Genomic DNA, 259,835 nt, shown 5'->3' on the forward strand with positions numbered 1-259,835 from the left:
GTATGTCTAGGTGTTGTGTAGGTCTAGGTAGTATGTATGTCTATAGTGGCCTGATATGGTTCCCAATCAGAGGCAGCTGTTTATCGTTGTCTCTGATTGGGGATCATATTTAGGTAGCCATTTTCCCTTTTGTGTTCGTGGGTTCTTATTCTATGTTTAGTTGCCTGTCTGCACTATTCGTATTAGCTTCACGGTTCGTTTGTTTTGTTGTTTTGTTAGTTTGTTCAGTGTTCTTTCTTTATCAAAAGAAGAATGTACTCATACCACGCTGCACCTTGGTCTCCTTCGTATGACGAACGTGACACACTCCTGTGTTCCAATGGCACGTTGGGTTAGCTAATCCGAGTTAATCATTTTAAAAGGCTAATTGATCATTAGAAATGTCACGCCCTAACCATAGAGAGCCATTGTTTCTCTATGGTGTAGTAGGTCAGGGCGTGACTAGGGGGTATTCTAGTTTATTATTTCTATGTTGTGTTCTAGTTTATTTTTCTATGTTGGTGTTTTGTATGATTCCCAATTAGAGGCAGCTGGTAATCGTTGTCTCTAATTTGGGATCATATTTAAGTAGCTAATTTTCCCACTTGTGTTTGTGGGATATTATTTTTGTGTTTGTGCATGTGCACGCACCACTTAGTAACGTTTTCGTTGTTAGTATATTGTTAGTATATTGTTTTGTTTTGCTTTGCTTAAGATTCACTTTATAATAAAGATGTGGAACTCTACGTACGCTGCCCCTTGGTCCAGTTGTTACTACAACCGTGACAAGAAAACCCTTTTGCAATTATGTTATCACAGCTGAAAACGGTTGTCCTGACTAAAGAAGCAATAAAACTGGCCTTCTTTAGACTAGTTGAGTATCTGGAGCATCAGCATTTGTGGGTTCGATTACAGGCTCAAAATGGCCAGAAACAAATCAATTTCTTCTGAAACTCGTCAGTCTATTCTTGTTCTGAGAAATTAAAGCTATTCCATGCAAGAAATTGCCAAGAAACTGAAGATCTCGTACAACGCTGTGTACTACTCCCTTCACAGAACAGCTCAAACAGGCTCCAACCAGAATAGAAAGAGGAGTGAGAGGCCCCGGTGCACAACTGAGCAAGAGGACAAGTACATTAGTGTGTCTAGTTTGAGAAACAGACGCCTCACAAGTCCTCAACTGGCAGCTTCATTAAATAGTACCCACAAAACACCAGTCTCAACGTCAACAGTGAAGAGGCGACTCCGGGATGCTGGCCTTCTAGGCAGAGTTGCAAAGAAAAAAACATTTCTCAGACTGGCAAATAAAAAGAAAAGATTAAGATGGGTATAAGAACACCGATACTGGAAAGAGGAACTGCCTAGAAGGCCAGCATCCCGGACAAGGATGACATTTGGCTTCTGATGTGATTGGTCTAAAGCCAAATCCAAACTGCCTTCCCTTGACACCTTTTTTTGGTGCGCCAGGACTATTCGCAGCTAGACTCATTCAGTTTACCGAAACGCTGATTGGCTGTTATAAAAAATTAATACTGACATTAACACCTTAATTTACCTGTAAAAATACAGTGACTTGTAGATTTACTGTATTTTTCCGCAACTAGACAAAAAACCTCTAAGGGACCATGACACAAGGTTCTAAGATGTCATAACATTTTTATTGGGGACGTCTCTGGAATAAACCGAGAACAAGACAGTTTCATGGTATCACATGTAAAAAATTTGCATCCCCATGTTGTCACATTTATTTCACGAGATCATGTTGTCATGTGTGGTTTCATGTTAACATGTTGCACATGTTATTACATTAACTTCACATAGAATCAAGTGATCACATGAGATCACATGTGAAACACATGTTCACCTGAAACACATGATCACGTGAAATTCATGTGGTTTTTCCATTAGGGACATTTCAGATTTACATATGATAATTTTCACAAAGTAGTTTGGATGTAGTGAACTCCTTTTTCAAAGTAACTTTAGTTAGGAAAACTATATTTTTCTTAAAGGTAACTTTAGTGTAGCTTAACGTCTTTCAGTGTGAAGTAATTGGTAGCTTGGTAAAATACATTTTCAGAGTAGCTTCTTCAACACTGTCCTATACAGTGTGACGGCATTGTCATGCTGGAGGGTCATGTCAGGTTGAGCCTGCAGGAAGGGTACCACATGAGGGAGAAGGATGTCTTCCCTTTAACGCACAGCATTGAGATTATCAGCAATGACAACAAGCTCAGTCAGATGATGCTGTGACACACCGCCCCAGACCATGACGGACCCTCCACCTCCAAATCGATCCCTCTCCAGAGTACAGGCCTCAGTGTAAAGCTCATTCCTTCGACGATAAATGCGAATCCAACCATCACCCCTGGTGAGACAAAACTGCGACTCTTCAGTGAAGAGCACTTTTTGCCAGTCCGATCTGGTCCAGCGACGGTGGGTTTGTGCCCACAGGCGACGTTGTTGCTGGGATGTCTGGTGAGGACCTGCCTTACAACAGGCCTACAAGCCCTCAGTCCAGCCTATTGCGGACAGTCTGAGCACTGATGGAGGGATTGTGCTTTCCTGGTGTAACTCGGGCAGTTGTTGTTGCCATCCTGTACCTGTCCCGCAGGTGTGATGTTCGGATGTACCGATCCTGTGCAGGTGTTGTTACACGTGGTCTGCCACTGCGAGGACGATCAGCTGTCCGTCCTATCTCCCTGTAGCGCTGTCCTAGGCGTCTCACAGTACGGACAATGGAATTTATTGCCCTGGCCACATCTGCAGTCCTCATGCCTCCTTGCAGCATGCCAACGGCACATTCACGCAGATGAGCAGGAACCCTGGGCATCTTTCTTTTGGTGTTTTTCAGAGTCAGTAGAAAGGCCTCTTTAGTGTCCTAAGTTTTCATAACTGTGACCTTAATTGCCTTATGCAAGTACCGTATAAAATGATGACAGCTGTGATAGAACAGGAAGTTTTGGTACAATTTGATAAATGCTGACCTATCATTTGTTTGTTGGACATGGTGCGATCTTCTTGCCGGTAAAATGTATTGTGCGAGAACTGGCGGTGGAAACGCCTTTATGGGTAAATATTTATATAATAACCATATCGAAGTAAACTTTGAGTCACGTGATGATACAGTGCTGTGTGGTCCTCCCACTATGCCACTGGAAACCATGCAGTTTATTAGATTAAATAAATTGTGGTGGAAGTGCAGTGATGGGGTTGAAACAGGTAAATTCAACTGGAGATGGTGAAGTAGAAATGCAAAGTGCCTTAGAATACTTTGACCAATTACATCTCCTTATCAAATCAAATAAAATGTATTTATATAGCCCTTCGTACATCAGCTGATATCTCAAAGTGCTGTACAGAAACCCAGCCTAAAACCCCAAACAGCCAGCAATGCAGGTGTAGAAGCACGGTGGCTAGGAAAAACCCCCTAGAAAGGCCAATACCTAGGAAGAAACCTAGAGAGGAACCAGGCTATGTGGGGTGGCCAGTCCTCTTCTGGCTGTGCCGGTGGAGATTATAACAGAACATGGCCAAGATGTTCAAATGTTCATAAATGACCAGCATGGTCAAATAATAATAATCACAGGCAGAACAGTTGAAACTGGAGCAGCAGCACGGCCAGGTGGACTGGGGACAGCAAGGAGTCATCATGTCAGGTAGTCCTGAGGCATGGTCCTAGGGCTCTGGTCCTCCGAGAGAGAGAAAGAAAGAGAGAAAGGGAGAATTAGAGAGAGCTTACTTAAATTCACACAGGACACCGGATAGGACAGGAGAAGTACTCCAGATATAACAAACTGACCCTAGCCCCCAGACACAAACTACTGCAACATAAATACTGGAGGCTGAGACAGGAGGGGTCAGGAGACACTGTGGCCCCATCCGATGACACCCCCGGACAGGGCCAAACAGGAAGGATATAACCCCACCCACTTTGCCAAAGCACAGCCCCCACACCACTAGAGGGATATCTTCAACCACCAACTTACCATCCTGAGACAAGGCCGAGTATAGCCCACAAAGATCTCCGCCACGGCACAGCTCAGAAAGGTTCAAATAATAGTGAGTTGTGTAGGACAGAGGACTGGGTATGAAGTTGAATGTTTCATTAAATGTTCTCTCATATGCTTTCAGGTTTGAACAGTTATGACGGGATGTGTGGGTTGCCATGTCAAACATATTTTACAGTGTCCTACACAGTTTGGAAGATGAGGGCTCCCTTGACCTGTCAAACAGCCTTCGCCTATTCTGTGTGCACTTTATTCCTCCCGTGCCTCCAAGCAGACCTAGACACCTAGACAAAATCAGACTCCCAACCAGCTATGGAACAAGCACATAATCCTGTCACCTTCCCTGGTAATGTAATTCAGTATTATCAACAACAAAAAAAGTTAGTACATTTACACGATTTAAACAACTTGGGACAGGGTCGATGCCTCCCCTGCAGGGCATGGCCAGGGAATTGTGGTCCCACCAGTGGAATGCCCACTGCTCAGAGCAGCCATCGACCCAACCTCACCATATTTATGTTTTGAATTATGTGCTGCTACTTATGGCTGAATTATCCTTATACCTCTGCTTGATACTGTTGCAAGGAATAACTCTCTAGTCATTCTAAATTGCTGCAGTGTTATGAAATGTGGTCACAGCAAAATGAGACCAATTGTCTGAATCAAATTTTCCACAACATTAATAACCAAAGATTCAGGCAGACAATTTAATTGTATAATAGAAAAATCTTTAATCAAGGAGCTGCAGGGGATATCTCTGATTTCACTGGGAAGAACTCAAAGAGTAAATGGTTACATGTCCCTTATATAATGAGATAATACAATCCTATTGCTACACAAGTTATTTATACAAGCAACAGTTCCAGAACACAATTGCATTGTGTTAGGGTGCAGACATACCAGGAGTCTGAGAGGCCAATCACAGTCCAACACAGAATAGGCTACAGACCAGCTCAGCACATTCTACCACCACACTATGGACAACATTTATTTAAATGACTGAAATGGAAGTGTTTGAATACAAATAGCTGCAGTCATTAAGTTAAATGTTTAACTATGGGAAAAGGTCATCCTTTTGACAGAAAATAAACATTCAAATAGATACAAATCAACAGAATGTCATGTGATACAATATGTAACAAAAACAAGTGATGCAATTAAGCAGGTGGAGTAATGAGTAGGATTCTGTGTTCACATGTAAGTGATTGCTTTATCTGCCGTCCCAATGAAAACTAGTTTGACAATTCTAACATTTTCTGGACAATGCACCATGCTGCACCATGACTGACACTTCATGGACCATAGACTGGTGACCTGCAGCTCAGCATAATTTGGGATGTGCCACTTTGCTGTACGGAGGTCAAAAGGGTAAAATATTGGGTTTTATTTGTCTTATTTACAGTGAGTGTCTAAGGCCTACATTTAAAACTTATTTGTATAAATACTTGTCCCTGACCCATAACATAACTTTAGGGACAGTGAAAACTGTTCGACTGGATAGCTCCACTTGTCCATCTTCTTCCTCTCCTCCAAGTTCACTGTGCACTGCCTTTTCCTCCATTCCTCCTGAAACACAGTTACCGGTGTGTGCGATGGTGACAAAGTCAATGTGAAAAACAATGCTGTGTTCATAGTATAGAATGTTCTATGGCTTTTGAAGGCAAAGTCATTGGACTATGTTACTAGGTGAGTAATCCAAGAGATGTTATCATTATAAACTGGTAATCAGCAACTGAATGTGTTCAGTTATCTTCCCAATCCTGTTGGTTTATGACCATTACTGTTGACAATTAACAAAACATTTATAAATATAATAATTCAAAGGCTGAGGCTCACCTTTCCACATCTTGAACAAAGTCCTTAGAAGTTTCTGACTATGGCAGTCCTGAAGGTTCCTCTCCTGCTCATTTCAGGAGCGATGAGGCCGACTACATAGTCAGCATCCGGCTGAAAAAGGATCAATTAAATGTATAAATGAATCTGACTGTCTCATACAACATAACTAGTAATAAAACAAATTCACCAACTGAAATCTTCCCCAGGGATAGAGAGACTCTTGTAGAGATTTGGCTGCTTCTGAAGGATGTCCAGGAAGCCGTACAACTTATTTAGGTGTACACTGAATAAAAGGTATCCAGGCCTTTGTATTCTTGCCTGGTGTTCTGGAAGAAGGGTTCATTGCTCTTTTTCCAGAGGCAGCCTGCTCCGGGAAGAGGTTCAGAAAGGACCTGCAAGTAAAATGGAGAAAATTCACATTGATCTACGTCTAAGTCTACGTTTGATTATATTTACTCTCAAAATTGTAATGAGAAACAGTGTAGGAAAGTGGAAGAGGTATACAAGATAGTGACAACTATCAGAAAGAGATTTAAGTGTTTCACTGTGCATAAGAGAGCATGTCTATTAATGTGTGTGCAGCCAAAACCACCTCTGAATACTCTCTCTGCTGAACACAAAGTGAACATCAGCTGGATATATGGGGAAATGCATTAACCGACTTGATCACATTTGAATGTCTCTAGCTTAAATAGCCAGCTAGTTCAGAACATTTTGTTAAGGCTAATTCAGATACAAATCAGATGACTAGTTTGAAAGTATGCTTTCTGTAAACCAAGTAGTTGTCCATAAAGGGCGAAATGTGATTTCAATCTCATGACGTAAGAGTGTCGTCATGGTGGACACATGTAACGTTACCTAGCTAGAATAACTGGATCCATTAGGGATGGGTCTAAAATCAATGGCTTATTTCGACCGGATTTGGTTTAATAAAAATATATGGACAACCTTACGGCTGGCAGTGGCTAGCTACAGGCATGCAGTGTCTTGCGATTCATTCAAGTTGTCTAGCTAGTCAGACAACTTTAAGACACCCGACTAAATTAGTTAAGTAACTACACTTGTGAAAAGTCACAAAGTTTATCCAGAACTCAGATTGGAAGGCGTGGGCTTACTTGAGAAATCTTGTTGTAATAAATATATAAGACAAATTCTTCATTCACAAAACCAATTTACACCGAGAGGAAAGTTTTTCTGGAACATGCTTATTCCTGACATTGTCTGGAAAAATGCACGGTTAAGACCTTACAAATACTGTATACCAAACAAAGTTAAGGAAGTGCACTTCAACATTTTGCATAAGATATAATTATGTAATTCTATGATGTCCAAATGTGTGGCTATTGATGATATCTGCATTTTCTGTGAAAAAGGTGAGAATCTGTCTCACTTGTTCTTTGAATGTAAATTTGTGTCCGAATTTTAAGAAAACCTTGCAAAGTACTTATTTACCATTATGAACACTGCCTATAATTTTAACATAAAATATATAATATGTTACTATTGCAATGATCACAAAACCACTGAAACGATTGTTCATTTTTTTATTCTTGTTGCCAAATACTTTATACACAAACAAAAATTCCAAAATTCTATACCAAAATTACCAATTTTTCTGATTGAATTTAATTATCTTATTAAAACACTAACCCTAGTGAATAACAAAAAGAATAACATCTTCATGACTAATTATAATAAGATATTTTCAGAGTGAATATAATTGCACTTAAATAGTTTATTTTTTCTATTTTATTGATATTTTGTGTATGTTTGAGCATTGTTAATACCTGTGTTTGGTTTGCTAGACATGTTTGATGTAGCAATGTAAGTTGATTTTTGTATTATGAATAATAATTTTAAAAAAAGAAAAAAAGAAAAAGCCTGTCTATCATGTTCATTGATTGGGTTAAGAAAACCTCTCACTCCAAAACGAGTGGACCAATGGAGACTCATTGTCTATGCCTATGCCTACTGTCTATGCCTCCCTCCCGGAAATAACCCCGCCCTTCACGGAAATATAATACCAAAACTCGCAATCGAGTATAAAATCATTTGTCAGAGTGTTGCTCTCGCTTTAAAATGATTTGCGTACAAGTTTTTTTTGTTTTTGATGTCTTATTTTTGTTTACAATTCTATGCATTTTGCTTTCAGTTGTTTGGCTTTTGATTTCAACATTCATTATTTCAACCGTCCTCGAAAATATGTTTACATTCTCAACTTTATTTTTCAAGTATGTATGTATGTATACACACACACACACAATACATATTGCGTGTAATTGACCCCATACGTATTGCTTAATGAGAAACCCATAGTATACACCATCCAATGAAATGCTTACTTGCAGCATCCGCCCTAAACAGCATATCACCTCAGGTATTACATTCCAAACTGCAAGTCCTTTCATGACGTTAATAAATTCTGGCAACTAGTCCATCACTCTGTTAATTTTTTACAACACAATAACACAGACAGAGAGTGGGAGAAAGATAGAGGGTGAACGACAGATGAGTGCTGCTTATATTTGAAGCACGTAGCAAAGTTAATGAAGTGCTAAAGGTCAATCTTTCTGACAGTTTTACCAACTGTTCTCTCTCACACTGAGCAGTTTGGGATCATGACAGAAGCAGAGCTGTACACAGAATACAAGGGGGTCTACCTCCCCACACATCTACACCCTCAGGGGAGCCTGAAATACTATGAGGAGTTTACTTTTCGTCATGACGACATTCTCATTGTCACATATCCTAAGTCAGGTAAGTAGCTTTTATTAATAAACAACTATAGACTATTGGTAGACAACTGCACAGACTGAGTTGATAATACATGTGCTGCAACACACACTGTGATAGTGAACACTAAATAGTTGTCAAGCCTACTGTTGCCTTTATAAGGCACATGCCTGAGTGACTGCACATCACAAAGAGGTCTGTCTGTACTTGTGGGCTAAAGCTATGATACTGTAGAAATCCTACCCTCAGTATTAACATTGCATTCAGAAAGTATTCAGACCCCTTTAATTTTTGCACATTTTTACGTTACGGCCTTATTCTAAAATTGATTGAATGAATATTTTTCCTCATCAATCTACACACAATACCCCATAATGACAAAGCGAAAACACGTTTTTTATATATATTTTTTCAAATGTATTAAAAAACATATACCTAATTTACATAAGTATTCAGACCCTTTGCTATGAGACTTGAAATTGAGCTCAGGTGCATCCTGTTTTCATTGATCATCCTTGAGATGTTTCTACAACTTGATTGGAGTCAATTGATTGGACATGACTTGGAAAAGCACACACCTGTCAATATAAGGTCACACAGTTGACAGTGTATGTCAGAGCAAAAACTAAGGAATTGGCCCTAGAGCTCTGAGACAGGATTGTGTCAAGGCACAGATCTGGGGAAGTGTACCAAAAAATGTCTGCAGCATTGAAGATCCCCAAGAACACAGTGGCCTCCATCATTCTTAAATGGAAGAAGTTCGGAACCACGAAGACTCTTCCTAGAGCTGACCGCCAGGCCAAACTGAGCAACCGGGGGAGAAGTGCCTTGGTCAGGGAGTAGACCAAGAACCCAATGGTTATTCTGACAGAGCTCCAGAGTTCCTCTGTGGAAATGGGAGAACCTTCCAGAAGGACAACCATCTCTGCAGCACTCTACCAATCAGGCCTTTATGGTAGCGTAGCCAGACAGAAGCCACTCCTCAGTAAAAGACACTTGACAGCCCACTTGGAGTTTGCCAAAATACACCTAAAGACTCTCAGACCATGAGAAGCAAGATTCTCTGAATGCCAAGTGTCACGTCTGGAAGAAATATGGCACCATCCCTACGGTGAAGCATGGTGGTAGTGGCAGCATCACACTGTGGGGATGTTTTTCAGCGGCAGGGACTGGGAGACTAGTCAGGATCGAGGGAAATATGAACAGAGCAAAGTACAGAGATCCTTGATGAAAACCTGCACCAGAGCACTCAGGACCTCAAACTGGGGCCAAGGTTCACCTTCCAACAGGACAACAACCCTAAGTACACACCCAAGACAATGCAGGAGTGGCTTCGGAACAAGTCTCTGAATGTCCTTGAGTGGCCCAGCCAGAGCCCGGACTTGAACCTGATCGAACATCTCTTGAGCTACGCTCCCCATCCAACCTGACAGAGCTTGAGAGGATCTCCAGAGAAGAATAGGAGAAACTCCCCAAATACAGGTGTGCCAAGCTTGTAGAGTCATACAGACAAAGACTCGAGGCTTTGATCGATGCCAAAGGTGAGTCAAAAAGTACTGAGTAGAGGGTCTGAATACATATGTCAATGTGATATTTTATAAATGAGTAACAAAATGTGTAAAAAGTCAAGAGGTCTGAATACTTTCCGATTGCACTCTATATGACCATTTCCAGGACTGCAGTTATCATGCCTTCCTTTGGGAGTACAAACTTGCTGGTTCATGGGGTTCATTCCCTGCTAGAGCTTTATTTTGTAAATGTAAATGAAGCTCAAACATCTGCTTTTCCACTCCACCTGTCTTTACCCCTGTCTTTCTCTGTCCCTCTCCCCCCAGGTACAACATGGATGCAGGAGATTGTTCCCCTGGTACAGAGTGGAGGGGACCTGACCCCGGTGCTGACTGTCCCAAACTGGGACAGAGTTCCTTGGCTAGAAGAGACAAGGGCCTGTGTCCTCAATCTGGAGCAGAGGGCATCACCACGCCTGTTTTCTACCCACTACCACTACAACATGATGCCCGCCTCCTTCTTCACTGTCAAGCCTAAGGTAGTGCACTGTAGATACGTGTAGATCAGCTCCTGTAGTGAAGCTGGTTTAGTGAACTATGCTGCTTTAGCTTTAGGCTTTAACACAATGGGCTAACACGATCATAGGTCACATTGATGACCTGGGTTTAATACCCAGTTGATCACATTTCTCATCATGTCAAGAGAATGTACATCGAATGTTACAATTCTAAGGCTGATTGCGCACATTGTGCACTATTAGAATAATACACAATGGCCTTGGGTAATGAATGGTTGATCAGAGAGATTCCTCGTCTCCAGGTCATCTATGTGATGAGAAACCCTAAAGATGTGTTCACATCCTCCTATCACTACTACGGCATGGCCTCCTTCCTGGTCCAACCTGGCACTCAGGACCAATTCCTGCAGAAGTTCCTCAATGGAAAAGGTCTAGTATTCTTTCTTGTTTTCCAACTATTACAGACATTTTGATATCAGTTTCATGCTTTTAGAATCAGAAAAGGCTTAGTGATCTGTGCTTTTTTGATTGACAGATTTATTTAGGTCCCGGTGACCTACTCTGCTGTATAAAGCAGACTTGGCTCTAGAATCTATGGGTTCAAATATCCAATATGAAAGAAGAGGATCAATTTATCAAAAGAGCAATGTTCAAGGCCAGCATATTTATTACCCTGGAATTATCATTAACAATTGATGTACTGTTTAGTCTCCTTCCTTTGAATAATTGACGCTATCTCTGTTATTCACAATTCATTCACTTATCCTCTGTCCTATCAAGTATTGATAGAGTATTTGTAGTTGTATTTTATTGTAATAGCTTTGATGATACCTTTGTGGTCCCCCCCCCCCCACCCCCACCCCCCCAGTGATGTTTGGTTCGTGGTTTGACCACGTGATAGGCTGGTTGAATGCTAAGGACCAGGACCGCACCATGTACATCTCCTACGAAGAGATGATATTTGTGAGTATCGTATGCTCAGTCAATACCCTAACAAAAGGACTTACACTTGAACGCGATGATTGCATATGATAACATCTCTTCCTTTATACAGAGTTAGAGATGAGTGTGTTTGATGTTAGGGATGTACAGTCGTGGCCAAAAGTTTTGAGAATGACACAAATATTAATTTTCACAAAGTCTGCTGCCTCAGTGTCTTTAGATATTTTTTGTCAGATGTTACTATGGAATACTGAAGTATAATTACAAGCATTTCATAAGTGTCAAAGGCTTTTATTGACAATTACATGAATTTGATGCAAAGAGTCAATATTTGCAGTGTTGACCCTTCTTTTTCAAGACCTTTGCAATCTGCCCTGGCATGCTGTCAATTAACTTCTGGGCCACATCCTGACTGATGACAGCCCACTCTTGCATAATCAATGTTTGGAGTTTGTCAGAATTTGTGGGTTTTTGTTTGTCAATCAATCAAATTTATTTTATATAGCCCTTCGTACATCAGCTGATATCTCAAAGTGCTGTACAGAAACCCAGCCTAAAACCCTAAACAGCAAGCAATGCAGGTGAAGAAGCACGGTGGCTAGGAAAAACTCCCTAGAAAGGCCAAAACCTAGGAAGGAACCAGGCTATGTGGGGTGGCCAGTCCTCTTCTGGCTGTGCCGGGTGGAGATTATAACAAAACATGGTCAAGATGTTCAAATGTTCATAAATGACCAGCATGGTCGAATAATAATAAGGCAGAATAGTTGAAACTGGAGCAGCAGCACAGTCAGGTGGACTGGGGACAGCAAAGAGTCATCATGTCAGGTATTCCTGGGGCATGGTCCTAGGGCTCAGGTCCTCCGAGAGAGAGAAAGAAAGAGAGAATTAGAGAGAGCATATGTGGGATGGCCAGTCCTCTTCTGGCTGTGCCGGGTGGAGATTATAACAGAACATGGCCAAGATGTTCAAATGTTCATAAATGATCAGCATGGTTGAATAATAATAAGGCAGAACAGTTGAAACTGGAGCAGCAGCACAGCCAGGTGGACTGGGGACAGCAAGGAGTCATCATGTCAGGTAGTCCTGGGGCATGGTCCTAGGGCTCAGGTCCTCCGAGAGAGAGAAAGAGAGAAGGAGAGAATTAGAGAACGCACACTTAGATTCACACAGGACACCGAATAGGACAGGAGAAGTACTCCAGATATAACAAACTGACCCTAGCCCCCCGACACATAAACTACTGCAGCATAAATACTGGAGGCTGAGACAGGAGGGGTCAGGAGACACTGTGGCCCACTCCGAGGACACCCCCGGACAGGGCCAAACAGGAAGGATATAACCCCACCCACTTTGCCAAAGCACAGCCCCCACACCACTAGAGGGATATCTTCAACCACCAACATACCATCCTGAGACAAGGCTGAGTATAGCCCACAAAGACCTCCGCCACGGCACAACTTAAGGGGGGGGGGGGCGCCAACCCAGACAGGATGACCACATCAGTGACTCAACCCACTCAGGTGACGCACCCCCTCCAGGGACGGCATGAGAGAGCCCCAGTAAAGCCAGTGACTCAGCCCCTGTAATAGGGTTAGAGGCAAAGAATCCCAGTGGAAAGAGGGGAACCGGCCAGGCAGAGACAGCAAGGGTGGTTCGTTGCTCCAGAGCCTTTCCGTTCACCCTCCCACTCCTGGGCCAGACTACACTCAATCATATGACCCACTGAAGAGATGAGTCTTCAGTAGAGACTTAAAGGTTGAGACCGAGTTTGCGTTTCTGACATGGGTAGGCAGACCGTTCCATAAAAATGGAGCTCTATAGGAGAAAGCCCTGCCTCCACCTGCCTCTTGAGGATTGACCACAAGTTCTCAATGGGATTAAGGTCTGGGGAGTTTCCTGGCCATGGACCCAAAATATCAATGTTTTGTTCCCAGAGCCACTTAGTTATCCCTTTTGCCTTATGGCAAGGTGCTCCATCATGTTTGAAAAGGCATTGTTCGTCACCAAACTGTTGCTGGATGGTTGGGAGAAGTTGCTCTCGGAGGATGTGTTGGTACCATTCTTTATTCATGGCTGTGTCCTTAGACAAAATTGTGAGTGAGCCCACTCCCTTGGCTGAGAAGCAACCCCACACATGAATGGTCTCAGGATGCTTTACTGTTGGCATGACAGGACTAATGGTAGCGCTCACCTTGTCTTCTCCAGAAAATATTTTTTCCAGATGCACCAAACAATTGGAAAGGGGATTCATCAGAGAAAATGACTTTACCCCAGTCCTCAGCAGTCCAATCCCTGTACCTTTTGCAGAATATCAGTCTGTCCCAGATGTTTTTCCTGGAGAGAAGTGGCTTCTTTGCTGCCCTTCTTGACACCAGGCCATCCTCCAAAAGTCTTTGCCTCACTGTTCATGCAGATGCACTCACACCTGCCTGCTGCCATTCCTGAGCAAGCTCTGTACTGGTGGTGCCCCGATCCCGCAGCTGAATCAACTTTAGGAGATGGTCCAGGCGCTTGCTGGACTTTCTTGGGCGCCCTGAAGCCTTCTTCACAACAATTGAACCGCTCTCCTTGAAGTTCTTGATGATCCGATAAATGGTTGATTTAGGTGCAGTCTTACTGGCAGCAATATCCTTGCCTGTGAAGCTCTTTTTGTGCAAAGCAATGATGACGGCACGTGTTTCCTTGCAGGTAACCAAGGAAGAACAATGATTCCAAGCACCACCCTCCTTTTGAAGCATCCAGTCTGTTATTCAAACTCAATCAGCATGACAGAGTGATCTCCAGCCTTGCCCTCGTCAACACTCACACCTGTGTTAACGAAAGAATCACTGACATGATGTCAGCTGGTCCTTTTGTGGCAGGGCTGAAATGCAGTGGAAATGTTTTGGGGGGATTCAGATAATTTGCATGGCAAAGAGGGACTTTGCAATTAATCTGATCACTCTTCATAACATTCTGGAGTATATGCAAATTGCCAACATACAAAGTGAGGCAGCAGACTTTGAAAATTTATATTTGTGTAATTCTCAAAACTTTTGGCCACGACTGTGTAGACCACCATGTTTTTGCCCCCACAATTTGTTTAAAAAATGTTTTATCTACTGTGGTTATTCCCAACACAACTTAGTCAGATTCAGTCAAGAACACACATGGATATATTTCATTGTAGTCCTTCAAAGTTATTGATATAAAATCATGTGACCCCCCAGGATCTGAGGGATTCTGTGTCAAAGATCTCGCAATTCATGGGGAAGTCTCTGGACTCTGAGGTAATAGAGAAGATAGCAGACCATTGTGTGTTCAAGAACATGAAACAGAACAAGATGTCCAACTACTCCCTGGTCCCCAATGAGTTTATGGACCGTAATAAATCAGAGTTCCTTAGGAAAGGTACCCACATATCTTTATAAATGATAATATCTTTGAACAGAGTATTTGGAAATGATAGGCCGTCTGTAACAGTCCAATGTGTTAATGTGACTATGTTTCTGCAGGAATCGCTGGAGATTGGAAGAACCAATTGACTGTGTCCCAGGCAGAATACTTTGATGCAGTTTACAAAAACCAAATGAAGGACATCAAATACAAATTTGTGTGGGATTGAACTGACCATATTTTTTTCCTCCAGTCATTATCATAAATCACATAATCCCAATATAACCGTTGCTATAAAACAAATTATTCAATACATAAAATGCATATGATAGAACTGCTGTTGATTTGACATGTTGTATCATTAAACATATTAGGCCTATGTCTCAGTCACTGAATGTCTGTCTATATTGTCAATATTATATTATCAATCAGGTATTCTGTTGTAATATTCATATATTGTCATACAAGAGTCAAAAACCAATGATAAATCATTGGGCAAAACGTTCATTGATACTAGAGTAGATTACATTTTATTTGATATCTCCTTCCCAGTAGGTGGCGACACAACATTTCAATACAGTCCCCGTGTATAACCATCGTAATCTAGCCACGTAAACATTGTAGCCAAGGATCCAGAGGCAATTTAAAACCAAGTGCAGCAGCTTGCCTTTCTGAGTTTTGTCAGTAAAATTGCGTGAAATTATTTGTTTATAAATGCAAGATGGTCCAGAAGTGTCTTAACCAGGCAGCCAGGTAGGTGGCTATCGTTAGCAGAAATTTATTAATTTAACCAATTCTGTAGCAAAACGTTTCTTAAACGGAAGCAAATAGAACGAAACGGGGAGTGACCTACCTGATATTGTGCAATGGAAACAGTCGTTTTATTGCGAAACGTTTGGCAACTGGCGGAATGAATACACCCCTGGTACTCACTGGATGCGGGACGTTAGCCAACGAACATTAGTTAGCTAGCTAGCTAGGTAGTTAGTGTTAAACGCCATTGTGTACAATTAATAAGCTAGATAATGTGGCTTTGGAGGCGAACGAAGCTAAATAATTTGAAAAGCGAGAATAGATAACTGGCTAACTAGCTAATCTTGTTCAAAGACAATGTACTAGTTATAGCCAGGTATCAACGTCACGTGGGCACTTGTAGCTAGCTACCTACTTTTTAAAATTTTTACCTGACTTCAAGCCCGTTTTGACTTGTTTGCAGCATCATCACGTTTTGCTTTGTCGTGTTCTGCAGCAACATCAAGCTAGCTAAACAAAATTCCATTGTTGCAATAACATATTTTTAGTTGTATGTTTTATATCATGTGCCATTCCCCAAGACCAATGATGAGTCATTGCTCCAATAACTTTTTTACCTGACAGGCCTTGACAGCACACAGGAACATCAGACCCAGGTACTGCATGAAGTGCACAGCTACTGCTTTGAAAATCACACCACTAACCCCACAGTGTGCCTATTTGTATTACATGAAGCTAGCTACATGTGTTTACTTGATGCCAGTCAAATAGACTAAACGTTTCCTCTTGAAAGCAGACTGATATCATGGAGGAAACCAAGGGAGAGCTGGTGAATCTGTGTATGGACTATCCTGAGGGTCTCTCCATATTCAAGATTCACAACCTTTACCTGAAGGCCTACAACAAGCCTCTGGATCTGGGATGCTCAAACAGGCAAGGAGAACTTCTAATATAAGACAGTGAAGGGCAACTGGTCCGAGAGGTGTACTGTACACACCAATAGTCAACTTCTCATGGGTTAAATCAGTGTTACGAGTTGAACTGGTATGAAAGCCTGTGCACCAGGGATCATCAACTAGATTCAGCAGCAGGACAATTTTTTTATTGGGTGGATGGTCAGGGGGCCAGCACGTAATTAATTACAATAATTTGTAGACTAAGTTGACCGCACGAAGCCCAACAGATAATATTTTCCTAAAACATAATAATTTCAAACCTTGCTCACGTTTGTATGCAATCACATACAGTTGACGTCGGAAGTTTACATACACTTAGGTTGGAGTCATTAATTAAAATGTGTTTTTCAACCACTCCACAAATTTCTTGTTAACAAACCATCATTTTGGCAAGTTTGTTAAAACATCTACTTTGTGCATGACACAAGTAATTTTTCCAACAATTGTTTACAGACAGATTATTTCACTTAGAATTCACTGTATCACCATTCCAGTGGGTCAGAAGTTTACATACACTAAGTTGACTGTGCCTTTAAACAGCTTGGAAAATTATGTCATGGCTTTAGAAGCTTCTGATAGGCTAATTTACATCATTTGAGTAAATTGGAGGTCTACCTGTGGATGTATTTCAAGGCCTACCGTCAAACTCAGGAAAAAGGGGGAGGCTTGCAAGCCGAAGAACACCATCCCAACCGTGAAGCACGGGGGTGGCAGCATCATGTTGTGGGAGTGCTTTGCTACAGGAGGGACTGGTGCACTTCACAAAACAGATGGCATCATGAGGAGGAAAATTATGGGGATATATTGAAGCAACATTTCAAGACATCAGTCAGGAAGTTAAAGCTTGGCCGCAAATGGGTATTCCAAATGGACAATGACCCCAAGCATACTTCCAAAGTTGTGGCAAAATGGCTTAAGGACAACAAAGTCAAGGTATTGGAGTGGCCATTCCAAGCAAGTCCAAGAAAATGTAGGCAGAACTGAAAAAGCGTGTGAGAGCATGGAGGCCTACAAACCTGACTCAGTTACACCAGCTCTGTCAAGAGGAATGGGCCAAAATTCACCCAAGCTTTTGTAAGGCTTCCCAAAACGTTTGACCAAAGTTAAACAATTTTAAAAGGCAATGCTAGCAAATACTAATTGAGTGTGTAAACTTCTGACCCACTGGGAATGTGATGAAATAAATAAAAGCTAAAATAAATCATTCTACTATTATTCTGACATTTCACATTCTTAAAATAACGTGGGGATCCTAATTGACCTAAGACAGGGAATTTGTCTAGGATTAAATAGAATGTAAATGTATTACTAGAGTTTAAATGTATTTAGCTAAGTGTATGTATTAAATGTATTTGGCTAAGGTGTATGTAAACTTCTGACTTCAACTGTATCTCTATTATGTTTGGGAATACTTTGCAACATATTTCCAAAATTAAAATATCTTGGAGCTGATTTGCTAGTGTTTTTACTGTCTTATGTCCTCCCCTTCAGAAAAATCACCCGCGGGCCAAATTTGACCTGCAGGCTGCAAGTTGGGGAACCTCCAAGTCCTAGTACAGGGTTTCCCAAACTCGGGAACCCAAGGGGTGCACATTTTGTTTTTTGCCCTAGCACTACACAGCTGATTTAAAATAATCAACTAATCATCCAGCTTTGATCATTTGAATCCGCTGTGTAGTGTTAGGGCAGGAAACAAAATGTGCACCCCTTGGGTTCCAGAGGCCCGAGATTGGAAAAGCTGGCCTAGTGCCCAGCTATCCTAGCAGTTGACATTGCAGATGACAGTGTACTGATGTATAGTGTACAGATGATTAATGATTGCTCATTAACACTTTTTTTCTATCTGTATTTGTTGTCTCTTTATATGTGTTATATACAGTGCCTTGCGAAAGTATTCGGCCCCCTTGAACTTTGCGACCTTTTTCCACATTTCAGGCTTCAAACATAAAGATATAAAACTGTATTTTTTTGTGAAGAATCAACAACAAGTGGGACATAATCATGAAGTGGAACGACATTTATTGGATATTTCAAACTTTTTTAACAAATCAAAAACTGAAAAATTGGGCGTGCAAAATTATTCAGCCCCCTTAAGTTAATACTTTGTAGCGCCACCTTTTGCTGCGATTACAGCTGTAAGTCGCTTGGGGGTATGTCTCTATCAGTTTTGCACATCGAGAGACTGACATTTTTTCCCATTCCTCCAGGCAAAACAGCTCGAGCTCAGTGAGGTTGGATGGAGAGCATTTGAACAGCAGTTTTCAGTTCTTCCCACAGATTCTCGATTGGATTCAGGTCTGGACTTTGACTTGGCCATTCTAACACCTGGATATGTTTATTTTTGAACCATTCCATTGTAGATTTTGCTTTATGTTTTGGATCATTGTCTTGTTGGAAGACAAATCTCCGTCCCAGTCTCAGGTCTTTTGCAGACTCCATCAGGTTTTCTTCCAGAATGGTCCTGTATTTGGCTCCATCCATCTTCCTATCAATTTTAACCATCTTCCCTGTCCCTGCTGAAGAAAAGCAGGCCCACACCATGATGCTGCCACCACCATGTTTGACAGTGGGAATGGTGTGTTCAGCTGTGTTGCTTTTACGCCAAACATAACGTTTTGCATTGTTGCCAAAAAGTTCAATTTTGGTTTCATCTGACCAGAGCACCTTCTTCCACATGTTTGGTGTGTCTCCCAGGTGGCTTGTGGCAAACTTTAAACAACACTTTTTATGGATATCTTTAAGAAATGGCTTTCTTCTTGCCACTCTTCCATAAAGGCCAGATTTGTGCAATATACGACTGATTGTTGTCCTATGGACAGAGTCTCCCACCTCAGCTGTAGATCTCTGCATTTCATCCAGAGTGATCATGGGCCTCTTGGCTGCATCTCTGATCAGTCTTCTCCTTGTATGAGCTGAAAGTTTAGAGGGACGGACAGGTCTTGGTAGATTTGCAGTGGTCTGATACTCCTTCCATTTCAATATTATCGCTTGCACAGTGCTCCTTGGGATGTTTAAAGCTTGGGAAATCTTTTTGTATCCAAATCCGGCTTTAAACTTCTTCACAACAGTATCTCGGACCTGCCTGGTGTGTTCCTTGTTCTTCATGATGCTCTCTGCGCTTTTGACGGACCTCTGAGACTATCACAGTGCAGGTGCATTTATACGGAGACTTGATTACACACAGGTGGATTGTATTTATCATCATTAGTCATTTAGGTCAACATTGGATCATTCAGAGATCCTCACTGAACTTCTGGAGAGAGTTTGCTGCACTGAAAGTAAAGGGGCTGAATAATTTTGCACGCCCAATTTTTCAGTTTTTGATTTGTTAAAAAAAGTTTCAAATATCCAATAAATGTCGTTCCACTTCATGATTGTGTCCCACTTGTTGTTGATTCTTCACAAAAAAATACAGTTTTATATCTTTATGTTTGAAGCCTGAAATGTGGCAAAAGGTCGCAAAGATCAAGGGGGCCGAATACTTTCGCAAGGCACTGTATGTATGTTCTTGTCTATGTTTTGATTCCTTTTTTGTATATAGAGCTGCAACCAAAATTTCCCCACAGGGAAAATAAAATCATTATCTTATCCCTACTCTACATTGTTACTATGGTAAATGTTCTCTCACACAGTAGGTATCGGTGAAGTACAAACTTTCTAATCCTATCTTATTTTATTTTAGGTTGTTGGCACTAGAGACACTGCTGAAGACCATACCTGACCAGCTCCGCTTCTCCTCTACTGGAGGACTGACTGTATGGCCTATCACGTCTCATCTACAGACATCCACCTCATCATCTTCCTCATCATTAGCATCATCGTCAGCAGCAGCTATAGAACGTCCCACTGCACCTGGAAGCTCAGCACAGGATATCAGCAAAGGTCAGAAGTTGAGGAACCCACTGATCTGTATATGAGTGGATAAGTGAAAACATCGATTTCGCCGTCTTACTTACACCAATCCAACCCTCAGATTTGTATGCAGACGTTGTATTTTCAAAACAAGGAGACCTTTGATCTTGCCTAACGTGTTGATTTGTCTTCCTCTCCAGCTGTGTGCCTGAACAGGCTCAGAAGAGAGGTGCTGCTCATGCTCGGCGCCTTCCCTGGTGGTGTGGAGGTGCCTAAGCTGTGTGCCTGCTACAAGCAGATGTACGGCAGGCAGCTGACCCTCAGAGAATATGGGCTGACAGGCCTCCAAGAGCTGTTTGCTGCCCTGGGGGACCAGGTGTGTGTGGAGAGACAGGACAAGATGAACTTGGTTCGGCTGAGCAGTCCTGGCGACCAGATGGAATACACACAGCCACAGCAGGGGCATGTACGGGAGAGGAGGAGGAGGAGGAGGAGGAGAGAGGAAGAAGAAAAAGAAAAAGAAGAGAAGGATGTAAACGAAAGCCTGTCAGGAGCTCTGCTCAGGAAGACAGGTGAGGCTTTCTGTTGTTATATTTAGTGTTGAATTGACTATAGGGCTGGGCGAATGTCTGCCTGTTTCGCTAAAATCCTTTAATTTAAAAAAAATTATGAACGTTTATGTCTGCTTTTTCTCATGTTGTCGTTTTGGTCTCGTCTTCGCTCCTTCTGTTCTGTGTGCACATTCCCATTTACAAGTGCATACAGTACCAGTCAAAAGTTTGGACAGACCTATTCATTTCAGGATTTTTCTTAATTTTTTACTATTTTCTACATTATGGAATAATAGTGAAGACCTCAAACTATGAAATAACACACATGGAATCATGTAGTAACCAAAAATGTATTTAATATTTCAGAATCTTCTAAGTAGCCACCCTTTGCCTTGATGACAGCTTTGCACACTCTTGGCATTCTCTCAACCAGCTTAATGAGGTAGTCACCTGGAATGCATTTCAATTAACAGGTTAACAGGTTTTTGTTAAGTTCATTTGTGGAATTTCTTTCATTTTTAATGCGTTTGAGCCATTCAGTTGTGTTGTGACAAGGTAGGGGTGGTATACAGAAGATAGCTTTATTTGGTAAAAGACAAAGTCCATATTATGGCAAAAACAGCTCAAATAAGCAAAGAGAAATGACAGTCCATCATTACTTTAAGACATGAAGGTCAGTCAATCTGGAAAATGCCAAGAACTCTGAACATTTTTGAAGTACATTCATCAAGCTCTATGATGGAACTGGCTCTCATGAGGACCGCCACAGGAAAGGAAGACCCCTGAGTTACCTCTGCTGTAGAGAATAAGTTCATTAGGGTTACCAGCTTCAGAAATTGCAGCCCAAATAAATGCTTCACAGAGTTCAAGTAACAGACACATCTCAACATCAACTGTTCAGAGGAGAGTGTGTGAATCAGACATTCATGGTCGAATTGCTGCAGAGAAACCACTACTAAAGGACATCAATAAGAAAAATACACTTGCTTGGGTCAAGAAACACGAGCAATTAAGCTGGTGGAAATCTGTCCTTTGGTATGATGAGTCCAAATTGAAATTTCTGGTTCCAACCGCCGTGTCTTTGTGAGACGCGGAGTAGGTGAACGGATGATCTCCGCATGTGTGTTTCCCACTGTGAAGCATGGAGGAGGAGGTGTTGGGGTGCTTTGCTGGTGACACTGTCTGTGATTTATTTAGAATTCAAGGCACACTTAACCAGCATGGCTACCACAGCATTGTGCAGCGATACACCATCCCATCTGGTTTGGGGTTTGTGGTACTATCATTTGTTTTTCAACAGGATAATGACCCAAAACACACCCCCAGCTGTGTAAGGGCAATTTTACCAAGAAGGAGAGTGATGGAGTGCTGCATCAGATGACCTGGCCTCCACAATCACCCAACCTCAACCCGATTTGAGATGGTTTGGGATGAGTTGGACCGCAGAGTAAAGGAACAGCAGCCAACAAGTGCTCAGCATATGTGGAAACTCCTTCAAGACTGTTGGAAAAGCATTCCAGGTGACTACCTCATGAAGCTGGTTGAGAGATTCCAAAAGCTGTCATCAAGGCAAAGGGTGGCTACTTTAAAGAATATAAAAATATATTTTGATTTGTTTAACAGATTTGTGGTTACTACATGATTCCATACGTGTCATCTAATAGTTTTGATGTCTTCACTATTATTCTACAATGTAGAAAATAGTTCAAATAAAAATGCATCAGCTTCTCATTGCGCACAGAGCAGACACTAAAAAGGGAGTATCAATGAACATTGATTCTAGAAGATGAATTCTCAGTTTGTCATTGCGGTACTAGGTCCCAGTAGCAGCATTTTAGCCAAATACTGTTAAACTATCTGTGTAGTCTGTTTTGTAAATGTGCAATAAGCATAAGACACAATTATATAAGGAATTGGCAACTTTGTTCTCTCTCATTCCTAGAAATAAGGTAGGCAACCTGATTTCAACATCTGAACATTGTGGACAGGCTAGCATGCTGTTCAAACAGTTGGAGATGGACAGAAGTGTTAAGTTCCATGTTTTAAGTATCCCTATATTTGTTATTACGGTGCTATCACTCTGTTATTAGTGCTCCTGCGCAGGATTCTCGTTGTTGATGAACCTGAGTGGAATGGTAACCGCGTATTGCTCTAATACGGTTGAGTAAGTGTTGTTAAACTGGAACCTTGTTGTTGTGTCATTATGAGTTAACAAGAAGAGTGTGTTCATAACAATTCAACTGATCTACCTTGTTAGCTAACAAAGAAAACCGTAGTCTGGCTTTTTTTATGGCTGTTTTGGAGCAGTGGCTTCTTCCTTGCTGAGCGGCCTTTCAGGTTACATCGATATAGGACTCGTTTTACTGTGGATATAGATACTTTTGTACCTGTTTCCTCCAGCATCTTCACAAGGTCCTTTGCTGTTGTTCTGGGATTGATTTGCACTTTTCGCATCAAAGTATGTTCATCTCTAGGAGACAGAACGCGTCTCCTTCCTGAGCGGTATGACGGCTGCATGGTCCCATACTTGCGTACTATTGTTTGTACTGATGAACGTGGTACCTTCAGGCATTTGGAAATTGCTCCCAAGGATGAACCAGACTTGTGGAGGTCTACAATTTTTTTCTCTGAGGTCTTGGCTGATTTCTTTTGATTTTCCCATGATGTCAAGCAAAGAAGCACTGAGTTTGAAGGTAGGCCTTGAAGTACATCCACAGGTACACCTTCAACTGACTCAAATGATGTCAATTAGCCTATCGGAAGCTTCTAAAGCCATGACATCATTTTCTGGAATTTTCCAAGCTGTTTAAAGGCACAGTCAACTTAGTGTATGTAAACTTCTGACCCACTGGAATTGTGATACAGTGAATTCTAAGGGAAATAGTCTGTCTGGAAACAATTGTTGGAAAAATGACTTGTGTCATGCACAAAGTAGATGTCCTAACCGACTTGCCAAAACTATAGTTTGTTAACAAGAAATTTGTGGAGTGGTTAAAAAACAAGTTTTAATGACTCATCGTAAGTGTATGTAAACTTCAGACCTCAACTGTTCGGTTTGTACTACTTATTACCATCCCTGTCTTAAACTGTCATGAGTGGCATGTTAATGACAACAGATGTATCTCAATGCATTCTTAGTCTAAATTACTATAAATTCCGCAGTGTGCAGACCTCCACAATCAACCTGATCCACACAAATGAACAATTACGGGCACTAGGGCTGGGCGATATGGCGATATATATCGTGTGACGATAGAACGTCTTGTTTCATATTTTGCTCTATCGTTTATTTACTTGTTTCGCAAATCACACTCTTTACGGCAATGTTTTTTGTCAATTGGACGTGCTTTGCGCGGAAAGAAATTTGCAACACAAACAAACATGGAGGAGAGTAAATGTGACACAGAGCTCGGAGACACAGAGCTCGTACCTAAAAGAGGGGCTACTTCGGTAGCATGGACGTGGTTTGGGTATGAAAAGTCTGACATGGACCAGAAAACTTTCCTCTGCAAAATATGCCGCAGACCGGTCCCAACAACATGCTCAAACACCACTAACCTCTTATCACCTACGCAAGAATCATGTGAAACAGTATGGAGAGAGTCTATGGATGAGACCCAAGAAAGTACAGTCGAGTGCCCAAAACAAACCCCCGGCTCGGACGTTGCAAGAGGCTTTTGCCCGCGGCACACCATATGGCAAAGATGGAGGGCGATAACAGCTGCCATTACAACTTACATCTGCAAAGACATGGCTCCAATTTACACGGTCGAGAAACAGGGGTTTTGTGAGTTGGTGCTAACACTTGACCCAAGGTACCAATTGCAAATTGTTATGTGACATGTATTAATGCCAAAATAACATGCAAAACAGGCAAGCCCACCCCCCCATGTTATTTAGTTACATGTTTAACTGAAAATTTGGTTCTAAATAAAAGGAGAAATAATCAATATGAGTAAGTACCTTTTTAATTTGTTGCGTATAATTCAAAATGTAATAAGAAACAGGTGGTAATTTTATATAAATGTGCTATATCGTGATTTGTATCGTTATTGGCATATGAAATTACCTACATCGGGATATGAGATTATGGCCATATCGCCCAGCCCTAACGGGCATGGTTGACCCCCCCCCATTCCCTTTCGGCACTGTCTTCATGTTCTTCTTCAGATAGTATTTCAGTTTGTCCTTCCAATGGCACATGTTCAAAGTGGATGGCCCTTGATAATGTCTCTCACCGCCATTGTCCATTATGTCTTGTCCATTTTCCTACCGGTACACCAGCAACATGAGAGAAGTTTGGTCAGAATCACTCTCCATGCTCACTCCACGTGGACTCATGTCGCACTCCTTAGAGAAAAGGCATGAGCGAAAAGGCAGTTGAGAGTTTCAACTGGATGCTGTGTAAAGGCTGCTGGCTCGGACTCGGGTCTCACGGTAGAAGGGGTGCAGGACCAAACTTAACGCCTTTGTCGCCGTGCTTCAGCCGGTTAGGGGGGATTGACGTTCACACTGTTGGTCAAATTATCCCTTCCATGGATCTAGACACCATCTGTGGTCACCTTTGCCATAACCTTCGAGAGAGGATAGACCAGAACAACAGTTTAGGGCATTTCTGATTCAGGAAATCCAGACAAATTATTTACTGTATGTCAAATTAGAATGAAGTAAAACCACAAATTCAAATTCCTATCTCCATCCATGGCTAATTTAAGAAAGGGACAATTTTAATTTACATTTTGTCTATCAATGACGTATGCTCCTAATGGGATTTGATAGGAGTGACGCCAAATCCAAGCTGGCTTCCCTTGACACTTTTTTTTTGTTGGTGCACCAGCTGCTACTGGATGAGGCTGAATGATAGAACAGCTATTTCCATGTTATGGGATGCATTTTCTCCATTGTTTTTGATGGTAGGCGACTCTGGTAGGTCTACATTATCATCATCCACAGTAGCCTACTTGACCACTGTCTGAAACTGTAACTTAAAGTGGGTACAGCCTCAGTGTACACAGGAAACACATGCTGGAAGTTGCACAGAATTTTCACAATGTTCAAGTTTGCTCTCAGCAGACCTGCAATTTGCTCAGTGCTGTTGAATCTTTTTAACCGTATGAACCCTACACATTTATAGTGGGAGCTGCTTTATAGTGGGAGCTGCTTGGTTTCTGCAAGCATGGTCACATGACTTCCCTGGTAACAGCTCAGATGGGGTCAGCTGTAGCAGACCAGGAAACCGAAACTCAAGGCCTTGGATCAATCCCTCCCCCCCTCCTCCCAATCTCTCTCTTCACTCACGTCATCCCTCACTCCTGTTTTTCTGTTCTGTTTTCCTCTTATTGTTTAGTCACCATCATCTCTAATCCCAATATACATCATTAATGTTATTACTACACAGATAAGATACTGGTGCAATGTGTTTTACTGTATTGTCTCCTGTTGCTACAGTTTAACATCTGCCTAGGGACTGAATATTAATCGGCTTGATAGCAAATCTGGTGCAACACTCAAGTTATGTATGCCAACATGGTCCCTGACAATTTAAAAAGACACTGAAAAAGAGGCAAAACAAAGTATTGAAAATAACATTTGGAACTAGTCCAGATGATTTTACCACCCACAGAGGGTTGCTACACTACAGTCTGGTGGCTGGTTTCTGTCTCTCCTTCCTGGAATAGGAGAGTCAGACACTAATGACTCTGTTCTCAGCTGATCACTGTTTACTTTCTGTTTCCTTTCTCCTGTGAGCTGCTATGATTGGTGGATTGTCAGATGGGAAGGGGAGGTTTAAAGGATGAGAGAAAGGTGCAGGGAACCATTTTGATTCAAGCACAACAAAGTTCAGACTGAAGTATATTATATCTACCTATCGACAATCAAAACAACCATTTGGTAAGGTGACATTTTCCTTTATAGGTTTGACTTGTCAATGAGGATAGCTGTTGTTAAAGGGATACTTCCCCAGAGTCAGATGAACTTTTGTCTGTGTGTCCAGTATGAAGGGAGTTAGAGGTAATTTTGTGATCCAATGCTAACTTGTACGGTTTAATTTAATATTCTGTGATCGGAGTATTTTAACAAAAATATCAGAGACAACATTTTTTAGCTTTAAGGTTACCATGGTAGCCCGGCCACTCAGTCATCACATATGCCTGTGAGAATGTCACTAGTATAGGCTAGCAGTGGGAGCAAACTCAAACATTGAAAAGCAACCTAGCTTTTGAACAAAACCATTTTAATAGCCAAGAAACACGAGGACAAAGTCTCACTTTAGTAGACTTTCGAGTAAATTAGACCAACTTTTATGCCTCTGCCCATTGTTTCTAAAAACAAATCTTTCAGCACAGGCAGTGTTGCTGTGCGAGGTGGGATAGCTATAATGTTAGGATTCAGATTTCTTTGTGCATTTGCAAATATGAAAATAGATACTGCAGCATTTATTTAGTTATAGATCACAACTCGCACTTGTGCCCATACTTAACTATTTTTATTAAATGCTTACACTATAGAGCCCGGCGTGTTACCACACACCAACTTGACTGGTGAATTAGACATTCTTACCCGCCAAGGCCAAATCTACCCATGTTTGGCAGGTGGCGGGTGTTAATTTTAGGCCCTGTATATACATAGACTTCTAGTTATTACGAAAACGCTAGCTAGCAACTTCCTTTAAACTGCTCACTTAGACAAACAAATGGTATGAGTTCATCTGACATTGTGATAGTAGATAAAGTGCCAAAATGCCGATGTTTCCCTACCTCTCTATGCTTATCACGTTTGTAAATGTTTTACAAGTTAAATGTTTTGGCTGATTATTAATAACTAGGAGTAAGTTTAAAGCTGGACTGCTTTTAGTCTAGCTAGTTGACGTACCAATTGAATGGGATATTCTGGGTTCTTGTTTGGACCTTTTAAACTCAGGTACTGTGTGTGTAGATGACAGTTTGAAAATGTCTGAGTCATGAGATTGCTTCACTTTTACCCATGGTCTTATGTTATTTATTACCTGCTATTACACTGCAAACTCCACCCAGACTGACTCATACAAGCATTATCTCAAATGTTCCTTGTGTTTGCATCGAAAATGACCTTTATGTGCGTGTGTTTGTTTGTGTGTTTGTGTGTGTGTGTGTGTGTGTGTGTGCATTAGTGATGTCGGAGGCTGAGAAGGCCCAGAGGAACATCCTGTCCCTGGTGGAGCAGCACCCAGAGGGGATACCCCTGAAGAAGCTGACGGTGGCCTACAGCCAGATGTACCACTGCAACCTCACCCTGTCCTCCCTGGGCTTCAGCTCTACATCTAGCCTGGTGGCCTCTCTGGAAGGGGAGCTCTATGTGGACAAGGACCTGGTCTTCCACAGGAGCCATAGAGGAGTCGCCGCAGCTCCAGCACAGGCAGGGGGAGACCAGGTTGACATATCCCGCAGGCCTCGGTCTGGGAAGGATCCACCATCGAGGACCCTCTCCCCCAGAGCTGTACCACTGAAAACCCATCCTCAGTCTACTACCCCGATCAGCTTTGGTTCTGGGTCTGATCCCCTACAACCGGCCCCAGGCTCTCGCTATGGGCCTCCCCCAAGCTCTGGATCCTCCCTTGGGGCTACCTGTCCTTCTATTCCCCCCTCTGCTGTCCCCCGCTCCTCCCCTCTCCTTTCTTTCTCCAGCACAGTGAAAGAGAATGAAGAGGTGACTCGGGAAGAGCTACTAGACAGAGTTAAAGAAGTATGTTCTTTTTAAAATCTGTTTTATTATAGAATCTTTCTAGGCTGTTGCTGGAAAGGGAATATTCTTATTAGAATTGCCTGGTATAAATAAGGGTTAAAAATATACTGTTCTTAAATCTGTCTTTTAGTTCCTATGAATGTTGCTTTTTGTATTGTAAAGTGGTTGGTGTATTGTTTTGAGTGCACGTTTAAATAAAGCTTGATTGGATGTGCTGTAGGTGATAAAGGTGTACCCCCCTGCCGCCACAACTATCGCCCAACTACAGAACGGCTACTTGCTGCGCTTTGGGAAGCAACTTCCTCTCCTGCAGTACAGGTCTCTGTATGACAACCATGAGAAACAACCTGCAGCAGCCTGCGCACTTGTAGTCCCGGGAAAGACAGGAGCAGAGAAACCAGCAGGTAGAGAGACCATCATAACTCATAATGTTAAGAAGTTGTAACTAAACAGCTGCCATGCTGGCTGGTTTAACATTAACTGTATGTGTTGAAATTACCTGTTAACTCTGATTTGACCCATGAACTCTCACTCACTCACCCACTCTCACACACACACAGCCACTTCAAAGAAGACAGAGCGTGAGGGACAATCTGCTCCTTCCACACCACTGAACAACGGATACGTGCAGGACCAGGTGCGCTTTAAAACAAGGTCCCCCCTGCTACAAACAACATCACCAGTTCCATCCTCGTCCCCGTTACTCTCCCAGCCCCCCATCACTCCCCAAATCCCCCAGCCTGGTACCTCCGCATCGGACTCCGACTTCCCAGCACTGAAAGCGGAGCTGAGGCTGACCAAAGCCCAAGAGCGGAGGCAGCTAGCTGTGGGACAGAGGGAAGGAAACTCCCCTGTCTTCAGAGAGGCCTACAATGCCCAGCTCAGGGAAGTGCATGGGGCTAACGTGCGAGCTGTGGAGGCGCAGGCTGAAGAGGAGGAGGAAGAGGATGGGATGAGGAGGAAGAGGAAGAAGGCTCTGGATCCTGAGGCGGTGAATAGTCTGGTGGAGGACGTCATACGAGACATCGCAGCCGAGGGAGAACTTGTCACCAGAGAGAAGGTGACAATCTTTCCAAGCTCCCCTTATTTACCTGTAATTATAACACACACAAAACAGTACAACTTATTTTCAAGTGGCACCATCTGGTGGACACTTTGGGATCTTCTGCTGTCACTCCAGCCTCTTTCTCTGCTTCTCAACCTAGGTCCCAGAGGGCCATTTTCCAGCTTGACTTTTGTTGTGTTCCTGGGATGGTTTTAACCTCTTCCTCCCTGTTCTGTCCTGTGCCCAGGTGATCTCCAGGGTGTGCATGCTGATGCAGGTCCGCACTCTGGAGGCAGGCAGGATAGACCTCCGCTGGCAGATACCAGCTCTGAAGGACCTGCAACGCAACCTTCGAGAGATCAACATGTTCATAGAGGTCAGGATACTCATACACACACATACAGTTGTGGCAAAATGTTTTGAGTGACACAAATATTAATTTCCACAAAGTTTGCTGCTTCAGTGTCTTTAGATATTTTTGTCAGATGTTACTATGGAAGTATATTTACAAGCATTTCAAAAGTGTCAAAGGCTTTTATTGACAATTACATGAAGTTGATGCAAAGAGTCAATATTTGCAGTGTTGACCCTTCTTTTTCAAGACCTCTGCAATCCGCACTGGCATGCTGTCAATTAACTTCTGGGCCACATCCTGACTGATGGCAGCCCATTCTTGCATAATCAATGCTTGGAGTTTGTCAGAATTTGTGGGTTTTTGTTTGTCCACCTGCCTCTTGAGGATTGACCACAAGTTCTCAATAGGATTAAGGTCTGGGAGTTTCCTGGCCATGGACCTAAAATATTGATGTTTTGTTCCCCGAAACACTTAGTTATCACTTTTACCTTATGGCAAGGTGCTTCATCATGCTGGAAAAGGCATTGTTCATCATCAAACTGTTTGTGGATGATAGAGAGAAGTTGCTATCAGAGGATGTGTTGGTACCATTCTTTGTTCATGGCTGTGTTCTTAGGCAAAATTGTGAGTGAGCCCACTCCCTTGGCTGAGAAGCAACCCCACATATGAATGGTCTCAGGATGCTTTACTTTTGACATGACACAGGACTGATGGTATCGCTCACCTTGTCTTCTCCAGACAAGCTTTTTTCCGGATGCCCCAAATAATCGGAAAGGGGATTCATCAGAGAAAATGACTTTACCCCAGTCCTCAGCAGTCCAATCCCTGTACCCTTTGCAGAATATCAGTCTGTCCTTGATGTTTTTCCTGGAGAGAAGTGGCTTCTTTGCTGCCCTTCTTGACACCAGGCCATCCTCCAAAAGTCTTCATGCAGATGCACTCACACCTGCCTGCTGCCATTCCTGAGCAAGCTCTGTTCTGCTGGTGCCCCGATCCCGCAGCTGAATCAACTTTAGGAGACGGTCCTAGCGCTTGCTGGACTTTCTCGGGCGCCCTGAAGCCTTCTTCACAACAATTGAACCGCTCTCCTTGAAGTTCTTGATGTTCCAATAAATGGTTGATTTAGGTGCAATCTTACTGGCAGCAATATCCTTGCCTGTGAAGCCCTTTTCGTGGAGAAGCAATGATGACGGCACATTTTTCCTTGCAGGTAACCAAGGAAGAACAATGATTCCATGCACCACCCTCCTTTTGAAGCATCCAGTCTGTTATTCGAACTCAATCAGCATGACAGAGTGATCTCCAGCCTTGTCCTCATCAACACTCACATCTGTGTAAACGAGAGAATCACTGACATGATGTCAGCTGGTCCTTTTATGGCAGGGCTGAAATGCAGTGGAAATGTTTTTTGGGGATTCAGATAATTTGCATGGCAAAGAGGGACTTTGCAATTCATCTGATCACTCTTCATAACATTCTGGAGTATATGCAAATTGCCATCATACAAACTGAGGCAGCAGACTTTGAAAATTTATATTTGTGTCTCAAAACTTTTGGCCACGACTGTACACGCACATATATATGCCAGAAGCACCTGCAACGCACTGTCAAATCAACATGTTCAGTTTGCACACATACGCACGTCCATTAATACAGTTTTTAAACTGAATAATCTGATCATTAACTGGCGTGTATCCATATCTCTCTCAGTCTGCAGAGGCTGTGACTGCGATGTGTACCCTGTATGAGTTGGGTCAGAACCTGGCTGGTCTGAAGAACAAAAAGCGTTTTGAGGAGCTGAACCTGGGGCCGCTGTGTAAACTGCCTCTCATCCATCGCATGTTCAAGATAGACAGCAACACCAAGGATGAGGACATTCACCAGATAGAGACTGTGGACATACTGAGGGTGAGAGAGACATTGAACACATAGATACTGTGGACATACATATATACATATATATATATATATTGAAATATCGTTTTCCTGTCTCCTGCTTCCAGAGTCTGCGTGTGTTCAGGAGGAAACAGAATAAGCCCAAGGTGGACCTGGCTGAGTTTATGAAGCACCTGTCTGACCAGTATAGCTGTGACTCTCCCTATGAACTGGGCATTCGTATACACAGCGTGGGCCTGCCCATAGCCGTAAGTTTTGAGCTTCGCTGAGGTGTCAGTTCCAAGTGTTGGAATATGGTCAGAGGTTATGAATCTGTATGAATCTCTTATTTGAAGTAACGTACATAACATAATTATTATTGTTATTATTATATCTCATTCATGTCTCCCCCCTCTCCTCCCCCAGACCTTACAGAAGGCGGTGAGCTCAGAGCATGTGTGTATGGAGCGTGCCCGGGAGGCCATCCAGAGGGAGTTGGAGGAGGAGGTGGGGGAGAGGATGAGGAAGATGAAGAGGGTCGTGATGGAGGGAGCACAGGGTCCCGTCCTCTTCTCCTCTGTCGGTAGTGCCGAGCTGAGGAAGAAATACGTTACCATGACTGCAGCCGATGCCGTGCTCGAGGTCTTCACCAACGCATCCGGGGTCTTCAACCCCAAGATGACCAAGGTGAATGGTTGCTTAATTAAATGATTAACATAAGACAGCAATACAAAACTTATGGATGGTTGGTTGGATGGTCTTTGGTTGGGTCATTGGTTTAATCGGGTGGGTTAGAGCTGCGCGGGAAGCAAAGCCTGCAAGCCCTGTAGATGACCATGGCTCTGGGGTTCACTATTTTAACCACTCACTTTTAACTAACGTTTGCTGTGGCTGCTGTGCTTGTATGATGTTTTGTGCAGAATGCAGCCTTGGTGCACCATGGCTTGGTCTCCCTGTTGTGATCCTGTACACAGTAGGAGTAAGTAAACCCTGTGATGTTGGTGCAGGGTTTTGTGCCATCATTTGCATGAATGCCTCAGAAGCGTTGTGGTCAAATTCGGTCCAGTTTCTTGTGCCACTCATTTCTTGTGATGTTGGAGGAGTTTTGTGCATACAGTCTCTGAAATGCCTCATAGGCTTTGTGTTCAGCTTTGGTCCAGTCTCTTTTACTGTCATCCACTGGTCTTTTCATTGCTTGAGCAACAGAGAATTTTTCACATTCCTCTTAAACTTGCATTTTGGCAGCTGATGCAGCCAGCTCAGCTTCCTTTTCAAAGAATTCCCTTTTTTGGCTTTAGTTGGGTTTCTTCCATGTTTATTTTCCAAAACTGCAGCTTTAGCTTTCAAAGCAGCGTGCTCATTCTAGCACTGGATGCACGTGACCTTGTTCTGGATGCACGTGACCTTGTTCTGGATGCACGTGACCTTGTTCTGGATGCACGTGACCTTGTTCTGGATGCACGTGACCTTGTTCTGGATGCACGTGACCTTGTTCTGGATGCACGTGACCTTGTTCTGGATGCACGTGACCTTGTTCTGGATGCACGTGACCTTGTTCTGGATGCACGTGACTTTTTTTTGATACAGCAGATACTGTCGTGTGGATCAATGGCCCGTCGCGATTCTGAGTCATTTTTAGACTTGGATGCACTTTCTGATCCAACAGAGATAATGTCATCTGGACCAATTACGCTTTGTAGGTGGGAATCGCCAATCGGCATGATCAGACTCTCCTCTTCAGGCAACATTTTCATAATTTTCGCCACCATCCATCAATGCTTGAATAGCATTATTTTTCTTAATTAACGTTCTGAGCTTCGGGCGCCAATCAACTTGGACGACTTAAATATCAACAGTGAATTTCCAATAATGCCTAATGAACCCATTCAAAGTTGAAGAGCTTGCGACATTTGTTTCCAAAACAGACGTGTCAAACATATCCAAACCAACAATCACAAAAGACCGGCTTAGCTTACACATTATACCGGTACTGTACTCACTGTCCTAAAAAAATTATATTGTCTCATCGCTGCAACTCACCAACGGGCCCGGGAGAGGCGAAGGGCGAGTTGTGCATCCTCTGAAACATGACCCGCCAAAACGTGCTTCTTAACACCCGCCTGCTTAACCCAGAAGCCAGCTGCACCAACGTGTCGGAGGAAACACCGTTCAACTGACGACCAAAGTCAGCCTACAGGCGCCCTGCCCAACACATGGAGTCGCTAGAGCGCAATGAGCCAAGTAAAGCCCCCCCCCCCCGGCCAAACCCTCCTCTAACCCGGATGACACTGGGCAAAATTGTGCACCACCCTATGGGACTCCCAGTCACGGCCGGTAATGACATCCTGGGATCGAACCACAGGCTGAAGTGACGCCGCAACACTGTGTTGCAGTGCCTTAGACCGCTGTGCCACTTGGGAGGCAACTCATGGTCTTTTTCGTTGGCAGTGCTGTTTCGATCCAAGCGGCGTGATAAATCTATATGAAGTGTAGAACTCCATTAAAACCTCTCTGGGATTGGGGGCAGTATTTTCACATCCGGATGAAAAGCATGCCCAAAGTAAACTGCCTTCTACTCAGGCCCAGAAGCTAGGATATGCATATTATTTGTAGATTTGGATAGAAAACACACTAAAGTTTCTAAAACTGTTTGAATAATGTCTGTGAGTATAACAGAACTGATTTAGCAGGCGAAACCCCGAGCACAATCCATCCAGGGAATTTTTTTTTTTTAGATCAATCTGTTTTCTATTAGATTTCTGTCAAGCCCGTTTTTAATAGAAATATGCTTGCAGTTCCTATGGCTTCCACTAGATCTTTAGAAATTGGTTGATGTTTTTCCTTTGAGTAATGAAGAAGTAGACCTTTCCTTTCGGAGTGTAGAGCCAAGTGGACTCTTCTGTTTTGGTCGAGCGATCTGAAGCTCGCTCCACATGGATTTTATCTGCTATTGAACACAGTTTATCCCGTCTTAAATTGTATCGATTATTTACGTTTTAAAATACCTAAAGTTGGATTAGGAAAGTTGTTTTGAAATGTTTGGACCAAGATTACAGGTAATTTATTAGATAATTTGTAGTCATGTTGGGCGAGTTGGAACCTGTCTTTTTCTGAATCAAACGCGCCAAATAAATTGACATTTTGGGGGTTTAACAATTCAATTAATCAAACAAAATGACCATTTGTGATGTTTTTGGGACATATTGGGGTGCCAACAGAGGAAGATCTTCAAAAGTAAGACATTAATTATATCGTTATTTCTGAGTTTTGTGTCGCGCCTGGCTGGTTGAAATATGATAGTCATGTGTTTGTTTGATGGGGTGCTGTCCAAGAAGTTAAGCTTTATTTTGGTGTATTGCATTTGTGATTGTATAAAAGTTAAATATTTCTAATAATTTAATTTGAATTTGGCGCTCTGCCATTTCACCAGATGTTGTCAAATCGATCCCGCTAACAGGATTTGATCCATAAGAAGTTTTAAATGGCAATTGCGTATGTCACTAATGCCTTTTCACTAACTTCTGTAGGAGCTTCCTCGGCTTGTAGTTTTTCTTATTTTGCTGACACTTGGTAGGTCATGTGCTTTCAACAGTTCTTGCTCATACAGTGCATTCAGAAAGTATTCAGACCCCTTTACTTTTTCAACATTTTGTTACGTTACAGCCTTATTCTAAAATGTATTAAATAAAACATTTTGCTCATCAATCTACTTACAATACCCCATAATGACAAAGTGAAAACAGGTAAATGTATTCAAAATAAAAAAACAGATACCTTAGTTACATAAGTATTCAGACCCTTTGCTATGAGACTCAAAATTGAGCTGAGGTGAATCCTGTTTCCATTGATCATCCTTGAAATGTTTCTACAACTTGATTGGAGTCCACCTGTGGTAAATTCAAATGATTGGGCATGATTTGGAATGTCACACGCCTGTCTATGTCCCACAGTTGACAGTGCATGTCAGAGCAAAAACCAAGCCATGTGGTCGAAGGAATTGTCCATAGAGCTCCAAGACAGGATTGTGTCGAGGCACAGATCTGTGGAAGTGTACCAAAACATTTCTGCAGTATTGAAGTTCCCCAAGAACACAGTGGCCTCCATTCTTAAATGGGAGACGTTTGGAACCACCAAGACTCTTCCTAAAGCTGGCCGCCCGGCCAAACTGAGCAATTGGGGGAGAAGAACCTTGGTCAGGGAGGTGACCAACAACCCGATGGTCACTCTGACAGCGCTTCAGAGTTTCTCTGTGGAGATGGGAGAACCTTCCAGAAGGACAACCATCTCTGCAGCACTCCACCAATCAGGTCTTTATGGTAGAGTAGCCAGATGGAAGCCACTCCTCAGTAAAAGGCACATGACAGCCCCCTTGGAGTTTGCAGAAAGGCACCTAAAGTACTCTCAGTCCATGAGAAACAAGATTCTCTGGTCTGATGAAACCAAGATTGAACTCTCTGGCCTGTGACAAGTGTCATGTGTGGAGGAAACCTGGCACCATCTCTACAATGATGCATGGTAGTGGCAGCATCATGCTGTCGGGATGTGTTTCAGTGGCAGGGACTGGGAGGCTAGTCAGGATCGAGGGAAAGATGAACAGAGAAAAGTACAGCGAGATCCTTGATGAAAACTTGCTCCAGATAGCTAAGGACCACAGACTGGGGTGACCGTTCACCTTCCAACATGACCACGACCCTAAGCACACATACAAGACAACGCAGGACTGGCTTCGGGAGTAGTTTTTGAATGTCTTTGAGTGGCCCAGCCAGAGCCTAGACTTGAACCCGATCGAACATCTCTGGAGAGACCTGAAAATAGCTGTGCAGCAACGTTCCCCATCCAACCTGACAGGTTGAGAGGATCTGCAGAGAAGAATGGGAGAAACTCCCCAAATACAGGTGTGCCAAGCTTGTAGCTTCATACCGAAGAAGACTCAAGGCTGTAATCGCTGCCAAAGTTGCTTCAGCAAAGTACTAAGTAAAGGGTCTAAATACTTATGTAAATGTGATATTTGCAAAAAAAGTTTTTGCTTTGTCATTATGGGGAATTGTGTGTGTAGATTGAGAATTTAGAGTTTAAAGTAAGACTAGCAATTTTAGAGTAAGGCTGTAATGTAAGAAAATGTGGAAAAAGTCAAGGGGTCTTAATACTTTTCAAATGCACTGTTTGCCCCCGTGAGATTGCCTGTGTTTCAACTTCTGGCAGAAATCCAATGCATGATCACTGTCACAGAAAATGCAGTGTTTCTTAACTCCTCTTGCTTTAAAAAAAATAATTAATTAGCCGTGGCAAAACCAGTTACACAATTTAAGACGCACATCCAAAATCCCATAGAAAGTCAAGAATCCAATGGTTTGATGAATAAAACTTTTAAAGTGTATTTGTAGAATCCAAAATGATAAGTACAAGGTAAACAAAGGATCCAATATTCCATTTAAACTAAAAAGATCAAGGTAAGACATGTGTCTCAAATCTTGCAACTGGTTTTAAGTTCATCTAAATGGCACAATATGACCTAATAAACAAATATTTGCATAAAAGAAATATAGGAACTGGCTCCAACAGTTACAAATGTTTAGATTTCTAAAGGTCAAACTCTGACCCTAGAATCCCTCCTCCCTCTGACCTAAGTCTTCCAGAAACCTCATTAACCTTCTCTCTGTTACCCCTCAGAAGGCTGCTCTGATCCCTCTTTCTCTGCTAGGGGACTTTGTGTAAAACTTTGGGATTTAGCTGGTTATCCCCCATGACATGTCACATCATGCCCTGGTTTTTATTTGAGACTAGGTGACAATTCCACTAAGCCCCTGCTTCGGTCCATGAGCAAGAGGGGGGGAGTAAGAGAGAGGTGGATCACAGTCAAATGAGTGTGTGAGCAACTGTCTCTTCTCTGCTTATTAAGGAAATGTCACCATAAGTAATACTTGCTAATTGGCTAATCCTTAACAACGCCATAGGAAAAAGTTTTTAGGGAACAAAACGCTGGCTGGCTAGCCTGCTTCAGCTGTAGCTGTTTCAGCCTGATGCTGAGTTGAATATGTTCCACTGTCTGGAGTTCTGACAGTGGAACCAGACACTTGTAGGCTGAGTTCCTCTGGCACGATCTAGGCCAGGGATGGACAACAGTCCTGTTTTCTGTTTGTTGTCTTGTGGAAATGATTCATATGGATAAAAAGACAACTCTGGACTACACTTGAATGTCTAAATCCTGAAAGTAGGTATGAATTATAGTGGACCTATATATTTAGAAATAACTGCCCTTTTTTTTTCTGGCCCACATTTTATTTGACAAACAAATCTGCCCACACCGTCCTATTTAGGATGATGTCTTGTGTCTCAGAGGTTATGGTTTTCTCTAATGCCGTAATGTGACTGACGGAGTGTGCTGTCATTTCCTGTCCAGTCAGTGCAGGACTTCATGCTGCGTGTGTCAGCTGACCGTCTGGCCAGGGCTTTGTTCCAGCTGGCTATCTGTGGGGGGTCGCTGGCTGCCCCTCAGGACCTGGTGCCCAAAGAGAAGCCAGCCAGACACACTCAGGAGAGGAGAGCTGAGGAGAAAACACAGGCTACACCACCCAGCGAAGGTAGCTGCTAACATCACTCATTATCAGTGTCTCACTTCGTATCAATGATAAGATTAAGTGTAGGTTGGGAATCTGGATCTTGAAATTGTCAAAGAATACTATCATATCATATGACCGTGAATGTACAACAATGACCTTTGTGTTTACATGTGTGTGTGTGTGTGTCTCAGCCGCAGTCAAGCAGGTCCTGATGGAGAGCCTGTCCAATCACAGCTCTCCATTCACCCTGGCCCATGTGGCGTCTCTGGAGAGGAAGTTAGCCAAGCACTTCCAGGTCACAGAGTTCACGTCTCTGGAGCAGGGCTCCTTTCTGGAGTTCCTGGTCAAACATGCTCAGGTAACATAAACTAGTTCTCTTCTAATCTTTGTCTGTTCAATCACTCTCCTGTTCTTCTCCTCTCCTGTCACCCCTCTTCCTTCAGTGGTCATGAGGAAAAAGATGCGAGGAGAGGAACCGTTCTAGACTGCAGTTGCGTGTCCCAAATAGCACCCTATTCTCTATATAGTGCACTCCTTTTGCCTGTGCTCTGGTCAAAAGTAGTGCACTAAATAGTGATGCACTAAATAGGGAATAGGGTGTGATTTCAGACACAACCTGATACTTCTCATTCTGTATTGATGAATCCATCCTCTCCTCTTGTCTGTGTGAAGGTCCTGCAGGAGACAGTAGGCAGTGCTGTGGTTGTGGGCAGCACTAGTGGTGGTGGTGGTCAGGACTGGCAGGGCCAGGGATGTGGCTTCAGACCCAACAGACAAGACGTGTTTGAGTTTATCAAACAGTGTGGCACGACATCAGCCAACGAACCAGACGGGGTGAGTGAGACGCGTGGTCACACACACACACACACACACACACACACACACACACACACACACACACACACTCCTATTGATTGCTATGATTAAAAAAAGTACATAAATAAAAAAACTTCTAAATGTCTAACTTCTAAATGTCTAACTTCTAAATGTCTGTACTGATCATGTTTATTGATCTCTCTATCTCTGTGGGTGTCTTTCTCCCAGCTGTCCCACGTCGAGTGGTGTCTGAGAGCCCACTACGGGGTGAGGGACAGTCGAGACCTGGGGCTGGGACCTCTTAGGACCTTGGTGGGACTGGTGCAGCGCCAGAGAGAGCTCAGTCTGGGAGGAGGGCTCAGCCATGTGCTCTACGAGGCAGCCCTGCTCCCCAGAGACACCAGGTAAGATGCAAATGGCACTCTATTCCCTATATAGTGCACTATCCCTGCACTATGTAGGGAATAGGGTACCATTTGGGACTATCTCCTACAGTACAGTACAGTGGAATGTTTGAGGCAGATTGGGTGTAAAGTCGGCCTTTAATTGGACTGATCAAATCAAATGTCAATCTCCTTTTCACTTATCTTAAACCCCTGTTCACTCTTTCTCTCACTCCTTCCATGCTCTATTACTCTACCCCTTCTCCCCCCTAGCAGTAGCAGTAGTGTAGGTGAGGCCCAGCAGACGGTGGGTATCCTAGGGGAGGTATCTCAGACCCAGGCCTTGTCCTGTCTCCTCTCCTGCCCTCTACTGGATGAGCTGGGTCAGTGGAGCCAGTGGGAGCTGGTCTTCAGGCCCCGCCACGGACCCCTTAAGGACTTCATTGATAGGAACGCTGGTAGGAACCATACATAGCAATTGCAAATTGACCCCCTAGCCCCTACAGTCTTAGACTGGGGTTGTAGTGTTACTGTTAGTAATGTAACTGTTGATGGCCAATAATGTTTGATCATGTTGGTGGGTTTTTTTTTGTTCTAAATTGAACATCGGTACAAAATTGATCATAATAAATATACATGACATGTCCATCTGTTGTGGGGCAGCGAGCACAGACCTGTCAGCGTTGGAGGTGTCCCCAGGTGTTCTCCTGCGAGTCACCACCTCTACAGGGGACAAGCTCTTCTCCCAGGCAGCCATGACCCTTGACCCCGTGGGCACGGCAGGACACCTGGTCTCCATGGTGGTGGCTGATGGGACAGCCAACGCCCCCACTGCCCTCCTGGCCAATCACATGGAGAGCTCTCTTGCGGCGGCGGTAGCGAAGGAAGGTAAGAAGGCGATTGGAAACTTGATATCATGATTATTTGCATCAATCCAGTGTCTATGAGTGCTACAGAAACATTTCTCACCTAAAAGGTATCTTCCTGGTGTGCGCTTGCATTAAATTAAAGGGTAACTACACCCATAAATAAATGTTTCTTAGATTTTTCACATACCTCCAGTGGTCTCCTGATGTGGTTTAAGCATTGTTGTGGACTTAGAACATCTACTTATGTTGTTTTTCTAAGACAAAATGGTGATTTCCAGGGCTTGACATTCAAGTAAATTTGCCAGTGGCACACCGGACCAGTACCAGGTGAAACTACTGGCCGAATGAGGAAATTACTGGCTTCGGCCAAGAATTGTATTTGTCACGTGCTGATTACAACAGGTGTAGACCTTTCCGTGAAATGCTTACTTACAAGACCTTAACCAACAATGCAGTTTTAAGAAAATATAGTTAAGAAAAATATCTACTAAATAAACTAAAGTAAAAGATTTGAGCAACAATAAAATAACAATAAGGCAGGGAGTACCGGTACCGAGTCAATGTGCGGGGGTACAGGTTAGTCGAGGTAATATGTACATGTAGGTAGGGGTAAAGTGACTATGGTACAGAGGTCCTGGTTGGCAGGAAGCTTGGTACGCACTAGCCTCAGTAGCTCCTTGCGACCGAAGGCTGAGCAGTTGCCATACCAGGCGGTGGTGCTCTCGATGGTGCAGCTGTAGAACTTCTTGAGGATCTGGGGACCCATGCCAAATCTATTCAGTCTCCTGAGGAGGAATAGGTGTTGTCGTGCCCTCTTCACGACTTGGTGTGCTTGGACCATGATAGTTTGTTGGTGATGTGGACACCAAGGAACTTGAAGCTCTCAACCTGCTCCACTACAGCCGCGTCTATGAGAATGGGGAAGTGCTCAGCCCTCCTTTTCCTGTAGTCCACGATCATCACCTTAGTCTTGATCACGTTGAGGGAGAGGGTGTTGTCCTGGCAGCACACGGCCAGGTCTCACCTCCTCCCTATAGGCTGTCTCATCGTTGTCGGTGATCAGGTAGCTAGCTACATGTAGGTAGGCCTAGGCCTACGTAAACCTTTTTTTGCTAATAAAGACGTTGCTGTGTAGGATGTCTGATATTTAAAAAAAGACTGAAAAGCAGGTGGGGACATTTATCCTGTGATTTTGGAATGCGCGTGCCTGTGTTCAACTCTGAATTGATGATGACTCTGGCGTGAGTATCTAGAACGTACTGAGGCGGGGCTCACTCGAGACAGAGAGGGAAGGCTTTGACATTCTTGACTCCGCTTGGAAACCGGATGCAGGTTGATAACAAGTTTGAGTGTCAAACGTAAAGGATTAAATACAAATATACGGCAATATGAAAGCTTGATTAACTGGCCCGGTGTGCTCAGCAGATGTTGCCGGGCCAGCGGCAGCCCCGAATGTCTAGCCCTAAAATTGAGAGCAAAACCTGAAAACATTTTGAAAAAACATAAACCTTGAAAACGAAAACGGAGAAAACAGAATTTGGGGATAAATCGCAATCGGACAAAAGTTGTATTGTGCCCTAGGATCTCTGTAAAGTCTGTGTGAGGGTGGTGGTGGGGTGGTTGTGAACAGAAGTCCAATAAGAATGTTTTATATATATATATATATATAAAAATCATTTATAAGATCGTTTCTTCAGATCTGTCACGGGCTGAGGAGGACGGGTCGTGTTTCAGCTCTGTGGCTCTCTTCCTCCTGGACTGTCTGATCCGCATCCCCACCAGAACCTGCCGGGCCCTGCTGCAACAGGTCAGCGTTCAAGTCACAGGTTGTGTCTGAAATGGCACCCTATTCCTTTTATACTGTGTTACTTTTGACCAGGGCCCAAAAGGGAGCCCTACAGTTCATATTCAAAACCAGCCATGAGTGGAAAGAAATTCTGTAATCAATTTGGACCTGTATAACCTCTCTCCATCCCCGTCCTTTCAGGTGTTTCTGGAGCCCTTCTCTCGGGTGCTGGGTGGCCAGGCCAAGTCTAAAGCGGTGCTGCTGTCTACAGCCCGGTCCAACCTGCGCCACCTCAACTGTCTGCACCAGCTGGGCATCGTGCTTGGCATCACAGACTGGGTCAAGGACTACCACACCAAGCTCAGCCCACCACAGAACCAGGACCTGAGCCAGAACCAGGCCCAAACACCACCAGCTGACCAGACCAAGGTCAGAACAGGGGAGATTACCATAAGTGATGGGGTCAATTCAGTTTATATCTAAAATGTAAATTTATTTCATGAATTGAATATTGTCCATTGTTTTTTATCTGTTGCTGTTTTGTTTTTATACAGTGTAAAGCTCCACTTTTTTGCTTTGTAAAAAATCTTCCCCCTTTGCTCTTTCTTATCCTATCTCCAGCCTGCTCCTGTGGATTCTGTGAGCAGAAGTCTCTCTCAGACTCTCAGTGAGGATGAGGAGTTCCCAGAGGACTACAGCTCTGACTCCTCCCACCCCACTCAGCCACAGCATGCAGGTGAGTTTTAGAAAATCCCTAACCAAAATGATTATTATTTACAAAAAAATTTAAATTGCAGTGCAGTTATCACAAAACTACTCCAAACATCATCATAAAGGGATTTTTTTATTTACAAATACCTAATTCAACAATGCTGTAACGTTAGTAGGAAGAGATATGCATCTTTCCTGTTTTGTTTTGCCATGAAAATTAGAGGTCGACCGATTATGATTTTTCAACACCGATACCGATTATTGGAGGACCAAAAAAAGCCGATACCGATTAATCGGCCGGTTTAAAAATAAATAAATAAAAATGTATTTGTAATAATGACAATTACAACAATACTGAATGAACACTTATTTTAACTTAATATAATACATCAATAAAATCAATTTAGCCTCAAATAAATAATGAAACATGTTCAATTTGGTTTAAACAGTGCAAAAACAAAGTGTTGGAGAAGAAAGTAAAAGTGCAATATGTGCCATGTAAAAAAGCTAACATTTAAGTTCCTTGCTCAGAACATGAGAACATATGAAAGCTGGTGGTTCCTTTTAACATGAATCTTCAATATTCCCAGTTAAGACATTTTAGGTTGTTGTTATTATAGGAATTATAGGACTATTTCTCTCTATATCATTTGTATTTCATATACCTTTGACTATTGGACATTCTTATAGGCACTATAGTATTGCCAGCCTAATCTCGGGAGTTGATAGGCTTGAAGTCATAAACAGCACTGTGCTTCAAGTATTGCGAGGAGCTGCTGGCAAACACAAGAAAGTGCTGTTTGAATGAATGCTTACGAGCCTGCTGCTGCCTACCAAATTTCAAATCATAGACTTAACTATAATATAATAAACACACAGAAATGTGAGCCTTAGGTCATTAATATGGTCAAATCTGCAAACTCCCATTTCGGGAAAACAAAAAGTTAATTCTATCAGTGAAATAGGGAACCGTTCCGTATTTTATCTAACGGGTGGCATCCAAGTCTGAATATTGCTGTTACATTGCACAACCTTCAATGTTATGTCATAATTATGTACAATTCTGTCAAATTAATTACGGTCTTTGTTAGGAAGAAATGGTCTTCACACAGTTCGCAACAAGCCAGGCGGCCCAAACTGCTGCATATACCCTGACTCTGCTTACACTGAACACAAGAGAAGTGACACAATTTCCCTAGTTTAATATTGCCTGCTAACATGAATTTATTTTAACTACATATGCAGATAAAAAAATATATACTTGTGTATTGATTTTAAGAAAGGCATTGATGTTCATGGTTAGGTACATTCGTGCAACGACAGTGCTTTTTTCGCGAATGCGCTTGTTATATCGGCACCCGTTTTGTGAAGTAGGCTGTGATTCGATGGTAAATTAACATTGATTATTTGCAACGCAGGACAAGCTAATTAAAACTAGTAAAATCATCAACCATGTGTAGTTAACTAGTGATTATGTGAAGATTGATTTTTTTATAAGGTAAGTTTAATGCTAGTTAGCAACTTACCTTGGCTCCTTGTTTGCACTCGCGTGACAGGTGGTCAGACTGCCACGCAGTCTCCTCGTGGAGTGTAATGTAATAGGCCATAATCGGCGTCCAAAAAGGCCGCTTACCGATCGTTATGAAAACATGAAATCGGCCTTAATTAATCGACGTGTACGACAGCGTGTTCAAGTTCCCGCCAATATCCAGCAACTTTGCACAGCCATTGAAGAGGAGTGGGACAACATTCCACAGGCCACAATCAACAGCCTGATCAACTATGCGAAGGACATGTCGACCTGCATGAGGCAAATGGTGGTCACACAAGATGCTGACTTTTTTTTTACCCCCTTTTTCTCCCCAATTTCGATCTTGTCTCATCGCTGCAACTCCTCAACTGGCTCGAGAGGCGAAGGTCGAGTCATGCGTCCTCCGAAACATGACCCGCCAAACCACGCTTCTTAACACCCGCCCGCTTAACCCAGAAGCCAACCGCACCAATGTGTCAGGGAAACACCGTTCACCTGACGACCGAGGTTAGCCTGCAGGCGCCCGGCCCACCACAAGCAGTTGGGGGGGGCTTTACTTGGCTCATAGAGCGCGATGAGCCAAGTAAAGCCCCCCCCCCCCCCCCCCCCCCCCGGCCAAACCCTCCTCTAACCCGGACGACACTGGGCAAAATTGTGCACCACCCTATGGGACTCCCAGTCACGGCCATTAATGACATCCTGGGATCGAACCCCAGGCTGTAGTGACGCCGCAACACTGCGTTGCAGTGCCTTAGACTGCTGTGCCACTTGGGAGGCAACTCATGGTATTTTTCGTCGGCAGCGCTGCTTCGATCCAAGTGGCTTGATAAATCTATATAAAGTGTGGAACTCCATTAAATGGCAATTGCTTATGTCACTAATGCCTTTTCACTGACTTCTGTAGGAGCTTCCTCGGCTTGTGGTTTTTCTTCTTTTGCTGACACTTGGTAGGTCATGTGCTTTCGACAGTTCTTGCTCATACAGGGCATTCAGAAAGTATTCAGACCCCTTTACTTTTTCCACATTTTGTTACGTTACAGCCTTATTCTAAAATGTATTAAATAAAACATTTTGCTCATCAATCTACTTACAATACCCCATAATGACAAAGTGAGATTAGGGCCTAATGAATTTATTTAAATTGACTGATTTCCTTATATGAACTGTAACTCAGTAAAATATTTTAAATGTATATATGTTGCGTTTATTTTTGTTCAGTATAGTTTCTAGGCCAAACCGTTCAGATGCTACAGACGATTTTGTGAGAAGACTGATTTTCGAGATGTCTCATGGTCTGACAAACACCGCTCTAGCTCTGTCACCTGTCACCGCAGATGTCTCATGGTCTGACAAACACCGCTCTAGCTCTGTCACCTTTCATCGCAGATGTCTCATGGTCTGACAAACACCGCTCTAGCTCTGTCACCTTTCATCGCAGATGTCTCATGGTCTGACAAACACCGCTCTAGCTCTGTCACCTTTCATCGCAGATGTCTCATGGTCTGACAAACACTGCTCTAGCTCTGTCACCTTTCATCGCAGATGTCTCATGGTCTGACAAACACTGCTCTAGCTCTGTCACCTTTCATCGCAGATGCGGAAGTGCGACATTGTTGGATGCAGTGGATTTCTAATTAGATTTCCACTGGGGCGTTGACATCCACTCTAGGGGGGTATTAATAAGCTAAATGTAAAAAAAAAAGAAATCTGTAGATTTCACAGGTTGAAAAAGGAACAGAAAGAAACGATACAAACCAGTACTTTTTTTGGATTCAAACTGGTTCAAAACTTTATTTTGCTGGTCGGAACTGTTGAACGAAATGAAAAAAATAGTGGTTCTATTCAGAACAAAACTAAAAATATATATTTTGGTTCCAGCCCCTGGTTTAAACGTTAAGATACATGTTACATTTGTCACATCCCTAGTAGTCAAAATACAGTCAGATTTCTAACAGATCTTCGTCCTTCAGAGGGCTGTGATGAAGAGGACGATGATGATGAGTTATATGAGCTAACCTCTGAGACACTCGGAGACACACACACCGAGAGAGACGGAGATGAAGCCTGGAAGGAAGGGAAGTCATTGGCTGAGCCTGAGAAAGCCGACAACGCTGATAGCCAATCAGAGAGCAGAGTGGATTGCCACAAGGACATAATTGATGACATCAGGTTTGTCTTTATACTGCCTAATGCATAAAATGATACATTGCATGAATAGAAACACTAACCTGGTTTCACAATGCTGTCTGTTACAGGAAGAGTGAGTTTGGCATTGGAGTAGAGCTAAATGAGGAGGGTCAGAGGTTGATGACTGTTCACCAGGAGAGGCTGGGGCGCAGTCTGGACCGGCTGTCCACTGAACTCTACAGCAAAGACACACACTTTGTACTGGAACTCATACAGGTGACTTGACTCTCTCCTCTGTCTCCCTCTCTCGCTTTCGTTTCTCTCTCGGTCTCTCTCCCCCTCTCCTCTCTTGTTTATCCCTTTATCCCTCTCGCTCTCTCTCTCTCTGCCTGAGCTCATCCAGGTGTTTTGAGATCTACTGTATGCAATGCACTTAGAATGTGCTTTCTTCATTGTGCTATTCACAGAATGCTGATGATAACAGTTACCCGACAGAGGGGGGCCCTGTCCCTGCGCTGGCCTTTGTTGTGGAGAAAGACTGTGTGACTGTCCTAAACAACGAGACAGGCTTCCAGGAGAAAAACATCCGGGCCATCTGTGACGTGGGCCGCAGCACCAAGGGCAAACACAAATACGGATACATAGGTAACAGCTAAAAGAGTTTGAAACCCTATTGGTAACCAATCTAAGACCAGATCTGAGGTGCACCAAAAGTATTTTCTCAACGGTTTCTCCACGTCTTTCTCCTTCCTTAGGTCAGAAGGGAATAGGTTTTAAATCCGTGTTCAAGGTGACTGACTGTCCTGAGATCCACTCTAACGGATTCCATCTGTGCTTCGACAAGACCAGTGGCCCCATGGGATACATCCTGCCACACTGGGTCGACGACGAGAGACCTCTCAACACACACCTGGCCAACCACACACATACCAGGTTAGTGGTGGTATCTCTCACACACCTGGCTGACGACACGCACACCAGGTTAGTGGTGGCATCACTCACGTACAACAAACTGACTACACACACACCTGGCCAACAACACACACGCACCAGGTGAGTCTAATAACATCATCTAAAACCAGGTAAAACACACACACACTTGAGTGACAACACATACATACACCAGGTGTGTCTAGTAGTAAAGTCTAATTTGATTTGTCATGTGCGCTTAATACAACAGTGTGAAACAGTGTGAAAGAATGTCAGTGCACATGTGGCTATTTTGTGCTTAATTTAGAGTAATTTATGCAACTTTATTTGTGACTCAAACGTTAGGCTGTGGTGTGATTTAAAAAAAATACATTCTAAAGCTGCTTGATGCGACTGATGATTTGATAAAAGTCTCATGAAAGGCATGACTTCTGCTCTGTTTCTTGCGCAGGCTACACACACTTCATCAGTCGCATTCCCAATTTGACAATCGCTTGATAATATTCTCACCCCATCAGACTATTCTCAATTTAATCTGGTCTTTACATAAAACCTACTAATATGTGTGAAATCGTTTTTTATTTAGAATGGCTCTCAAAAAGTCATCTGCAGCCAGCACTTGAATAGCACCAGTTGTTCAGCAGATTAATGTGCTTCATTTTAAGAATTGACCAATAAATATAGCACCACGAGAAAGCTGGGATCCTTTTTTAAATAGTGGCCAGTCGTTGCGCAATTGTGTGGCTCGCTAGGCTCTGTAGGCTATGGATCATAGGCCTATAGGCTATGTTTTGGAGTTATTTGGCCACTTTAGTTGCGAAACAAACCTTATCAAAACATATAGGCATGTTGCATGTGACTATGATTTGAAAAAGTCAAGGAAAAAAGGCATGTGTTGTTTCTTGCCTTACGATGCATCATTCTCACCCATCATGCTATTCTCAATTGAATCTTGTCTTTACATATTCTAAATAGTATACAGTGCCTTCAGAAAGTATTCACACGCCATCACTTTTTTCCAGATATTATGTCACATTCACCTTTCAGCAGGACAATAACCTAAACACAAGGCCAAATGTAGCTGCTTACCAAGACGAGTTCCCGAGTGGCTGAGTTACAGTTATGACTGAAATCTACAGTGCATTCAGAAAGTATTCAGACCCGTTGACTGTTTCCACATTTTGTTTTGTTACAGCCTTTTTCTAAAATTGATTAAATAAACATCTACACACAATACCTCATAATGACAAAGCAAAAACAGGTTTTTAGAAATGTTTGCAAATGTATTACAAATAAAAAACATTATTTACATAAGTATTCAGACCCTTTGCAATGAGACTTGAATTTGAGCTCTGGTGCATCCTGTTTCCATTGATCATCCTTGAAATGTTTCAACATCTTGATTGGAGTCCACCTGTGGTAAATTCAATTGATTAGACATTATTTGGAAAGGCACACCCTTGTTTTGGAAAGGCACACCCACCTCAGAGAGGTGACCAAGAACCCAATGGTCACTCTGACAGAGCTCCAGAGTTACTCTGTGGAGATGGGAAAACCTTCCAGAATGACAACCATCTCAGACGAACTCCACCGATCAGGCCTTTGTGGTAGAGTGGCCAGACGAAAGCCATTCCTCAGTAAAAGGCACATGACAGCCTGCCTGGGCTGTCAGACCATGGGAAACAAGATTCTCTGGTCTGATGAAACCAATATTTAGCCTGAATGCCAAGTGTCATGTCTGGAGGAAAACTGGCACTATCACTACGGTGAAGCATCATGCTGTGGGGATGTTTTTCAGCCGCAGAGACTGGGAGACTAGTCAGGATCAAGACAAAGTTGAACAGAGCAATGTACAGAGAGATCCTTGATGAAAACCTGCTCCAGAGTGCTAAGGTCCTCAGACTGGGGGCGAAGGTTAATCTTCCAACAGGACAACGACTCTAAGCACACAGCCAAGACAATGCAGGAGTGACTTCGGGATTAATCTCTGAATGTCCTTGAGTGGCCCTGCCAGAGCCTGGACTCACAAGCATTTTGCTAATCAAAATTAGTTTTGATTTAGAATGTGCCATTATCATGCACCTGTCGGAACAGGGGGATGGGAACAAAATGCATGTCATCTGTATACACTTAAATAGAGAATGGAGGGTGCTTTTCCAATGGTTCATTTTCATGCCAGCCAGGTAGGCTACTCCAGTTGTAAAGTGAAGCAATATACTTAATATTAGTAAAGTTGAGAAATAAATATAGTAGACCCAGGGCTATCCAACCCTGTTCCCAGAGAGCTACAGTCTTATAGGTTTTCATACCAATCCGAATCTAGCGCACCTGATTCTAATAATTAGCTGGTTGATAAGATGATTCATGTCAGTTACAACTGGGATTGGAGCTAAATAATCTACGGGAGGGTAGCGCTCCAGGAACAGGGTTGGAGAGCCCTGACTAACCTATAGAAAACTGATGGGATCCTCCTCCTTTAATTTTTTTTTAAGAGGTCATCAAAACTCTGAGAAAACAATCAAATGCATAGCCTATAGAAATCTTGCTCAACATGGGTTTATGGGCTCTCATGAAGTGTTTGATTTGATTTTCGATTTCATTCATTGATGTCTGAGTGATAAAGAGACAATAGAGAGCTGAGTACCAGGCTATTAGCGAGGCCATTGGCAGTTAGCAAATTTGTTAGGCTACTAATGACTGTCAGCAGCATCACATCACAGAGAAGCCTAGTTACCTTGACTCAACGGTCACGTGGAATTTGACTGTGGTCATGACTCGGGACTGCTGGTGTGGCGGTAATACGGTTACCGTAACAGCCCTACTCTCACGCATGGTTCAGTTTTCTTTGCTTCCAAATGAGCATAAAAGGTATTTATCTCATAGGCTTGAATCACTGGACAGCTCGCGGCTGGATTTTCCTTTCTAGTCACGGTTAGTTTGCGAGCCCTGCCACACCCAACGAGCGTTAGAGCCGGTTTAGTAGGATTCGATCTTGCTCCTTTATTGACGCTTTGCCTGTTTGATGATTTGTCAGAGGGCGTAGCGGGATATCTTTTAAGCGTCCAGATTAGCGTCTTGCTCCTTGAAAGCGGCAGCTCTAGCCTTTAGCTCAGTGCGTAGTTTGCCTTTAACCCATGGCTTCTGGTTGGGATATGTTCGTATGGTCACTGTGGGGACGATGTCGTTGATGCACCTATTAATAAAGCCTGTTACTAAGGTGGTTAACTCCTCAGTGCCATCGGATGATTCCCGGAACATATTCCAGTCTGTATAAAGCAAACCAAACCAAACAGATAGACAGGGGCATGCTCTAACACTCAGACATAATTTACAAACGAAGCATGTGTTGAGTGAGTCTACCAGATCAGAGGCAGTAGGGATGACCAGGGATGTTCTCTTGATAAGTGTGTGAATCAGACAATTTTCCTGTCTTGCTAATAAGCATGCTAGCGAAACAGTTCTGTAGGTTAGCATCCACTTCATCAGACCACTTCCGTATTGCTCGCATCACTGGTACTTCCTGTTAGAGTTTTTGTCTGCAAGCAGGAATAGAGAGGATAGAGTTATGGTCAGATTTGACACATGGAGGGAGAGCTTTGTATGAGTTTCTGTGTGTGGAGTAGAGGGGATGTAGAGTTTTTTTTCTGTCTCTGTTGCACCGATGACATGCTAGTAAAATTGAGAGAAAATGGATTTCCGTTTTCCTGCATTAAAATCACCGGCCACTAGGAGCGGCAACTCTGGGTGAGAATTTAATTTTTTGCTTATGGCCCTATACAGCTCGTTGAGTGCGTTCTTAGTGCCAACATTGGTTTATGGTGGTAAATAGACGGCTACGAAAAATATAGATGAAAACTCTCTAACTGTCTATACTCGGTAATTTACTATGTAGAGGTAGTCACATCAATGTTCAATGTTTGTGTTCTGTCAGCTGGACCACTAAGATCTGTCTGCCGCTGCGCTCAGAGTGCTACCAGACCAGAAACCTGTTCCACGATGTCCACCCCTCTCTGCTGCTCTTCCTACATCGTCTACGATCTATCACCATCTACAACCAGGTAACACATTCACAAAGGTCATGGCTCCACCACGCCTTTCAATAGGCTTAGAGGAGCTTCCACCATATTGCTTCCAATGTACAAACACTGAGCGGTAGAGGCAAGGAGTTGACTTCAGACTGGACTGTTGTTTGCTGACATCTGACTTATCGCTCTCTGTGTTTTCCTGGCCAGGCTGAGAAGCGGATGGTGACCATGACGCGTAGAGACCTGAGTCACAGCGTCCTGGAGGTGGAACACACTGAGGGAACAGAACGCTGGCTGGTGGTCAAACACACACTGCACCCCACCAAGGTAACACACACACACACAATGATCCTCTCATCTCCTCGTCTGTGTGTGTGTTATGTAAGTGTTCCTCTGTCTGCACCGCTGAGACGGAAAGCTTCGTCTGCTCTCTGTCAGACATGCAGGCTCTCTCATTAGGAAGGTGTAGTGAATTAATTTCCACTGCTGGGAGGAATATTTGACATGAAAGACCAGGCACAGACACGTTTTGTTGATGTGCCTGATAGAATTGCCTTTTTTCAGTCTGGCTTCCCTTCTCCCCCATCCCTCTCTTTATCGCTGTCTCTCTCTCTTCCCCTTTTCCTCTCTCTCCTTCTTTATTTCTCTCTCTCTCTCTCGCTCCCCCCCTCTCTCTCTCTTCTTTATCCCTCCACCCTCTCTCCCCTCAGAGAGCCAGCTGCCAGTTAACTGCAGTGAGGTTATGCAACAGTAGAGACACATCAGAGAATGAACAGACTCACAGATGTTACATGGTTTATCGAAAACAGTGAGGCTAATTTTAATGGGGTTCCCATTGTGACAGTGCATATTGAAAGGCTGTTTATAGTCAATGTTCAAACTCAAATATTTTTCAGGTATTCTCTCGTCTCTCTGTGGGAGTTGTCCTCTGATCAGTGGCAAAACAGAGCACTTGTCTCAGTGACTGCCTGGTGATTTCCTGTGTTTGAGTACTTTCCTTTCCTCTCGTCCATGAGGGCTTACTAATCTAACTTCATGGGAAGGGTAAAAGCAAGGCTCCACGGCCTTCACAGATCAATTGAAGACAGATCAGTGATTATTTCGAAGGGAGGCGAAAAGGAACTATTAGTAAGTGCCAAATGTAATGATGATCATGGTGTTACATTGATATGTTTCCCCATTAGATCAAAGATGAAGTGGAATCCACTGAGCTTGCCCTGGCCTTCCAGCTGGGTGATGACCTCACAGGAAGTGACATCCAAGCCCCGCCCCAGAAGCAGCCCGTCTTCACCTTCCTGCCTCTCCGAAGCTTCGGCTTCCGCTTCATCATCCAAGGTTACACACACACACACACACACACGCTGGTGCTCTCCTCAAGGTTCACCCAAATTGCCCATTTAAAATGCACCCTTGCAGTAATACCTTACAAACTCGTACCATGCCTTCCAAATACTTTTCAAACTGTTTTTTTCCCTCTTTCACTCCAGGTGACTTTGACATTCCTTCTTCTCGTGAGGATGTGGACAGAGATAGCTCATGGAACCAGTGGCTCCGTTCTGAGATCCCCCAACTGTTCTTACGCGCCATGGACGTCTTCAGTGTAAGAGAAAGGAGGGAGATGATGATCAAAATCATTTACTGCTGCTCTGCACGTTGTGTTTCTGACCCGTCTCATCTTCTCACCTCTCCTCTCCAGGATCACCCAGAGTTCAGTGGGCTGAAGGGCCTATGTCATTTCCTGCAGTTTGTCCCTCTGCCTGACGAGGTGCTCGACTTCTTCAAGCCTGTCGCCGGGCAGATTATACAGTTGCTCAAGGGAAAGGCCTTCCTACCCACACTCAACACAGGTACCCTACCTCTGTACCCCTCTTTCTGTCTCTCTCGTTCTCCATGCTTCTATCTCTATCCGTAAGTCAACTTTATATTTTGTTTATTTAGTAAATATTTTCTTAACTCTTATTTTTCTTAAAACGATATTGTTGGTTAAGGTGTTGTATTCCGCGCATGTGACAAATAAAATTAGATTTGAGTAAATCTTCATCTTCCTGCTCATGTAACCATCATGTGCCTGTATCAAGTATGTATTTTTACTATGTTTTTGTAACTTTCCCCAGGTTGTTGCTGTAAATGAGAATGTATTTTCAGTCAACTCACCTGATAAAATAAGAATAAATAAAATCATCTGTCTCCTGTCTCCATCTTCTCTCCTCTCCAGATGGTTCTGTGGTCTACAAGCTACCCTCCCAGGTCGCTGTGTGTCAGGACCCTGTCATTCGCGACGTGATCGGTGCAGAGGAGCTTAACAGACACCTGTCTCTCTCCTATCTGCATCCGGGCCTGCTGCCAGTCCCGCCCCTATCCCTGCTCACTCACCTGGGAGTACGACGCCTGAGAGGGAGTGACGTCACCACAGTAACAACCGCCATGGCCAAGGAGCTGTTGCAGGGAGATGGTGTCAACTCAGGTGAGGGGAGGGTGGTGTGTGTGTGTCTGTCTGTCTCTGTGTGTGTGTGTGTGTATTTTTCTTTGTGATGGACCAAACCCCCTCTATCTCCGTCTCTGTGTATCAGACTCAGGCCTGCGTCATCTGGCCAGGTTGTTGGTGTGTAACTTCCGTGCGTTGGAGCAGGGCTACGGAGAGACAGACTCTATCCTGACCACCCTCAGAGATCTACCCATAATCCCACTGGCTGACGGGCGCATGGTGGCACTCAGCGGAGAGGGAGTCTTCTTCCCCATGACTGAGACCAAGAATCACAACAACACAGGTAACATGGCAACATTTTAGAAAAATAAGCTTTTTATGCTTATGGAAACATTTCTGGAATATTTTATTGCACCTAATTAAACATGGGACCAACACTTTACATGTTGTGTTTTATATTTTTGTTCAGTGTAGTTCACTTGGGAAAATAGACAGTTCTTAAATATTTTTTCAAAGTCTACTGCTCTGCACGTTGTGGTCCTGTTGTGTTTCTGACCCGTCTCATCTTAACCAGCTGGTGGTATATTCAGGGTTGTAACTGTAAGAGATATTTGTGGTAGTAGGTTTGAAAATGGAAGCTGAGTCAGATTGTTCCATCAAAGACTACTTACCCCCCCTGTAAGGGCTTGAGAGCTTGACGTCAAGAGTGGTGTTTTCTCTTCCCCACATGTCCTTACGCACACACAGAGGTGGTATCACATTGACACAGATAACCCTAAAGCAGCTTCAGAGCAGGGCCAGGACGATACCAGTATCACCGTACTCGTTAGTATCGCGGCAAGGAAACAAAACTTGAAACGGGTTTAACTTCTTTAGGAAAACAGCCCTAATGTTGGAAACAAACATCATTATGTCATCATTCAGTCACATGTATTTATTTTCCAAGCTATAGCACACAATATTTTACATACATACAACTCAAGGACCAAAGAGTTTGGGCTGCTTCGTGTTTTCATTTTTGCCAAGGAAAAAAGATTGCGATACTGGTATCGTCCCGGCCCTACTTTAAATAATAATACACTTCCATGCTGTGATGAATAATACACTTCCAATAATACACTTCCAATAATACACTTCCAATAATACACTTCCAATAATACACTTCCAATAATACACTTCCAATAATACACTTCCAATAATACACTTCCAATAATACACTTCCAATAATACACTTCCAATAATACACTTCCAATAATACACTTCCAATAAAATACACTTCCAATAATACACTTCCATGCTGTGATGAATAATACACTTCCAATAATACACTTCCAATAATACACTTCCAATAATACACTTCCAATAATACACTTCCAATAATACACTTCCAATAATACACTTCCAATAATACACTTCCAATAATACACTTCCATGCTGTGATGTAAGTCTTCTTCCTCTAAACTTGTTTGGTGCCTCTACTCGGTAAGAGTGCTACTGCTTCTTAATTAAGCCATTTCTTCTGCATCGCCAATTTGAACCTATGTTTGATATAGTTCCACTCTCTCCCTCCTCTCCTCTAGGTGTATATGGAGCACTGTACAGGGATGTGTGTGTGGTCCACCCATCTCTGCTTTCCTGTGTGGAACCACTGGAGAGCCAGCAGATCCGAGAGCTGCTCAGGAGGCTGGGAGTCCATGAGCTAGAGCCACAGCAACTGCTTGAGAATCACATATACCCTGCCCTGAAGAACAACACATGGAAGGTAACACACACACACATCCATTGTTCTATATAAATTGATAATTAATTAATATATTTGTTCTTAAGTGCACAAAGAGCATCTTCTCATCCACTATCCCTTCCTCTTTAATTGTTTTTTAAATTTTACTGTTATTTAACTAGGCAAGTCAGTTAAGAACAAATTGTTATTTACAATGACGGCCTCCCAAAAGGAAAAAGTCCTCCTGTGGGGACGGGGACTGGGATACATTTTTTAAATACATTTGATTAAAATATAGGACAAAACACACATCACGACAACATAACACTACATATAGAGAGACCTAAGATGACAACACAGCATGGTAGCAACACAGCATGGCAGCAACATATTACAACACAGCATGGTAGCAACACAACATGACAACACAGCATGGCAGCAACATATTACAACACAGCATGGCAGCAACACATGACAACACAGCTTGGCAGCAACACATGACAACACAGCATGGCAGCAACACATGACAACACAGCATGGCAGCAACACATGACAACACAGCATGGCAGCAACACATGACAACACAGCATGGCAGCAACACATGACAACACAGCATGGCAGCAACACATGACAACACAGCATGGCAGCAACACATGACAACACAGCATGGCAGCAACACATGACAACACAGCATGGTAGCAACACAACATGACAACACAGCATGGCAGCAACATATTACAACACAGCATGGCAGCAACACATGACAACACAGCTTGGCAGCAACACATGACAACACAGCATGGCAGCAACACATGACAACACAGCATGGCAGCAACACATGACAACACAGCATGGCAGCAACACATGACAACACAGCATGGCAGCAACACATGACAACACAGCATGGCAGCAACACATGACAACACAGCATGGCAGCAACACATGACAACACAGCATGGCAGCAACACATGACAACACAGCATGGCAGCAACACAACATGACAACAACATGGTAGCAAAACAACATGGCAGAGGCACAACATGGTAGCAGCACAAAACAGGGTACAAACATTATTGGGCACAGACAACAGCACAAAGGGCAAGAAGGTAGAGACAACAATACATCATGCAAAGCAGCCACAACTGTCAGTAAGTGTCCATGATTGAGGATTTGAATGAAAACTGTCCAGTTTGAGTGTTAGATGCAGCTCGTTCCAGTCCCTAGCTGCAGCGAACTGAAAAGAGGAGCGACCCTGTGCTTTGGGGACCTTTAACAGAATGTGACTGGCAGAACGGGTGTTGTATGTGGAGGATGAGGGCTGCAGTAGATATCTCCGATAGGGGGGAGTGAGGCCCAAGAGGTTTTTATAAATAAGCAAAATAAGCATTGGTGGCAAATCTGATGGCTGAATGGTAAAGAACATCTAGCTGCTCGAGAGCACCCTTACCTGCTGATCTATAAACTAAGTTTCCATAATCTAGCATAGGTAGGATGGTCATCTGAATCAGGGTTAGTTTGGCAGCTGGGGTGAAAAAGGAGCGATTACGATAGAGGAAACCAAGTCTAGATTTAACTTTAGCCTGCAGCTTTCATATGTGCTGAGAGAAGGACAGTGCACTGTCTAGCCATACTCTCAAGTACTTGTATGAGGTGAGTACCTCAAGCTCTAAACCCTCAGAGGTTGTAATCACACCCGGAAAAGCCGGCCAGAGGTGGTTAGAATAGGATGGGGGGGCCAAAAGTATTTGTGACCAATAGAGAGTCCGAGTCAGTGCCACGGTAGGCTGAACAAGAAATTTTGATCTGGAGCGAAGTTTATGCTGTGAAGGGTAACACCCTGTATATATCCCTGCCGAAAAACAAAGTTTATCAAACTACAAAACAACAAAATCTTATTGTAAAAACAAAACATGTTGAAAAATGTGAGAGCTCACATGCAGCTGTGTGCCTTCACTTAGCATTCAGTCCTTATAAAGTAAATATATCATTGTCATGTATTTTCTTGCCTTTTGAAAATAAATGATAGCTTCAGACTAGACATTTCTCACTCAGTTCCAGGTTGGGTGGTGTTTTCAGGTTTCTGTTTGTTTGTCAGAGCATTTGCTGTTTAGCTTGGGAATAAAAATCCTTGGTGGTATGAAGGTAATTTCGTTCCAAAATCAGGTTGTAGGTTTGGAGTTTTGATATGGAGTGAAGGTTATGTTGTAGAGGGTATCATCCTGAATGTGTCCCTGACAAAAAAATCTAAGTTTATCTAACTCTAAATCTATCTTTTATATAAAAGATGCTGAAAAATGCAGGAGCTCATCTGCTCATGACCTCGCTCTCTCCATCTCTCCCTCCCCCTCTTTGTCTCGCTCTCTCTCTTCTCCAGTCCAAGCCGGTGGAGGCAGTGGTGAGCTACCTAGTGTTCATCAAGCAGCACTCCTCCCCTCAGGAGTACACTCACCCAGACACTGTAGTACCGGTACTGACCACAAGGGGACTGCTCTTCCCTGCTGACCACAAAGTACACTTCTCTACACACTACGGCAATATGGACCTGCCCAACAAACTACCAGGTACACACACACTGTAATTATTAGGTCATCACTATAGAATTCTCAAAATGTTACCATTTATAAGTAAATACCAGTCAGCTAGCAGTTAAGGAACGTGTTTGTAGAGACTTGTTTGTAGAGAACTGTTGAACTGGCCCAAATACTGCATGACTAACTACAATGGGATATTGTTCCCAGAAGTAAACCTTGTCCTTTGTGACTGTCCCCAGAACAAACATGGCTTGGTCCACGTCGTCTGGTGAAATTTTGGACAGTGCACTGGAGTGTGTGTGTGTGTGTGTTTAGCAACCCCCTTTGTGAGAGAGTTTGTGCGTGTGTGTATAGCAGCCTCAATTGTGAGGGGTAAAGAAGGCATGAAATGCTGTGAAGAGGGGAGCTGTGTGTGTCATTAGTTATGTAACAGAGTGGATCTGCACGCTTGACCTCCCTCTAAAGGAAAGAGAAGAGAGAGACTAACCACTTCTTTCTCACTCACTTTCCTCTGTTCATCCTGTTCCTAACCACGAGCCTCTTTCTCTGTACTCTTCCTCAATTTCTGCTTCCCCGCTTGGCTGAATTTACAATCACATTAGTCCATAAGCTAAAGCTACACATCACTCATTATCTCTCTCTCTCTTTCTCTCGCTCTCGCTGTCTTTTTCTCCCTTTCTCCAGGTGTGGACTGGGTGTTGCTGAGTGGTTGTTATGTGGAGACAGATGGAGACGTGGAGGGATGGAGAGATCTGTTCATCAGGCTGGGAGTCAGAGAGAGACTCATACTGAGGAAAGAGAGACGCACTCTAACTTCTAAAGAGCTGGTGAGGAGGGAGGACGGGAACAGGCATATGTATGTTTGACCCATATAAACAGAGGATGTAGAAGTTAAAATGCTTTGATCTGTTTTATCAGACACAGTATTGACTGGTGTCTTTGAGACGGTTAGAATCCACCATGAACTCTGTGTGGTATTTACTTGTGCATCAGAGTTCCTGTTTCAAATCAAATTGTATTTTTCACATGCTTCATAAGCAACAGGTGTAGACTAACAGTGAAATGCTTACTTAGGAAATAGAGAGAGATGTGTGCTTATAGGTAGGGATAAAATGACTAGGCAACAGGATAGACCATAAACATTACACTGTTTATGCTCTATCCACTGGGTAACCAACTCCTCTCCTCTGCTGTCTGCACACACCCAAAGTATGAGAAACACATTCACAAACGCACACACTGACTGGCTAAGGCTAGATTAGCCTATGGATGATAAACAGATTCCACACGTAGTGCTCTGGCCAAAAGTATAATATGAAGTCGGATACCATCATGATCAGCATCAATGACTATTGACTAAGGCTGAAGTCTTCTTATGAATCTCCTCGAGCAGGGATGGGCAACTGATTTGGTGTCACACGTTTGTCCTAGCCCGTCCCTGCCTTAGAGATCAACATAACATAGGACTGTTTCCCAGGCATGACTAATCTTCCCATACTGAGGTGAACAACTCTTTAAGACTGGGTTATGTCACATCGGTGATGGATTAATAAGGTCTATTTTAGACCATGGTGAGGAAAGGGATTGTCAGTGGTATTCGACTGAGTTATTTGGCTTCATCACTCTTATGGGATGTCTGAAATCAATTGAATGATGTTGTCTTAAGTACAACCCGGCCTCCCAAACACAACTATCTACCAATATGGCACCGACAAACATAGCCTACCTGACTCTAGCTCCTAGAGAACTTTGCAGTATTTTTTTTATTTTGGGGGGGCTAATTTTTACAGTATTCTTAATATTTTTTTGTGGGGGGGATTTATGTGTATTGTTAGGCATTACTGCTCTGTTGGAGCTAGAAACAAAAGCATTTCACTGCACCTGCGATAACATCTGCAAAATATGTGTACGAACATTTTAGCTAACCCTTTCCCTAACCTTAATCTAATTATCCTAGCCGGCAACGTTAATTCTCCTAACCTGCAGTGTAAATTCTGCCCTGAGAAGAGTCTTGATTTCTACTAATGCAATGTTTTGGCCGAGTCACTCACAGGTCCACACATTTGAGATGGACTTTTTCCTCTTTCCCTCTATCCCCTGTCATTGTTCTACTCTCTCCTTACCATCCCCCCTTCCCTTCATCCTCCCCTCTCTCCCAGGCCTCCAGTCCCTGGGCGGTGGAGAGTGAGTTGTGGCCATGTAGAGCAGGCAGGGCCGGAGGACCAGAGGAGGGGTGTGTGCTGGATGACTACCCCTGCGAGGAGCTCCTCTCTCTGGTCACGGCGCAGCTGCCTGCCCCTGTCCTCATGGAGCAGAGACAAGCCCTGCTGGAGCTACTGGAGACCAACTGGGACACTGGGTAACCAACTCCTCTCCTCCACTGTCTACACACCATATATACATACTAGAGGTCGACCGATTAATGGCTCATTAATAAGGGCTGATTTCAAGTTTTCATAATAATCGGTAATCTGCCTTTTTGGACGCCGATTATGGCCGCTTACATTGCGATATACAAGGAGACTGCGTGGCAGGCTGACCACGTGAGTGCAGAATCAAAAGGACCTGGTGGCTGCAAGGAGCCAAGGTAAGTTGCTAGCTAGCTTCAAACTTATCTTATAAAAAACAATCAATCTTCACATAATCACTAGTTAACTGCACATGGTTGATAATTTTACTAGGTTAACTAGCTTGTCCTGCGTTGAATATAATCAATGTGGTGCCCGTTAATTTATCATCGAATCAGAGCCTACTTCAACTTCGCCAAACGGGTGATGATTTAACAAAAGCGCATTTGCAAAAAAAGCACAAGCCTTGCACCAATGTACCTAACCATAAACATCAATGCCTTTCTTAAAATCAATACACAAGTATATTTTTTTAACCCTGCATATTTAGTTAAAATAAATTAATGTTAGCAGGCAATATTAACTAGGGAAATTGTGTCACTTCTCTTGCGATCTGTGCAAGCAGAGTCAGGTTATATGCAGCAGTTTGGGCCACCTGGCTCGTTGCGAACTGTGTGAAGACCATTTCTTCCTAACAAAGACCGTAATTAATTTGCCAGAATTGTACATAATTATGACATAACATTGAAGGTTGTGCAATGTAACAGCAATATTCAGATTTAGGGGTGCCACCCGTTTGCTAAAATAGGAACGGTTCCATATTTCACTGAAAGAATAAACGTTTTGTTTTTGAAATTATAGTTTCTGGATTTTACCATATTAATGACCTAAGGCTCGTATTTCTGTGTGTTATTGTGTTATAATTAAGTCTATGATTAGATAGAGCAGTCTGACTGAGCGGTGGTAGGCAGCAGCAGGCTCGTAAGCATTCATTCAAACAGCACTTTCCTGCGTTTGCCAGCAGCTCCTCGCAATGCTTGAAGCACAGCGCTGTTTATGACTTCAAGCCTATCAACTCCCGAGATTAGACTGGGAATACTAAAGTGCCAATAAGAATGTCCAATAGTCAAAGGTATTTGAAATACAAATGGTATAGAGAGAAATAGTCAATGCGACTTAATTCCTATAATAACTACAACCTAAAACTTCTTACCTGGGAATATTGAAGATTCATGTTAAAAGGAACCACCAGCTTTCATATGTTCTCATGTTCTGAGCAAGGAACTTAAATGTTAGCTTTTTTACGTGGTACATATTGCACTTTTACTTTCTTCTCCAACACTGTGTTCTTGCACTGTTTAAACCAAATTGAACATTATTTATTTGAGACTAAATTGATTTTATTTATGTATTATATTAAGTTTAAATAAGTGTTCATTGTTCATTCAGTATTGTTGTAATTGTCATGATTATTTATAGATATAATATATATGAAAATCGGCCGATTTAATCGGTATCTGCTTTTTTTGGTCCTCCAATAATCGGTATCGGCGTTGAAAAATCAGAATCGGTCGACCTCTAATACATACACACACACAAACCTCTGCACTCACCCAAAGTATGACAAACATGTTCACACACTCTTATACAATATGATAACCCACACTCCCCCGACAACTCACTGGATTATTGAGTCCTCTTTTGAGGAGCTGGGTTTACAGGCCTCCACACTCCTAGATTATAATCCCTGCAGTCTGCCACCGAGACGCCCTAATCCAGCCCAATCCCTGCTGTGTGTGGGGGAGTTAAGTTTTGGGAGATCTATCTGGTCTTGTTCTCAATCTGAAGATTACTCACTTGTATCCTCACTCCTATCTCCTCATTCTTGTGTCTGTGTGCTTCCTTATAATAATTGGAAAAATCCAGGTTAGCAGGGTATGAAGTGGAAGTGCTCTATTTAATGAAGAGAATTGCATGCACATTTAAAGGACTGGACAGAACTGAATTGTCATGGTTTAATACTCTAATATATTTATTTTACCGTTATTTTACCAGGTAAGTTGACTGAGAACACGTTCTCATTTACAGCAACAACCTGGGGAATGGTTACAGGGGAGAGGAGGGGGATGAATGAGCCAATTGTAAGATGGGGGATGACGGACAGCTTGGGAATTTAGCCAGGACACCGGGTTAAACACCCCTGCTCTTACGATAAGTGCCATTGGATCTTTAATGACCTCTGAGAGTCAGGACACCTGTTTAATGTCCCATCCGAAAGACGGCACCCTAGACAGGGCAGTGTCCCAATCACTGCCCTGGGGCATTGGGATATTTTTAGACCAGAAGAAAGAGGGCTTCCTACTGGCCCACCAACATCACTTCCAGCAGCATCTGTTCTCCCATCCAGGGACTGACCAGGACCAACCCTGCTTAGTTTCATAAGCAAGCCAGCAGTGGGATGCAGGGTGGTATGCTGCTGGTAAATAATGTAGGCCTGTGGAGTTGAAGCTACTTTAGTTAGTAGTGATGGTCTTCTCATACCATCCATGTCTACTGAGTCATATTGGGATGTGATACTGAGCATTATCACATTGCACTCATCTCTTTCAAACATTTGTTAATTCACATGATCCAGTTTGCCTCTAAACAACTACTGGATTCATTCATTCCGATTCGGATTATGGCATTCTTATTTAGTTATCTCTCTCTCCCTATCTCTCTCTCTCTCTATCTCCTTCTACTTTTATCAGTGACCGGTACTCTCAGTATCTGACAGCCCAGGTGATTGACAGCGAGGGCCGGCTAATCAAGAGCACCAAGTCCTCCTTTTTCCATTTCCTGTCCTGCCTTCCCTGGGTGCCGGCCTATTGTCTGCAGGCAGGTGCAGAGGGAGGGAGAAAGGCGGAGTATCTGTGTCCTAACTCAGTCTACCTGTACTCACCTGAGGTGCACAATCTACTGGGGACTCACGTCAGCTATATTGACATGACCCCCAGCGAGTTCACCAGGACTCTAGGTAAGAAAGTGTCAGAGTGTAAGGACTACAACAACAAAAACTACAAATTACAGAGGCGTCCTTAATCCGGCTCCTCTTTTTTCTGTAGGAATGAAGAACAGCGTCAATGTGGAGGAGCTGATTGGCTACCTGAAGAAGTGGTGTGTAAAAACATCCTCAGCCAGTGGTCCAGAGGGGCAGGAGAAGCAGGAAGAGGAGGGGTCAGAGTTTAGCTCGACTGTGCAGCATGTCCACAGTGTGTACTCCTTCCTGCACAAGAACTGTTCTCAGACCAACCTCAAGGAGCTGTTCCAACACACACCGGCCGTCTTCATAGAGTACAACAGGTAGGTCACCTCCCTAACCCCAACCCGTGACCTCTCACCTCTAACCCCTCCCATGTAACACACCAGCCATGTTCAGCGAATACAACAGGTATACCACAGCCCTGACCTCTAACCCATGTATGTGTTCCCTCCAGGAACGGAGACTGGTGTTCCGGTAGGTTCTACCACCTGAAGGAGGTGTGTTGGAGCGACCCCACCGAGATGTTTGTCCGCTACCGGGAGCTGACCCGCGGGGCTGACAGTACGGTACAGGAACCCAGAGTCCTGGCCCCCTTCTACAGCAAACTGGATGACATGAAAGACCTCTTCAAAAGGGTATGGAACCACTCAAACTCCTGGTTTAACCCAGGGATTATTGATATGTCATACCTTTTAATATATATGGCACTTCAACCAAAGAACCGTATATGTGCCTTTGTCATTTTCAGATTACAGATTTTATATCATCTTATAAATTCACTGTCCAGAGTTCTCAGCTGACATGGTTCTCAGTATTGTACATGTTGTCTATTTATAGACTGTATGTAATATCAAGACTCTGGATGATTCATATTGACTAGCCAACTAGAAATACTAGTATACAAAACATTAAAAACACCTGCTTTTTCCATGACAGTGACCAGGTGAATCCACTTCAGGATTTTTAAGCCTGCAGACAAATGAGACATGGATTGTGTATGTGTGCCATTCAGAGTGTGAATGGGCAAGGCAAAATATTTAAGTGCCTTTGAACAGGGTATGGTAGTAGGTGCCAGGTGCACCGGTTTGTGTCTAGAACTGCAACGCTGCTGGGTTTTTCCACGCTCAACACGTTCCCGTGTGTATCGAGACTGGTCCACCACCCAAAGGACATCCAGCCAACTTGACACAACAGTGGGCAGCATTGGAGTCAACATGAGCCAACATTCCTGTGGAACGCTTTCGACACCTTGTAGAGTCCATGCCCTGACGAATTGAGGCTGTTCTGAGAGAGGGGGGTCAAATCAATATCAGGAGTTCCTAATGTTTGGTATACTCAATGTATACCATATCACTAAAATGTTTCAAAACAGAGATATATTGTTCGTCGGTTGGGGGGGGGGGGGGTTTAGATGACACACCAATTTGATGCTTTTCTTTCTCTTTTGAGTATGTTTTCTTAAACAACACTGTGTTGTGTTTTCTTACTGTAGTTGTTAACCGTGGAGCTCACCCCATCCATGCTGCAGTATGTGGTTCTACTGGAGCTGGTGTGTAACTCCTGTCCTGTACCTACTGTAGATGTACTCCGAGATGTGTCCAAACTCTACGCCAGGCTGGGTGAGTCTCTCTCCCTCTCCTGAGTCACGGTCCTTTCATGGAAGTTATATAATGCCCTTCTACCTAAACCCAGCCTGAATAACTCTCTGTTGTGTCTGTTATTTCCTGTCGAAATAACAATCTCTCTGTGCTGTCTCTCTTCAGCTGACAAGTGTAAAACCCCTGGACAGGGAGAACAGGAGCAAAACCTAAGCATCAACCCCAGATACTGTTCTACACTGAAGGGTGAGGAACAACACAAACACACACTTTAGTTCCTTATTGGACTGGTTTTAGTAACATGTACATTCTTATTGTCCTCTGATATTCAGGGATGTTGCTGGATAAGAGGGTGTTCCCCACTAAGGACAACAGCTGGGTGACTCTAGCCCACAGACCCATGATACCAGACAGCAAAGAGCTGGAGAAGATTTTTAAGGCCCACAAACAGGTGTGTCTGCTCAACCTGCCCCTCCCAGAGAAGAGGCCTGCACCCAGGACCAAGACTGGACCATCCCAAGGTACTGGACATAACGCTGCAAACGTCAACATTGTGACTTAATAGGGAAAGTACATGGAGAAGCTGTGGATCTGTATATCTGACACTCTCTCCTTTCCTCGCTCTCCCTCTCTCTCCCCAGGTTGGTCTGTCAGTGCGGGGTGGTTCAGCGAGGAAGATAGGATGCTGTTCCTGGAGATCTGTGGCGTACGCTTACTGTCCAAATGTGTCAGTACTGAGGCACAGACAGAGAACTACAGACCCTGCCCCTCCATGCAGCGCCTTGTGCGGTCTGTGGTTCCCTATATCCAGAGGTTCCTCTACCACCACGAGGACCTGCAAGAACTCTACTGGGAACTAAAGAAGAACAACATCAGGCAGACCATCAGACAGCTCACCTACGGACAGGTATAGTACAACCTCACCTTAGAACTCACATTAGTACCTTACCGTGGAACCTAATCTGAGAAACTCATATTTGAGCCTTAGAACCTTACATTAGAACCTCACTTTAGCTGAGAACCACACCTTTTAAACTGGTAGGAACCTCACCTCAGAACCTGTGTTTGTGTGCAGGTAGGTATGTTGTACACGCGGTACCTGCTGTCTGTGAGTGATGAGGAGGATCCCGTGGTAGAGATGGAGGATGTCATATGTCTACTGAAGGACAACAAGGAACTCTACATCCAGAAAGACCACCTCTCAGCCAGGCTCGACATCTGCAGGTGTGTGCGCGCATGTGTATGTTTGTGTGTGTGCGCAGGTAGGTATGTGTGTGTGTTGGTAAATAACTCCTGACTGTGTGTTTCTTCAGAGAGCTGGTGAAGCTCTTCAGCTTTGAGAGCAGTCACAGGAAGGAGCTGGTGCACTTCCTGAGTGGTCTGATGACGTCACTGCCGGACAATGCAGCTCTAAAGAGGTTCCTTCAGAAGGAGTGCCCAGGAGAACTGCCCAGTGAGGAGGAGGCATGGGAGGTCCCTCAACCTGTACTACCTGTACAGCCAATACCAGGTAATGTGTCTTGCACTGACCAATGTGACTACACTCATCGGAATATAATGACTGAAGATATGGAAGTAAACTGCAGACATTCCTTGTTAGAACTCCTCTCCTCCAATTCCAGTGGCATCACCGGTTGTCTCAACCCCAGAAGATGAGTTCCGTCCTGGGCAGGAGGATGGAGAGCAGACCCTAATGTGTTGGCCTCCCCGCGCCTCCCTCTCCAACACAGCAGCCAGTCGCACAGGTACTGAGAGTTGTCTCTGTGTGTGTGTTTCTGTGTGAATATAGTGTTTACCCGTAATCCTGTATGATCGTATCCTCTCAGAGCGCCAGCAGACAGCAGGACCAGTGGAGGCGGTGTTGAAGATGTGGCCCCCTCCGGCTGAACCCAAAGACAGCCCCAGCTATAGCCCCAGCTCCATCTCCAACCACAGCCCCAGAGAGAGAGACCCAGAGAGGGAGGTGGATGCAGGGAGAGAGGGTGTCCAGAGTCAGAGCCCCCGTGATGGCACAGCGGAGGACCATCCCAGCCACCTGGGTACCATAGGTCAGACCCTCTTTGTCATTATTATGGAGTTTATTTAGGTGTTTATGATGGTATATGATTAGGTGATTGGTTGATTGATACATTTGATCATATTCTTGTAAGCCGTATGGAACAGTATTGTAATTCTCTCCTCTCCTGGTTGTTTTGCTACACACAGAGCCCAGTCAGGATGTAGCAGTGGAAGCAGAGCAGAACGCAGACAAAGCTGCGGCAGGTAGAGAGTCTGGCCAGCACACTGCCAGAGGCCCAGACCAGCACAGACCAGACAAGACCAGTGGACACAACCAGCAACCGTAAGACCAATCCCCTGGCTGCAGCTTGTAAACACTCTGATCATTTCGTTTTTTTGCAGTAGTCCATTATATGGCATCTTTTAAATGTTACTTGCAACACTACATGACCAAACGTATGTGGAGTCCTGTTCGTCATTCCAAAATCATGGGCTTTCATATGTAGTTGGTCCCCCCTTTTGCTGCTATAACAGCCTCCACTCTTTTGGGAAGGCTTTCCACTAGATGTTGGAACATTTCTGAAGGGACTTACTTCCAGTGAGGTCGGGCACTGATGTTGGGACGTTAGACCTGGCTCGCAGTCGGTGTTCCAATTCATCCCAAAGGTGTTCGATGGGTTTGAGGTCAGGGCTCTGTGCAGGCCAGTCAAGTTCTAAGGGGCCTGAACCATGATAAACAGCCCCAGACTATTATTCCTCATCCACCAAACTTTACAGTTTGCACTATGCGTCGGGAAGGTAGCGTTCTCCTGGCATCTGCCAAACCCAGATTAGTCCGTCGGATTGCCAGATAGTGAAGCGTGATTCATCACTCCAGAGAACGCGTTTCCAATGCTCCAGAGTCCAATGGCGGCGAGCTTTACACCACTCCAGACGATGTTTGCATTGTGCCTGGTGATCTTAGGCTTGTGTGTGGCTGCTCGGCCATGGAAACCCATTTCATGAAACTCCAGACGAACAGTTATTGTACTGACGTTGCTTCCAGAGGCAGTATGGAACTCGGTAGTGAGTGTTGGAACCTAGGACAGATTATTTTTACGTGCTTCTGCACTCGGTGTTCCCGTTCTGTGAGCTTGTGTGGCCTACCACTTCACGGCTGAGCCGTTGTTGCTCCTAGACGTTTCCACTTACAGTTGAACGGGGCAGCTCTAGCAGGGCAGAAATTTGACAAACTGACTTGTTAGAAAGTTGGCATCCTATGACGGTGCCACGATGAAAGTTACTGAGCTCTTCAGTAAGGCCCATTCTACTGCCAATGTTTGTCTACGGAGATTGCATGGCTGTGCGCTTGATTTTATACACCTGTCAGCAACGGATGTGGCTGAAATAGCCAAATCCACTAATTTGAAGGCACGTCCAAATACCTTTGTGTATATATAGTGTTCATATGAAGTGGGTAAATGATAGGTAAACATTATTAGTGACCAGTGTTCCATGTTTATGTACATAGGCAGCAGCTTCTAAGGTGCAGGGTTGAGTAACCGGGTTGTAGCCGGCTATGAACAGTAATTTAAGTTCAAGGCAGGGTACTGGGCGGAGGCCGACTAGTGGTGACTATAACAGTCTGATGGCCTTCAGATAGAAGCTGTTTTTCAGTCTCTCGTCCCGGCTTTAATCAAATCAAACTTTATTTGTCAATTGCACCGAATACAAGTGTAGACTTTACCATGTAATGCTTACTTTACTTTAAGCCCTTAACCAACTGTGCAGTTCAAGAAGAGTTAAGATATTTACCAAGTAGACAAAAATAAAAAGTAATAATAATAAAGGAACAATATTGAGGTTATATACAGGGGGCACCGGTACCGAGTCAGTGTGCAGGGGTACAGGCTAGTTGAGGTAATCTGTACGTGTAGGTGGGGGTGAAGTGATTATGCACCTGTACTGACCTCCTTTCCCCTCTCCCAGCTTCAGTACCACCATTCCAGAGGGGGTGGTATCCAGTATGTTCCAGGGGGCTAGCCAGCGTCCTCCCCTGGCCCTGGACTCACCTGTTTGGGCTAAACCTCTGCATCCTCAGGCCCTCCTGGAGGACCTGCAGCTTGAATGCCAGAGACCTTCCACGGTGAGTGACTGATCACACACATATGATGATTTATAAGCACAGTAAGAGGCTCGTCCTTTCTATAAGCAGGAAGTCATATTGCTAAGTGCACCTTTTTAAAAGGTGTATTTCTATGTGTGTTCTGTAGGTGCTGTTTTCTGATGATCAGAGGGACACAGTGGCCATCGGGGAGTGGGGCGAGAAGCTGGTCTTCTCCTTCCTCTGTCACTGGAGAGACAGCCAGGCCCCCGGTGGGCCCTGCCTGGTCACCTGGTACAACCAGTGCGGAGAGAGCGGCCAGCCCTATGACTTCAAACTCATTTTCAACCTCACTCAGGAGGGGGAGTCAGGTGAGGAGAAAGAGGAGAAACAAGAGAAGAAGAAGCGAGGGATGGTAGTGAGAGAGGTGTTTGTGGAGGTGAAGTCAACGGTGAAGAAGGACAGAGCGTTCATCCACCTCTCGGCCAACGAGCTGGACTTTGCTCTGAGGGAGAAGGAGCGGTATCACGTGTTCAGGGTGTACAACGCGGGCGACTCCGAAAAGGTCCGTCTGTGTCGTATACAGAACCTGGCCCAACACCTCCATGCTAAAGACCTGGAGCTCTTCCTCTTTGTCTAGGAGAGACGATGGGGCACCCTATTCCCTATATAGTGCCCTAGCCATTAGAAGTATGTAGTAAGTATGTCTTTCTTCCTGAATGTGTCTTACTGTCCCTCCAGTAACATTTGGATTCAGGTCTGTGGAACATACCATTTGATACCATAATGTAGATGCCACTTTTGTTGAATTTGTTAAATTTAATAGCATAAAAAATAGTTACTTTATTAACACTAGTTCCCTAGTGAATGACAAGACGAATACCAGCTGAAACAACAAATGTATTTCCTGAGTGTGTCTTATCTATGGTAACATTTGTGTTGATGTTTGTTGAAAAAAGTTTCTTCCTTTAGTTTATTAACTGTTTATTTTATCATGCACGCTGTTTTTATCTACCTCTTGTGTAAGAGAGGGGTCGGGTTTCTATGTTATAGCTATTGCACTATAGTCAGAAGGACTGCAGAGAAGACTTTTACTGGTAACTAATGTTTTATATGGATTTGTGCTGCCTTTTAAACCTTTTAAATGCACAGATTTTCGTTTAAGAACCTTTTATAGCTTGAAGATGTGTTGAATCTTGACTGGTCTGATGTAAGTGAACATACACTTACAAAATATTAGGTTTATGCCCTGTTCTCCGTCCCAAGCAGGTTGACAGTCAGGACATTCCCTGGTATTCAGCCAGTTATATTGTAACGTCATACTGGACTGTGAGTTAAGATATACAGTTTTGAAACCGAGATAAGGTGTTTGATTCAAACAGAATCTTTTCTTTTTGTCTCAGCCCCCAAAAAAAATGTAAATACTGAACAACTTGATGTTAGATTTGTTTTATCATTCCGTTGAAAAATAAAACATATTTCCCGGTAATATGGTAGCAAAAATAGTCTAATTTATTTTGTACCATTTCATTTCTCTGATCTTTGGAAAGTAATCATAGGCTCTGAGTCTGGGTGCCGCGCCTCACAAAATGCTAGCACTGCGTTGTGACGCAGGTACACACACACACTCCTCATTGCCCTTTTCAGCAGACTTTGTTTGTTAGTGACATCCAGACCCTGTAGGAACAGAATAGTTAAGAGGCCTCTGTACCAGAGGATTAAGTGATTATGATGAGTGTGTGTGAAGATAAACCACGCAGAAACAGAGCAGGCTGCCAGACCAGACAGGCTCCACACACGACTCACACCGTTCCTCTGTAATTACTGTATAATAATGAACAGACCATTGACAGGACAAATACATACATGCATACATACACACACTTAGTCATTGCAGTATTTTTATAGGCTTGTATCTTCCCTGTCTTGTGTGTATTTCTCTGTGGAATGTAACGCTGTGGTATGAGGGAGTGTGTAATGTTACGGTATCTAGATAGCACTGCTGGCATTCTCCCATCTCTATCTGTTCTGGTGATGCAACCTGTTGGTAACACCACATCAGAGATGGTAATGATATGTTACTAGGTCTAATAACTAGTCCTTCTCACGCCTCACAGTGACAGTTTAATGCACCATGTGCAGTAGTCTAAGATGTATTTCTTCTCTCTTCCTTCATCTTCAGTGATCTGAAAGAACTGGACAGGTGATAGCAAAGTCCTACTGTAGTGAACATTCTCCTGTTTTCAGATCAGTTATTAGCCTAAACTAAGATGATGGAGAGGAAGCCACTGTTTGTTACAAGACTGTCATGCATCCAAACAGTTCCAATTGTGCTGATCATAGTGGTAATATGAAACAATGTCCATCATAGTCCTGCAATAAAATGACTAATTTTGAGATGTAGCCCATCACTTTCCATGACTTGAATCCCTATAATGCCCTCCCAAACTCTTCTTCAACCGTCAACCGATAAATTCACGTCTCATTCCTACCTTTCCTTTCCGAGTTTAACTCGCTAATCTGTACGGAGACAGCGAGGACCGTCGCTCCGGTCCAGGCTTGCAAGCAGGGTGCGCGTCTACCGATTCTCCGCTGTTATTGGTTGAGGCGGAAAAGAGGCTGGAACCTCCTCTCTGATCCTCTCATCCAGGAGCGATGCGGAGACAATAGGACTGGAGCTAGAGAAGCTTGCGAAAGTGCTAGCGGTCAGCTGAGCAATGCGAATTTACCGCTAGACCGGGTGTCAACAGCACGATAAGGTACATTTGAATGCAGACGGGGAAGATAAATTGTTATATTAGCCAAGCAGTTTATGTGCTATCATCCTCACGATTTGTTATTTATCTGGCGTGACTGGGCAGACTTCAGAGCCCTCGTATATTGAATGGTGAGTAGCCTATTGCAGAATGAGAAGTAACTGATATTGAATTATCTAAACATTGTAGAATCCTCTACTGTTGGTGCCGAATGGGTGGTGCGCATTTGCCTGGCACGAAATTAGACTTCTGCTTGCAAGGCTACTGCTGCAAGGTGTCAGTCATTTGAAACAATGCTGTTGCATTTGTATTTCTGTGCTGATGATTTATTGCCGTCCTCCGTACTGGATGCGATGTCTTCGGATGTTTTATGGGTTTGCGTAAAAGTGTACCTGGATAATGCCAAGTATGTGTAGTGCATAACATAGTCCATTATATCCGACAATTGATATGTGTTGCCTCTTCGCAATGTGGTTATCTTCATTTGTTCTAGGCTAGGCACACGCGTATGTAAATGAATTCCATCGCTCAAGTGCTCTCTCTCGCGCGCAATGACAGTCACTTTACATCATATTGACTGTTTTCCAGTTTCTATCTCGTCGTCAGCTCTCTCCCTCTCTCTCTGACGGTCACTTGTTCTCATCACTTGCAGTTGTCCAAGACAGACATAGTCATAGATATAGCATAGGCCTATGGCTAGGCCTACAGGGGACACCAGCATAGCCGCTTCTGGCCGGGTTGGTGCAGCAGGCGGCGAGGGTGCTCAGGGTCCGTCAAGCTATCAGAAACTAACTTTATTAAGAGAAAGGCCTTTTATTTTATTTATATTTTTTAAAACTTCATATTCATCATCTACAACACCACCCCAACATCAACATATGTGAAAATGGCGCATTTCTATGTTTTGTAGTAAAACAAGACAAAGGAAGAAGATAAGGAGGGCGCTTAGCTTATGCACAGTCTCTAAGCCTTTATCTGGTCCTGGGACATGTCTATTGTGCTTAATAATGCTAATGCGAGTTAGGATTGGCACCTGAAACTATCTAACTCCCTTCATACTGGACACAAAAGGAGCACGCCCATATCCACATCAACGAGACAGCAGTGGAGAAGGTGAAAAGCTTCAAGTTCCTCTGTGTGCACATCACTGACACTCTGAAATGGTCCACCCCCACAGACAGTGTGGTGAAGAAGGCACAACAGCGCCTCTTCAACCTCAGGAGGCTGAAGAAATTCGTATTGGCCCCTAAGACCCTCACAAACTTTTACAGATGCACAATTGAGAATATCCTGTCGGACTGTATCATCGCCTGGTACGGCAACTGCACCGCCCGCAACCGCAGGGCTCTCCAGAGGGTGGTTCGGTCTGCCCAACGCATCCCCGGGGGCACACGGCCTGCCCTCCAGGACACCTACAGCACCTGATATCACAGGAAGGCCAAAAATATAATCAAGGACAACAACCACCCGAGCCACTGCCTGTTCACCCGGTTATCATCCAGAAGGTGAGGTCAGTACAGATGCATCAAAGCTGGGACCGAGAGATTGAAAAACAGCTTCTATCTCAAAGCCATCACTAGCCGGCTACCACCTGGTTACTCAACCCTGCACCTTAGAGGCCCTTTGTACATAGCCATAGCCAGAAAACTGCAATAACTCTAAAACAGAGAGTTTGCATAAGGGGCTGGCACTCTTTACATTTTAATCTTTTTTTTCTTACCAGCTATTCCCCGAGGTCTAACGCATCCGGGTGAGAATGGAGAATTGCTTCGTTCACATGGGTATAAAGCCTGCATGACGATACCTGCCAGGACTGATTGTAAGCAGGGTTGTAATGGCTGACCAGAAGCAGCTCCATTGCTCTCTGGGCCACCAGGCCTGCGGAATTAAAAGGGCGAGAGAACTTGGTCGTCAGCCCCCACCTCCTGAGTTTTCTTGAAGATTTCCGTGAGATTAATCCCATCGTCATTCTCGTCATCCCTAACTCACCTTCGCCTGACATTATGTCGTCAGACAGTGAGGGGAGGGAGTCCAGGCTCCATGGCCTCACCCTCAACTAGGCACGGTTGTAGGGAGCTGAGCCTCAGCTGTCGCTGTTGGCTCAGTGGCGAGGGTACTACCCAGATAGAAGCACGTTTAAGCCTCCTTTTCAGACCTGCCCTTGTCAACATTTAGCAGTTCTTATAGGACTCATGGTCCTCAAGTGCCTCTTGGACATGTTCCTTACCCAAGCAATTGATGCATTGAGGGTGGGAATCTTTCCCGGCAATGATGAAACCGCAACATGGGGGTCTGAGTGCTTGGCTCGGCTCATCCTGGGATGGGATAGCATTGGCCATTGTGAGGAACAAGGCTTGATAGGGGGACAGAGCAACGCCTGCTGTAAGAACAACGTGTAGATGGTGTAGGCTAGTTAGTTAGTTAAACCTTGCTCATTGTGGCTAACAAATAGTAGCTTGTGTAAACGGCGAAATAAGATAGCTAGTTAGAAGCCTTGCGGCTAACAGATAGCAATAATTAGCACAGTAGAATGCTTTACACGCTTGGGGGCGTTGGGGCTTTAGCTAGCTAGCAGCTACCTCGTGGTGAAGGCACATGGCTAGCTCAGTGCTGGCTGAAGGAACCCACTTGGGGGCAGAGTTAGCCTTTAGATAGTGTGCTTCCACGACCGAAGGAGCCGTGAGGCTGAGACGGTCAGACTAGTTAACACAATGGGCGAACGTAGATTAAACCAGACAAAAGAAGGTAGATAGAAATGCTACCATGTTCTACGTAGAGTATACTAGTGAGGTGAGCTTGCAGCGTGGGCTAACCGAGTCTCAATAGCTAGCCGTGAAGCTAGTTACCAATGGCGACTGAGAGGTTTGAAAGGAATTTCTACATTAAACAAAAGCTTTCCAGTTAGTACTCAACCTCTCGACAGGGTCTGAAGACCTACACGCGGCAGCGATATCCTTCACGGTTCACTTCTGAATAGTTCATCAGGGAAACATGGATCCAGTCGATCTGAGGAGCACGAGAGAGTAATACTCTTTGTGCAGAAGAGAACCGAGAGTAGGTGATCCTAGCGAATCCCCACATGAGATATCAAAATTAATAATTGAAAGAGAACCGATCAGAACTGACCTCCAAGTCAGGGCCAGAGGGGAAGGGAAGTGTGAGGACAGAGTCGTAGGCCTAGGCTACAGCTGCACCATGCAGAGCTCAACATGATGCAGCCCCAATAGAAATGATTATGCCTGACATGGAATGGGTGTCCTTTACGCAGACCTACAGTGGAGTCCAAAATTATTAGGTTATTGAGCTAAAAAGACTGTATAAAATAAATCATACAAATACTGAGCTGAGTTATTTGATAAAGATTTTAATTTACCGGCCATTGGAAAAATGTACTGGACCCATATGCATTGGGTGCATAAACCAATTACAGCGTCAACCCACGGTGCTCAGAATAACAGAAATCACATTTAAATCAAACTGGATAGACATAAGAAATATAGGAAGGCCAGGACTAAAAACAAACAAAATATAACTATTGTAAAATAGATTGTATCTGTAAAATGTATATAGTGTGTATGCGGCGTCACTACAGACCCTGGTTCGATTCCAGGCTGTATCAAAACCGGCCGTGATTGGGAGTCCCATAGGGTGGCGCACAATTGGCATCATTTGGGTTAGGGTTTGGCATGGGGGTAGGCCATCAATGTGAATAAGAATTTATTCTTAACAGACTTATCTAGTTAAATAAAGGTTACATTTTTTTTAAATCAGCCGGAAGTGGAAACCATTACTTTACTCCAATTAGGGGAGGGGCGGTTGGGCGTGCAGGAAATAATAAAGGAAAATATATTTTAAGAAGATATGTATATACACTACCTGTCAAAAGTTGTCATCAAGGCAAAGGCTGGCTATTTGAAGAATCTCAAATATAATTAATATTTGGATTTGTTTAACAAATCTTTTTTTTGGTTACTACATGATTCCGTATGTGTTATTTCATAGTGTTGATGTCTTCACTATTATTCTACGGTGTAGAAAAATAGTAAAAATAAAGAAAAACCCTTGAATGAGTAGCTGTTCTAAAATTTTGGACCGGTAATGTGCATGTATATTTATATATATATATACAGTGGGGAGAACAAGTATTTCATACACTGCCGATTTTGCAGGTTTTCCTACTTACAAAGCATGTAGAGGTCTGCCATTTTTATCATAGGTACGCTTCAACTGTGAGAGACGGAATCTAAATCAAAAATCCAGAAAATCACATTGTATGATTTTTAAGTTATGAATTTGCATTTTATTGCATGACATAAGTATTTGATACATCAGAAAAGCAGAACTTAATATTTGGTACAGAAACCTTTGTTTGCAATTACAGAGATCATACGTTTCCTGTAGTTCTTGACCAGGTTTGCACACACTGCAGCAGGGATTTTGGCCCACTCCTCCATACAGACCTTCTCCAGATCCTTCAGGTTTCAGGGCTGTCGCTGGGCAATACGGACTTTCAGCTCCCTCCAAAGATCTTCTATTGGGTTCAGGTCTGGAGACTGGCTAGGCCACTCCAGGACCTTGAGATGCTTCTTACGGAGCCACTCCGTTGCCCTGGCTGTGTGTTTCGGGTTGTTGTCATGCTGGAAGACCCAGCCACGACCCATCTTCAATGCTCTTACATAGGGAAGGAGGTTGTTGGCCAAGATCTCGCGATACATGGCCCATCCGTCCTCCCCTCAATACGGTGCAGTCGTCCTGTCCCCTTTGCAGAAAAGCATCCCCAAAGAATGATGTTTCACGGTTGGGATATGGTTCTTGGGGTTGTACTCATCCTTCTTCTTCCTCCAAACACGGCGAGTGGAGTTTAGACCTAAAAGCTCTATTTTTGTATCATCAGACCACATTACCTTTTCCTATTCCTCCTCTGGATCATCCAGATGGTCATTGGCAAACTTCAGACGGGCCTGGACATGCGCTGGCTTGAGCAGGGGGACCTTGCGTGCGCTGCAGGATATTAATCCATGACGGCGCAGTGTTACTAATGGTTTTCTTTGAGACTGTGGTCCCAGCTCTCTTCAGGTCATTGACCAGGTCCTGCCGTGTAGTTCTGGACTGATCCCTCACCTTCCTTATGATCATTGATGCCCCACGAGGTGAGAGCTTGCATGGAGCCCCAGACCGAGGGTGTTTGACCGTCATCTTGAACTTCATCCATTTTCTAATAATTGCGCCAACAGTTGTTGCCTTCTCTCCAAGCTGCTTGCCTATTGACCTGTAGCCCATCCCAGCCTTGTGCAGGTCTACAATTTTATCCCTGATGTCCTTACACAGCTGTCTGGTCTTGGCCATTGTGGAGAGGTTGTGGTCTGTTCGATTGAGTGTGTGGACAGGTGTCTTTTATACAGGTAACGAGTTAAAACAGGTGCAGTTAATACAGGTAATGAGTGTAGAACAGGAGGGCTTCTTAAAGAAAAACTAACAAGTCTGTGAGAGCCGGAATTCTTACTGGTTGGTAGGTGATCAAATACTTATGTCATGCAATAAAATGCTAATTCATTACTTAAAAATCATACATTGTGATTTTCTGGATTTTTGTTTTAGATTCCATCTCTCACAGTTGAAGTGTAGCTATGATAAAAATTACAGACCTCTACATGCTTTGTAAGTAGGAAAACCTGCAAAATCGGCAGTGTATCAAATACTTGTTCTCCCCACTGTATATACACTGCTCAAAAAAATAAAGGGAACACTTAAACAACACAATGTAACTCCAAGTCAATCACACTTCTGTGAAATAAAACTGTCCACTTAGGAAGCAACACTGATTGACAATAAATTTCACATGCTGTTGTGCAAATGGAATAGACAACAGGTGGAAATTATAGGCAATTAGCAAGACACCCCCAATAAAGGAGTGGTTCTGCAGGTGGTGACCACAGACCACTTCTCAGTTCCTATGCTTCCCGGCTGATGTTTTGGTCACTTTTGAATGCTGGTGGTGTTTTCACTCTAGTGGTAGCATGAGACTGAGTCTACAACCCACACAAGTGGCTCAGGTAGTGAAGCTCATCCAGGATGGCACATCGATGCGAGCTGTGGCAAGAAGGTTTGCTGTGTCTGTCAGCGTAGTATCCAGAGCATGGAGGCACTACCAAGAGACAGGCCAGTACATCAGGAGACGTGGAGGAGGCCGTAACAACCCAGCAGCAGGACCGCTACCTCCGCCTTTGTGCAAGGAGAAGGAGGAGCACTGCCAGAGCCCTGCAAAATGACCTCCAGCAGGCCACACATGTGTCTGCTCAAACGGTCAGAAACAGACTCCATGAGGGTGGTATGAGGGCCCGACGTCCACAGGTGGGGGTTGTGCTTACATTTGCCAGAGAACACCAAGATTGGCAAATTCGCCACTGGCGCCCTGTGCTCTTCACAGATGAAAGCAGGTTCACACTGAGCACATGTGACAGACGTGACAGAGTCTGGAGACACCGTGGAGAACGTTCTGCTGCCTGCAACATCCTCCAGCATGACCGGTTTGGCGGTGGGTCAGTCATGGTGTGGGGTGGCATTTCTTTGGGGGGCCGTACAGCCCTAAATGTGCTCGCCAGAGGTAGCCTGACTGCCATTAGGTACCGAGATGAGATCCTCAGACCCCTTGTGAGACCATATGCTGGTGCGGTTGGCCCTGGGTTCCTCCTAATGCAAGACAATGCTAGACCTCATGTGGCTGGAGTGTGTCAGCAGTTCCTGCAAGAGGAAGGCATTGATGCTATGGACTGGCCCGCCCGTTCCCCAGACCTGAATCCAATTGAGCACATCTGGGACATCATGCTCCATCCACCAACGCCACGTTGCACCACAGACTGTCCAGGAGTTGGCGGATGCTTTAGTCCAGGTCTGGGAGATCCCTCAGAGACCATCCGCCACCTCATCAGGAGCATGCCCAGGCGTTGTAGGGAGGTCATACAGGCACGTGGAGGCCACACACACTACCGAGCCTCATTTTGACTTGTTTTAAGGACATTACATCAAAGTTGGATCAGCCTGTCGTGTGGTTTTCCACTTTAATTTTGAGTGAGACTCCAAATCCAGACCTCCATGGGTTGATAAATTTGATTTCCATTGTTCATTTTTGTGTGATTTTGTTGTCAGCACATTCAACTATGTAAAGAAAAAAGTATTTAATAAGAATATTTCATTCATTCAGATCTAGGATGTGTTATTTTAGTGTTCCCTTTGTTTTTTTAGCAGTGTATATACTACCGTTCAAAAGTTTGGGGTAATTTAAAAATGTCCTTGTTTTTGAAAGAAAAGCACTTTTTTTTGTCCATTAAAATAACATCAAATTGATCAGAAAAATAGTGTAGACATTGTTAATATTGAAAATGACTATTGTAGCTGGAAACGACTGATTTTTAATGGAACGTCTACATAGGCGTGCAGAGGCCCATTATCAGCAACCATGTGTTCCAATGGCACGTTGTGTTAGCTTATCCAAGTTTGTCATTTTAAAGGGCTAATTGATCATTAGAAAAACCCTTTGCAATTATGTTAGCACAGCTGAAAACGGTTGTTCTGAATACAGGCTCAAAATTGCCAGAAACAAAAAACTTTCTTCTGAAACTCATCAGTCTATTTTTGTTCTGAGAAAAGTAGGCTATTCCATGTGAGAAATTGCCAAGAAACTGAAGATCTCTTACAACGCTGTGTACTACTCCCTTCACAGAACAGCGCAAGCTGGCCCTAACCAGAATAGGAAGGGGAGTGGGAGCCCCCGGTGCACAACTGAGCAAGAGGACAAGTACATTAGAGTACTCCAGGATGCTGGCCTTCTAGGCAGAGTTGCGAAGAAAAAGCCATATCTCAGACTGGCCAATAAAAAGAAAAGATTAAGGTGGGAAAATAACAGACACTAGCCAGAGGAACTCTGCCTAGAAGGCCAGCATCCCGGAGTCGCCTCTTGGCTGTTGTTGTGAGACTGGTGTTTTGCGGGTGTAGACTTATTTTAATGGACAAGAAATGTGCTTTTCTTTCAAAAACAAGTACATTTCTAAGTGACCCCAAACTTTTAAACTGTAGTATATATTTACCCTAAAAATGGAAACGGAAATGATGCAAACAATTACATTGATGGAAGCTACAATCTATCCGCAATAAAAATAAATAAAAAACATTTAGATTATGGTAATTCATTTTAGCAGAATGTTACGTTCCCCAGTTTATGTGTTGTAGTTTGTTTGTGCATGTGTTTATTTCAGGAAATGGCTTCCTGAAATCCCTCAAGCAGTTGATTGGTCGACTCCAGGGCTAATTGGAGAGCTGACCCCGCCCCCTCGTCAAGACACAGCTGTCTCCAATTACACATTCATTCTGAAGCTACATAAAAGCCAGTGTTCTGTTCAGGAGAGAGAGAGATTTGGAGGTAGGGATTGCTGAGAGAGATTTTTGCTAGAGAGATTTTTGCTAGAGAGATTTTTGCTAGAGAGATTTTTGCTAGAGAGATTTTTGCTAGAGAGATTTTTGCTAGAGAGATTTTTGCTAGAGAGGTTTTTGCTAGAGAGGTTTTTGCTAGAGAGGTTTTTGCTAGAGAGATTTTTGGAGGTAGGGATTGCATAGAGAGTTTTGGAGGTAGGGATTGCTGAGAGAGATTTTGCTAAAGAGATTTTGCTAGAGAGATTTTGGAAGTAGGGATTGCTGAGAGATTTTGCTAGAGAGATTTTGGAGGTAGGGATTGCTGAGAGATTTTGCTAGAGAGATTTTGCTGAGGTCATTGCTGAGCGATTGTTTGTGATAGAGAGTTTTTGCTAGAGGTTGATTTTGCTGGGAGTTCATTGCTCAGAGTGGGTATGTTCTGTGAGTTTGTTGCTCAGAGCTCACAGCTCATGATGAGGGGTGAACTTCATCAACATTAGATATGATGGTTATTTGATGTCCTCTGTTTCTCAGTTTGTTTGTAAAATTGTTTAATATTCTGTTTCATTTGTTCCCAGGGGAGAAGGGGAAGGCACCTTGGGAGTGCTTAGGCAAGAGGCCCGCGGGCATACATATACCCGTAGTATATTCTCTGTCTAGGCACACTAGGTAAGACCTGGGTGGACCACTCCCTGTATTTTGGTTAGGGCACCAGGTGGTGCTAAATTAGGTAAGTAGTGTGTAGGCAGGTAAGATAGGAGAGGGGGGGCTTTGAGATTTACCTTCTTTGCTTTGGTTCCGTCCAGCCCCTTTTCCCCATATTACCGTCTAAAGGAATAAAGTCCTTGTAAACGGTACCACATTCTGCCTGTTGTCATCCTTACTCGCACCTACAGTCCATACCTCTTTCGCTTCACAGAGAGTTTAGTTGTAGCAGGGGGTTGCGTTCCCTCTTCATAGAGGCGTGCGTAACACAGAACAAGCAACTCCTGTAATGAAGCAGACAATAAATCGTAATTTTCAAACATTTACCAAAATCCAATAAAAAAAACTTTAAAAAAAACATTCTAAACATCACACCTGTGACATCGATTAAACTATCCATTAGGAATTTAGAAAGGGGGGAATCTAATGATCAACAACTAGGAAGGGTTGCTAATATGACAAAGATTGTGCCTTTGGCTTCTGGGCAACGGAATAAAGTTGATATGAAAACTAATAGAACAGAGGAGAAATGGCGTAGTGGTGGGTCCTATATGGAAGTTAATTGAAATAAATGTTCCAAAATTATATAATTAAACCATTATTAAATCATTCAAAATACCTCACCAGAAAGCATGACTTAGCCGCAGAGGATCATTTGCTTCTTTAAAAAAAATAGCTGTGGATAGTTTCAAATCATAAGTTCACAGGCCAATGCCTATTTACAGTGCATAGGAAGCCCACAATTTGGTCAGTGGGAGTGGCAATAGGCCTAATATCAAGTAAAACATTTAGGTTTCAAACAATTAAGTATGTTTTCAAAATGCATTCTGCCTCCAGGTCACACTGTAAAGTGCCGGAATGCCCCCCTGTTGCCTGCACTTGTAGCCTATGGTGAATGGGAGGCACGCATCAATTTGGCCTACCAGTTGAGAACTACAACTAGTAGCTGTTTTTAACACACAATTGCATTTAGAATTGTTGCGAAATGAATGGGCCTATAAAATAACATGTTTTAGGCTACTCCATCCAGCAGCAACCAGCTGAGGAGCATCAGGAGAAATATGATAAATAAAATGGGCTACATGAGGATTAACGAATATACACACATGGCAATTTAATTCCAGAAAATTATGCAAATTAACTTGTGGGCGATAAGCATGCCGGTCAAATGTATTTTTGGGATTTTTTTTCTCCCGGTCATTTTGGCCAGCAACAGTTTGTCTGTGCATGTGTGCCTGTTGTGTGTGGCCCGCATGCAGATCTAGGCCAAGCCCAGCTGATCAAAGGGGCTTATGATGACACACACACACAGATCCATGATGAGTCAGAGTATAAGTCAGACAGAAGCCCAGTTGACATGAGCAGAGCTCGCCTTTACTTTAGCATTCAACATCAGCAGCAGCTCAACATAGTCCAGTGAAAGTCAAATCCAGTGTGCTCCTCTGTCTCTGTATCTAACTAGAGCTGGTTGAAACAATCACTGCTTGGCTGCTGTTGCTAAGGAGTTCTTGGACAGGGAAGTACGCGTGTTCTATAGAAGGCATTTCTACCTAAATGTTGGGTAACGTTATGTCCTCTTGAATGAGATCCTGCTTTAGGACTGGGGTGAATTTGCCCTGTCAGACTAGACTAGGGTTTGACATAGAGCTGTGTGTGTGTGTGTGTGTGTGTGTGCGTGAAATGAGCTAGCGTGGTACAGTACCTGTTGTACCTGAAGCTCTTCACACCCCTGTGGTCAAAGCAGGAGGTGAAAACCACTATCTGTGTTCTCTCTCTTTCTCTCTTTCTCTCTCTCTCTCTCTCTCTCTCTTTCTCTTTCTCTCGGTTCCAGCTGTGTGTTGCTGAAAAGCTGCCAGCCTCGTAAGGCAAGGAAAGGATCAGGTGATTAAAGAGAGAGAGATGCAAATAATGCTAATATATTTTGTTGTTAGATTACATGCCGTAGAAAATAATCAGTGTGTTTCCACCAAACAATCCAGAAGGGTTGTACAGTACAGACTATGTGTGTTTGTCTCCAGTGCTCTCTTTTGAATAGAGGAAGGTCATCTTTCATCTTCAATTCTGATTGATTTCATTTATTCGAGTGGACCGGCAAAATGGTTGCCTCTTAACAATACAGTAAAAAAACATCTTTAATGTGTTTTGTTACAGCTGCTTCCATAATGGTCCAGCATCAGACAAATTACAATCTGTTGAAAGGCTTCAGAAGAGAGCTAGTGGCTTAACCGCAGCAGAGCAGAGCAGTACTTTTGTTGAGGTTGTTAGAACGTTGGAGGAATAACATTGTGATTCTGGTGTGTTTGCCTCGGCTAACTTAGCCTGTCAGCTTTAGCTTGGCTGTTGCATAACCGCAATCTGGAAATTGGCAGAGTGCTGTCGGCTTCTAACTAACCTCTGAAAGAGAGATGGTTAGAAAAAGAGAGGGAGAATGACAGAGAAGGGGGGAGGGGAGGGTAAAGACAATTTCCGCCACCTTGGTGCAGTGGATATACAAAATAAATAATAACATGCCATTGCCATAGAAACAAAAACCACCAGTAAACATTTTACTGATGCCACAGACAGACAGATGGCTATTGCAGACTTCCTCTCATCCAAAACTTCCTGGGTGCTCAGCCATTCACAGCCAGAGCTGCCAAGTGCCACCCAATCCAGTGCAAGACCTGCTGTCCAACTGAATGTTGAGATGCTGGTCTCTGTACTAATGTAACACTGTTGGTGCACCAAGACTTTTTTGTGTTTTTTAAACTTTTATTTAACCAGGTAGGCCAGTTGAGAACAAGTTCTCATTTACAACTGCGACCTGGCCAAGATGAAGCAGAGCAGTTGGGTGGGCTATTTACAGATGGGCTATGTACAGGTGCAATGATCTGTAAGCTGCTCTGATAGCTGATGCCTAAAGTTAGTGAGGGAGACATGAGTCTCCAGCTTCAGTGATTTTTGCAATTCATTCCAGTCATTGGCAGCAGAGAACTGGAAGGAAAGGCAGCCAAAGAGGAATTGGCTTTGGGGGTGACCAGTGAAATATATCTGCTGGAGCACGTGCTACGGGTGGGTGCTGCTATGGTGACCAGTGAGATGAGATAAGGCGGGGCTTTACCTAGCAAATACTTGATTGGGTTTGGCAACGAATATGAAGCGAGGGCCAGCCAACGAGAGCATACAGGTCGCAGTGGTGGGTAGTATATGGGGCTTTGGTGACGAAACGGATGGCACTGTGATAGACTGCATCCAATTTGCTGAGTAGAGTGTTGGAGGCTAGTTTGTAAATGACATTGCCAAAGTTGAGGATCGGTAGGATAGTCAGTTTTATGAGGGTATGTTTGGCAGCATGAGTGAAGGATGCTTTGTTGCGAAATAGGAAGCCGATTCTAGATTTAATTTTGGATTGGAGATGCTTAATATGAGTCTGGAAGGAGAGTTTACAGTCTAACCAGACACCTAGGAATTTGTAGTTGTGCACTAATTCTAAGTCAGAACCATCCAGAGTAGTGATGCTAGTCGGGCAGGCGGGTGCGGGCAGCGATCGGTTGAAGAGCATGCATTTAGTTTTACTTGCATTTAAGAGCAGTTGGAGGCCACAGAATGAGAGTTGTATGGCATTGAAACTTGTCTGGAGGTTAGTTAATACAGTGTCTAAAGAAGGGTCAGAAGTATACAGAATGGTGTCGTCTGCGTAGAGGTGGATCAGAGAATCACCAGCCGCAAGAGCAACATCATTCATATATACAGAGAAAAGAGTCGGCCCGAGAATTTAATCCTGTTGCACCCCCATAGAGACTGCCAGAGGTCCGGACAACAGGCCCTCCGGTTTGACACACTGAACTCTGTCTGAGAAGTAGTTGGTGAACCAGGCGAGGCAGTCATTTGAGAAACCAAAGCTGTTGAGTCTGCCGATAAGAATGTGGTGATTGACAGAGTTGAAAGCCTTGGCCAGGTCGATGAACACGGCTGTACAGTATTGTCTTTTGTCGATGGTGGTTATGATATTGTTTAGGACTGTGCTCAGAAACCAGATTGCATAGCAGAGAAGGTACAGTGGGATTCGAAATGGTCGGCGATCTGTTTGTTAACTTGGCTTTCGAAGACTTTAGAAAGGCAGGGTAGGATAGATGTATGTCTGTAACAGTTTGGTCTAGAGTGTCTCCCCCTTTGAAGAGGGGGATGACCGCTGCAGCTTTCCAATCTTTGTGAATCTCAGACAATACGAAAGAGAGGATGAACAGGCTGGTAATAGGGGTTGCAACAATTGCGGCGGATCATTTTAGAAAGAGAGGGTCCAGATTGTCTATCCCAGCTGATTTGCAGGGGTACAGATTTTGCTTCTCTTTCAGAACATCAGCTATCTGGATTTGGGTGAAGCAGAAATGGGGGAGGCTTGGGCAAGTTGCTGTGGGGGGTGCAGAGCTGTTGACCTGGGTAGGGGTAGCCAGGTGGAAAGCATGGCCAGCCGTATATAAATGCTTTTTGAAATTCTCGATTATCGTAGATTTATCGGTGGTGACAGTGTTTCCTAGCCTCAGTGCAGTGGGCAGCTGGGAGGAGGTGCTCTTATTCTCCATGGACTTTACAGTGTCCCAGAACTTTTTGGAGCATCCTTTCCTCTTTATCCAACCCAGTACAGGTGGCGTCACATCTGCCCACTAGGTGGTTTTAGTAGTGTAATTGTCCCAGAATATTTAAATTGGTGGATCCTGACATCCTTGTCGTGCTTTTAGTGTGGGCATCAAATAGCTGTCGTTGTCACTTAGCTGATGACTCATCCAGCTATGAGGCTGACGCTTGTGCTGCTGCTTCTATAAAAGTACAGCAGGGCAGAGATACCGACACACACATACATGCACACGCACTGACACTCACATAGACACACACATACATGCACACGCACTGACACTCACACGTGTACCTGGAAACATTTGTCCTAGCTGCCAATGCAGTGCTAGGACAAGTTGAGTTGAGAGTACTGTTCCAGAAACCCTCCTCCAGGCTTAAAGAGATGGTATGTGTGAGAGAGACGTAGTGGTTCTGATTCAACACTGACAGTAATTGAGCTTATGTCCGAGAGATGACAGTATTGTGATAGTTCAAATACTTATGGCATATTGGAGTATAGAGCCGAATGAAACATTTTAGCTTCACTGTCCAAATAAAGGGAGGGCATGTTCCAAAGTGTTTTGTGTTAACCAGAGGAATTAAACATAAAGCCTGGAGTTTCCATAAACAGAGCCAACTTGTTTCATGTCATTCAAAGTGTGTGTGTTTGTGTGTGTTTGTGTGTGTGTGTGTGTGTGTGTGTGTGTGTGTGTGTGTGTGTGTGAATCTATAGTCTGAGGAATAGGTCAGTGTTCTGCACCTGGATGGTAAACACTGTGTTCAGAAAATAAGTTATTCTGAGAGAATAATCACACTGCGGTAGGATGGAGTTAGGCTGGTGTGTGTTTGTGTGCATCAGTACATTTTCTATATCTTGTTCGATATTTGTTTATTGGACATACAAAAGAAACATTTTTTTTTTTTTTTTTGTATAAACTGTATGTTTGATGTGTTTTCCACTAACAAAATGTCTGCCTGTTTCTATTTCTGCCTGTTTCTCTCTCTCCTCTTCAGTGATACAAGCCGTTAGCCACCTCTCCAGTCCTGCCTGTGTGTCAGTCCCCTAAACCCGTCACCTGTTCCTGTCCGTCCCTTAACCCTATCCCCCAGTACACCCCCTGACCTGGTCCCCAGTATGAGTTCTTCTCCGCTGGGTTCCCGTGGCAACATGGACATTCTGGAGGAACTGCAGCTGATTGCAGCCCAGAACCTGGAGATGCTAGAGATTAACAAGTACTATGATGTCATCAGGGAGCTAGGCAAGGGCACCTACGGCAAGGTAGACCTGGTCATACACAAGATCAGAGGTGAGGAGGACACACACACACACACACTTTGATCTTGAGGATACACACATTTAACAGGATCATTCACTGATCCATTAATCTACAGTTCATAAATATCCAGGATTACATATAGCGTGATCAACTATTACAGTCATTCACCTCTCACATGTTTTTTTGTGAGGTTTTTTCTCCCCAATTTCGTAGTATCCAATTATTAGTAGTTACTATCTTGTTTGATCGCTACAACTCCCGTACGGGCTCGGGAGAGACGAAGGTCGAAAGTCATGCGTCCTCCGAAACACAACCCAACCAAGCTGCACTGCTTCTTAACACAGCGCGCATCCAACCCGGGAGCCAGCCGCACCAATGTGTCGGAGGAAACACCTAGCGACCTTGGTTAGCGTGCACTGCGCTAACCAAGGAGTCGCTGGTGCGCGATGAGACAAGGATATCCCTTCCGGCCAAACCCTCCCTAACCCGGACGACGCTAGGCCAATTGTGCGTCGCCCCACGGAGCTCCCAGTCGCGGCCGGCTGCAACAGAGCCTGGGCGCGAACCCAGAGTCTCTGTTGGCACAGCTAGCGCTGCGATACAGTGCCCTAGACCACTGCGCTACCTGGGAGGCCTCATCTCTCACATGTTGTTATCCCCTCAGGCACCAAGATGGCCCTGAAGTTCCTGAGGAAGAAGACGACCAAGCTGAAGTCGTTCCTGAGGGAGTACAGCATCTCTCTCTACCTCTCCCCCTGTCCCTTCATCATTAACATGTTTGGGATCGCCTTCGAGACTGACGACTACTACGTGTTTGCCCAGGAGTATGCCCTGTCCGGGGATCTCTTCGACATCATCCCTCCACAGGTACACAGAGACAGAAATAAAGGGATGCATATTTGGGATGTTCTGTTATAATTGCTATGTAGGCTTTGTTGTAAACATGAATTGGCTCTTAATAATGTTCAATGACAGTTTATAATAGCCTTTGCCCGTTGTCACTTTGCCCGTAAGGTTCCAGGTTCCAGTGCTTCATAACACGTTTATAGCGGTTGTCATTACAAACATCTTTGAGGTTTATATTGTTTTCTAACCTCCTCCCCTCTCCATCCAGGTTGGTCTCCCGGAGACCGTCGCTAAGCGCTGTGTGCACCAGGTTGCCATCGCCCTGGACTACCTTCACTGTAAGAAGTTGGTGCACCGAGACATCAAGCCTGAGAACATCCTCATCTTCGACCGCGAGTGCCGCAAGGTCAAATTGTCCGACTTTGGCATGACACGCCGCGCTGGCTCGCCGGTCAAACGTGTGAGTGGGTCAAATCACATGCAACTTTATTTAAAAAGACAAATCTAGCGAACTGTCTGGGTAATAGGGTGTCGTTTGAGATGCAGAAAACACCAAGTATGTCATAAAAGAGACTGGGCCTCATGGGAGCCAACTTAAATAAAGAATGAAATCTTCCTCGTCAATAAACAAATACTATTTCTTCCTCTCCTCCTAGGTGAGCGGTACCATCCCGTACACGGCTCCGGAGCTGTGCGACACGTCTCGCCACGAGGGCTTCTGCGTGGACTACAGCACGGATGTGTGGGCCTTTGGCGTCCTCCTCTTCTGCATGCTGACCGGTAACTTCCCCTGGGAGAAGGCCCTGCCCTCCGACTCCTTCTATCAGGAGTTCACACGCTGGCAGAGGCGCCGCACGGGCACCGTACCCTCGCAGTGGCGCCGCTTCACAGAGCAGGCCCTCCGCATGTTCCGCAGGCTCCTCTCTGTGGAGCAGGACCGACGCTGCTCCGTCAAAGAGGTGTTTGGCTACTTCAGCCACAGCTGGATGCTGGATGGAGACAGCAACGGGAACGGAGGAGGGGGTGGAGAGAGAGAGAGGGAGAGAGGAGGGGTGAGGGTGGAGGGGGAAGGGAGGAGTACGTCGTCCTCGTCTGGGGAGGACGATGAAGACATGCTGGTGGAGAGGATGAAACAGCAGACTCTGTCTCCTCTCTCTCCTCTGTCTCCTGTGTCTGTGGAGAGGGGGACTGGGGGTACAAAGGCAGGGATGATGGAATCAGGTGGAGGACACCATTTTGTGTCTGTTTCCACCACCAGCTCCGTATCCTCTACTAACAGCTATGAACGCATGCCCAGAGACAGCATCAGCAACAACAACCAGCCTGCAGGGCGCATGCTGGTGGCTACACCTATAGAGATCTGTGTCTGAGAGATGTATGTGCGAGACGGGCCTGAGAAGGACTGAAATACTGCGTACAGTACACACACACGTACAGACACCTACACTCATATACACACACATATCCATACATACATACATTCAGAAAGTATTCAGACCCCTTTACTTTTTCCACATGTTGTTACATTACAGCCTTATTCTAAAATTGATTCAATAGTTGTTTTCCCTCATCAATCTACGCACAATACCCCATAATGACAAAGCAAAAAAAAGGTTTTGGAAATTTTGGGGAAATGTATTAAAAATGAAAAAATGAAATATCACATTTACATAATTAGTTATACCCTTTACTCAGTACTTTGTTACAGCCTCGAGTATTCTTGGGTATGATGCTACAAGCTTGGCAGACCTGTATTTGGAGAGTTTCTCCCATTCTTCTCTGCAGATCCTCTCAAGCGCTGTCAGGTTGGATGGGGAGCATCGCCGCAGGGTTCAAGTCCTGCGTTGTCTTAGCTGTGTGCTTAGGGTCGTTGTCTTTTTGGAAGGTGAACCGTCACCCCAGTCTGGGGTTCTAAGGGCACTGGAGCAGGTTTTCATCAAGGATCTTCTTCATTTTTCATTTGGGCACCACAAATTAGTTTGTTAAAAGTGTGTGGTTGAACTGAAAACTGGATTAACAAAAAAGTGAGAAGCTGTTCAGAAAATACCTCAAAAGACGTTAACACAAAAGTGCTAATTTGAGACGTTTTATTTATCTTAGTAACTTGAATCAAGAACTTTAGCTAATTTGGCCAGCAGCCAGTAGGGCAGGTAGACTAACTACCTTGTGTATGGTTAACTAAAGGACATTCAGAGACCTGTCCCGAAGCCACTCCTGCGTTGTCTTGGCTGTGTGCTTAGGGTCGTTGTCTTTTTGGAAGGTGAACCGTCACCCCAGTCTGAGGTTTCCTCCAGATGTGACGCTTGGCATTCAGGCCAAAGAGTTCAATCTTGCTTTCGTCAGATCAGAGAATCTTGTTTTTCATGGTCAGAGTCCTTTAGGTGCCTCTTGGCAAACTGGCTGTCATGTGCCTTTTACTGAGGAGTGGCTTCCGTCTGGCCACTCTACCATAAAGGCCTGACTGTGCTGCAGAGTGCTGCAGAGGTAGTTGTTCTTCTGGAAGATTCTCCCATCTCCACAGAGGAACTCTGGAGCTCTGTCAGAGTGACCATCGGGTTTTTGGTCACCTCCCTGACCAAGGCCCTTCTCCCCTGATTGCTCATTAAGGCCGGGGGCCAGCTCTAGGAAGAGTCTTGGTGATTCCAAACTTCTACCATTTAAGAATGATGGAGGCCACTGTGTTCTTGGGAAACTTTCCCAGACCTGTGCCTCGACACAATCCTGTCTCGGAGCTCTACGGACAATGCCTTCGACCTCATGGCTTTCTTTTTGCTCTGACATGCACTGTCATCTGTGGGACCTTATATAGACAGGTGTGTGTCATTCCAAATCATGTCCAATCAATTGAATTTACCCCAGGTGGACTCCAATCAGGTTGTAGAAACATCAAGGATGATCAATGGAAACAGGATGCATCTGAGCTCAATTTCGAGTCTCATGAATACTATTGTAAACAGGTAAAAACCTGTTTTCGCTTCATCGTTAACGGGTACCGTGTGTAGATTGATGAGGGGAAAAAAAAGATTTAATCCATTTTAGAATAAGGCTGTGACGTAACAAAATGTGGAAAAAGTAAAGAGGTCTGAATACTTTCTGAATGCACTGTATACAAATATTCACACACTTTCATACATACTATGTATACTCAAGACACATACTATACTATAACTATACATTATTATCATCACACACAAAAAAATTGAGAACAGGGTCAAATGCAAGGACATTTAATGAATGAATGAATTAACATTTTGCCAAATAAAAAGGGATCAACTCAAGACATTCCTGATGATTCCGGTTGGGGTCTTAGTGTAAAATGATTCAGTCAGAGATCCAGTGATAAGTCATTCTACAGAAATGGCAAATCTTTATAGAGACTGCAAAGACTCAATGAACAACATACTGAACGATCAACCAGCCAACCAACAAACCAAGAGTGACAGACAAGACACGGAAAGAGAGGTTGAAAAACACATTGTGATCTGAAATGCTGGTATTCAGACAGTATCAGAAGAAAACCAAAATGTATTTCTTAAAGCAATATATTTCCCCCAAAAAGACTGAAGTCGAAGGTGAACTGAGAAAAAAGAGCTTCAGAACTGGCATGGTGGAACCATTTATGAAAAAGCCAAAAGATGAAGAGATGTTCTTTTGATTAGGGTTTTTAGCTGATAGAAATTCTTTGTAAAATGTTCCTCAATGAAAGAATATCATCAAAATGAACAGCAGTTTTGATGTTTACTGTAATGCAATGTGAACTCTGGTACTAAGTATGTATGTGTGTGTGTACAGTATGTATGTATGTATCACTGTATGTTCCATGTGTATGGATTGGAAATATGATTAGGTGGATTTTTATTTTGCCTTAAGATTTACTTGATTTATTTAAATCCTAAATAACCAGATTAGCTTGAAGTGTTTTGTGTTAGACTCATTTTGGTAAAGGTTTTTGGACACTCTAGTGCCAAATCTCTACATGGTCTTCTGCAACACATTTTGAACAGCTGGATCTTGAAAATGACTGTGTTTAATAGTATTTTTTGCATGGCGTATTCTCTCTCCAGTTTATGATTTAGATTTTAGTCCGATGATGTGCTACACATTAATATTGGATCATTCAAAGCCACCAGATGGAGAAGAGAAAGGCATTAAGTTGGTAGGTGGTTTGTCGATGTAGACAATACCTGTCAACATTTCAACTAACTATCCATCAGGGTCGGGGTCAATTCCATTTCAATTCCAGTCAATTCAGGAAGTACACTGAAATTCCAATTCTCTTCAATGCTTTTCATTTGGAATTGGAATTTGGTTTACTTTCTGAATTGCCTGGAATTCAAATAGATAGACCCCAACCTTGCTATCCACTAAGCCTTAACCTTAACCCTTATCCTAACCCTTATTCTAAACATAACCCTAAGCGCAAACTTAGCAAGCAGTTGCTTATCAACATAGAGTTTGTTGATAGTATGACCATCTGTAGATCATCTATATGGGACTATCCAAATAAAGTGGGACCATTTAGATTCATGTATTTACTTTATTCTGCCACAGCAAGCCAAGATGACAGATAGCTCTAAATGATTTCCAACACTTTATCCCTGCACCTTAACACACACATATCTACTTCATTTTTACACATTTTAATCAATTTATTTGATTCTTTTTTTTAATGTATTAATGCTGATGAATAGAGTATTGTTTGGATTTTGATAATTATTTAGCATTTTAAATTCAAGCTGAAAAATACAGTGGAGTACACAGTCACAACTTAAAACAATTGCATGATGAGTAACTAAAACATATCTTTATGAATCATTTTAACTGGCTTTACAAAAAGTTATGTCAAGATTGTTGTAATGTGGAATTTAGCTGTAGCACAATTTCTTGCATTATGTCCTGAAGCAAATATTGGTCTTATTACCTCGAGACATCTTAGGGCTCAATACCAGACAAAACAATAATAGTTCATTTTTATTCAATGTTGTGTTTGTATGCTGTTGATGTTGTGTTTCCATCTCACCAGTAAGAACTAGGTTCCAGAGCTAAGTTACTGAGCCTGGGAATCCTAGATTTTCTAGAATAGTTTAGATACTGTAGTTCTCAAAATAATGCATTTTTGATGAAGTGTGTAGCTTCTAAATTGCCAAGTGTTGAGAAGTTGCAAGGGACATCTGGAGAGGATTTCTCACTTTCTTGCCAAGCAAAACATCACAAGAGTAATGAATTAGTCATTTTAAAGTCAGAAATAAGATTTAAAAAATAAAATGTGTGTTGTGATTTCCAGACATATTTGCATAAATCTTTATGTGCTGGAAAACAATTGTAAAAAAAAAAAAAAAAAAAAAAAAAAAAGTTTGCTGTCACAAGCTGTAGTATTCTGTTCTTCATAATTGGGTGTATGAATGTCGTGTAACAGTCAGTAAAGTTATTTTCCCTCTGTGGTTTGACATCTTCCAACAATGAACTGTTCAATAAGGTTTGTAGCTAGTTGAAGTATTGTTCAATCATGCTCCGGGTAGAAGTCGGCTTCAGGCAGAGATTTAGGATCAGCTTACCCTCCCCAAATCCTCACCTTATCCATAAGGGTGAAAAACTCCACTGACCTTTCATCAGTGTCTTTGGGTAGTGAGATTACTACACCTTGTGACAACCTATGACCTTTACTTCCAGTCCCAATGCACAGGGCTGGAGTTGTTTCTCTAGAGGCTAGCGGTCACCAAGCCGAGTCCTGGGGACTCGCTAGCTGTGCAGGCTTTTATTCTAGCCCAACACTAACACACCTGATTCAACTAATCATTCAAATCTAAGGCTAAAACCTGGGTTGCAGACCATAGCTGTAGCCAATAGATGAGTTAGACAAAGGTTTCTGCAAAGCTATCATGATGTAATGTGTTGCAACTTGTGTATTGGAGTTCCTGTCTGTCTGTAGTGACATATTGATGCGGCATCATGATTTGTGATGTTTTAGTGAGTAGGGCAACACAGCGCAGGAACTCATGTCTGAGTATGTCTTTGCAATACAACCGTCTTCCCTGTAAGCTCTGATTTAGTTGACAAAAAAAATTAAACTGTGGTTGGAATGAATGCCGGTGTAAGTTTGTTCCCTGGACTCAGATGTCCCAGTATTCTGCAGGAGATACAGACATGCTCTTCTTACATTTCTAGCTATTACATCAGATCACAACACAGGCCATTTAGCAACTACAACAGTACCACGTTACAGCATCTCTGCACTAGCAGTGTGTTTGCAATAATATGAAGATTCATGTTCTATGGGAAGTTTAAGAAAATGTAAAGTTTGAACAGTTGGTTGTCTATACACTAACTATTAAAATCATGAGGCCGTCACACACACAAAAAAAAGGGGGTGCGACAAAATGTTTATTTTAGTTACATCTAGCTCTGTTAGCCAGGGGTAAACCCACACAGTACAAAATAACACCTGTAAAGTCACCTTAAAATAAAGAGGGAAAGAGAAGTGACACTGGCAGCCTTGTCAAACGTTACCCATAACACAACTGACAACTAAATGTATCAAGAACAGGTTTAACCAGTAGACTGTAAAGAAAAGGTTATAGTAGCCAACACATAGCCTCTGCTGTGATGATCAATATCCTGCTACTGTTAGCATTGCTCCAGTCAATGTGTGATAACATTTCATAGGTCAAATCAAAAACACAAATCATTTGAATAATTGAGACCCAGCCCTGAGATTTAGACATGAAAACAATATTACAAACCAAACCCATTTTTACAACCATGAAAATAACAATCCAAATGCCCCATCTGGTACAATGCATAAGTTTGATTAAATAAAGCAGCTGTGACAATAAGGACCAGCAGAGTGTTTGGCGCTCATTTTGCAAAGTATGACAAATTCGGGTTCACTGCAATACATACAAAAAATAAACAAAAACGACAGATGGCACAATATAACCAGATATGGAGGTAAGAAGAGGTTATGTGTAGCTAGCTACATTTCAATAGCCATACCACTTAGAATTCATGCCCAATACATCGCTTCATTCTAGGTGCTATACTAATGTGGATATTGGTACAGACACACACACGTGTCTCCTGCTGTGTGAGAATCCTCTCCCGGGGAGCGGCCTGCTGTAACATTCACCGTCACCACTGTTCGGTCTCCCTTTACAGACTTCACAGGTCTCAGAACAGCACTGCCTCTACTGTCACTACGGAAAAGTACACACAGAAACTAACCACCAGGCAGCACAACCGACATGAACCAACCACAGTGACATCTCTAAATGTACAGTCTATCAGACCTGCTTGGTTTACATTCGAGCTGCCCTGGTTAGCGGTGTGGATGGCCAACAGAAAGGCAATGTACTGGACACACACTGATTTGTCTTTGCAACAAAGCCGGTGAAAATGAGTAGAGGTCTAGTAGCAGTGATAAGGCTTTAGGAGAGTTCAGCTGAGGGTTCGACTTCAGACAAACAGGTGAATGGAGAAGGTTGAAGATGACCTTTCTGACCAAATCAACAGCTACCTGGTAAAGGTTGATGTAAAATGTGGTCGATGGTTAGAAACTACAGACTGACTGTAGCGCTTCTGCCTATACTTGTTGGAATTCTACAGACAACAGAGGTCATCTAAAATCAAGTCCGTTTACATCATGTGACGGTTGAATGGTCCTAGCATGTGCCCTTGTTCAAACAAATAATGCATGTGTAAAGTATTAGCTTGCATTATCATTGGAAATGTAATTCTAGAAGGGAAATCAATCCATTGTGTCCCAGTAAAAAAATCAGAAGAGGAAAGCAGATCAGATGACCGGTAATGAAGGTGTGGACCAATCACTTCAGTCCCAGACAGCTGTGAGATAAATACAGGAATGGTGTCAATGGAATGAAAACAGATGAACAAGTTCTCTCTACTGACGATACCAACAACTATGTGGGGCAGTGCCTGAATTAGATGCTACAGGCCAGGGTGAGTCCGCTTTGGAGATCATACTGCAGCCATGGCAAGTGCCACTCCAAAGTGCTTTCAGCGACTTCCATCCTCTTTAGAGGAAGTACAGTCACAGGATGAATGAACAATACACACGAGCTACAGTTCCCTCAATTCTTCATATCCACTATACAAATGTGCTGACAAAACATAGCGCAGGTAAAATCAGTTGAAATGTACACCTTGCCTACTTCCGCCCACTGTAAATCAGAACTAAAACCGGTATCGTTTTCATCACAAAAGAATAAACCTGTCAGTCTTGTAGCAAAGTATGGTCTTCGTGAAAATATATTATCAAGTACCTGTATTGTAATCAGAAATGGTTCTGTAGAGAAACTCGGGGTTGATCTAAATACGAGACCATTCTGCACTGTCTCCACACCACCCCTATTCGACCATCACTTCCTCTACCAAGTGGAATCTTTAGCATTGGTTCTTCCTAATAACTTAAGACACAAACTATGGAAGTCTGTTCGGGTCGTTGCATGTCAAAAACACACAGGTTAAATAACCCTATTTGACCTGTCAAATAACACGACCCAACCGGCCTTCAATAACAAACACCTCCAGGTCAATTGCAAAGTAAAAACAAAAGCAACAAGATTCCCAAAAAAATAAATAAGCAATATATAAATCACATACTTACAAATCTTACAAAATTAAATATCTCCAATTTTATTGTCAACATTTTAAGTAAAAAAAGGGGAGAATCCTTTTTCCTAATAAATAATTACAACGCAATAGCATGTGTTTAGCATGCCACTGTAAGCGACGTGAACACATCTCTCTTCTAATGGTGACCTTGGCTTTGGGCCCCGCACCCAACTCCTCTGTTCAGTCATTGGCCCATCTATCAGCCTCCGTAACCTGTCCAGTCCCATGAGAAGGACAGAGGTAACAGGACATTAGGACAGCCGTGGTCTTCTGCATAGTCTGTGCAGCGCAGTGTATCACTTGAAGGCAACAGAACAAGTAGCAGGAGGAGTAGCAAGCCAGCTTTCAAATCAGAGGACAGCGTTCCAGTGTCGCCATGGTTACCGGGCTCATAGGAGAAACCCTGCGGAACGGAAAAAATTCAATTTTTTTAAAGAAAGAAAAACACATTCATGTTTCCAAACAAAGATATTTAAACATTTAGCACTTCATGATTTGGATATACACAGAAATGCCCTACTACCATCATTGTTATTAAAGAATGTAACAATAATGTGTGACTCGTGCACACACACGTTAGTAATGCTGAAGTTCTTAGGGACAAAGACCAGAAGAGAGGTGTTGCTGTTGTGTATAACGTAACGTAACAGAACCACTGACCATGTGTAGTCTGTGTCCTGGTTGTGTCACCTGTCATCTCTTCTGTTCCCAGGAGGGCCTTTGAATGACTTGTTCTGGGGAGGAACGCATACACACAAAATCCCAGTGAAAATAAAACATTTAACACTGAAAGTAGATCAGTGTACTGTACAATACTAGCAGTGGCTAAGGGCTGGAGAAATACAATCCCAATGTTCATTCCCTTCTGGTTTTTCGAGGACTGCGTACACAGTGCCTCCAGAAAGCATTCACACCTCTTTACTTTTTCCACATTTTGTTGTATTACAGACTGAATTTAAAAATGGATTGAGATTTTATGTCACATAATGTAAATGTGTATTTATAAAAAACATTTTTTTTTACCAATTAATTAAAAACAGAAAGCTGAAATGTCTTGAATCAAAGTATTCAACCCCTTTGTTATGGCAAGCCTAAATAAGTTCAGGAGTACAAATGTGCTTAACAAGTCACATAATAAATTGCAATGACTACCTCATCTCTGTACCCCACACATTGAGTGACCTTACAGATAATTCTATCGAGCTGTGAATATCAACCATAGATGACTCAACCACAAAGAACAGGTAGGTTTTCCAATGGCTTGAGAAGGATACCCATTGGTATAGGTAAAAACAATGTTTTTACCTGTCATTGAATATATTTTTGAGCATGGTGAAGTTTTTAATTACACTATGAATATCACTACACCAGAAAGGATACAAGTGTCATTCTAACTCAGTTGCCGGAGAGGAAGGAAACTGCGCAGGGATTTCACCATGAGGCCAATGGCGACGTTATAACATTTACATAGTTTAATGGCTGTGATAGGAGAAAACTGAGGATGGACCAACAACATTGTAGTTACTCCACAATACTGACCTAATTGACAGAGTGAAAAGGAGGAAGCCTGTACAGTATACACATTTATATTCCAAAACATACATCCTGTATGCAACAAGGCATTAATGGAATGAATGAGCCAATTGGAAGCTGGAGATGATTAAGTGGCCATGATGTTATGAGGGCCAGATTGGGAATAACCTAAAACAAGGAGTTGCTTACCAAGAAGACAGTTAACTTTCCTGAGTGGCCGACTTACAGTTTTGACTTACACATCTATGGCAAGAACTGAAAATGGTTATCTAGCAATTATCAACAAGCAATTTGAAAGAGCTTGAAGAATTTTGAAAATAATAAAAAAATGGTCAAATGATGCACAATCCAGGTGTGGAAAGCTCTTACAGATTTACCCAGAAAGACTCACAGCTGTAATCACTGCCAGAGGTGCTTCTACAAAGTATTTACTCATGAGTGTGAATAAATACACAAGATATTTCTAGATTTAATTTTCAATAAATGTGCAAAATCTTCTAAAAACATGTTTTCACTGTGGGTTACTGTGTATATAAGGGTGAGGAAACAAATCTATTTAATACATTTACAATTCAGGCTGTAAGTCAATGCTGAACTGAAGCTATACTTCATTTTAGCGATGTACAGTAAATCATAAAATGGAGGATTGATAAATTGTTGGCTTCATGCCAGCTTCAACTCTTCCACAAAGACAATATTTGTACAATACAGTGAGACTGAAATCACTGACAACCACAGAGAGAGAGAGAGAGAGAGAGAGAGACAGAGAGACCGGTTTAGTAAGGATCAAACCTAGCAGTCACTTCAATTAATCAACCATCCATACCTTGTGCTTGGTGCATTTCATGGAGAAGTTCTCTTCATTGAGGACACAGTCTGTGAGGAGAAGAATGCTTGGATCAATAAAGACAGTGATTCATCAGATGGCTCAATAGCAAACAGCAGCCGAACCAGCTCCCACACACACCAACAGGCTACAGATAGGGATAGGTTGTAACAGAGAGAGCTTGCAACACACACCTCCGCTTAGAACAGCCATTTACAGAACATACAGGGCACGTCCGTGGAGCTGGGGTGCCCATACTGTTATCCAACCACAGTATTAGGCCTAACATTCAACTGAAACAGCCCTCTACCAGACTGTGGGAAAACATGGCATTCGGCACACAAAATAGACAATCAGGGAACGTTGCTGGATGTCTGTTTGAATAAGATACAGATATAAAGCAACATTATGATAAATCACGTCTCAGAAAAGACTACGAATATTATCAGTCACTGAGGTGGCTCAAACTTTGTCTGACTGCAACCAAGTCCCATTTGAATGCCTTGACAAGCAACAGACTGCAGGTCCTCTGTAGTCTAACGCTCTTCGTGGCAAAACGTTTTGCAACGGAAAGACGAAAACAAGCGTTTCTTATTGGACAAATTCAGGTCCCTCCCCATTTCAGCCCATTTGCTTCCCGATTAATATACCCTTGTCTCGGCTGCTAGACTAGGCTTGGTAATGTTTACTAGGAGAACTGGGCGGCATCAGTCAGATGTTGTAGCAGTTAGTGACAGGCTGGAGAACTAATAGGTGTCAACACAGCAGGCAGTGACTATACACACAATCCTGCATTAGAATCATGGCAGACTTCTGTGAAGACCCAGTATACTCCCTAGTCCTGGATGCCTGGTTGAGATGCTTCCAAATGCCATCCTTCCCTCCTCCCTTCTTTGGCACAAGTATTGGAACTGGTCCCATTACTAAGCAGAAGTAGAAGGGTCCCAAGCTAGGGATGGGGACAAAGAGGGGGAGACTCACCTGACTGTAGAGAACACCTGTAGTGATACTTGTTGAGGCATCCTTTGAAGAAGCAGCCCAACATGGCACCCGGGTTATGGCAGCGAGAACATGTCTGAAAACACTAAATATAATTAATTGGTTGTGTTCCAGGCCAAGACCAAAATACAAGCTGCTATAATATTTTTACATTGCTAAACAGAAGTCTGATACTATTACACACTTCTACAAAAACATGGTAAAAGTCCATTCCCTATGGGAGATAAAGAACACTACATACAGTGCAGTCAAAGTATTCAAACCCCTTGACTTTTTCTACATTTTGTTATGTTACAGCCTCATTCTAAAATTGATTAAATACATTTTCCCCATCAAGCTACACACAATATGTGACAAAATTGAGATCAGGGCCATCCTATTTCCATTGATCATCCTTGAGATGTTTCTACAACCTGATTGGAGTCCACCTGTGGTGAATTCAATTGATTGGACATGATTTGGAAAGGCACACACCTGTCTATATAAAAGGTCCCACAGTTTACAGTGCATGTCAGTGCAAAAACCAAGCCATGAAGTCGAAGGAATTGTCCGTAGATCTAAGAAACAGGATTGTGTCGAGGCACAGATCTGGGGAAGGGTACCAGAAACATGTCTGCAGCATTGAAGGCCCCCAAGAACACAATGGCCTTCATCATTCTTAATTGGAAGAAGTTCGGATCCACCAAGACTCTTTCTAGAGCTGGCCGCCCAGCCAATCTGAGCAATCAGAGAAGGGCCTTGGTCAGTGAGGTAACCAAGAACCCGATGGTCACGGTGACAGAGCTCCACAGTTCATCTGTGGAGATGGGAGAACCTCCCAGAAAGACATCCATATCTGCATCACGCCACCAATCTGGGGCAGCAGGTAGCCTAGCGGTTAGAGCGTTGGGCCAGTAACCGAAAAGTTGCTGGATCAAATCCCCAAGCTGACAAGGTAAAAATATGTTGTTCTGCCCCCGAACAAGGCAGTTAACCCAGTATTCCCTGGTAGGCCGTCATTGTAAATACGAATTTGTTCTTAACGGAATTGCCTAGTTAAATAAAAGGTTAAGTACATTCAAAAGAAATAAATGTAATGGTAGAGTGGCCAGACGGAAGCCACTCCTCAGTAAAAGGCACACGACAGCCTGCTTGGAAATTGCCAAAAGGCACCTAAAGGACTCTGACGATGAGAAACAAGATTCTCTGGTCTAATGAAACCAAGATTAAACTCTTTGGCCTGAATACCAAGCGTCATATCTGGAAGAAACCTGGCACCACGATGAAGCATGGTGGTGGCAGCATCATGCTGTGGGGATGTTTTTCAGCAGCAGGGACTGGGAGACTAGTCAGGGAAAAATTCATGGAGCAAAGTACAGAGAGATCCTTGATGAAAACCTGCCAAGACAACGCAGGAGTGGCATCGGAACAAGTATCAAATGTCCTTGAGTGGCCCAGCCAAAGCCTGGACATGAACCCGATCGAACAACTCTAGAGACCTGAAAATAGCTGTGCAACGACGGCCCCATCCAACCTGACAGAGCTTGAAATGATCTGCAGAGTAGAATGGGTGAAACGCCAGAAATACAGGTGTGCCAAGCTTATAGCGTCATACCCAAGAAGACTCAAGGCTGTAATCGCTGCCAAAGATGCTTCAACAAAGTACTGCGTCATTATTTGGTATTGTGTGTAGATTAGAGGGGAAAAAACTATGTAATCCATTTTAGAATAAGGCTGTAATGTAACTAAATGTGGAAAAAGTCTAGGGGTCCGAATTCAACGTATACACCCCAATCTTAAATCAACAGAGACTCAATTAAACAGAGGCACATCTATTCCTGGGCTGCAAGACTTAAACTTACCGTCTCCTGACCCACCTTGACCGCCTCTTCAAGACCGTAGACCCTCCCCTTCACCAGGAACACACCTGCAGACCAGATGCTACAGTCCTCGTGGAGCCAGTACTCACACTGGTCTAGAGGCACCACAGGGGGGCTGTACCAGTCCTCTACTGCAGCCTCAGATGTAACCCCAGCCCCATTCTCAATCCTGGCCCTCTTTGCTGCAGGGCTGCCTGAAGGGTCACTGTTGCTAGTCCACCTCCCCAGCAGGCCCTCTTGGTTCAACCGTGGACCTGGTTTGTGGGGCCAGGGGACCCCCGGGGGCCGAGCACACTTTCTGCCCCGGCCTCTCATGCTGCAGGACGAGTCGGAGTCACTGAAATCCTCCTCTTCTTTGAGGCCTGGGGTCCTAGCAGGGAGTTTAGCGCTGGGTCTGTTTCCCTCAGGGTAGTAGGGCCCGTGGAGGTCCCCCAGGTCCATGGCGTTAGCCGAGCCTCTACAGAGGCAGCAGACCAGGGAGCTGTGGTATTGGCTATGGGTGGAGATGCGGCCCAGCTGGAGGCAGGAGGTGGAGGGTACAGCCCCAGGGATGAAACCCCCAGACCCTGAGCCTCCAGCCTGCTGTTGCCCCTGACCCTTCTTCTGCCTGGGCTTCTCCTCCTCAGGGTAGTTGATGACAGTACAGTTGGCAGGGGAGGTGGAGGAGGGTTTAAGGCCCATGTGGATGAAAGGAGAGAAAGTGTCCCTCCTCATATCCCTCTTCTCCTCCTTGTAGTTGACATATTTCAGTTTTATCTCAGGCTCCTGAGGGGAGAACATAGCAGAAAACTTGCCCAGTCTGGGTTTCTTCCGTTTCTTCTTGGGAGCAGGGGTTACCTTCGCTGTTTTAGCTGTGGGAGAAGATGCTTCCCTGCATGCAGTCTTCACTTTATGCTTCCCAGGGCTTTTTGGGGATGTTTTAAGTGGCGGTGATACAGTCAGTACATCCACCTCGGAGGGCTCGGGATCTGCAAAGGGTGGGCTGGAGGTTTTTGGAGATGTACTGTGGTTGTGTGGATATTTGGAAAAACGGGTGTGTTCAGAATCTGACGTAGATTCTTTACAACTGTCTGTGTTCCTGTTAATGCTATCCAGACGGCCTTTCGTTGCGTCTGCCTTTACTTTAGTCTCTCCCTCTGAGCTAGATGCTACTTTATTCTGGACTTTCTTCTTCCCTACAGATGAGGTCTGTTTGTTAGGACTAACATCGGCTTTAGATGGACTGCTCTGAGTCTGGGGATTTGTCAGAGGCTGGGTTTGGGTCTTTGAGGTCTTGGGCTTCTTAGTGGATACTTTATACCAGTTAGGGTTTATGTTCATCACTATGGCCTCTAACCTAGTCCCCCTGCCAGAGCGAGGGGGAAGTTGTTTCCTCTCAAAAGTCCTCTGCTCTGCCTTTGCATTACCATTCAAGTGAGAAGCAGTCGTCTCCTTTGGTTTCTTTTCTAAAACCTCTGGGAGAGTGCTCTTGTCTTCTGTCAAGTCAACAATAGGCTCTGAATCTGCCTTGGGTTTATGCCCTGGCTGCTGGTAGTCCTTGCTGGTATCTAACATTGGTGCATTATCACCATCATTTTCAAAGCTGGGTGAGCAGGAGGCCTGAGGCAGAATGAACACATTCTGTACGTCATCCAGTGAGGTAGAGGGAGAGACCGTGTCCCCCAGAGAACTGATATACTCCCTACTATGAGAACACAGGTCCCTGGGACTCATGCTGTCCTGGATGAGGACAGGCTCCTCCGTTCTAGATGAGATGAAAAAGAGAACCTCTGAGTCAGCCCTCTGTCCTTCCTCCTCCATGTCTGTAGTGAGAGGCTCTGGAGAGGAATCAATACATATTGCAGAATTAGACCAGCTGCTGCTGCTGCTACTCCTGCCATTCTGCAGTCCTGCATTGTCGTCTGTGTCCTGAGAAAGACTGTGTTCGATTGAACTCGTTCTCTGAGGAGGATTGTTTTTCTCCACTCTTCCATTACAGGCAACTTGACTGCTGTTGATTTCATGACACTGCTGCATCAGACACACCCCTGCCACATTCTCAGCCATCACCTGGGCTGGAGGCATAGAGTCAAACATTTCAGACTGGGGCGCTAAGCCCAGAGGCCTGTCCATCTGCTGCAGGTAGCCATCCATTGTTGAGAACTTGCTGATTGACGGTACGCCGTAGAGAGAGGAATGGTGAGAGAGAGAGTCATGAGTGGAAAAGATGTGAGACCTGCTTACATAAGAGAGGGTGACTGTAGTGTTGGAGAAGGCATTGTTCGGCTGGATCTGGTCTCCTGGTTGAAGCTTGTGGTTGGGGTCAGTTTCTGGGAAGGAGAGTCCCTTGCTGCTCCCAGAGCCTGGGTACCAGCTTGAAGGCTTGACCACCTGTAGGGCCTCCATGGAGTTGGCTTTAACGAGGCAAACCTCACCTTTTGCGGTCAGGTCTATGGTAGCAGCGAGGCTACGGGTGGAGGAGAGGTCTTGGGGCTGTAAATCAGAGTCCCCCGGTGGTTGCTCCATAGCAACTGAAATTGAGCAGAAATACAGAAATGTTGACATTGTATTTATTTTTGCTGACCTCAGTGGGAACATGATTGGATATAGGTCAAGATTGAGTTCCATCTAGCCTGGAAACCTGACAATGAATATCTTTGAATTCTACGTCCGGCATAAATTAGAGTTTGGATCAAGAAAGTTTCCTCTTACGACCCCTACAAGCCAGAATGTTAAATAAAATTATATTTTAACTTAATTTACCAGTTGTCCATGCGGTTGGTCCTTTTGCAGGTAGGAATAGGAGACAATATCCACAGTAAAGTATAATTGTGCCAACTTTTCAAAGCGCATGCATACTTCCCGAGCTCATGCACATGTTTATATAGTTCAGGTGATAAATCTGAATGCACTACCAGCACTTGAAAAGTTGATGTAATTACACTTTCTTGGGGATATATTGATTCACAATCCTACCTCCAAAAGGATCAATCGCACAGACAACCGGTAAAGTTAACATATCATGTTAATCAAGGTTCTGGCTTGTATAGGTAACGTTAATGAGAGGAAACTTTCCTGATCCAAACCCTCATTTATGCCCGACGTTCAATCCAACGTCGGATCTCCAGGCTAGGTTCCATCATCCAGAAGCACATTTGACAGCAGTGGATTTTAACTTTCGTTGTCTATCTTTCTAGCTAGCTAACGTTAGCTACATAGTAGCTTATCAACAACTAACTAGCTATATCAAATATATTAGATCATTTGCTAACTAGAAAGTTCAATGTGCCCATCTTCAGTAAAATCTCCGAAGTGCAAACGTTCAGTGTTCAAAATTACAACACAGAAGTAAAACCTAAAAGGTTAGCTAACGTTTCCGTTGGCTGTCAAAGTTCAATTTTCCGTACTGTTGAAGAGAAGTGTTAGTGTCCCACGAGTTATGCAAATACTGAACAACCAAATTGCACACTAGCGTGTAGTGACCAAGCTGAGCTGGGAAAAGTGGTCAAATCAGAAGTGTTTGCTAGAAATGCACCAAAATATAGTGTTAAGAGAAAGTAACAAGTTGACAGCTGGCTTCGAAACCCTCTGCCTTCTTACAAACGATGTATGTTTAGCTAGTTAGTTAGCTACACTCACCGGAACTGGAATGACAGTTGACAGGCGAGAGCTATTAGTCCTGGATTACCTACATTTGTGTGTCTTCACTCAGCCAAATGTGAAGGATGATCGTGCCACTACAAGAACAGCTAGCTACTTCGCTAGTTATTACATGAACCATACATGACACGTTCACTTAGTAAACAGGATAAGTGCTGTTCTGGTTATCAATTGTAGCCAGTTCGCAATGCGCTACGCCAAAGTTAGATAGTTAGCCGCGTACCACAAACTGCAGCTAGCTAATGCTCTGCTCTGGATCTGACATGACAAGTTAATTTGTAAATGCTATGGCAACGCTAGCTTATTGTGAAACAAGGGGTGGATGGCTGGTGGCTATCATAATACAATACTTGAACATTTGCTGGATATAGTGCCACTCAGCTTTGGGGATCGATCTCCCCGCACATAACGGCGAAGTGATGCATCTAGCAAATATAGCTAGCTAACTACCCTCGTTGACTTATTCGTGGTTAGCTAACTTGCTAAGCTAACTTGCTAGGCCTTTCATATGAAACAAAAGAGCGAGCATACTGCGCTGCAGGAGACTGAAACTTACCCAAACGGGAAGGAGTGGGGGGGCTTTAGAAACGTCCAATTCAACAGTGAGTCCCACCCAACATCTCGTTCAAGACCCCATCTGCTAGTACCATAAAACGCCAAACTATATCTTTAAAAAAAATCCACTTTTGTAAACGGGATAAAAAATGTAAAAAGAAAAAGAAAAAAAATCCCTGGCTGTAGCTACTTTGCTACTCTCCGCGCGTGAGCTGCACTTCAAGAACAGCATTTGTCAGCTGGCGAACACAGTGAAGCATTATGGGAAGGTAGGAAAGCGGGCAGCGTTCAAGACATGAATGTTGTGTGGAGTTTGACTGGAGTGATTACTGAGCTCTTCAGTAACGCCATTCTACTACCAATGTTTGACTATGGAGATTGCATGGCTGTGTGTTCGATTGTAATACACCTGTCGGCGACGGGTGTGGCTGAAATAGCCGAATACAAAAATTTGAAGGGGTGTCCACATATATACAGTGCTTTCGGAAAATATTCAGACCCCTTGACTTTTTCCACATCTCGTTACAGCCGTATTCTAAAATTGATTGACCTATTTTCCCCCCCATCAATCTATACACAATACTCCATAAAGAATAAGCTAAAACATGTTAAGAAATGTATTACAAATAAAAACTGAAATATCATATTTACATGTATTCAAACCCTTTACACAGTACTTTGTTGAAGCACCTTTGGCAGCGATTACAGCCTCGAGTCTTCTTGGGTATGATGCTACAAGCTTGGCACACCTGTATTTGGGGAGTTTCTCCCATTCTTCTCTTCAGATCCTCTCAAGCTCTGTCAGGTTCGATCATGACTGTCGCTGAACAGCTATTTTCAGGTCTCTCCAGAGATGTTCGATTGGGTTCAAGTCCGGGCTCTGGCTGGGCCATTCAAGACTTGTCCCGAAGCCACTCCTGTGTTGTCTTTACATTGTGCTTATGCAACAGTATAGCTTCCGTCCCTCTCCTTGCCCCTACCTGGGCTCGAACCAGGAACACATCGACAACAGCCACCCTCGTAGCATCGTTACCCATCGCTCCACAAAAGCCGCAATCCTTGCAGAGCAAGGGGAACAACTACTCAAGGTCTCAGAGCGAGTGATGTCACCAATTGAAACGCTATTAGCGCGCACCTCGCTAACTAGGTAGCCATTTCACATCGGTTACACTTAGGGTCGTTGTCCTGTAAGAAAGGTGAACCTTCGCCCAAGTCAGAGGTCCTGAGCGCTCTGGAGCGGGTTTTTAATCAAGGATCTCTGTACTTTGCTCCGTTCATCTTTCCCTCAATCCTGACTAGTCTCCCAGTCCCTGCCTCTGAAAAACATCCCCACAGCATGATGCCACTACCACCATGCTTCACCATAGGGATGGTGCCAGGTTTCCTCCAGACGTGACGTTTGGCATTCAGCCCAGAGAGTTCAATCTTGGTTTCATCAGACCAGATAATTTTGTTTCTCATGGTCTGAGTCTTTAGGTGCCTTTTGGCAAACTCCAAGTGGGCGTTCATGTGCCTTTTACGGAGGAGTGGCTTCCGTCTGGCCACTCTACAATAAAGGCCCGATTTGTGGAGTGCTGCAGAGATGGTCGTCCTTCTGGAAGTTTTCCCATCTTCACAGAGGAACTCTGTCAGAGTGACCCTTGGGTTCTTGGGCACCTTCCTGACCAACGCCTTTCTCCCCAAATTGCTGTTTGGTTGGGCAGCCAGCCCTAGGAAGAGTCTTGGTGGTTCCAAACTTCTTCCATTTAAGAATGATGGAGGCCACTGTGTTCTTGGGGACCTTCAATACTGCAGACAGTTTTTGGTACACTTCCCCAAATCTGTGCCTCGACACAATCCTGTCCCAGAGCTCTACGGACGTTTCCTTCGATCTCATGGCTTGGTTTTTGCTCTGACACACTGTCACCTATGGGACCTTACATAGACAGGTGTATGACTTTCCAACTCATGTCCAATCAATTGAATTTACCCCAGGTAGAAACATCAAGGATGATCAATGGAAACAGGATGCACCTCAGCTCAATATCGAGTCTCATAGCAAAGGGTCTGAATACATAAGGTATTTTATTTTTTTAAATTTTGCAAACATTTCAAACAACCTTTTTTTTCTCGCTTTGTCATTATGGTGTATTGTGCATAGATTGTTGAGGTAAAAAACATGTCATCCATTTTAGAACAAGGCTGTAACGTCACAAAATGTGGAAAAAGTCCGTGTCTGAATACTTTCCGAATGCACAAGTTATTGATAGGAAACCTACAGTAGTATATGATTGCAGTCCTCTCACATCTGAACTGTGCAAAGTCTAGATGATCAGTGTAATTTAACTACATACTAATACTATGTAATGCTGGTTAGTTTAATCAGTTTGGAAAATGAGTAATACAGTGTAGTAGATGGAAACAACGAAAAGACAGGGTGCAAAAATATTTATTGCTAATAAACCTGTTGTCAGTTGGTGTACATTGGCTGTATATTTACAATAGTAGAGTACAGAGGGAATGCCATGTGAGACAATAATCCAAAAACATTTAAATAAATACAAAGAGATTGCCACTGAACAAGACTACATACAAACCAAATCCTCCCATACAGCTGGACCAATAAGATTACAGAGAAGGAAAACAATTATATAAATGTATATATTTATAGTATAATCAGCAAATCCCATCCATAATGTATTTATTCAGCAGTCACCTTCCAGGGGTAATTTAAAATGGTCCTATGTTTCAGAAAACATATTCTATGATGTTAATATTAATCATATACAAGCCAACAACTCAGACAATGGAGGAGCAACATCCAACGTAGCAGATAGTTTACTTGTACAATGATGCAGGCAAACATTTTCTTTCCATAGCTTGTTTACTGAGCCAGACATTAATCTGTGCTGAAATGATAAGAGGGTGGAAAGAATAATTAACATGACCTCACCTAGCATAATACGCAGGCCCGAAGGCAGGATTGTTCCTACGGTTTGCTTACGCAAGTAATTATTCCATCATTATGTAGTTGTGTTTAGCCATTACAACATTACACTTATTCCTTCGGCTATTCACACAGACTAAGGAGTTAAAACAGTAGCTTACACAGCCATCTTTTTTTAGTGTCTGCATGATAGATGCTTCATTAAAAACAGTACAGAGTATTACAGTAAGACATGGCGCTGGAAAAACAAACAAAATGTCACAGTAACTGAAGTGCATGGAATGTTGAGCCGAGACATAAAATTCAATCTTCATACCATGTTTTTTGAATATACGATGTGTGTGGTGACCAGTGTGTTTCTAAATAAGTCATTCCCTAGCTAAAATATAGTGGGCTTTCTAAACATGCAGCAAGGTGGGTGGAGCGGTTCAACGCAGGCGACACTGTCAGAACTCCTTCGTGTCTTTGTCAAACAGATGGAGTCGCTGCTCGGCCGTCAGACCTTCCTTAAGACTCTGGAGACAGAGAGAGAAACAGAGAGACAAAAAAAAAAAAACTGTTAATGACCATGGCCAGGTTTGATTGTGACTTTAAAGTGGACAGGACTGAATCATTGAGGAAGCAGATTGATGCAAACAGAGAGGAGTATCATCAACGATCCACACAGAGACGTGCGCTCATTTCTCTCCTTGGTTAAAGTGATATTTCTCTGTAAGGTCCCAATGGCAGCAATTTTTTAAAAAAAAAGGTGATCCCATTCAAACCCACTAACGATGTGTGATTTTGGCATCCTGTTCGTTGTAGTCTGGTTGGGTAAATTACCTAAAGGAGAAGGGTAGGCCTATAGGTCCTCAGGCAGCCCTAGCTGTCCCAGGGCATGTCACGAGCCACAGACTGAGGACAGAAGGGGGAAACACACCGGCATGTGAGAGTAAGAGGTGAAACACACCTCACCACACTTACCAGGTTTCCTGACACGTGTTGGTACACTTTTTTCTACATCTGATAGAACCAGTCTAACCCACACTGAAATAGATGCACAAAGGGATTGTTTCAAGGTTTTAAGAGTAATTAAATAAAACTGCTGCATCCTCATAGGCCCAATAACCCACCCAATAAAGTACATTCACATGCTGGGGAAGTAAAAAGTTGCAGTGCAATGCAGTAGTTAACCAGAAGGTGGCAGTGTGTCACAGGTCAATGGCACTTGGCTAATATTGAACGGTCTCCATACACAACCTTCAGCTGCGGGAAACTTCTCCTCTACTGTGTAAATCAATTTAAGATGTCTTACTCAGGTGTTTAGAAGACGTACCTTTGACCTCATGGTGCGCTCTGAGCGTTTTGCGGCAGCAGCCGCCATCTTGAGAATGTCAGGGTTGCTTTTGGACTTCATGATATCTGATGAGATATCAGACAGCTTCTTTAACGACAAGTCATTTGGAAAAAGGGGCTAGTTGCAGCTTCTGAACTGTATACTATAGACGCTACTGTAATAAATAGACTACTCTGGCTGATGTTGAAAGGGGGTCAGTGTGTTGCCGGTTGGAGACAGTCTGGACTATATTTGACATTAGATAATTTCTTATGTAAATTCAGAGGCCAAATTCAAATTGAGGCATTGTGGCACATTGGTCATGACCGAAACAACCACCAACCAATCAAAAGGTTGAACGCTCAGAGGTAATAGTGCTATGTGTAAGGAGAAAAATGGTCAGTGTTCAGGGCAACGGTGTGTGTCCCAAATGGTACCCTATTCCCTATATAGTGCACTACTTTTAACCAGGACCCATAGGGCTCTGGTCAAAAGTAGCACACTATGTAGGGATATATGGTGCCATTTGTAGCACACTATATGTAGGGAATAGGGTGTCATTTGTAGTACACTATGTAGGGAATAGGGTGCCATTTGTAGTACACTATGTAGGGAATAGGGTGTCATTTATAGCAAACATATGGAGTAGAAGGATAGAAAGTCTTCTATATTCCTACCATATCCTCCTGCCCTCTCCACCTCCTCCAGTGAGGGTTCCCCCAGTGCCTCGTGGGCCAGCTGCAGCTGTTCTCTGAGCCTCCCCAGGTCTCGCTCTGCTTTGGCCTTCACGATGCTCAGCTCTGTGTAGATGTCCTTGTACTTGTCCGTTGCATACTTCTTATCCTGGCGGGACGAAGGATACATAGTTTAGGGAGGTTGGGTGAGGAATACAACCTCAGCATAAAAAAAAAATGAGAAAATAGTATAAAATACATTGAAAAACTATAAAAAGCAGTTGTAGATAACTTGGGTCTCGGGACTTACTCTTTGGGCGACCTGGAGTTCATCCTTCAGAGAGTTGATCTCCTGTTTCAGATACTGGACCTCCGACTCCTTCACCCTCAACATCACCTGGCAAGGAAGAGGAAAACTAAGATTCAGTGGCACATTTCAGCATAAAGAACTGTCCCCTTTTGACAAACAGGAAGAGTTCAGCTAATTTCAAATCAAGTCCAATCTTGGGTTCACCTCGAGAGGAGCTTACCTCTAGTTCGTACAGTTCCTTCCCATGTGTGACGTTGCAGGCGTCTCCACCCCCGGCTTCAGTGGCCATAGAGCGCATCTTAGTGATCTCTGCAGCTAGACGGTTGTTCAGCTCCTACAGACACAAGGCACATTAGGTGTCATGGTAAGTGTGAGGACTATTATCAGGGTGTGTGTGTGCCTGGGTGTGTGTGTGTGCACCTGGTTGTGTGCGTTGAGCTCCTGGTTCTCCCTCTGACACTGTCTGAGGGCCTGTCTCTCAGCCTCCAGGGCCTGGGCCAGGTGGGCGTTCTCCAGACACTTCTGAGAGTACTGCTCTGACAGCACCTCGATCTCCCTCTGGAACGAACACAGCTCCTCTCTGCAACACGGGGGGGAGATAGAGTTAACACAGGAAAACACTCGGTAAGTCAGACCATACAAGGCAAAACACTCACCCAACCAATACCATACCTTTATATTTGCAACACTCAGGAGACTCAACCAAAGACCATGCTGAGCTCTCTTTTCCCTCATAATAGCTGACCAAAGGAAATAGTAGTACAGAGCATAGAAAACTCCATTTTGTAGGGTGAGCAGGGAAACGCCCTGTAAGGAGCCAGGTTCGGAAGGGGGAAATTACAAAAACTCCTTCCTTCATATTTTAGTTCTGGCCAGACACTGGAGTGGTGCTTCAATGCATCTAGAGTCTAGACAGACCGAGCCAGACTGCTCCTAATCAGTTCCTTAATAAACACCAGACAGACTGATGAAACGCCCTTGGCCTGACAGAACTGGAAATGTGTCTGTCTGTAATTCCAGCCTTGGCAAGATCACTAGCCGCCACCGCAGTTCCAGGTTGCCCTAGTTACAGCTGGCAAGGCACAGACAGTCACATTCACATACTGGCTTTGCCCAACCTTTCATTCCCATGGCTCTGGGTTGGGTTTGAACTTGAATGAAAAAGACGGCATTGCAAAATTCAGTTATCTTGAATATCCCCATTTTGACAGATGGACAACTTTCCCCCCAACGCTGTTTTGCTGCTCAAACTGATGTTCATAATATGCAATGACAGGACATCTGCAGTTACACCTGTGACTGAGGTGAACTATGTGTCATGTGATATCATGACCTTTGCAGATTGGGCAGGCGAGGAGAAATGCCTTCACACGTCATCACAACTAATTATCAGCCCAAAACGTATAAACTCAGAGACCTCTTCATAATGAACAGAGCCATTGACGAAAATAGGAGATTGTCGAAAAGTATCGAAATAAATCCAAAGAATATATTTATTACCGTAATGTAAAGCTGGCAATTTCTCATGTCTCGACCGCTACGTCTGGAAGTAGTGCACGACACTCGCCCGACAGTTTCCCTCCCCTCCAAGCAGGGCAGTACAAACAGAATTGTCTTGTGGAGCCCAACACTCCAACAGTAAAAATCATAACAGATCAACGTTTTTGAAACAGCTGAAATGTATAGACTGTCTCAAATATAAGGAAACATGTTTTGTTGGGTTTTTATCGGAAATTGCAGTAGCAAAAAACAAAACGGTCAATGGTGATTGGCTGGCTGCACTGAGCCACGTAAAACAGCTGATCTCAACTCCCCAGTGAATTACCCACGTTTTCAGTCAGAATTTGCTTTTACCACACGTAAGGACTTGCATGTTATTAATAAAAATGAAGCCTGGTTTGTTCTAATGGGTGTAAGGTAGGTACTTTACTTTTACATCCGTGTTAGAGGGGTAATTACTCATTTTTGATGAAGCAGGTGAAGCACTTGATGAAGCAGGTTGGTAGCTTTACCTAGCTAGCAGTAACTGTGCTTTTGCCTTGAAACTAAAATGTTATGAGTGTATGGACGAGAAAACAAACCCTTTCATTGTCTGCACATGCTTGTGAATTGTTGCATTATTCAAGAGCATAATGTGGTGTGATTGCATTATTCAAGGGTGTAATATGATTAAGATGGAAACGTGCTTGCATAGTTGAAGTGTTTGTTAAAAGCATGTGTACTGGCTAGAGGCTATAGTGGGATATTTACAGTACATTTTAACTGCAGGCCCGAACCCTCTCTCGGCACATGACATTCCTTTGCTAATGTAAATTGAAAGTTTATGTAAATTGTAATCTTGTTGCGCAGCCTATGCTACAACTCTCGTCAATCTGTATAGGCTCAGAGACTCAGGCCAATTGAAATTATTGATCAGCTGATTTAATTTTTGAGGAGATCAGCAGTAATTTTTGCAGTCCCATTTATACCACTTTCTTGCCAGTATACCCCATATATATATATATATATATATATATATATATATATATATATATATATATATATATATACATATATACATATATACATATATACATATATACATATATACATATATACATATATACATATATACATACATACATACATATACATACATACATACATACATACATACATACATACATACATACATACATACATACATACATACATACATACATACATACATACACACACATACATACATAGTGCCTTGCGAAATTATTCGGCTCCCTTGAACTTTGCGACCTTTTGCCGCATTTCAGGCTTCAAACATAAAGATATAAAACTGTATTTTTTTGTGAATAATCAACAACAAGTGGGACACAATCATGAAGTGGAACGACATTTATTGGATATTTCAAACTTTTTTAACAAATCAAAAACTGAAAAATTGGGCGTGCAAAATTATTCAGCCCCTTTACTTTCAGTGCAGCAAACTCTCTCTAGAAGTTCCGTGAGGATCTCTGAATGATCCAATGTTGACCTAAATGACTAATGATAAATACAATCCACCTGTGTGTAATCAAGTCTCCATATAAATGCACCTGCACTGTGATAGTCTCAGAGGTCCGTTAAAAGCGCAGAGAGCATCATGAAGAACAAGGAACACACCAGGCAGGTCCGAGATACTGTTGTTTAAAGCCGGATTTGGATACAAAAAGATTTCCCAAGCTTTAAACATCCCAAGGAGCACTGTGCAAGCGATAATATTGAAATGGAAGGAGTATCAGACCACTGCAAATCTACCAAGACCTGGCCGTCCCTCTAAACTTTCAGCTCATACAAGGAGAAGACTGATCAGAGATGCAGCCAAGAGGCCCATGATCACTCTGGATGAACTGCAGAGATCTACAGCTGAGGTGGGAGACTCTGTCCATAGGACAACAATCAGTCGTATATTGCACAAATCTGGCCTTTATGGAAGAGTGGCAAGAAGAAAGCCATTTCTTAAAGATATCCATAAAAAGTGTCGTTTAAAGTTTGCCACAAGCCACCTGGGAGACACACCAAACATGTGGAAGAAGGTGCTCTGGTCAGATGAAACCAAAATTGAACTTTTTGGCAACAATGCAAAACGTTATGTTTGGCGTAAAAGCAACACAGCTCATCACCCTGAACACACCATCCCCACTGTCAAACATGGTGGTGGCAGCATCATGGTTTGGGCCTGCTTTTCTTCAGCAGGGACAGGGAAGATGGTTAAAATTGATGGGAAGATGGATGGAGCCAAATACAGGACCATTCTGGAAGAAAACCTGATGGAGTCTGCAAAAGATCTGAGACTGGGACGGAGATTTGTCTTCCAACAAGACAATGATCCAAAACATAAAGCAAAATCTACAATGGAATGGTTCAAAAATAAACATATCCAGGTGTTAGAATGGCCAAGTCAAAGTCCAGACCTGAATCCAATCGAGAATCTGTGGAAAGAACTGAAAACTGCTGTTCACAAATGCTCTCCATCCAACCTCACTGAGCTCGAGCTGTTTTGCAAGGAGGAATGGGAAAAATGTTCAGTCTCTCGATGTGCAAAACTGATAGAGACATACCCCAAGCGACTTACAGCTGTAATCGCAGCAAAAGGTGGCGCTACAAAGTATTAACTTAAGGGTGCTGAATAATTTTGCACGCCCAATTTTTCAGTTTTTGATTTGTTAAAAAAGTTTGAAATATCCAATAAATGTCCACTTCATGATTGTGTCCCACTTGTTGTTGATTCTTCACAAAAAAATACAGTTTTATATCTTTATGTTTGAAGCCTGAAATGTGGCAAAAGGTCGCAAAGTTCAAGGGGGGCGAATACTTTCGCAAGGCACTGTATATATATATATTTATATCGATATATATAGATATTATATTATATTATATTATATTATATATATATATTATATATATATATATAAAATAATATCTATATATATCTATATAAAAAAATATAATATCTATATATATCTATATAAAAAAATATAATATCTATATATATCTATATAAAAAAATATAATATCTATATATATATATATAAAAAATATAATATAATACATATATATATATATATATATATATATATATATATATATATATATATATATATATATATATATACATACACACACACACACACACTGAACAAAAATATAAATGCTTCATGCAACAATTTCAAAGATTTTCCTGAGTTACAGTTCATTTAGGTAAATCAGCCAATAGAAATCAATTCATTAGGCCCTAATCTATGGATTTCACATGGCTGGGAATAAAATATATGCATCTGTTGGTCACAGATACCTTAAAAAAAAGTAGGGGCATGGATCAGAAAACCAGTCAATATCTGGTGTGACCACCATTTGCCTCATGCAGCCCGACATCTCCGTCGCATAGAGTTGCCATCGATAAAATGCAATTGTCCGTAGCTTATGCCTTCCCATACCATAACCCCACCACCATGGGGCACTCTGTTCACAATATTGACATCAGCAAACCGCTCGACCCCACACTACGCCATACACATGGTCTGCGTTAGTGAGGCCGGTTGGACGTATTGCCAAATGATCTAAAACGACGTTGGAGGTGGCTTATGGTAGAGAAATTAACATTGAATTATCTGGCAACAGCTCTGGTGGACATTCCTAGTCAGCATGCCAATTGCACACTCCCTCAAAAGACATCTGTTGCATTCTGTTATGTGACAAAACTGCACATTTTAGAGTGGCCTTTTATTGTCCCCAGCACAAAGTGCACCTGTGTAATGACCATGCTGTTTAATCAGATTCTTGATATGCCACACCTGTCAGGTGGATGGATCATCTTGGCAAAGGAGAAATGCTCACCAACAGGGATGTAAATACATTTGTGCACAATATATGAGAGAAATAGGATTTTTGTGTGTATGGAAATTTATGGGATCTTTAATTTCAGCTCATGAAACATGGGACCAACACTTAACATGTTGTGTATATTTTTGTTCAGTCTACATCTCTTACGTAGCTGGCACTGGGAAGGGGTCGGAACAAGAGACATAAAAAGAAAATGATACTTCGACCCCGCCCTTGTCATGGTAACCTGACAGTGATGTCATTGATCAAAGTTCTAATTCCTCTGACAGAATGCACCCATTTTATTTCTTCACATCAACAACCGTATGTTAACTATTTTTAGCGCTATGGTGCTATGGTCAAATGACATGAAAATAGAGCTCTTTGGTCATGCACACCAGTGGTGGGTTTGATGCCGAAATAAGGATGCATAAGCAGAAAAGAACCCCATACCTACTGTAAAATATGGTGGTGGATATTTGATGGAATACATTTTTGTAAACAAATTTTCATGATATCCAAATTTGTAGTTACAGTCTTGTACCGTCGATGCAACTCCTCTATGGACTCGGGAGAGGCAAAGGTTGAGAGCCATGCATCCTCCGAAACACGACCCTGCCAAGCCGCACTGCTTCTTGACACACTACTGCTCCCTTAACCCAGAAGCAAACCGCACCAATGTGTCAGCTGAAACACCGTCCAGCTGGCGACCGAAGACAGCTTGCAAGGAGTCGCTAAAGCGCGATGGGACAAGGAAATCCCGGCCAGCCAAACCCTCCCCTAACCTGGATGACGCTGGGCCAATGGTTCTCCCGGTCACGGCTGGCTTTGACACCGCCTGGGATCGAACCTGGGTCTGTGGTTCGAATCCAGGCTGCATCACATCCGGCCACATGGATTGAATTAAAAAGGGCAGTCCATAAGTGCAGAGGAAGGATATGGTCTAAAATGGTCTAAAACCCCTCCCGATGTGTTCTCGAAACTCATAAAACACTTTAGAAAAAGGCTCATGCCGTTATCCTCACAAAGAGAGGTATTGAAAACGGATGCCAATAACTTTGACCCATATCTTTTTGAAAAAATAAATGATTACTGGTTAATTTTTTTTACAAATCTGAGAAATTGTATTAGTTTCCAATAATATAATTGGCCAATTTTTTGTTGTTGCATACAATAATAGCTCAGTACTTGTATTATATATTTTATACAGTCTTTTTTTTTTTTTTACCAAGGGTGGCAATCATTTTGGACCTGGCTGTATGCTAAAGGTTAAGGCAGTTATTCGGGAGCGATGGGGACTTGAGACAGTAGTTTTGACTGGAGAAAAACAGTAAACATTGTAAACATTGACTCAAGTCTGGACTGAAAATTTGAGTCTTGACTCTAAATGAAGACCTGAGACTTGATCTGCTTATTGAGAGTTCAAGATTGTATGATCTTGGAGTGACTTTGTATCGTGTACTGTATATAATATGCTTGTGGTACTTAAGGGATATGATAACTTGAAGATAATATGGTCTTGGCGATGGTAATGTGCTTGTGGTACTGAGGGGAAATGATAGTAGCGATGAGGGGGCAAAACTATTTTTTGACAGTTACAATATATCGTCAAAAAATAATATCCCGATATGTATCATTTTGACAATATTGCAATATTATTTTAGCGCTAGTTGGCTGTACCTGCACCAAAACTCCAGTATTTTTTCTTCAAAGCTTGTTCTCCATTTTTTTAAAATAGGGCGAAAAATACGTTTTCCGCACTTTTACATCGATTCGCAATAAAATCACATAATCGAATCACAATACATAAAGAATTGTGAGAATAACAATACATATCGTATCGGCACCAAAGTATCGTGATAACATAGTATTGTGAGGCCCCTGTCAATTTCCAGCCCTACATGACATGATATCTTAACTTACTCGTGCTGCCTGCATATCTCCTCTATGTCTGCATTCTCTGTGTTGCTGTTGGACTTGCGGGCCTTGTCCAGTTCCTTCTCCAGCTCCGACCGGTGTGCGTTCTTCATCGCCTCGATCGCTGGGGCAACCAAAACAAAGAACGTTGTTATTGGGGGAAGAGCTCTGGCATAGCTGGACCATCTGCTAACTAAAAAAACTAAATCAAATCAAATTGTATTTGTCACATGCGCCCAACATTGTAGACATTACAGTGAAATGCTTACTTACAAGCTTAACTCAAGAAATAGAGTTAAGAAAATATTGACTAAATAAACAAAATTAAAGAATGTAATGAAAAGTAACAAAAAAATAACAATAACAAGGCTACAGTGCCTTGCAAAAGTATTCACCCCCCTTGGCATTTTTCCTATTTTGTTGCATTACAACCTATAATTTAAATGGATATTTATTTGGATTTCATGTAATGGACATACACAAAAGAGTCCAAATTGGCAAAGAGAATTTGAAAACTTTTTTCAAAAAATTCGAAAAAATAAAAAAAATGGAGCGTACATATGTATATGTTGCCCCTAAATAAGATCTGGTGCAACCAATTATCTTCAGAAGTCACATAATTAGTTAAATAAAGTCCACCTGTGTGCAGTCTAAATGTCACATGATCTGTCACATGATCTCAGTATATACAGTGCCTTGCGAAAGTATTCGGCCCCCTTGAACTTTGCGACCTTTTGCCACATTTCAGGGTTCAAACATAATACATTTGCCACTGTATTTTTTTGTGAAGAATCAACAACAAGTGGGACACAATCATGAAGTGGAACGACATTTATTGGATATTTCAAACTTTTTTAACAAATCAAAAACTGAAAAATTGGGCGTGCAAAATTATTCAGCCCCCTTAAGTTAATACTTTGTAGTGCCACCTTTTGCTGCGATTACAGCTGTAAGTCGCTTGGGGTATGTCTCTATCAGTTTTGCACATCGAGAGACTGAAATGTTTTCCCATTCCTCCTTGCAAAACAGCTCGAGCTCAGTGAGGTTGGATGGAGAGCATTTGTGAACAGCAGTTTTCAGTTCTTTCCACAGATTCTCGATTGGATTCAGGTCTGGACTTTGACTTGGCCATTCTAACACCTGGATATGTTTATTTTTGAACCATTCCATTGTAGATTTTGCTTTATGTTTTGGATCATTGTCTTGTTGGAAGACAAATATCCGTCCCAGTCTCAGGTCTTTTGCAGACTCCATCAGGTTTTCTTCCAGAATGGTCCTGTATTTGGCTCCATCCATCTTCCCATCAATTTTAACCATCTTCCCTGTCCCTGCTGAAGAAAAGCAGGCCCAAACCATGATGCTGCCACCACCATGTTTGACAGTGGGGATGGTGTGTTCAGGGTGATAAGCTGTGTTGCTTTTACGCCAAACATAACGTGTTGCATTGTTGCCAAAAAGTTCAATTTTGGTTTCATCTGACCAGAGCACCTTCTTCCACATGTTTGGTGTGTCTCCCAGGTGGCTTGTGGCAAACTTTAAACAACACTTTTTATGGATATCTTTAAGAAATGGCTTTCTTCTTGCCACTCTTCCATAAAGGCCAGATTTGTGCAATATACGACTGATTGTTGTCCCATGGACAGAGTCTCCCACCTCAGCTGTAGATCTCTGCAGTTCATCCAGAGTGATCATGGGCCTCTTGGCTGCATCTCTGATCAGTCTTCTCCTTGTATGAGCTGAAAGTTTAGAGGGACGGCCAGGTCTTGGTAGATTTGCAGTGGTCTGATACTCCTTCCATTTCAATATTATCGCTTGCACAGTGCTCCTTGGGATGTTTAAAGCTTGGGAAATCTTTTTGTATCCAAATCCGGCTTTAAACTTCTTCACAACAGTATCTCGGACCTGCCTGGTGTGTTCCTTGTTCTTCATGATGCTCTCTGCGCTTTTAACGGACCTCTGAGACTATCACAGTGCAGGTGCATTTATATGGAGACTTGATTACACACAGGTGGATTGTATTTATCATCATTAGTCATTTAGGTCAACATTGGATCATTCAGAGATCCTCACTGAACTTCTGGAGAGAGTTTGCTGCACTGAAAGTAAAGGGGCTGAATAATTTTGCACGCCCAATTTTTCAGTTTTTGATTTGTTAAAAAAGTTTGAAATATCCAATAAATGTCGTTCCACTTCATGATTGTGTCCCACTTGTTGTTGATTATTCACAAAAAAATACAGTTTTATATCTTTATGTTTGAAGCCTGAAATGTGGCAAAAGGTCGCAAAGTTCAAGGGGGCCGAATACTTTCACAAGGCACTGTATATACATACACCTGTTCTGAAAGGCCCCAGAGTCGGCAATACCACCAAGCAAGGGGCACCACCAAGAAAGCAGCACCATGAAGATTAAGGAGCTCTCCAAACAGGTCAGGGACAAAGTTGTGGAAAAGTACAGATCAGGGTTGGGTTATAAAAGAATATAAGAAACTTTGAACATCCCACGGAGCACCATTAATTAAATCCATTAATAAAAAATTTAAAGAATATGGCACCACAACAAACCTGCCAAGAGAGGGCCGCCCACCAAAACTCACAGACCAGGCAAGGAGGGCATTAATCAGAGAGGCAACAAAGAGACCAAAGATAACCCTGAAGGAGCTGCAAAGCTCCACAGTGGAGATTGGAGTATCTGTCCATAGAACCACTTTAAGCCGTACACTCCACAGAGCTGGGCTTTACGGAAGAGTAGCCAGAAAAAGCCATTGCTTAAAGAAAAAAATCAGAAAACACATTTGGTGTTTGCCAAAAGGCATGTGGGAGACTCCCCAAACATTTGGAAGAAGGTACTCACTCTGGTCAGATGAGACTAAAATCGAGCTTTTTGGCCATCAAGGAAAACACTGTCTGGCGCAAACCCAACACCTCTCATCACCCCCCAGAACATCATCCTCACAGTTAAGCATGGTGGTGGCAGCATCATGTGTGGGGATGTTTTTCCATCGGCAGGGACTGGGAAACCGGTCAGAATTCAAGGAATGATGGATGGTGCTAAATACAGGGAAATTCTTCAGGGAAACCTGTTTCAGTCTTCCGGATATTTGAGACTGGAACAGAGGTTCACCTTCCAGCAGGACATTGACCCTAAGCATACTGCTAAAGCAACACTCGAGTGGTTTAAGGGGAAACATTGACATGTCTTAGAATGGCCCAGTTAAAGCCCAGACCTCAATCCAATTGAGAATCTGTGGTATGACCTAAAGATTGCAGTACACCAGCGGAACCCATCCAACTTGAAGGAGCTGGAGAAGTTTTGCCTTGAAGAATGGGCAAAAATCCCAGTGGCTAGATGTGCCAAGCTCATAGAGTCATACCCCAAGAGACTTGCAGCTGTAATTGCTGCATTAGGTGGCTCTACAAAGTATGGACTTTGGGGAGGTGAATAGTTACGCACGCTCAAGTTCTGTTTCTTTGTCTTTATTTGTTTCAAAATAAAAAAATATTTTGCATCTTCAAAGTGGTAGGCATGTTGTGTAAATCAAATGATTCAAACCTCCCCCCAAAAATCTATTTTAATTCCAGGTTGTAAGGCAATAAAATAGGAAAAATGCCAAGGGGGGTGAATACTTTCGCAAGCCACTGTATATACAGGGGGTACCGGTACCGAGTCAATGTGCAGGGCTACAGGTTAGTCGAGCTAATTTGTACATGTAGGTAGGGGTAAAGTGACTATGCATAGATAATAAACAGCGAGTAGCAATAGTATAAAAACAAGGGGGGGGGGGGGTCAATGTAAATTGTCCAAGTGGCCAGCTGGAGCCTTTTGGACCTTGGCTTGGCGCTCCGGTACTGCTTGCCGTGCGGTAACAGAGAGAACAGTCTATGACAAAAAAAAGTGGTAACTGTTTGAAAGAAAAATCCACTATTTTAAAGCAGAGCCCAAAGACCATGTTAACTCACAATTATGGGTTTGCAAACACAAGTGAACAAAATACTTAATGTTAGCCTGATGCTACTGCTAGCAAGGGACACTCGGCCTATATGATTACTAAGGTGCTAATGCTGATAGCTATCGTAATTACTACTGACCGGCTATGGTAGCAGCAGTCTCCTCGGCTAGCAGCCTCTCCTTTTCCTCGTGTAGGTTTTCCAGCTCTCTCTGGTGTTTCCTCTGCAGCTCGTCGATCACCTTCTGGTGGGAATCCTCCATGGCAGTAAAGCCCCTCTCACAGGTGGCCTATTAATGGAGGGTAATGTGGGAAAAGTGAGTCCACATGCAACCATAAGCTAGGGCCAAGAGTTTTTCCTGTCAGACCATGTGCCATGACTATGAAAAACTCTTGACCCTAGTTATCGTGTATAGAGGGCCATAAAAAAAATTCCTGGACAAGTCAAACTCTGGATCTAGTTAAAGCCAATCAACTCTGATCCAGATCTTGTCCAGCTCAGGAAAAACTCCTGGCCCTAGCATCAACCATTGCTGACCATCCATTCATTGACACTGATCACTGATGACAAACACCGAGCAAGCTACTGCACATTTAGCCATAAGCAACATAAGCATATGGTACAAAGTGTTAAGAAAATAACAGAACACACAATATGTTAAAGGATGTGTAGGCAGCAAGAACGTCATGTGATTGAGAAGGCTGTGTTCTGTAATTATCCCTGCAACAGTAAAGTTATTCAACCACTGCCAGGTTTTTAGCTAAGTAAACTCTGGGCCACTTGCAAATAAAACACCTATTACAAATGTAGTTAATGTCTAGTGTGATATTGTTTGCGGTCTAGGGTGGCGGGTAACCTTGCGGTGAAGACCGTTGGGCCAGTAACCGAAAGGTTGCTGTTTTGAAACCCCGAGCTGACAAAGTGAAAAATCTGCTTCAGTGCCCTAGAGCAAGGCACTTAACCCTAATTGCTCCTGTAAGTCACTCTGCATAAAAGTGTCTGCTAAATTACTAAAATGTAAAGGTCTATAATTTGAAAAACCTATAATCTGTTACCATTGAACAAAATAGAATGTAGGAGGTTAAGATGAGACCAAACAAAACAATGGATAATAGGCTGATTCTGTGGGGACAGACAGTGGAATCTGTCGTCATCGTGATGTGGCAGGGCCAGCCTGTCTGTGGATTGCCTTTCAGTAGTATAGACCAGAGTTAACCCCAAACTTGGTCCCGGGGCCCCACCGGGTGTAGGGCTGGACGATATATCGAAGTAATTTGATTAATTCTAATGTATGCTTTTGCTCGATATTCCAAATGCCTGTATCGCAGAATGAAGTTTTTTTGTATTTCTCGGTTTTTTTTGCGTTTATGTCCGCTTGTTCTCATGTTGTCGTTTTGGTCTCGTTCGCTCCTTCTGTGCACCTTCCCATTACACCAGAGATCTGTATATAACTATAAAATCCACCCCAAACAATGGGAGTCGTTGGCCCAAAGGCGGGAAGGCAGGCGACAAGCTTAGCATCTAAATAAGCGCATAGGGCATATTTTGGACAGATTTTGTCGAGAGTGAAACCTCCAGGTTTGCTTCTTTGTCCCAAGGCCCTCCCCTTACCACTCACAACAACAAAGATGAGAGATCAATCACTTCTTCCTCTCTGACAAATGGTTTCAACTCGTTACACGGAGACATTATTTTACTGTAATAGAGAAGATAAACTTTCGAACCATACCTTGTTTGTTTCAACTCCTCAAATGTCGAGAAGAACAGATACTACTAAAACGTATGTACCAATGAACATTAATTCTGGAAATGTAATGCTCAGTACCACATATCGCTAGCAGCCTTGAAATCAAATAAAGATTGTTATACTAGCTGTTTAGTCTGTGTTTTATAAATGTGCAATAAGTATAAAACAAATAAGGAACTGGCAACTCATTCTCATTCTGAAAAAAAAGGGAGGGCACTTGATTTCAGTATCTGAACAATATGGACAGGCTAGCATGCTTTTCAAACAGTTGGTGAAAGACAGAAGGTTGTGTTAATAACAATTCAACTTGTGAAATTATAGTTTGATCCAAGTGCTTGGGCTTGAGAGATTGTTTTTGAGGTGTTCATTTTCTATAATGCCTGCTACATTATTAGTGAATGTGCATTATGCATGGTTCTGGTTACATTTAAAGTTACAAAAAACAGGTACAACTATTTTTGATAAAATAATTAAATTATAAGTGTATCTTATGGTTGTGGAAGGTATATATATTCAGCCTAGGTTCTGGATAATATGGAGTTGGTCTTTTTCCAAATAGGGCTATCTTCTGTATACCACCCCTACAGTACCTTGTCACAACACAACTGACTGGCTCAAACGCATAAAGAAGGAAAGAAATTCCACAAATGAACTTTTAACAAGGCACACCTGTTAATTGAAATGCATTCCAGCTGACTACATCATTAAGCTAGTTGAGAGAACGCCAATAGTGTGCAAAGCTGTCAAGGCAAAGGGTGGCTATTTTGAAGAATCTCAAATATAAAACATATTTAGATTTGTTAAACACTTTTTTGGTTACGACATGATTCCATATGTGTTATTTCATAGTTTTGATGTTTTCACTACTATTCTACAAAGTAGAAAATAGTAAAAAATAAAGAAAAACTCTGAAATGAGTAGTTGTGTCCAAACATTTGATTGGTACTGTATATCGTGACTCGGCCATAAGTTTGAGAAAATTGAGATGAGTTTTAGACCTTTTCGCTCAGCCCTACCTGGGTGCATATTTGTATTTTTTCCCCCCTAGCACTACACAGTGGATTCAGATAATCAAAACTTGATGATGAGTTGAGTATTTGAATCAGTTGTGTAGTACTGGGGCCAAAAGCCGAAACGTGCACCATGGGGAGGTCCCAGGACTGAGTTTGGGAAACCTTGATATAGAGAAAGGAGGCTGGGGGGGGGGGTAATCCTGATCAACACGGCTTTAGAGAGAGCCATTCACAATGCTATTATAATTACAGTGCATGTTTCCACAAGAGGGGATTTGAATAGCCTTCCGACCAGCTCGACCCAAAACCTACTTCCGTCCTCTATTCAGCACTGCTAATCCGAGTACTCAGTCAAAGGTGCTGTCCTATGCTCCCTCTCTAGCCAAAGTCTGTTTTCACAAGGATAAGTCCCCAGTGCTCGGGAAACTGGCCCAGATGGGAACGAACTGAGAGACTGAGAGTGAGCCAACTTCCTGGCTGGATATACAGTTGAAGTCGTAAGTTAAAATACACTTAGATTGTGTGGGGTCATTAAAACTAGTTTTTCAACCACTCCACACATTTCTTGTTAACAAACCACAGTTTTGGCAAGTCGGCTGGACATCTACTTTGTGCATGACACAATACATTTTTCCAACAATTGTTTACAGACAGATTGTTTCACTTATAATTCACTGAATCACAATTCCAGTGGGTCAGAAGTTTACATACACTAAGTTGACTGTGCCTTTAAACAGCTTGGACAATTACAGAAAACGATGTCAGGCCTTTAGAAGCTTCTGATAGGCTAATTAACATAATTTGAGTCAATTGGAGGTGTACCTGTGGATGTATTTCAAGGTCTACCTTCAAACTCCGTGCCTCTTTGCTTGACATCATGGGAAATGTAAAATAAATCAGCCAAGACCCCAGAAAAATAATTGTAGACCTCCACAAGTCTGGTGCGCCTGAAGGTACCACGTTCATCTGTACAAACAATAGTACGCAAGTATAAACACCATGGGACCACGCAGCCGTTATACCGCTCAGGAAGGAGACGCGTTCTGTCTCCTAGACATGAGATGAACGTACTTTGGTGCGAAAAGTGCAATTCAATCATGTACAAAAGGGGTCCTATATCGACATAACCTGACAGGCCCGCTCAGCAAGGAAGAAACCACTGCTCTAAAACTGCCATTAAAAAAGCCAGACTGCGGTTTGCAACTTCACACGGAGACAAAGATCATACTTTTTGGAGAAATGTCCTCTGGTCTGATGAAACAAAAATATAACTGTTTGGCCATAATGACCATCGTTGTGTTTGGAGGAAAAAGGGGGAGGCTTGCAAGCCGAAGAACACCATCCCAACCATGAAGCACGGGGAGGCAGCATCATGTTGTGGGGTGCTTTGCTGCAGGAGGGACTGGTGCACTTCATAAAATTGATGGCAAATTGAAGCAACATCAAGACATCAGTCAGGAAGCTGAAGCTTGGTCGCAAATGGGTCTTCCAAATGGACAATGACCCCAAGCATGCTTCCAAAGTTGTAGCAAAATGGCTTAAGGACGACAAAGTCAAGGTATTGGAGTGGCCATCCCAAAGCTCTGACGTCAAGCCTATAGAAAATTTGTGGGCAGAACTGAAAAAGCTTGTGCGAGCAAGGCCTACAAACCTGATTCCGTTACATCAGCTCTGTCAGGAGGAATAGGCCAAAATTCACCCAACTTATTGTGGGAAGCTTGTGGAAGGCTACCCAAAACATTTGACCCACGTTAAACAATTTAAAGGCAATGCTACCAAATACTAATTGAGTGTGTGTAAACTTCTGATCCACTGGGAATGTGATGAAAGAAATAAAAGCTGAAATAAATCACTCTACTATTATTCTGACATTTCACATTCTTAAAATAAATTGGTGATCCTAACTAACCTAAAACAGGGAATTGTTACTTGGATTAAATGTCAGGAATTGTGAAAAACTAAGTTTAAATGTACTTGGCTAATGTGTATGTAAATTTCCGACTAACTGTATAGGGACACTTCCTGTTGTGACTTCACAACAAGCAACACGTGCCCTTTGTTTAGTGTGTGTGTGGCCGGTGTTTAGTATACAACTACACTATTGAGAAATTTGCAAACAAAGTGTGGGTCTAACTCAGGGAATGTGCTGTTCAAGGGATGAAACCTGTCCTGCACACACAGCAGCCATCTATGGCCAGGAAGAGCACTGCTACTGCACAAATACCTGGCTACCACCTGTCCATCCCTATACACAACAACAATACAAAGATTATATCACCAGCAGCAACAAAATACATGGAATAGCATGTGTCTTGCATTTCATGTCATCTGTGCATCCAACTGTGTCGTAAACCGGACTAGAAGATCTACATGTAACTGACAAAATAAAGGAAACACCAACATAGTCTCAACAAGTGTCTTAATAGGTTGTTGGGCCACCACGAGCTTACAGAACAGCTTCAGTGTGCATTGACATAGATTCTACAAGTGTCTGGAACTCTATTGGAGGAATGCGATACCATTCTTTCATGAGAAATTCCATATTTTGTAGTTTGTTGATGGTGGTGAAAAACGCCGTCTTAGACGCCACTCCAGAATCTCCATTAAGATTAAATTGGGTTGAGATCTGGTTACTGAGAAGCCTCTTTCAAAGTGACAGATCTCTTCTTACAGTCATGCTAGCCAAAATAATAGGCAACTGGGCATTTTATACATGACCCCATGTTAAATGCTTAATTAACTCAACCACACCTATGTGGAAGCACCTGCTTTCAAAATACATTGTATCTCTAATTTACTTAAGTGTTTCCTTTATTTTGGAAGTTACATGCATGTTTCTTTCCTGAGGTTCAAGACTAATAAACACATGCAGAAAACAACAGCTCTTAAAACTATTCATATACAGTCGTGGCCTAAAGTTTTGAGAATGAAAATTCATATTTGTGTCACAAAGTCTGCTGCCTCAGTTTGTATGATGGCAATTTTCATATACTCCAGAATGTTATGAAGAGTGATAAGATGAATTGCAATTAATTGCAAAGTCCCTCTTTGCCATACAAATGAACTGAATCCCCCAAAAACATTTCCACCGCATTTCAGCCCTGCCACAAAAGGACCAGCTGACATCATGTCAATGATTCTCTTGTTAACACAGGTGTGAGTGTTGATGAGGACAAGGCTGGAGATCACTCTGTCATGCTGATTGAGTTTGAATAACAGACTGGAAGCTTCAAAAGGAGGGTGGTGCTTGGAACCATTGTTCTTCCTCTGTCAACCATGGCTACCTGCAAGGAAACACGTGCCGTCATCATTGCTTTGCACAAAAAGGGCTTCACAGGCAAGGATATTGCTGCCAGTAAGACTGCACCTAAATCAACCATTTCTCAGATCATCAAGAAATTCAAGGAAAGCGGTTCAATTGTTGTGAAGAAGGCTTCAGGGCGCCCAAGAAAGTGCAGCAAGCGTCAGGACAGTCTCCTATAGTTGATTCAGTTGCGGGATTGGGGCACAACCATTACAGAGCTTGCTCAGGAATGGCAGCAGGCACGTGTGAGTGTATCTGCACGCACAGTAAGGCAAAGACTTTTGGAGGATGGCCTGGTGTCAAGAAGGGCAGCAAAGAAGCCACTTCTCTCCAGGAAAATCATCAGGGACAGACTGATATTCTGTAAAAGGTACAGGGATTGGACTGCTGAGGACTGGGGTAAAGTCATTTTCTCTGATGAATCCCCTTTCTGATTGTTTAGGGCATCTGGAAAAAAGCTTGTCCGGAGAAGACAAGGTGAGCGCTACCATCAGTCCTGTGTCACGCCAACAGTAAAGCATCCTGAGGCCATTCATGTGTGGGGTTGCTTCTCAGCCAAGGGAGTGGGCTCACTCACAATTTTGCCTAAGAACACAGCCATGAATAAAGAATGGTACCAACACATCCTCCGAGAGCAACTTCTACCAACCATCCAGGAACAGTTTGGTGACGAACAATGCCTTTTCCAGCATGCCATAAGGCAAAGGTGATAACTAAGTGGCTCGGGGAACAAAACATTGATATTTTGGGTCCATGGCCAGGAAACTCCCCAGACCTTAATCTCATTGAGAACTTGTGGTCAATCTTCAAGAGGCGGGTGAACAAACAAAACCCCACAAATTCTGACAAACTCCAAGCATTGATCATGCAAGAATGGACTGCCATCAGTCAGGATGTGGCCCAGACGTTAATTGACAGCATGCCAGGGCTGATTGCAGAGGTTTTGAAAAAGAAGGGTCAACACTGCAAATATTGACTCTTTGCATCAACTTCATATAAATTGTCAATAAAAGCCTTTGACACTTATGAAATGCTTGTAATAATACTTCAGTATTCCATAGTAACATCTGACAAAAATATCTAAAGACACTGAAGCAGCAGACGTTGTGGAAATTAAACATTTGTGTCATTCTCAAAACTTTTGGCCACGACTGTACAGCTGGAGCCTGATCATAAATGACGTGTGTAATTCTAATACACATCTACAACATAATGTGATCTAGAGAGACCATGACAATGGAGGAAAAGATTTTTACCTGGAAATACTCTGTAGTCAAAATATATACAAACATTGGATCTACGACATATGGAAACATCTGGGTAACTATAGGTTTACATACAGTACCCAAGATGATCATCAGGGAATGACTTGTGGTTAGTAAACTTTTCAGTTGCGATTAGATCTTCTAAGCATTACTTTTCTAAAAAAGTAATTTGTCTAAGCTTCAAATATTCTACAATGTTTTTGAACGCCTGTCAATTACCATGAATTGTTAATCAGCAAGTCAGGAGGGGAAAAGTTGAACGTTTATAGCCAGTTAAAGCAACATCACAACATCAAAGACAAAAAGGTAAGCCCCATGCATCTTCAAATGCAGCTGATTTCATCCTCAAGAAAAAAAGCAATATATCCACCTCATTACCCAAATCATGTGTCTGTTGAGGATAACTCAATAGTTAGACAGCTTTAAAAGGGGTTCAACCATTTGTCTTTGACACTTCTAATATACAACGCCTATTGAAGAAAGGAATCTGTAATCAAGCACATCAAACTGTGCCTTCTGAGGAACTCATTTCATCAGCAACTATACTTTATGGTATGATAAGGGGCAATTTAGCATTGGATGTGAAAATATGCTAATAGACACTATATAACATGACTTAAATCAATTCTGTCAGCCTGACTTTCATGTGACTGTCGGACAGGTTCTGGTAAGTCTCTCTAGGCAGATGGGTTGCCTCCCACATTAACAATGTCCCAGTTGCCCTAGGTCTGGGAGTTCTAGTTAACTAACCTTTTCCTGTGAAACAAAATGGGTTCCTCAGCACAAAACTAGTGTCAACAACCACATGCACTGAACAGTGAATTAGTCAACCATGCAACATTGGATGATACTGTTTTACAAAGAAAAGGAAAGCAGAGTGAGCAGAGCAGGGTTAGAGGGGAAAGGGGGGTAAGGGCAGGTCGGAAGGGGTCGGGGAGGGTGGGGGTTGCCACAAGGAGACAGAAGGCATCACGGACGGAGGAACAGCAAGTACAAGGAATGGCTTCCACCTTCAGATTCTCCAGGTCTTTGTCGTATTTCAGCCGGAGGGTAGCTGCGTCGCCCTGGCGCTCCCTCCGCTTAATCTCTTCCGTCATGGTTGAGACCTGGGCCACCAGATCCTGGATTTGCTTCTTGAGGGCGGAGGTTGCGGAGGTCTCAGGGGACATCGTCCCATCCTCAGCCCCAGTGAGATAGCTTCCTCCTGGGGTGACATCCATCTGGTGGTTGAGCTTCTCCAGCAGAACACTCCTCTCCATCTCCTGTTTCTTCTTCAGGTTCTCCATGCAGACAGTCAGAGAGTCGATCTCCTTCACGTTCTCTTCACGTTCTAGACGCAATATCTCGGCCACCTTTGCCACTTCCTGTCTCAGCTTTTCTGTTTCCTGTGCATAGACGTCCTTGATCTCCCGCAGCTCCAGCTTGTGCTTGGCCACCATGTCCTGTAGCTGAATGGCCTTGTCCAGGGAGTCAATGGGCTCTCCTTCGATCTGAATGTGTGTTATTGGTCTAGTATCTTCACTCATAGGACTTTCAAGGCTGGACAGATAATTCTGTATATCCGCCATTTTGGATTGTAGATCTCGGTTCAGTTCTCTCAGTTGAGAGCAGTTGGCACAGTCGGAGTTGCCAATCGGACGTTTTTCAAGCATCGTTTCTTTCAGCTCTTTCTCGTGTTGGAACTTCAGCCTGCTGATGAGATAGGACATGTGGGCTTCTGTGGCGGCGTCTTCAAGGTGCTCAGACCATTGTTTCTTTAGTTTGCTGGAATCAAAGCTAGCTAGGACCAAGGACAGGAGCCTGTCATTAGTGGACGTCTCAATGGTGGAGGCAATTAGGTTCAATAAAAACACCTTATCTTGCAATGCCTCTGTTAAATCTTTCAAAATGAGAGTGTTGGTGTCGTTATCAAGCCAGCTGGACCAATTCAAAAGATCTGCTTCCATGGTCTGTGCAGTCCCAGTCATCTCATTATCAACTTCCATCTTTGGTCGAGGACAAATTCTGTTCATCAACAGCAACATGCTCTTCTCAGCTACCATACGCTCTGCCACACGCCTTTCAAAACTACATGCACTTTCACCTTCCGTCTCGCCTGGGTTAACCTCTACAGCACTTAACAGACAACTACAGAACTCTGCCTCGAATACCAACCTTTTCATTACTCTCTGACTTACTTCATCCGGCTCCTCTTCAAAGGACCCAAGGCAGTCTGTGATATGTAAAGTGCTTTTCATATCAATTAGTGTTTTGTCCACACTAATATCTACCTTCGCTAACACCTCTAACACCTGCCTAAGGGCCTCAGACTTCATCTTTACCCCACCTACTAATTGCTTTATAACACTTTCGTCTACTACCTGCCTCTCACTTGTCTGCATCAACTCTTCACTAACATTCACTTCTTGTTCCCCCCGAGCTGACTTTGCCTCTACCTCTAACTTTGCTCGCAACATCCTAATCTCATTCTCTGCCTCTACAAGTTTCTGACTCTGGAGTCTCTCAGATTCCTGGTTTATAGTTTTAAGTTCAACCGTCTGAGCTTGAAGTTCTCTACAAAGATGCTGTGTGGACTGAAGGAGCGCTTCCTTTTCTAAGAGCTTGGCCTCTGTGGCCTCCAGCTGCTCTTTGAGTTTCTCCTTAGGGGGCTCATCGTCAACTTCCTTGGCCATTTGGAATCCCAGACCTTTGAGAGTGGCCTCTTTCAGCTGCAGTCTTCTCTCCGTGTCATTCAGACTGTTTCCTAGCACCTCCAAGGTGACCAGCGCCTCATGAAGCTTCACAGACTTCTCATTCAGCTCACGCTCATAGAACTCCCTGTCGATAGCGTGGGCTTCACTCTCCGCTAGTCTGGCCCTAACTCCGTTCAGCTCCTCTAGGATCAGTAGGTGCTGTTTCCCGCCTTGCAGGTTGATTAGCTCAGCTTTAAGCCTATCTATCTCCCTATCTGCCTCAGTTAGTTGGTTCACTATCTCCTGATAGCGCTGGTGCAGCGCTCCATTTTCGCTCGTTAGAAGTTCGACCCTCTGGGACAAAGTCCTTATTGTGATCTCGTGGCTTTCAGAGTGCTCTTCATTTTGACACAGCGGTCCATAAGAGCTCTTCAGGCTCTCCACCTTCTGCTTCTGAACCCTTCCCAGCATGTCTTCCATGGTCAGGAGTCGTGATTCGTAATTGTGGATGCTTTCGCCCGCCCTGACCAAGCCCTTCCTCATAATCTCGTTCTCTACCTCCTGCTGATACTTCCAGCTCTGCAAGAGCCTCTCGCAGCTACCCCTTTCTCCTATATCCTGACTGCCCCCCAGACTGAATTCACTGTGAGATCCTAGCAATCTATCCAGTCCCTTTAGAGTCAGGAGCTTTCCTGAGATCAAGTCCTCTAACTCTTGAATAACGTCTGCACTATCTTTGATCAAAAAGCTGACGGTCTTTTCGACGGGTGGCTTTGACGGAGGCAGGCTGTTCAGAAGGGCTGTTTGGGGGTCGGAAAGGTAAGGTTCCTTGATGGAGAGGTGAGAAAGCGAGAGTCCAAGCTGTGCCTGCATATTGCGCTTTTTCAGTTCTTGTAGCTGCAGGAGCTCTTTGGTCTCCTGGTACTTCCTTGCTAAGCTCTGAGCTTGTGAATGAACCAGTTCTGGCCTCTTCGTCTGGGGCTCGATATCAGCCTCCAGAACCAAAGGGAGATCCAGCTTGGAAAAGGGGACCAGACAGTTGGTTAACACACACAGCGGGGTGAAAAAGGCTAGCTAAATTGTTTTAGGTAATCCATCAATTATTTCCCTCTGGATTCATAGAAATGAAACATTATGAAATCATAATAATTATAATTTTGACTACAAAATTATGTAACTAAACATAATGATTAAAAACATTACAGAGGTAGAATCCAGCTTCTATCATTTGGCTAAATTATTAGAATTAGAGCAATGGAAAGAGATTTAATGGCCACGGTTAGTAAATCACAAAAGAGCATGCACATTAAATGGTTAAGAGTTATTTCATGGGGTAAGTAATGCAAAATTAGTGCTAGCTAGGTGGTTTACTTAGAGATGAGTGGCATACCAGGTCCTAGGAATAAACAACGTTCTTGAAATCTCCTTTTTCTGAACTCTTCGTGTCTTTCACAAAAACAGAAACATTTCTCAAAAGGCACTCACCAAATTGCATCACATTGCGTAACTGCAAATGTAACAATGCAGGTACAATGTATGGTTCCAGTAAAAACCACAACATGAACAGGAAACTTATTATTTTCCTTTCTTATGAGGATGTCAATGACCAGTTTTGAAGGCTTCAGCAAAAACGCAAAAGGTCAGCATAAATTGCCTACATTCCCTCTCTCCCTCTCGAAACATCATAGCCATCAACTCAAACATTTCTCCAGAGTCCCCTTTTAACTGAATCTAATTTTGATTGTTACACAAACTATCAACAACAAAAAAAATGTCTTCGATAACCTCAACAGATTTACACAATATGTGGTGAGGAATTCAAAAAGCAGCAATTCACCCACCATACGGACAGATTATCACCTCTCTCGCTCTCTCTTTTCCCCTCGTACACACACACACACACGCAAAATCCAATAGACAACTAACACCTGCATAATGGTATGGCTCACACATCAGTTAAAATAAAAATGGATGGTCGGAACAGTGGTTAATAAAATATGAAATGCATGCAAAAAATTCATAATGAGACAAGCCGAAAAGGTTTTATACAGTTCTGAGCCAAAAGTCATCATTTCAACAACTATGGCTGTACTGTTGAAGTCTAGTGGCCTAATGCATTCATGCTATTTACACCATTACAGGATCGTTGATAAGGAAACGTATCCGTCTAATGTTAATCATTCATTGAATGCATCATGTTCAATACACTAGCATGAGTTCATGACGTCTGTCCTACATCTAAAAAAACAACAGCAAGAGGGGATGAACCAGAAGAAGCTGTAAAAAGGAGTCAGAAAAACAAGATCTTCATGTTTCTCCTCACATGCAATGAACGGACTCATGCAAAGGCACATTCTGGAGCTGGTTTGTAGCTTTGATGTCAGTCAGTTTGATGTTTTCTCACAATAAAAATACAACATGCAAAGGAGGTTACGAAATGGAAGAACGCACAGCTCAATCTGTACTTTTGAGTTGATGAAATCGTAGCTCAGGTATGAACTCAACACGACTGCCTCTAGAGACTAAAACAGCTTTGAGGATGAGGAGGTGGAGGAGAAGAAGAAGCAGCTAGAGCTGTGGGGCTTACCGGGGAGATATATCCGGTGCGGACGTGCTGCTCTCTCTCCAGAGCAGTCTTCAGCTGGATCTCCAGATTGTGTTTGTGCTGGTTGGAGTTGACCAGTTGCTGGTGACAGCTCTCCAACTGCACCTTCAGCTCTTCTACCTGTGAGAGGCGCCACAGAACGGACAAGGTGAAAATGAGGAAACACAGGAGAGCACTGATCAAGAACCCAATCTTTTACATTGCATTGATCTTGGTTCAAGTGAACCACATGCGCACTCACATACACAGGTACACAAAACCCATATTCACCCCTTTCTTGTAGCTCTCCAGCAGTTTCTCCAGCTCGGCCGTCTCCCTGGTCTGCAGTGTCGAGGGCAGAGGTACCCTCCTCTCATCCCTGATGGGTGTCTGCTCCACCTGCTGCCAGTGCTGCTCGATCTCCTCCTCCACCAACTGCTGCCTCTCCAGGGAGGGGGGACCCCCACACTCACCCCCAGTGCTGCCTTCACTCCCTCCCCCACTCTCATAGTCCATTCTCCCAACCTCGGAGCCTGCTGGTTGGTCCACGGAGGAACTAGTCACAGACTCATACCTCCTCCTTCGTTCTTCCCGCCTCTGGCTCCGATCGGGGTCTCCTAGGTCAGTCTGCAGGGGCTCGGCCTCCTGGGCCCGCTGCTGAGCCAGAGCCTGGGCGATGGGTCGGAACTCGGCCCAGTCGAAGGTCTTGGAACGGCCCTCTCGCCGGCGCTCGCGGGCCCGACTTTTCTTGGGGCCTGGCCCTGGCTCCCGCTCCATGGACGAGGCTTCGGAGGAAAGGGAGTCCTGGGTCACGTCCGGCCGAACCAGTCCCTCCAGTGGGGAGAAGGAGCCGTGGTTGCTTGCCACATCCGGAGCAGTGGAGGGTCTGACGTTTTTCATGACAGCCTGGATCCAGTTCCTCCTTATGCCTGCAGTCATGGCCGACAGGGTGTGCATGCCCTCCTGGGTCTGAGGAGGACAGTTGGGGCGTTAGATTCAAACTGTACTATTAACTGCTGCACTATTGGGTGATAGTAAAAGGGGTGCGTTACATCCATACATTTTAAATAATAATGTGAAAAAGTGAATAGATAAATGCAAATCATTGTTATTACATAAAGATAATCGGAGGTTGTACGCGAGTGATTGGGGCTTACATGTATCTGGAAGCCGTAGTTGCGTTGAGCCTGGTATTCAGTGACATTATAACACGTAGACAGGTCTATTTCCCCGTCCAGATCTGAAGCCTGCAATTCAGCAACATTACAGATGACGAAAACAAAATCAGGAAGACAGAATAGGCTCTTATCAACACTGCAGGAGTTGGAGATTATACATTTTTTAACTGGGTACTTACGAAGATACCAATAGGAAACCAAAACAGTATTGGCAAACATGTATTCCATTTCTTTAAAGATAATTACCATTGATTATCAAGATAACTGCCATTGATGCTGTTGGTGGTCACAGTTAAACTAGGACGAATGACCAGTCTAGGTGGATTGAAAAATAAGTCACCTCTTCAGCAACGGAGTCCTTGTAGTATCCGAGGCTGTGGTCGGTCAGTACGAACCAATACTTCTTCCACTGTTCACAAACGGAGAGAGGGAACACAGGTCAGAGTTCACTGGGAATACAGAAACTGTTCTGATACTGCTGTAGACGGAGCAAAAAACATACATTTAGTGCCAGAAACGAAGAATAATGGAGTAATGACATTAGGAGCTTGGCTTCTGTGTGCAATACACACAGCAAAGAGAAAGACAAGAACAAACCCCTATGACAGCAGAGGAGACTGAAGTGATGTTGGTAGCCCTCTGAAAAGTAACGATCTCTATGAAAGCTTAATGTTAATTTAGACCGTGTAATATAGCGTTGGAGCATCAGTCTACACAATAAACACAGCTGTAAAAAGAGAAGCACCACATTACCCTTTCAACTGTCACCCATTGAAGCTGTGCCATCAAAGACTGGCTGGCCCATGGCACTAAAAGGCCATAGAATGCTACAGACATTCTGGAATGTTCTAGGTGAATGTTCAGACAACCGTTTGAACTTCAACCGACTTGCCTACTTTGATAAACTCACCAAACAGAAAAGTGCCATTTTCAAATCTCATGGCATCAATAAATGTTATTTCTTCAAGCGTTTAAATTTCCCTGAAACAATAGAAAAGCAACATCAGTTGTCCTGGTGAAGTTCCTAGGTTTTATTTCTTGCTTACATGTCCTTGCTCATCCAGCTTCACCATCCAACCTTTCTTGAAGTTCAGCAAGTCGGGCTGGAATGAGAAACAAATATGCTCAGCATTATTACACACCATCCCTAAAAGCATAACACAAAATGTAACCTCTTTAAAAATGGCAATTCAAATCAACCTGTGGTCTAGTGGCAGTCGAGTGAACCCACCACACAGTAAGATCATGCAAGATGAACCAAGAGATGCTGAAACACACAGATACTAAACTTGCAGCCTTTTAAAAACCACAGCCTCTCTCGGTTCTACTTAGGACTCCATCATTTTAACAAGTCATACTTACAGGCACCCACAGCTGAAAGAAAAGTATGAATTAACCCGACTAAGCGACTAGAGTGCATAGCTGACAGAAGCATTTTAAATCCAACATGCTACATTTTCTGCACTTTGTTACTTAGATGGTAACATATTTAGAAAATGTGTAATGACTATCGCAAACATTTGTAAGGTTCAAAAAGTCCCTTCAGTTACCTTTGGTCAACCTTCAAAACAAAACTTGATGTCTGAGAAAGAGCAGGAAAAAATCCTCCACATGCTGGCTCTGCGCGAGGTAGGAGTTTCCCCTGATCACACATCTAGGATCAGATTACCTTACCACCAATCTTACCATAAACATTAGGAGGATACAATAATAAAACTGTCCCTGGACCAGTGGTTAGGGGAAATATGTACCTACCCCATTCAACATCACAGAGCCTTCTGTACAAGTCCAATAAAACAGTTCATGTCTGTTGTGGTTTCACACAGTGGAAGAAAACACACAAAGTGCCCTGGGGAAGCAGTGCTGGTTTGTGGCACACACACACACACCTCAAACATACACACAGCAGAATGGGTGCCGACACACAGAGGCCTGAGGGCCATGGCCGAAAACATGAGTAGCAAGAAGGTAACCTGGAGAGGAGAGGAGACTGTGCTGCCCCCTGTAGCATGGAGGACTGCATTAGGACATCCAGGACACCAACCAACCAGCTCTGAAACAGCATGTCCTAACCACATCACCCACCACAGTGCCCTTGACTGTCAGTTAGTTTACAGTATAATCATCTAACATCCCAGCCATAAAAACCCTGGTCACGAATACAGCCCCAAAAAAGTAGGAAGTAAAAGACCCCCAAAATACCTAATGACTTTGTCAAAGTCCTCGAGGTGCAGACTAATCGATAATCATGAAACTATAACAATCCCTTGATGGCCTATTTCATTGAACCAACAAAAGGCACTCTGTGTACCAATATGGGTTCATTCATTCATTACTACAACCAAGCCAGGAGTATAATTTCCCAACCAAAGCTGCTGTAACGACATGATGTTCTAGCCAAAAACTCCAGTACCACGTGTTTAAAATGTTTAGTGCTTTAATAGGACACAGTGGCTCATTATCATAACATTTACACTAGCTAAGGCCTGCTGGGCCCTTTCTCAACCCAAATACTCTTAACCCTGTTACCCAACCCTTATACCCACAATGTTACCCAACCCGTATACTCCACCAACCCCACGACCCCTCAACTCAGCCGGGCTAAAGTCCTGGTGTTGCTGATGACCTCTAACCCCGAGAACAGCAGAACTATTGTGGTGTTGTCTGGCCTTGGAGAGAAAGCTCCTTCAGCTTAGCCCACACATACAAGAACACGCACACACGCCTTAGGTAAACAACGCTCACTGATTACAATGTTCTCCGTTTCAAACTCTCCCTGGTGTGTGTTTGAGTAGGCACACCCTGAGAGGTAACGTAGTAAGACGGAACGACAGAAGAGAGAAAAATGGTACTAACGGTCATGACAGACTCGGTGGTCCTGCGGTCCAGAGACTTAGCTCGTCTCAGAGGGGGCAGAGTGGAGGGGAAGTCCAGACTCTGGCCCAGGTTATGTCTCTGCTCCTGAAACACACAACATGACGTCAATACTACAGCAGCCATGTGTGTCAAAATAGCTCATATCAATGTGTCATGAGCCCAATTCCGTTTCTCCCAGTTTCCCCTCACACTTTTACAGAACAGTCTACCTACCAAACATATTATAGCCTTCATTTCTGTGGTATGCGATTTGTTTTTATGAGAAGAACAATCCTCCCATGTGAACAGTTTAACATGTGCTAACATCGCTCTGCACTGTCACAAGAACAAGTTCTTTTTGAACAGAATCACACATATTCTAACATGGAACTGAACCCAACAGCCTTTCACTGAACCAGAGAATGGAAACAAAGACAATGCTCTGATGCAGGAGAAAACAAGCCTCATCCAGGAGCAGTGTGTCTCAGAAAGAACGAGAGAGAGAGACAACAGTAGAGACAGAAACAGAGAGGAGAGGAGAGGAGAGAGAGAGAGAACAGCAGCGATAGAAACAGAGAGGAGAGGAGAGAGAGAGAGAGAACAGTAGCGATAGAAACAGAGAGGAGAGGAGAGAGAGAGAGAGAACAGTAGCGATAGAAACAGAGAGGAGAGAGAGAGAGAGAACAGTAGCGATAGAAACAGAGAGGAGAGAGAGAGGGAGAACAGTAGCGATAGAAACAGAGAGGAGAGGAGAGAGAGAGAGAGAGAACAGTAGCGATAGAAACCGAGAAGAGAGAGAACAGTAGAGATAGAAACAGAGATGAGAGAGAGAGAGAACAGTAGAGATAGAAAAGGAGAGGAGAGAGAGAGAGAGACAAAAACACCCCACAGAGACCCCGGACAGCAACACAATTAGATCCAACCAAATCATGAGAAAACAAAAAGATAATTACTTAACACATTGGAAAGAATTAACAAAAAGAACAGTAAACTAGAATGCTACTTGGCCCTAAACAGAGTACACGGTGGCAGAATACCTGACCCCAGTGACTGACCTAAACTTAACGAAAGCTTTGACTATGTACAGACTCAGTGAGCATAGCCTTGCTATTGAGAAAGGCCGACGTAGGCAGACCTGGCTTTCAAAAGAAGACAGGCTATGTGCACACTGCCCACAAAATGAGGTGGAAACTGAGCTGCACTTCTTAGCCTCCTGACAAATAAGTGACAATATTAGATTACACAGATCCACAAAGAATTCAAAAACAAACCCAATTTTGATAAACTGTCATATCTACTAGGTGAAATACCAGTGTGCCCTCACAGCAGCACGGTTTGTGACCTGTTGCCACAAGAAAAGGGCAACCAGTGAAGAACAGACACCATTGTAAATACAACACATATTTATGCTTATTCATTTTCCCTTTTGTACTTTCACTATTTGCACATCGTTACAATACTGTGTATATATACACACCTATGACATTTGAAATGTCTTTATTCTTTTGGAACCTCTGTGAGTGTAATGTTTACTGTACATTTTTATTGTTTATTTTACTTTTGTTTATTATCTACTTCACTTGCTTTGGCAATGTTAACATACACGTTTCCCATGCCAATAAAGCCCTTGAATTGAGAGAGTGTGTGTAAGTGCAGGTGGGATGATGTTTACTACAAGTACCCTTGTGCTTGACAACACAGACAGGACAAAACTGGTCATAAAAACAACTTCTCTTCTGGGGGCACTTTGGCCCGGGACACCTTTTTGGAGGAACATTTTGGGTACAGTCTCTCTCTTTGAGGTCTTTCTGTTGTTGGTCCTACAACAGAGGCGTTTTGTCCCGGCAAGGGCAGAGTGGGAAAGGGAAGTTAGTATCATCACGGGAATCCAGCCACATAATGGAAACTGGAAATGAATACAGCACACTCTCCAGATCCTTTGACCTCTAACCGAAACAAGGACACACAGACAGACACAGAGAGAAAAAAAATAATATATATATATATACACGGTGGCATACATATTTTACAAACACACACACGAGACAGAAAGTCTGCTTCATGTGCAACAGCTCACAGAATCTAACAAAGCTCCTATTTTAGAGATCCGGTGCTGTGTCATTTCAAATCAAAGTTTATTTGTCACGTACACACATGTTAAAGCAGCAGCAGCGAAATGCATGTTTCTAGCCCTAGCAGTGCAATAAATGTAACAGTACAACACTAATACAAAATAAATTATGTTTAAAGAACAAAAAAAAGAAACATGAGATGAAGAAATATCCGGGATACAAATACAAGGTGTGTATAGACAGTGTGGACAATATACAGTGCCTTTCAGAAAGTATTCACAACTCTTTACTTACACATTTTGTTACGTTACAGCCTGAATTTAAAACTAAATTGAGATTTTGTGTCACTGATCGACACACAATACCCCATAATATCAAAGTGGAATTTGTTAGTAGAACATTTTAGACATTTAAAGCTGAAATGCCATGTAACCCCGTTGTTATGGCAAACTTAAATCATGTAAAGTTCAGGAGTCAAATATAAGTCTCAACAAATCGCATAATAAGTTGCATGGACTCATTCAGTGTTCAATAATAGGTGTTTTTGAATAACCCCACACATACAATTACGTGTAAGGTCCGTCACTCGAGAAGTGAATTTCAAGCACACGTTCAACTACAAAGACCAGGGAGGTTTCACTGGGTGGAAAGGGTCCATATCAGTGGATATCTTTACATGACCCCTTTTTTACATATATATTCTAGAGAATACAGACCATTCCCAATGCAGATTTTGAGTACCTGTATAAAAGACACCTGTCCACACACTCAATCAAGCAGACTCCAACCTCTCCGCAATGGCCAAGACCAGACAGCTGTGTAAGGACATCAGGGATAAAATTGTAGACCTGCACAAGTAGCTGGGATCGGCTACAGGACAATAGGCAAGCAGCTTGGTGAGAAGGAAACAACTTAATTACTTAAAAATCATACAATGTGATTTTCTGGATTTTTGTTTTAGATTCCGTCTCTCACAGTTGAAGTGTACATATGATAAAAAATTACAGACCTCTACATGCTTTGTAAGTAGGACAACCTGCAATATCAGCAGTGTATCAAATACTTGTTTTCCCACTGTATATGTCCGAGCGGCATTGGACTAAGATACAGTGGCATAGAACAGAATATATACACATATGAGATGAGTAATGAAATATATGGAGACATTATTAAAGTGGCTAGTGTTTCATTTCCTTAAAGTTGCCAGTGACTCCTAATCTGTCTATAGGCAGCAGCCTCTGATGTGCTGGATGGCTGTTTAACAGTCAGTGGTGTGGTATAAAATACAATACAGTATATAAACTCAGCAAAAAAAGAAACGTCCTCTCACTGTCAACTGTGTTTATCTTAGCATGTAAATATTTGTATGGACATATCAAGATTCAACAACAGAAATAAACAGAACAAGTTCCACAGACATGTGGCTAGCAGAAATTGAATAATGTGTCCCCGAACAAAGGGGAGGGGGGGGGGGGTCGGGTCAAAATCAAACAGTCAGTATCTGGTGTGGCCACCAGCTGCATTAAGAACTGCAGTGCATCTCCTCCTCATGGACTGCACCAGATTTGCCAGTTCTTGCTGTGGGATGTTACCCCACACTTCCACCAAGACACCTGCAAGTTCCCGGACATTTCTGGGGGGAATGGCCCTAGCCCTCACCCTCCGATCCCAGGTCCCAGACATGCTCAATGGGATTGAGATCCAGGCTCTTCGCTGGCCATGGCAGAACACTGACATGCCTGTCTTGCAGGAAATCACACACAGGTGTCCTGTGTGAATTTAAGTATGCTCTCTCTAATTCTTTTTCTCTCTGAAGACCTGAGCCCTAGGACCATGACTCAGGACTACCTGGCATGATAACTCCTTGCTGTCCCCAGTCCACCTGTCCGTGCTGCTGCTCCAGTTTCAACTGTTCTGCCTGCGGCTATGGAATCCTGACCTGTTCACCGGACATGCTACCTGTCCCAGACCTGCTGTTTTCAACTCTCTAGAGACAGCAGGAGTGATAGAGATACTCTTAATGATCGGCTATGAAAAGCCAACTGACATTTACTCCGGAGGTGCTGACTTGCTGCACCCTCGACAACTACTGAGATTATTATTATTTGACCCTGCTGGTCATTTATGAACATTTGAACATCTTGGCCATGTTCTGTTATAATCTCCAACCGGCACAGCCAGAAGAGGACTGGCCACCCATCATAGCCTGGTTCCTCTAGGTTTCTTCCTAGGTTTTGGCCTTTCTAAGGAGTTTTTCCTAGCCACTGTGCTTCTACACCTGCATTGCTTGCTGTTTGGGGTTTTAGGCTGTACAGCACTTTGAGATATCAGCTGATGTACGAAGGGCTATATAAATACATTTGATATTGTTGAAATCTTTTCATTTGTTTTTTAAGCACTTCCTTACTGCTTTAGCACATGGCCATAATGTGAATTATCTAACGATGCCAAAAGAGTGTAAACAAAGAACAGTTCTGTTCAATGTGAAAGGTTATCTTTATTATAGAACAATGGGCAATTTAATACAGTAAATAGTTTGGGTTAACTTGGTGACAATGTTCAGAAAATACATTTTGGAAATTTGGTCAAAGTACTCCTTTTCTAAATATTTGTTTCCAAATGATTAATGTAGAGCAGGTGTTCCCAAACTGATGTGGGAATTCACATGTTTTAATTATTTACATTTTTTCTTCACATTTTCAAACAGTTAATTTATATTTTCCAACGGGGCTATACATTTGGGTGAGTTTTTTTTCTCCCCTGAGTAGCCTCATTTCACTACCAAAAATACAATTCAACCAACTAGTGTTCAGCGAAATAACACAATGTCAAATACAGGTAGCCTAGTCAAATAATTAACATCCAATCACATCAACCGTTATTCTCTCGTGGGAATTCCACTAACAGACCGTATGTAGCCAAACTGTTCACTTATATTGGGACAAGTGCCTTTCCTCAGCCAGTGTGTTATATGTGCAAAAGTACTTTCTCACAACTCGATGAAACCTTCACTCTTGTGCAGACATTTAGAAACAAAACATGGCAATTTGAAAAATAGGCCACGGGAGTTTTTGGAGCGAGAATTAAGACGACTTTCGAGTAGTAAGACATGTATAAAAGCAACAGATACCATTAATAAGAAGGGGCTACAAGCATCTTATATGGTGAGCTACCGAGTGGCTAGGACAGGCAAGACCCATACTATTGTGGAGGACTTCTTCCTGCTGACGTGGACATGGCTGTGACAATGCCGGGGGAAAAGGCAACAAAAAAAAACCATACCGACAATGCCTTCATCAAGCAACACTGTTTCCCGACGCATCAGTGACATGGCAGGGGATGTTTTACAACAATTACTGCTTCGCATACAAGACAGTGAATTCTACGCGTTACAGCTGGATGAGTCAACAGACGAGGCGGGCCTGGCACAGCTCCTGATATATGTCCATTATGTTTATGGGGGGGGGGGGGGGGGGGGGTCAATTAAGGAAGACATCCTCTTCTGCAAACCACTGGAAACAGGACAATATATTTTTAAAGTACTGGGCAACTTTGTGACATCAAATGGACTTTGATGGTCAAGATGTGCTGGTATTTGTACTGATGGCGCAAAAGCCATGACAGGGTGACATAGTGGAGTGGTAACACGCATGCAAGCAGTTTCTCCCGACCCCATTTGGGTACACTGCAGCATCCACCGAGAGGCTCTTGCTGCCAAGGGAATGCCTGACAGCTTGAACGACGTTTTGGACACTACAGTGAAAATAGTTAACTTTATTAAAGCAAGGCCCCTGAACTCTTGTGTATTTTCTGCACTATGCAATGATATGGGTAGCGACCATGTAACACTTTTACAACATACAGAAGTACGCTGGTTATCAATTGACACATTTTTTTTTAAATTGAGAGACAAGCTTAAAGTTTTCTTTACTGACCATAATTTGCACTTGTCTGACGACGAGCTTCTCACACGACTGGCCTATCTGGGTGATGTTTTTTCTCGCCTGAAAGATCTGAATCTAGCATTACAGGGACTCTCCGCAACTATATTCAATGTGCGGGACACAATTGAGGCTATGATTAAGAAGTTGGAGCTCCTCTCTGTCTGCATTAACAAGGACAACACACAGGTCTTTCCATCATGGTATGATTTTTGTGTACAAATGAACTCAAGCTTAAGGACAATGTCAAATGTGATATGGGTGTGCAATTACGCAGGTACTTTCCTGAAACGGATGACACAAACAACTGGATTCGTTATCCCTTTAATTTCCTGTCTCCGGTCCACTTACCGATATCTGAACAAGAGAGCCTCATCCAAATTGCAACAAGCGGTTCTGTGAAAATTGAATTTAATCAGAAGCCACTGCCAGATTTCTGGATTGGGCTGCGCTCAGAGTATCCTGCCTTGGCAAATCGAGATGTTAAGACACTGATGTAACTACATGAGCGGATTCTCGGCCCTCACTAGAATGAAAACTAAATACAGCCACAGACTGTGTGGAAAATTATTTAAGACAGACTTTCTCTCCAATACAACCCAACATTGCAGAGTTATGTGCCTCCTTTCAAGCACACTCTTCTCATTAACCTGTGGTGAGTTATTCACAATTTTGGATGAACAAATAAGGTTTAATAAGTAAGATGGTTAAATAAAGAGCAAAATTATTGATTATTATTATTATTTGTGCCCTAGACCTACCTCTCTAAGATCAAGATCAACTGAATGGGTTTAAAGGGGGTACAATCTCTGTACCACACATACACACAGTGCTGTAGTTGTACCTCTTTGTGGAAGCGTCTGTGTTCGCTGCGGCCCTGTCTGGCTCCAGTCCTCCCAGCCTCCTCCACCTCCATCCTCTCTGCATTCTCCAGCTCCAATGCCTCCAGCTTCTCTATCACCCCAGATCGACTAGAACACATATGGAACAAGGTTAAAGGTCAGCGGTGAAGGCTAGAGGTCAGAGGCCTTTAGTTGAACTTTTTTTTGTGGATAAAAAAAAAATGGTTTTGGGTATGGCAAAAAAAAATGTACTTCCTTCTCAGGTGGAGAAAATAGATTAACTTTATTGGATACTGTAGTTTTCCTGTGTGTGTGTGTGTGTGTGTGTGTGTGTGTGTGTGTGTGTGTGTGTGTGTGTGTGTGTGTGTGTGTGTGTGTGTGTGTGTGTACGTGTGTACGTGTGTACGTGTGTACGGGTGTACGGGTGTGTGGTTGGGGGGTAAACGTTGCATAATTCACATTTATAGGTGAACATTACAATACCCCGCTACATGAAACGTGAGTAACAGACATGATGAATTTGAGAAGGAGAGTTTAGGTTCATACTCTTGTGACCTTTCTGTTCCAACTTCTGTAAACACACAGCAGACATGCAGTGAAACGATAGATACACCGGCAGCTTTGACGTATTCCTCCCTTACGTCTTTCTTTCTACCCTCGGTTGATGAGGAGCGAGAGTCGCTTGGAAATACATTTTTTTACTGTGCCCTTATTAGGGGAATCCTCTGCGGTAGCTGGCTTCCTTACAAGGCAACGGGTGAGGGAGAGAGAGAAATGAAGAAATGGCGAGAAAGAGAGGACGAGAGGTATTTTCAGTCACATGACTGTTTGCACCCCACCAGCCAGTGAAGGAGCCGAGTGGCAGTGTGTGTGTGTGTTTGTATTTGTGTGCAATAATTCTGGAATAGAGTGCTGCTGGGGTCCAGAATGGCAGTGTTCTGAAATGAAACAAAATGGACCAATTTTTAATCAGTCTACTGGACATTCCTGATCTCTTCCTTGCTCTCTCGTTAAGCTCTTCCTCTCAGGCCTGGTTTTGGATGAGGGGATGAGGTGGGTGGGTGTGGTGTGGGTGTGTCTGCTTAACCTCTTGACCCTTTCCTAGAACAGAGCCAGGAGCGGATGATGGGCGAATGTAAAGTACAAAGCCTGTTTATTCAGTGTGTTTATGCTGAAAAACCACAGGGGGAAAAAAACACAGGGAAAGGTAATTATTACAGTTGAAGTCGGAAGTTTATAAACACTAAGGTTGGAGTCATTAAAACTAATTTTCAACCACTCCACACATTTCTTGTTAACTTCTCTAGGGTAGGGGGCACCCTTTGGAATTTTGGATGAAAAGCATACCCAAATTAAACAGCTTTCTACTCAGGCCCAGAAGATAGGATATGCATATAATTAGTAGATTTGGATAGAAAACGCTAAAGTTTCCAAAACTGTTAAAATAATGTCTGAGTATAACAGAACTGATTTGGCAGGCGAAAACATCAGAAAAATCCATTCAGGAAGTAGTTTGTTTTGTTGTTGTGTAGTTTTCGATTCAATGTCATTACAGTATCCATTGACCTAGGACTCAAATTGCAGTTCCTATGCCTTCCACTAGATGTCAACAGTCTTTAGAAATTGTTTCAGGCTTGTATTCTGAAAAATTAGGGAGTAAGAGAAGTCTGAATGAGTGGACCCGGCCGTGTCAAAGCTTTTTCATGCGCACGACAAGAGAGTGCCTTTCTTGTTTACCTTTTATATCGACAACGTTATAATCCGGTTGAAATATTATAGATCATTTGGGCTAAAAACAACCTGAGGATTGAATATAAACATAGTTTGACATGTTTCTATGAACTTTACAGATACAATTTGGATTTTTTGTCTGCCTGTTGTGACTGCTTTTTAGTCTGTGGATTACTGAAGAAAATGCGAACAAAACTGAGGTTTTCGGATATAAAGAGAGGCTTTATCGAACAAAAGGAACATTTATTGAATAAATGAATGTCTTCTGAGTGCCACCATATGAAGATCATCAAAGGGATTAATTTTATCTCTATTTCTGACTTGTGTAACTCTTCTACTTGGCCAGTTACTGTTTGTAATGATTTGTCTGCTGGGCGATGTTCTGAAATAATCGTACGATCTGCTTTCGCTGTAAAGCATTTTTTAAATCTGACACAGTGGTTCTATTCACAAGACGTTAATCTTTAAACCAATGTAAAATAGTTGTATCTTTTCTGAATTTTTATAATGAGTATTTCTGTATTTAAATCTTTGCAAAAATTGTTTGCAGACAGATTATTTCACTTATAATTCACTGTATCACAATTCCAGTGGGTCAGAACTTTACATACACTAAGTTGACTGTGCCTTTAAAACAGCTTGGAAAATTCCAGAAAAGATGTCATGGCTTTAGAAGCTTCGTATAGGCTAATTGACACCATTTGAGTCAATTGGAGGTGTACCTGTGGATGTATTCCAAGGCCTACCTTCACAGTCAATGCCTCTTTGCTTGACATCATGGGAAAATCAAAAGAGAATCAGCAAAGACTTCAGAAAAACAATTATAGACGACCACAAGTCTGGTTCATCCTTGGCAGCAATTTCTCAAATGTCTGAAGGTACCACGTTCATCTGTACAAACAATAGTAAGCATAAACACCATGGGACCACACAGCCATTATACCACTCAGGAAGGAGACGCGTTCTGTCTCCTAGAGATTTACTTTGGTACGAAAAGTGCAAATCAATCACAGAACAACAGCAAAGGAACTTGTGGAGATGCTGGAGGAAACAGGTACAAAGGTATCTATATCCACAATAAAACAAGTCCTATATCGACATAACCTGAAAGGCTGCTCAGCAAGGAAGAAGCCATTTCTCCAAAACCACCATAAAAAAGCCAGACTACTGTTTGCAACTGCACATGGGGACAAAGATCGTACTTTTTGGAGAAATGCCCTCTGGTCTGATGAAACAAAAATAGAACTGTTTGGCCATAATGACCATCGTTATGTTTGGAGGAAAAAGGGGGATGCTTGCAAGCCAAAGAACACCATCCCTGAAGCACGGGGGTGGCAGCATCATGTTGTGGGGGTGCTTTACTGCAGGAGGGACTGAGGAAAGAAAATTATGTGGATATATTGAAGCAACATCTCAAGACATCAGTCAGGAAGTTAAAGCTTGGTCGCAAATGGGTCTTCCAAATGGACAACGACCCCAAGCATGCTTCCAAAGTTGTGGCAAAATGGCTTAAGGTCAACAAAGTCAAGGTATTGGAGTGGCCATCACAAAGCCCTGACCTCAATCCTATAGAACATTTGTGGGCAGAACTGAAAAAGCTTGTGCGAGCAAGGAGGTCTACCAACCTGACTAATTTACACCAGCACTGTCAGGAGGAATGGGCCAAAATTCACCCAACTTGTTTGACCCAAGTTAAACAATTTAAAGGCAATGCTACCAAATACTAATTGAGTGTATGTAAACGTCTGACCCACTAGGAATGTGATGAAAGAAATAAAAGCAGAAATAAAAGCTGAAATAAATCACTAATATTATTCTGACATTTCACATTCTTAAAATAAAGTGGTGATCCTAACTGACCTAAGACAGGGAATCAACTGTACATACATAACTCCTATGAGAAGTAAAAAGGAACTATGGAAAGCAGAGATTCGTCGATTTCACCAAACACAGCCTTTTCCTCTTGGTCTGAGTGTGTGTGTTTTGACGCAGCTTCGTTGGGGGTGTGTGTGCATCACAAGGCTGTGTGTGTGTATCTGTGCAAGTGTGTTTAGAAGCAGAGACTGTGTGTGTTGCTGCATCATTGGAATCTCTACTGATGTCCTTCCAGGCCAGAGTGCCTGCTGGTCTGTAACCTGGCAGTCAGACAGCAGAGTTCACTAACCTGGTTTACCAGCCTATACAAGTACCTGATTAACAGCTAAGGCTTTACCTTGATAAATATATCCTAGGTAAGAAACGGTGACTGAAGTCTGGAACCTTCTTTTATTCTCATTATACTGACCTCTTAGGTCTGAACATGGAACTATCTTTTTTGTCTCTCTGGACTAAGACAGAACAGACATGCAAACAGATGGACAGACAGACAGACTTGCCTCCTTTCGGGACTGAACACGACCTCTTTCTCCTCACCAGGACTCCTCACTCGACTCCTCTTCTCTGCCTTCCTGGCCTCAGCCTCCAGCCTCCTGGACCGTGGCATATCATTGTGCCCGCTGTGGCCTAGCCCTAACCGCCCCCCCGGGTGGCTCTCTGTGCTGGTCACCGTGCTGCCGCTGGCGTCAGAGTCCAGCGAACTAACAGAGCCACTGATGTGGGAGCCGTTGGACAGCAGGGAGCTGCCGGAGGGGAAAGGGTCGCTGGGGACCGGGGAGAGGCAGCGGGGCACCCCGCCCAGGCTGGAGCAGGAGCCCGTGGGAGACAGGAGGTCGTGGTGGGGTAGCGGGACTGAGCCGTGGAGAGGGAGGCCGCTACGGTCCACCTCGTCACCATTGACTGAGCCGGCATCTGAGCCCCGACCCACGGAACCACATTCACCTGGAAGAGGGAGGGGGGTGGAGGGTCAATGATGGTGAAGGATAGATAAGAACAGTAGAAAACTCTTACCATCGCTAATGTTATAATATTTTACAGCTGTGTAGCTTGCTAACACCATTACAATCCTATCAGATTGACATATGGGTATTTCTATAAATACTGGGGCCAATGTGTGACATTGGGATAACTTCAAAATGGTTTGAAACAAAAATAAAATGTTTTTTTTTTCATGTAGTTCCACATGTGTACTTAGAGGAATATATGCAAATAGGCCCCTAAATCCACCTATACATCCTTTAAGCAGGGTTCATACAGACATTGGCAAGTCAAATTCAAGTACTCTCAGGTACTTTTTCACCTCTATGGGATTGGTGTCCCCCCGTGAGACGGTTGAGCTAACGTAGGCTAATGTGATTACCATGAGGTTGTAAGTAACAAAAACATTTCCCAGGACATAGACATATCTGATATGGGCAGAAAGCTTAAATTTTAAAGCTCTCAATTAACATTTAAGGACCTCAATGTTAAACAACTGTATAATGTATATCTTCATTTTCATCTTCTGCACATCTACCATTCCAGTGTTTAAATTGCCATATTGTAATTACTTAGCCACCATGGCCTATTTATTGCCTTAACTCCCTCATCTTACCTCATTTGCACACCCTGTTTATAGACTTTTGTTTTCTTTTGTTCTGCTGTATTATTGACTATGTTTTGTTCATTCCATGTGCAACTCTGTGTTGTCGTCAAACTGCTATGCTTTATCTTGGCCAGGTCGCAGTTGCAAATAAGAACTTGTTCTCAACTAGCCTACCTGGTTACATAAAAAGGTAAAATAAATTGTAAAAATATATATATATATATATATATATATATATATATATATATATATATATATATATATATATATATATATATATATATATATATATATATATATAATTGGACATAGGGCTTCATATAGAACCCCCCACTAAAAAGCATTCAAAAAGTATATATATACAGTGCCTTGCGAAAGTATTCGGCCCCCTTGAACTTTGCGACCTTTTGCCACATTTCAGGCTTCAAACATAAAGATATAAAACTGTATTTTTTTGTGAAGAATCAACAACAAGTGGGACACAATCATGAAGTGGAACGACATTTATTGGATATTTCAAACTTTTTTAACAAATCAAAAACTGAAAAATTGGGCGTGCAAAATTATTCAGCCCCCTTAAGTTAATACTTTGTAGCGCCACCTTTTGCTGCGATTACAGCTGTAAGTCGCTTGGGGTATGTCTCTATCAGTTTTGCACATCGAGAGACTGACATTTTTTCCCATTCCTCCTTGCAAAACAGCTCGAGCTCAGTGAGGTTGGATGGAGAGCATTTGTGAACAGCAGTTTTCAGTTCTTTCCACAGATTCTCGATTGGATTCAGGTCTGGACTTTGACTTGGCCATTCTAACACCTGGATATGTTTATTTTTGAACCATTCCATTGTAGATTTTGCTTTATGTTTTGGATCATTGTCTTGTTGGAAGACAAATCTCCGTCCCAGTCTCAGGTCTTTTGCAGACTACATCAGGTTCTCTTCAAGAATGGTCCTGTATTTGGCTCCATCCATCTTCCCATCAATTTTAACCATCTTCCCTGTCCCTGCTGAAGAAAAGCAGGCCCAAACCATGATGCTGCCACCACCATGTTTGACAGTGGGGATGGTGTGTTCAGAGTGATGAGCTGTGTTGCTTTTACGCCAAACATAAGGTTTTGCATTGTTGCCAAAAAGTTCAATTTTGGTTTCATCTGACCAGAGCACCTTCTTCCACATGTTTGGTGTGTCTCCCAGGTGGCTTGTGGCAAACTTTAAACAACACTTTTTATGGATATCTTTAAGAAATGGCTTTCTTGCCACTCTTCCATAAAGGCCAGATTTGTGCAATATACGACTGATTGTTGTCCTATGGACAGAGTCTCCCACCTCAGCTGTAGATCTCTGCAGTTCATCCAGAGTGATCATGGGCCTCTTGGCTGCATCTCTGATCAGTCTTCTCCTTGTATGAGCTGAAAGTTTAGAGGGAAGGCCAGGTCTTGGTAGATTTGCAGTGGTCTGATACTCCTTCCATTTCAATATTATCGCTTGCACAGTGCTCCTTGGGATGTTTAAAGCTTGGGAAATCTTTTTGTATCCAAATCCGGCTTTAAACTTCTTCACAACAGTATCTCGGACCTGCCTGGTGTGTTCCTTGTTCTTCATGATGCTCTCTGCGCTTTTGACGGACCTCTGAGACTATCACAGTGCAGGTGCGTTTATACGGAGACTTGATTACACACAGGTGGATTGTATTTATCATCATTAGTCACTTAGGTCAACATTGGATCATTCAGAGATCCTCACTGAACTTCTGGAGAGAGTTTGCTGCACTAAAAGTAAAGGGGCTGAGTAATTTTGCACGCCCAATTTTTCAGTTTTTGATTTGTTAAAAAAGTTTGAAATATCCAATAAATGTCGTTCCACTTCATGATTGTGTCCCACTTGTTGTTGATTCTTCACAAAAAAATACAGTTTTATATCTTTATGTTTGAAGCCTGAAATGTGTCAAAAGGTCGCAAAGTTCAAGGGGGCCAAATACTTTCGCAAGGCACTGTATTTTTTAAAGTAGGCCATCACCACTTCAAGAATAATGCTTTGATATTAAAATTATTATTACATTCTAAAATGTGAAATAAATTGGATGCATGACGATTTCTGTAGCCTATGTGGCCGATGCAGGTACACAGAATAAGGCCAGGAATAGCAGTACCATTAATCTCACCCATCACTGTTTTTATAATGAGAAAGTGTCCAAAAACCAGGTTCCTTTTTGTAATGGAAGGATTTGTATAGAAAGCCAAGCTGAAGCCAGCATTAGATGTTATTGTCCTCATAATAACAGCACGTGGTTTTACCGCAAACGAGTAGTGCAACTAGGCTTGAGCGGTATCCAGATTGTCATACCTTCATACTGACCTTGTGCCTTACCACGATATTAGGTAATACCGGCACTGAACACAATGGGCGCCGTTTTCAAACCCCACTGATACTCGATAATCCAAAGGTTAGCAATGCTAACAGGTTTGTGTAGAATCCCATAGAGAATGCTAACTAGATGCTAATGAGTGCATTGCGAACAATTTGTACAGTTTCTGACTTAAACTATAGTAGTATACAAGCAACTCAAATGCTACTCACAGTTTGCTGCACACACAAAACAAATGACCTAGAACGTGAACGTGACCTAGAACGTGATTTTCTGCCGTTTCCAAGCAAATTCTTGATTTAGGAAGAAGCTACTAAAATTAGCAAACCAAATGCACGAATGCATAGCAAGTAACACATTTTAGACAATTTTTTATTTTACCCCTTTTTCTCCCCAATTTCGTGGTATCCAATTGTTGTAGTAGCTACTATCTTTTCTCATTGCTACAACTCCCGTACGGGCTCGGGAGAGACGAAGGTTGAATGTCATGCGTCCTCCGATACACAACCCAACCAGCCGTACTGCTTCTTAACACAGCGCGCATCCAACCCGGAAGCCAGCCGCACCAATGTGTATATCATATAAAAGTTTACTAGTTGAATATGCATTTAAATGAATTTATACTTTTGGTCCCCTAAAAGAGGGGGACTATATACAAAAAATGCTGTAATTTCTAGACAGTTCACCCGATATGGATGAAAATACCCTCAAATTAAAGCTGACATTCTGCACTTTAACATCAGAGTCATTGTTTAATTTCAAATACAAACAAACTAAAAAAAATACTTCACTGTCCCAATAATTACGGAGTGCACTGTAGCTATGTCCCCCCGTATATCTTAATGTAATGACATGAACAAATGTGGCAGGTTATTATCAATGACTTATCAACAGCTCTAACAAGTTGTCCAGAGTAAGCCATTCTCACCGGTACCCTGGTTTATAGAAAGACTCATATACTACACTAAAGATGAGGACTATGGGGCTAGATGTGCTGTGGTTCCTCCATACCTGTAGAGGGTGGTGGTGAGCCCAGCGAGGGCAAGTCAGCAGAAGGCCACACGGCCGCCCCCTCAGCCTCTCTCTGGCTCAGCTCCTCCTGCCAGATGATGGAGCTGGAGTCTTGAACCTTCTCTGAGCCCGCCTCGGGGATACCTGAGCCCGTCACCGCCACCTTTGCTGGTCCTGGTTCCTGAGAAGTGGTGGGCTCCACCTTGCGTTTCTTCTTCTGGTTCTGCTTGTTGGTCCTGGGATACACCACCAGCTGTTCAGTCCACCTGGGAAAGAGCGAGAACAGAATGATGGTGAAGGCATAGAGAACACACACACGTAAGCACACATACATACATACACACGTGTTTACCCATTGATGATCTCTTTGTTCTCCCCTCGTATAAAGTACTCCTGTTCAGGAGTGATGATACAGAGAGCGTTCTTCTGGCCCGTCTTGGGCTCTGCGTCAATGACGTCAGCACACAGGTTCATATTTACCGTGCCCTGGGGCAGCGTGCTCGGCTAGAGGGGGAATAACAGAGGAACAACATTCAGGCACAAGTAATGGCCAAACCTGACATGACACAGACTGTATACCAGGGTAAATACCAGTAGAACAGGACAACAATCTGTAGAATGATGAAGTGATTGCCTTGTAGCAAACTGGGAAGTATAGTCTGATTAGCCTCTTTCAACAGCCACAGTGCTGAAGGGGCACAGGGTCCTAGATCTCCGTCTGAGCCTAAGGGAAACTTCTACCCGGAGCTGCTATATAACAGGTGGATAGATATCACAACGTCTGTTTTTCATCCTCCATCCCTCCCTCCTTCCTTCACTCTTTCCCACAGACAGAGGACATATACAGCCCCTACTATAAGGTCACGTATCCGTTATCGATGGGTTGCCGGGACAACGGGGGAAATCCATTCAGGTCCAGTGGAGTGAATGGAGGAGGTGACAGCCCTGGGAGGCTGGAGTAAATACGTTTGTGTGTACGCGTGTGCTACTGCGAACGCACGTGGTTCTGCATATAGGTGCATGTTTGCCTTTGGAAAGGCACAATTTATCACGGTTTCTCCCAAACTCCCTATTGCCCCTCTACCGTCTAGAATTCCCCCTGAACCCCAGCATGGTCTCTCTAGTTCAGTGAGATTCCTGTACTGTTGTTATCAGGCCCAGACTGAACTGTACTCTGGCTGCAGATGTAAAACAGGTGCTGTTTCTCTCCTTAGCTCCTTTTAAGGCCATTCACATGGATCCTGTTTTAATGCAAGCTGCCAGTAAACCATGAGGGCTTCCAAATATGGCAATTACACTGGGTCACACTCAGAGAAACTTAGAATACAGACTGGAGCAAGCTAGTCTCTTTACTGTACGGCGAGGGAATTTTTTTGTGCTGGGAGGGTAAGGGGGGGAGAAAAAGGGGGGTGGGAGGGGAATCTGTCTCATAAAAGATGCCCCTTTCTATCTTTGTGAAGGAGAAAGCATGAAGGTATTACACACTTTTCCCTTGTTCCCCTCAAATGGTTGTGGTTAGGGTTGGGGGAAGATAGCTACAGATCTAGGATCAGGTTAAGGCCAGGGCAAGTCCAACCCACATCGGGAGAGAGAGCGAGAGAGAGGGCCAGTCCAGTCCAGTGGCTGTGTGTTCTTTGAGTATGTATACGTCGTCTGATCTGATACTGGCATCGACAAAGACTCCTCCATCTGCCAACACTGCCATTCATCCTCTCTGGCTGAGTCCCAAATGCCACCCTATTCCTTATATAGTGCATTACTTTTGACCAGAGCACTATGGATAAAATGTAGTGCACTATATAGGGAATAGGGTGGCATTTGAGATATAGTCCATGTGTTGTAGTGGGTTTGATTTCTCCACTCCAGATCCAATCCCATATCCTCCTATTGTCCTCCTATGGGGCCGGCTATATTTAGCTGCACAGGGGGGGGTATTATTATCGCTAACAACTTTCTCACAGACTGTCTCTCTGACTCAGTTCACAGTTTCTACGAACAGGACACACAAAGAAGCAATAAAACACTACTAATAAAGCTAGGAAACGTTTTTAATCGAGCAGGTCTTTATCCTCACAATGAACAAACTGTCAAGGGGAGTATTGAGATTTTAGGGGAAAATTGGACATTCCCACTAGTTCAATGCTTGATGAAGTACAACTTCTTTCTCTATCTGCCAGTGCCAGCCAAAATGATTTGATGAATGGGCTTCATCATATCATTCCAAAAATGGTGTCAGAGTGAGACTCGCAGAGCCAGCATTTGAATTAGGTAGAGCACACCCGCTCCATAATTGATACATTTTTCTGGGGAGTTTTATTGCCCGGACCGGTGGCAAGTAGTGTAAGAAACCAGCACCTGCTCTGCTCAGGGGTGAATGGGAAGCAGCAAGCTGCTGTTTTATACGGCATATGTGCCTCGACATGCCGCTTCCCTCTGTGCTGCATCAAAACAGAACCGTGTAGGCTGTGGAGAAAACTGAATGACCCCGTTTCCTGTCCCTATCCTCCCAGTCATTGACCCTCCGGCCCAGGTTCTCATCAGAGACTGAAGAGCTGTAGTCCTCCTTCTTGGGAGGTCCGCTTAGATTAAAAATAGCATTTGAGAACTGCCCAACTGGTGTCAGTCAACTACCCGAGGGACTGGTCAGCGGCAACATCTCCGGGACCGGTGTCGGTCCACGACTCAGTGTTTGAGAAACACTCAAACCTTCACCTTTCTGTCTTTCTCAGGTTTCGTCTCTCTTGCCTCCTTCTCAGTCTTTCACCTTCTCTCGCTCCTACTCTCCTTCTCAGATGATCAAATGTACAACACGTCCAATCCTGTCTGATGTAATAAAATTACATTATGCTACATTAGATATGAGTGCTTGTAGTGGCAGGCTGTGTGTATGTGGAATGTTTGGGTCTGGGGCATATCTGGCATTTTCATGTGGTTTTGGGGTCTACTGCTCTCTCTGTTTCTCTAGCCTGTTAGTTACTGGGAGCCCGCTGCACTTCACCAAATATGGGCATATCAGAGGAATGCTGTGTAGAGCCCGACCTCTGAGCATCTCCTTCTCAGTCCATCTCATCATGGGCTAAAATAGTTCAGTTCTAAAAAGCCAATTGCCCACTCGCATTAAACATCTTGAGTGAAATCTTCCCTGAAAGTTGCCTCGGCTTTATGCGAGTCACACAAAAGCTCTTATTTTTCAACCTTGTTGTAATAATTTTGCTTATATCATGTATCAGATGCAAAAGAAAAATACATATTCCGGGGAAATTTGGCCCTCCAATCGACGTACTACGCACGTCATGGTTCCATAGCAACAAACAACCTGCTCAATGAATCATGACATTGGTAGATCATTAAGATCAATGTATCTAGTATCATGTGAGATAGCTTCATATTTACAAAGATTCATCAGGTTGCTCTGGTCATTGTTGATGATGGGTTTGGCCGGGTTGCCTAACTCTGGCCTCTTCAGCTGGCCAAGAGCACAGGAATTACTAATAATAACAACCACTCTGAGCAAGAGAAGAGCCACAGCAGTCCATATTGGGTATTTTATGGGGTAGATCAGTAGACAGTCCATCAGCCCAGGGGAGAATCAGGGCTGAGCTTCACATTCTCTCAGGCACATTACAACTAACCTAAAATGTGCCTAGCTAGCTAATGTCAGTCAACAACTTCCTCAGTGTCTAAAATCCACACCATCCAAAAATTACACACCATCCAGGGATTCTGAAAATGTGACACCGGACAAAGTGACCAGGAAGATTTTAATGTAACGGCCATTAGAAACATTTCCTGGACCAATATGTATTAGGGTGTCCACCCACGGTGCTCAGAATGACATAGATCACATTTTGATTATGGTAACAGAACAAGCAACTCATACTGATGCAGCCAATAAAAAAGTAATTTTCAAACATTTGCCAAAATGCAAATCGCGGGAAAACACCAATCAAAACAGCACACCTGATTAGAACGGTTTCATATGTGACAGAGATGAAAATGTCCGTTAGAAACTGAGAAAGAGGTGGGGATCTTAAGATGCAACAACTAGGATGGGTTGCTAATACGACTAGGATTGTGAATGTTGATATGAAAACCAATAGAACATGAGAAATGGCATAGCGGTGGGTTCTATAAATTTGCCAAAATTAAATAATTACTCCTGTCTATCTTTTTTGAATTTTATTTCACCAGGTAGGCTAGTTGAGAACAAGTTCTCATTTAGAACTGAGACCTGGCCAAGATACAACAGAGTTACACATGGAATAAAACAAACAGTCAATATTACAGTAGAAAAAGTCTATATACAGTGTGTGCAAATTAAGATAAGGGAGGTAAGAGAATAAATAGGCCATGGTGGCGAAGTAATTACAATATACCAATAAAACACTGGAGTGATAGATGTGCAGAAGATGAATGTGCAAGTAGAGATACTGGGGTGCAAAGGAGCAAGATAAGTAAATACAGTATGGGGATGAGATAGTTGGATGGGCTATTTACAGATGGGCTATGTACAGGTGCAGTGATCTGTGAGCTGCTCGGTCAGCTGGTGCTTAAAGCTAGTGAGGGAGATATGAGTCTCCAACTTCAGTGATTTTTGTAGTTTGTTTCAGTCATTGGCAGCAGAGAACTGGAAGGTGGGGCGGCCAAAGGAGGAATTGGCTTTGGGGGTGACCAGTGAGATATACCTGCTGGAGCGCATGCTACGGGTGGGTGTTGCTATGGTGAGCAGTGAGCTGAGATAAGTCAAGGGCTTTACCTAGCAAAAACTTGTAGATGACCTGGAGCCAGAGGGTTTGGCGACGAGTATGAAGTGAGGGCCAGCCAACGAGAGCGTACAGGTCGCAGTGGTGGGTAGTATATGGGGCTTTGGTGACAAAACAGATGGCACTGTGATAGATTGCATCCAAGTTTTTGAGTAGAGTGTTGGAGGCTATTTTGTAAATGACATCGCCGAAGTCGAGGATCGGTAGGATAGTCAGTTTTACTAAGGTATGCTTGGCAGCATGAGTGAAGAAGGTGTTGTTGCGAAATAGGAAGCCGATTCTAAATGTAATTTTGGATTGGAGATGTTTTATGTGAGTCTGGAAGGAGAGTTCACATTCTAACCAGACACCTAGGTATTTGTAGTTGTCCACATATTCTAAGACAGAACGTCCAGAGTAGTGATGCTGAAAGGGCGGGCAGCGATCGGTTGAAGAGCATGCATTTAGTTTTAATTGCATTTAAGAGCAGTTGGAGGCCACGGAAGGAGAAATACAGAAATACATTTAATCATTCAAAATACTTCATTAGAAAGCATGACTTAGCCGCAGAGGAACCGAGGATCATTAGCTTCTTTTTAAAAATAGCTGTGGATTGTTTCAATTCACAAGCTTGTAGGCCTTTGCCTACTTGGGAAGCCTGCAATTTGCGGTAGTAGAAATAAGCTCAGGGGTGAAAGGTAATACGGTCTGGTACGGCATCCAGGCAAAATACATAGTAGGAGTACCCCGTACCAGTAAAACGTGAGCCTATCACAATATTTAAACAAAATGTCAAGAAAACTGAAAGCTATTAGACCACTATTTATCATTACCGCATGTCAGAGGCATGAAAAATGAGTGAGTGGGCTTAAGTGCAGACTTCCCAAGATGATTGGCCGACACCCAGACCTCCGCAGATAGCAGTGGACGCATAAATTATTGCCAAATATCATTACAATTTTTTGTGTTTAGTGCAACAGGTGTCTCTTTCCATTCGCCTCGTAAAGTTGCCTTTTGAAGGGGTTGTTGCACAATCAGATGAAAACATGACTGGTTGGGTTTATGCCACAATAAAAAGGTCATACATTTGGAAAGTTAAATGACAAATCTTTAGACTTTGCCCACAGAGATCCTATTGAATGAATAGGGATTTTATATGTAGTTCTATGACTAGGCCCATAAAGAATTTTGGTGCAAGCGCCTGCACATATAGGAAGTCCAGTACCGAGAGGAAATTCATTCATTCTACCCCAGAATAGGCCTAGCTGATTATTGAGTTGTGCTTGTCTGTGAAAAGCATCTAAAATGTGTGTGAAGTATGTGGAGTATAATTGAAAATGTTGAGACAAGAAGAAGGGGACTGGTGAGTGGCGAAGGTACAGGAAGAGAGTCTCTCTCTCCAGAATGGCTCAGCCGTCTCCCGCCAATTCTTGAGGCTGAGTTCCATGCGCTCTTTTCTTAAGCTGTCAATGGATCAAGGTGTATCAATGTGTCCATATGGCAGAGGCTGGTGCTAGCCGTAGTTGAATTTTAACTTTTTGATTTGTATAATTTTTCATTCAGATTTCTATGATTAACCACATGACAATGATTTTGAGAAACTAAAATGTTGTTATTGAAAAGAAACTGTTCCACGAAAATGTGCATATGAAAATCATAACTGGCACGCAGATCGACAGAAATGGAAGGATAAATCGTAAGCTTCCCCAACTTGAAACTCACGCGCCTATAAAGTCTTTATGGCCTCCCGAGTGGCGCAGTGCTAGCTGTATTCTGGGTTAGAGTCCAGGCTCTGTCAGACCCATGGGGCGGCACACAATTGGTGCAGCGTTGTCTGGGTTAGGGATGTCCTTGTCCCGTTGCACATTAGCGCCTCCTGTGGCGGGCCGGGCGCAGTGCACGCTGACAGTCTTTATAAAATTTACTCCATGTTTCCATTGTCGGATTTTGACTATAGGCTACTTTAAAGCAAGATATGAGATGTCTCATAACATGAAATAAAACATTCAGGTTTCAAACAATTTACGTTTTCAAATTGCATACTACCTCCAGCTTTGGGGCGGCAGGTAGCCTAGTTGTTAGAGCATTGGGCCAGTAAACGAAAGGTTGCTGGATCGAATCCCTGAGCTGACAAGGTAAAAATCTGTTGTTCTGCCCCTGAACAAGGCAGTTAACCCACTGTTCCTTGGTAGGCTTGCATTGTAAATAATGTTCTTGCATAGTTAAATACAGGTTAAATTAAAAAAATCCAGCTCACATTGTAATGTGGTGTGTGACACGCCAATAGCCTGTTGCCTACACTTGTAGCCTATGGTGAATGGGAGGCACGCTTCAACTAACAGAGAAATATATAGTTGTTTTCATTAATCGTGTACCAAATCTGTTTTAACAAGCAACTGCATTTTGAGTTGTTTCGCAATGAATGGGCTTATAAAATAACATGTTTTACTCCAGCAGCAACCAGCTGAGGAGCTTCAGGAGAAATCCTGCTCAAAATCCTGAAATCCTGCTCAACATAGGCACTCTATGCTGTGCACATGGGATAAATAAGATAGGCTACAGGAGGATTAACGAATATACAGCAATTCCACAAAATTATGCAAATTAACATATAGACCAGGCATCAACAACTAGATTCAGCCATGGGACGAATTTTTGGTGCGGATGGTCAGGGGCCGGAACATAATGACAAATAATTTGTAGACTGCCAATTGACCGCAAGAAGCCCAAACAGATATGCTTGACCAAAACATAACCACCTCAAACCTTGCTTACATTGGTATACGATCACGTGTCTCTTTTATGCATCGGAATACTTGGGAACAGACTTCCTAAATAAAAATCCCTTGGAGCTGATTGTGTAGTTTTTACAGCAATTCAACACACAAAAAGAAGAGAACATCCCTTCATCAAAACGGAGATGTAAAAAGAGGTATTTATGATGTGCTGTATACGGCACAGATAAAGGCTATAGATGTGGCAAAGGTAAATTGAACTCGCCCAAAACAATGGAATTGCCATGGAAAAGCATGGGGGAAAGATTCCGAGTATCCTCATTGCCCACCAGCAAAATTAGCCTACATTTAGGCTATTGTTTATCTGTATTTCACACTATGTTGAGGTAAAAATCTAAGTAAAATGCCAGTATGGATGTCAACCCCAACACATGTTCATGTCATCTTTCCCAATCAAATGCATTACAGTTAAAAACAGATGACTACCACCACTGATTACTGTACGCTAACTATGCTAAACATATTATTCAAATGGGAGTTAGCATTTAGCAGTCACTTCTAAACTTTAAAAAAAAGTGACAACTTCTTTCTACATGTTATGCAGCAAAAAACAAATATATCCAAATATATCCAAATCTGACTTAACTCTAGGGTACGCTAGCGTCCCACCTGGCCAACATCCAGTGAGATTGCAGAGCACCAAATTCAAATACAGAAATACTCTTTATAAAAATGCAGAAAATATACAACTATTAAACATAGGTGTAAAGATTAACTTCTTGTGAATCCAACCACGGTGTCAGATTTAAAAAATGCTTTATGGCGAAAGCATACCTTACAATTATTTGAGAACACAGCCCAGCAGACAAATCATTACAAACAGTAACCAGCCAAGTAGAAAAGTTACACAAGTCAGAAATAGAGATACAATTAATATCTTACCTTTGATGATCTTCATATGTTTGCACTCAGAAGACATTCATTTATTCAATAAATGTTTCTTTGTTCGATAAAGTCTCTCTTTATATCCGAAAACCTGTTTTGTTCGCGCATTTTCTTCAGTAATCCACAGGTTCAAACGCAGTCACAACAGGCAGACAAAATCCAAATTGTATCCGTAAAGTTCATAGAAACATGTCAAACGATGTTAATATTCAATCCTCAGGTTGTTTTTAGCCCAAATGATCTATAATATTTCAACCGGACAATAACGTCATCAATACAAAAGGTAAACAAGAAAGGAACTCTCTCTGGTTGCGTGCATGAAAAAGCTCTGCGACACGGCAGGGTCCACTCATTCAGACTGCTCTTACTCCCTCATTTTTCAGAATACAAGCCTTAAACAATTTCTGAAGACTGTTGACATCTAGTGGAAGGCATAGGAACTGCAATTTGAGTCCTAAGACCATGGATACTGTAATGGCATTGAATAGAAAACTATTCACACAAAAACAAAATCCTACTTCCTGAATGGATTTTTCTCAGGTTTTCACCTGTTATACTTAGACATTATTTTAACAGTTTTGGAAACTTGATAGAAAGCTATACAAATCTTCTAATTATATGCATATCCTATCTTCTGCGCCCGAGTAGAAGGCAGTTTAATTTGGGCATGCTTTTCATCCAAAATTCCAAATGCTGCCCCCTACCCTAGAGAAGTTAAGTAACCACATTGTGGGCCTGTTACAATACATAATAAAGGTAAAAAAATAAAAAATAAATCATGACGGATTTGACAAATATCCACTTTGTTAGATCAGATTGTTGAATGTGGGCCAATCTGGCAGGCGTTCCATTGACACCTTTACTCCATCTAAACTGGTATCTCTGCATTGCGTAAGCATACATGGCAAGCAAGGGAAAAGACAGGGTATTGTTTCTCTCTGCTATATACAGTAGGCCTTTAACTTAAGGGGTTGGTGTCCGATCAGGCTGAGGATGTATACGTTGATGATGAATAAAAAACAAAACAAATCATATCTACTTTAATTTCCACTCCTCCGCCTAAAGTTTAAACTAAGTAAACGATAATGTGCACTGAGATAAACGCTGAACTCCCAAAATGTTGTATAGGCTCCATTTTGGAAACGTTCCTATTGTGGGGGGCTGAGGCGCACAGTTACGGCAACAAAGCGGCCATTTTCCTGACCCAGTTTCCCGGTGGCGTTCCGGGGTGTTCCCTGAGCTGTAGATGAAAAGGCACGAAGACAATGAGGCCCTCCACGTCTAAATAGCACGACCAGCTTCACAATGACAGGAAAAAAGTGCTACACCGAACTAACGGGTGTCATTTGCACACAATGCACACTGGAGAAATGGACACACGCAAGCAGTCAGCACACACACACACACGTATGCATGCACAAAGCGTAACCAGGATGTTTCCTCCCTTTGTCATCACGTGGGGATCCATGACAACATGAAGACAATGATTATGATTTCAGCGATCTCATCTGCACAAAGCAACCACCTGGACACAAACACACAGCCACGGAGTGCGTAGGCCTACATCTCAGCAGCCAAAAGCAGCATCCTCTCCTCTTCCATCAATTTTGTTTTGCAGAGAACTGATAACTGGGGTTTGATACATATAAAGCAGGCCCAAAGCTACGGTCAAGGTTAGAAGCTATAGGCCAGGGACTGAAGCTATGGCAGCTTTGCCAGTCAGGCAGAGCAAAGTGTTAAGTGGGCCTCTGTATACACACAAGCAGCCTAATCTCCAGCCTGATCTGCCAGTGGGGTTGGTCACCCGTGTCACATTCCCCAGTCACACAAACACACAAAGGGGATATCATAAGCTGCAAGGGACTCTCTCCAGTCTCTGTTCCTCAGTTTCTTTCCCAATCTGTATAATTCTACCCCTATCATCCCCTATGTTCCTCTGCTTCATCCTATATTCTCTCTCCCTCCACCTCCATATACATTTTCATGGTTCTTCAGTGTGAGGTTTACTCTGCATTCGGGTGGGGCAGTTTTAACATCTCGCAAACACAAGGCTAGCTAACAGAGATCAGGCTTCCCAGTCATCTCTTTCCCAAGCAGGTACCACTGAATACACAGCCAGGTCATTCAGCATACCGTCCCGTCCTTCACGGACCATATCAAATACTACTCTTCCCAGTGCTAGAGGCGTCACTAGAGACACCATGGCTCTGCGTGAAGCCATAAGGCACGAGAGGCAGTGCTATAGCCTGATTATAGACACAGCTAAGGAGTGCTGTTAGGTTGTTAAGGAGGAGGTGGAAGTAGCATGGCTGATATGACAGCTCCTTACCGATTCGTCCAGGGCGAAGCGCAGGCAGCCATGTTCGTACAGCACAAAGAACCGCCGCTGCCATTTCTGTTGGGAGAAAGAGGAACATCGTTAACACTTAATCTGATGATCTCCTTAGAAACTATTAAGAAACGGCCTATAAACTAATATTGTAAACAATTTCTACAGGGAAAGAGGAGCATTGCTATTGGGCTGAAACCAAACAAACACTTAAGCTCCATTATGAACTGAGACTAATAGGGTGTAGTGAACATATAGCTAAGAGATGCTTAAAGATACAATAACATAAATCCGAGAACCCACCGCCTGTAGTCTGGGTACCAGACATTTTAGCTAACACTCCTTGCCACTACTGTCATTCTTGGTAAATGACATGGAGAACAAGGAGCGAAATTAAATAGCTGAATAGAGACTAGAGGTCAACCGTTTATGATTTTTCAACGCCGATACCGATACCGATTATTGGAGGACCAAAAAAGCCGATACCGATTAAATCGGTCGATTAATTTTTTTTTTTTACATGTATTTGTAATAATGACAATTACAACAATACTGAATTAACACTTATTTTAACTTAATATAATACATCAATAAAATCAATTTAGCCTCAAGTAGATATCATTCAAAAACAAAGTGTTGGAGAAGAACGTAAAAGTGCAACATGTGCTATGTAAGAAAGCTAACGTGTCAGTTCCTTGCACAGAACATGAGAACATATGAAAGCAGGTGGTTCCTTTGAACATGAGTCTTCAATATTCCCAGGTAAGAAGTTTTAGGTTGTAGTTATAGGACTATTTCTCTGTATACCATTTGTATTTCATTAACCTTTGACTATTGGATGTTCTTATAGGCACTTTAGTATTGCCAGTGTAACAGTATAGCTTCCGTCCCTCTCCTCGCTCCTCCCTGGGCTCGAGCCAGCAACACGACAAACAGCCACCACATCGAAGCAGCGTTACCCATGCAGAGCAAGGGAAACAACCACCCCAAGGCTCAGAGCGAGTGAAGTTTGAAACGCTATTAGCGTGCGCTAACTAGCCAGCCATTTCACTTTGGTTACACCAGCCTCATCTCGGGAGTTGATAGGTTTGAAGTCATAAACAGCGCAATGCTTGACGCACAACGAAGAGCTGCTGGAAAAATGCACGAAAGTGCTGTTTAAATGAATGTTTACGCGCCTGCTTCTGCCTACCACCACTCAGTCAGATACTTAGATACTTGTATGCTCAGTCAGATTATATACACGCTAGATAATGTCTAGTAATATCATCAACCATGTGTAGTTAACTAGTGATTATGACTGATGTTTTTGTTTTTTATAAGATAAGTTTAATGCTAGCTAGCAACTTACCTTGGCTTACTGCATTTGCGTAACAGGCAGTCTCCTTGTGGAGTGCAACGAGAGAGAGGCAGGTCCTTATTGCGTTGGACTAGTTAACTGTAAGGTTGCAAGATTGGATCCCCCGAGCTGACAAGGTGAAAATCTATCTTTCTGCCCCTGAACAATGCAGTTAACCCACTGTTCCTAGGCCGTTAGAATGTGTTCTTAACTGACTTGCCTAGTTAAATAAAGATTTTTTTTTAAATAAAAAAATCGGCGCCCAAAAATAATTATTTCTGATTGTTATGAACACTTGAAATCGGCCATTCCGATTGATCGGTTGACCTCTAATAGACAGCAACCAGACTGGGGGCTCCCGAGTGGCTCAGCGGTCTAAAGCACTGCATCTCAGTGCTAGAGGCGTCACTACAGAGACCCTGGTTCGAATCCAGGCTGTATTTAACCAGGCAACTTCACCTGGGACCTCATTCATAAATTAAGCTACGGTGGGTTTATAGTTTACAATTACACTTTCATATTAGTACATAATTTTGCATTATTTGACCTAATGATAACTAGCTACCAAGAGGCTAGACCAGTTTTCCCTGAAAGTGAACGATGCCGCTATCAATCAAATCAAATGAAAAGAAAATTGTATTTGTCACATGCTTAGTAAACAACCGGTGTAGACTTACAGTGAAATGCTTACTTAGGGGCCTTCCCAACAATGCTGAGAGAAAGAACATAGGGAAATAATAGAAAAGTAATAACACGTAATAATAAATACACAATGAGTAACGTAGCTATATACACTGGGTACCAGTAAAGATACAATGTGCAGGGGTATGAGGTAATTGAGGTAGATACAGTTGAAGTCAGAAGTTTACATACACCTTAGCCAAATACATTTAAACTCAGTTTTTCACAATTCCTGACATTTAGGATCACCACTTTATTTTAAGAATGTGAAAAGTCAGAAAAATAGTAGAGAGAATGATTTATTTAAGCTTGTATTTCTTTCATCACATTCCCAGTGGGTCAGAAGTTTACATGCACTCAATTAGTATTTGGTAGCATTGCCTTTAAATTGTTTAACTTGGGTCAAACATTTTGAGTAGCCTTCCACAAGCTTCCCACAATAAGTTGGGTGAATTTTGGCCCATTACTCCTGACAGAGCTGGTGTAACTCAGACAGGTTTGTAGGCCTCCTTGCTCGCACAGGCTTTTTCAGTTCCGCCCACACATTTTCTATAAGATTGAGGTCAGGGGCATTTTGCCACAACTTTGGAAGTATGCTTGGGGTCATTGTCCATTTGGAAGACCCATTTGCGACCAAGCTTCCTGACTGATGTCTTGAGATGTCGCTTCAATATATCCACAATTTTCTTTCCGCATAATGCCATCTATTTTGTGAAGTGCACCAGTCCCTCCTGCAGTAAAGCTCCCCCACAACATGATGCTGCCACCTCCGTGCGTCAGGGATGGAGTTGCAAACCAAACCGTGTCCAGTTGCAAACCGTAGCCTGGCTTTTTTAATGCCGGTTTTGGAGCAGTGGCTTCTTCCTTGCTGAGCAGCCTTTCAGGTTATGTTGATATAAGACTCGTTTTACTGTGGATATAGATACCTTTGTACCTGTTTCCTCCAGCATCTTCACAAGGTCCTTTGATGTTGTTCTGGGATTGATTTGAACTTTTCACACCAAAGTACATTCATCTCTAGGAGACAGAAAGCGTCTCCTTCCTGAGCGGTATGATCCATGGTGTTCATACTTGCTTACTATTGTTGTACAGAATGCTCCCAAGGATGAACCAGACTTGTGCAGGTCTACAAAAAATATTCTGAGGTCTTGGCTAATTTCTTTTGATTTTCCCATGATGTCAAGCAAAGAGGCACTGAGTTTGAAGGTAGGTCTTGAAATACATCCACAGGTACACCTCCAATTGACTCAAATTATGTCAATTAGCTTATCAGCAGCTTCTAAAGCCATAACATCATTTTCTGGAATTTTCCAAGCTGTTTAAAGGCACAACCAACTTAGTGTATGTAAATTTCTGACCCACTGGAATTGTGATACAGTGAATTATAAGTGAAATAATCTGTCTGTAAATAATTGTTGGAAGAATTACTTGTGTCATGCAAAAAGTAGATGTCCTAACCGACTTGCCAAAACTATAGTTTTTTAACAAGAAATTTGTGGAGTGGTTGAAAAATTAGTTTTAATGACTCCAACCTGTGTATGTAAACTTCCGAATTCAACTGTATGTACATATAACTAGGCATAAAGTGACTAGGCAACAGGATAGATAATAAACAGTAGCAGCAACATATATGAGTTAGTGCAAAAATGGTAAATGCAGATAACCAAATAGCTAAGCAGACTAACTATTTAAATAACAATTTAGCAGTCTTATGGCTTGGGGGCAGAAGCTGCTTAGGGTCCTGTTGGTTCCAGACTTGGTGCATCAGTATCACTTGCCGTGCAATAGCAGAGAGAACAGTCAATGACCTGGTTTGCTGGAGTCTGACACATTTTTGGGCCTTCCTCTGACTCTGCCTGGTATAGAGGTCCTGGATGTCAGGGTGCTCGGCCCCAGTGATGTACTGTGCAGTACGCACTACCCTCTGTAGTGCCTTGCGGTTGAATGCCAAACAGTTGCCATACCAAGCGGTGATGCAGCCAGTCAAGATGCTCTCAATGGTGCAGCTGTAGAACTTCACGACTATGTTGGTGTGTGGAACATGAAAGAACCTTAGTGATGTGGACACCGAGGAGCTTGAAGCTCTGGTTTCGCTCCACTACAGCCCTGTCGATGTGAATGGGGGCGCGCTAGGCCATCCATTTCCTTTTGTCCACGATCAGCTTCTTTGTCTTGCTGACGTTGAGGGAGAGGTTGTTGTCCTGCACCACACTGCCAGGTCTCTGACCTCCAATCTACTAAGCTTACCTGAACGAAATATACAAAACTGATCATGACTTGATTTATTCTCATGTCACTGTGATTGGTTAGTCAACATGCAATAAAACCTGTATACTGTCAATGACTGAGATTAATTATTTGCGTTGCTGGCTTCATTATCTGATGGATTTTGGATTTCTCTGGTCTCAATTATTTCTTCAAGGGCCTATGCGAGGCCAACTTTACTACATTATCCTGAAGGCATACTTAAACACCCCATTTTTTCTTTTTTTACGCGAATGATGCGTCTCAACTTTAAACAATGCAAATTTTGTTTAACTTCTTTCTATTCTGTGGCTGCGTGAAATAGCAACCATGACATGAATTCAGCGATGACATTTACTTCATCTTTGTGGCTCCCTGATGAAATGGTAACATCCATTACTGTACTTAGTCTTAGCCAACCTTGCACCGTATACCGAATCTTCTGTACTTTTTCCGATACTAGAACATAAAAAAACGGTTCGGTACTAGAATTTGTTACTTTTGGTACTCCTGTCAAAAAGTGTCAAGAATCAAGCTTGTCTACCAGCGCAGCAGAGCCCTTATTATCGCGTGCACTGAGAGTCTGGGCTGTATCATGTTACATCATCATGCGACACGGCATGTAGACATTTTTAAATACGATTATTGTTCGTAAAACAAATGTCTATACATGCTAGAACACTTTACAAATGCAAGAAGATACTGGTAGCGGACAGCTAAAGATAACATCCATTCACAACCATCGTACTTTGTTTGTGATTATATGCAAACTACAACGCAAAAAAAATCCTGATTTCAAAGCTGAGTGCCACCAAATACCTTATTAATTAACTCGGTCGCTCGCTCACGTCTCTCCCAAAGATGATCAGTGAACTCTGTTAGAGACAGAGCACATTTGTATAAAATAAGCTACTTCTATTAAAATGTTGTTGAACAGTACAATAAAATAAATGTAACCTTCATTTAACCAGGCAAGTCAGTTAGAACAAATTCTTATGTACAATGACGGCCTATACCCGGCCAAACCCGGATGACGCTGGGCCAATTGTGCGCCACCCTATGGGACTCCCAATCACGGCCGGATGTGATGCAGCCTGGATTCAAACCAGGGGGTCTGTAGTGACACCTCTAGCACTGAGATGCAGTGCCTAAGACCGCTGCGCCACTCGGGAGCCCTTGCAAGGGAAACAGATTGTTTGTCATCTGTAGCCCAATGAAATCAGCCAAAACAAGCTCAATAACTCAATGCGTGCACACACTGAATATGCATTCACCTGTATTGTGGATAGGCCTAGGCTACATCTTGATTTACCCAGTTTATCAATAAAGATTTACCATTCAAAATAAAATTATTACCATTATGTTGTTAAAGTTAGAATGGTAAAAACATACCAAAGTCAAATTGATTGTATAATTGATTAATTAATCGATTACATGGCGGTCTCTGAAAAATATGGACGTACATTTTTTTATAACGTAATGATAATTGAACTCAAAAGATGCCCAACGATTGAACAGAGCAGTAGCTGAGTTTATCTGTCTGGATCAAGTGCCATTCTGTGACCTGGTAATATGGCTTCTTTTTTGCAGTGGTATTGTTTTGTTATTGTTTTGGTATTGAGTATTGGGATACTAAACCAGCTATCGAAGTCAAAAATCTGGTAATGTGACAACACTAGTACTCTCTATTGCTGCTTTTCAACTGTAACGCCAGTGTTATACTTAAGCAATAAGGCACGATGGGATCTGGTATATGACCAATATACCACCACATGGGCTGTTCTTAAGCAGGACGCAACGCAGAGTGCCTGGATACAGCCATTAGCCGTGGTATATTGGCCATATACTATAAACCCCCAAGGTGCCTTTGTGCTATTATAAACTGGTTACCAATGTAATTAGAGCAGTAAAAATAAATATTTTGTCATATCCGTGATTTTTGATCTGATATACCACGGCTGTTAGCCAATCAGCATTCAGGGCTTCAACCACCCAGTTTATAATAGTGTATACAACCTGATGTTATAGGAAATTGTGTTTCCATAGTGTAGCAAAGGCTCTTATTTATCATAGACTTTTTAGTTCACTGTTCCATTAAATTGCGCTTTTTGTTAACTGTCCCTTTAACTGCAGACACCTCTGAGCCATAGAGATGTATAGAGATCGCAATGTATCAGTCCTCAATGGCACTGCCCATGTTAAACACGCTTTTTGGCACTAGAGACCCTTTGTACATCTCTATGCCGAGCACACCTGCAACCAATTTCACTTCTTAAATACCTGAGTTCCTTTGTCTTTTAGTTCAGTGCCAAACAATCTAAGCACTAGTACAAAACCTCTCCAACATGTATCCTTTCATTTCTGTTATCCGTGAGTCCAATACCCAAACGTAAGTAACCCGCAATATTATTTACATTCTTCAATTGATCTGCATTTAAAGATGCACTGTTCTTTATTAGTGGTATGATGTTGTTAGAAATATTTGCATATTGAAAGGATCTCATTTGTACCTTCAATTAATATTTTACTGCTTTGGAGAAATTATATTTATCATTTGACTACTGGCTCAGATTGTGAAAAGTAATTGTTTAAGATCAAATATGCTGATAAATGTTTTCGTTTACTGTCAGCACAAGTCAATGGAAATTAAGTTTGAATTGGAGGAAATAAAACAGAACCTCAAGTCTCTCTCCTTATCCTCTAACCCGGGATCACTGTGTCACCTACCTCACCCAGAGCATTCAAAATAGGCAACCTGCCTTATCACATTGCTAGGGCTGACAGTGAGAACTTCTGAAGAGCAACAACCTCTGCATAATCGAAAGTTGCATTGTGAGGTGTTAACCGTCAAAGGTGTAAACCCATGTTCACAGTTAGCCATCGTTATGCAGATGCAGCCCCAGTGGACTCGCCCCCAAGATAGCGCAGGTTCTTCGGCGCCATGGCCCATCTGGCTTAGCACAGTTTGTTGAATAGATTCCATGATCCGGACATGAGCGAGTGCTCGGCTCCTTCACGCCACTATGTATGTGCGCTCTAATCATTGTGACGTATAGCACCAGGCAAATTGGCATGAAAAGGACAATACGTATGCAGATCTAGAGCCCATTTCTCTGACCATTCGGTTATACGCTAGGGCTTGTGTTTCAAGCGCTTCCATTACGCCTCAAAGCTTACTTCCCAAATGGATTTTAAGTGGATTAAAACGTCCCGATTGGTCAAAGTTCACCCATCTCCCTCTCACTATGAGGTTCTGCTGCCCCCGGGAATGGTGTTTGCCTAATGTTTATCATGCGACTACAGTGCTATGGAAGAACAGGGAACAAACATACTAACCCATCCCCCATTCCATGTGAGCGCGTGCACGCCTCATGGTTGCTCTTACCCGGGATCTCTGCATGGGGTTGTCAAAGTCTGTTCCCTCGGGGGCCAAGCACAGCCATCCGCCGTAAATAGGTTTGGCCTGTAAAACAGAGCGATTTAGACAATCATTAAAATTGTTGGGAAGCAGTCAGCAAGGAGAGGGCACATTTTGTGGTCCAGATGTTCCTATAGACCCTCCCAATGAGGCAGTTTTCAAACCACAAAACCAGTTAGCAAGCCTGTTGGCCTAATTAGCATTGTTTGATAGACACCATTGCCTTGCATTCAAATGACGTAAATGAAGATTTGTGAATGAGAACAGCGCCTGCTTATAAACCTACATTCACTTCGTGGAAGTTGTTTGAGCCAAAAACCTGCATGTTTCCAATGAAAACACAGAAGTTCAAAAGATGTGGAAATGTATAAACATGGAGCAGAGCTCCCACGGTGAGGGGGTGGCTGTTTAAAATGGCTGCTCTTTGCACTCTAAAACTTGTTTGTCTTGGTCTAACTTTTACTGTTAAACATTACCAAGAAGCAGCTGTCAGGGCTGTTTTGCAAAAAAAAAAAAATCCCTCCTACCTTCTTTACCTCAAAATCCAGACTAGTGTCTTACACGTGCGGAAGAGGAGTGTACGATTATTAGACTGTGTGGGTATTGGCCCTGGCTGTCACTAGCTAGCCCGTGTCCCTGCATGTCTGTCAAATCTATGTGCCTTGTTTCCGCTTGCATAGACCGACTGCCTATAGAGACATTTAATTGGTTACTTTTAACAGGTGATGGGGTGACTGAGGAGATAAACATGCCATGACCTAGTCCTAAGAAATCTGATAAGTCTACCATTTTGGCAGCAATGATGACTAATTATTTTACTTATTGCTGATTAGCTGATTATCTGCAGCAATGAAGTCTACGCCTAGGCTACGATCCAAAATTGATGTTTCCTGTCCTCAGATCTTATATGGGCAATGTTATCAATAAAGTAGCAAAAATCACACAGGTCTTGCTATAATGCATAACCGATTTCTCCATTCTTCTCTTACAAAACATCCAAAGAGAGAGCGAGGAAGAGAGAAAGAGCTGGACAGGAAAGAATGAGCGAGACACAAGGAGAGGCAGTGTAAGCGAGCAGCTGTGGCCTGTAGCGATGTTGGTGGGCTGAGGAGCCAGGAGACCCGGGGAGGAGGGACACACCCTTGCACCCTTCCTCCCTCCACACACACACACACACACAAGCCTCACTTCCTCTATAGTGGTCCTCCTTTGACCTCACCCTCCCCCCTCAGCTATCTCCCACAGACCTTCTACCTTCCCCCTCCCTTCCAACCCGCCTCCAACCCCACCGGCAGTGAGGTTAACCCATAGAGATAGGACTCTAGTGCCCAAAAGTCTGTTTTAGCATGGGCAGCGCTATTGGGGACTTTCACAATGTTGAAGTAGAAAACTGGGTGGGACTTCCTATGGGTTAAGGGAGGATCACATCATTCCATCCAGGTCAACAGGAGGGATTAACCAATGAATTACACACGTGAGAAAACATTCCATAACTTCAGGTGGCAGTAAATCATCAACCTTGGCTTCATACCTGTTCAAACACACTCCAAGTGGCAGTATGCACTGTTTCAGTTTGTTTACCAACTCATAGTAGAAGAAAATTGACAACTTCAAAATGGAGATGCTCATACTCTCTCAGATGCCATAATCGGACAGATAAAATTGCGTCCTCTATCACGCGTTAACCTCTTATTGCCTCCCTAGTACAATCCAGGGAGGCCTGGACGCTCTTCTCTCCTCCACTCATTTAAGAGTCATGCCAAAAGGTCCATTCAAACGTAAGGTAGACCCATCTGAAAGTTCACCTTACTCCTCCTAGCCAAGTAAAACCAATGCAGAGCCTTTGATTTTACACTGAACAAAAATATAAACGCAACATGTAAAGTGTTGGTCCATTGTTACATGAGCCGAGATCCCAGAAATGTTCCATTCACACAAAGCATATCTCTCAAATGTTTTGCACAAATTTGTTGACATCCCTGCTAGTGAGCATTTCTCCTTTGCCAAGATAATCCATCCACCTGACAGGTGTGGCATATCAAGAAACTGATTAAACAGCACAATCATTACACAGGTGCACCTTGTGCTGGGGACAATAAAAGGCCACTTTAAATGTGCAGTTTTGTCACACAACGCCACAGATGTCTCAAGTTGAGGGAGCGTGCAGTTGGCATGCTGACTTGCCGCAATGTCCACCAGAGCTGTTGCCAGATAACTGAATGTTAATTCCTCTACCATAAGCCTCCTCAGACACCGTTTTGGAGAATATGGCAGTACGTCCAACTGGCCTCATAACTGCAGACCACGTGTATGGGATCGTGTGGACGAGCGGTTTGCTGATGTCATTGCACACTGAGTACCCCATGGTGGGGGTATGGTATAGGTAGGCATAAGTTACTGACAACGGGCACAACTGCATTTTATCGATGGCAATTTGAATGCACAGAGATACCATGACGAGATCCTGAGGCCCATTGCTGTGTCATTCCATCTGCCTCCATCACCTGTTTCCAAGATGATAATGCACGGCCCCATATCGCAAGGAGTATAGTTGTCACACCAGATACTGACTGGTTTTCTGATCCATGCCACTACCTTTTTTTTTTTTTTTAGGGCATCTGTGACCAACAGATGCATATCTGTATTCCCAGTAATGTGAAATCCATAGGTTAGGGCCTAATGAATTTATTTCAATTAACTGATTTCCTTACATGAACTGTAACTCAGTAAAATATTCGAAATTGTTGCATGTTTATTTTTGTTTAGTATAGATAGAACTGGAACTTATAGGTCTAAGACGTCATTTTGGACCATGTGGAATTGAGATCTATGTATGTTAATTTGAGAACTTGGGGCTCCACTGGTGAGAGTAACCTGTGAGAAACTCTGTTCCAGTTTCAATCCCAACCCCGCACTTTCACAAGCTCTTCCTCTCCTCCCTCAAATCTTTCCATACCCCTGCCTCCTCTCTCTCCCTGGGTTTTCACTCTCCTTCCCTCTATACTCCCATCATCACCCCACTATCACTCCCAAACTGTTCTCTCTGTCTGTATTTCCACCATTTCCTTGCCTCCCACCTTCTATCCTGAGTGGGTTCTATCTCACCAACGCAGAGCAGCATAGCTCAGCAATAGCCTTGATCCAGAAAAAAAACCTTTGAAACTATTATCATATCCCAGCAGAATGTAAACTTTTTAATATGATCTTTGAGAACTAGAAATGACTAAAAATAAAAAGGTAGAAAGTCAGGGATAATAGACCAAACTAATTTGAGTATTTTTTTTACATGGCTGGATTACTGATAGGGCACATACCCGGGGGCCCCATTGGTTTTATTATGTTTGAGCATAAGAACACAGAATTAGCTATGGCAAAATGAGTGTGGATTGTAGGAAATTAGCTTTCACGCTGCAGAAACATTTCTCGGCTCCATGGGAAAATTTTTAGAGAATTACAGGAAATGAGCTGAAAAACGCCACATCTCTCTACGCCGCCAATTCCGGAACGATTTATGCCAAGCCAACGGCCTTGTCGGGGGCGTGGTTGGGCTACCTCTGTTTTGATCTAGAACAACCTTGCCTGACTCCACCGCTGCTGGAAAAATGCTAGGGGAAACACTGCATGACCAACTAAATACACCAGCACCAAACATACTCTTCCACCACATTCATTTCCTTTCAGATAACTTTTCCATGTGGGCTAGGCATATCTCTTTCAATGTTGTATTCATGCTCGAGGCGTGCTCGATTGACCTGAGAGTAGTGTGAAAGTTTGAGTTAAACAGAATAACTCGCTTTAAATGTAGGGCTCAAATTCAGTTAGACTAATGAGTGCCTCTCTAGGAGCCAAGCATAGTGTTCAAACCGCATTAAGATACACTTAACCCAGCCAGGGTGCATCTACTAACCAGAGGCCGAGCGCATAGAATTCTGATTTCATTTCGTCCACTCAGTGCTAAGGATGCCATTACAGAATATGAGAGCGCAGATAGGCTACATTCTTCCGTGTTTACATTTTTCCTGTTCAAAATGGCAGTCAGTCATGACTAGTTCTTTGGATAGATTTGGGCTAAACTTATTTTTAAGGGGTTGTTTTGTTTTATGAGATTAGAACTAGCTAGCTGTAGCGTATTGTTTAAATTCTCAGACTCCCCTGGTATGAGAACTCATTACTAGCCCTATATGGACAGAGCAGCGGATAGAAGCATCTCTGGTTCCAGTGGTGACGTCATAAAGGCCCTGGGAGAGAGCAAGGCTGGGTCTCAGGAGGATTAAAGAAGTGATGTAATCGCTTTAAGATTCTAGTCCTGACTCAGGTGTCCAGGTCTGAAGGGGTTAACCCCGCAGTAATCATAAGCAGGCTGTCATACACACAAGCAGAGAAATGCAAACACACTTTCTCACTCATACACTACACAAGCAGAGAAACACACATTCTCACTAATACACAAGCAGAGAAACACATGCACACTTTTTCAATCACACACATTTTGTGGAGGAGAGGATGCTTGCTGGCGTTGCTGTTCTTAAGCCATGTTCAAGGGCCCATCTGGACCTCATCGCATGAGATCAATTATAGGATACAACAGAAACTAGCTAATGATCTCAGAGATAGAAATCCTCTCATTCACTACTTCACTGGCTGAAGGAAACCAGGGGGACTTGTAATACGACTTGAGTACACATACAGTATTTCACCGGATGTGCTACCTGTCCCAGACTTGCTGTTTTCAACTCTCTAGAGACAGCAGGAGTGGTAGAGATACTCTAAATGATCTGCTACGAAAAGCCAACTGACATTTACTCCGGAGGTGCTGACCTGTTGCACCCTCTACAACTACTGAGATTTATTATTATTTGACCCTGCTGGTCATCTATGAACATCTTGGTCATGTACTGTTATAATATCCACCCAGCACAGCCAGAAGAGGACTGGACACCCCTCCATAGCCTGGTTCCACTATAGGTTTCTTCCTAGGTCATTTTTCCTAGCCACTGTGCTTCTACACCTGCATTGCTTGCTGTTTGGGGTGTAGGCTGGGTTTCTGTACAGCACTTTGGCTTTAAAATACATTTGATTGATTGTGAGGACTTTGTGTAGACCTACACTTAAGTTGAATATGGGGTCACGTTCAGGAGGGCACAATCTTCTTGTTTGCGGCCACAGTTATCAGAGCGTGGCAGCACAGTCCCTTAAGTCAGCTGGTGACCCTGCCTGCCAGTCATATGGATGTTTCAGGACAATGTCTCCCAAAAAATTGGACAGGATCCATGATGGGTCAGCTGATTCCTCATTTTGGGAGGATGGTGTTATTTGCCAGTAATAAATGTTATTCCTAACCTGAAGCTGGTCAAACCTCCCTTATCCAAATCTAATGGTCATTTGTGGCTTTACACCGGGGTCCTATTATTATTACAGCTGATTCCTCATATTGAACCAGTGGTTGATCGTGAGAAACACTGGTTTTCTTCCTAGCAGACCACACCTTAGTTTGTCAGACTGAAGCAGGAGATTATACAATCATATACATGCATACACACACCATTAGTTCATCTCTAAAGGAGTCCGTCTTCAACAAATGGTCACTGAATGAGGACACAACCAGAATGACACACACGCTGAGCTATAAATCACAGACACTACCAATTAATAGACTTGAGGATGGCAAAGTAGACAGCATGAAATGACATTGTCAGTTTCTAAAGGTTTTAGAATACTAATTGGAAGTTTGACTAGGTAGCAAGCTAAAATATTGCCAAAATTCGACTGTTACACAACTTGACAGTAACAGCAAACTCGAAACGCCCAAATGGTCACATTGTCGCATAGGTGTTTGTAAGATGTGAACTGCAATGTGGCTACATCATCACAATAACAATTATTTACCTGATTCAGATCTTGATCGGTCAAGAGATGCAACTCCCGAGGTTTGAAGCAGTTCTGACATTTACTTTTATTAAAAATGTTCGCCTGGAATTTTCTGCAAGGGTTCTCTTTCGCTGTAGACATTGTATATCGCCTCCGTTCACCGTAAATGTAAATCAGTTCAAAATTGACGACTGGATAATCCGTTCTGCGTTTCTTTCATCCAATTTGGAACAAGGGCCCAGCAATTCAACGCATGATGATCCAAATAACGATATAGGCTAACGTTAGTGGTCTTGAGTTTTACACACACAAAACAAATTCAAGGTTTCTATTGTTTAGTTGTACCCAATTTATATGATCCAATATATGACTGCTAGTCATCAAGATTGCGAGACACCATTCTTGTGCGTTATTCAGTCCATGGCCTGCCCTTAATTCACAAAGCCGAACGAGTAACGTTAGCTAAGCGATTAACAAACTCACTAGCTTGGTTTTTTGTAATCATTGACGTTATTGTGCAAATTGCAAAAACAGCAACTGCACATTATAACATGCACCCATTTGACGGAAAATCTCAAACGTGGAGGTAGCTGGCTATCAAGAGCTGGCTAGCTACGATCGTAGCTAGCAGTTGCTCTTTGCAAAGTCTACCACCACTGCTTCTTCGCTGGCTATAGCAGTAAATTAGCTAGCGAGCTGGAAATCCTCTCGCCTAGCTGTTTAGCTTGGGTTAAAACGGTCCAGAATATAAATGTTCAGTGAAATTCTCTCCCCGTTGACACATAGTAAACGGACAAAGCACCTCTTGCAGAATCATTGAAGCATCAACGACTTTTTCGGTTTTGTTTTGATAATCAGCTCCTGTAGCTGCCCCCTGGTTTATATTCTTCCTATTTTCAGGCGAAATCTTTCCCAGTGGAGAGGTCGCGAGCTCACAGATTTGTTGGGCATTGTGAACCTAGTGACATCACGGTCACGTGACCATACGGCATCATTTCAAAATAAAAGTCCCCTGTAATTGTTTAACTTTTATTTTCTGATTTTAAAATCACAAATATTAAAGTTTGAAGTGACTTAAATATAAACGTATTGAAAAAAACGAACAATGTATTATTGAAATCAATTAATAAAGATCGATTTACTGTCTAATATATTTTTTTTAACTATAAATTATAATGATGCAAATATACCAACACTGTTGCTGGAAGTATTAATGGTTTTAAACTACTGTCAACTCTTAACAGAACAGGATTTAAACATGTTTTGAAGAAAATATTTTCACATTTTCCCTGTTCAAGGGTCACTTTTTTTCAGGGCAACAGCATACTCCTCCCATCTGACATTGACTCCTGAGGTGTTGAACTTCGCCACCCCTCCTAGTCTGGGTCCTCTCTAGGTTTCTTAGGTTCTTACCTGCTGGGGAGTTTTCTTAGCCACTGTGCTTCTGCATTGTTTGCTTCTTTTTCTTTTTTTTGGCTGAGTATCTGTAAAGCACTGTAAACAGCTTTATAAAATATATTTGATTGATATCCACATTTAAACTAAATATGATATAGCACTATACAGCTATTTGCTACCATATTGTTAATTATATACAAGTTGTCTCCAATAAAGTGGGGTGATTTGGAATCCTCAGACTACAAATAGAATCTGGTGTCAAACCAGGAAGATCTGCATCATTCTATAGTTTTTGGAGGAAAACCTACTGTTACCAAAACCGTCTTTTCATTACAGCATTATACAGCTATGTGTTACTGTACTGTTGGAACTACACATTATCTCCAATAAAGAGGGGGTGATTTGGAATCCTCAGACACTCTACTAATAGGATCCAGTGTCATACCATCAAGGTTTGCGTCAGTATGGTATTTTTTTCAGCAGAAAGCTACTTCCACCACTGACAAAAATAGTGATTTTCAATGAAAGCCTCTGACATCACTATACAGCTATTTGTTCCTGTACTGTTGGAACTATACACGTTCTCAAAGACTGTGCTAATAGGATCTGGTGTCATCCCAGGAAGTTTTGTGTCATTCAATAGTTTTTTTTTGCGGAAAACCTACTGTCAACTGTTACCAAAACCCTCTTATTATAGCACTATACAGATATGTTCTACTGTCTCCAATAAAGAAGGTGATTTGGAATCCTCAAACACCATACTAATAGGATCTGGTGTCATGCCATGAAGATTTGTGTAATTCAATCTTTTTGGATAAAATTCTACTGTCAACTGCTACAATTATATATTTTTTCATTACAGCAATATAAAGGCTTTTGCCAATGTACTGCTAATTCTATAGAAGTTGTCTCAACTATAGAGGGGGGGGGGGGGGGGGGGGGGGTTGGAATCCTTAGACACTCTGCTAACAGGATCCAGTGTCATACCATTCATATTTACGTCAATAGTGTTTTTTTCGGCAGAAAGCTACAGCCACCACTGACTTTTAATTATTTGTTTTACGACAGCCACTATCCTATTGTTCCTATAGCCTACTGTCAGTCAATTCAAATCCAATTATATTTGTCACAGGTGTAGACCTTACTGTGAAATGCTTACTTACAAGCTCTTAACCAAAAATGCAGTTAAAATAAATAAACAATAACACCTACATTTCTTTTTTAAATAACAAGAAATAAAAGTAACAAATAAAGAGCAGGAGTAAAATAACAATAGCAAGGCTATATACAGGGGGTACCTGTACAGAATCCATGTGCAGGGGCACTGGTTAGTCCAGGTAATATGTACATGTAGGTAGAGTTATTAAAGTGACTGATTAGATAATAACAGAGAGTAGCAGCAGAGTAAAAGAGGAGGGGAGGGGGGGCAATGCAAATAGTCTGGGTAGCCATTTGATTAGGTGTTCAGGAGTCTTATGGCTTGGGGGTAGAAGCTGTTTAGATGCCTCTTGGTCCTAGTCTTCGCACTCCGGTACTGCTTTCCATGCGGTAGCAGAGGGAACAGTCTATGACTAGGGTGGCTGGAGTCTTTGACAATTTTTAGGGCCTTCCTCTGACACCGCCTGGTACAAAGGACCTGGATGGCAGGAAGCTTGGCCCCAGTGATGTACTGGGTCGTACGCACTACCCTCTGTAGTGCCTTGCGGTCGGAGGCCGAGCAATTGCCATACCAGGCAGTGATGCAACCGATCAGGATGCTCTCGAGGGTGCAGCTGTAGAACCTTTGAATAATAACCTGTAATATTATAAAATTACATAATACCCTGTATTATAGCAGATCGCTGGTTAATACAGACAATACCCTTCCTTTATTTCAACCCACATTTCTGACCACAAATCAGGTACATGTGCTGTCTGTCCAGTTGATGTAAACTTTCCACACAAATATTAATTTGAAAAAACTAAAGACCTTCACAGTGTAGGTCTGTTGTTTTCAACAGTGTAATAATAATTTATATTTTTTTTACGTTTATATAACAATCAATAACAATAACAGTTTATAGCACTGCAACATAACTGTTTATAACAATGTACAGCACATCCACCAACGCAGGGATGCGTTTCAAGAGCGTAAACTATTTTGTTTTTGAATCCTCAGACCCCTGACTGGGAACAACATGGGGAACACTGCCATCTAGTGGAACGGAAATTCAAATATTATTCCAGATATTATTTAATGAAGAATATTGAACTTTATATCATTAATTCATTTACAACACATTAATATTTAACATTGTTTAATACACATTTCGATGTCCCCTTATTAACATGTACCGATTGCATATTTAATTTAATTTACCCACCTTGGCAAAGTTCCTATTTACAAATAACCACCAGAACTCAACAATAAGCCTCAATACTTACCAAAATAGCATCAAAAGGAGAGGTTAGGATCAGATAAAAAAAGAACGCATATTGAAACAGGCTAAATATACTACGATTTGTGATGTTGTGCTCAAGTAGAGGGAATACTTTTATTTTGAAACTTTTTGCGCGATTTAGGTGTTGACGTCACTTAACGAGTCCTAACAATAGCGATTTAAAAAATGGTTCAAATTCAAGTGAACAGCATTGTTCACACTACAACGCCAATTACAACAAGAGTGAAGAACAATAACTAGAGCTATCATTTGGGTCACTTTCAGAGCGATTTTTCTTCCCGGTCCCTCCAACCATAAAACATTGACAATCAATCAAAAGCTCGTTCTATTGAAGCATTATTGATTCTAGGTGCTGCTAGGAGAAGCGAGAAGGCAGAGCGCACTGGTAAGCATGCCTGAATAACTGCGCATGTGTGAGCATGTTGGTGGCCACATCGGCTTCCTATTTCGCAACAAAGCATCCTTCACTCATGCTGCCAAACATACCATCGTAAAACGGACTATCCTACCGATCCTTGACATCCAAGATGTCATTTACAAAATAGCCTCCAACACTCTACTCAGCAAATTGGCTGCAGTCTATCAGTGTCATCCGTTTTATCACCAAAGCCCCATATACTACCCACCACTGACACCTGTACCTTCTCGTTGGCTGGCCCTCGCTTCATATTCCTGCCAAACCCACAGGCTCCAGGTCATCTACAAGTCTCTGCTAGGTAAAGCTCCGCCTTATCTCAGCTCACTGGTCAACATAGCAGCACCCACCAGTAGCACGTGCTCCAGCAAGTATATTTTACTGGTCACACACTTTTCTATTGTGTTTGACTCTATGTTTGTTTATTCCATGTGTAACTCTGTGTTGCTTTTGTCGCACTGCTTTTCTTTATCTTGGCCAGGTCACATTTGTAAATGAGAACTTGTTCTCAACTGGTCTACCTGGTTAAATAAACGTGATATATATTTTAAATTAATTATAGGACACTTGGGAGAATGATGATCCACGACAAACAGCTATGTTTTTGATGGTAGGCCTATCTGTTAACGCCAGTACATCCTGAGAAAATATTCACTATGACAGGCCTGCGAATGTGCCTCTCTGGACCTTGTAAACGGTCGAGAAAATGCCCTTTGCTGATCCAAATGTTTTTTGGGGGAATTAAACATGTGTTCAAAACCAGGGCCTTTTAAGATGAGGGAGGACAATTTTTACAACATATTGGATGACTGGCATTCATATTCCATTCACCCAGTTCAATGTAAAAGTGATGGGTTTAGGCTACTACATGATACTTGAATTTACCCTATACCCATCATGAGGTTGCTACAACCTAGCTTATGAATGAAAGTTTACAATGTAGGTGCACACAAGTCGAGAAATTTGAGATGACAGAGAGACACATGCAATACCGCCTTGCACACTCTGCCTGCATCTAGGGAGTAATCACTAGTCCAACATTTGCAAACAAGAGTTTAGTTTGGACAAATTCAAGTATGTTTATCCCTGTTTTGTTCCGTTTGCTTCTGTTTAAGCAATGTTTTTCAACAGAATCGGCGGAATGAATACACCCCTGATCACGTGCAAACACAGTTCACTTTTATAGCAGCCACGCTGTATTCCTTCTCACATCTATGCGCTCTCCTCCTCTCACCTTTTCCCTTCGCTTGTGGACTTTAATGTACAACACATCAGCAATATGTGACCAGGCGAAAAAAAACTTTCCAAGCCAAACCATGTCATAACCGCTACACACAACTTATATCATTGTCACCATATTAGCTAAAGTAACATAAGAATCAACATAGCTACAGTAATAAAACTAACACGTTAGAAAACCTGATACAATCATGCAGTAACATTAGTGTGCAGCTTTTCATGGTTCGGGCTTAGTTCCAGTGAAGAGACATTTTAACGCTACAGCATACAATGATATTCTAGACAATTCTATGCTTTCAACTTTGGGGCAACATTTTGGGAAGGCCCTTTCCTGTTTCAGCATGACAATGACCCTGTGCAGAAAGCGAGGTCCATAAAGAAATGGTTGGTTGAGATTGGTGTGGAAGAACTTGCCGGCCCTGCACAGAGCCCTGACCTCAACCCCATCAAACATCTTTGGGATGAATTGGAACACTGACTGTGAGCCAGGGCTAATGGCCCAACATCAGTGCCCGACATCAGTAATGCTCTTGTGGCTGAATGGAAGAAAGTCCCCACTGCAATGTTCCAACATCTAGTGGAAAGCCTTCCCAGAAGAGTGGAGGCTGTTATAGCAGCAAAGGCGGGACCAACTCCATATTAATGGCCATGATTTTGGAATGAGATGTTCAATGAGCAAGTGTCCACATACTTTTGGTCATTTAGTGTATGATTACATTGTGCATGTATACAGTAAACTGGGAATTGAGCTCACAACCTCTTGATTCACTGTACTTCAATCTTACTGTTACGCCACCATGTCCGTGTCACGTATGAGTTAATCGGACTATTCTCATCATTGATTTTATTTATTTGTTTCAGCAATTTAAGGTCTTTCTGTACAGCTGTCTAATGATATTCCTGAATCACTATGATCAATAAGATATTTTCTTAAGTGTACTTTCAACAGAGATGAGATTAACTTCAAAGTGCACTCACCCTATTTCTTACACCGATCAAATTGTTTCAGATCCACACAAGTGCCGAGGGAGGAGGGTTTATGCTTCTGGACAGGGCCTAACTATACTGGCCCAATAAACACATGCCTTAGAGATAGCCCTTATTGGTTCAGTGGTTAGGGTGTTCATCATTGGTGCTAGTGGCCTGGGTTTGAGACCCGCTAGGGGTGTCACCCTACGCTTACATTCTAAGCTATAAATAGGTTGTCATTGCCGTTTTGATTGCATTTATCCAACATTTTGATTGTTTATCTGGACATTTCATTAGAACACTTGGAAATATTGTTTATTATCACAATATGTATAGATTTCTTCTCTTTTACGCATTTCTGGAACTTTGGCAAAGAGCTTTGTGCCTTTGTGCACAACCTCCAGATGCTTTTTCAGAGTTTGTATTTGACTACAATTCTTTCTCCTCGATTAACTCAAAATAATGGGACCATTTCCACAAGGAAAAGGTTCAAAGCGGGGGTAACACAACTGCCATAGGCTTTAGGATAGCCTATTGGGAAAAGGGTTAGCCTAAAGCATGAAAACCATTAGCATGAGACAAGGCTTTATTTTTATATATCAAGGCGGTAGAGATATGCTTCTGAAAGTACTATACGGTTTATTTGAAAAAGAAATGAATAATATTTAAATATTTAAAAATAGTAACTCATTATATTACTCCATAAGTAATATATTAATAAGTAAATCAAATCAATGATGACAGAATGGTCAAATGAACTGTTAACAGACATGGTGGCGTAGCAGGAAGATCTGAATGTCGTGAACTGGGGTTCAGAGTTCAAATCCCAGGTGAGGACATGTTAATAATTACTGTATAAATTAACATGCACAATGTAATCATTTACAGTGCATTCGGAAAGCATTCAGACCTCTTGACTTTTTCCACATTTTGCTACATTACAACTTTATTCTAAAATTGATTTTTTTAAAAACGTTTCCTCATCAATCTACACACAATCGGGGGTGAAGGACCTTGGTCGGGGAGGTGACCCTCCGACTGAGTTCCAGAGTTCCTCTGTGGAGATGGGAGAACCTTCCAGAAGGAAAACCATCTCTGCAGCACTTCACCAATCAGGCCTTTATGGTAGAGTCGCCAGATGGAAGTCACTCCTCAGTAAAAATGCACATGACAGCCCACTTGGAGTTTGCCTGAAAATAGCTGTACAGTGACACTCTCAGTCCAACCTGACAGAGCTTGAGAGGATCTACAGAGAAGAATGGAAGAAACTCCCCAAATACAGGTGTGCCAAGCTTGTAGCGCCATACCCAAGAAGACTCGAGGCTGTAATCGCTGCCAAAGGAGCTTCAACAAAGTACTGAGTAAAGGGCCTGAATACTTATGTAAATGTAATATTTCCATTTATTTTATATTTTTATTGCTAACATTTAAAAAAAACTGTTTACTTTGGAATTATGAGGTATTGTGTGTAGATTGATGAGGGGGGGGGGGGGGGTTACTATTTACTCCATTTTATAATCTTTTTTGGAGAACGTTTCTTTGGGACCATCAGGTGATGTCCTGACAACAAATGTTCTTGCAACGTTCCCATGAAATGTGTCTAACATTTTAAAATGTTATATTCTGAAAACATGGCTCATTATTTTGTTGTGTTAACTCTGTTAGACAGAGATAATACACTTACAAATATTGAACCATTTTAAGATACAAACCTTAATTGTAAGCGGGATTAACTTGTAACCTTTATGTAATCTATTCCTAACCTGCTGAATGACTACATACTGGTTGGTCAAATTCCTCTTCTGTTTTTTATATTAATCTCTAGCTTTGCCACAGCCAGTTCACTAGGGTCCTATTTTAAGTATATTGGGGGACACACACCAATTGTCCCCATTCGTTTTGGCAACATGGTGGCATGTCTAAGATCCTATGGGCACCACATAGGAGTATTAATGGCTGATTCCGCCACATGCTATTATAAGCAACCCGCTCCCACACCTAAGCAGTGGGTCCGGCAGAAACACAGAGGGGGAGTTGTGTGAATGGACGGCGGGATAGAGGCATAGAGAGGGCGAGAGAAGGGATACTTCTCGGTTATCTAACTGAACCTGGAGAACAACAGAAGATTAGCTCCTTACGCACGCTGTAAGTGATCCGAGAATAACCCAGATTAAGTGTGTGTGTATTTGTTTGTGTGTGCTGTAGCCGTCTATTTGTTAACCAGGTGATAACCCAGACAGATCCCTAGGTCTTGTCAACCTACCAATGCCTTTTCTGTGCTGTTGTGTGCCTGTGGTGCCTGCATACAGAGCACAAATATCCCTTTTGCCTATGAGAATTGGTGTTACGATAAGTTATATTTCTTACTGTATAAGGCGGGTAAGGTCATAGCCTACAGTAGGCTATGTTTGTGTCCACATTTGCTGGCGTATCCAGTGACTATCCTGGAGGTGACACAGTGCAAGGCATTTAGTGGTGACAGGCAGGTTGGTCTGGCCCAGACTATATTTAGCTGTCTTCCTCAGACACTCTTTATATGGCCACACTTGTCAGCAGTGCTACCAGACTCACCCTGTGAAACCCTGAATGCTCACATGCACAGGGGATAGATGGATATACATGGATCAGAGGGGGGAAATGTTCTGTGTATTGTCTTTTGTCTACAGCTACTTGACATGATTATGGCTACTGGTGTGGCTATACTTTAGTCATATTGTCAGTGTGAGGAGTAAAGTAGAAGTGTTTGCTCTCTAGGGGGTTAAGTGGTGTCTTCGCCATGTGCTCGCACCGATCCAATCCTTGTAGATCTATACCAAGAGCCTAGGCTTGGAAGTGGGCACAGCTGTCCTCGGGAAGGGTTCAGCGTCAAACCCATAAGACTGCCTCTACGTGCTGAAACGTGACCCTCACATTTCTCTGTCATCCTCATTCACATCTTTACGTTTTTATAGGAAGAGGTGTTTAATGTTGTCCCGTGGTAGACAGCTGATCTGGGCAACAGCAGCATTCTTCCATAGTCCCAGGTTCATTCCTCAAATGTATAAATTTTGTTACACTGCGTTTACTCCAGTTGAAATATTTTGTTATTTGATAACATTACGTTGAGATATGATTTCTGTTTGTCAATGATACAGACACAGGATTGGAACTTAAAATACCGTACATCACAAACCACAGACTGAAATACACAATTTACTGAGGGCCTCCTCTCTCTCTCCTGCAGAAGATGGCGCTCCCCACTGTGATGGTGCTGCCCATGCTGATCGTGGTGGCTGCTGGGATCTACTACATCTACAACGAGATCATCCAGTACATGTCCAAGTCCATGGTCAAGAACAAAGTGGTGGTCATCACTGATGCTGTGTCCGGAGTGGGAAGTGGTGAGGATTTTATATTCTTATTTGTAATTCAATCTCAATTCAAATGGGGATTCAAAAATAGCCTGCGAAGAATGTCTAATGTTCTGACCGTATAGCCAACAATGTAATGTTGTTCAATTCTGAAACAGAGGACTGGGTAAATGCCACCGTTGACTAAATCCATCCCTCTCTCTATCTTTCTCACCCGCTCCTCTCTCCCTCTCCAGAGTGTGCTCATCACTTCCATAAGGGTGGTGCCAGGCTGATTCTGTGTGGGGCCAGCTGGGACAAGATGGAGTCTCTGTACGACACATTGACCAGCGGGGCTGACCCCAGAGTGGTGAGTAACACTAATAGGCGCCCTTGAGCAAAAGGAAAGTTCCAGTTAGTTATTATCATAGTTTTGTGCTCGCCAGTTGTCTCGGCAGTCACCGCTCCTGGTTCCTCTTCTGGTGGCAGACAATGGCAGGATATCCCCTCTGACAGTGCACTGTCCTCTGGGTATCTCTCCTGCACAGGGCAGAGAAGTGGTGTGTTCATGGAAAAAATAACAGATGTCACCAACATGAACACTAGAAAAGGGCGATATGATGATGAGCAAAGACATACGCTATTTGGAGTGTTAGTGAAAAATGTAAATGCGTAAGAGGAATTTGAAGTTTGAGTTAGAGGTTAAATCATCCTTTCTTTCAAGCACAACCACATACTTTAGTGCTGGCTGTCTTCAGACCCTCACACCCATGTTGCTATTGTATTGCTTACTGTAAAAGTCTGCGTAACAGTATAAAATCCCTGTCCTTCCTTCTCTCATTCATATGTCCTTTTCTTTTGCATCCCTCTCTCCTCTGCTCAGACGTTCCCTCCCAAGCTGGTGCTGCTGGACTTCAGTGACATGGACAGTATGCCTGAGGTGGTGAATGAGGTGGTGGAGTGCTACGGCTGTGTGGACATCCTGGTGTGTAACAGCAGCATGAAGCTGAAGGCCCCCGTACATACTGTCTCACTGGAGCTGGACAGGAACATCATGGACATCAACTACTTTGGACCCAGCACCTTGGCCAAAGGTATGAAGGACTTTTCACAGGAGGAAAAAACATGTTGTGTTGCAAGTGATTGATTCAGTTATTGATTGATTGATGTTGCAGGTGTCCTTCCAGCTATGATGTCTAGGAGGTCTGGTCACATTCTATTGGTCAACAGCATCCAGGGCAGACTGGCTATCCCCTTCAGAACCTCCTGTATGGATGCATTACATATTCCCCTGTTGCATTTCAAACACCTCGTATGAGATAAAAAACCTGTTGCACTTTCAAAGAAGGATTTGTAGTTCTCATAGTCTGATGCACAGGATTCCTGAACAGTACAGTTCAAGATAATGATTAGGCACAGTATCTCTTCTGCAACGTATGGAATGAGCCTCAGCAATGGGTGAGTCGCGTCCTGTTTATGTGTGTGCATGTGTTATTTCAGACTCGGCCTCAAAGCATGCGGTGCAGGCGTTCTTTGACTCCCTGCGAGCGGAGGTGGAGGAGTATGGGATAATAGTAAGCACTATCAGCCACACCTTCATCAACGCAGCTTTACCCTCCACCCCTCCGGCTAAACCTCAGGGCCTGTCTACATGTGAGTACATACAGCTCTCTCTGTCTAGTGTCTGCAAACATATACATGTACACCTAATGACTTCCAAGCAGAATGAGGGCGGGCAGTATATGAGTACAGACTTACACATATACACATTCATAGACTTGAGTCTATAATGATTTTCAGACTAAATCATTAGGCAATATAGCATATATTGAGTGAGTAACAAAAAATGCATATTGATTATTATGAGACCCGCTGAGGTCTTCAGTTGAGGTCTTCAGTTGTTGTCGTTATGTTTTAATATTTTGAACACGTTCCTTTTTGATCAAACCCTGTTATGTTACGCTAACTCGTGTCTTGCTCCTTCTCTCCTCAGTTGGCGTGCGCCCGGCCGATCTGGCCAATGAGATAATGCGAACGGTGAGCAGGAAGAAGAAAGAGGTTTTGCTGGCCCACCCCATCCCCTGGGTCGCTCTCTACCTCCGCTCCTTCTTTCCCTCTTTCTTCTTTGCCGTGGTTGCTGCTGGAGTGAAGGACTCTGCCATGGCAGAACAGATGCAGTAGAAGGAAGGGAAGAGAGAATAAGAAAATTAAAGAAGGACAATAGAATGTATAGTGTATTATGGCATAATGCAATGAAATCTAACCCATCGGGGCAATTCAGAAGCCTTTGCCACATGGACATGGCCTCTGATGTTATCGCAGTTTGCATTGGGTCCTGTAGATGGCAGCAGATCACTGTTGTATTCTTATGTCATGTCTGTGCAGAAAAGATGCCAAAGTTGCACCACCCACTACTATCAAAATGAACTTTTGCTCTAACTTTAAACATTGCTTCTATTGGATATTTCAATGTTTAGCCTAACCATAATTAGAATATATGACCTCATATGTTGTTTTGTGGGTGATCGTTATTGTTGTCTTTTCATTTGACCAATACACTTGTCCATGTGAATTACATTATTTGTCTGTGATTTTTATAGAAAACATTGATATAAATGTTTATTTCATTGACATTGTAAATGACATGAATGTCTAGCAGTAATACATACTTGGTATTGATATGCGTCGCACATTCACTCGCTACACACAGTCACGTGACAACTATCTCTGTAATGAGCCCTCCCTGTGATACTGTCATGTAAATGGAGTCCGAGAGAAAGGTCCCCACCTCCAACTCTGCATGTGTGTGTATCTGTTTAATTGTATGGCTCAGTCTGAGGTCCAGCTGGCCTCCATGTGTGTTAATCCTGCGGGTCACTTGCTCTCTAGGGATTTAAGTATGGGGTATAATGACAGAACTACGTGAGTTTGTATTTGGAATTTCGCAAAAGTGTAATTTAATTTCGTAAACTTGTATCATGATGTGTCACGCAAACTTGTTACTTGACATTTGAACACATTCAAGATCTGCAAGCGTAATTTATTTTCAGAATTATTGCAAATCCGTTTACGACTATGAATATTATGCTGTGAATCAAAAATACACTTGAATATTTTGAATCTGCGTGCGCTCGGAGTTCTGTCACTTTTATCATGTAGAACGTTTTGTAAATTTGTAGGAAGAGATTTGTAAGTAAAACCATGATTTCCCTCTGGGGGCAGGACCTTTTACTCCTGACTAATCGGTTCCCTCTGCCAAAACCACAGTTTCCTAACCATTGGCTGGATTGTTCCATCAATCAAATATCAAGCAGTAGCTACCCACGTGAGCAAGCGAGGATGAGGTAACTAAAACAATCTACTTAAAGGTAACGTTAATGTCTGTGTATATCTATGTACGTCGATTTATTGGGTGAAAAGGCATGAACGTAGTTTGCTTATCATGTGAAATATAATCAGTGGTGTAAAGTACTTAAATAAAAATACTTGGAAGTACTACTTAAGTAGTTTTTTTTAGGATATCTGTACTTTACTATTTTATATTTTTGATAACTTTTATTTCACTACATTCCTAAACAAAATTATATACTTTTTACTCCATACATTTTTAGAGTCTAATTCACACTTATCAAGAGAGCATACCTGGTCATCCCTACTGCCTCTGATTTGGCAGACTCGCTAAACACATGATTAGTTTGTAAATTATGTCTGAGTGTTGGAGCGTGCCCCTGGATATCCGTAAATAAATAAAAAAAACAAGAAAATTGTGCCGTCTGGTTTGCTTAATATTTGACTTTGAAATTATTTATACTTTAACTTTTGATAGTTAAGTATATTTAAAACCACATACTTTTACTCAAAATAGTATTTTACAGGACGACTTTCACTTTTAGTTGAGTCAATTTCTATTAAGGTATCTTTACTTTTACTCAAGTATGTCAATTGGGTACTTTTTTCACCACTGAATATAATGGTACATTTCAGACAAACTCCAGGCCAGTCATTGCATTTACAGCCGGTGTTGCGTTAGCTATCTGGCCTCTGACGTTTAACCTTGACTTTACCATCAACTGGCTAGCTTTCTCAGGCAGCTTTAGATATGAGGGGAAAAACCAATATATTGGCTAGTTAATAACCATCTATCTGATTGCTAGTTTATACAAATGGCATTAACGATAGCTAGCTAAATTGAAACTGCTGGTAGAAAGGTAGCGAGTTTACTCCCACCATCATCACTGCACTGAGTAGATAACAAAAACTATAGCTATACTTTAAAGACTTGTTACTGACTATTGAACACTCTTTTTTGTCAAAGTACTTCATTCTACTGCCTGTTTACTGATTTAATTTGTGACTGAAAAAGTTATCAAGAAAAATTCCCCTCAATTTCATTGCAAATAGACTAGCTGGCTAAAAATAAACTGCTGACAACTTGATCAAACTTATAAATATGTAAAACGGCACATTTAAGGTAGTTGTGGTTCTCAGCAACATGAAGCAGCACTGAAATTTGAGCATGGAGGCTCATTTCTCCCCCCTTTCAGATCTAAAGAATTTGGGAACCTCCCAGCCACCAGGAAAATCATATTTTTCTTGGAGTTGATTGACAAGGTTAGGTAGAAAGAGAATAACACGTTTGGATCTATATCATGCAGAATTGTAGCTCATTCAATAATACATACATGACTTCTGTCCCGGGGGATTAAACTGTGCAAGTTTTTGTTCAATTTAGACCACAGTTAGTTACATTTGGTGTTAGTGAAGTTCTGGAACAAAAACCTGTACACTCCTTTGCAGAGAACATATGGTTGTCATGACTTCAATTGAATAAATACTGTTACCATTTCCATTTGTTAATCTATGCAGGTTTGTCATGTGATTTCCAGGTGCTTGGTCAAGATGAATACAACAATACTCAAAGGCAGGACATTTCCCTGCCTCCAGAGGCCTGCTACCAGCAGAAGCATTGAGCACTCCATGTCATTAAGTCATGCATATTTAAAAAAAAAAAAAATACATGTATAGCTAATACTCCAATCTTATGAGTGGATAAGCGCTATGCACCATAAACCTGTCTACTCCTGGAGTAACTCCCTTTCAGAGATACTTTAATTAGAGGGTTTTCCAGGAGGCCCTGGGCCAATGGGAGGTCAGGGGAGGGCTTAGCGGTCAGAGGGAGTGAGAGCCAAGTTAGAGACATGAAGATACAACTTGAACCAAATCAAATTTATTTGTCACATACACATGGTTAGCAGATGTTAATGCGAGTGTAGCGAAATGCTTGTGCTTCTAGTTCCGACAATGCTGTAATAACCTAACAATTCCACAACAACTACCTTAAAGTAATGTACTATGGGTATGTATTAGCAGAATAAGCAAACAAATCAACATACATGAAACCCCTTTGTAACTTGGAGAGAAAGTAGAATAGTAAATACAAGCCGATTTACACAAGTGTAAAGGGATGAAGAATATGTACATAAAAATATATGAATGAGTGATGGTACAGAACGGCATAGGCAAGATGCAGTAGATGGTATCGAGTACAGTATATACATATGAGATGAGTAATGTATGGCTGGACTTGAGTCAGTATGTTGGCAGCAGCCACTCAATGTTAGTGGTGGCTGTTTAACAGTCTGATGGCCTTGAGATAGTAGCTGTTTTTCAGTCTCTCGGCCCCTGCTTTGATGCACCTGTACTGACCTCGCCTTCTGGATGATAGCGGGGTGAACAGGCAGTGGCTCGGTTGGTTGTTGTCCTTGATGATCTTTATGGCCTTCCTGTGACATCGGGTGGTGTAGGTGTCCTGGAGGGCAGGTAGTTTTCCCCCGGTGATGCGTTGTGCAAACCTCACTACCCTCTGGAGAGCTTTACGGTTGTGGGCGGAGCAGTTGCCGTACCAGGTGGTGATACAGCCCAACATGATGCTCTCGATTGTGCATCTTTAAAAGTTTGTGAGTGCTTTTGGTGACAAGCCAAATTTCTTCAGCCTCCTGAGGTTGAAGAGGCGCTGCTGTGCCTTCTTCACCATGCTGTCTGTGTGGGTGGACCAATTCAGGTTGTCCGTGATGTGTACGCCGATGAACTTAAAACTACTACCCTAGATGTTGTTACCTACCCTCACCACCTGGGGGCAGCCCGTCAGGAAGTCCAGTACCCAGTTGCACAGGGTCGGGGTCGAGACCCAGGGTCCTTGACTAGTATCTCAAAGCACTTCATGATGACGGAAGTGAGTGCTACGGGGCGGTAGTCGTTTAGCTAAGTTACCTTAGCTTTCTTGGGAACAGGAACAATGGTGGCCCTCTTGAAGCATGTGGGAACAGCAGACTGGGATAAGGATTGATTGAATATGTCCGTAAACACACCAGCCAGCTGGTCTGCGCATGCTCTGAGGACGCGGCTGGGGATGCCGTCTGGGCCTGCAGCCTTGCGAGGGTTAACACGTTTAAATGTTTTACTCACGACGGCTGCAGTGAAGGAGAGTTCGCAGGTTTTGGTTGCGGGCCATGTCAGTGGCACTGTAGTGTCTTCAAAGCGAGCAAAGATGTTGTTTAGTCTGTCTGGGAGCAAGACGTCCTGGTCCGTGATTGACTGTAGACCCTGCCACATACCTCTTGTGTCTGAGCTGTTTGCAAATCTTATTGAATTTATTCAAATGTCAAGTTACAAGTTTGTGACCATAGTTAAATCTTTCACACATGATACAAGCTTGTGAAATTGCATTACACATTTGCAAATCGTACTTGCAACCACGAATCTGAATGTGCGACCACGAAATTCAAAATACAAACTCGCATAGTTCTGTCATCATTATAATCCCATATCTAAGCCTTTTGTCTCCCTCCTAAATGCAACTCGCTGAGATTTTGAAATGTAAAAACGTATTTGAGTGCTCAGCTGGACATTCCAAATAGTTTTGATCTGAGTTATTTACATATGTTATTTACTTAGTTGTTTTCTTTACAGATTACATCTTTAATCTTGAAATAAGATTATAATTAAGTGATGATGTCCAAAAAGCTGGTGTTTGGAGGGTATTGGCATGGGTGTTGTTAGGCCCGAGACGAAGTCTAGCAAACTGTGCCAATATATCCTCCAAACATCAGCTTCGAGGGCATTATCACTTTTTGTCAAGGCTCAGGAGAAGACCCAGATGCAAACAGTTTCGAAGTAACAAAAGTTTATTACAAAAACGGGGGCAGACAAACGACAGGTCAAGGGCAGGCAGAGGTCAGTAGTCCAGAGCAGAGTCCGAAAGGTACAGAAGGGCAGGCAGGCAGAGGTCAGTAAACCAGGGTGGTATAACAAGGTACAGAACGACAGTCAGGCACAGGGTCAAGGCAGGTAAAATGGTCAAAAACCGGGAAAGCTAGAAAACAGGAACTAGAGACAGACAGGAGCACGGGAAAAACCACTGGTAGGCTTGACAAAACAAAATGAACTGGCAACAAACAGAGAACACAGGTATAAGTACACTGGGGAAGAAGGGCGACACCTGGAAGGGGGTGGAGACAAGTACAAAGACAGGTGAAACAGATCTGGGTGTGACACTTATACAATGAGTTACCAACATATTCAAATAATAATTGACATATTTTCATAGACTTTATTTTACAGGGTAAAAACACACATACCCACCCTCGTCACACCCTGACCAAATAATACATAGAACATAGATAACTAAGGTCAGGGCGTGACACACGGGGACTGAATACTATATGTAATTATATATTTTTGTATTTCATTGTCAATAAATGTGCAAAAAATTCAAAAACATGTTTTCATGTTCAGGCTGTAACATAACTAAATGTGGAATAAATCAAGGGGTATGAATACTTTCTGAAGGCACTGTATATTTTAATTGCTCATAGTTAACTATATACACTTGAAGTTGGACGTTTACATACACCTTAGCCAAATACATTTAAACTCAGTTTTTCACAATTCCTGACATTTAATCCTAGTAAAAATTCTCTGTCTTAGGTCAGTTAGGATCACCACTTTATTTTAAGAATATGAAATGTCAGAATAATAGTAGAGAGAATTATTTATTTCAGCTTTTATTTCTTTCATCACATTCCCCGTGGGTCAGAAGTTTACATACACTCAATTAGTATTTGCTAGCATTGCCTTTAAATGGTTTAACTTGGGTTAAAGCAAGGAAGAAGCCACTGCTCCAAAACCGCAATAAAAAAAGATGGGGACAAGGATCGTACTTTTTGGAGAAATGTCCTCTGGTCTGATGACAGTCAGAAAGTTAAAGCTTGGTCGCAAATGGGTATTCCAAATGGACAATGACCCCAAGCGTACTTCCAAAGTTGTGGCAAAATGGCTTAAGGACAACAAAGTCAAGGTATTGGAGTGGCCATCACAAAGCCCCTGACCTCAATCTTATAGAAAATATGTGGGCAGAACTGAAAAAGGGTATGCGAGCAAGGAGGCCTACAAACCTGACTCAGTTACACCAGCTCTGTCAGGAGGAATGGGCCACAATTCACCCAACTGGTTCTGGGAAGGTTGTGGAAGGCTACCCAAAACGACCCAAGTTAAACCCAAGTTGATCATGCGTGGCAGATGTGTTGCTATCTACCCTCACCACCTGGGGGCGGCCCATCAGGAAGTCCAGGATGCAGTTGCAGAGGGAGGTATTCAGTACCAGGGTCCAAAGCTTGGTGACGAGTCTGGCGGGGGCTATGGTGTTGAACGCTGAGCTGTAGTCAATGAACAGCATTCTTACATAGCTATTCCTCTTATCTAGGTGGGTGAGGCCAGTGTGGAGTGGAATTGAGATTGCGTTGTCTATGGATCTGTTGGGGTGGTATGCAAATTGGAGTGGGTCTAGGAGGATGGAATTGATGTGTGCCATAACCAGCCTTTCAAAGCACTTCATGATTACAGATGTGAGTGCTACAGGGCGGTAGTCATTGCGGCAGGTAGCCTTAGAGTTCTTGGAAACAGGAAGGATGGTGGTCATCTTGAGACATGTGGGGATTACAGACTGGGTCAGGGAGAGGTTGAAAATGACAATGCATATGCCTGCCAGCTGTTCTGCGCATGCTCTGAGAACAGGCCCTTGAATACCTCTGGCACTGCAGCCTGGTGAGTGTTGACTTGATTAAAAACCTTACGGATGTTTTCACAGCCTAAACATATTAATCTGACTGAAGGAGTTTTTGGTTTTTGTTTGTTTGGAATATTATAAGTATATATATATATATATATTATTTTTTTGTTTTTTTAACGTATATTTTATTCTTCACTTCTCCCTAATATGTTGTTAAGGTTGATCCGTTTTCACCCCATCCAGTAGCTGGCGGCTTGCACCTCTAACGTTGTTGCGGACCGCCATAATTCCATAGAAGAAGAAAAAAAAAAAATCCGTGACCCGGAAGTAGTAAAATATTATTGCTGGCTTGGCTTCAGAGCGGCGCTAACAACCATGTCGAGCAACGAGGTTTTTCAGACACAATTATGTACTATTATGGATATATTCGTTGAATCGGCAGTAAGGGAGGTGTCGAGACTCCTAGACGAGTGCTTTGTTGCTGTTATGGAAAATGAAGAGAATAGTTTGCTAAAGAGAGAAATGACACGCGTGAATAAAACCAACACGGTGAGTTCGTCAATTAACTCATTTATTAAAAGCTTCAGGCAGTAACGATGAGGCAGTGAGTGTGTTTTGAATTTTCAGTAACGGTATCACTAAGTTCAATTTACTCTTCTTCTTTCAGAGAAAGTTTGCATCATTCATGGAGGTGTTGAGTAAAACCTCGATAGAGAAAATAGCACTGCTAACGTACGTGGTCGAATCGGAAGTGAGAGTGGTGGAGAAAACCGCTCTAAACAGGCCTCTCCGTCTGGCAGGAGGGAGGACGGAAGAAAAACCACAAAGGGGTGAGTATGTAACGTATTTAGCTAATGGTGGTTATGTTCCTAGTACCATAGAAGGAGCACACAGTGACAGTTGAATCAACATGTCCGTTTCATGTGTAACGGGGGATAGCCCCCTTTCTTAAATTTTCGCCTAAAATTACATACCAAATCTAACTGCCTGTAGCTCAGGCCCTGAAGCAAGGATATGCATATTATTGGTACCATTTGAAAGGAAACACTTTGTGGAAATGTGAATTGAATGTAGGAGAATCTGATACAATAATAAGAAGAAAATACAATGGGGAAAAAAAGTTATTTTTCTACAATCTTTGAAATTCGAGTTCGAGCCATCACTGTGGTTGTAATTCCGATGGTGTCCACAAGTTCTCATTTGCAACTGCGACCTGGCCAAGATAAAGCATAGCAGTGTGAACAGACAACACAGAGTTACACATGGAGTAAACAATCAACAAGTCAATAACACAGTAGAAAAAAAAAGATATTCTATATACATTGTGTGCAAAAGGCATGAGGAGGTAGGCGAATAATTACAATTTGCAGATTTTTTATTTATTTTTTTAAATTTGTGTGAATTTTACCCCTTTTTCTCCCCAATTTCGTGATATCCAATTGTTGTAGTAGCTACTATCTTGTCTCATTGCTACAACTCCCGTACGGGCTCGGGAGAGACGAAGGCTGAATGTCATGCGTCCTCCGATACAACCCAACCAGCCGTACTGCTTCTTAACACAGCGCGCATCCAACCCGGAAGCCAGCCGTACCAATGTGTCGGAGGCTACACCGTGCACCTGGCAACCTTGGCTAGCGCGCACTGCGCCCGGCCCGCCACAGGAGTTGCTGGTGCGCGATGAGACAAGGAGATCCCTACCGACCAATCCCTTCCTAACCCGGACGACGCTAGGCCAATTGTGTGTCGCCCCACAGACCTCCCGGTCGCAGCCGGTTACGACAGAGCCTGGGCGCGAACCCTGCAGTACAGCGCCCTTAACCACTGCGCCACCCGGGAGGCCCACAATTTTGCAGATTAACACGAGTGATAAATGATCAGATGGTCATGTATAGGTTGTATTGGTATGCAAAAGAGCAGAAAAGTAAATAAATATAAACAGTATGAGGATGAGGTAGGTAAATTGGGTGGGCTATTTACCGATAGACCATGTACAGCTGCAGCGATCGGTTAGCTGCTCAGATAGCAGATGTTTGAAGTTGGTGAGGGAGATAAGTCTCCAACTTCAGCGATTTTTGCTATTCGTTCCAGTCACAGGCAGCAGAGAACTGGAACGAAAGGCGGCCAAATGAGGTGTTGGCTTTAGGGATGATCAGTGAGATACACCTCAGGTATTACGTGTTACAGGTCACGACATCAGACACTAATCAGACACTCATAATGCACCTCTTTATATATCCTAGATAGGTGCCCCACTAGCGCCATCTCTGGGTTGGCATTATGCCCATTATCTTAACATCTTCCTTTTCATATAGAATTAGCTCAAGCACGTCCTACCATTTTAATACCACAGTGAAAATACCTATTTACATTATCAACAAAATCATTGTCCATCTCTTAAGGAACATAGTGTGTCACACTGGTAGCATGTTGGGCACCTCTGGCATCCTCAGGTCCTCTCCTGGCACCTCTGGGATGTTGGACACCTCTGGCATCCTCAGGTCCTCTCCTGGCACTTCTGGGATGTTGGGCACCTCTGGCATCCTCAGGTCCTCTCCTGGCACTTCTAGGATGTTGGGCACATCTGGCATCCTCAGGTCCTCTCCTGGCACTTCTGGGATGTTGGGCACCTCTGGCATCCTCAGGTCCTCTCCTGGCACCTCTGAGATGTTGGGAACCCCTGGGAATCTCGGGGCCTCTCCTTCCTCAGCCTCCTGAAATATTGTAGGTATGGTCGGTAGAGAACTGCCCTGGTGGGGTCTTCCCCGTCTCCCCATTGTGTCCTGCCCACACCATCCAGAGGATATTCAGTCTTCTGTGCTCTCCTGTGCCCTATGCGCTCCTGTCCTTCCTGTTCATTCCATACTTTCGGCCCTTCCACTTCATATGACCTTGCGCTGATGTGCCCTATGCATGTGCCAAGACCCCATATGGCATCCCTGGTGTGAGGGGACAGGAGCACTATGACCGCTTGACCTTGTTTTATTACAGGCAGATTTTTTGCATGCTAGTCATAGTAATGTTTTGAGGAGTTCTGACGTGCAAGTTTTTGTGCCTGAACATCCCTAATGACCTTTGGTGCGAGGAGCTTGGGGAGCTGTTGGCAACAGAGAGCGAGTGCGTCTAGACATTAAGCGCTGTACAGGACTGCTGCCGTAGCCCTCTGGGAGTCCTGCACTGCGTCTTCCATTGTAGCACAACAGCTGTATACCAGAATGTCATCAGCTATGACACCTATTCCTGGCAGTCCCTGAAGTGCATCATGCTGCCTTTGGTGATATTTCTCTGCAGCTGGTTTCACTCAAAGGCTCTAACCTGGTCCACTGGTATCTACCACTGTGGGTCCAAAATGTGGTGAGGTAACTACTCTCTTCCTCCAAACGTACCTGCTAGTAACCATTTTTTTGCATCCATAACTGAAAAGATTTGCGCTTATGCCAGGCTTGGCAATATCTATTCAATGGTAGGCATTTAGTACGGTGTCCTACATAAGGCTTTGTTTGGGGCACTTGGATCGAGGCAGACTCTTATTTTGCCAGGCTTTTCCACCACAACCATGTTGCTTATTGACTTAGTAGGTTTGGTGACCTTCGTAATGACACCCTGTTCATCCTTTGAATCAACAGCCTTTATCTTTTCCTTCAGTGGAATGGGAATTTGGTGGGGAAGCTGTTGAACTGGTCTAACAGACTCATCCACCACCAGGTGGAGCACTTCTGAGACAATGTTATTATGTGAATACTCAGGTCGGAGAGTTTGGTAAAATTCAAACATAATCCTTTACTCAGGTATTACATGTTACAGGTCACGACATCCTAATCAGACACTAATAATGCACTTGTTTATATATCATAGATAGGTACCCCACTAGCGCCATCTCTGGGTTGGCATTATGCCCATTATCTTAACAATGAGTTAGTCACCTGGAATGCCTTTCAATTAACAGGTGTGCCTTGTTAAGTTAATTTGTGGAATGTATTTCCTTCCTAATGCATTTGAGCCAATCAGTTGTGTTGTGACAAGGTAGGGGTGGTATACAGAAGATAGCCCTATTTGATAAAAGACCAAGTCCATATTATGGCAAGAACAGCTCAAATGAGCAAAGAGAAACGACAGTCCATCATTACTTTAAGACATGAAGGTCAGTCAATATGGAACATTTCAAGAATCTTGAAAGTTTCTTCAAGTGCAATTACAAAAACCATCAAGCGCTATGATGAAACTGGCTCTCATGAGGACCGCCACAGGAAAGGAAGACCCAGAGTTAACTTTGCTGCAGAGGATAAATTCATTAGAGTTACCAGCCTCAGAAATTGCAGCCCAAAGAAATGCTTCACAGAGTTCAAGTAACAGACCCATCTTAACATCAACTGTTCAGAGGAGACTGTGTGAATCAGGCCTTCATGGTTGAATTGCCACAGAGAAATCACTACTAAAGGACACCAATAAGAATAAGAGACTTGCTTGGGCCAAGAAACACGAGCAATGGACATTAGACCGGTGGAAATCTGTCCTTTGATCTGATGAGTCCAAATTTGAGATTAATGATTCCAACCGCTGTGTCTTTGTGACGCAGAGTAGGTGAACGGATAATCTCTGCATGTGTGGTTCCCACCATGAAGCCTGGAGGAGATGGTGTGTGGTGCTTTGCTGGTGAAACTGTCACTTAACAGCATCCCATCTGGTTTGGGATTAGTCCCACTATCATTTGTTTTTCAACAGGACAATGATCCAACAAACAGCCAGGCTGTGTAAGGGCTATTTAATCAAGAAGGAGAGTGAGGGAGTGGTGCATCAGATGACCTGGCCTTTACAATCACCTGACCTCAACCCGATTGAGATGGTTTGGGATGAATTGGACCACAGAGTGAAGGAAAAGCAGCCAACAGGTGCTCCGCATATGTGGGAACTCCTTCAAGGCTTTTGTATAAGCATTCCAGATTAAGCTAGTTGAGAGAATGCTAAGAGTGCAAAGCTGTCATCAAGGTAAAAGGTGGCTACTTTGAAGAATCTCAAATATAAAATATATTTTGATTTGTTTAACACTTTTTTTGGGTTACTACATTATTCTTTGTTATTTCATAGTGCTGATGTCTTCACTATTATTCTACAATGTAGAAAATAGTAAAACAAATTAAGAAAAACCCTTGAATGAGTAGGTGTTCTAAAACTTTTGTCTGTGTGTCTCTCTCACACACACACACACACACACGTTTAGTTTCTGCTCTGACATCCACTGTCAACTTACATACAGTTGTTTTTCTTTCTAAATCATGTCCAACCAATTGAATTGGCCACAGATAGACTCCAATCACGTTGTCACAACGGAACTGTCCGTGTATCTCCGAGATATACTGTATGCCTCATCACAATTCTATCTGGGGAAGGGTATAAAACAATTTCTAGTGTGTTGAAAGTTTCCCAGAGCACAGTGGTTTCAATCATTGGGAAATTGAAAAAATATGCAACTACCCAGGCTCTGCCTACAGATGGCCATCAGACCAAACTGAGCCAATGGACAAGAAGGACTTTGGTCAGGGAGGTGACCAAGAACCCCAATTACCACTCTGACAGAACTACAGAGTTCCTTGGGTGAGATGGGATAACCTTTCAGTCTCTACACCACTTCACCAATCTGGGAAGGTGACCAGACGGAAGCCACTCCTGAGGATAAAGGCACATGACTGGAGTTTGCAAAAAGGCATGTGAAAGACTCCGAGCATAAGGCAAGCATTTCTGTGGTGGCAGCAGGGACTGGGAGACTGGTAAGGATAGAGGGAACAGTGAATGGAGCCAAATACAGGAAAGTCCTTGATTAGAACCTGCTTCACAGTGCAAAAAACCTTAGACTGAGATAAATGTACGTTGCAACAGGACAATGACCCCAAGCATACAGCCAAAGCAATGCTGGAAAGTCCTTGACATACCCAACCAAGATGACTCAAATCTGTAATCGCCGCAAAGGTGCTTCTACAAAGTATGGACTCAGATGTAAATACTTTTGTAAATTGGATATTTCTGTATTTAATTAGCCCAAAAATCTACAAACATGTTTTCATTTTGTCATTATGTGGTATTGTGTGTAGGTTAGTGAGAAATGTATTTAATCAATTTGGAATGCAGGCTGTAACACAACAAAAGGTGGAATAAGTGAAGGGGTATGAATACTTTCTGAAAGCACTGGTGTATTACAAGCAATATTGGTACCATGATTGTCTTAAAAATATATGTATATATGCAGTTGAAGTCGGAGGATTACATACACTTAGGTTGGAGTCATTGAAACTCGCTTTTCAACCACTCCACAAATTTCTTGACAACAAACTATAGTTTTGGCAAGTCGTTTAGGACATCTACTTTGTGTATGACACAAGTAATTTTTCCAACAATTGTTTACAGACAGATTATTTCACTTATAATTCACTGAATCACAATTCCAGTGGGTCAGAAGTTTACTTACACTAAGTTGACTGTGCTTTTAAACAGCTTGGAAAATTCCAGAAAATTATGTCATGGCTTTAGAAGCTTCTGAAAGGCTAATTTACATAATTTGAGTCAATTGGAGGTGTACCCGTGGATATATTTGAAGGCCTACCGTCAATCTCCGTGCCTCTTTGCTTGACATCTTGAGAAAATGAAAAGAAATCAGCCAAGACCTCAGAAAAAAAATTGTAGACCTCCACAAGTCTGGTTCATCATTGGGAACAATTTCCAAACGTCTGAAGGTACCACGTTCATCTGTACAAACAATAGTACGCAAGTATTAACACCATGGGACCACACAGCTGTCATAACGCTCAGTAAGGAGACTCGTTCTTTGGTGGTGTGCAAGTCAATCCCAGAACAGCAGCAAATGACCTTGAGGAAACCGGTACAAAAGTATCCATGTCCACAGTAAATCAAGTCTTATATCGACAACCTGAAAGGCCGCTCGGCAAGGAAGAAGCCACCACTTCAAAGCCGCCATTAAAAAAGGCAGACTACGGTTTGCAACTGCACATGGGGACGAAGATCGTACTTTTTGGAGAAATGTCCTCTGGTCTGATGAAACAAAAATAGACCTGCTTGGCCATAATGACCATTGTTATGTTTGGAGTTAAAAGGGGGATGCTTGCAAGCCAAAGAACACCATCCCAACGGGGGTGGCAGCATCATGTTGTGGGGGTGGTTTGCTGCAGAAGGGACTGGTGCACTTCACAAAATAGATGGCATTATGAGGAAAGAAAATTGTGGATATATTGAAGCGACATCTCAAGACATCAGTCAGGAAGCTTGATCGCAAATGGGTCTTCCAAATGGACAATGACCCCAAGCATACTTCCAAAGTTGTGGCAAAATGGCTTAAGGACAACAAAGTCAAGGTATTGGAGTGGCCATCACAAAGCCCCTGACCTCAATCCTATAGAAAATGTGTGGGCAGAACTGAAAAAGCGTGTGCGAGCAAGGTGGCCTACCAACCTGACTCATTTACACCAGCTCTGTCAAGAGGAATGGGCCACAATTCACCCAACTGGTTCTGGGAAGGTTGTGGAAGGCTACCCAAAACGTTTGACCCAAGTTAAACAATTTAAAGGCAATGCTAGCAAATACTAATTGAGTGTATGTAAACTTCTGACCCACGGGGAATGTGATGAAAGAAATAAAAGCTGAAATTATTTTTGCTACTATTATTCTGACATTTCACATTCTTAAAATAAAGTGGTGATCCTAACTGACTTAAGACAGGGAATTTTTACTAGGATTAAATGTCAGGAATTGTGAAACTGAGTTGAAATGTATTTGGCTAAGGTGTATGTAAACTTCTGACTTCAACTGTACTCATGCATGCATACACTACCGTTAAAGTTTGGGGTCACTTAGAAATGTCCTTGTTTAAAAACATTTTTTTTTTAAGCAAAATAAAATAGTTCCTTTTTAAATCATATCAAATTGATCAGAAATACAGTGTGGACATTGTTAATGTTGTAAATGACTTTTGTAGCTGGAAACTACACATGTTTATGTTTAATGGAATATCTAGGTAGGCGTACAGAGGCCCATTATCAGCAACCATCAGTGTTCCATCCTGTGTTCCATTCCAAGTTTAGAATTTTAAACGGCTAATTGATCATTAGAAAACGCTTTTGCAATTGTTAGCACAGCTGAAACTGTTGTCCTGATTAAAGAAACAATAAAACTGGCCTTCTTTTTAAACTAGTTGAGTATCTGGAGTTTTAGCATTTGTGAGTTTGATTACATTCTCAAAATGGCCAGGAACAGAGACATTTCTTATGAAACTCGTCAGTCTATTCTTGTTCTGAGAAATGAAGGCTATTCCATGTGAGAAGTTGCCAAGAAACTGAAGATCTTGTACAACGCTGTGTACTACTCCCTTCACAGAACAGCACAAAGTACATTAGTGTCTAGTTTGAGAAACAGACGCCTCACAGGTCCTCAACTGGCAGCTTCATAGTACCTACAAAACACCAGTCTCAACGTCAACAGTGAAGAGGCGACTTCGGGATGCTGGCCTCCACGTTGCAATTGCCACCAAGTGGGTTAACCCTACTGGCGGGATGCGTAGGGTGTTTGCATTTCACACCAGCGGCCTGGGTTTGCTTCTCTGCCCTGCCGTTCACTATGCAATTGTTGCTACACAGTGTAGTCTGAGTATTGTTAGGTAGCACAGCCGAGATGGTTTAGAGATCTACTATGACTTAGGTGTGCAGTGTTTTTGTGTTGTATTTGTATGTATTTTTCTTAATTGTATGTATGTACTGGTTTCTTCATGTCCAAAACAAAATTAACAATGGCCATCTCTTTTACAGGTGAGGGATCTGTCTCTGAGTCTAATCATCATGATGATCAACCTGACTTTGTCCCCCTGTCCTCACCTGCATCAGATGAGGATTTGCTCCCTCAGTTTCATCCACAAGACGAGTTTGATCTTGAACCCCAGAGCCTGTTTGCAACAGACCAAGACAAACGAGACAGACAGCCCTTCAGCTGTTCTCATTGTGGAAAAGATTTCAAGATGAGATGTTTATTGAATAAACACTTTCGGACCCATTCAAAACCCTATAGCTGCTTGCAGTGTGGGAGATGTTTTAGCTTGAAGAGGCGGCTTGAGGAACACTCCATGACACATTCTGGAGAGACACCCTTCAGTTGTGCCGATTGCGACGCAGTGTTTCGCCAGAAACCTGCTTTGCAGTCACACATGAAGCGACACAAAACAAAGAAAACGGTCACATGCACAGTTTGTGAAAAAAAGTTTCTAGGGGAAACGGGACTAGAGAGGCACAAGTGTAGTGGTGATGCACCGAAGACATTCAGCTGCTCTCTTTGCCCAAAGACCTTCAAGTGGAGACGCAGACTGGTCGATCACGAGGCTACGCATTCAGGGGAGAGAAAGTATTGCTGTGAAACCTGCGGCAAACTTTTCTTTACCACTTCAACCTTAGCCGTCCATAAGAGGAGTCATATAGAAAAGGATCATAGCTGTACTGTATGTGGCCAACGTTTCAGCGATGCACCTGCTCTCAGAAAGCATATGGGGGTCATCCATCCTGGAGAAACTAAAGAAAAATATTTTGTTTGCGACGTGTGTGGCAAATGTTTTGGCCGAAAGTGCCATCTGAAAAGCCATATGACTCTACATGGGGCAGAGAAACCTTTTTCTTGTGATGTTTGTGGAAAAAAGTTTAGTCAAGGTGCTAATCTCAGCAGACACAAGAGAACTCATACAGGCCAGAAATTGTATTGCTGTGACGTTTGTGGTAAAAGGTTCACCCAGTCCGGAACCCTGAAGATCCATAAAATAAGGCACACTGGTGAAAGGCCTTACAAGTGTGATGTCTGTGAGAAAGCCTTCTTTGAGCCTTCCTCCCTCCGGAGTCACAAGAGACGTCACCTTACACTTCAGGAAAAGCTGCAGTCTGGCCCAAAGCTGCACTCTGGGACAATTCAGCCGTCTGGCCCAAAGCCATATGTCTGCAATCACTGTGGTAAATCCTTCTATGTGAAAGTTTCTCTGGATCAGCATGTGCGCATTCACACAGGAGAGAAACCGTTCAAGTGTGACATTTGTGGGGAAGGTTTTAGGTATCATCATTCACTTAAAATTCACAAGGTCACTCACACAGGGTTGAAACCATATTACTGTAAAGTTTGCGGGAAAGGGTTTATGTACAATTTCCTTAAAGTTCACATGCGCACTCACACAGGCGAGAAACCATTTGAGTGTGATCAATGTGGTAAGAGGTTCAGCCAGAAAGGTCATCTAAAATCTCACGAGCGTGTGCACACTGGTGTCAAAGCATTTGTGTGCAAAGACTGTGGGAATGCCTATGCCTGTAGACACAATCTAAAAGTCCACAAGTGCAAGTACAACTGGAAACCAGCTCCTGGAAACAGTGCAGAGGATTACTGAAGAAACAGGTCTAAGATTAATGGCACAGGGCCTCTGAATAATATGGCAGTGTGAAAATGTTGGTGCTCAAGAACTTACTAAACTAAATCAAACGGCCTCAGTTTTTATGTTGAAAATGTGACCTGCGTGACATTCCACCTTAGGAAAAATCAAATATTTTACAATTGTAGTTAGCTTTGGGCTCTTAAGTACATTTTAATAAACCTCTATAGTCAAACTTCTCTACTTGAATGTTTATACTTAATGAGTGTTATTGTTTCCCTTTAATCTCAGTGTCCACAGATCTTCCTTAGAAAAAATGCACAATATCAGATGATAAAATCACTCAAAGTTATGGGTGAACTGGGAGAGCGCAATGGTCCTCTTTTGACGAACTGGTACAGAGCCAGATACAGTGGGGCAAAAAAGTATTTAGTCAGCCACCAATTGTGCAAGTTCTCCCACTTAAAGATTAGAGAGGCCTGTAATTTTCATCATAGGTACACTTCAACTATGACAGACAAAATGAGAAAAAAAAATCCAGAAAATCACATTGTAAGATTTTTAATGAATTTATTTGCAAATTATGGTGGAAAATAAGCATTTGGTCAATAACAAAAGTTCTTATGACATGCTATTCATTTTACTGCCGATGGTGGGAACATTTCTGCTCGCTCGCTTGTTTTCTATCGGACAATAATACAGAGTGGGACTGGAGACATTCGACAGTGGATAAGAGGCCCTCTGTGATTCTGCCAGCAAGACCTAGCTAGAAAAAGAGCCAATTTATGCTTTATCTGAAATTGTGGTCAGAGGCTACGTATGGATGGTGTAACTCAATTGCAGTGACTCTAGAACAGTGGCAAAAAAATAAATACGTGGGATGCATGCCAGCTAAGCCACAACACTAAACAATACATTAATTGCACTATAACAGTGACAAACGGTGCCCACAAACTGTTAGGGCCTACATAAAGCTGTCCCAACAGCCAAGTCCTAACAGAAGTCCCAACACCTTACCACTGCTACACCTGGCTATCAGCGGAGCCTTGTCTGGCAGCGAAACAGTTCATTCAGCCTCATTTTACTGTCCTTTAAAATGTCATAAACATTGCTGATATGGCTGACTTGCTTAAACAAATGTGGTTTCTATTAACAATTGAGATGTACAAACTGGCAAAAGGGTACGACAAGCGCATAAGAGGCCATCTGTAATTTTGATTAAGACGTTAAAAGGACGTAGTTAATATAACTGTTCAGCACTTTTGAAATGTACAGCGACAGAATTCAGAACATGGGACATTGAAAGCTCTTACAATATTCGATGATTACATTTCTCAAAAACAGGTTATAGGCTATGTGTGCATCACCAAGTCAGAACAGTAGGAGAAATTAAGATGTGAAAAAAGACCAAATTATTAGGGTGAGGCACATGGGCTACTAACAGCTTCCTACACGACATACACTTAGTATTACTTTATTAGCTACAGTATACATATCTCCCTGGCATATTAAATCATTTATGCAGCAGCATACAATACATTTTTGGACTCCCCTTATTGTGCTGTGCTCACTTGAACAGGAAGGTGGTGCGGCAGTCCTTGGTGAAATTTTGTCATCAAAATCTGTCATTCTCTGGTTTATGGTGCTTTCAAGACAGCTGGGAACTCTTGGGGGGGGGGGGTGAATCATGATGACGTCTGTGCTCTTCAGGTCGTAGCTCTATAAAGAGGCCAGAGTTCCCGATTTACAATTCCGAGTTGGATAAAAGTTCAAGACGTATTTTCAGTTCTAGCTTGTTTTTCCCCGAGTTCCCAGTTGTTTTGAACTCACTAAAGTCAGATTTTGCAGTTCAGAGTTAAGTTGTTTTGAGGGGCCTCCCGCGCGGCGCAGCGGTCTAAGGCACCGCAGTGCTAGATGCGTTACTACAGATCCTGGTTCAATACCAGTTATTTTGAGCGCGGCACAACTCATGCTTCATTGGCCAATGTTGAATGTTTTATAATTTTAAACTAGGGGAAGAGACCCTTAATCTTAGATTTGGGACCACACAGCCACTACACAGAATAGCAGGCTAATGATGCTTGCAGTTAGCCACTGATTCCTTCCAAACCACTCATTGTTGAATTTGTTATTTCCAACTTGTTGTGTAATGTTTGTCCAATGGCCGATGAACACCGATAAATTTAATCTATAATTTCTCTTCATATGACAAGGATTAAAAAGGATTTGCCAGTAGATTGTTGACTTGATTCATGATGATGACTGCTAGCTAAGATTTTGAAGGTATGATGTTGACATGATCAATCCAATCAAAGCCACTGTAGATATGTGATTTTACGTAATTGTATCTGTGGCCACTGACCTTGAGCCTTCGATGGGCACTTCTAATGTAACTCTGTGGCAGCACCCAAGGGGCTTGAATTTCTGACCTCTACCCTTAGACTTGGTGGTGACATAGTGTCCCTATGTGCGACAGAACACTGAGCCAATCACAGCGCAACCGCTCCGTATTTTCTGCTGGCTTGTGCCACCACCACAGAAATCACTGAGCTAGGCTGAAACACCTGCGTTTTGGAGCTCCCTTACTCAAGAAAACAAGACCATATTTGTATGCGGCTTTATTAACTCAATTTTATATATATATATATATATATTTTACATTGTCTGAACTGATATGTGACATGTATATACCAAAATAACATGCAAAACAGGCAAGCCTCCCCCCAAAAATTGATGGGTCGCCACTGGCACGAAGAGGCTAAATTGAGCTCTGTACCGCATCACTGTGCGCCTCGCAAGTTTTGTAACAATGCGGAGGGTTCTGCTTTGAAATTATTGTTTGGTGGGAGGTTCTGTACAAACACAAACTCACTTCCTTCACAACAGCGATCTGCTGCTCACCGAAGCGCAAGAAGTATGACCTCTGCAGAAGTCAGGGCATTCACATCACTGTAAATGTTTCACACCAATGCAGACGTCAGAATGACCATGTATCGCCTTGATAAGGCGGTGAACTCTGCAATTTCACCTCAAAATATAAATCCCGTAATGACAATGCAAAACAATTATACAAATGGTCGAAATTGGTAACAATTTATTCGAAATTGTCAGTAGATTTAGAATTTTATTTAACAATATACAAAACTGAAAAGCTAATGGCACAAATAATGTTATAGCATTGACAACAGCATTAATATGAATGATTATATAGCTATGGTAACCACAGTAATACAAATAACAAAACATGATTTATAATGCTACTGTTTAATAGTAATGTTATAATCAACTTTAGAAAATGCATTTATATCCCATTGTTTTTCAGCCCATTGGTATTGCATGATGTTCCGTACGTTTTTATATTGGACAGACAGCCTATTGCACCGTACATTTTCTGTACGTTGTCGCAGTACATTTTACAACATTGGTCATGCATATTGCATCAAACACAATGTCCTATATATTATGTCACAGTAAAAGGTAGGCCTACTGTACTCAGGAGCACTTCTGCATTCCAAACCCAGAATTTACACCCCAAAGGTTGTCATTGCTATTATTGTGGCCCTTTAAAAGTGGGAAAGCAGCTTCTATCCAAATATTTGGATATTAGATGTAGGTTTTATTTACACATGTGTGCATAGGGTATCCCTATAACATGCATTGACTCCTAATGAGTATATATTTTTGGAGGCGCAAAAAAATATGAGAACACAATAGCTCGAGCTGTAACAAGGATCCATGCGACTGTCATTCCAAAACGTTGGCATTTATGCTACAGACGCTGGGAATCAGGAATCAAGTACAGGGTCAGGATTTAATAATATGTACATGAAACTAAACAAGAACAGCGCCTGGACAAGAGAAACAAAAAACAACGCAGACACGGGAATGAAAAGGAGGAAGTGACAGATCTAGAGGAGGCAATCAATGACGTGATGGAGTCCAAGTGAGTCCGCGGGAGCAGACGTGGCAACAGGTGGCTATGGTACAGCCTTAGACGGAGGTGATGGAAGCCTAGGCTATAATAGGCTTCATCATTAATTTTTGTTTGTAACGCCAGCAAGCACACTGTTGGTAATTGTTGATTTAAATGTGTAAAAGGCCCAACCTTTCTAATCTTCAATAGGTTAATCTAGCTAATTAGACGGGTATGCCAGTCTTTTGGCACTTCATTACACGCCAAACCAGATGTCCATTGTGTCTTAGTATCCATCTCAATAAAGTCGGTCGTTAAGCAAATCAGAATTTGGCACCATTAAGGTGCCAAATTCTGATGGTCATTAAGGCAAGTCAGAAACATGTTCAAATCTTGTGTGGAAGCAACGTTTTATTTATAATTGGAACAAACCAAAAGTGGCTCAGCGCTAAAAAGTAGAAAGACATTTTTATCTATTTGAAACGAAGCAAACATTTACCAAACAACACCAATTTATAGAGGAGAAACTTTCTCCACATTTAGATGTGTTACAGTCTGAATTGAAAAGGGATTACTTTTGTTTTTGTCATTAGCCTAAACAAAGTTTGTTTTTTTAAATCCGTACAAATGACTGAGTAATGAGAAATGAAATGTCTTGAGTCAATAAATATTGAACCCCTTTTGTTATGGCAAGCCTAAATAAGTTCAGCGGTACAAATTTGCTTAACAAGTCAAAGTTACATGGACCAATAATAATGTTTAACAAGATTTTTGAATGACAACCTCTTCTCTATACCCCACATATACAATTATCTGTAAGGTCCCTCAGTTCAGCAATGCATTTCAAACACAGATTCAACCTCAAAGACCAGGGAGGTTTTTCCAATGCCTAGCAAAGAAGGGCACCTATTGGTAGATGGGTCAACATAAAAGCAGACATTGAATATCCCTTTGAGCATGGTGAAGTTATTAATTACACTTTGGATGGTGTTTCAATACACCCAGGCACTACAAAGATACAGGTGTTCTATTCTAATTCAGTTGCTGGAGAGGAAGGGATTTCACCATGAGGCCAATGGTGACTTTCAAACAGTTACATATTTAATGTCTGTGATAGGAGAAAACAGAGGATGGATCAACAACATTGTATTTACTCCACAATACTAACCTAATTGACAGAGTGAAAAGAAAGAAGACTGTACAGAATAAAAATATTCCAAAACATGCATCCTGTTTGCAACAAGACACTTAAGTAATACTGCTAAAAAGGTGGCAAAGCAATTTACTTATTGTCCTGAATACGAAGTGTTATGTTTGGGGCAAATCCAATACAACTAATTACTGAGTATCAAACTCCATATTTTCAAGCATGGTGGTGGCTGCATCATGTTATGGGTGTGCTTGTAATTTGATTTTTTCAGGATTAAAAAGAAAAGGAATGGAGTTAAGCACGGGAACATCTGTTTCCTGTGTAACATAACTAATAGCACAACACAGTGTAATTTTTTGTTGTTGCTACAGTCAGATGATTTATCAAACTGGTTTCTTCTGCATGTGCACAGCAACAACCACAATGACACTGCTGCAGATGAGGGATCTTCTTTTGAGTCACATTATAAGGAAGAGGATCCTGGCCTTGACCCCCTGTCCTCACTTTCATCAGAAGATGGATGGCTTCCTGAGTTTGATCCCAGCGAGGATCCTGACCTTGACCCTCAGGCCCCATCTGGATCAGACCCAGGTAGGGATGGAGAAGATTTCCAATGTGAGGATGCGGCCAATGAGGGGCCCCTCATCTGTTCCCATTGTGAAACATTTTTCAAGAAGAAATGTTTGACGACATCTTCAGTCCCATACAAAACCCTACAGCTGCTCAGTGTGGGAAATGATTTTATCTGGCCAAACAGCTTGAGGAATGTTCCATTAAAGACCTAGAGAAAGCCTTCAGTTGTGATGCAGTGTTTTGCCATGAATGTACTTTGCAGTCACACATGGAGGCTCACAAAACAGAGGAGACGGTCACATGCACAGTTTATTAAAGAAAGTTTGTAGAGGAAAAAGACTTGAGGCACAAGTGTGTGGTCCAGAGAAGTATTGGCTTATCACGAGGAAGCACATTCAGAGGAGAGGAACTATTGCTGTGGAACCTGTGGCAAGATGATCTTTACCGCTGTGTCTTTAAAAAAAACATGATGACTCGTAAAGAAAAAATGACGTTTCAGCGATGCACCTGCTCTCAGAAAGCATATGGTGGTCACACACCCCGGAGAAACTAAATTTTAAAAAGTTTGGTTTGTGATGTGTTTGGCAAATGTTTTGTCAAACGGAACCATCTGAATAAACATATGAGGACACACAAGGAAGAGAAACCTTTTTCTTGTGACATTTGTGTCAAAAAGTTTAATTCTTCAGGTAATGTCAAAAGACACCAGATAACTCTATAGGTCACCCAATCCGGAATCCTAAAGAAACATAAAATAAACAAGCATACTGGTGGAAATACTTTTTAAGTGATTTGTGAGGAAGTTTGTTCAAGTTGTTATACCCCCCCCCAAAATTATATGGTCACTCACACAGGGAAGAAATCATGTCATTATAGTATCTGTGGCAAAGGTTTCTTTAGCAATCATCTTCTTAAAGTTCACATGCACATTCACACAGGGGAGAAATCATTTGAGTGTGATCAATGTGGGAAGATGTTCAGCCATCGAAGTCATCTAACATATCACGAGCGTGTGCACATTGGTGTCAAAGCATTCATGTGCGACATCTGTGGGAAGGCCTATGCAAATAGACACAATCAGTGCTGCTAAATGGAAGTAATTTAGCACCACCCTGTCAATGTACAATGCATTTTTTTATGGACCCATTTCATGTTGATCCTGGTCGGTCCCTGGATGGGAGACCAGATTCTGCTGGAAATGGTGTAAGAGGGCCAGTAGGAGGCACTCTTTCCTCTGGTCTAAAAAACAATAATATCCCAATGCCCAAGGGTAGTGATTTCGGACATTGCCCTTTGTAGGGTGCTGTCTTTCGGATCGGAAATTAAACGGGTGTCGTGACTCTGTCATTAAATATCCCATGGCACGTATTGTAGGAGTTGGGGTGTTAACCCTGGTGTCCAGGCTAAATTCCCAATCTGGCCCTCATACCATCATGGTCACCTAATGATCCCCAGCTTCCTTTTGGCTCATTCATCCCCTATCATCTCCCCTGTAACTATTCCCCAGGCCGTTGCTGTAAATGAGAATGTATTATCAGTCAACTTACCTGGTAAAATAAGGGTAAAGAAAATCCAAATATAAACATGTTCCCCCCACATGAAGGAGCAAAATAGGGATAAGAAAATGATCTGCTTTGAATGTTATGACTGTACTCAGACAGTGCAGTGGCTCACTCTATCACAATGCCATTGTGTTACTGTGTCACTGTGAATGTATTGATCCTGTGAATTCTAATCTGAGATGTTCATGTCGTTGGAGTCTTATTGGTTTTCTACTCATTATCAATCTATATATCAGCTCAATTTCCAATGTCATCCGGATACTCTTTTCTTTCACTGAGGTTATGAATTTCATTTCTGAAGCGAATGTCTGAGCAAATTACTTTTTTCCCCTCTCAAATTATTTGCTTTGAAATCTAACTGAGATCAATGTTTCCCTGTTCTTGTGTTTTTGTTGACACTCAAATAGCAGAGAAATCGAATGAGAGAATTTGTCATTTTACCCCAGCATAATTGCTTCGGCTTTAAATGATAATATTCTCTATAAATAAAACATAGACAAATGAGTCTGTATGCATTTATCCTCGTCTCTTCTCCAAGTCACACTGTATTGAGCTAGCTCTCTTAGCATATTTTATGAGATCTCTGGCAACATATATGAGTGCTGTGGGATTTAAAATGCAACAATATTGACATTGTGCAATTAGAGGGGGTCATTAGGTCTGCTGCTATTTCAGATGGGGAAAACCCAGACCTCATCTTCCCTGGAATGCTGCCACACACACACAAGTCTAAATGAAAGGGAGATGGGGTGGTAATGGTGAAATGGGAGGAGTAGGTAATTGAACAGATGGGGCACTGGGCAGCCTGGGGATTACAAAGCCTGGCATTGCTGAGCCTGCCTGGCTACTATGGAACAACTATCTGTCTGACTGAAGGATGGATGCCTTGGCCCAACCAATCCTCATCTAGCTAGGGTTATCCCAACCAGACTCTGGTCCTTGTCTGTTTTAGCAACCTGGTCTCATAGACTAGACGTAACATAGTAAATGTAAATCCGGGACACTCAAATTAGTATGATATGTTACATTTGGTATGGCTACTTAAGACAGAAGGTTACTAGTTGGATGGGTGGGTGTATAACATCTAGCAAACCAAAGGATGCGGGTTTGAAACTCATCACAGACAACTTTAGAATTTTAACCAATTAGCTAGTGTTCTACTACTTTTAAGCTACTTAGCTAACCGTCACCCTAATCTTAACCCTTTTAGCTAACCCTTCCCCTAACCTTAACCCTTTAATCTAACTCCTAACCCCTAGCATAGCTAATGTTAGCCAGCTTTTTAGCATTGCCACCTAGCTAACGTTAGCCACAGCAAATTGGAATTCATGTCATAAGTTTAGCAAATTCGTAACATATCATACGATATGAATATATCCCATACGAAATGTAAATATCATACTAAATACTAAATATCATACTAAATACTAATACTCTGAGGCAGCTTTTCAGATGGTCTAAATGGTGTTTATGGCATTATGTCTTCTGAAAGGAAATTCCTATCGTAATGTGTAGTGTTTCTTTAGAATCTTGTCTTAGTGATTTAAAGGGAAATGGTGTGCCTGTGCCTGCCAGTGTGTGTGTGTGTTACACACAGCTATTGACCTCGTGAGCAGTTATTTTTATGGTGACCTTTCAATGACCCTGACCTGTTGTCATCCTGCATTATCTGTGCATAATGTGTGTACATTCTTATAATTTGTTGAACCAGAAGGTCATTGTTGCCTTAATAGGAATAAATATTATGAATTACAGACATCACCACGTCAAATGGCTATAGCTACATCAAACCTCAATTGGTCTACAACTCTACAAGGTGTGGAAAGCGTTCCACAGGGATGCAGGCCCATGTGCTTCCCACAGTTGTGTCAAGTAGGCTGGACCATTCTTGATACACACTGGAGAATGTTGAGCACAATCTGTCCATTCACAATTCACTTGTGGGAACATGGCAGCTCTCAGCACCTGACAACAGAAATAGTTGGCCTCTACTATTCAAGAGATTGTTCGTGAGGAAATGACCTTTGCCCCTCTACTTGAAATTAAAACGGGTAAATTAGTCTCTTGCACTGCTCATTTCTGATGAATCACTCGAAAAGCATTCCTGGATATTAAAATGTGCGGCTCACAGGACTTGAAACTGATGTGGAAGCAGGCAATCCAACTTCTTTTATGATACATTTTTTCTATGAACTGTTTGGGCAGGAGAAGCTGGTTCCCATGCCGCTGATAAATATTGTTCACCGCACGGGTCCTTTCCGCAATGGGTCCCGGTGCAAACGATGAAAATAAAACCCAACATAACTCAAATGGAAAGCAATCCACAGTTTTGAAGTCAAATGGGCAAATTGTTGGCCACGCAGTAGTATCAGGGACTCTAACCTATGCTGAGAAGAGGATCAGCATATACCTAGATCGGAGTGCCGAGATGCTGAAACAGAGGGCGACCTACAACGAGGTGAGATCACAGCTATGCAAGCTCAACCTGAGATCTGGCAAAATACAACACACATTTTACACTGCCAAGGAGGCTCAAAACGTCTTATAGAAACATCAACCGCAACACACAAGGGAACGAGCCAACAGATCAAGGCTAACTCCAATTTGACTGGCTCAATATTTAGGTATGCTTTCCATGCACAATCACGCAGCCTTGCCTATTATGCTGCCCTCGGGATAAGACACTGATGAGGACACCCCCTCAATTGGATAAAAGGAACACCAGGGCATACATTTCACTGGGGACGGGGGACATGCCCCCCTACATTCTGAAATTATATTTTTGCCCCCCCCCCCAATGTTTCATCCCCTCTTGATTGGGGTGAATGAATAAGTTACACCTGTGTGTAACTACCACAGACAGGTCAGCTCTAGCTTCTAATTATCTGTCAGATAGTGATATGAGGTGGCTATTACTATCTAAAAGCAGTTGTTTGCATGGAAATATATTCTAGCCTTTGTTCTGTCATGTTTCAGAAGTAAATTAACCTGGCAAGTTTTCGCAATTTTATGTATCGTCAGAGAGAGAGCTGGCCAAAAGTTGGCTTACATTAACTATTATTTTTTGTCACAAACTAGACCTGAATCAAATTATGAAACCATCGGCCAAACAAATGAAGATTGATATTCTGAAATTTTTTCAGTGCAATGTGAGTTGTATTAGCCAGTATGTCAATGTAACGTTATTGATCTGTCAGTTTCCCTAGCAAATTCCCTACTTTTCACACTGACACAATATGTATTTCTCGCACAGAACAGAATAGGTCAACTTTTGTACTATGGGGTATAGTAGATTGATATAGGCTAGTGATTTTGCTGTTCGTTAGGCCGACTCATCTTGTTGGCTGCCGAAAAGTAAATGTGGACAGTTCTTCTAATATCTTCAATATGCACCTCGGAATTGGATAAGGACGTGCGCAGTGGCGTCCCCAACGTTTCTGTTTTGACTGTCCCCCGATGTTTCTGTTTTGACTGTCCCCCGATGTTTCTGTTTTGACTGTCCCCCGATGTTTCTGTTTTGACTGTCCCCCGATGTTTCTGTTTTGACTGTCCCCCGATGTTTCTGTTTTGACTGTCCCCCGATGTTTCTGTTTTGACTGTCCCCCGATGTTTCTGTTTTGACTGTCCCCAGATGTTTCTATTTTGACTGTCCCCCAATGTTTCTGTTTTGACTGTCCCCCAATGTTTCTGTTTTGACTGTCCCCCAATGTTTCTGTTTTGACTGTCCCCAGATGTTTCTGTTTTGACTGTCCCCCGATGTTTCTGTTTTGACTGTCCCCAGATGTTTCTGTTTTGACTGTCCCCCGATGTTTCTGTTTTGACTGTCCCCAGATGTTTCTGTTTTGACTGTCCCCAGATGTTTCTGTTTTGACTGTCCCCAGATGTTTCTGTTTTGACTGTCCCCCGATGTTTCTGTTTTGACTGTCCCCCGATGTTTCTGTTTTGACTGTCCCCAGATGTTTCTGTTTTGACTGTCCCCAGATGTTTCTGTTTTGACTGTCCCCAGATGTTTCTGTTTTGACTGTCCCCCGATGTTTCTGTTTTGACTGTCCCCAGATGTTTCTGTTTTGACTGTCCCCCAATGTTTCTGTTTTGACTGTCCCCCAATGTTTCTGTTTTGACTGTCCCCCAATGTTTCTGTTTTGACTGTCCCCAGATGTTTCTGTTTTGACTGTCCCCCGATGTTTCTGTTTTGACTGTCCCCAGATGTTTCTGTTTTGACTGTCCCCCGATGTTTCTGTTTTGACTGTCCCCAGATGTTTCTGTTTTGACTGTCCCCAGATGTTTCTGTTTTGACTGTCCCCAGATGTTTCTGTTTTGACTGTCCCCAGATGTTTCTGTTTTGACTGTCCCCAGATGTTTCTGTTTTGACTGTCCCCAGATGTTTCTGTTTTGACTGTCCCCAGATGTTTCTGTTTTGACTGTCCCCAGATGTTTCTGTTTTGACTGTCCCCCGATGTTTCTGTTTTGACTGTCCCCAGATGTTTCTGTTTTGACTGTCCCCCGATGTTTCTGTTTTGACTGTCCCCCGATGTTTCTGTTTTGACTGTCCCCAGATGTTTCTGTTTTGACTGTCCCCCGATGTTTCTGTTTTGACTGTCCCCCGATGTTTCTGTTTTGACTGTCCCCCGATGTTTCTGTTTTGACTGTCCCCCGATGTTTCTGTTTTGACTGTCCCCCGATGTTTCCGATCATTGAAAGACCCGACCATGTGATGGAGAGCCATGTGAGTAAGAGGTGCTTCGGAGCACTCAGGGAGAAGGGCACAGCGCAGCACTCCGGGCCAAGGGCACAACGGCCACTGGCCGCAAAAGGCATGGACTTGTTTTGGGTGCATTATGGCCACACAAAGGGGATGCTGCCGGGAACTTCTAAGCATTATCAATTGCTTTTCAAATTGTGAATGAGAGACTGAAGTGTGTACATCCTGCGCAAAAAAACAACAAAGCAGAGCTCATGCCTTTCAAGCAACTTTAAAAAAAAAAAATCATTAGAGTCGCATCATGCAACCTTACAATGTATTAAAAATCAAAACATATAGCCCAGCGTTTGTAGAACAGCTAAAGTTACATTAATAACTCTAAATTAAGCATATAGGAATACCTATTTATTTCTTAACTGCTCAACACAGAATAGCCGCATGTGCACACTCCCTCAAATAGTTTGGAGAAAATATCCTTTATTTTATCCAGCTTTGTTCAATTGTATTCTTACTATAAAATAATATATAATAATGCCACGGAAATCTAAGTAAATCTTGTCTGCTAAATGAACTGGTGTAGCCCACAGCCATTTAGCCACATCAGGACCTAACATAAAGAAAGCTCAGAGTATGCTATTCTTTTCTTCTGAAATGGACTACATTTTCTTCATATCATGTTTCTTTAGACCTGTCTAACATAATGGATTTATTGTGAAGGTGTAGGCTATATTACACGGATTTATTAGACTTTTCTCTGTATCAGTGGCTTTAAGCTATGTGTGGAAACTAGGAGTGCTAAATGTTTTTATGTTAATTAACGATCAGACCGACAGTTATTTGATTGACAATCACCTGCTGACGAAATTCCGTGACCGCCACAGCCCTAGATACAACACTTAATTCTCTCTGTCCAGCAAACACTAGACAAGCCAGATGCTATTTTACGGCAGGCAGTCTGACAAACCTCAAGTTCCTTTCCAAACTGTATCAAGGTTTGATAGAGGCCGATGACACAAAACATGTCAAACAAAAATGTGAGGAAGACCTTGGGAGACACTATTGGTGATGATGAATGGATACAGATATGTTAGAGTGCCCAGTCATGTTCATATAATCTCAGACATAAATTACTGCAATAAGACTATCCATATGTAGTATATGCCAGTGAAACTGAATATCATGCACTCAGAAATTGTATTATTCTGCTGGGGGTGTAAAAGAGGACATATTTGCATATGTTATGTTCTCGTGAAGGCTGGCTGAAATCTGGCAAAGAGTACAGCATGTTCTTTTAGCTCAGCATGTCTACAGATTCTCCCTTCTCCCTGTTTTTGTTTGCTTGTAAATGTTGATACTGGAGACTTATCAGAATAAACTGTGTAACCTAGCATTTATAGTGGCTAATAAATGCATTGCTATTAATTGGAAGGTTGGTTATCCTCCCACAATGTATGGAAGAAATGTAAAGTTATGTACAGTATCTCTATATTTGTTTTAAGATGAAGGGTATACTGTACAACTTTCATAAGGTCTGGATGTCTCCTGTGGAATACTGTATGACAAAAGGAGTCTGTATTGAAAACATGTCCACATCAGGGGAGATTTTCATTTAGGCCATCCCTAGCTACTCAGTCCTGGCCCTGGGGGTTAACAGTTGGTTGTCACTCTGGCATTGGCCTAACACACCTGAAGACAATAAAGAATGTTTCACTAAGATCCTAAAGTGGAGTGGGGTGTGTTGGGTTGGTGCGCTACAAGCCGTGGAACCCTACGGGCAGGACAGGGTGACCCAGCTATAATATGGGCAAGTAAAAAGAGCTCTACAGTATTATCAGAACTATGATATGAATTCTATGGAGGGGTTCCTATTTCTGTGTGTTAATGTGTAGGTGTATGTGTGTAGGTGTATGTGTTCCCTTGAAACGGAAAGGAAGTTGTGTTGGGAGAGAGTTGAGTTATTGGCTAGACTGGTGGGGGTCGGGAGTGTAGGCGGCTCAGGTTGGCTGGGCGGTCTGGCTGAAATTTGATAGGGGATGTCTTAAAGACAATCAAAAGTTGTTTTTTCTCTGGTCGCTGGGAGGGGGGGTGGGTGGTCTGGGGGGTGACTGACGAGCAACCGTACTTGCTAGTGGGGGTAGGAAGGGGTGGGACACATCATTTTCTGGATTGGGGACGGGACATGTTGGCTGGGTGGGTGTGGAGGCCCACTTTATTTTTATTTTCATGTTTATACAGAATTTATTATTACTTAATCTATATGTATTTCTTACTGTTCTTTTTATTTTGAGTGGCAGCCTACTGGTATATAAACTTACAAATTGAAATGGATAATGTAACTACACCAACAAAAAATGACAAAACAAATAAAAAGTTGTTAAAAAATAAAGAAGCTCCTACTGAACTCCTACTGAGGTATGTGTAAAGGTCTGCTCTGGTCTTGCTCTGTTGCAGTTTCTAAGGCTATGTTTTGATTCAGTAGCGCAGGACGTGGTGAGACTCAAAGCACAAAGCACATTTGACAGTTGCCGGCTTGGCCTGTCATAACACATCTACCTCCCGTTCAGCATTGAAGTTGCCCAACGGCACAGATCTAGGATCAGCTTACCCTCACTCAATGATGATATTCTTTTCTAATACAGAAGATCATACAACATTATTGCCTGATGATCTTCTGAATTTCCCAACTCCTTTCTGATGCATTTCAGTCACTTCCTTCAGATTGAAATACTATCAAAAGTCCTGTCAAACTGATTTGTAATAGAGTGCAATAGCCCCAAATACAAAAGTAAACATTGGCCGTTGATTACTTAACTTTTTTTACATTGTGGGTTCGTGCAAATTTGGCCATCAAAATGGAGTCGCGGGCCAAAAAAGACTGGGAACCCTGCTGTACAGGCTCAAAAGAGGTAACTGGCCTTGTGCAGAATACCAGCCAGGTAGGCAGGAGTTAGGGACTGGATGTGGGAGAAGCAGACCTGATTGTTAGTGTGGGGTTTTGTGATCTTGCTCCATGTACTGTTAGCGGTTGCCTTTATGCAACAGCTAGCATGTCCTGTGGTGTGTGTGTGTCTCTGCGTGAGTGTGTCGCTCTCTCTTTATGCCGCCACTAACAGGTCTCGGACCACTGGTTATGAAAAAAGCATGGGGTAATGGTCATGTTCCCATGTCAGAAACCCTGGCGTGTGATTGGCCGGTCAGCTCCTGATGATGCTGTAACTGTCAGTAGACAGCACGATGCAGCCTTTGTGTTGTACATGTGTTGATTCCCAGTAAACACACAATGTCATCATTAAGTCATTTGGTTAGTTGGATACTAGAACTTGTTTTTCAATGCTGGCCTTTCACATAATCATGAAACAAATGAAGAAGTAAGAAAACACATCATATTGTTGCAAATGCTCAGTAAATCAGTCGCTAAGTATCCTAACAGTGTTGAAGACACAATAGGGTCAAGCAAACATTCCTTCATCAGCCTTTATCAGTTACTAACATGGAGACTTCAGAAGAATGACACGTACAATAGCAAACACAGACAGGAAGGATTAAATAGCCATTCTCCTCCCTAGTGTGTGTGTGTGTGTGTGTGTGTGTCTGTCCATTAGAGGCGAGTGACATATGCCATAGCTCAGATGCGTGTCAGTCCCACAGGGGATATACTACCTACAGCTGGCCTCCATAGGGGGAAAACAAACAAACACACACATACTCTTCGCTTTTAAAATCTTAAAGGCCCAGTACAGTCAAAAACTAGATTTTCTTGCATTTTTTCAGTGCCTTTAAAAAGTATTCCTACCCCTTGACTTATTCCACATTTGTTGTGTTACAGCCTGAATTCAAAATTGGTTAAATATATATTTTTCTCATGTTTTTAGAAAATGTTTCTAAATTATTGAAAATGAAATATATATTTAATTTACATAAGTATTCACACCCATAAGTCAATGCATGTTAAAATCATCTTTGGCAGCGATTACAGATGCACATTATTATTATTTTAATTCTTTAAGCTCTTTAAGTCAAGTTGGTTGTTGATCATTGCTAGACAACCATTTTCAAGCCTTCAATCTGATTGAAGTTAAAACTCTAACTAGGCCACTCAGGAACATTCAATGTTGTCTTGTTAAGCAACTCCAGTGTATATTTGGCCATGTGTTTTAGGTTATTGTCCTGTTGAAAGGTGAATCTGTCTCCCGATGTCTCTTGGAAAGCAGACTGAACCAGGTTTTCCACTATGATTTTGCCTGTGCTTAGCTCTATTCTGTTTCTCCATAGTCCTTGTAGATGACAAGCATACCCATAACATGATGCAGTCACCACAATGCTTGAAAATATGAAGAGATGTACTCGTGATGTGTTGTGTTGGATTTGCCCCAAACATAACACTTTGTATTCAGGATAAAACGTGAATTGCTTTGCCACATTTTTTTGCAGTATTACATTAGTGCTTTGTTAAATTAAAAGAGATTCTCACGTGGCCCAATATGTTAGGCTATTGGTATTACTGGCTTGTATCAGCCAATAAGCTAGACATAGTTTGAAGAGAGCAGTTGGAGAGAGAATGGACACTTGCACTTTCTCTTGAGCTACGTTTTATAGCCTACCTTTAAGGAGCGGGACAATTTTCAGACGGAGACAAATATAGGTGATCAATATTTATTTGTAGGCAATGTATTAAACTATAGCCTAATCATATTTAGTATCATTTCCATAACTGTCCCATGCTTCTCCGTCCATGTATAGGTAGTGTAGTGTGGTCCTTTGTACCCCCCATACATAAAATGTATGCACACATGACTGTAAGTCGCTTTGGATAAAAGTGTCAGCTAAATGGCATATATTAGTATAGCCTAGGCCTACTCATTTAATTGAGACGACACACACACTTGATCTTACACGTATGGATACTGAACTTGAAGCAGCAAGAATGATGAGAGCGGACTCTTTCTCTTGAGCTACGTTATGCATATAGGATATAGCCTAACTTTTCGGAGCGGGACGATTTGCAGGCAGAGACAAATAAATGGCTAATCTGTATTAATTGAAAAGGAAAAGGTGCAACACTCGCTCACCATGGTATGTGTGCACTGTGCCGTTTCATTTTCAATGATGATCACATTTTTGGTTTGCATCTCAACTCACGTTGGTTGAGTGGCCAAGGGGGCGGCAGGTAGCCTAGTGGTTAGAGCGCTGGGCCGGTAACTAAAAGGTTGCTGCCTCGAATCCCCATGCCGACAAGGTTAAAACCAGTTGTTCTTCCCCGGAGCAAGGCAGTTAACCCCCGGGGGCCGAAGATGTTGTCTAAGGCAGCCCCCGCACCTCTCTGATTTAGAGGGGTTGGGTTAAATGCGGAAGACACATTTCACAGTTGTACAACTGACTAGGTATCTCCCTACACTTCTTTATTTGCATTTTACGTTTTGTATATGGTATGCATTCATTTGTGGATGTCAGTCAACCATTTCATAAGATATGTTTCTAATTACAATTCGTATGATACATTACGAATTTGCAAAACATGTTATATGTTACGAATTTGAAAAAATTACAATATGTTACGAATTCGCAAAACTTATGATATATTACAACGCTAGCATGCTAACGTTATTTAGGCTAGGGGTTAGGGTTAAGGTTAGGGTTGTCACATCTGCTCCTGCCCTCTGGTGTTCATCCGGTGTCTTCTTGACCTGCAGTTACTCCCCCTGTACACTCTCTCTCTCTCCCTCTCCCTCTCTGTGTGATTGTGTGGTTGGAAACAGGTGTGCTGGAGTCAGAGCAGATCCCTACCAGCTGCAACACGTTCCATAACCAAGACCTCTACAAATACTCAGTCCTGCCACTTCCACTCTGCCAGATTCTAATCTCTGCTCAGACAGTTTATGATTCTAGCCATGTATGATTGATTATTCAAGATCCTGTTACTCTGCTGTGCCTGTTTCCCTGCCTGACACCGTTTATCCTCTCATTGCAGTTACCCCTACCTACTCCTGTCTCCTGTTCCACATCTCACCACCCAACTACTATTTTACTCACCACCACTACCTTGGATTCCCCTCAGGACCTGTTAACCCTGTTCTACTCAGCTAACTCCAACCTCAGTCTCCACATCTGTTTTTTCTTCAAATCATCTGAGCTTCCCCGGATCTGCACTCCATATCTCCCTGTGTAACAATAAATATTTTGGTTCATTCATCCCTGTTTCCTCATCTGAGTCTGCTCTTGGGTTCCCCTGTGTTGCTCCGCGTAACAAGGGTTAAGTTTAGGAGTTAGGTTAACTGTACTAGAACCCTAGAACTGACAAAACAACACAACCAAACCCTGTCTACTGTACAGTACATTAGTACATATCATAATCTGGAAAATTGGCATGTTGACAGGGGAGGAACAGGAGGGTGTCTGCCTTTGTTTAGTGGGGGGTCATTATGAAGAGAAACCTGAAGAGAATGAGCTGGGGGTCTCCCCTGTAGTGTGGCCTGATGTTGATCACATCCTATTAGGAACACTGTGTGTGTGTGTGTGCTTGCGTATCCTATTAGGGACAATGAGGGGAGGTCCCCGGGGCCTGGCTAAATGAACAGGGTCATCAGTCTCTGATACTTGCTGCTGTCAGGGACTAAGGATGGGAGGGGAGGAGATGGGATGGGTGAGTGGAGAGGTAGGGGGGCAGCAATGAAACAGCCCCCCACCACGGATGACCTAGTTGGGCTGGGTGGTGGGTTATTGGCTGTGTGTGTTGGGGCTTGGGGGTATAGAATGGGAGGAGAATAAATGGAAACTGAGGTGTGGAATGAGTGAGGCTGGGTACAGTGTAGGGTACTGGGCTGGGCTGTGGGGGTTGGGAATGGAAATTAATTAACCAAAAATCTATGTTGGAAAAATTTACAAAAAATAAATATCTACAATCCAGAATATTAACAGGGTTTGCTGGAAATTCTATAAAATCTGTGTAAAACTATAAACATTCTCTAAAACATTTATATATAAAAGCCTATCTTTTAAATACTTTTTGCATATAATGCTATGAGAGACAGATAACACATTTTGAGTCCAATCCCAATCTAAGATTACAGGTCAGGGGGGGGGTGTTAATCTGCTCGATTTGAAATCATGAGACAATAGTATGAGGATATTATAAGCGAAAAGAGACAGACTAAAATAACTTTTAACATTTTAAATCCGAGAGATGAGTATGTAATCTTAGTATTCTGTCCTGCTGGTACACCCACTGACACTGAGTGTGTGTGTGTGTGTGTGTGTGTGTGTGTGTGTGTGTGTGTGTGTGTGTGTGTGTGTGTGTGTGTGTGTGTGTGTGTGTGTGTGTGTGTGTGTGTGTGTGTGTGTGTGTGTGTGTGTGTGTGAGTGTGTGAGAGAGATAGGTGAATCCAGAGGAGGACACACAGAGTTTTCCACCCATATCGCCACACTCCCTGATCTAAACTAATCCCATTTAGTGAGTTTCCTGAACAAATGCAGGGAGGATAACAGATGTATCTGGGATAACAGTCTTGTCCTTACATAATCTCCCCCCTCCCAGAGCTCCCTATAATCCCCTCTCTGAACAGGAGAGGAACATTAAACAATGCTAGCTGATGTGTTAGGAATCCCAGGAAATGAGGGCAGACATTTCAGCAGGTAGTAATCCTCCTCTAACTGAGCGCTTAACAGAGAGCAGTGAGCTCTGAGCCCTGGGCCAGGCGCAGACATTAACCTGCTTTCCACAAGGGTAGCATGGGGTCCCACTGACACAGAGTAGGGGTGGAGGTTGACTTGTTACTGGTACGAGTGTGTGTGAATGTATGCACATGCGTGCGTACAGTGAAGTAGGGTGTGTGTATGTTGAATAGAAAATGATTCTATTCTATTCTAGTAGTCTACCTAAAGGAGAGTGGTGCTCCTAACCTTAACTGTCCTCAGGAGTAGGACAAACTCCAGTGTAATCCATCCAGAATCTGACACTCTACATGCTCTGATGCTCCAAGGCTCTGGACCTCGTCAAAGAAGTGCAGATCAGATAAGTTGACTAGTGGAGCTCAGCCCTACTGCAGCCTAGAGATGCAGCCATGATAGCCTGACACATGGCAGCGGGCCAATTAGGGTCAGCCTAGCCAATTAGCCTTCAGTCTGTCTCTGAGAGCTGGAGGAGATGGGCTAAGAGTCATGGATCCACTGGGCTTCTGAGAATGGTCATTTACTTGTAGAGTTGCTGGGAATGATTTTTAAGGTCCGGGAGAAAGGTATATTTACCTAGGCCATCATTGTAAATAAGAATATGTTCTTAACTGACTTCCCTAGTTAAATAAAGGTTAAACAAAACAAAACAAATATATATACTCAGTAAGGATGTAGGAAGGGAGGGATGTAACGGAGGATGGAAAAAATAAAGGAGGGATGGAAGGAAGGATACAGAGAAGGATGTGAGGAACTAGGAGGATGTATTTCCATAAGGGCTAAATGCTAACTCAAGTTAGGGTTCAGCCCATAGTAACGAACGACTTGTGATTATTTGGTGAAATTCATTCATTTATCATCCCAACAAATGAGGAATGACCCTTGGCTTTGTTCAAACAGAAACGTCCCAATTGATCGTTGGACCATGACCTGTATTTCACTACAGCACAATAAGACCATAACAGCGGATCGCAGTATGAATGGGTTAGAGAGGACCACCTCCCTCATTATAAACCCCAACCATAAACAAACAGGATGTTGATGACAGAACCTACAGGATCACCAAGGACATGCTTATGGCTAAAAGTACATACACACACTCCCCCCCACAGTGGTATAAGAAGAGCTTTTCCTTTCCTTAAGTGTCTGGCCTGATCTGCTTTGCATCTCTTATCTCTCCATTTCACACCAGGGTCATCTGGCGCACGCACACACACACACACACACACACACACACACACACACACACTACACACTGCACACTGCACAATGCACAATGCACACTGCACACTGCACACTACACACACACACACACACACACACACACACACACACACACACACACACACACACACACACACACACAATGCACACATTACACACATTACACACTCTTTGGCACAAACTCTCTATTCAGCCTCTGTGAATCTCAGAGACTAATTAAGGTGAGGTGCAGCTTGCAGCCTCCCCCCCACTGACACTCTGACTGCTCTAGGGTGTGTCTCTCTGGCAGCAATCACTGGATGGAACAGCCTCAGCCTCGTATCGATGGAAATAAATGGGAGACTGCCTCCCCCCTCACACACCCCCAGCCTGATCACCGAGAGAAGTTAATAACTGTTCCTGGTTGATGTAAATTACCAGTCCGGTGAGGTCATCAGCTAGAGACCAAAGTTCATTAGCTCTAGGTCCGTATTGCTATAGAGGCTGTGATTAGTTCTCTGGTCTGATTGGTTGGCCTCCAGGCAGGCCTATAGGGCTCTTCTGTGCTGGGTGAGTTATGGCTGTAATTTAGACTTGATTACATACACCATTACTTCAGCTCTTATTAGGCTGTCACTCAGGGGGCTGGGGGGGGAGAAGGGGGGGTAAAACTAAATCTAACCGATTGGTGTTTGAAACAGTGACAAGTGGCATCATAGCCTTCTTATCTTGGGTTGTTCTGGAAATATACTATATGCCTGGAATAAGTTAATGTTTAAACATTGAGATTGACAACCATTTGGTTATGTTTAGCCTACTGTGCAAAATTTGGAGTATTCTACCCTAAAGAATTTCCTAATTCCAATCCATAACCACATGACAACATTTCGTAATTCATCTCGAGTCCTATAAAAATGACATCAGTGTTTCAGGTTAGATCTCATACAAATAGACATACAGTCTTTCTCTTTCTCACTCCGTCATGGAACTCAGAATTCCTGATGGTTCCATGTCTGTTCCATCATGTCTTCATCAGCGTGTGGATGATACTGGCTCCTCTCTCTGTGCTCTGCTCTCTGTATGATCATAAATCACCCCAACCCTGACCTCAGGGTCACGCTTTTATAGATGAACACTTCATAATGAAACAATCTGCTCCACATATGACTGCAGACAAAAGACATCCAACCTGAACCTCCCACCCAGGATGACTGCTCTGATCTGACCTTGGTCTCATATCCATGGAAGCAGGATAAACACATCAACAGGGAAACTGAGCATATCTCAATCAATTTTTATCTGTGACCATAATCTGTCTATAATCTTTTTGCTTTCAGCGATGGTGTGTCAATCAACTGAAAGGTTGCAGTGATAAGGGGATATGATGATGTTGATATTGAAATATCTGACTGGAGATTACGGTCTTATTTCAGGGTCAGTTGAGTGTTGCTAAGAGCTTTTCTGGCTTGCTACATGACTGCCTGCATTCCTGTGACATCATCATACATGATCAGAACACACAGCAAATTCTCCAGTGTTAAATCAACAGTGTTACATTTAACACTGGGCCAGTGTCTATATGGGTCCGCACTTTTGAATGTTAAATTAACACTGTGCTTAGTGCTGATGCTGTTACATTTTGTCAGTGCTATTGCATAACACCGAAAGTGTTAATTCCCTAACACCATACATATTATTTTTTAACACTAGGAAGTGTATATAGTTTGCATTTTTTTACACCAAGAGGTCCGTCTCTTGACAGGACATTACAATAATATTTACAAGTCTAGACTTTATTACCACAAAGTGATGTTATTATCTTTTGATTATTCACAAACGAGTCGGCTCTAAGAGCCGGCTCTTGTAGGTGAACGTTGGGAACCGGCTCGCATATCAGAAGACCCGAATCTATTTATAAAAATATGAAAAAATGAATGTCAATCAGACATGCAGTGTCAACCAATGAACCAAAGATGCGCGAGGGAGGGCCGAGCCAACTCACTCAGTCACACACTTAGCAGCCGAGGAGAGAGAGGAAGGACAGCTGTGAAAACAACAGCTGGAAAATGAGTCGGAAGCACAGTAGCATTTGGATGCATTTTAATAATGTAGACAATGTTAGAGCACGGTGTAGAATTTGCCAAAACAAAATCTCATATAAAGCCGGTTCTACGCACAACCTACACTGGCAAATGCAAACTGTGCACCCAACTGTGAAGCTAGCTGTAGCGGAGCTTCGAGAATCTAGCGGGCCTGCTAGTGATAGTGGTGGAGCCAGCACTTACACGGCGTGGAGTCTTCTATGGATCAGTTTATGCCAAAGTCTATGTCTGTAGCAAAACAAGGCCAAATTGATATTGCATTGGCTAAAATGATTGCCACCGATTTCCAGCCATTTTTTGATCGTGGAGGACAGAGGTTTTATAGCAATAGTCTAAATCCAATGTACACAATTCCAAGCAGGAAAACCTTTTCAAAATCCCTTATTCCACAACTGTACGAGAGCACTGCAGTTTGCCTCACCACTGACTGCTGGACATCAAGGGTAACCACTTCTTACATGTCGGTTACATATATTCATTGAAGATTTTTCAATGTCTAGCTGCCTTCTGGACTGCTTTGAGTTCAGCGACAGACACACCTTAGAGAACTTGGCAGAGGAACTGTTGAGAGTGGCCATAGAATGGCAAGCAGATGGAAAAGTGGTCTGTTGTGTTAGCGACAATGCAGCTGACATAACCAAAGCCAGGAAAAAATGTCAAAATGAACCCATCATCCATGTCTCTCCCACACAATCAACCTGTTTGTGAGAGATGCTCTGAAGGTGATGAAGCCCACTCTGTACAAAGTGAAATACTTCCACAGGAGCACAGTGGGTGCTGAAAAACTAAAGTCTACACAACGCCAGATGGGGATACCTGAGCTGAGGTCTAAACAAGACTGCACTACAAGGTGGAATTCAACATTTTATATGTTGAAGCGGTTTCTTGAGTCAAAGGATGCCATCATCTCTACCCTGGCCATTGTCAATGCACCTGTTGATACTCTGACCCAAGAGGAATGGGAGGTGGTGGAGGAGGTGTGCAGAGTCCTGGAACCCTTTGATCAGGTCACTGTGGAGATCAGTGGAGAGAGGTACAGTAAGCAGTTATTACTACATCATTATTTAATCCAGTATTATACATGCATATTAGCAGTAGATGAGAATGTAGTATCAGTAGACAAAACATGAACGTGAACTATAAAGCTTTTAACTGATGTATGACACTTGTATTTTCATGAATGTTAAATATGACTATTTCTGTCATTTGAATTTCGCGCTCTGCAATTCCACCGGAAGTTGTCGAGATGGGAGCTAGCATCCCACTGATCAGCAAGCAGTTAACCAAAAGTAGGAACTCACATGGTGAAGTCCACAAGAAAAAATGGACACATTCAATAAGGATGTCTCTGTCACTAACAAATAGAGTCATGGGTGGTAACTATACAATTCACTTGAAAAGGCAAGGCACACTGGGAAATGATATTGGAGGTATTGTCTCAGTTTAAAAACTTCTTAAGGCTAGACAACATCCGATGAAAATGCAGTGCGCGAAATTCAAAATACAATAATCGTAATATTAAATATTCATGAAAATACAAGTGTCATACATCATTTGAAAGCTTAACTTCTTGTTAATCCAGCTGCTTTGTCACATTTCAAAAATGCTTTACAGCAAAAGCATACCATGCGATTATCTGAGGACAGCGCCCCGCATACAAAATCATTAAAAACATTTCCCAAACCAGCAGAGGCGTCACAAAAGTCAGAAATAGGGATAAAATAAATCACTTACCTTTGAAGATCTTCCTCTGTTTGCAATCCTAAGGGTCCCAGCTACACAACAAATGGTACTTTTGTTCGATAAAGTCCTTCTTTATATCCCAAAAAAGTATGTTTAGTTGGTGTGTTTGATTATGTAATCCACCCGTTCCAGTCGTTCAACATGCAGACAAAGCAATCCCAAAAGTTACCAATAGACTTCGTCCAAACAAGTCAAACAACGTTTCTAAACAATCCTCAGGTACCCTAATTTGTAAATAAACGCTAACATTTAAGTCGGAGAATAGTATGTTCAATACCGGAGATAAATAACGAAGTGCGCGCCCTCATCCACACGCGCCTACAGACTACAGTCCAAATGAGAGTCACCTTGAAAAACTACAAATTCTAGCTAATTTTTCAAAAAACAAGCCTGAAAGCCTTTCCAAAGACTGTTGACATCTAGTGGAAGCCATAGGTACTGCAATCGGGGAGGATTTCCTTTGAATATCCCATAGACAAGTGTTTGAATGGGTGGTGACCTCCATTTTTTTCTTTCTGTATAGATTCTCCTCGGGTTTTTGCCTGCCATATCAGTTCTGTATTGCTCACAGACATTATTTTAACAGTTTTAGAAACGTCAGAGTGTTTTCCATCCAACAATACCAATTATATGCATATCCACATTTCTGGGCCTGAGTAACAGGCAGTTTACTTTGGGCATGTCAGTCATAGCTGCTGCTGAGGTTATTCTTTGAAGAGCCTCATCAATCGCTCTGGCATCACTGAAAGCTAACTTCTTAAACCTGGGGTCAAGTGCAGTGGTTTCTGACAGCACGTGATTATATTCCATTCTGTGGAACTTTCTGTCCATTGATGAACATAAGTGTCCATCAACTCTGTCGCATGTCCTGTGGTTACATTTGCTTCTCTCTGGTGGCTGGCTGTGATTCGCTGCAGACCTTCTTTACACTGGATTATCATTTTTGATGCTGTCACATAGCGGAAAAGAGAGAACAGTAACTTAATGTGTCCTTGAACAAAGAGGGGGAGTCAAAATTAAAGTAACAGTCAGTATCTGGTGTGGCCACCAGCTGCATTAAGTACTGCAGTGCATCTCCTCCTCATGGACTGCACCAGATTTGCCAGTTCTTGCTGTGAGATGTTACCCCACACTTCCTCCAAGGCATCTGCAAGTTCCCAGACATTTCTGGGGGGAATGGCCCTAGCCCTCCGATCCAACAGGTCCCAGACGTGCTCAATGGGATTGAGATCCGTGCTCTTCGCTGGCCATGCAGAACACTGACATTCCTGTCTTGCGGGAAATCACACAGAGAATGAGCAGTATGACTGGTGGCATTGTCATGCTGGAGGGTCATATTAGGCTGAGCCTGCAGGAAGGGTACCACATGAGGGAGGAGGATCTCTACCCTGTAACGCACAGCGTTGAGATTGCCTGCAATGACAACAAGCTCAGTCCGATGATGCTGTGACACACCGCCCCAGACCATGACGGACCCTCCACCTCCAAATCAATCCCGCTCCAGAGTACAGGCCTCTGTGTAATGGTCATTCCTTCGACGATAAATGCGAATCCGACCATCACCCCTGATGAGACAAAACCTTGACTCATCAGTGAATAGCCCTTTTTGCCAGTCCTGTCTGGTCCAGCGACAGTGGGTTTGTGTCCATAGGCGACGTTGCTGCCGGTGATGTCTGGTGAGGATCTGCCTTACAACAGAACTACAAGCCCTCAGTGCAGCCTCGCTCAGCCTATTGCGGACAATCTGAGCACTGATGGAGGGATTGTGCGTTCCTGTACCTGTCCTGCAGGTGTGATGTTCGGCTGTACCGATCCTGTGCAGGTGTTGTTATACGTGGTCTGCCACTGCGAGGACGATCAACTGTTCTTCCTGTCTCCCTATAGCGCTGTCTTAGGCGTCTCACAGTATGGACATTGAAATTTATTGCCCTGGCCACATCTGCAGTCCTCATGCCTCCTTGCAGCATGCCTAAAGCACATTCAGCAGATGAGCAGGAACCCTGGGCATCTTTCTTTTGGTGTTTTTCAGAGTCAATAGAAAGGCCTCTTTGGTGTCCTAAGTTTTCATAACTGTGACCTTAATTGCCTACCGTCTGTAAGTTGTTAGTGTCTTAACGACTGTTCCACAGGTGCATGTTCATTAATTCTTCATGGTTCATTGAACAAGCATGGTGAACAGTGTTTAAACCCTTTACAATGACGATATGTGAAGTTATTTGGATTTTTCTGAATTATCTTTGATAGACAGGGTCCTAAAAAAGGTATGGTTCTTTTTTTGCCTAGTTTTACATCATACGGTCTTACTTTGATGGCCAAGTTTCATCCTAACACAGGAGTTAAGAACCTCCTGATATACAGGCCACAACAGGCCTGCAAGTGACATTATGCTGGCTTTCAAAGTGATGTATTGCCCATCAATATCCATCCAAAGTTGGCATTTCTCTTCAACTGCAACCTGCATTCAGAATGGTTGTCAGGGTTAGGAGTACAAAATAAAGAAACTAACTAAACCATTTAAACTGCAACAACCATTTCAGTAACGGGTAAAATAAATCAAACTAACTGATTGGATTCGTTTACAAAAATATATCTTATTTAGCTGTGTAGCATAAGATTAATCAATCAATGTACATGCAGAAACACAGGTATTAAAAACAATCCTCAAAAAAATTCTAGCTGCAGTGTAGCATGCTGGGAAATATGATACATTTTGGCATGGTTTTGATGGGAATGTTTAACTCTCCTCAGAGTGAAACTGACACAGTCACACTCAACACTGGTTATTAACACCAACATTGGGGTTCTTCTACACAACTGAGTGTTAGTTTCACTCTTGAATCAACACTAGAAATGTTACACAAAAAAAATCTACACTAGGTTACACTGGTGTAACGGTTTTCTTCTGTGGACGAAGGATCGGACCAAAGCGCAGCGTGGAGTTCAACATGTTTAATAAAGATCATAAACGTGAACACTACAAAATACCAAAACAACAAATGTGAAAACCCGAAACAGTCCTATCTGGTGTATAGACACAAAGACAGAAGACAGGAAACAACCACCCACAAAATACCCAAAGAACATGGCTGCCTAAATATGGTTCCCAATCAGAGACAACGATAAACACCTGCCTCTAATTGAGAACCAATCTAGGCAACCATAGACTTACATAAACACCTAGACTAGAAAACACCCCATAAACACACAAAACCCCTAGACCAGGCAGAACACATAAATCCCCCATGTCACACCCTGACCTAACCAAATTAATAAAGAAAACAAAGATAACTAAGGCCAGGGCGTGACAACTGGCTAATTTGCTGTGCAGTCATCAGGAGTGTCTGTCTCTCTATTCCATATTCTGATAGCCCAATTTACTAAGAAGAGATTGTATTTAATATTCATAAACGGGATCAAACAGAAAAGGCAGAATAAAAGGTGGAACAATACAGTTTTAAGAAAGGTACAATTTTATATATAGATTGGTTTTGTTTTTCATTCCCTGCTTGGGGAACAAAAGGAAAAAGCTATCAGTCAGGTCAGTCTGGCCCTCTGTGTCTCCAGAAATGATGAATGTCTGTTGGTTATGGGGACATGATGGAGACTTGTCAATAAAGCCTTAATAAGACAGGAAATAGGATATTGACTGGCTAGGCTCAATTCTGTCACTCTGTCATGATCCAATCAAATCTTATCATAACCCTAAATGATCCAGTTGAGGGATTCCTCACGAAACCCAGTCAAAAAAAGACCATGATTTAGGGTATTTTCACGAAATGTCATCCATAGAATAGTACTGGAGGAAGAATTGTTGACATATTTTACATTTGTATCTAACAGCATAATTGAGAAATAATTTATCAAAGTTGCCTTATTTAGGACATTTTGGCCTTACCCCGGCCTCCCTTAAGACTCCATAATGTTTCATCTGTAGACGCTACAAAGCAAACATTGATGTCATATGAAGCTTTACTGTTTGCTATTTAATACGAGTAATATAAACATGGCAATCTTTTTTTTTTTACATTAATCTATGATATTGAAAAATATAAACATTAATTGTTGAAAATAATATACTCTATGTGCCTATCAAAGTTTCAGAGTGGGATCTCTGCTTGCTTGGTGGCTGGTAGCCTAGCGGTTAGAGGGTTGGGCCAGTAACCAAAAAAGTTGCTGGTTTGAATACCCGAGCTGACAAGGTGAAATAATCTGTCGATGTGCCCTTGAGCAAGGCATTTAACCCTAACATGTTCCAGGGGTGCCACACTACTTTGGATGACAGTGTAAAACAACACATTTCACAGAAACCTATCCGCTATAGCGTATATGACAATAAAACAAAACAACAATTCTGGCCCATTTCATACAGAGAAATTAGCATAGTAAACAATGTATTGCACGTCCTGCAAATTACCAGCAGAGTGTGAACATAAAAGTAGAAGAAAATTCACAATCAGTCCGTTGGCAAGGTTTATTGGACCATAAATCCGAGTTATTCTATGGATTACATTTCGTGCCAAACCGCCAAAAATCACGGTCTTTCTGTCTGGGTTTCACGAGGAATCACTCAGTTGTGGAATAAGAAATCAAATCCTCCCCCAAAAAGAACAAGTAGATTTGATCTGTTGATGTTTGCGTCTCTGTGTTGTCATCCTGGCTCAGAAACCTCTTACAGGAATAGTACAACGCAAGGGATTCTGTGCATGTCTTTGAATACGGCATATACAAATGTATATTGCAATGGTTATTGGTTGTTATACACTTTTACAGTTCAAGACATGTCTGACCTCTGACCTAATGACTTGGGTCACATCTGCTGTGAGCTGATGACTGGGATAAACCATGTGGAATGTAAAGTGTGTGTGTGTGTGTGTGTGTGTCAACCTTAACGACTCTCCAATGAGCTCTTAACCATACCTTCAGTCCAGTTGCCTTTATTCTACTACCTTAAAACACAACGCCCCTTAGCTCCTCCCTAACCCGCTGTAATATCGACACTGTTACAAAGCGCTGCTTCAACAGGATATCAAATAAATCACTGGGCTTCATACTAACGTCCACTGTTATTTCACAATACATTTTTTGGATTATATCTTTGTCTTGTGATTTATCTTGTTTTATTACAATAGCCCCAACCTCGTGGGCCTGAAATAATGTGTCGCTAAACGTGATATGAGAGAGTATTTATGTTCATTTACACCCGTCTCTCCTCCTGTATCCTACGCTTGTCGATTGATTTTTTTTCATTTAACCTTTATTCTTTAAGGTTACTCTCATGAGACTTGGGAGTGTCATGCCTGGACATCAGATAGACAGACCAAAAGAGTATCAGGATCGGGAGGCTTTGGCCGTTCAGTCACAGTTACTGGACCAATACTAACCAGTAAACCAATTATGTGCTCAGCCACCTCCTGATTTACAGGGACTAACCACCATCAGGGTGTGATCAACTCTGTCAGACATAATGGTTGACCAGCTAACCCTGTTGGAAATTTGCCCTATAAGCAATATTGGCTAATGCGGTTTTGTGTGTTTTGTGAATACAACATTTAGTTTTCTGCAAATTGAAATAGTAAATTGGCTCTCCAAAGTGACAATGTACTTTATAGGCTAGTATGAAAATATGATGCACAACTGGCTGTGAAGAAACTGTAGAATAGCCCTACATAAAACACTAAATGCCAACAGATACAATCACTGGATAAATGTTGATGTACTACATCAAGAAGGGGTCATGCTCTGTCGTAGATGACCACCATAACTGCTCTCTCTTCTCTTCTGCGTGCATGCGCATCAAATTCATCTCCGTTTTCCCAATAAAATCCGTTGGGATTAGACCCGCCTTCGGCCATGACCCTCCAATCAAAGACAATTTAATTCGGAGCGCAGCGCACACTTTCCTGAACAAATGAATGATAAGAAAGAATTGGGGGAGAGAGGGAGAGAGAGAGAAAGAGAGAGCGAGACCCCATGACACGCAGTCCCTGGAGACCCATGGAGTGAGACAGCGGGTAATCCCAGGGTAAAGGACCACTCCAGCCCTGCGCGGTTGATATTAACAGCTGTAGGCTATATTCTCCATGACGGTGAGGTCGAATGAGTGGGTGAATGTCTGGACAGAACACAGGAATTGATCTCTTGATTGGGTGGCTGAGCTGCGTTTGGGACTCCGGAGAAACGGGGTCACGTTGAGAATAGCAGCCAACTCAATGGATTTCATACGCGCAGAATGAACCGCCAAAAGGGAAAGATGGGACACGGGCACGCCGGCGACTTTATTGGGGTTTTGTGGAATCGACGCAGCGGCACTATGGATAATTTATTCTATCTGAGCGGCTCAGAAAGCCTTCGTGTCTTCACAGAGATTAAGTTATGTGAGCTGAGTTTACAGTAGAATGGCCCTCCTCGGATGGGACTCTGAGGGAAGGCGATGGCAACTTTTCACCACAGCAACCCAACGGATAGAGACATCAGGAGAGTCCTCCAAAAACTTATAATCATTCTATCTTTGGGAATCATCTGTGTCTCTCTCTTCTACTTCTTCACGGGATGCTGCGAGTCGGACCTAACGGAAAACTCAGTATCGGACAGACCCGCCAGCGATGACAGAAACCTGACGTTCTATAACAACGTTGTAACGGTACAGGATGAAGATGGATACCCAGTGACCGGGGAGGGGAGCACACTGACGCCCGGTTTGGAGACTGATAACACGGGTAAAGATTGGAAGGCGACCCGGCGGTTACCCCAAGCCCTTATAATAGGAGTGAAGAAGGGTGGCACGAGGGCTTTGCTGGAGTTTCTCAGGCTGCACCCGGACATCCGCGCGCTGGGCTCTGAGCCGCACTTCTTTGACCGGCATTACGCACGAGGCTTGCACTGGTACAGGTACATATCATGCGTGCACGTGTACATTTCTCCAAAGGGCATTGCTATCCAATGAATGTTGTTTGTTTGAGAAATGCTTTTGACTCAGTGCACCTGCGCCTGTATCAGAAAGCATTGTTCCATTTGATCCGATGAATGGTGGACTTGGTTGGTAATGGATTTTACAGAACAATTTGAATGTGCATCCACTGTGTCGCAGCCTAAAACATAAAAATAGATCTAGGAATAATGCTTGTTTGTTTTTGGAATACCCAAACATACCCATGGCCAGCATATAGTGGATTAGGTGACAGGCAGAGAGAGAGACTGCCATCTGGGTATGCCAATCTGTGTGTGTGTCTGTTTGTGTGTACATGTTTGTGTGTTTATGTGCAGGGGGGGTCTGGATGAGTTCTCACAGTGCAATCATCCCTGCAGCTGAGGCCAGATGTTACCTTAGTCAGCTGGGTCTGGTCTCATCCTAGAGGTCCACAGACCCCCCCCCCCCCCCCCCCCCACACACACGTGCACCCACCCACCCACACGCACACACACTCTCTCTCTCTCTCTTTCTCTCTCTCTCTCTCTCTCTCTCTCTCTCTCTCTCTCTATCTCTCTCTCTCTCTTTCTCTCTTATTGACACACACACGCACACACACAAATTATGCCAGGGTGTGCCACGTCTCCACTGTGTGTGTGTTTGTGTGTGTATGTCTCAATGATGTCCCAGAGTGACAAGATTGCCCTCTCCCCAGGACCAGATGGGGCTTCTTGACTGTCATGCCACTTGATATCAGTGTCAGGCCTGTCAGCTTGATCCTGACCCCAGGTCAGTTTACCCTCACAGATAATGATGCGCTCCCAGTCACACCACTTCATTACACAGTGGGGTATATCATCGGGGTACAAGTCAAGTTAGGAAGAGCTCAGTGTATGGTATATGTAGACCAGCTGCGCCCACTGTAGGATGTGGTGCTTGAAAATAAAACTGTACGTGAAGAGACGTAAGTACAGTAGATAAGAGCATGGTTAGGTGCACAAACAGTTTATATATTTTTAACTTTCAAACATGCATTTAGATTAAAAAAGAAATACATGTTTCCTTTTTGTCTGTACACTCTGCTCTCATCTGCTTCATAAGGACACTTCAGATCTCTATCTCTGACAGGAACCACTCTCAACCAGGCAGGCAGACTGGAGATAGATCATATCTGAAAGAGGACAGGACAGGGCTGGACTGAGATGGAGCAGAGGTTTTATCCTTACACTGTTTCTCAAATCGATGGCTTCACTTCTCTCCCAAGACCTTGGCTTGCCGTGAGCGCTAAAGCTATTAGTCCCGATCAGTTTGTGTGTGTGTATATGTGTGTGTGTGTGTATGTGTGTATGTGTGTATGTGTGTATGTGTGTGTGTGTGTGTGTGTGCAGCCTGGTCTCAGAGGATTTTGTATTATTCTGTACGTAAATATGAAACATTCCATTTAGTATGATATGTTATATTTGGTATGGTTACAATAGACAGATGGCTACTTAGGGGTGGGTGAGTTGGTGTATAACGCGAATGTCTAGCAACCCAAAGGTTGCGAGTTCGACTCTCATCATGGATAACTTTAGAGTTTTAGCTAATTAGCAACTTCAACTACTTAGCATGTTAGCTAACCCCAACCTTAACCTTTTTAGATAACCCTTCACCTAACCCTAACCTTAAACCTTTTAGTTTATCCTTCCCCTAACCTTAACCCTTTAACCTAACTCCTAAGCCTAACCCTAACCTTAACCCTAACCCCCTAGCCTGTTAGCGAGCTAGCAAACGTTAGTCACCTAGCAAACATTAGCCACCTAGCTAGACTTCGTAAAATATCACACAGTGCCTTGGAAAAGTATTCATTCCCCTTGGCGTTTTTCCTATTTTGTTGCATTACAACCTGTAATTTAAATGGATTTTTATTTGGATTTCATTTAATGGACATAAACAAAATAGTCCAAATTGGTGGAGTGAAAAAAATAAAAAAAGGTATTTAAAAAATGTTTAAAAAAAATTAAAAAACAGAAAAGTGGTACATGCATATGTATTCACCCCCTTTGCTACGAAGCCCCTAAATAAGATCTGGTGCAATGAATTACCTTCAGAAGTCACATAATTCATTAAATAAAGTCCACCTGTGTGCAATCTAAGTGTCACAAGATCTCAGTATATATACACCTGTTCTGAAAGGCCCCAGAGTCTGCAACACCACTAAGAAAGCGGCACCATGAAGACCAAGGAGCTCGCCAAACAGGTCAGGGACAAAGTTGTGGAGAAGTAGAGATCAGGGTTGGGTTATAAAAAAATATCAGAAACTTTGAACATCCCACGGAGCACCATTAAATCCATTATTATAAAATGGAAGTAATATGGCACCACAACAAACCTGCCAAGAGAGGGCTGCCCACCAAAACTAACAGACCAGCCAAGGAGGGCATTAATCAGAGAGGAAACAAAGAGACCAAAGATAACCCTGAAGGAGCTGCAAAGCTCCACAGCGGAGATTGGAATATCTGTCCATAGAACCACTTTAAGCCGTACACTCCACAGAGCTGGGCTTTACGGAAAAGCTACTAGAAAAAAGCCATTAAAAAATAAAAAATAAGCAAACATGTTTGGTGTTCGATAAAAAGGCATGTGCGAGACTCCCCAAACATATGGAAGAAGGTACTCTGGTCAGATGAGACTAAAATTGAGCTTTTGGCCATCAACGAAAACGCTATGTCTGTCACAAACCCAATACCTCTCATCACCCCGAGAACACCATCTTCACAGTGAAGCATGGTGGTGGCAGCATCATGCTGTGGGGATGATTTTCATCGCAGGGACTGGGAAACCGGTCAGAATTGAAGGAATGATGGATGGCGCTAAATACAGGGAAATTCTTGAGGGAAACCTGTTTCAGTCTTCCAGAGATTTGAGACTGGGACGGAGGTTCACCTTTCAGCAGAACAATGACCCTAAGTCTACTGCTAAAGCAACACTCAAGTGGTTTAAGGGGAAACATTTAAATGTCTTGGAATGGCCTAGTCAAAGCCCAGACCTCAATCCAATTGAGAATCTGTGGTATGACCTGAAGATTGCAGTACACCAGCAGAACCCACCCAACTTGAAGGAGCTGGAGAAGTTTTGCCCTGAAGAATGGGCAAAAATCCCAGTGGCTAGATGTACCAAGCTTATAGAGACATACCCCAAGAGACTTGCAGCTGTAATTGCTGCATTAGGTGGCTCTCCAAAGTATTGACTTTGGGGGGTGAATAGTTATGCACGCTCAAGTTTTCAGTTTTCTTGTCTCATTTTATGTTTGTTTTACAATAAAACATATTTTGCATCTTCAAAGGGCATGTTGTGTAAATCAAATGATACAAACTCCCCCAAAAAATCACTTTAATTCCAGGTTGTAAGGCAACAAAATAGGAAGATGCCAAGGGGGTGAATCCTTTCGCAAGCCACTGTACATTCGCAAATTCGATAACATACGTTCTGTTCGTAACTAATTGTATGGTTTGAAAATTCCTAACATATTGTACGCTTTTCAAATTTGTTACGAATTGTCATTCGAAACATATCATACGAAGTGGTTGATGGACATCCACAAATTAATGCATACCATATGAAATGTAACATACTAAATGGTGTGTCCCTGATTTACGTACAGAATAATACAAAATGCTTTGAGACCAGGTTGGTGTGTGTGTGTTATCTCTGCTCAGTACAGGATTCAGTTACAGTTAGCAGGAAGTCTTATCCTGCATTGGAATAATCCTCTCACGTATGCAAAGAGGTCAGGTTTCAGTCACTAGCACTGACTGACTGGATCTCTCTTTTTCCCTGTCTCTGTCTATGCTTCTGTCTGTCTGTCTGTCTGTCTGTCTGTCTGTCTGTCTGTCTGTCTGTCTCAATCTCTGTCTGTCCCTCTGTGTCTGTATCCTCTCTCTCTCTCTCTCTCTCTCTCCCCCCCTCTCTCTCTCTCTCTCTCTCTATCTCTCTCTCTCTCTCTCTCTCTCTCTCTCCGTGCTGTGCATTAACTTCCAATTGCACATGATTATGGATTGTGTGTGAATGAAAGAAGAGAGAAATAATATTGGGGATAGGATGGTGTGACTGTGCAGATGTGAAAGCAGAGATTAGAGGTGAAAGGGTGAACTCTGTGTTACCACAACCACCCACATCTCCATTGACCTTTTCCTCACCCCAAAGGAATGTCATTGGAGCTGTACTCTATAGTCCCAGAGCTGGAGGCTGGAGGCTTGTTATTCAGTGCTGCCTCTGTGTGTTCCTGTGAGGCTGCAGGGTAACGTTCTCTCCTGTAGCAGTGAGATGTATTGATGTAGTATTGACCATGACGTACTGCTAGAGCTGGAGAGCCCATAATGGAGTGTAGAGTTTGTCTCATTTTCTTGTTATAGTGATTTTGTTTCACATGCTGTATATAAATCTGTCTTTACCAATCATATAGTGGAACAATTTTTCAATTTTTAATTAAACCTTTATTTAACTAAGTGCTATATCACGTATAGACGATGACTGTGTTGCAATCAGTTTGAGATGTTTACTAATAATTCAATATGGCAGCCATTCTGAGGCCTAGCTAAGTGTTCTGTTTTGATCTGGAGAAGAACGCATTCCCCATCAGAACTCAAATGACAGATTCCAATTTAGTGGTCTTTACAGAGTCAGATGTTCTCACATGGCTGTGGTTAATTTGCAATTCAGATGAACTCGTTAAAAGCAGCATATCAATTCATACCCATGGATCCCATGCTTTGTTTGGGCTTGACGTTGCATGTGTGCCTGTGTTTTTACACAGGAATATAATTGCCATGCAAATGGCTAAAGAATGGCTGCCAAAACATGTGATCTTCAGCATGGCTATGTTAGAGGAGATCACGTCTGACAGCAAAGGGAATCTAGTGGATTCTTTTTAAGCATGGTTATAAATAGGGGGAGTAAAAACTGGGCTAAGTGTTGGGGAATCTGAATTCTGTTATTACATATTATTCTTGTTTGTGTGTGTGAATTTGTGCATGCGTTTGTGTGTATGTGTGTTTACGTTCCCACACATTTATATTTCTCTATATTATAATATCTCTATATTAAATCGGGGCACATCCATCCATCCAGTACTGTAATGTGTGTGATCTCCATAAGGCCCAGACAGCCGGGGTGATCTAGCCCTCATTAAGGCGCTCTCTGGGGGTTGGAGAGGGGAGGTGGGGGGGGGGGGGGGGGGGGGGGGGGGGGGGGGGTCGGGGCCCCACTATGATGGATGTCTGCTGGAAGTGGACAGGGCAACGCTACAATGGACGAGAGTCTTAATGGTCCCTAGCGCAGAGAAATGGATGAATGGACTCTCAGTCACATATACACATACACATACATCTACACACACACGAATGCACACTCCGTGTGGACATCAATAAGAGAACAATTTCATTGCTTTTCATTTAAATAATGGCTATTGTCATTGAAACATTGCATCCTTATAATGTATGTAGACTAAATAGCTTTGGCGATCCATAGCAGTTGATGCCAGTTTATCAAATCTATCAACATTTATGTAGTTTTAATCTACCCTCTCATCTCTCCTCCCTCCGTTGTCATATGATGGTCTTTGACCCCAGAGTGTGTGTGTGATAGACACTGTAATTGCCTCACATCTGTTATCAAACACACACACACGCACACACACACACACACACGGACACGCACGCGCGCACACACACACACACACACAAAGCACGGTGCTGATGGGACTCCAGAGGCTCCCCCAAACCCCACCTGCCACACTCAGCCCAGATGAGACCCAGGCCTACCCTACCCCCTTCTCCCCCCCCCCCCCCCCCCCCACACACACACACATACACACACACACACACACACTTTATCCTCCACTCCTCCAGAATCAATACCTATGGCTCTGCACGGCACAGGGTCTTCTTGGGCTAGTCCCCATAGCCTAGGAGTGGGGGTATGATGCTCCTCAGAGGGATGGAGAGAGGGAAGTGGATGACAAACAGGAGAGAGATTGTAAAAATCTCTTTTCATCCAGAGGGTGTCTGTTCCTGCTGCGTGGCATCTACACATGGATGACATGATCACTTTAACACTCAATACACATGAGTGACTGTGTAGGCTCTATGTGAACAATATAGAGAATACAGAGAATATGCTCTCAGGGCTCTTTGATAATTGCATCTATCTTAATGGTAAGGTAATGGAGTTCTGTTTCATGCTGACTCAATGGTACTGGCTTCAAGGCTTCTCTATGAGAGCAGCCTAATGGAAGTACCGTTAAACCCGTCACTCCATCACTCCTTTATGACTGACTCATCTACTCCTTTCATGCATGGGCCTTCTATCCCTTTAGCTGCACTGGATGCACATGCACTGGCAGGCATGGATGCACACACACGCACGCACGCACGCACGCACGCACACACACACACACACACACACACACACACACACACACACACACACACACACACACACACACACACACACAGGGGTGTGAGAGCTAGGGGTCTGAGGACAGTAGAACAATAGCACATGGTTGAATAATGACTGAATAATGTGTGTTTGTGTGTGTGTGTGATGGACTGTCTGTCTCCTGATGGCTCGGGTAAACAGGGAAGTCTTCAGGCTAAGTACTACTCTCACCTCCCATGAAGGCTATAGTGTGTGTGTGTCTGCGTTCGTCTCTCTCTCTGTGTGTCTGTGTGTGTGTGTGTGTGTGTGTGTGTGAGAGAGAGAGTTGGAGCCAGGTTGGGAAATTGATGTATAGATAGAAGTTCATATTTCAGGGAGGGGGGGGGGGGGGGGGTGTTCAGAGCTGAAACCTGATCCATGCTCATACCAGTGGACACTTTGAGCATCCTGTTCTCTCTCTGTTCCCTCTCTTCCCTCCATCCCCCCATATCTCCATCACTCCAACTCTGTCCTCAGACCATCCTGAATTGTTTTAAGATGGTCATCCTATGGATCATTTATCTGTTTGATTTTGAATTTTAGGACCCCTTTAGGTATATAAAAAAAATATGTATAAAACAATTATTTGATAACGTATTGAATTTGTCCTTTACTACTGTAACCCAGAGAAACACATGGAATAACACATTCATAAATGTAAAAAAAAGACAGTCAAATGAATCATAAGAAACAAGGTTTTGAAGTTTGTCTTATATATAGGAAATAGATTTTATTCTGTATAGGATTCCTTCTTCACTCTGATACACCTGCCAAAGTGTAATTAATAACTTCACCATGCTCAAAGGGATATTCTGCGTCTGCTTTTTTAAATGTGTATTTATCTACCAATAGGTGCCCTTCTTTATGAGGCAATGGAAAACCTCCCTTGTCTTTGTGGTTGAACCTGTACTTGAAATTCACTGCTGGACTGAGGAGCCTTACATATAATTGTATCTGTGGGGTACAGAGATGACATGGTCATTCAATAATCGTATAATCTATATAATAATATAATAATAATCTTATTTAGGCTTGCCATAAGAGAGGGGTTGAATACTTGTTGACTCAAGACATTTCAGCTTTTCATTTGTTATTCATTTGTAAAAATGTCAAAAAACATAATTTCACTTTGACATCATGGGGTATTTTGTGTAGGCCATTGACACACCTCAATTAAATCCATTTTAAATTCAGGCTTTAGCACAATAAAATGTGGAAAAAGTCAAGGGGTGTGAATATTTTCTGAAGGCACTGTGTGTGTGTGCATCTCAGTACCCCTCTATGATTGATGTAGCCTGTACATGTGTAATGACAGCCTCCATTACTGATGCATATAAGAACAGCCTTGAGGCCTGACCATCAACTGTAGCCAGGAAGAGACAAGTCAAGCCTTTTCGATGGTTGTTTAGCCCAATCAGAATCATTTTCCAGATAGTTGTTTAGCCCAATCAGAATCATTTTCCAGATGGCTGTTTAGCCCAATCAGAATCATTTTCCAGATGGTTGTTTAGCCCAATCAGAATCATTTTCCAGATGGTTGTTTAGCCCAATCAGAATCATTTTCCAGATGGTTGTTTAGCCCAATCAGAATCATTTTTCAGATGGTTTTAATCCTAATAGTTACACCATTTAAACACTAAACATATCTATTTATTGTTTCCTTTCTCCCCTTCTTCCCTTTCTCTCCCTCCATCCCCCAGGAGTATGATGCCCAAGGCCTTGGACGGCCAGGTTGTCATGGAGAAGACACCGCGTTACTTTGTTACCGTGGAGACCCCGGGGCGTGTACACTCCATGTCGCGTGACGTGAAGCTGATTGTGGTGGTCCGAGACCCTGTGACCCGGGCCATCTCTGACTACACCCAGATCATCTCCAAGACCCCCCACATCCCTGCCTTCGAGACCCTCGCCTTCAAGAACCGCACCAATGGTCAGAATCATAGTAATGCATTTTAATTGTATAGGCCTATGAATGAATGAATGAATGAATGAATGAATGAGTGAGTGAGTGAGTGAGTGAGTGAGTGAGTGAGTGAGTGAGTGAGTGAGTGAGTGAGTGAGTGAGTGAATGAATGAATGAATGATAGCATGGTTGGATGGATTAATGAATGACACAAAAATATAGTTTTTCCTAATTCAGTACCCACACAAAGACTATATTCTTTAGTCCTGTCTTCAGTCCCCCCTTTCAAGGTCTAAAACAGGTAACTGTGTCTTTTCTTGATCCCAGGTGAGATTGACTCTCTATGGAGCCCTCTGTGGATCGGACTGTACGCCCAACACCTGGAGCGCTGGCTGGCCTGGTTCCCCCGGGCCCAGATCCACCTGGTCAGTGGGGAGGGCCTCATCTCCGACCCGGCAGGAGAACTAGGAAAGGTCCAGGACTTCCTGGGCCTCCAGAGGATTGTGACGGACAAGCACTTCTACTTCAATAAGACTAAAGGTTTCCCCTGCCTGAAGAAGCCAGAGGGAAGCAGCAAGCCCCACTGCCTGGGGAAGACTAAAGGCCGAACACACGCCCCCATTGACCCTGAAGTGATCCGGAGACTGAGGGAGTTCTACAGGCCGCACAACCAGCGGTTCTATCAGATGGCTGGCCAGGACTTTGGATGGCAATGAGGACTCAGCAGAGTTAACAAGGTGAAACATGAATCCATAGCAACAAAGACACAGAGGGGTGTTTGTCCGTCGGCTTCAGTTTGCACTCTGTACCTGTTACTGTGACTTGGGGCAAAGAGTAATGAAATAACCTCATACTGTTGACACAGAAGTGGCTCTGTGCTAGGAACTAAATCCAATGTTGATAGACCTCTGGGTAGCGAGGGAAACAAATATCAGACATTCCATATTGGTGACAGTGCTGAAAGACCATCTCTATGCTAGTTCCCTTTCAGCATCTAATAGATGTTCAACAAAAAGAAAGTGGCACTTGAAGCTGGAATCTTTAGTTGCTACATCCATTTTTTGGAGTTATAAATGAATGATATACACCCATTGAGTCTTGAAGAATAAAACATGCCTCATGAGCTTAGTTCAACTGTCATGTCCTATCAGAACCCAAAATACAAGCTTGTTTTACTCCAACGTTTGTAAACTATGTAAATGTAAACAAACACAGCATAGCCTCAAAACATGGTTAAAACTATAATTTGCGTACAAAGGCAAAACGCAGTAAGTACATACATACATATTTGAGTTAAGGCTGAAATCAGGCTTTGTAGTATCTGTTTGATACTGTGTCCTGGTTCAATTATGTTCCATTTTTAGAGAAAATGGGAGGGAGAAATTTGCAGTAACTGCAAAATCCAAGTCAAAAGCCAGGAAAACAGAATTGACTGCACTTTGGCTTTGATCCACTATATTTTGACTGCAGTTACCTGCTCTGCCATACAAAGGCAAAGAGCAGTAACTATGCAAACAGTGAAACTGAGAAAAATGGCTTTAAAGTTTATTTGCTGTCCAGCCAAATATGTTGTAGGTAGGCAAGTGATAATGCCAGTGATAATGCCAGTGATAATGCATGATCTTGTTACGAAGTCATTTTTTAATGCATTACAACCATGACCACTGATTTGTGACCCCGAAGTCAAATAAATGACCATACAAAGTCAAACAGAAAAACAATGAGTTGGATAAACATATTCATGTTGTATATACCGCACAAAGTCAAAAATGTTTTTGGAAGTATCACCATTCTGCGAGTGGAAATAGCCCTAACCTTAATAAGGGTTATCACAATAGAATGTACAAAACATGCAAGCATAACTACATTACACCATTAAATACAGTTGGGATGTAGTTAGAACTCAATCTCAAACTGTTTCCATCAAACAGAAAAACAATGAGTTGGATAAAGACATTTAGATTGTAGATGCTGCACTTTGCCTTTGCAAGGCTCTGGGAAACATGTGGATTTTTATAAACACATTATAACACATTCTATGTCGTTTTACATGACTGAATCTTTTGTAAAACCGCACAAAGGATTGAAATGACAGGCTGCTTTGACACTGATAAACAGAGAATCTGAGATCAATTCAAACGACCTCGTCTGGAATACATCAATAGCCTAGGTGTGTGGAGACATACTGTATTGTACAATATCAGGAGGAAAATGTTTTCCAGTTTCACTGACTCGGCAAATGATGTGCAGCTCACTCACCGGTGATGGCCGATGCGCTAGTGCCAAAAGCTTCTCTCTCTCTTGTTTTACTGTGGCTAAAGTATAGGCCTACTCCTGGTGTAGTTTCATTCCAGTGAATCTCACTCTAGTTATGGGAGAGATTCAAGCGCTCTTCTCTCTCTCACCACAGCAACAGCCAAGCATTGGTCTGTCGCTAGCGTACAATGTTGTGCAGACCATAACCTCAGGCTTTGCCCAACACAAATCAACTCAGGATATCAGACACGTTTCCACATGACCTTAATTAGGGGGCAGGAGAATTACAAAGGAGGCAAGTCAAATTAACACGTATGACTTTTTTTGGACAACTAGTCCACTTTGTTTTAGAGTTCTTACATTGCAAACAGTGAAAATAGGATCCGTCTCAAGTGAATCACTCACTGCTTATCATATTTGGCTGGCTAACAAAAAACTTTAAAGCCATTTTTCTCATCTCCATCGTTGGCGCAGTTACTGTGTTTTGACTTTGTAGGGCAGCCTACTGTAGCTGTGTCTAATGAATTTGAGAGTGGTTACATTTCTCCAGACCCATCCCTCAGCTTTTTTTACCTAAACACAGGCTGGGCGACCACTTTGTTATCGTTTCAATTAAGGATTCTAAGTTTAAGCTGTGTTTGAAAACACCTGCCGTTCCCGTCTTAGATAGTGCTCCTGCTTAGCTCCCGACCCCACTGTGTCCCACCAGGAGTGAAGGACATGGCGATGGGATGTGTAGTCTGCAGTGTAGGCCAGATGTGTGCTGTAGAGTAAGTAGTAACAACGTCCTGTGGATGCTTCTGCAAAGTAGTGAAACATTAAACAAAACAAAACGGATGTCTTACCCTGCCTCACGGAGTATTACCCTCCTCTTCCTTTTTTTAAAACACACCTTAGCTACTCAGTACTTAGGTCACCAATTAAAAGAGTTGTAGGCAATCAGTACATATCGAATATCATCCCCAAGTATTACGGAAAACAGGAGCAGGAGGATGAGTCTCTTATTTAGAAAGCATTGAGGGGAAGTATGAGTAGCATCGTTCTAAGTGCTCAGACTTGACTGAGTGGTTTTGTATTGTTGAATAATGAATGTGCATAAGTGGATCAGGAGGAACTCAAATGTATCTGCCCTTTCCAAGTAGAGGTTACCCACAGAAACAGATCTAGGATCAGTTTACGCTCCCTAAATCCTAACCTTAACCGTAAGAGGAGGAAACACTGAACTGACCTTAGATCAGCATCTATGGGCATCTTCATCCTAACCGAACAACCAAAATATAACCATGGATGAATATGACATTTTAAAGGTACACTCAGTGAAATGATGTTGTCACAAGCAGCACGGCGGATTATGAGATGAGCAACATGCAAGACTTCGCTCTCACACAGTTGCACACAGTATCTGCACATGTTTATTTATTTATTACATTTTTTTGTACCTTTATTTTACTAGGCAAGTCAGTTAAGAATAAATTCTTATTTACAATGATGACCTACCCAGGCCAAACCAGAACCCAGACCATGCTGAGCCAATTGTGTGCCACCCTATGGGACTCCCAATCACGGCCGGTTGTGATACAGCCTGGAATCGAACCAGGGTCTGTAGTGACGCCTCTAGCACTGAGATGCAGTGCCTTAGACCGCTGCGTCACTCGGGAGCCCATGCATGTGCATGGGTTTGCTTTACACTGTTCACAGTGGTAGCCAGGGCACTTTACACTGTTCACAGTGGTAGCCAGGGAACTTTACACTGTTCACAGTGGTAGCCAGGGCACTTTACACTGTTCACAGTGGTAGCCAGGGAACTTTACACTGTTCACAGTGGTAGCCAGGGAAACTTTACACTGTTCACAGTGGTAGCCAGGGAACTTTACACTGTTCACAGTGGTAGCCAGGGAACTTTACACTGTTCACAGTGGTAGCCAGGGAACTTTACACTGTTCACAGTGGTAGCCAGGGAACTTTACACTGTTCACAGTGGTAGCCAAGGCACCAAAACAGCAGAGCTGTTGCAGAAGCAGCAGCTACTTCTCCTGGGGTCCACAAATAACACAAATCATGACGAGTAACAAAACACTGACACACTGTGACACACTGTTTGACAAGGACAGCCACACAAATTGAAAGCTGCAATATGTAACTTTTTGGGCGACCCCCAAAAAAATTCAAAAAAATAAATAAATCATACTAACAATACAACAACAAAAAAACGTTAAAATGTTAGCGTGTCTGTGTGTGTCCCCTCCGAGTCCCCGCCTTTCCATGAGTTGTTATTTAATCCGTTTTTGAAAGGTCATTTTGCTGTTTGCTTGAGTCATTGGAGATGTAACAGAGTTTCATGTGATAGTGGCTCTGTACAAAATGGTGCGTTGCCGTGAATTCCTTTTGGACTCGAGGACTGTGAAGAAACCCCTGGTGGTTTGTTTTGTGGGGTACGTACTGTACGAGTTGAATGTTATTTGATATATAATATATATCAATATTCATCATAAAAACTAAAAGAGAAGCAGTTCATCTCTCATTAACCCTCAACCAGGAAACACTGGCATGTTGTTGCTGATGTTAGTTCTGCCTGTGCAGTTAAAGGCAAGGTGTGCTACTCTGTTTTGAGCCAGCTGCAGCTTTGCTAGGTCTTTCTCTGCTGCACTTGACCATAGACAGTAATCAAGCTGGAACAAGACCAGAGCCTGGACAACTAGTCCACATCATTTTATAACAGACATACTCCTCACCATTACCACAACAGCTTTGTCAATATTTTTTTATTTTTTTTATTTAACTAGGCAAGTCAGTTAAAGAACAGATTCTTATTTTCAATGACGGCCTAGAAACAGTGGGTTAACTGCCTGTTCAAGGGCAGAACAACAAATTTGTACCTTGTCAGCTCGGGGGTTTGAACTTGCAACCTTCCAGTTACTAGTCTAACACTCTAACCACTAGGCTACCCTGCCACCCCAATATGACTTGCCCATGATAATTGACCATCCATTGTTATACCTAGGAGTTCAGCTTCCTCAACTTGCTCAATGTTCACACCCTTTATGTACAACTCCAGTTGACGTTTAGGTCTTTAGAGAATGTTTTGAACCAAATACAATGCTATTAGTAGATGTGTTTAAGACCAGTTTATTATTAATCACCCATTCTGATTGAACTGTAACTCCCTATTTAGAATTTCAGTGAGCTCACTGACTTTGGGTGGTGACATGTAGTGTGGAATTATCTGCATACGTAGTCGTTCTAATTTTGTGTAAGACCAGTGGCAAAGCATTTGTAAAAATAGAGAAGAGTAAACGGCCCAAGGACACTGCCCTGGGGGACACCGCACTGTACACATCGGATGTTAAAGAAGCTTCCACTGAATAACACTCTCTGGGTTCTATTGGATAAATAACTCTCCAACCATGTGATGGCAGATGATGTAAAGCCATAGCAAGGGAGTTTCTTCAATAACAATTTATGATTAATAACATCAAAGGCTGTACTGAAATCTAACAATACAACTCCAACTGTCATCTTATTATCCATTTATTTTAACCAATCATCTGTCTTCGGAATCAGTGCAGTACAAGTTGAGTGCCCTTCACTATATGCATGCTGAAAGTCAGTAGTTAACTTGCTCCCTGAAAAATAGCATTGTTTTTGGTCAAACACAATCCTCTCCATCAGTTTACTAAGAACTGGCAGCAAACTGATTGGATGGCTGTTAGAGACAGCAAAGGGTGCTTTACTATTTTTAGGTAGTGGAATTACCTTAGCTTCCTTCCACGCCTGTGGACACACACACTCCTTCAGGCTTTGGTTAAATGTATAGCAAATAGGGGTGGCAATAGTCTGCTACCATTCTCAATACTTTCCCATCAAGTTTGTCTATACCTGGTGGCTTATCATTATTGATGGATAAAATTCCAAACATCAAACCTTCTCTTTAATTATTAGATCTTTTATTCAAAAATATGATGGTTCAATGTTCAATGTTGTTATTTCACTTCTGAGTTTTTCCACTTTACTAGTGAAATAGTCATTGAAATGACTGGCAATATCGAAAGGTTCTGTTATAAATGACCCATCAACTTCAATGAACAATGGAGATGAATTGGGTTTTCTGCCCATGATATCATTGAAGGTACTCCAAGATATTTTTCCATTGCATTTTATGTCAATTATCTTTGTTTGGTAATATTTTTTATTCTTCTTTTGGTTAAGTTTATTCACATTTCTCATTGACCAATAAGTCAACCAATCAGCCTGACTTGTTTGTCACCTCTTTTGCATAATTTCTTTGAACCATACAATTGTTCAATTCATCATCAATCCATGGCGATTCTTAATAACAGGTGCATGCTTGTCAACAATTGGCCAAAATAATTGTACAAATACGTCCAGTGCTGCATTTTGATTCACTTCCTCGTACACATAAGACAACATACATTTTTTACAACTTCCACAAGAGAGTCCTGGGAAAACATTTTATGTGGTCTCTTATAAATTACTTTAGGCCCAACCTTTGGCACTTTGGCTTTCCTTGTTATTGACACAATAGTATGGTCACTACAGCCAATGGGAACTTTGCTTTGGAGCAAAGCTCTGCAGCATTAGTGAAGATATGATCGATACAAGCGGATGCCACAGATCCAACTCTATTGGTTTACACTCTAGTTGGTTGAATGATATCCTGGCTCATATTTCAGGCATCAGTCACAGTTAGAGGATTCCTCTTGAGAGGACAGCTAGTTGCTAACCAGTCAATGTTCAGGTCACCCAGAAAGGAGACCTCTGTTAACATTACACACACCATCAAGCATTGGACACGTCATCAAAATACTGACTGTTAGCACTTGGTGGCCAATAGTAGCACCCTGAAAGAAGAGACTTTAGATGAGGCAGGTGAACTTGCAATCATAACACTTCAACAACATTTGTCATGAGATCCTCTCTATAAGCTTTACAGGAATATGGCTCTGAACATATACAGCAACACCTCTCCCATTGCAATTCATGTATTTTCTGTAGATGTTATATCCCTGTATTGCTATTGCTGTATCATCAAAGGAATTAGCTAAGTGAGTTTCAGAGATGGCCAGAATATGAATGTTATCCAATTTATTGATTTCATTAGCCTTATTTCTAAAACGACATACAGTGCATTCAGAAAGTATTCTGACCCTTGACTTACAGCCTTATTCTAATGATTCAATATTTGTTTTTCTTCATCAATCTACACAATACAATCTACAATAACTCATAATGACAAAGCTAAAACAGGTTTAGACATTTTTGCAAATGTATTCAAATAAAAAAACAGAAGTATTCAGACCCTTTGCTATGAGACTTTATATTGAGCTGAGGTGAATCCTGTTTCCATTGATCATCCTTGAGATGTTTTTACAACTTGATTGGAGACCACCTGTGGTATATTCAATTGATTGGACATGATATGGAAAGACTCTTCCTAGAGTTGGCTGGCCGGCCAAACTGAGCAATCAGGGGAGAAGTGCGTTGGTCAGGGAGGTGACCAAGAACCCGATGGTCACTCTGACATAGCTCCAGAGTTCCTCTGTGGTGATGGGAGAACCTTCCAGAAGGACAACCATCTCTGCAGCACTCCACCAATCAGGCCTTTATGGTAGAGTTGGCAGACGGAAGCCACTCCTCAGTAAAAGGCACATAACAGCCCGCTTGGTGTTTGCCAAAAAGCACATAAAGGTCTCTCGGACAATGAGAAACAAGATTCTCTGGTCTGATGAATCTAAGATGTAACCTTTTGGCCTGAATGCCAAGTGTCACGTCTGGAGGAAACCTGGCACCATTCCTACAGTGGAGCATGGTAGTGGCAGCATCATGCTGTGAGGATGTTTTTCAGCGGCAGGGACTCGGAGACTAGTCAGGATTGAGGGAAAGATGGACGGAGCAAAGTACAGAGAGATCCTTGATGGAAACCTGCTCCAGAGCACTCAGGACCTCTGACTGGGGCGAAGGTTCACCTTCCAACAGGACAACAACCCTAAGCACACAGCCAAGACAGCAAAGGAGTAGCTTTAGGACAAGTCTTTGAATGTCCTTGAGTGGCCCAGCCAGAGGCCGAACTTGAACCCGATCAAACATCTCTGGAGAGACCTGAAAATAGCTGTGCAGCGACGCTCCCCATCCAACCTGACACAACTTGAGAGGATCTGCAGAAAAGAATGGGAGAAACTCTCCAAATACAGGTGTGCCAAGCTTGTTGCGTCATACTCAAGAAGACTCGAGGCTGTAATCACGCCAAAGGTGCTTCAACAAAGTACTGAGTAAAGGGCCTGAATACTTATGTAAATGTGACATTTCAGTTTTTTTTATTTCTTAAACCTTGTTTTTGCTTCGTCATTATGGGGTATTGTGTGTAGACGAGGGGGAAAAACGATGCAATGATGTAACGTAACACAATGTGGAAGTCAAGGGGTCTGAATGCGTTCTGAATGCATTGCATATTAATATGGGCTATTCTTAGCCCTTTCCCTGGTAGCTTATTGGAGATAGACATAATATGGAGACAAAATAAATACGTGTGTGTGTGTGTGTGTGTGTGTTGGGCTGAAGCTACTGACCCTGAGACTTGGCTTCAATGCTCTTAGTTGTTGCGGAAATCGACCCACTATGCTGTTTACTTTCTGCATCTACGTCATATCACTGAGTCTACCTTTAAACCAATATTTTGGTATCATTTGGTGTTTTCTTCAACAGAAGCTTTTTGGGTCCAACGGGCTGCTGTAGAACCCGTCTCCTATTTGCATGTATTTGCACTAGTTTGAAAACATTAAATGACAATAAAACTTATTTTGAAGCAAATGTCACATTGTATCTTTGTACTTTTGTCAACACTATTGTACTGCAATAGATGCGGTGGTTGTGTGTATAAAATGAAGAGTGAGAGAGGGAGAGGGTGAGAGAGAGAGTGAGAGTGGAACAAAGCTTCATAAATTGAGCTGAATAGTAATTGCGTCTTTTTGTAGGCACTAACCCCGCCATGGCTCATTTGTCAAAGCCTTTGGGGAAATAAACTGGGTTTTTTTTGGAGGGGGGGGGGGGGGGGGGGGGAATAAAAAGCCGAAAATAAGGTCTGTGGTAAACACAGGCTTAGCAGATCTTATATGTTTCGTTCTATGAGATAATCTTCATCAGCGAATGTCACTTTTGTGAGTTTGGAAGCATTTATGTTATCAAAACAAGCACATAAAGCATATAAAGGTTTCATAATTCATGAAGGTCATGTTAATTGACTGATATCTCAGAGAACAAAACATAGCAGATCTTCTAAGCCTCAGACATGATTCAAACCCCTTTCTTTTGCCATTCATTTCCCCCATAGGAATGTTCGAACTGACCTGCGGTGACTCATTTCTGGTTTTGAGGACTACAAGCTGGTGGGACCCATTGAGCTCAGTCAGCAATAAGGCAGACCGCCATAGTGACAGAAATGAGTAACCACTGGCCTGCAATGGATATCTTGGCTATATCCACTTGGCAATCTTTCGCCAATCATCAAATCCCCAACACCGTACGGTCCTTCTCACATAATGTATCAGACCATTCCTTTGTCAATTTAACTGTTTGCAGTTCGGAGTTCAGAAAAATACACTCTAAAAGAAACAAATAAAAATGAATATTTTATATCTGACTTCTACGCTAAAGTTATCAGTCAAGGTAGGCTTACAGATTTAGTATAAAAATGTATTATTTTATTTCTGTTATCAACGCTGAACCTTATTAGTACATAACAATATAAACAATTACATTTGGCAATAAACAAGATACTTTATTTAATGCTTCATAATTTGCCCCTATATCTTTGATATAAATGTATAATATTCTGTACATCTTAACAGAGAATTCCTATAATTTAAATGAATCATCGCAGTTAATCACACACATGAAGTTACCAAAATAGCACTTTACACAAATATGTTACAAATATGACACCAACACACACTAAAGGAGCATAACCATCTCTGCCTTGAGAACAAGGAAGAACAAATTTAACATGGCAGGAAAATGTCAAATATCTTTAATAGAGTAACTTAATTCAACAGTTAAATTAAACAAATGTATTTGAATGTTAATAAATAAGAAAACGTAATACACATTATATACAGAAATAAATGATCAAATTAACTTTAAGTCACTGTAGGTAAGTCATACTGACTATTAAAGTATAAATCATAATTATCTTCAATACCGTTTTGAAATACAATTATTTGATGCTGGTTTATTCAACTTCCAAGTCTATAATGTGTACATTGATGGGGAATCTCTATCTGTTGCCTTCGGTATTTCACTACAATTGTCAAGTACATCTTTTCATTTCCTAGGAATCAGCCAAAAAGCAATACATATATCTGCACATGGAAAGAAAGAGCAGGAAATAATAATGGCTGAGTTTTGGCTGTTTGCACATCTACATAATGGAATCTCCCGTGTCTCATTAGAGCGAGAACAATAGGAATAGAAGTTGGCCTTTGTAACTTTGTAACAGTCTCCCACTCAGTGCTCTGCATGCTGTTTGAAGTGGATCACAAGACAGGAGCTGGAATCAAAGGCACTCAGCATGGCCTGGGAATTCTCTCTACCTCTTCCTTTATCTATTTCTACTCTTTATCATCCCCTATGTCTCTATCCACATATATATATATACTGTATATATACCGTGCCTTCAGAAAGTATTCACACCCATTGACTTAGAGCTGGATTTAGAAGGATTACATTTGGATGTTTGTCACTGGTCTACACACAATACCCCATAATGCCAAAGTGGAACTATGTATTTCAACATTTTTACCAATTAATAAAAAATGAAAAGCTGAAATGTCTTTGAGTCAATAAGTATTCAACCCTTTCATTATGGAAAGCCTAAATAAGTAAACATTTGCTTAATAAGTCAAATAACAAGTTGCATGGACTCACCGCGTGCAATAATAGTGTTTATCATCATTTTTTAATGACTACCACATCTCTGTACCCCACATATACAATTAACTATATTTTAGGTCCCTGAGTCGAGCAGGGAATATCAAACACGGATTCAACCACAAAGACCAGGGAGGTTTTCCAATGCCTGGCAAAGAAGGTCACCTATTGGTAGATGGGTCAAATTGAATATCCCTTTGAGCATGGTGAAGTTATTAATTACACTTTTGATGGTGCATCAATACAACCAGTCACTACAAAGATACAGGCGTCCTTCCTAACTCAGTTTCCGGAGAGGAAGGAAACCGCTCAGGGATTTCACCATGAGGCCAATGGTGACTTTAAAACAGTTACAGAGTTTAATGGCTGTGATAGGAGAAAACTTAGCATGGATCAACAACATTGTAGTTACTCCACAATACTAACCTAATTGACAGAGTGAAAAGAAGGAAGTCTGTACAGAATACAAACGTTCCAAAACATGCATCCTGTTTGCAACAAGGCACTAAAGCAATTCACTTTTTATCCTAAATACAAAGTGTTATGTTTGTGGCAAATCCAATACAACACATTACTGAGTACCACTCTCCATATTTTCAAGCATAGTGGTGGCTGCTTCATGTTATGGGCATGCTTGTAATCGTTAAGGACTGGGG

At 42.7% G+C, this 259,835-nt stretch overlaps 8 protein-coding genes, 1 long non-coding RNA gene and 1 pseudogene across 36 annotated transcripts; 7 read left to right on the forward strand and 3 right to left on the reverse strand.

The window, feature by feature from the left end:
* Nucleotides 1-4,700: 4,700 nt before the first annotated feature.
* On the reverse strand, nt 4,701-6,218 carry LOC149974392 (uncharacterized). The gene is made up of 2 exons (XR_016489317.1): nt 5,826-6,218; nt 4,701-5,555 (listed from the first exon to the last, which is right to left on the reverse strand). It is a non-coding gene; the product is annotated as an uncharacterized LOC149974392 (long non-coding RNA).
* A 1,972-nt stretch (nt 6,219-8,190) lies between these two features.
* On the forward strand, nt 8,191-15,280 carry LOC110498876 (sulfotransferase 2B1). Its single transcript, XM_021575547.3, has 6 exons — nt 8,191-8,582; nt 10,394-10,605; nt 10,887-11,013; nt 11,453-11,547; nt 14,736-14,916; nt 15,021-15,280. Exons 1-6 carry the CDS (start codon nt 8,444-8,446, stop codon nt 15,128-15,130), a joined length of 864 nt encoding a protein of 287 aa, XP_021431222.1. The 5' UTR covers nt 8,191-8,443; the 3' UTR covers nt 15,131-15,280.
* Nucleotides 15,281-15,457: 177 nt separating this feature from the next.
* Nucleotides 15,458-70,958, forward strand: wu:fj29h11 (uncharacterized). 11 transcript variants are annotated; one of them, XM_090212203.1, is made up of 50 exons: nt 15,458-15,654; nt 16,279-16,310; nt 16,451-16,587; nt 20,293-20,492; nt 20,663-21,034; nt 28,164-28,735; nt 28,956-29,139; nt 29,296-29,795; nt 30,028-30,156; nt 31,846-32,043; nt 32,139-32,279; nt 32,437-32,697; nt 38,411-38,591; nt 38,762-38,928; nt 39,243-39,404; nt 39,615-39,790; nt 40,043-40,227; nt 40,433-40,657; nt 42,336-42,445; nt 42,626-42,853; nt 43,046-43,160; nt 46,637-46,835; nt 46,922-47,069; nt 47,261-47,438; nt 47,549-47,726; nt 51,655-51,781; nt 51,956-52,075; nt 52,933-53,083; nt 53,236-53,348; nt 53,445-53,595; nt 53,964-54,212; nt 54,319-54,516; nt 55,754-55,935; nt 58,268-58,454; nt 59,109-59,251; nt 60,584-60,783; nt 63,523-63,788; nt 63,877-64,114; nt 64,249-64,429; nt 65,287-65,413; nt 65,558-65,638; nt 65,725-65,913; nt 66,034-66,299; nt 66,468-66,616; nt 66,706-66,902; nt 67,015-67,137; nt 67,219-67,440; nt 67,598-67,733; nt 69,359-69,515; nt 69,643-70,958. In XM_090212203.1, exons 3-50 carry the CDS (start codon nt 16,460-16,462, stop codon nt 70,111-70,113), a joined length of 9,561 nt encoding a protein of 3,186 aa, XP_090068329.1. In that variant the 5' UTR covers nt 15,458-15,654; nt 16,279-16,310; nt 16,451-16,459; the 3' UTR covers nt 70,114-70,958. The 11 variants fall into 11 exon arrangements, with proteins under 11 accessions (XP_090068329.1, XP_090068332.1, XP_090068336.1 ...); XM_090212206.1 differs by having other exon boundaries at nt 40,046-40,227; XM_090212210.1 differs by having other exon boundaries at nt 15,462-15,654; nt 29,004-29,139.
* A 1,142-nt stretch (nt 70,959-72,100) lies between these two features.
* On the forward strand, nt 72,101-94,140 carry bsk146 (brain specific kinase 146). 3 transcript variants are annotated; one of them, XM_036955679.2, is made up of 5 exons: nt 72,101-72,232; nt 86,948-87,240; nt 87,875-88,077; nt 88,325-88,516; nt 88,713-94,140. In XM_036955679.2, exons 2-5 carry the CDS (start codon nt 87,069-87,071, stop codon nt 89,424-89,426), a joined length of 1,281 nt encoding a protein of 426 aa, XP_036811574.1. In that variant the 5' UTR covers nt 72,101-72,232; nt 86,948-87,068; the 3' UTR covers nt 89,427-94,140. The 3 variants fall into 3 exon arrangements, with proteins under 3 accessions (XP_036811574.1, XP_021431223.2, XP_090068345.1); XM_021575548.3 differs by having other exon boundaries at nt 72,118-72,360; XM_090212219.1 differs by lacking the exon at nt 72,101-72,232 and adding an exon at nt 83,132-83,221.
* A 279-nt stretch (nt 94,141-94,419) lies between these two features.
* On the reverse strand, nt 94,420-106,369 carry si:dkey-94l16.4 (uncharacterized). 9 transcript variants are annotated; one of them, XM_036955682.2, is made up of 6 exons: nt 106,100-106,369; nt 101,902-104,414; nt 100,028-100,121; nt 99,047-99,096; nt 97,378-97,421; nt 94,420-97,090 (listed from the first exon to the last, which is right to left on the reverse strand). In XM_036955682.2, the coding sequence occupies exons 2-6, from the start codon at nt 104,407-104,409 to the stop codon at nt 97,033-97,035; spliced, it is 2,754 nt and encodes a 917-aa protein (XP_036811577.2). In that variant the 5' UTR covers nt 104,410-104,414; nt 106,100-106,369; the 3' UTR covers nt 94,420-97,032. The 9 variants fall into 9 exon arrangements, with proteins under 9 accessions (XP_036811577.2, XP_090068344.1, XP_021431225.3 ...); XM_090212218.1 differs by having other exon boundaries at nt 97,348-97,421; XM_021575550.3 differs by having other exon boundaries at nt 101,887-104,414.
* A 2,141-nt stretch (nt 106,370-108,510) lies between these two features.
* On the reverse strand, nt 108,511-179,825 carry mpripb (myosin phosphatase Rho interacting protein b). 7 transcript variants are annotated; one of them, XM_021575555.3, is made up of 23 exons: nt 178,875-179,825; nt 172,956-173,033; nt 165,307-165,372; nt 154,908-155,059; nt 154,556-154,821; nt 150,099-150,540; nt 145,995-146,121; nt 139,138-139,242; nt 137,328-137,384; nt 136,622-136,690; nt 136,261-136,350; nt 135,395-136,072; nt 135,107-135,244; nt 130,858-133,536; nt 122,660-122,807; nt 118,580-118,697; nt 111,744-111,903; nt 111,544-111,657; nt 111,324-111,410; nt 111,017-111,182; nt 110,340-110,425; nt 109,847-109,918; nt 108,511-109,539 (listed from the first exon to the last, which is right to left on the reverse strand). In XM_021575555.3, the coding sequence occupies exons 1-22, from the start codon at nt 178,995-178,997 to the stop codon at nt 109,886-109,888; spliced, it is 5,982 nt and encodes a 1,993-aa protein (XP_021431230.3). In that variant the 5' UTR covers nt 178,998-179,825; the 3' UTR covers nt 108,511-109,539; nt 109,847-109,885. The 7 variants fall into 7 exon arrangements, with proteins under 7 accessions (XP_021431230.3, XP_090068348.1, XP_021431229.3 ...); XM_090212222.1 differs by lacking the exon at nt 130,858-133,536; XM_021575554.3 differs by lacking the exon at nt 109,847-109,918.
* A 7,493-nt stretch (nt 179,826-187,318) lies between these two features.
* Nucleotides 187,319-191,224, forward strand: dhrs7cb (dehydrogenase/reductase 7Cb). 2 transcript variants are annotated; one of them, XM_021575560.3, is made up of 7 exons: nt 187,319-187,463; nt 188,542-188,698; nt 188,905-189,017; nt 189,531-189,741; nt 189,823-189,915; nt 190,148-190,300; nt 190,641-191,224. In XM_021575560.3, exons 2-7 carry the CDS (start codon nt 188,545-188,547, stop codon nt 190,826-190,828), a joined length of 912 nt encoding a protein of 303 aa, XP_021431235.1. In that variant the 5' UTR covers nt 187,319-187,463; nt 188,542-188,544; the 3' UTR covers nt 190,829-191,224. The 2 variants fall into 2 exon arrangements, with proteins under 2 accessions (XP_021431235.1, XP_090068351.1); XM_090212225.1 differs by lacking the exon at nt 187,319-187,463 and adding an exon at nt 187,863-188,341.
* Nucleotides 191,225-198,019: 6,795 nt separating this feature from the next.
* On the forward strand, nt 198,020-208,343 carry LOC110498883 (uncharacterized). The gene is made up of 3 exons (XM_021575561.3): nt 198,020-198,263; nt 198,382-198,544; nt 206,519-208,343. Exons 1-3 carry the CDS (start codon nt 198,090-198,092, stop codon nt 208,120-208,122), a joined length of 1,941 nt encoding a protein of 646 aa, XP_021431236.1. The 5' UTR covers nt 198,020-198,089; the 3' UTR covers nt 208,123-208,343.
* A 3,693-nt stretch (nt 208,344-212,036) lies between these two features.
* Nucleotides 212,037-214,903, forward strand: LOC149974393 (zinc finger and BTB domain-containing protein 41-like; annotated as a pseudogene).
* A 23,648-nt stretch (nt 214,904-238,551) lies between these two features.
* hs3st3l (heparan sulfate (glucosamine) 3-O-sulfotransferase 3-like) lies at nt 238,552-249,701 on the forward strand. The gene is made up of 3 exons (XM_021576715.3): nt 238,552-239,605; nt 247,781-248,010; nt 248,311-249,701. The coding sequence occupies exons 1-3, from the start codon at nt 239,148-239,150 to the stop codon at nt 248,697-248,699; spliced, it is 1,077 nt and encodes a 358-aa protein (XP_021432390.2). The 5' UTR covers nt 238,552-239,147; the 3' UTR covers nt 248,700-249,701.
* Nucleotides 249,702-259,835: the final 10,134 nt, after the last annotated feature.

The sequence above is a fragment of the Oncorhynchus mykiss genome, chromosome 20, assembly GCF_057628025.1.
Source record: "Oncorhynchus mykiss isolate SJ-2025 chromosome 20, ASM5762802v1, whole genome shotgun sequence".
In the NCBI taxonomy this organism is placed as follows: Eukaryota; Metazoa; Chordata; class Actinopteri; order Salmoniformes; family Salmonidae; genus Oncorhynchus; species Oncorhynchus mykiss.

Bases quoted from the DNA above. Each gene is read 5' to 3' on its own strand.
- mpripb (XM_021575554.3), bottom strand. From the start codon at position 178,997: ATGTCTACAGCGAAAGAGAACCCTTGCAGAAAATTCCAGGCGAACATT. The intron at 146,122-150,098 runs GCAAGTCTGTCT...TATGTGTTCTAG, and splicing joins GTGTTCAGTCCCGAAAGGAG to TCGATCTGGGGTGATAGAGA. The intron at 110,426-111,016 runs GTAGGAATATAG...ATATCTCATCAG, and splicing joins GGAGAGGGCAGGAGGATATG to ATATCATGAAGTCCAAAAGC.
- bsk146 (XM_036955679.2), top strand. From the start codon at position 87,069: ATGAGTTCTTCTCCGCTGGGTTCCCGTGGCAACATGGACATTCTGGAG. The intron at 87,241-87,874 runs GTGAGGAGGACA...TTATCCCCTCAG, and splicing joins GGTCATACACAAGATCAGAG to GCACCAAGATGGCCCTGAAG. The intron at 88,078-88,324 runs GTACACAGAGAC...CTCTCCATCCAG, and splicing joins TCGACATCATCCCTCCACAG to GTTGGTCTCCCGGAGACCGT.
- hs3st3l (XM_021576715.3), top strand. From the start codon at position 239,148: ATGGCAACTTTTCACCACAGCAACCCAACGGATAGAGACATCAGGAGA. The intron at 239,606-247,780 runs GTACATATCATG...TCCATCCCCCAG, and splicing joins CGAGGCTTGCACTGGTACAG to GAGTATGATGCCCAAGGCCT. The intron at 248,011-248,310 runs GTCAGAATCATA...TCTTGATCCCAG, and splicing joins CTTCAAGAACCGCACCAATG to GTGAGATTGACTCTCTATGG.
- wu:fj29h11 (XM_090212203.1), top strand. From the start codon at position 16,460: ATGGAGGAAACCAAGGGAGAGCTGGTGAATCTGTGTATGGACTATCCT. The intron at 21,035-28,163 runs GTGAGGCTTTCT...TGTGTGCATTAG, and splicing joins AGCTCTGCTCAGGAAGACAG to TGATGTCGGAGGCTGAGAAG. The intron at 30,157-31,845 runs GTCAGGATACTC...TATCTCTCTCAG, and splicing joins AGATCAACATGTTCATAGAG to TCTGCAGAGGCTGTGACTGC.
- si:dkey-94l16.4 (XM_021575549.3), bottom strand. From the start codon at position 104,409: ATGGAGCAACCACCGGGGGACTCTGATTTACAGCCCCAAGACCTCTCC. The intron at 100,131-101,886 runs GTAAGTTTAAGT...AATTATATTTAG, and splicing joins TCAAGGTGGGTCAGGAGACG to TGTTTTCAGACATGTTCTCG. The intron at 97,091-97,377 runs GTGACACAACCA...TCCGTTCCGCAG, and splicing joins GGGAACAGAAGAGATGACAG to GGTTTCTCCTATGAGCCCGG.
- LOC110498883 (XM_021575561.3), top strand. From the start codon at position 198,090: ATGTCGAGCAACGAGGTTTTTCAGACACAATTATGTACTATTATGGAT. The intron at 198,264-198,381 runs GTGAGTTCGTCA...TTCTTCTTTCAG, and splicing joins GCGTGAATAAAACCAACACG to AGAAAGTTTGCATCATTCAT. The intron at 198,545-206,518 runs GTGAGTATGTAA...TCTCTTTTACAG, and splicing joins GGAAGAAAAACCACAAAGGG to GTGAGGGATCTGTCTCTGAG.
- LOC110498876 (XM_021575547.3), top strand. From the start codon at position 8,444: ATGACAGAAGCAGAGCTGTACACAGAATACAAGGGGGTCTACCTCCCC. The intron at 10,606-10,886 runs GTAGTGCACTGT...CCTCGTCTCCAG, and splicing joins TCTTCACTGTCAAGCCTAAG to GTCATCTATGTGATGAGAAA. The intron at 11,014-11,452 runs GTCTAGTATTCT...CCACCCCCCCAG, and splicing joins GAAGTTCCTCAATGGAAAAG to TGATGTTTGGTTCGTGGTTT.
- dhrs7cb (XM_021575560.3), top strand. From the start codon at position 188,545: ATGGCGCTCCCCACTGTGATGGTGCTGCCCATGCTGATCGTGGTGGCT. The intron at 189,018-189,530 runs GTGAGTAACACT...TCCTCTGCTCAG, and splicing joins GCGGGGCTGACCCCAGAGTG to ACGTTCCCTCCCAAGCTGGT. The intron at 190,301-190,640 runs GTGAGTACATAC...TTCTCTCCTCAG, and splicing joins ACCTCAGGGCCTGTCTACAT to TTGGCGTGCGCCCGGCCGAT.